This window comes from Callorhinus ursinus, unplaced genomic scaffold (genome assembly GCF_003265705.2).
Source record: "Callorhinus ursinus isolate GAN/ISIS: 27379988/994484 unplaced genomic scaffold, GSC_fseal_2.0 scaffold12, whole genome shotgun sequence".
Classification (NCBI taxonomy): domain Eukaryota; kingdom Metazoa; phylum Chordata; class Mammalia; order Carnivora; family Otariidae; genus Callorhinus; species Callorhinus ursinus.
In genome coordinates, this window is record NW_027397074.1 from 1,853,891 (window position 1) to 2,078,209 (window position 224,319).

General features: G+C 41.7%; 3 protein-coding genes and 1 pseudogene across 8 annotated transcripts in view; 1 reads left to right on the forward strand and 3 right to left on the reverse strand.

Annotated features, from left to right (window-relative positions):
- The window catches only part of HBP1 (HMG-box transcription factor 1), a 30,111-nt gene extending 26,194 nt beyond the window's left edge, over positions 1–3,917 (reverse strand). Inside the window, exon 1 of the mRNA XM_025872684.2 lies at positions 3,723–3,917. Within this exon, the coding sequence (XP_025728469.1) occupies positions 3,723–3,737 (15 nt within the window). The 5' untranslated portion in view covers positions 3,738–3,917. The remainder of the gene's footprint in view (positions 1–3,722) is intronic.
- A 7,717-nt stretch (positions 3,918–11,634) lies between these two features.
- PRKAR2B (protein kinase cAMP-dependent type II regulatory subunit beta) lies at positions 11,635–95,023 on the reverse strand. 2 transcript variants are annotated; one of them, XR_003208517.2, is made up of 12 exons: positions 94,564–95,023; positions 69,911–69,946; positions 43,408–43,460; positions 36,073–36,156; positions 27,424–27,530; positions 24,553–24,706; positions 20,020–20,121; positions 18,198–18,272; positions 15,841–15,906; positions 15,571–15,709; positions 13,018–13,609; positions 11,635–11,955 (listed from the first exon to the last, which is right to left on the reverse strand). XR_003208517.2 is itself a non-coding variant. In XM_025872654.2 (11 exons), the coding sequence occupies exons 1-11, from the start codon at positions 94,862–94,864 to the stop codon at positions 13,476–13,478; spliced, it is 1,251 nt and encodes a 416-aa protein (XP_025728439.1). In that variant the 5' UTR covers positions 94,865–95,023; the 3' UTR covers positions 11,635–13,475. The 2 variants fall into 2 exon arrangements, 1 of the variants encoding a protein (XP_025728439.1); XM_025872654.2 differs by having other exon boundaries at positions 11,635–13,609.
- Positions 95,024–95,286: 263 nt separating this feature from the next.
- Positions 95,287–134,223, forward strand: LOC112824760 (actin, cytoplasmic 2-like; annotated as a pseudogene).
- Positions 134,224–208,727: 74,504 nt separating this feature from the next.
- PIK3CG (phosphatidylinositol-4,5-bisphosphate 3-kinase catalytic subunit gamma) overlaps positions 208,728–224,319 on the reverse strand; it is a 34,630-nt gene continuing 19,038 nt past the window's right edge. For 4 of the 5 annotated variants that reach the window (XM_025872650.2, XM_025872651.1, XM_025872649.2 and 1 more), the window contains one exon: positions 208,728–211,983. In XM_025872650.2, coding sequence (XP_025728435.1) covers positions 211,705–211,983 — 279 coding nt within the window. In that variant the 3' untranslated portion in view covers positions 208,728–211,704. The remainder of the gene's footprint in view (positions 211,984–224,319) is intronic. The other variant, XM_073898662.1, reaches the window with a different exon arrangement.

Consider the following 224,319-nt stretch of genomic DNA (forward strand, 5'->3'; position numbering starts at 1 on the left):
TATCAATGCAGGTTCCTTATTGAGTAATGCCTAAGACATGAGAGGAACTAGTCATTCTGAGTTCTTTGAACGGCGAATATTCCCAGTTTAGATAGCAGGTTTGAAGTCTTCTCACAGAAAATTTTCCAACATTATAAGTGTACCCAACACAAATGAACCTATCTTAGTGACTCAAACTCTTTACAAACATCTGCTGTACTATGCCTCACAAGAGGATGTGATCTGCAAAAGTCAACCCCGGCTGCAATCAATATTAAATGTGACCATTTTCTCATTTTATCTGGAGTATGAAGTTCAGAGGTCACACCATACCTATGTATCTCCTCAGAGCCATCCTTAAGTGTACAAAGCAGAGCTGCTCGGGAATCCAAGGAAGCAGAGCTGCAATTTGTCTTGTCCTCCCCTTCCCTCTGCAGAACTTTTTGGCTTTCTCCTTCCACTAGATCTTCTCCTCCCCCATCAGCGAGTCCTACACTGTCCCCACTTGCCATTTACAGTACACTAACATCTTCTGCAACTTCTATAATTTCTTCAACCCCTTGTGTTCGTGATCTCCCAACATCCCCTCACAGTATTCCTTCTAGGGAGGCTGGGAAAAAAAATTTCAATTTCAAAACAGAGCTACGGCCCTCTAACAAAATACTCACCAAGTAAGTATTTGTTGAACTTGAATTCTATGTGTGTGCACTTCTCACTGCTCAAGGCTATCAAAAGTTTGGTCTTGAGATAATGGAGGCAGTGCTTCTGCGAGCCTACAGCACAGTAAATGGGAGCCTAGACCTAAGTCAAAAGACTGGAGGTTCCCTCTTGTTCGCATGGAATGTGAGGCAGGCCACTTAACCTTGGCCTGATGGCACCTGCATTTATCTCATTGGGCTATTGGGAGAATTAAATAAAATACATGAAAACAAAATTCAAATCCCTATAACAAAGTAAATTTTTTTGTTTAGACTTTTCTCTGTCAAACTATTTAAGGGAAGCAAGACCTCTAATACAGTAAAAGGATACCAAAAGGGTCCACAGTCACAAATTCTCCCCCACATACATTATGCCAATTAGACATTCATTTTGATAAACAGGCTTCTCTTTCAAATATCTCCTGGTAGAGCTAACCCTATTGTTCATTCATACTTTTGCATGCTGCTTTGGAGAATTTGACATAGCTTGCCTTGTACTGGAGTTAACTCTGCAACTACACCAGGGATTCTCAAAAGGGAAGAGTAAAATTCTCCAGCAGCTGTGCTTTGAAATGGCATGTCCAATATTACAAATTTTTATTGGGTGGACATGGGAAGGCTCTATTGCTTTTGTTTGCAACTTTTTGTAAATAATTATCCACCAAATCTTAGAAAGAGGAGAGGTGGAGAGAACCAGAAATAGCTAAATCTCTATGGATGGCCAAGAAGGAAATTAGGTTTTACTAAATGCCTACCTCCTATGTACAGAGCATTTGACATACTTCCTCTAATTTCATAAAAACCTCAAAACAGCTCTGTGAACAAAGTTATTCTTATGGATAAGGAAAACAGCGGTCTGACAACTGAATGTGATCATTTTCTTTTTGAAAAGAGACAAAAGGCATAGACCAACAGAGGTTAGACTCCTACTTTCAAGTGCCTATTCTTCCCTAAATCCTTAGCTTTCCATCCTCAAGGATATCACAGAAAGGATTTCTATGTGTCCTTCCCTAATCCCAAAGGACTTCTTTACAAAGCTCAAATTGTTAGGGGGGAGGGGACGAAGAGAAGGTCATGAGCAATTAATTTAGATCTCTAACATGAGGAATTGAGGTGTTTAAAATGGATTACAGTGGACGCCCCTTATCCGAGATTTCCCTCTCTGTGGTTTCAGTTACCCAAGGTCAACCCAGTCTGGAAACAGTTAATTCTCCTGCTGACCTAAAATCAGAAGGTCAACAGCAGCCAAACTAAGTCACAATGCCTAGGTCATTCACCTCACTTCACCTCACCAAATAAGGCATTTTATCAGCTCACATCATCAAGGGTGAGTACAGGACGATAAGGTATTTTGAGAAAGACCACATTCACACAACTTTTATTACAGCATATTGTTCTATTTTATTAACTATTACTGTTAATATCTAATTTATAAACTTTATCGTAAGAAAAAAAACAGCATATAGAGGGTTCAATACTATCCCCAGTTCCAGGCATCCACAGGTCTGGGAACAGATCCTCCACATGTAAGGAGGGATAAACTACTGTAGCTTAATCTAGGAAACTGAACAGCCGACCCTAACACCCTTGTTAGCAAGCTAAAACAAAAGACAATAGCGGGGGGGGGGGGAAGCAAAGAGCGAAATACTAGGAATACATTACAAATGCACATCATTATCAATAGTTAAACACCAGAAAAGTATTTACAGATGTCAAAAATTATTCTAATTTTTAAAAGGTAACTTTAATTCAAAACCAAGGTTGGGAGTCATGTTACTGCTGGTTGGAGGAAATAAATCTAAAGCACTTCGTCGGGAACTGCTGGTAAGACTCCAACACTTCCTAGCACACACAGCTCCCTAACACCCTCCTCCTGTCTTAGCCTGAGTGGCAGCCTGAGCTAAAGACTGGAGTACAGCCTTGCTGTCAGTGCTCCTTTTAAAAAGCGATTCTTGCTGAAGACTCCTGAAGAACGAACTCTAAGTAGTGGAGAATGCACGGCCGCGAGTGAAATCCCCCAGACGCCGTGCAACGCTTAGGGAAGCTACAAAAACCGGGCCCCCGCTGCCGATTTCTCCTGGATTCTTTTTTGTTTTGTTTGTTTTAATCGGCCTGGGGCAGCAGCATAGGTTGGAAGGCGGAGACTGGAAACGCCTGCCAAGCTTGGGCTCTCGGTCAAAGAGGCTGCGCCTCCCGGTTCAAGCCAAGTCCATCCCCCACCCTCTTTCGCCATTCATCGCCTTCCCCTCCCCTCCCCCCATCATGTGACCGCAGCCTGGACTCCAGGCTTGTTTTTCCCCTCGGCTCAGCAGCACCGCGCAGGCGCCTCGGAGCCCATTCATTCGAAATGCGTAACAATGAGCCCCGGGGCCCAGCGGCTCCGCGAGCTTCCCAGCTCCAGCCGAGCCCCTCTCGGCCCCCAGAGGAGGCGGCGCCTCACTGGGGTCCCCCACCCCCTGCCGGCCGCCCACCCGGGGCCAACCTCCGACCCTCCGCCCACACGCGTGGAGTTGAAGTCAAACTTTCCTGGGCAGCCCCGACGCCGCGTCGGCCCCTTCCCCCCGCCCAGGCCCGCCCCATCTCCGCACCCGGCCCGGCCACCCACCGCGCAACCCGGCCCAGAGGGCCGACCTCGCCGACTCCTCCCAGCCCCAGCCCCCGAGACCCCCCGGGCCCTGCCGCCGTGAAGCCCAGGTGAACTCGCGGAAGGCGCCGGTCCGGTGGGTTCGCCGCGGGCAGTTATCGAACGGTTAACTGCTCCCACTGTGAGAGCAGCCCTTGGCAGAAGAGGAGCGCGGACCCGAGCTCGCCCGGCCGCCCGGTCCCCTCGGGATCCTGCCCCTCCCTTCCCCACCCCCACCCCTTCCCGAACTGAAAGACAACAAACCCGCCGCGGAGTGCGGGCAGCGCCGACGCGGGCCGCCCTAGACGCGACAACACCACCAGCGGCTCGTGTACCCCCTCTCCGACTGACGCCGGTCTCTCCGGCGCGCCTTGCTGCCCCCGCCGCCGCTCTTACTCCTCAACCGAAACTTTCCTACTTACCAAACCCGTCGCCATTACCAAGTCTTTCAAGCTTCGTCTTCCCCCTCCCCTCAACCCCCCCGGGGGGTTGAGCCACCGCCCAGATCTTTCGCCCTCTTATTGGCCGACGGAACTGCCATTCGATCTTTCCCCTTTCCCATTGGGTGATACCGTGGTCCGTCTCGGGAGGCGGGCTTGTATTGACTTTTGTGTTGTGTTCACTGGAGAAGACGGTCTGTCAATCACAAGAGTGAGCGCTTCGGATTGGATTGCTGCCGAGACTCCGGGGACCCAAGCCAAACTTTGCCCCCGAAATGGATTGTGGGTTCGTAGTCTCAGCCTTGCTCTGTTCTGGGAAACTGCAGGCAAGAGGAACCGGTTGGACTACATATCCCGGAGGTACTTGCACAGCGCTGTCTTGATAGTAAACAAGAGTCATAGGGACACGTGTATCAGCTCGTTTGTTTTGGTGTCTGGGACAAAAGGGAGGGGGCGGAGGAAGGGAGTGTTTTAAAGCTTTGGCCTCTTCTCTTCCTCTGGGCCTCTCTTAGCACTCGGAGAGCCCCAGTCTCTTTCAGCACCCATTTCGGACCATAAACAGCCACAGTCGCTCTCTGCTCGAAGTTTGGCAGAAGGCCAAGGTATTGTTTTAGTGCGAGGGGAAGGAGATGACTGCACAAGCGGAAGCAGTGCAGCCTCGCGAGGGACCCAGTCACCCACAAATCACAGCCCCGGGCATTATGGGGATAATAAAGGTGATGTTGGGCTCCAGTGGGAAGAACTTGAATTCCTTTGTCCTCAGCCTTGCCTGGCCACCCCCCGGACAGCAACTTGAGAGAGTTTCTTTGCCAGCTTTGATCTGTTCACCCAAGATGTGTTGAATGCCGGCTACGTGCCAGGCACTGAGAGGCTCGGGGATGAACACTGAAATAAAAGTTCAGGGTCTGGAGAATTTACAAAGCTGTAAGGGGTGGACGATTACTATTGACTTAGAGACTGAGTCAAGTCAATGCGGTATTTTCCATATTGACCAGCTTGCTCGTTAAGGTAAATAGTATAATGTGTGACTTAAACTGAATTAGTGAATCATTATCTAAGTGTCTTTGGTGAGTTTTTGTTAACCAGTGTTCCCCTCCAGACGACTTCCCATTGAGGAAAGAGAGAAGAATGTCTTTCCACTTCGTTGCCACTAGGAGTTCCTCCTTAAGTTGCTAATACTCTGACTCACCGGAGGAGGGTGGCTCCTTTGGCTTTATAGGTACCTTCACTTTGAACATGGCTGTCCATCACAGTCCACCGAGTCTATAATTGATGTTTTTACCATTCACATTACAAAGGCATTATTAAGCTTTTTTTCCTTTGAACCTTTAACGTTTAATCATTTAAGCTATGCTTCAGATTTTATATCTTTAGATCACTATGTGTATGCTTAAAATTAAGGGGAAAACTTACCTTAGTTAGAAATCAATAGTCAAACTACTGAAAAGAGGCTTTGACCATAACTGATTATCCCTTTAACAAGCTCTCCCCTCCCCCCGGGTACATTTCTTGAGTTGTTAAATCTCCGGGAAAGCCATGTAACAAATCAAATCCCAAACAACTCTCATGGGTTAAAACAAGTTTTCCAATTCTTTTAGGGGTTTCCTGTTTGAAGCCTTGAAGTGAAATTATTTTAAAATAGTTCTCCCTACCATAGGATCAAAGATTCACTTCTCATATTCACAAATAGTAACATTGTAATTTTTTCCTAAAAATAATTGAGAGCCAACAAAATGCCTAAATTTTTCACTGATGGAAAAGGACAGGATTTGAATGTATTATCTTTCCGAGATTAGTAGAGGGATCCAAAAAAGAAAGTAGACTGTGACCCTGTTATTTTGTTTCCTTTTTTGTCTTCCTTTTTTCCCCCCTTACAGTGGAGGATTGCTGTGCTGCCTCTCCAGTGTGTCATTTTTTGACAAAAAGAAAAAATTGTGAAATTTACCTAATCATTTACATTTGAAATATTTATGTTTCATGCCCAGCAGGAAACTGAAAAGCTTTCCTTCCCCCCCAAAAATGAGCCCTCAACAGCTTGAGCCACTCCTTTCCCCTATTCATTGCGTAAACCAGGAGACCTGCTTTTAGGGTTAGAACCTTACCTCATTTTATTTATTTATTTGTTTATTTTAAAGTAGGCTCCACACCCACCTCAGGGCTTGAACTCATGACCCTGAGATCATGACCTGAGCTGAGATCAAGAGTCAGAGGCTTAACCAACTGAGCCACCAGACACCCCTGAACCTTACCTTATTTTAAAAGGTTTTGTATTTGAAAGTTCTTACTAAAAGCCTTAGTGGAGATATTCTTTACTGGTCAACACTATGATGGTAAGAATAATTTCAACTTCAGATCAAGATATCGTACATTATTATAAATAATTACCTTTTAATAGCCCTGTAAAGTTTTTCCATTCACTCATTCAAAATATTTAGTTCCCATTATTTGACCACTTTGCTACAAAGATATAAAATCTTTTCACATATTTTAATTTTTGTCTAAGTCATTGGGGAGTAAAATTCTATTTCAGTCACAACTGCTTAAATATCAGTATTGAAATCTATACACCTTTAAAGTGGACAATTAGTCCTGTCTTTTGACTTTCCTGGGAAGCTAAATTACAGTATTAGTACCTCATGTATATTTAACAGGTGTATCATCATCATTAATTCTTGGGTGACTAACAAAACCAGTCAACTCATAACCCAGAGCAAAGATCAAAGTAAAAAACTAGTAAGATCTCCTTGAAAATCTTAATGTATGCAAATTCTACTCTTTCACTAAAGCAGATATAATTAAGAACATGTCAACACATAAACTTCTGTTTTCATAAAGAAACATGAAGTGCTGATTTGTTAAAGGTAGTAAAAAAAAGATAAATCCTATCTGGGGTAAAATTAAACAATATTTCTGCCTCAATTCCGCTACATTTGGCACACCAATGACTCCTTTGCTGGACTAAACAAGATTAAGTTCAAGTACATGGCATTGCTTACATATTGAGAATATCCCTGTTCAAATTGATAAAAAGGAATTCACTCAAACCAAGTACAGATCCTCCTCAACTTACAATGGGGTTATGTCCAATAAACCCATCATAAGTTGAAAATTATCGCAAGTTGAAAATGCACTTAGCACACCTAACCTACAGGGGCGCCTGGGTGGCTCAGTTGGTTAAGTGTCTGCCTTTGGCTCAGGTTGTGATCCGTGGGTCCTGGGATCGAGCCTCTCATCAGGCTCTCTGCTCAGTGGGGAACCTGCTTCTCCCTCTCCCTGCCGCTCTGCCTACTTGTGATCTCTCTGTGTCAAATAAATAAAATCTTTAAAACAACAACACACACCTAACCTACAGAACTTCACAGCTCAGCAGAGCCTACCTTGCTCAGAGCACTTACATTAGCTGACAGTTGGGCAAAATCATCTAACACAAAGGCTATTGTATAGTATAATGAAGTGTAGACCATCTCATGTAATTTACTAAATACTCTCCTGAAAGTGAAAAACAGAATGGCTGTTAAGTGTATGGGTATGGGTTGTTGACCCCCCCTGCTCGTGTGGCTGATGGGGAGCTGGCTGCCCTGCCCAGCATCATGAGAGGATTGTCCTCCTGCATATCGCTAGCCTGGGAAAAGATCAAAATTCAAAGTACAGTTTCTACTGAATGCACATTGCTTTCGCACCATCGTGGAGTCGAAAAATTGTGAGTCAAACCATCCTAAGCTGGGGACCATCTGTACTAAAACTAGGAAATGGAACACACATATGGTTGAAAGTAGTGCCCCAACTTTTCAGATAGTCTCTCTTTTGGTAGATTATTTAAAATCTAGGCGCCCGGCTAGCTCAGTTGGTAGAGCATGAGAAATCTTACAGATATCCTTCCATGTATGTACTATACTTTAAAGTAAGTTAATTTTATAACTAATTCCAAGTACTCAGGTATACTCAAATTGTAAGAGAATGCCTGGGAGCTAATGATGAGTGCCATTTTAGAAATGAGTAATATGTTTGTTGTACTTGTAATTCTTGATTCTACTACGAGTTTAAATTTTACTCAGATGACCATAAAGCAAGGGCTTTCTTCAGTGGTTGGTATGTTGGGTGTCTTAACACAATCACCTTTAGGAGGAAGAACCAAGGGGAAAAGGAAAAGGAATAAAGAAGGGGGGGGGTTGCTGGCTGGCTCTGTCAGTGGAGCATGCGTCTCTTGATCTCAGGGTTGTGGGTTTGAGCTCCACCTTGGGTGCAGAGATTACCTGTGAGTGGCTATTAGTGGTATGTCGAAGCCCTTGCTGAGGTGGGGAATGTTGGAAAGAACAGACTTGAGGACTGGGAGAAGGAAAGGGTGGGTTCAACTTTAGATCATGAGTTTTCTGTGCAAGCAAGAAATTTAGGTACAGAGTTCCTAAAAGCAGCTGAATCTATGTGGCGTTCAGGAGATCCAGGTGGACAAAAATAAACTTGGGTGTCCTCAGGACTCAGAGGGCACTATGCTTTGTGGCCTCAATAGCCCTCAAAACGTTTTTGTTAGTTGCCCAATTTGGTATTCATGAAAATGTGAGCATTTAGAAAAGGCAACAAAAAATATGACTTAATCCTACTTTCTATTTGTAAAATTAAGAAGCAGAAATAGGGTTTTCATCTTTCAAATGACTGTTCTCATGTCTTCCACTGCAAGTTTTCTAGACCATTCCCATTATCTGAACCATTTAACACAAACTCCCACATATTTTATCCTCGTGTCTGTTATTTTAGGCCCTCATCTATGTATTTTCTTTTAGTTGCCAGTCAAAAGTACCTCATTTTAGAGGCGAGTCTGATAAAAAGCAACTAAAACCACAGGAATAATACGTACACAGCTCTTATCACACTGTGACTACACTTAATATTTTGTTTCCATTTGCTGCCCCCCCAACATTTACCAACTTTACCTCCTCCTTCCCCGCCACCGCCTCCTATGCATATTTTTGTCTGAGCACTCAGTCAACAGGTGCCTGCTCAACAAATGAATGAGAAGTTAGGAGGAAATAAGCCGCATGAACTTTCTTAGGAGGATAGCGTGTTATGTGTTATGCTGTATGTCATGTGCTGTTTTGGTCGCAGACTGCTTCCACGGGCTCTCCATGTGTGAACATTCATCACGGCTCTAGGGCATTCTCTTCTTACAAGGTAGGCGCTATTCTCATTCACCTCCCTCACACAAAGGCAAACAAGATTCTTGGGATCCACTTCCAACTCCTTCAAGTTCCACAGCACATCACAATGCACCGTAGTAGTAAACATGTGGAGGCTGTTCAAGTTCAGCTAATTTAAGGAGCAATCACAAAAAATTTGCCAAAGATGTTTTTATAGCATCTCTTCTAAAATAATTTGGCTTTAAAACATGTCATTTGTATACAGTTCAAGAATACAGTCCTTATGGAAAGGAGTGGCCTCAAAGAGGCCGAGTTTTCGGGAGACCGTTTATTCTCTTGTTCCTCAGCAGGATCTAGGTAGGTTTCCAATTAGGACGAAGATGGAAAATCAGCGACCAGAAGCAAATTTATCCAAGATTTTTGACGGGTCATCTTTACTGCTCATTCAAGGGTTCTACTTTGTAAACTTTTTTTTTCCATGTTAATCAGAAAACACTTAGGGTTTTGCTTCTGGGTTGCTGAGGTCGGGAGCCAAGGCTGCTTTTGTCATTTGAGTACATTTGCGGCTTCCACTTAAAACCTTCTCTGGCCCTCTGGAAAAAACCTCATTTTCTTCTTTTTGCAGGGGAGAGTAAAACTTCACTTACTGTAACATCTCAATTATAATCGATACTAACAAAACATTTCATATATATACAATTTGCAGTACACTTTGGGAGGGATTTAGGGAGGGTAGCAAGGCTCAGGCTATGGTTGAATCTGGGGATAACCACCTATCTAGTAAGTGTCATTTCATTTTTATGGTGCCGACAGTTACTTCCACAGCATACTTCATTACATCTCCCAAACGTAAACGTTGCATGCATCTTCAGGATTTCTTAGGCGATTTTAGATTTATAAATTTACAGCATAAAAAGGGACAAAAGACCCAGATCTGTTGGTCAAATAAAGTCTTCCTCTCACGAGTCTCTCTGCACTGTAAACCTGATACAGATTTCTCTATAGGCTCAAATGGGGAAAACATATGAGAGCAAGAACTGCATCTCAGTTGCCTGCGAGCTCTGCCACGGACTCACCACGTAACTGATTTGGGCGGAGTCACCGACTCTCCTCATTTACACACACTGAATTGATCTAAGCTCCCACAGTTATTGTTGGGCACACAAGACCTCTGCCAATACCTGGTAAACTTTACTGTTTCCATAATTCATTATACTTTTAAGGTCTATTTTCTTTAAGTACCTGGTAAGACTAACAACTATATAGTTTCAGTTGCTCAACCAGTTTTGCTGCCTTTAAAAATATCCCGGAGCAGGCAGTGTTGTCTCAACTCCTATTCCAATTTGTTTTGGTCAAAATTCTGATATTCAGCATCAGGCTGCACTTCACACTCTCTTAATTTCAGAAGCCAGCATTCCTTGTTATTCTTTCTCCCTTATGCGTGAATAATTCCATTTCTCCCTTTGGTATTAACATTTTATTCAGATATTAGAATTCCTTGTTTAGTTATTTAACAAAGCCATGGCTTATCCAGATGTATTACTTACCCCTCTGGGCTTACACATGACGTTTTAAGAATGCCATATAGGTCGTGCCATTTGCAACGACATGGATGGAACTGAGGGTATTATGCCAAGCCAAATAAGTCAGAAAAAGACAACTGTCATACGATCTCACTCATAGGTGGAATTAAAGAAACAAAACAGAGGCTCATAGGGGATGAGAGGAAAAAATAAAACAAGATGAAATCGGAGAGCGAGGCAAACCATGAGACTCTTGATCATGGGAAACAAACTGAGGGCTGCTGGAGGGGTGGGGGTGGAGGGACGGGGTAACTGGGTGATGGACATTAAGGAGGGTACGGGATGTAATGAGCACTGGGTGTATAGGAGACTGATAAATCACTGACCTCTACCTCTGAAACCAATGATATGTTAATTGAATTTAAATGATTTTTAAAAAAGAATGCCATGGGTCATTCCTTGTTATAAATAAAACATTGCTTGAGAAAATTAGGAAAACTAGGTCAGTATCTTCAAGATGCTTTAAAAAGGAAAAGGACTTGGCACTTAATGGGACATATTTCAATCAAATCCAGAGTCCCTTACTTCATGTCCCATGCCTCCCTTGCAGCATTTCTACACATTTTAAATGGCCTGGTAGTTTCTAACAGTAAGCCAAGCATGCTCACCCAACTTGTGTCGCAGACACTGTTTGTTACAATATAGGCAGCAAGCCCTAGTTCATAGTGATGTGCAGAACACACACACACACAACACCATATAAAACAAGAAGCACTTGTGTTAATAGAAGGTTCTTCCAGAATAATTTGTAGCTACACGGAGTGTATCCTTGAATGACACTTCAATGGAGAATCTTCCAAGAGTAAAGAATCTTGGTTTGTGATTGAATGATGACATCCGTATCTACAAGTCAAATGTGAGGTGTTTTAATTAGATGCTTCAACATGTAAATTCCCTAGTCACTCACACTCTTTGGTGAACCTACATGGCCAAGTTAGTCTGCAGCATACCGCAATTGTTTAGATCACATATGACTAATAGTTAAAATCTGTAAATCCCTATTGCCATAAAGTACTATACTCTCTTGTTGCATTAGGCCCAGGGGGGAGGGGGGGCGGCAGCTTTCACATGTACCCCCTGTCTGTCCTGCTTCTCACACAGTACAATATGCACCGTCCAAATCCCAAGACAGAAACAAGTGAAACAAAACAAAACCAAAAACAAAAAAAACCCCCAAACTTCATTAAAAACATTTTATTATAAAAGTGTGCTTTATTATAAGGTAAATTTAAATATAACCAACAATACTGAAAATAATGTAACTGGCATTTACAGCCTTGGTCAGAGTTCTTTATTAAACAGGCATTTGTTTGCTACTCCATGAATAGTTAATAATCAGCTTATGCAACAAGGTATCTTGAAAAAGTGGATAAAGAGTACAGAATGATGAGCCAGGAATCTGGGGGTTCTTTGTGGTTTTTTTTCTTTTTTAACAGACCTGGCTTTTAAAATGAAATCTGAAATAGAAAACAAGTCATCTTCATGTCGTAAGCTCTCTTCCTACAAGAAAGTTTGCAAAATTGTTAAACAGTGTTCTAAAATGTGGTTAAGTTATACTTTACATAATTTTTATATGTACATTACTTGATGAACATTTTAACCATATTTTCATTATATATGTAAGACCATAAACATTCTCTAATAACATCACACTATAAGAGCCACAGAATATTTTTACCCAGGTTTGTATTTCTGTAAAACCTGTTTCCCAAAATGCAATGGGCTCATTTAAAAGTGAACAACTGGTTAGAACTAATCTCTCCAGACACTGGGGTCATGTGGGCCTAGAAATCATGTTAAGAATAATACTGCTTTGGTTAAATGTAATTCATCTTATGTGGCAGAATAATAAACATATTATCAATGAAAATCTATTCAGTTAAGTTCATCCTGCACTTTTGAGTCTACATTAACACAAATGGCAAGGCCTAATTGGATGGGGCAGAAATTCCTTTTATCTTTATATATGGTTTTGCTCATAAAAATTTATTTCTACCACCTTAAAGGAAACCCATGGGAGCAGATGTCTGCAAAGGATCATATTATGTACACCTAGTGAAGAACAGAGAAATACCTGTGGGCATGTTGATAAGGACCCCAAAATATTTTTGGTATAGGAGAGGTCTTTTTTTCCTTTTCTTTCTTTTTTTTTTTTGCATATGTAAGATCTCTGACTTCTAGAAGACAAGTTTAAATAGCATTTAAAAAAACTATTTGTGACATTACATGTCGAACTCAAACTTTTAAAGAGTACAGAGAACTACAAAATGGAAAAAGGAAGCAGATATATGCTTTATGAGGAAACTGTGTCAATGATCTCTCATCTAAAAAAGACTCTTCCCTATTATCATAATGACTACATTGCCTGTCCTTAAAACCACTGGAGTACGGAGGTTACTGACATTATGCCAAAGAAGTCAGAATGTACTTTATTGCAAAAATAGAAAAGGTTTGAAAATTGCATATGATGTGTTCTACCATTTTACCGTAGTCCAAGGCCAGCACATAACTTATCAAGCCAGAAAAACTTGAGAAAACAAAAATGGTTAAAACTGTACTTACTATATATAGTGAGTTGTAAAAAGAATGTGATGCAAGGCTGTCCAGCATGAGTCACTGCCAGGGTCCCTTTTCACGGGCACACTCACTAACACAGCAATCCGGGGAAGTCCAAATGAACACGTATCACCCACGGCAGCATCCTTTAATTATCTTCTTACACACAGATACTTTCAGTATATTACAATCATCTGAATAAATCTTTCACTCAAATCATAATTTTGTGGAGTACAAAGTCATCTCATCAGTATGTCAGTATTTTTTTGACCTACTCTTTAGAAAGTGATGGTAAAGCCTATTGAGTATTAAATCACTACTCTGTTTACGGATACATTGTAAATGTAAAAAAGGAAAAAAACCTGAAATCACAGAAAATGCTTGGCATCTACACAAACACATTCTCAGTGGACTAACCACTACTGTGTAATTTTGTCACTATGGGTCTTGTCCATACTTTTGCTTCATGCAGTGGGTTCAACAATATCCATGTTAGTTCCAAACAGAGCAACTAATTGTTCTTCATAGGTGGCAATGTTCCTTTTCATAATTTCCATGCAAGGTCCCAAAAGCCTTTCAAACGCCTGCACATCCATAGCTAAGAAAAGAGGAGAATAAAAGAAAAACAAATTTAACATTCTTTGCAAATCTGAAAAATTCCAAAGTCATTTACGATGCCCATTCTGCAGGTGTCAATAATGCAATGGTATTTTTAGATATTTATCAAATGCAAGAAAAGGGCGTAAGGATAAAAATGATCCATCTCAGAAAGTAAACAGCCAGTGTTCCCTTGATAATCTGATTGCGCAATGCTAGGTCAGGTGGGAGGCTCCTGGTCTATAGTAAGAAAAAAATGAAGGGCTGTTACGGCAAGGCCTTGGAATTTTAAAATAAATTAGTTTTGATGTCACCACTTCAATAATATGAACTCCTTAAAGGTGGCAAGGGATTTTTTCCTCTACTGTTTTCCCTTCTCAGGGTTTAAAATGCTGTGCTGTAAGGACCCAGGGTTACCTTTTGTAATGTTTACTCGTTTATCCTATTGCTAGTCAATTCAACATGGTGGCCAAAATGCTTTTGTCCACTTCTAAATATATGGGGTCTGTCACTTTCTCTGCCTGTCTCCTGCATTTTTAAGAACTCAATTTGTAATATACACGTGGAAAATAACACACTCTCTACCACAGAAATCCAAATTAAAAAAAATGGTTTTTTTGCCTCTCAAATTTGCAAAGGTGCAAAAGACAATGTTCACAAGAATAGAGGCAGTGGACGTTCTCGTATTGCTGGTAGCATGTAAATTAGGACAGACCAAAAGAGCTGGCAGTATACCTCGAACACCATAGAAAGAAAGCGTACTCCTGAGAACACTGCTAAGGAAAAATCCTATATATGGGAAAAGAGTACATGCACACAGACCCAAAAACTCTCCCCCACCCCCAAAATATGGAGCCCCAACCCCCAAAATATTTGCCAGTGGGAAATGACTGAATAACTTATAATGCGTATGTTTACCTCATATGTTACAATTTGATTAAATGATAAATAAAATGAGCAAGTGCCTACAAAGCTACAGTGAATGAAAAAAAAAGCAGTTGACAAAACTTTAAAACAGAAAACCCATGCAAACAGAAAAAGATGAGAAGGAATTAGAACAGGATCACAGGGTAGTGGTGGTGGTGGTATGGGTGACTGAGTTTTTCCTACCCTTTTCTGTATTTCTCAGATTTTGTTTAATGTGAATAAGTTTGTTATAGAAAAAAATTAACGCGGTTTCACTCACTTCACCTTTACTCTTCCTCCTTCCTGTCTGTACTCAGGAAAATTACCTGTCAGTTTCTACCTACCTTCTCTTTCATCCACGTGTAACACTTGATTAATATCATACGTACTGAAAGCCTTTTAAAAAGCGACTTCTCTAAGAAGTGAATTCTGAAGATGCCTGCAGGTCTGAGAACACAGAGTGGCTAATTACTGCGGAATCAATTTTCTTACAGGGTCCTCTACATGGACTCCTCCTGGGTTTCACTTCTCACTATGCAAGCGGGTTCTTTCTCCTAGATCAGGTCTCAGATGCACATAGAGGTGTTCCAGCTGAACGTGGCATTTGTGATGCTGCATCATTAACAGCTAGACAGCAAAGAAAACCGTCCTGCATTGGAGGAACCCGACCCTCCTTTCCGTAGGACTAGGAGGAGGAAGCGTTCACACAGACCTTCAGGCTTTGCCCACAGACCTTGATGAACGCTATAAAAATACCGTTCTGGCTGGCTTTTCTTTGGGGAACACAAACTTTACTTGAGCGATGAGACCTAAAACTCCATACTCCGAATTCTTTACTAAAACAAGATGTACTCTCACGCCCATACGGAAGAACAAAATAGGTATGAGAAAAAACGGGCTCCCACAAACGGATTCTACAATGCCATGAATCTTGACCTTGTTCTCATTTGTGGGGACCATAAAACTTGGGACCCAGTGCAATCATCGGTACAGCCCCACAAACACATGGAATGCAGGCATCCCAACTGCAAGCAGGAGAGGCACTGTGACTCCTACCTAAACATTTGACAGTCCCGATGGCGTGTGCGGAAGCTGCCCGAGGTTTGTTAGTGACCAGAGCCAGCTCTCCAAAGTACTGTCCCCGAGAACACCGAGCGATTTCCACGGCGCCATTCTCTTCCACTTCTGATTTACCCTGACAAGGTAAGGAAGGGTGTGAGCCTTGACTCCCCTCATGAAGACTCCATTAACCTGAGGGTGAGCATCAGAAAGGAAGCCTGTTGCTCTATGGCTAACATGGATTTTTAAGGACTTGCCAACACTCACCTTCCTTTTCATAGTGATTTTCACTTCACCCGATTCTACGATGAAAAAAGAATCCGCCAAATCTCCCTGTAAGAAGGAAACAAAAACAGCGGGGGGCGGGGGGGAATGCAGATTTCATTGACAGCAATCCTTTTTGCCTCTCGTAGCCCTGAGATCAACCCAGCTCCGTTGTACGGATGATCTGCCCGAAAAGCCAGGGCCCAGAGGAACAAACTATCTCACCGTCTACACTGAGAGGCCGTGATCAACAATTCTAGAGTAAGGAGTTCATTTGTAAAATTACCTGAAATAATAAACTCTCTCCCGCGGCACTTCTTGCTAAACTAGCCAAGGAGATACAGCAAATATGGAAGTAAGAATTTGGCCCCAATTCCAGCCTGTATGACAATGTCCACAGTCAGAGATGGCAGGGCTGTGTCCCAGCACCTCCTGCTCCACCAGCCAATCCCGTGCTCCCCGAGAAGCGCTCAGATGCGCACCCTGTCTCATCCTCTGATAAGCATCAGCATGGTGGCCCGAAGAGGAGAAACTTGAGGAGAAAACCACCAGACTTATCAGGAGGCAATTCATGGGGGCCCTGACCGTGACATTTGTACTGATGCTCCACTCCACCTCGGGGCCTCAAAAAGGCTCCTGAAAGTGTTGCCATTTCTAACTACATCCCTGATTTCCCTTCTTTTTGTTTTTGGGTGAACTCTGCCTTGATTTCCAATGACGCCTCCTGAATTAAATAGTGCAGTACGGATGACATCAAATACTGACTTTTCTGAGCCTCTCAAAGTGATTCTAGAGAAACTTGGGAATTTTAAAACTCTTTAGTACATACAATCCAAGAAACACAGTATCAGAATACATCACCAAAATGTGGAGTCTAGATTTATGTAACAAGGATATTTATAAATGCTTAAAAGACAATACCTAAAAATACTTTCAATAAACCCTAAGATTAATACATATAATCTCCTTTCTCTTATTTTGTATCATAAAAGCTTCCTGTTAAATTTTCAAGTGTTTAAAATCGTAATACGTCTGTTGACTGCTGTGTAATTGTCTTTTCAGATTTTATTTTTAAATAATCTCTACGCACACTGTGGGGCTCGAACTCATAACCCCGAGATCAAGAGTCATGTGTTCTACCAACCAAGTGAGCCAGGCGCCTGATAATTTTGTTTTCAAAGCGTGCTCTAAATGCACGTAGAAGTGACAACACCAGGGTCTGTGGGTTGTGCCAGTGTCGGATCGTAGGTGTGATGGTGTGTAGTGCAATGACACCAGGGGTACCGGGAGAAAGTGGGGGAAGGGCATGGGACCTCTGTATGATCACTGCAATTTACCATGCATCTGTAATTATTTCAAAATAAAAGGCTAAAAAGAATCATGTCAAAAGTGCTCTGTGGTTGGTTATTTTTCAACTTCCATAGTAGAACCTCAGCCTTGTTCTCTAATTTGACTCCACTTCCTTCCAACCCCTGACTATAATCTGTGTGTGCACATGTGTGTACAGGAGAGAGAGACTTGTGATTTACTTGTGTGTCTGCCTTCTAACAATTATTCTTGCCTCAGGCTCACAGACCTTACATCTTATTCCACATATATCAAAAGAAAAGACAATACTTTTAGATTAAAATTATAATACAGCATAAATGTTGTGATACAAAAATCAGAGAACCTTAAAATCTGTTTAAATCATTCGCCCAGGGCTTAGAACTGTAACTAAGAAATATGGGCCCTATCATCCATCTGCTTTATCTGTGAACTCCGACTGTCTTCATAAATCCTACTTCTTGGCAGTTCTGTCGTAACGAAGGTGTGTATTCCTACCCGTTCCAACTGGGATCTCAGAGAAGCATCAGGGGTGAAACAGCACATCAGCCCCCATTGCGTGCCTGGAAGCTAATACAGTACACGGTACAGTGTGTTCCGTTCTTGATTAATTTTATCAGGGAGCAGCCCCAGGAAGCTGCCTCCTGAAAGGCAAAACTGCAGAACTCCCGGCGCAACTTCTGGGTCCATGTTATCTCAAGGAATGCACTCACCTGTTTTTTCTGATTGTCAATGACATCTTATTGTAGATACGTTTAAATTTCATGTCATGTACAAGTAGAAAATTATCCAGAAATCCATCTGATGATTTAATACATATTCATCAGGAGTTAATTATATAAATAAAAATATTCAAATAGCTTAATGGCTGTAAATCAAACCACTTTTAAGAGGTCATTTGGCAGAAGTAATATTCATTTAATCCACCACTACATGCTAATTACAGACACAAATGAAAAATTTATCAAGATCGGCCTCATGGAAGAACCTTTTGGAATATAACCCTAAGCTGAATTACCTAAAAAGCACTATACCTGAGCAATGATTTGTTCTCCATCGTTGTATACTTTGGTGCCTATCACATCCACCACTTTCAGGCGTTCAGAAACCTTCAGTGAAAAAAAGATATGATTAAACAGACTAAACTAAACAGACTAAACTTCTGTTTCAGAAGTTAAAAATTGGTAGCCTAGAGGCCAAATAAATAGAGCACATGGTTTTGTGTGTGTGTTGTATTAAGTGCCAGCATTTTAAAATAGATTTCCCTCAGGTGCACCTGAATTCTCAGCTTCTCATGAACAATCAGGAGCCTCAGCAACCCCCAGCCCACACAAATGGCACACAGCAACAACGGGCTGGGGTTCGGCGACCGCTCTGGCGCTGGCGCCGAGTCTAGCTGACACCCCACCCTGGCTTCCTCTGCTCCCTTACGTTACACCTGCCTAACTCTGAAGGCACGTGCATTTCCAGCCCCTGATCTTTCATGTTAAAAGAGATGCCGCGAGACACGATCAGCTGCCTCATACGCGTTCTGTAACGTGGCCAAAACCTCCACCAGGCGTGTACCGACAACCCAACAGAGAGAAATTTCAGGAGATGAATCAGTGCTAATCCTGAGGCTTGTGGCCCAGACACAGGAAGGTGGGGAAGGCAGGGGAGGAGGAGAGCTGGGACGCGCTAGGTTTGAGATGTCGATTAGACCTGTGAGCGCAAATATCAACCATGCAATTGGATAAATGCGTCTGCCATTTGACAGAGGGACCTGGCCTGGTAATGGCCATTTTAGGAGGCATCAATGTATAAGCAGTGTTTAAAGCCAGGGCATTTGACAAGTTCGCCAAGTGAGTAAGCATAGCCTGAAAACAAAAGAGACCCTGGAATGCCAGTCTGAAGAGGAAAGGAGCAGAGGGGTAAACAGCAAGGTTGACTGGGAAGGAAAAGGCATGCCGTGTTTCGACAAGCTCTCCCTGTAAAGGTGTAACTAGTTACTGCCCACATTTCTATCATTACCTCAGTCTGCTTTTACATCTTTTAAGTTTTTACTTAAATCCCAGTCAGTTAACATACAGTATCATATTAGTTTTCAGGCAGACGATATAGGGATCCGTTACCTCCATACAACACCCGGTGCTCATCACACCAAGTCCCCCCGCCCTCCTTACTCCTCATCCCCTATTTCCCCACCCCCCCAACCCCTCCCCGCCCCGTGACGATCAGTGTGTTCTCTAGAGTCTGTTTCTTGTTTCGTCTCTCTTTACTTTCCCTCTGCTCATCTGTTTTGTTTCTTCAATTACGAGTGAAATCATAGGGTATTTGTCTTTCTCTGACTGACTTATTTCTCCCTTAGCATTATACTCTCCAGCTCCGTCTGTCATAAATGGCAAGATTTCATTCTCTCTTATGGTTGAGTAATATTCCATTGTGTGTATATGTGTGTGTATATACATATATATATGTGTATATACACCTCTTCTTCATCCATTCATCAGTTGACGGACATGTGGGCTATTGCCATAATTTGGTTGTGGTAAATAATGCTGCTATAAACATCGGGACATGTGTATCCCTTTGAATTACTATTTTTGTATTCTTTGGGTAAATATCCATGAAGTCTGCTTTTAGATAAAGACCACATATAAATCTGTTCTAGACACTCACAGGAGTCTATTACTTGTAAAACAAAGCAAAACAAAACATCTGCAGCTACAGGTAGTGAAAGAAATACCATGTTATACAAACACCATCATGTAATCTTTTCAAATAAAAATATTCAAAGAAACTTTCCTCCAGAACTAAATGTTCCAAACAGAACAACTTTTAAAGCAAAATAAAACAAAAGCATAAACATATACTTACTTCCAACGATTTAAGGAATGGCAGTGACTCGATAAAGCTTTCATACATTTTTCTCTTTTTGGCATTATTTTTTACAATTATTCTCCTGAAGGTTACCCTGTCCTAAAGGCAGAATAGCAGATACAAAGACAGTTAAGAGGTAGATTTTATTAGGAAAAAAAGTTTGAAGAGATAGTTTCATTTTAGTCCCAATAAGGAACAAACAATAACTGAAGATTTTGAAATAAAAGTTTAATGTTATTATACTTTTTTCAGGTTTTTTTTATTTCTTCAGGCATAAAATATAGACCCACATAAAATATTACTTTCATTTTTTTTTTAAAAAGGAAACTATTTCCTTTTATTCGGAAGAACTGGCCAACATGTAACTGGGATAAACCCACAAGGTGGTGCTATTGCACCATTAAAAAAGCACTAGCCCTGTTTTCCTCCAGCTTTATTAACATTTAACTGATCTATAACATTGTGTAAAAGTTTAAGGTATACAACATTGCTTTGATACACTTACATATTGAGAAATGATTACCACAAAAGGATTAGTTAATACTGGTATCACCTCACATAATTACCCTTTCTTTTTTGTAAGGAGAACATTTGAGACTCCCTTTGCAACTTTCAAGGGTACAATGTTAATGATAATTACCATGCTGTTCATTCAATCCCCAGAACTCATTCACCTTGTAACTGGAAGTTTCCACCCTCTGACCACCATCTCCCCATCTCTCCCACCCTCGGCCCCTGGAAGCCACCACTGCACTCCGTGTCTCTTGAGTTCAAGCTAACACAAGTTCTTTTACTGTGGATAACATCCCCAGGATATCCAAAATCAAGTCAGCGGACCATGACCAGCATTTTTTTAAACTGAGTTATTATGGACCTATAACATTATATTAGTTTCGGGTGTACAAAATTTGGCATTCATATATATTGAGAAATGATCACCACAATAAGTCTGGTTAACACTCATCACCATACATAGTTACAAATTCTTTTTTTCTAGTGGTGAGAACTTTTAAGCTCTACACTCTTAGCAACTTTCAAATATAGCATGAACTACAGTGGCCGTGGTGGACAGGACATCACAGGTCTTATTTATTTTATAACTGGAAGTTGGTACCTTTTGACCCCCTTCACCCATGACCAGCATTTTTGTAAAAAATAAAGAATGGAAAATCTCAGCATGCACACCTTTTAGTAAAGTGTTGTTTAGTTATTTATTTCAGTTATACACAAGGACACATAAATAAACACAGTAATATACTGGTAAATATACTGGTTGTGATCTTTCCAAATGGACATCTAAATGTGGGTTGCAGGAAAAAAATGCATGAAAAACACTTGAATTTTTTAATCATAAAGCAATTATAATGAGCTCTTGAAAAAATTATGTACGCTAGGTTATCACATCCACATTATGTCAGAGTTTTTTTTTTTTAAATGTGCATAGAGGAACTACAACTTTCTTGAATATCAGAGTCAAATGCCAGTGTTTATCATTCTCAGGGTTCTCCAACATTCCTCTGTTTATACTACTTAACCTCAAAGATACAGAACTCAATTAGGAAACTCGGGAAAATTTTAAAGATAACAAACAGCTCAAAAAATTGTTTTCCTACAAACTTTATTTTGAAAAAATCCCGGTAAGGTATTATTTATAATGGTTCTTAGTTAAGAGCCCCCAGAATTACACTGGTTTGTCATATACTGATCAACAATTACACCACTTTAATATCCAATAAAACTGCGATATGTTCATTAATTATTAAATTACTGTCCGACACAGTGAGGCTGAATTTAGCTGAATTGGCGGGATGGAGGAAAATGCCAGCGTGGATGTAAGTCTCTAGGAAAGCAAACATCCTGTTCCCCAATTTAGTTTATTACAATTTGACAAGGGCTGTAATTTGGAGTTGTAATCCTAATAACTTTTTTAAAAGAGAAAAATGCGCAAGATAATTAGTAAAATTATTGAAATAATTTCCAAGCTTGGGTCTGCATCAGAATCAGCTATAGCATTAAAAAAACTGTTCTCAGACCCCATACTTCAATGACTCGAACAATGTCTGCGTGTAGGGCTCACTAACCTATAGGTCATAAAAGCTCCCCAAGTGATTCTGATCTATAATCAGGTTTGGGCACTGGCTGCAACACCATTTTATGGACAGAGTTTATTGCAAAACAGAGACGACGAGAAATAGTTTAGTGATTAAAAATTAACCACAATGAGGTATTTGTCTTGGGAAAAACTGTGTTAGTGGCCCACCTCTTCACACCCACTGTGACATATAATTAAAATCCACAAAGTCCCATTTCAAATGTTTTCATCCTAGTCATTTCAATAATTGCCCTGAATCATCGGCAGGTTCACGCACATCAGTTAACCCTTAAGGCTAACAGTGACCAAGTACTATTTACAAAGTTAGACTAGTCTAACAAAGGACTTTTCTCTTGGGATCTGCTTATCTTTCTACCTGCATTTATATGACAGAGCTCCAATGTGCTGGCCTTAAAAGAAAAACATCTTTTCTACTCGACTTTCCCTGGAAAGGGGACAGTTCAGTAAGTGGCTCTTAAAAAATATATTTGAAGAATTAAGTGATAGGTTAATTCTAATTTTTAAAAAGTTCCTGCACTTAGGCACATACCCCAAGGTGATCATCACAAACTGCCCACCTGAATAACATGCACAGATAAGTAAAAATCTCTGAAAATGCTAAATCCTTCTTGATGGCTTAAGTATCACACACACTGGGAAATGCTGGGCCTTGGTACCCAGTTTAAGGTTTCTGCCAGGGCTGCAAATTATGAGTACTCAGAGGGGCCAGCCTGCTACACGTGTGATCTTGTTCCAAGGATGTGCGGGAGGCAGCTTCCGGACCGCGCACCCCTCTGACCCTGGCTGGCAACCTCATTCGAATGACCGAACTTTCAGCGGATGCCTTCCTTAATGGAACAGGTCACAGAGGACTCTAGAAGGAGCCAACCACTCTGATAACTGGCAAACAGGTCCTATGGACCTAGCCCAGTCTGGTTTGGGGTTTCTACTTTGCTGGCTTTGGGTATTCAAATCTTTAACAGTCCTGAAAACACGCCAGACCACGACGGGTTTCTTCTCGTGTGAAACAATTTCAAATTTTCTTGTACAACTTAAAAGTGACTCATCACATTTTTACCACGGCAACAGTAACTGCCTGATTCTAATAAGAAGAAATGTGCAGTATGTATGGTTTCTCTGAGCAAGAGATTTTTATCAGCTGAACGAACTTCAGAGTTAAATGGCTGAGTCGACAGGGAGTAACGGGTTACTTATGTAAAGCTACATACGGTCCTTGGGAGCCGGATTGCAAACAGACATCCTATTCTCTCAATCTCTTCTCCTTCCACAAAAGGATTTTTGAGAGAACTAATCTAATAAATACATGTCAAAACTAGAGAGTGGGCCGTTTTCAACAATTTAAAAAGAAAATACAAGCACTGCAAACATGTCCTAAAATCAGCATTGCTTAAAGTGTGCTCTGGGCAGAACAGCACTGGGGTCTCCTGGGAGCTTATGAGAAATGCAAAATCATATGCCTCATTCCAGATCCAGTGAATCAGGATCTGCATTTTAACTATATTCCCAGGTAATCCGTAAGCACATCGGAGACCTCCTAGAATCAGCTACTCTGCATCCTGATATCACGTATGAAAAGAATCTCCCTTCCCACCTCACCTCAAACCAACTTTTAAGTCTTACAGAAATATCACCATTAACAAATTTATTTTAAAAGCCCAGGTCCCACCCCGGCAGGGTCTGATTAAATTGGTCTGTGGTGGAGCCTCAGCAAGAGGAATTTTTTTTAACATTTCCACCCCCCTCCCCCACCGTCAAGTAATTCTGATGTGTGTCCAGGTGAGAAACAGAGGCATCAGGTATTTTGATGCTACCCAGCTGCTTTTCGAGGCAAAGCTGTTACCACTTTAAAGCACACCAAGAGAACCTGTTTATGGAGGCTTCTCAAACTCTAGCTAGCATGCATCCGAGTCACGTGGTGGGTTTGCTCAAGCACAGATCACTGTGCCCCATCTCAAGAGCTTCTGATTCGGGGGACCCAAATCAGTAAGGGGGCGGGGCCAGAATTTGCATTTCCAGCAAAGTGCCCAGGTGACATAGGTTCTCCTGGTCCGGGGACCACACCTGGGGAAGCACAGATCATGTCATACCCCAGAAAGCTACCTGAAAAAACAGCGCTGGAGGCCTTGTTCATTTGTCTGGGTGGCTGGTTTTTAACGGTGGGTAAAAGAGGAGCATTTCGGATCTGAGTCTCTTTCCCAGGACCAGTAGGTTAAGCTCCTGACTTCACTGGGAAAGAACATGAAGATTTAACCCAGTGCCCAGAAGTGCAGCACCCAGTGGCTGCTTAATAATCACCCCAGTGACCAAGGAGGATCGCAAAGAAATCCACCTATTAGAACCAAAAGACTCTACCTGCCTGGCTTTCATCATAACAGTTTTCATAAATAACACTCGGGTGAAATAAATCTCTCACTCACCAAACCCCACAGAGCACCAGGAGAGGTAGCAGTGATTGTAGCTGCTCTGGGCGTATTGTACATTAAGGCCAGTTCACCGAAACTCCCGCGGTTATCGTAATTCCCCACACACCTTCCGACACCATCGCATTTCACATAGATATCAAATGTTCCTCTGTTGGACAGATGAAAAAGAAGAGATAAAAGTAACTCAAGTCAAATCTCATGACAATAGAACATCATTTCGGAGAAGAGCCGTGTGCGATGAAATCGCCTTTCCAGCTTCCCGTTCTCTGATGACAAGTAGTAAAAGGACGTTGATATGTGCCAGAGAAAACATCCGTGCCAGACAAGCGGGAAGACACCATCAGCTAGACTGCAGTAGGGACCAGACATGTGCCTGCTGGGGGAAAATGAGACCGAACGATAAAAGTTTCTAATAAAATAAATGATAAAATGAGACTCCAACCGAACAGAATATGCACAGACATCCTTCTGAAGCAGCTGACTGCAATCATCTCTGAGTGTAAGAACAGTGAAGGATGTTTTAGTTTTTGTGTCTAAAGAGAACACGTATTACTCTTGAAATCAGAAGAAGATAACTTTTTTTTAAAAGAACAGAGCTCTAACAATTTGGTCAGCCCTACTATACAGCACTTACAAGGCTCTTGTATCATCTAAGGAAGGGGCCAGCAGAGCAAGGCCCCGGACTGGCTGCCTGCTTTCATGAATAAAGTTTTACCAGAACACAAACACACGGGTTTGCCTGCACCTTCTTGATGGCTCATCTGTATGTACCACAGTAGCAGAGCCAAGCAGCTGAGACCACATGGCCTCAAAGCCTAAAGAGTTTACTGTGGCTCTTTACATCATCTGGGGCTTTACTGCAGACTGACCCCCAAGCTAGAGCAAAATGTAGTAGAAATTCAGACTGAATATCTGATCCTGGTCTTTTTGAAGGTCTTTTTATTTTGTGCTTATCTTTTATTTGGGTTCATGTTCTAGGCAAGCAGCCCTCCGTCTGCCTGGCGCTGTCCTACACATTTCACAGACCCTGTATCTACAGAACTACATTCTTCCTGCAGACGACACTCTTCCCATACACTGTGTTTTATCAGAGAACACGGCTTCAAGTCTTGCTGAAACACCTGGGAGCACAGACAGCAGAAATTCTTTGGCTTTATTCTGTTGGCTAAACCCCTAACAAAGACAAAAAAGGGAGAGCTTTTAAGATTAGGAAAGGATTATGAATGGTAAAGATAAAACAAAAGCAAAAAACAAGATACTACACAAACACTAACAAATAAGAGAATAAATGGCTTGATGTTCATGGATAGAAGGGCTTTTCAAGGATACCTTCTAGAATGGGTTTCATGACTATTTTTCAAGTACAGACTAATTCTTCTATTAACACTATTTACACTTTAGCACCAAAACCATTTTATACATTTTCTACTTTGAACAGAATAAAGTACACAACAAATGTGCTGATGAGAAGTAAAATGAGCCTCCAGTCCAGCTGCCAGCACATGGTCTAAAGCCTGTACCACCTTCTCATACACATTTCTCTCCGATAACGTGAAGCGTGGGGCAGAGTGGAGCCACAGAAAGACCACGAACAGTGGCCAAGAGACCGGATGCCGAGCTGGCTGACCTTCACCGACTCCTGTCACTTCTGTGCGCCTGGGAGTTTTCATCTGTCAAGTGGCTGATTAGGATCTAAGTGAACCAGGAAATGTAATGGGGTTTTTAACCGTATTTCGGTTTGCCATATACCCTACAGTTAAATACAGTGTAACAGCTAAGTGAATTTCTGAGGTGTTTCACTGATGAAAGCTGTTAAGGATACAAAAATCAAGACTTTAATTTATACATGAAATAAATGGGTCTGTTCTAAAATCAGAGAGCTCACCCCACCCCAGCCCTCGACAATGGCTCTACAGGTCACCACGGCATTAAGACAAGGAAATGGAGGAGTCGGTGAGAGCCCTCCACGCAGAGAGCGTGCATGACTGCTGATATAGGAGAGATGCCAACCACAGAGCCAAGTCAAGAAATGAGGCTGTGCAGACAGATGGGGTGTGATTTTCCACAAGGCTATGAGCTGAGCACAACTCTACCCAGAGAAGCAAATGCAACCCAATGAATCCGGCCAGGCTGAGAGATGACCTGTGTGGCCCCCAAAACGGGAGGGGCAGTTCAGCATCACTTTACCAAAGTGAGGAAATATAGCCTCCGTTCAGACTGCTCCCCCAAGTACAGTTAGGGCTCTTACCTAATTACTGCTTAAAGCACGCTCTTCTTTGACAAAGTGAAGATGTTTTCTGAAATTACATTTTCAATATGAATGCCCACCTTCTCATTTAAATAAAATAATCTCTCTACGGTGTTTTAAAATAACATCTCTATGTTTTTAATGCACAAGAATGCAAAAACAATTTCTGGAAAGAACATAAACTACCCTCTCTACCATGTGCATGTTTTACTTTATCGTTAATAAAAAAAGAACAGATTGAGTTATATGATTCAACACCCCAGATGCTGTGCTCTGCCTCCCTCCTAAGTGTAACAGGCATCCTCTCAAGCCAAAGTTAATAAGTGAAGCAGCTCACAGTAAATGACTGAGATTTATAGATTTAACTAACCAAAACCATCCATTCTTCTATAAACTAGGCCTCTTTTCATGATCTAATGTGGTTTCACCACACGTATTCACAGCAGGCTTCCAGGGCATATTATGGAGTAACAAGAACAAAGAGGTAACAGCCACTATCGAATATTAAAGAGGTAACAGCAACTATCAAATATTAATTTGCCAGTTGTTATAAGAACCGCTGAGAATTTATACAGAAGGGTCATTACATTTCAGCAGTGAGGTTATGCAAAACTTACCTATCAATCACGTAGAAGTTGTCACCATCATCACCTTGATCAATTACATGCTCCCCTTCTTTGACCAGTTTTTCAAACATGGCATCTAACACTTGAGACATCTGCTCCTATTTTTTTAAAAAGAAAAGATACAATCCTTATGTTTGTCTACAATATCTTCCTTTAACTAACCGTAATTGGCTTTATATTTCTGTGAACCAGCTCGAAGAAACAGAAATATCATCACTGCCACTAAATCTTGTCAAAAAAAGAAAAAGTACACAGCACAGTTGTTCTCGCCACCTAACAAATGAGATGATTATGTATTTCCTTTCATCTTCAGTACCTGAAAGTAATTATAATTAGCTACTTCAGAATATTTCAGCACAATGATCACCACTGTAATATATTGAAAAACAAACCACCAAACACCATATACCTTACACATGAAATAGAACCTTGGCAACTAAAATGACCAGGTTCGTAAAGAACGACTGCAAATGCCTTTTAAAGACTGTTTTTAAAACTTCCCTGTGTTTAGTCATCACTAGAACTAAATACTTAGTGAATTCAAATTCTGGCTCCAATCTTGTTTGGTTTTAGCACCAAAAACAAAAACACATAACAGAAAAACAACATAGGCAAATCCAAAATTGACTATGGCAAATTTGTTATCACTGTTCTTTACCACTATAGTTCTCTTCAAGAAGCAACCATTTACCTCCGTAGGACAGATTTATTAACACTGAAGCCAGAAACGTCAAACCTGTCCTTCAACTACCTAAACTACATGAAATTTTTATTCTGCTCAAGGGTGGCTGACAAGGCTTAAGGATAAACTTCAGCTAGTGAGAATAAACTAGAAGGTGAAGAAATCTTTCCTCAGAACAACTACAGGAACAATTCAAAGACCCTCAGACAAAAGGGCTGTTTCTCAAACTGGGTTTTGTGGAACCCAGGGACTTTGTGGAAGTGCTTCAGTGATTGATTCTGTAAACCACTGATTTAACTGCCTCCTCAAAGTGTATCTGAGCCATTAAATATTGAAACTAATGGAAACCAAGGTGCTCAGATGAATTATATATAGTTTTTTCGTGAGGTTAAATTTCTCATAAAATTAACTATGGTTAAGTGAACAATTCAGTGGCCAAAAAGTTGTGCAACCACCACTTCTTAGTTTCCAAACATTTGCATCGCCCCAAAAAGAAGCCCTATGCCCACTAAGCAGTCACTTCGCTATTCTCCCCTCACTGGCCCCTGGCAACACCTACCTGTTTTCTATCTCTATGGATTCCCCTAATCTGGATATTTCCTACAATGCAATCATACAATGTGTCCTGTTGCTTCTGCCTTATTTCACTCAGCATAAGGTTTTCGAGGTTCATCCTTGTTCTGGATATATCCTACTTTATTCCTCTTTTACGGATGAATAATATTCCACTGTAAATATACCACATTTTGTTTATCCATTCATCTGTCAATGAACACTTGGATTGTTTTGCTTTTGGCTACTGTGAATAGTGGGGCTACTGAACATTCATATTCAAGTATTTGTTTGAATATTTATGTCAATTCTTCTGGCTTATACCAAGGAGTGGAACTACTAAGTCATATGGTAATTCTAGAACTTTTTGAGCAACTGCCAAGCTGTTTTCCACAGTGCCTAAACCATTTTCTTTCCCACGAGCAAAGTACTAGGGTTTCAATTTCTCCACATCCTCGCCAACACTTGTTATTTTCCCTTCTTAAAAAAAAAAATTATACCCACCCTAGTAGTGCTGGGCTGGTATTTCATTGTGGTTTCGGGATTGGCATCTCCCTAATGACTAGCTATGTTGAGAATATTTGCATGTGTTTATTGGTCATTTGTATATCTTTTTTGGAGAAATGTCTATTCAAGTATTTTGCCTAATTTTAAGTTGGGTTATTTTGTTATTGAGTTATAAGAGTTCTTTATATATTTTTGGATATTTGGCCATTATATATATATGATTTGCAACTATTTTCTCCCATTCGGTAGAATGTCTTTCACTTTTTTCAATAATGTCCTTTGATGCACAAATTTTTTTATTTTTTATGAAGTCCAATTTCTTTCTTTTCATATTCTTGTCTTTGGAGTGCACCTAAGAATCCACTGCTAAATAAATTCAAGGTCATGAAGATTTACCCTTGTGTTTTCTTCTAAGAGTTTTTATAGTTTGGGAGCTTACATTTAGGTCTTGGATCCATTTTCAGTTAATTTTTGTGTACAGTGTAAACCACAAGTTGGTTTCTGTGTGTGTGGGATATCCAGTTGTCCCAGCACCATTTGTTGAAGGGACTATTCTTTCACCATTGAATGGTCTTGGCACGCTCATCAAAAATCAAATGGATATCAAATCAAATGTATAGGTTTGTTTCTAGAGCTCAATTTTATTCCACTATTCTATGTGTCTACCCAGGCCAGTAACACATTGTTTTTATTCCTGGAGCTCTGCAGTATAGGTTTTTTTTTTTTTTTTTTAAGATTTATTTATTTTAGAGAGAAAGGGGGAGAGGGGCAGAGGGAGAGAATCTCAAGCAGACTCCCTGTTGAGCATGGGGCTCGATCTCACAACCCTGAAATCATGACCTGAGCTAAAACCAAGAGTGGTATGCTTAAGTGTCTGAGCCACCCAGGTGCCCCTGTAGCAAAAGTTTTAAAATTGGCAAGTGTGAGTCCTCCAACTTTGCTCTTCTTTTGCAATATTATTTTGATGATGTGGGCCCTCCTTGGTTATGTATACGAATTTAATAAATGATACAACAGCAAAATGTTAATGTGTTTTCCTGGTTTAGCTTTATAATACATAAATATTACCAATTTAAACTTTTATAAAATCAAAAATCATACTGACACAAATAATTTTTGTAAAGCTTTTTTATTTTTTATTTGACAGAGAGAGAGAACACAAGCACAGGGAGTGGCAGGCGGAGGGAGAAGCAGGCTCCCTGCTCAGCAGGGAGCCCGATGTGGGGCTCGATCCCAGGACCCTGGGACCATGACCTGAGCTGAAGGCAGATGCTTAACCAACTGAGCCACCCAGGCACCTCCCAGACACAATTTTTATTTTTTTATTTATTTTTTAAAGATTTTTATTTATTTATTTGACAGAGAGAGATAGAGCAGGAACACAAGCAGGGGGAGTGGGAGAGGGAGAAGCAGGCTCCCCGCTCAGTAGGGAGCCCGATGCGGGGCTCGATCCCAGGACCCTGGGATCATGACCTGAGCTGAAGGCAGGCGCTTAACGACTGAGCCACCCAGGCGCCCACAAATAATTTTTAAAAAGAATACAGAACCTCTACAAATACAGATATATTGCTAAGTAAAAAGAAGAACGGGGCAGGACACCATGGAGAGTTTGCTGCCACTGAAATTTAAAAAAAAACATCATACTGCTCTGTACAAAGCATAACCCTGGAAAAATACCCATGAGAATGCTCAAAACACGTGGCTCCTGAGAAGCTGGGGTGTGAGGGAGATTTTCTCTCCCCGACTACTCTTTAGTTTTTTTTGGATTTTTATAAATTGTGTATGCAAACAGACTTAGAACTTTTAATTAAAAAACCCGAGCTCTCCATTTGAACAGAGAATATACTACTGCATCTTCCCGTGAGCTAAGCAAAGCTTGTGGAGGAACATGGGGGTGGGTCCTGCAGGAAGGGGTTTTCATCCCCTCCCTCAGTCCCTGTGTGAGCTCTGACACCTACTTGTGAAACAGGAGCCCCTGCAAAAGATGAAGCCAGTGTGGCAGTGCTGTCTGGATGTCTGGCTAATTGGCCCCATGGGGACCATTTTATCCAAATGAGTTCATCAACCAGGCAGCATATGGTCACCCATCAAAATTATGAAGTTTGATTAAATGTTTTACTAATATTTTGCTGCACTTACTATTTATATTCCAACTCTTTTAGTCCAGATGGAGAGAGAATATCAGCTTTATTGATTAGCTCTTTCTCTAAATGTCAAATGGAGAAAAAAAAATGAAATACACTGCTCTAGAAAATTTTTTGGTTGTCTTGGTATTTAGCTGCATTTTAAAACATGATAAAGCTTAGGAATTCACACATAATATACAAAAAAAGTATTTCCTGGTAAAATACAGAACAATCATTTCTTCTAGAACTTCTCACTGTGACAGGTGTCTATTCTAATCAATCAAAATGCAATTTCCCCATAATTATGCACAGAGTGAAAAGAACTTAGGAAATATTTAATATGCAGAGGCTTATCCCAGTGACTGACAACTACAGTAGGAAATCTACATCTTATTCTACAGAAAGCAAATTAGAGCTCGATGAAAGGTCTCTAACTTCAAAAATAACAATTTACTCTCCATTAATGAAAGAACCTATCATGGAGCATAGGAAAGTTATTTCAGTTTGCCTCAAATTAGAAATATTTCAGAAGAAAAATGGCCTACTGAGTCGAGCATTAAAATATTCATGAAAAGGATATCTTCAAAGAGATTAATAATTATAAATGCTGTGCTCAAACACAGGAATATACAGCCCTCCCAGGAAAGATTTCGGAGGCCTAGGAGGTGCCAGATTTCCAAGTTTACCAACGACATCAGGGAATTCAGATGGGATAGTACGTAAAAGGCCAGGATCATTCTTCTTCCTAGTTAGTATTTACTGCTTCCTTCCTCCTCCAAATCTTCCCGTTTCAGAAAAAGGTACCAGCTCGTGTTCATTCCAGCGAGACAGTGGGAGTCATCCTAGACCCTTTCCAACAGGTCACAAACCGTTCGGTCCCTAAAAAGTGCCAACTTCTGCTAATCTTGAATAGTTTATGAAACCGTCCCCTTGCCCTCTTCCCTAAGCCCATTTCCCGCCTTTCTACCTTCCGTCCTGCCACTGCAGCGACCTCAGACACATTTGACTGTTCATTTCTCTGCTTAGGATGTTTCGATGGTGACTTCCCCCTGCCTCCAGTACGTGGCCGACACTACAGGGCGCATTCTGGAAGGGCCCCTGATGACACAGCACACCCGTATCTGAGCTCTCGCCACCAGTGTCCGCTGGTGCAGGCTCCTGTGGAACCACTCTCCTTCCTACTCACTCTCTGCAGCTCAGCTCGCGTGGCCTCCCCAGCTCCCTGAATCCCCAGGTGGGGCCGAGGGACCCTCTCCTCAGTGTCCTGACTCCATCACAGCATGGACCATGTTGTACAAAACTGCTTTTGAATCCCTCATCAAATTATAAATTCCAAGAAGACAAGAGCCATGTCTGAGTATTTCTGCGGCGTCCCTAAAAAGGCTTTACATGGACTTCGGAGCACAGTGAGCAGTCTGGGCATCAAAGTGAAAGGAGATGTTGTATAGCAGGTTATTGGAGTTGAATATGTAATTCACTTTAAATGCATCCGGGTATTGTAAAAAAAAAATATGTATCGTGAAACACTAGAAGACTGTTTAAAACATGAGCTTAACCTAAAATCTTCAATCTGCCATGTTTGGGGAGGTTTTTATTTATTCTAGGTAGTAATCTGTTGAGAAAAATAAAGTTTTACTCATCTATATTTTGCATCATTTCCAGAAATGTAGGGAAATAAATCAAGATAGCTTGAGCTCACATTTTTAAAAAAAACATCTTTTGGAAACAACTATGTAAATATATTTGCTTCTTCCCTATAAAATACTCAATAATGACAATTCATGAATTTGCTAACTTCGTGAACTGGCTTCTTCTCCCCCGCCTCCCCAAGAACTGGCTTTTAAAATACATATATTGAAGACCTTCAACACAGCAGCAAAAAAAGGCTAAAAAAATTTACTATTTGGGGTGCCTGGGTGGCTCAGTTGGTTAAGCATCTGCCTTCAGCTCAGATCATGATATCAGGGTCCAGGGACCAAGTCCCGCTTGGGGTTTCTTGCTCAGCGGGGAGCCTGCTTCTTCCTCTGCCGCTCCCCCCGGCTTAGGCTCTTGCTCTCCCTCTGTCTCTGAAATAAATAAATAAAATCTTTAAAAAAATAAATAAGGGGAGCCTGGGTGGCTCAGTCGTTAAGCATCTGCCTTTAAGCGTCTGCCTTCAGCTTGGGTCATGATCCCAGCTTCCTGGGATCAAGCCCCACATCAGGCTCCCTGCTCGGGAAGCCTGCTTCTCCCTCTCCCACTCCCCCTGCTTGTGTTCCCTCTCTCACTCTCTCTCTCTGTCAAATAAATAAATAAAATTTTTAAAAGAAAATTTACTGTTTATAAAAATCACCACTTTAATTAGGTAAAGCTGTTCCTGGCCAGAATATACTAGTGAAAGCTTTTTAAAAATTATTTTAAATGCATCCAAAATTTTCACAGTGCTTTTAAAAGAGTTAAAGGTGAAATGGCAAGAAAGGAGGAGACAGAACAGGCAGCGGCATCTCCGGAAAACACGCCTGGCAGCCATCCGACGCCCGTCTATTTATCACTGGGCACAGGGGCACCGGAGAGCACCACACAGTCACTGCTGGAGCACTGAAATATGGCTTCGATTCAACAGGAAAGTATGCACACAGAGGAACACGCGGTAGTCACCCAAATCCAGAGCTGGAGCACTTCGCGGCCGGCGCTCATCCTCGCTACAGGAAGCGTGGCTGGGGGCCAGGACCCCGGCCTCACCTGAGAGCCGGTGAGAAATGCAGACTCTCAGGCTCCACCACACATCTACTGAACCAGACTCTGCCTTCTGAACAAGATCCTCTGGTGACAGACAGACACAGGAAAGTAAGAGAAGCCCTGCTTCTGGTGAGCTCTGAAACTCTCCCAAGTAAATTTCTAGTTGAAAAATAGAGAAATCTCCTTAGCTGAAGCCTACCCCTAAGGGTAAAACTGAGCATTAATTTTACAGCTGTCCTCTCTGTGTATCTGGAGGAAAGAGTTAAATACTAAATTAGTTTAATTCCAATACCACACACACACAAAGTTGTAGCTTTCCACTAATCATTATTTGGACTCCTATTGGTGGAAGATGATTAGAGATCACATAGTTTTAGTGTCCTTTAATGTCACAGAGTCATTATCATTCTAGATAAATGAGATGAGGGATTATGTGGAAGCCCATCAAAATTTTACAAATTCCTACTTTAGTCACTTATTCTAGCATTTAATACAAGAAAATATTTCCATTCCTAAATTTTCTATCTTAATTCCATTTCTTTTTTTTTTTTTTTTTTGGAGGGATGGGGAGAGAGAGAGAGGGACCGAGAGAGAGAGAATCTTAAGTGGGCTCCATGCCCAGTGTAGATCCCAATGCAGGGCTTGATCTCACAACCCTGAGATCATGACTTGAGCTGGAATCAGGAGTAAGATGCTTAACTGACTGAGCCACCCAGGCACCCCTTAATTTCATTTCTTAATCTTCCATTATTAGAGCAAACAGCCAACAACCCCATTCTTTAGAGCTCAGTTTTACAAACTCAGTAAGAATTCTAGAGGACCTGGGTCAAACTGGACAAAATTATATACGTGTGGTCCTAAAACAACATCTCCAAAGTCACAAAATGTAATCCGTGTTCCCGGAGGACATGACAGAAACATATGCGGTATTAGAAACAAAAGATCTTTAAAAAATGTTTCAGAGTGTCCTATGACCCAGTGTAGAACACTCAATACAATACAGTACCTTCCTCTTTATAAAAATGACTTTAAGAAGACCTCATCTTAAAAAGAGTAGGTCTTAATGTTCTAGGGCATCAATCTGAAAACTAGAAGATGCTGCATTTGACCAAAAAAAAGTTGAGATAAGAGGCGTCTGGGTGGCTCAGTTGTTAAACGTCTGCCTTCAGCTCAGGTCATGGTCCCAAGGGTCCTGGGATAAAGCCCCACATCGAGCTCCTTGCTCAGCGGGAAGCCTGCCTCTCCCTCTGCCCCTCCCCCTGCTCGTGTGCCGCTCTCGCTAATAAATACATTTAAAAAAAAAAAACTCAAAACATTAAAAAAAAAGTTGAGGTAAGCTACAGGAGTTGACTCAGCTTCCACATTTGGGTCATGGCAGCAGGATCATGGCAACCCAAATGATCACATAGCAATAAAGAAGCATAATGTGAGATGAAGGAAGAGAACATTTAGGTCCAAGCACAAGACAAAATGTGAATCACATGCTCACAGGACAGGGGTTTCTAGAAAAAATACAAACCAGAACCAAAGAACAGAGATTTCAAAATCCTTACAAAGAAAAAAATCCCTCTACCTTTAAAACGAAGTAAAATGTTGCTTTTAAAATACATATAATACAAAAGTTAGCCACTAAAATATCATTACTATCACTAGTCGGTGAGAGAGGCAATCCACCGTGGGCCCCGCGCCGCCCTGCATGCTCCTGCTGGGTGTACAAAGAATGCAAGGTCCAACCCTCTCTTCATCTGGGCCGTTTCTCAGGGCTACACTTGTAAAGTAACCTGGAGGGATGAGATAATGTCTTCCGCGGACAAGGGGCAGGCAGGCCTGTGCGCTCATGGCTTCAAGGACACTGCACCTCCCAAGCTTAGTGTTGCTCTCCTGGAACACAAACTACCATGTAGGCAGGCATCTCGGGGGCGGGGGGGGGGGGGGCTTTACATCATCCCGGGGGACGTTAACTTGTTGGGAGGGTAAAATCCAAGACCCTGCAACCGTTCTTTACTCTGAAGCTGAAAAAAAAAAACCATTTCTGGTCACTGAGATGTAGCTTACCGGATCCAGGTTCTTAAACAGCAGGATGTCTTTGCAAGCCTCTTGCAATCGATTTCTTTGATCATCAGTTTTGGGATGTATAATCTAAAAGGACACCATATTAACAAACAAATTAGTCTACTCATCTTATGATAAGGGATAAAACTTCCCAGCAGGACGTCAGAGGGGAGAACTATCAGTGCTGAGGTTCACTTTAGGGGACCAGACACAAGCTATCAGCCCCCTAAGTAAGGGCAAGTAGTGCAGCCTTGTCTCGAGACGTGGTGCACACTCATCAACAGAGCGCTTGAATGTTTTTCAAACAGGTGTTTCCCCCCAGGTTAGCAAGTTCATTTTGTAAAGGTCTGTGATTTGCTATTCACTAAAGACCCCAAAGCTCCCAGCCAGTGGGAACATACAGAAGGACAACAGGCCACAATGGCTATGCTGAAGGTCTGGAGACTGCCTTCATTCTGTTTAATACTCTCTCGATATTCTCTAATACTGTTTCATACTCTACCACTGAGTGCGATAGTCTTTTAGGATGTAGACCTTTCCTTTGAAATGGGACAGTCTCTCGAAATCAATAAATTCTTACACGTATATTGCATTAGATGTTAAATATATTTTTACACACTATGTATGTAACTATCCCCACAGAGAGTGGTTTTCCAAAGGGAGCACGTAAACATGGGGTGACGTACCTAGAGTGTGGATTTGAGGAAAGGTGAATCCAATGGTCCTGGTGTGCTCAATTTAGAATGAGCTCAAAGAGAACCAGTGTAGTCTATTCTTCCTAAAGCGTCATCCCAGGAGGGCGAAGACCAACAGAATGCCCTCTGTAAGTGTGGCGTTTCAACTCTCCAGAGCCTCTTTTGATGAGTGGAAGGCTCAACCCACTTGAACCAAAAGGCCCATTCTTTTGTGAACATTGGTAGTTTGTAACTATAAAATGAGTCAAGAGGAAGAGACAGTCCTAAAAGCAGCAAGCATGGAGAGTCACCCTCCTGGACCACCGATGCACTGATGTTCAGAGAGCGGCTGTGGGGGCTGACGAGCAGGTGCCCCAGCTCCTCCGTCACTGGCCCCACCATTGGATCAGCCGGAATCAGGCAGTGGGGAGCTTTGTGCTCATGAATACACCAAGACTCACAATGGGAAATTAGAATCGGCATTTCAAACCCATCTCAGGTGGCTAAATATCAATGAAAACCATAGGCCCAAATAAAGGAAATTTACAGTATTCAGGCATACACCTTGTTTTACTGACTTCACCTTAATGGGCTTCACAGATAAGATGTGATTACAAATTGGAGGTGCATGGCAACGCTGCATTGAGCGCCATTTTTCCAGCAGCATTTGCTCATTTCATCTCTCTGTGTTACATTTTGGTAATCCGTGAAGTATTTCAAACCTTTCCATTATGACTGTATTGGTTATGGTGATCCGTGATCAGTTATTAGGACTTGCTGAAAGCTCAGATGATGGTTAGCATGTTTTAGCTATAAAGTATATTTTTAATTAAGGCATGTACATTGTTTTTTTTAGACATAATGCTAAAACAGAGTATACACATAACTTTTATATGCACAGGGAAAACAAAAAATTCATTTGACTGGCTTTCCTGCAATATTTGCTTTATTTCAGTGGTCTGAAATTGAACTCACAGTGTCTGCAAGGTGTGCATGTATGTGTATTATTTATATACTACACAAAAGAACATCAGCCAGTGGGAGAGGAAGTCACTGCATTTTTTTCCCATATGGGTAAGATATATGCAAACTTTTATTTACTATCTAATCAATATTCACCTCAATCTAGATTTTAAGACGACATATGGACACAGAAAAAGCAGACCCTGGTGCCTACTAACTCAGTGCTTACTATACAAGAAACTTTTTAAATTAGTGCACTGAGAAAATCATGCCAACCAAAATTCGTATCTCCCTACTTCAAATAAGGAAGGTTAACACAATAAAACAAAACAAAAAGTCACTTCTCACTCCAACTAGAACCTCAAATCAAAGCAATCATAAAATGTTTGCCTGCTGAGGGGCACCTGGGTGGCGCAGTCGGTTGAATGGCCAACTCTTGATTTCGGCTCTGGTGGTGATCTGAGGGTCATGGGGTCGAACCCAGAGTCAGGCTCTGTGCTGAGTGCAGAGTCTGCTGGAGACTCCTTCTCTCCCCTGCTCTGCCCCTCCCCCCTTCTCTCTCTCTCTCAAATAAATAAAATCTTTAAAAAAAATGTTTGCCTGCTAAGAAGCTCTGTCCTCAGAGAGAAAACGTTGGGGATGCCATGGCACCCCTACGGAAAAAATGTTCTAGGCCCAAGATGGAGGTGCTCCAGCCCAGGGAGCAACGTCAGCACACCACAATTTAGATAGCCTTTGTGTCCCCGTAAATGCTCCAGAAACGTGGCATATCCACTTAGCCAACCAAGGCCCAAAGCCAAGCCAACTGTGGGTTCTACATTTATTTCTCGTCCCTTATTCCTTATCCCACAAACGCTTCCTGCCTTCTACCCCATATCCCAGTTCTCTGGACTCTTGGGAACCCGCTTCAGGAAGTGGTAGGGTTTGTCTGGATCACCCAGATTATCTTCTTTAATCATTCTTGGCGCCATCTTGCCCCTGCTTTACTCTTGTTATCAATTTAAGTCTTTCTGGGCGCCTGGGTGGCTCAGTCAGTTAAGCGACTGCCTTCGGCTCAGGTCATAATCCTGGAGTCCCGGGATCAAGTCCCACATCGGGCTCCCTGCTCAGCGGGAAGCCTGCTTCTCCCTCTAACCCTCCCCCCTCTCATGTTCTCTCTCTCTCTCTCATTCTCACACTCTCAAAATAAATAAATAAATCTTTAAAAAAAAAAATTTTAAGTCTTTCTCCACGACCGTTCACTCTGTAGGAACCCCTCACACGACAGCTTTTTCCTCTTCTCTCTCTCCTAACTAGTGTTTTAATGCATTAACCCTTTTCAATTCTGGTTCTTAATCCTGCCACCACTGCTGTGGTCTATGGCTCTCCCTGTTTTCCGTTCTCCCTCTGTCCCCTCTCCCCATCCTCACTCCTCAGAGAGTCTTCTATCTTTTACAGACCCCACATTAAAATCCTGTTCTGTGTTCTGGAAAGCTAACAGTCAGAAATCAGGTGACTCCTTGAGGCTTTGGTGCTCCTGCCCTGTAACCAACTGCTCAAAAGATGTTCTCCCACTTCTAAAGACTCATTTTTTTCTGTTTGGGTTGGTGTGATCCTACAGATAAGATCTGCATCTGGATAACTAAGGGTGTAACTAAACCATACACCCAAATGTGATTTTTATTACACTAGAAGTCACTTTTTTTTACTAAATTTTATTTCTGATTTCAGGGTAAAAATCTCGTTTGTTAAACAAATAATTATGTAGCATTTATTATGTGCCAAGCACTGGTTTAAGGGCTTTAAAAATATTAACTCATTTTATCCTAGTAACTGACCCCATGAAGCAGGTGATAATTTATGCTAAGTAAAATAAGTGAGACAGAAAGAAAAATACCACATGATCTCATATATTAAAATGAACTTCCCCATGTCATTTCTTCAGTGTCAGAAAGCTCAGAGCTAGCTGCAGAGCTAGGATTCACCCCAGCAGGGCTGGCTACAGAATTTATGCTCTAAACCAGGGTCAGCAAACTGGGGCCTGCAGGCCCCTAAGCTAAGAACGATTGGGAGAAAAAAAGCAGAAGAATTAATACTTCTTAACATGTGAAAATTCTATAAATTCAAATTCAAGTGTCCATAATAAAGTTTTTTTGTTTTTTGTTTTTTTAAAGTAAGCTCAACACCCAACATGGGGCTAGAACTCACCACCCCGAGATCAAGAGTTGCACATGCCACCGACTGAGCCAGCCAGGCGCCCCCAGAAATAAAGTTGCAATGGAACACAGGCACACTCATCCATTTATGATTTATCCCCGGCTGTTTTCAAGCTACATCTGCAGAGCAAGTAGCTTTGACAGAGACTGTACGCCCCTCAAAGTCTAAATATTTATTACCTGGAAAGAGTAAATTGTTCAGTTAAAAAAAAAAAAAGGTTTACAGACAGCTCTGCTCTAAACACTGGTGTCTTTCATTTCAAAAAATTAGAAAACCAATTAATAAATAAAGGGTATATAGACACTTTCTCTAAAGAAAACACTGCAAATCTATTCTGCTAATAAGCAAGGGCTATCTGTACAACGTAGTTTCCTACTTGTTCAGCCCATTGTCCACACACAGCTGAAGGTAACCTTTAAAAAATTTAAATCAGAACATCTGGATGGACTCTATCACATTTCCCGAGCATGAAGGGCCCGTCCTTCCTTCGGCCCCCCTAGCCTGTAGCCACAGATGCCTGCACTCAGAACTGCCAACAGCTCCCAAGCTGGGGCGCTGAGGTCAAGCCAAATGGGCTCCTGGGCTTTGGGGCAAGACTTCCTTTCTCTACCCTCTGGTCCCACTTCTGCAACTACTCCGTTTAATTAGGGACCCTGTCCATGGGGGGTTTGGTTTCCTTTTAGCACTTCATATTTGTAACTGTTCATTAGTTTACTGTCTTGTTGTCTAATTCTGCTATTAGCCTCTAAGCCCCAAGATGGCAGGGACTTACCCACAGTGCTCGCCACTGAACCCATAATTTTGAGGGGTAACACAAGGAAATGACCCATTCTTCAAATTATCAGCTCTTCTCTAGCAGAAGAGCTACACGTTAGGTGTACATATAACTCTTACATTTTCACTAGCTTTTTTAAGATTTTTTAAAAAATAATTTCTACAGCCAACACGAGGCTTGAACTCACAACCCCGAGAAGGAGAGTTGCATGCTCCACCATCTGACACAGCCAGGCGCCCCTACAGCTTCATTTATTAAAGGTAAAATCTAATTTGTGATTTTTCCAAAATCCGTCTTAAGTATTTAAATTTTCTTCAAATTTATATCAGAGAATATTTATACTAACCCGAGACTTAAGGATTTGATACATCACCTGTGAAATACAAAATGTTCAAATGAAATGGTACTTTATCAAAATATATGTTTTCCTTACAGACGTTTTCCCGTATCTGCTTAGAGCCAATTAATTCTGAAATCTGTAGTAATCATTTCCAAGGGCTATGGTGCAATTTGCCTTGTAGTATCTACGACCAAAAAAACACTGCAGTTTTTAGTAACATGTTTAGAGAATAGTCAAACTAATGGAGAACCTGAAGCACTTTATAATTATAATAAATTAATTACAAAAAAACTATTAAAAGTAACATGGAGGGTGTTACAGGGGACAACTCTTAGCAGTGAATGCCCGACTCACAAAGATTCTTCCTTCTCTAGGAACGGCCTTCATTTAAAAGTGATGTCGTCTGGTAGCCAAAGGCTGCACTCCTTGTCCCTGGCCCCCTACCCAAAGCTGGGTCCATGAGAAACTCTCCCAGAGAAACCAGGACTTTAAGCTGAGAGTCACGGCAATAAGGGCAACCGGCAGCCACGTCTCCTCCTAACACAATTCTCTAAGTCCTGCACCGCTGCTATGGAAGGACCCCAGATGTGGCCTGGCTCCTGCCCGCCAGCTACGGCTTGGGTTGATTTTGGGGTTTGGTTTTTTTTTTTTTTCCAATTCGTTCTGGAATTCTGTAAGATTTCCAAGCATACATCCGATACTTTTCTTTTTTTTATTTTTATCTCAATGTGATTGGGTTCTATGACACAGCCAAATGAACCTTAACTGGTACCGCCTCCCATACAAGACTGTTAGGGATTAACTGGAGTGACCAGCCAATCACTTTACCTATCCCACGGATCAAATGGTGGCTAACAGTCTGAGTCTATGAGATACTGTGTATTGTTTTTAAACTGTCCTTTTGAAATATCCTTCAGTTTAGATTCTTTTTTTTTTTTCAGCATCTTATTATTTATTTATTTATTTATTTATTCATGAGAGAGAGAGAGAGAGAGAGAGAGAGAGAGAGAGAGGCAGAGGGAGAAGCAGGCTCCCAAGGAGTAGGGAGCCTGATGCGGGACTAGATCCCAGGATCCTGGGATCATGACCTGAGCCGAAGGCAGACGCCCAACCATCTGAGCCACCCAGGCGCCCCTTCAGTTTAGATTCTTACTAAATCAAACCATTTCATCAAACATCTCAATTACTAAGTTTTATCGTGTATACCTTTATACTCAAAATAAAGAGTGTGTGTACTCTTCAAACTCACCCATTACTGTTTCTGCTAGATACATAAATCAAGGACACGAGGGGGAAGGCCTAGTTTTTACGACTACATGAAGTACTAACAGCATGTTATACATTAGTAACAGTATCTTAATCCTGAGGAAACATAATTTCAGGCCAGAATTTATAGACTTTATCAAGTTAATTTATGTTCTGGTAGCAAACAGTGAGCTCCCCCCATACGGCTGCTGGGAACCCCCATGGGTATGGGAATGAAACGGGATTTCCTTCAAGACCTTCAAGATAAGACTCCTGATCTTTCTCCCACTGGATTCTACATATATTTCAGGGAGCTTAATGATGCAATGACTTAGGAACATAGTATTTGCTTTTCCATATTAAAACTCAATCTTATTTAAGTATCTGTCAGAGCTACAGAAATAAATTTTTGTTTATCTTTTGAGGCCAAACAGAAAAGAGGAGCTTTGGCCAAGTAAGTACTCAAAAAAAAAAAAAAAAAGGTAAATTATTACTTTCCATTTCCAGGCACAGTAATCTCTTATTTAGTTTACTTTTTACTAAATAAATAGTAGGTGAACGGAGGACATAGCTTAAAAACTGCTTCAAACAAAACTGGACAAATTCTTACAAAAACATTACGACCTTCAAGAAGTCAGTTTCTGAACAAACTATTCATAGATATTAAAAAGTAAGAACTTTTATACTGGCACTTTAGATGTAATTCTACTGTGATTTGTTTTTGTTTCCAAATAAGGTTCTGTTGTTATAAATTGGTAGGAACAGAAAGAAGGCTTTCCCTAGTATTTTCTTTTACTAGAAACACTGTCAGAAAAATAGCATTAATTCTATGAGCAAGAGAGCTAAAAACACTTTCCCTCACCAGGCTGTATTTTTGCAAAAGAAATAAAATCACAACTGCAGTGAATTTTTATGTTCATCTTTCCTTTTATCCAAAGAATAAGATGCTTTCTCTTTGGAGAAAAGTAATTCTGTAGAACTTGAAGTCGAAGTAAGCTATCAGAGAGACTAGGAAAAGAAACAGTCAAAATAATTCCATTATGCTTCCTGTCAATCTATATGCCTGTTAACCTCTTTCTGTTATTATATTCCTGATCCAATACTGGAGTATAATTTAGAATTAATTTATTAAGTAAATTACATACCCTGGACTCTGCATCATCTTCTTCTTCATCGGGATTATAGGCTTCTGCACATACTATAAAAATAAAAATGGACATTTGAAAGATTATTCCATCAAGAAATATACTATAATAAATATACCTTAAAAATTAATAAAAAGAGAACCATGGTATAAAACAACATTAATTCATTTCATCCAGGGCAAGCAGTCTACACTGAAAAGACGATTCCCTATTGAAATCTATAACGAATTTATTAAAATATAAAGCTGCACTTTAAGACAATGACAATTGTTTTCTGCTTTCTGTTATTCAGAGAAACAGTTTCACCTCTTCCACCTTCGTTTCTAAGCTACAGAAATGCATAAGATCTAAAAATTACTTAAAGAACAGACCCCCCAAAAAGCCTAAGTCTGCTATGAAATGATCAATTTAATCATAGTTATAAGTACTTTTCATAAATTATCCACAACCCAATCTTCCAAGAGCAAATACGATTAACACGTTCATATTCCTTTCTAGTTTTTAAGCTGAGTGTATTTCATACTGCATATGCAATGTTAAAACTTGCTTTTTTCATTTAACACTGTAAGAATTTCACATGCCATTAGAAACATTTTGCAAAAATCATTTTAAGGACTGCTGATTGTTTACCATAAGCTAGAATTAACCACTCCTTTAATACTAGACACTTAGCTGGCTTCTATTAAAATAAGCTTGCAATAAACATCTTCATGCATAAATATTTGTCTATATTTCAGATTATGCTGTAGGAATTATTCCCAAATGTTATTTTTGGGGGGCTAACAGTTATGACAATTTTTAAGGCATACTTATTACCAAGCTTCCTTCTAGAGGGACTATACCAATCCACTGTCCTAACAAAGAATGTGTAAGAAGATTCCTTTAAACTATAAAACAGAAATGGATGTTACTGCTTAAATCTTGGCAAATTAGATGAAAAATTATTGAAATTTTAAAAAATTATTTTGAATTTTAACTATGTTCAAATGTTTATAAAGCTGACTATATTTCTGCCTTTGCCTTTATGAGGAACCTCAGTATGCATTTGATTTTCTTTTTGGTTTACACCAGTTTCTTAACACCACTTTGTTATATTTCTCATAATCTTTTTATCCAGTTTGCTTTTTCACTATAATTACAAAGTTGTCACAGGTTATGCATGTTTATTTTTAATGCAATGAGATCAAGGATGAAAATTCCCCAATATGATTTAAACTCAACAATAAACATCAGAAAAACACCACTGGTTTTGAGCTAGGAAACTCCTTCTTTGCAAATGTAAAGATTACTTCTCTTCCGGTTTTTTAAAAGATTTTTTTTTTTTTTTTACATTTACCCTTTAATTCATAAGGACTTTACTCTGCCAGAGATATAGAAATTTAAAGAACAGAGGATCAGCGACAAGCTGACAAATGTCTTCGCAGAGGCCCGGACGGCATGAAGAGTACCATCATCATTAGCCTTACTACTGCCATTATTACTATAAATCCTGACGTTAGCGTTCTTTCCTCCAGGCATTGCTCTAGATACACACTGGCCAGTGAGTGAGGGATTCTTAACCAGGGCCAGTTTTGGCCGCCAGAGGACAACTGGCAATGTCTGGGGACATTTTCATTGTCACAACCGTGGGGACTGTCGGGGAAGCCACTCGTTACTGAGGGAGGCCAAGGATGCTGATAAACATCCTACAATTGCCCAGGACAGGATCCCCTTCCCCCGCAACCCCCAACCACCTGGCTCAAAATATCACCAGTGCTGAGGGTGAGAACCCCTGACCTCGTGTATGTTTTTTCATTCAGTCTCACAACAACCCTAAGGCAGACGGGTTTCCTATCACCCCCTGACAGATGAGAGACTAGGGCAGAGAGAGGTTATGTATCTTGGCCCAGATCACACATTCTAGGACGACACGACCCATAGCTGATCCCAGCAGTGTCTGGCTGACCCCAGAGCCCTTGCTCTTAACTATTGTTCTGCATTTGACTCTGGGGAAGTCACCAGCATCAAGGCTGGACTTGAGCCTTCTGTCTCAGAAACCGAACAGAAGGGGACCTGTCTCTCAGGGGCAGGCTCTCATTAAAGAACCTCACTGATGAGTATCACCAGAATGCCAATTTAGTAACTCCCTGAATCAAGTATGGAGTCAGCATGACCAGCTCTCTCTCCCACACAGGAAGACCGTGGAAGAAGGCAAATCACAATTAAAGGGTTGCTTGCTGAGAATGAGCTAGGAGGAAGTGAATGTTAGGTGGCATCAGTCTGGGACAGCTTGAGCCTTCCACACACACCATACAGATGGTCCTGCTCATGGTGCCCACTTTAATCCTGCTGGCTCCAACTTTCCAGAAAGCATGAGGACATCTACTTCTTTAAAGCTTGGCTCTGTGACTTTGTTTCCATAGATGACCAATCTCACAGGCGGGACTGCTACCTAATTAGCAGGGCTCAGTGCAAAATGAAAACAGCGCCATTTTCAAAAACTCAGAATCTCAAGAGGGCACCAAGAGAACATTAGACCAAACTCGGAGCCCTCGTGAATAGGGGGCCCAGGCCGTCAGCCCAGCTAAGGGGATCAATATATTCAATGAGGTAGTAGAGTAGATAAGACACTAGTGTTGATCTTAAATTTTATTTCACAGAAGGAAACCTTCATGCTCTGATTTTTAAGTTCCGAGCTCCTATACTCTGACTAAAAATCATGAGGAGTAAGATTCTATTGTTCTTCTAAGTAACTTATCAATTGTCCCAGTATTATTTGTTACTTGACAGTCTTCTGATTTGTGGTGTCTACTTTATCACTTACTTGTTTCTCGGTTGCCCATCTCATTGAACTATTTCCCGTGCCAATATTACCAGGATTTAGTTCCTGACATGTCGGTGCAATGTTTCACTACCTTCCAGTCCATCTACCATCACCTCTGAAAGCCAGAGTAAAATACCGCACCTGCGGGCTTGGACATTGCCATCTTCACTTACGCAGTTTCCTCGGGTTGGAACCCTGACACATCCTCCTTTCCAAGCCATCCCTTCTCTCCAGCCCCAACTAAAAAATCAAGACAAGAGCCTCACCTCCTCAGAACTAAGTTAGGAAAACCCACTTTCTGTGCTCCCCTTGCTTCTGTGTTCCCAATACCGGGGGCAGAGAGAGCTCACTCTTGTCTCTTACTACACTGTACTCTACCAGAGTGGTTACTCTGTGTTCACCCTCCAGGCTGAGACTTACAGCCCTTCCGGAACTAACTGTGCGCTCCTGGAACTCTATTTCCCTAGCACTGACCTGGCTCAACACACACTTTTTGAATGAACGACTGATTAATGAACAAAGAGGCCTGCAAGGTCCTTGAGGACAGAGATAATATCTTGTTTAAATATCTCCTGATATTCTACCTGCATGACAGACTCTCAAACGCAAGTTGAATGAATTAATAAAAAGTTGTCCTTTGCTAAAATGTCTAACACCATTTGTCCAAGAAACAGAAACAGAGTGAAATGAGAACCTTTTGTTTTGTTCACTAAGGAGCCTGGCACAGACCCTGGAAGCTCAGTAACTCTCTGTACAAGGAACGAATGGATGAGAGGTTCTATGCCCAGAAGGACCCTCAAACCAAAGCCTCTAGAGAATATGAGCTGCTTTGTATTCTTTCTAAAATGTATTTACCCTATCCCTCCTGGGCAATGTGAAATTGAGCCTGAAACTATATACTCCCTTCTTGGTTTGGCGATTACACAGTAGTGAAGGATAGAGCCCTATTCTTTGAGTGAACCCTATATTGAGGTTTCCCTGTTATGTTTCCATATATCTATTTGTCAATACATCAGTCATCTAGAATGGGCCAAGATTTCCACACTGTACTGTGATATGCATGCACTGTGTGGCCAGACACCTGTCACAGTCAGCAAGACAGAACAGGGAAGTGAGAACCATATTGACTCTGCATCTTCTGGGGCTTGGCCCTTGAACTTTTCATGTAATATGTGCACGCACGTGCACGTACACACACACACAGCTGTGCACAATTGACCTCTCTACCCTTGTACAATGTAGGAGTCAGGGGTGCCAACCCTCTATGCAGTTGAAAATCCACATATAGCTTCTGACCCTCTGAAAACGTAACCACAAAGAGCCTACTGTTGATTGGAAGTCTTACTGATAACATAAACAGTTGATTAACACATATTTTGTATGTTATGTGTGTTATATATTGTATTTTTTTTTTTAAGATTTTATTCATTCATTTGACAGAGAGAGACACAGTGAGAGAGGGAACACAAGCAGGGGGAGTGGGAGAGGGAGAAGCAGGCTTCCCGCAGAGCTGGGAGCCCGATGCGGGGCTCCATCCCAGGACCCTGGGATCATGACCTGAGCCGAAGGCAGACGCTTAACGACTGAGCCACCCAGGCGCCCCTGATATATTGTATTCTTGTAACAAAGAAGGCTTGAGAAAAAAATGTTATTGAGAAAATCTTAAGGAAGAGAAAATGCTATACTGTGCCTACTGAAAAAAAAATCCACGTATAAGTGGACCTGTGTAGTTCAAATCGTGTTGCTCAAGGGTCAACTGCAGTGACAGACAAGAGGTAAGGGATTTTTTTCCCATCATTATACCAAATACGTGTTGTTTTTTTCCAACAGCGCTCCTCCCTCTCTCTGACACCAAATGGGCTGTCTCACAATTCAGTGTAATTGACACTATCTACCTAAAGTTAGTGTCAGGTCCCACAAGTCAAAGGGCTCAGTCTTGCAAGACTGCCTCCACTTGAGATGCTAATCTCGATTCCCAGGCCACCCACACATCTGAACAACCAGCTAAAAATTGAGGGTTCTCATGGCCCCTTCCCTGGTTCCATAATTCACTAGAATAACTCACAGAACTCAGGAAAGTACCTTCCTTACTCTTACAGGTTTACTATAAAGGAAGTAACTCAAGAAGAGCCAATGGAAGAGATACCTAGGGTGAGGCATGGGGGAGGGGCTCAGAGCCTCCAAGTCCTTTCTGGGTATGCCACCCTCCCAGCACCCCAATGTGATCACCAATCTGGAAGCTCTCTTAACCCTGTCATCTAGGGTTTCATTACAGAGGCACAACTGATTAAATCACTGGCCAATGGTGATTAACCCAATCTCCAGCCTCCCTCCCCTTCCTGGGTTGGAAGAGGGGAAAAGGGTGGAAAAGTTCCGAGCTTCTAATCAAAGTTTGGTCTTTCCGGCAACCAGCCCCTATTCTGAGGCTATCTAGAAGCCCCTCAGCCAAGAGTCACTGGGCACCAAAGAAATTCTCACCACTCAGGACAAAGACCAAGTACCCTTGTTATTATACCACACAGGGGTTACAGCAACTCCCAGGGGCACTGTACTTTGTTGGTAATGTATAAAAATTAGTACAAACAGCTCTGCACTGGACCAGTTGACATAACCCGTGCTACCTCTCTGCCTAACTAAAGCATAAAGGAACCAGCCTGAACTCCATGAGCCACTCCACTGGGCCTCAGCACCTGGCACAGAGCCTTGTGCACAGTACGCCCTCAATAAATATTTGTTGAAGGAGTAAAAAGCAAATGTGGCCTGTACAGAAAAATTGCGTGGTTTATAGGCTTTTAACCTAGAAAAAAAAAAAACTGACTTCTGGAAAACTTATGTAAAATTTACTTTTCCAATGTTCTCAATACACTAAGATTTTAGCATACTTATTTAAATGATAATCAGCTTAAAAGAAAGCTATGCTAAAAGCACAGGTGTATTAGACAACAGAGTTCTGCTTCAATATGGTTAAACTTAGCTTATTGAAGTGGAAATGCCCTCCTACAAAGGGGAAAAAAATTTACCTTTACAAATACTAGTTTAAGGCATGCATTCTCAAGCAAGATTAGTTGGGGGAGGAGGCAAAAAAAAACCTAAGCCTTTTTTTTTTATATATAAAGCACATACATACACACAGTACAGAAACTGCTACACAGTGTGTCTGTGGCATTAAAATCTCATTGTGGGGGTGAGAGGGATGAGGGGAAAGCGCCTAAAAAAAAGACTTTGGGGGAGAGCCAATAACAAAAATAAGACCCAGAAGCACGGGGATAAGATACAGTAGTTCCGGTGAAGTAAAGGGAAGAGACGACACAGCGGCAGTCCAGAGTCTGTCCCCTCCCCCGCCTCATCCACACGTCTGTTCAGGAAGTGCGCCATACATCTGCTCTGACACACTGGTGACAATCCTAACTTCAAATCCACAGAGCAAAAGCGTCTGGACATGACCACAGTAGAGAAGCTCCCATTTTGATCCCAAAGCACAGTCAAGAGAAAGGACCCATGGGAATTTTTATTTACCATTAAAAAAAAAAAAGGTTTGTGGAATTTGGGCGATGATGCAGAGTGAAAGAATGCTGGAGAAGCACAGAGAGGAGAAAGCAGTGAGCAGCTGCTCAGAGAACAGAGAAGGCTCCACAGAGAGAAGCCCCCAGGCGGCGAAGGAGCGGTGGGAACAAGTCTGAGAAGAGAGGCGCCGGTTTTGTCTGGGGCTGTATTTCTAGCACTTAGAACTGTGACTGGCACACAGTAAATGATTAACAAAAATGGTTAGGAAAAGGAATAGTCATGGTAGTGCTGAGGAAAGTAGGATTTCCTTTTGATCTTAGACCTAGGGAAATTGCCTCTGTCAAGGTGGCTGGCTAATACTACAGTAACAAGGCTCCCCAAATCCGAGGGACTTCAAACAGAAGTGTACTTCTTGCTCACAGGGTAGGTCCATCTCAGGACCGTGGGTACTTTGCTTCAAGTCGTCTTTGTGAAGGCTGAGGGCTGAAAGAGCCACCACCATCTGGAATGTCACCAGTCCCCAAGGCAGCGGCAAACTGCTCATGGCCCGACGGGTTTAAGATACAGCACCCCAAAACATGGCACCTCATGTTAACCATCAACAAAACAGCAGAAGGAAGGTCACTCTGACCTCCCGCACCCCGCCCTCTGCCCCAGCAATCTCCCATGTGAAAGGTACCGTCCCTGTACCAGAAGGAAGGGGGACATCCTTATCACCAGAGACAAAGAAGTTAGGGCCGAGAAGGCTGCATAAACAACCCTTACCCATTTACTGCCAGGAGCCCAAACCCCTTGGTCTTGTAATCCTTCACAGATTTATTATTGCCCAGAAAATACAAAAGCTTCCTGCTCTAGTCACTTGTTTGGGTCTTCATTTTCTTGGGAAGGACCCCATAAACATGTAAAAATTCAATAAAATGTGTGTAAGACCTTTTGTTATTCTTATGTCAGTTTCTTAGGCCCAGCCAGAGACCCAAAGAGGGTGCAGAATTTTTCCTTCCCTGCACCCCTAAAGCCTCTGCCTGCAAGTGATATGTGTCCCCTCTGTCAAGAAGGAATATATAATCACAGCTCACAGGACAAGTGACGTGGCCATTCCTAACTTCAAGGACACAGGGACGTGTATCTCTGCAGGTGCTCAGAGGAGAGAAAACCAGAACATTGTGAAGAGTCCTAATGACCAACACAACCCCCTGATGGCCCTAAGCTCAAGGATTCCTCTCTTGTCCTCTCTACCAGGGGCTTAGAAGGGGAATGGAGAGTATTGAAATCAACCATATGGTTTACTTAAAAATAGGGGAAAATGTTCTTAGCTTAAAAATCTACAGACTAAGTCTCATAAACTCTGAACAGAATCATGACAATTTCCTTAAAACTGCCTTCCAAATATTCATTGACTATTTAGTCATTGAACATTTCACTTAATATTTTACTATTTCCTGCATTGAAACATTAAAAGTTATTATAATCTACCATTACTGCCTACATTTCAGCTACAAAAAGAGCAATATAAACCTTCGTTCAGGGAGGTTCTTGAATCATCCCCAACATATAACTACCAATCCTAAAAAATGGCTATAAATTTTTTCCTGTTATTTCCACTATAAAACAGCCTACTGTCACAAAAACTTTTTAGCTATACCACACATTTTACTCAACTACCCTGAATCATTACAAACCCATTGTTTTTGTTGCCCTTTAACAAGAGAGATATTTAGGGGTGCCTCGGTGGCTCAGTTGGTTAAGTGTCACACTCTTGATTTCAGCTCAGGTCATGATCTCAGGGTTGTGAGATCGAGCCCAACATTGGGCTCCACACTCAGCGGGGAGTCTGCTTAAGATTCTCTCTCCCTCTCCCTCTACCCCCTCTCCCCAGTGCCTGTGCTCTCTCTCTCAAATAAAAAATAAATAAATCTTAAGAAAAGAAAAGAGAGATATTTAGAGTAAGACTTCATAACTTACCAATTCATTTCTATGTTTTTTTTCTAAAAACAATTTTCCCCCATCTGTATACCAGTCCTCTTTAAGTGACTGTAAATCAAGAACAATTCACACCTCACAAATAAACCACCATGCACAGGACACCAGAGGAGCTGTGTCGTTGAGATCATAACTGAGCACAATAGAGAGCTTCAAATAAATGAGAATCTGTCCATCATTTGCTATTTCCCTATTATTAAAGATAATGGAAACCAAAACATTCTTTAATTTGTTCCAAAAAATGTATGAATTTTTCTTCAAAAATGTCTCCAAAGGCAAAACAAAGTCCCAACTATCTCAGAACCCATATACATATGGCAGGTGAATTTTTATTCTAGACTTAGATTCCAAAGTATTTTAAAACTTTAAAGTGTGTGGAATCAATCATTGGAATCCATCCCCAATCCTGTCTTTCCACTACATGCTCTATACATATGTATTCAGTCCCTGAAACCATCAGCTCTTTTATTATAAAATCAACTCATTTATAACTATGGCAAAATTAAGAGGACAAAGCATTCAACAGGTTTATAAAAAGAATCATGTCAACATGGTACGTTTCTGAATATTCTACATAATACCGTCCATACCCTATGCGTAGCCTGTGGGACTCAGAGAATGGAGGAGCACCACATGAGCCCCACTCCCTCTCACGTGGAACAGTGGTCTCCCTGTAGCTACTAATGCTCCTTTCATTAGTTAAGGAAATTTAACAATGTGCAAGATCCAGGAAATGGTGAGTGCATGTAATCTAAGGACCCAACATATGGGTATTTTCCAAATAATATATTCCAAGTGAATTTTCTTTTTTTTTTTTTAAAGATTTTATTTATTTATTTGAGAGAGAGAGAATGAGAGATACAGAGCATGAGAGGGAAGAGGTCAGAGGGAGAAGCAGACTCCCCGCTGAGCAGGGAGCCCGATGTGGGACTCGATCCCGGGACTCCAGGATCATGACCTGAGCCGAAGGCAGTCGCTTAACCAACTGAGCCACCCAGGCGCCCCCCAAGTGAATTTTCTTTAAGCAAAAGAATAAAAACTTACAAATGACCAAGAGTAAGATAGAGAGATACCATAAAAAGGTCCTGGAGAATAATTCTGAGGAGAATATATTCTGATAACCATTAATATTTTAAAGCCCATTTATGTGTTTACTATTAATCACTATAATTCCTCAATGATATTCTCCAGAACTGTTGAGTAGCCGACGGTAAGTAGATCCATCTGTTTTAGAGGACAGCACTATCATAGAAATTACATTTGTGTTTTGCTGAAATAGTCTAATGAGGATTTCTGAGCATTATATTTGATGACTGTTATGAATTTTCAGAAATTAATAGCCAAGGAGATATCAAAAAAGAATTCTCATGCTTTGATTAAAAGTCAACAAACAGCTTCCCAAGAGTCTGCCCAAATGCCCAACTCTTGCATTTTATTTTGGTCTGAGACCTTGGATCACATTAAAGTAATATGAATATAAATACTAGTTGATTGTGAATGATATGCCCACATATATCAAAACACAATTTTGCCTTTCAGATGCAAAGGAGCTGGGGCTACTTAAAGCTTCTGAATAATTTTATCTGTTTACTGTTTTTGAGACTAATGCTTGCCTAACATGTACCTATGAAAAAATCATAGGAATAGAAACACTAAAGGATTTTTCTCATTATTAATAAATTTTCAGAACAAGTACCATCTGACCAGATCATTCTAGGATGTGAAGTTGGGGCTAAATATAGCCAGAACTATGGAAAAAGAGTTTGGTCAATTCCCAGCTTCCAGGTTTAGTAATAAAACTACCAAATGTGAGCATTAGGCGAACATCTTTCAATCAAGCCTCTCCATATCATTATCAGAAGTCTAATAAGAATTCCAATGCTATTTTAGAAAAATATGACCAAATTGTAACAAAACAATATATATCAATACCCAATATTAATACACAACTTAAAATATGTGGTATATATTTACAAGTAAATGTAACTGAATCTAGCTTATGCATTATTTAAAGTCAAAAATAAACCCTTATAAAAGCCTAATAGGACTTGCCTCTTGAAGAAAAGAAAAATTCCGTTTCTATTTTTTTAAGGGAAACTGGAAAAACAATGTCAAGATTTGTGAGGTGATAAATGACAATGAATTTAAATGAATTTTTTATTAAAAACAATATAAAGGCAGTAAGATAGGAAATATACAAATAAGGTAAAATAGCGATTAAACATTTAAAATCTAAGTTAGCAAAATTACTCATTTTTTAAATAAAATCCAGTTTTAGAGAGGGTGCCTATTTTAGAATGAGCTCTGTCATACACTGCTGATGAAATTCTAAACTGGGGAAACTGTAAAGATGGAAGAGTCATTTTGAAACTGTTAAAAGTCTTGAAAATGCTCATGCCCAACATAGGGGAGGCAAGGAAAAATAAAATAAGATAAAAACAGAGAGGGCGGCAAACCATAAGAGACTCTTAACTCTAGGAAACAAAGTGAGGGTTGCTGGAGTGGAGGTGGGGGGGGGATGGGGTAACTGGGTGATGGGCATTAAGGAGGGCATGTGATGTGATGAGCATTCAGTGTTAAATAAGACTGATGAATCACTGAACTCTACCCCTGTGACTAATAATACACTATATGTTAACTAAAATAAATAAATTTCAAAACCATATTTTTTTAAATTTTTTATTGTTATGTTAATCACCATACATTACATCATTAGTTCTTGATGTAGTGTTTCATGACTCATTGTTTGTGCGTAACACCCAGTGCTCCACGCAGAATGTGCCCTCTTTAATACCCATCACCAGGCTAACCCATCCCCCCACCCTCCTCCCCTATAGAACCCTCAGTTTGTTTTTCAGAGTCCATCGTCTCTCATGGTTCGTCTCCCCCTCCGACTTACTCCCCTTCATTCTTCCCCTCCTGCTATCTTCTTCTTTCTCTTTTTTCTTAACATATGTTGCATTATTTGTTTCAGAAGTACAGATCTGTGATTCAACAGTCTTGCACAATTCACAGCACTCACCATAGCACATACCCTCCCCAATGTCTATCACCCAGCCACCCCATCCCTCCCACCCCCCACCACTCCAGCAACCCTCAGTTTGTTTCCTGAGATTAAGAATTCCTCATATCAGTGAGGTCATATGATACATGTCTTTCTCTGATTGACTTATTTCACTCAGCATAACACCCTCCAGTTCCATCCACGTCATTGCAAATGGCAAGATCTCATTCCTTTTGATGGCTGCATAATATTCCATTGTGTATATATACCACATCTTCTTTATCCATTCATCTGTCGATGGACATCTTGGCTCTTTCCACAGTTTGGCTATTGTGGACATTGCTGCTATAAACATTGGGGTGCACGTACCCCTTCGGATCCCTACATCTTTGGGGTAAATACCCAGTAGTGCAATTGCTGGATCATACGGTAGCTCTATTTTCAACTTTTTGAGGAACCTCCATACTGTTTTCCAGAGTGGTTGCACCAGCTTGCATTCCCACCAACAGTGTAGGAGGGTTCCCCTTTCTCCACATCCCCGCCAACATCTGTCGTTTCCTGACTTGTTAATTTTAGCCATTCTGACTGGTGTGAGGTGGTATCTCAGTGAGGTCAAACTCAAGAAATTCTAACAACAAAAGTAGGTGACACCTAAGTCAGGGCCCATGTGTGGCTCTGACAAGAGTATCCATCCCTGCTCATCTGGGATATTAACCAGAGATTACAAATGATAAAGGTATTCTGCAAAACTGAAATTATTCTCTTCCACCAAATGTTGCTGCCATAGCAAAGCAAAGCTGGCCTTGGGTCTTCAACTTCGTTTTATGCTCCATGCATTTCAGAACCACTGGTTGGTATTTTTTTTTTTTAACTGTTTCAGCGTTTTTATGAAAATGATGATGCACCCTGCAAACAACTCATTTCTTAACTACTAAACTTTTGTTTTATCACATATAAAATGCCTCTAGCTTTAGCAAAACTAACACACAGAAAATCACTCTTATTTATTGACTCCTCATTTGTAAAGCTGTGCCTGGTATTTATGATGATGGAAGCGCTAAATAGGGTCCCTGCCCTCTACCAGCTGGTTATGGAGAGTAATTCATCTGTTAAGGCAGGAATATAAATTACTATCTGTGATTAGATGGAAGTACTGAATTATAGTGTGGAGAAAGAACACATGATTCAGACAGACCAAAGCACATCCCAGCTCTGCTGTTTTTCCCTGCCATTTATTAACTGCGTGACCCTTGTACATTACTAAGCATTATTAAATGCAACTTTTCTCATCTTTAGAATGTGGCGATTAAGACCTACCTCATAGAATTGCTGTGATTAAATAAATAAATGCCACCTGTATAGGAATTCCATGAGAAGTAAGCCTTGAAAAACAGATTGATATATTTGGTTCTAAGCTATCAAAAAGCATCAGGATGAAGTAGAATAAACATTCAAACTGCCCTATGAAGGAGAATAAGCTCCAGGCCTCTGCACACAAATCCCCACCAAAAGCTCCCCTTCCAAGACCCCCACGCTGTTCTTCCTCAGTCTGTAACCCCTTCCTCTACTAGCCCTCTCACAAACCTTCCCAGCCAACCAAGCTGTGGCTGCCTACAGTGTTCTTAACATTCTCTGACTTGAAATATGTCATGTAATCCTCCCATCAACTGTTTGTGTAAGGCACCGTTATTGTCCCCATTTTACAGACAAGGAAACTGAGGCCCAGAGAAGTTAAATAATTGCTCCAAAGTCCCTCAGCCCATCTGGAGGGCAAAGTTTGATCCCAGCAAGTTTCCCTCTGACTGTGCACTTCTCAGAACATATTCTTTCAGGGGCTAATGCTCCACTAGTGGGGTATCAACCTGACAGGGAATCTAGCAGGTGACTTGGTTCTTCCATGAGTAGACATATAACGCCTGGTTACAGGGGGGAGAATGCCTCTCCCGGGAGGTGACATGTCAGCCAAGACCTGGAAAGCACATCCAAACCATGATAAATGCCTCTTGTTGGGATCCGCGGTGCTTCAACCAACAGTTCCTAAATAGATCACTCCTAGCTCTGATCCCTAATTATTCACCTAAATCAGGAAAGCACATCCAACAATGTTCTCTGAAATATACCTCAAATTCACAGCTTGATTCTGTGTTACAAAACATGTTTTGATTTGTACTAAAATAATAGTTGGTATGTGTTAATGACATTTCAAGAACAAGATTAATCATTAATGTTATGACCAAGCAGAGTTCATCCTAGGAATGTAAGAATAGTTCAATATTAGAAAATTAACACAATACCGTATCATTATGTTAAAAGACAAAAACCAAACGATCATGTGAACACCATGAAGGCATTTGACAAATACCACTCTTAATTTTTAAAAGATCTCAGTAGTATTAGTAATGCTGCTAGCAAACATATATTCTTACTGTACTTTAGGAAATGTGTTAGGCATTTTACACCAATTAGCTCCTTAATCACTTAACAATACCCAATGAGTTAAGTACACTTACCACCAATTTTACAGATAATGTTCAAAGAGACAAAATAACCATCTCAAGGTTAAACAACTAGTGAGTAGCAAAGACCAAATCTGAACAAAAAGCCATCTGACCTCCGAGTTCAAACACTTACCAAATCAGTAAGGGTAAAAAAAACTGAACAGGCACTTCACTAACAAAAACAAATACAAATGGTCAACAGTAATGAAAAAATGCTAAGCCTCACTCATAAATTTTTTTAAATGCCAACTAAAACATAAAGGACTTATTCAATTGATAAACATTTAAAAATCCTGTAATACTGAGTGTTTCACACTATGTTAAACACAAGATGAGAGTATAAATTAGTATGCAGTTGTAGGAAGCAATCTGACAATACCTGTACAACTTCCACACACTCATACCATTGACTAAGCAATCCCACTTATAGATTTACTGTCATGATTATGCAAAAGTACACAGTATACCTGAAATTTAAACACCTTTGTTACATAAATCTTAATACATCCATATAATGGAATACCATTCAGGCATTACAATAAGAATGAGGCACCTCTAGATGTAAGGACATGAAAAGTAATCCAAGATATACTGTCAGGTGAAAAAGACAACGTGGAAAGTTGGATATCATTTATTTTATTTTTTATTTTTTTATTTTTAAAGATTTTATTTATTTACTTGACAGAGAGATAGAGAGAGAGCACAAGTAGGCAGAGTGGCAGGCACAGGGAGAGGGAGAAGCAGGCTTTCTGCTGAGCAGGGAGCCAGACATGGGGCTTGATCCCAGGACCCTGGGATCATGACCTGAGCCGAAGGCAGCCGCTTAACCAACTGAGCCACCCAGGTGCCCCGAGTTGGATATCATTTAAATTCCAACTACCTATGCGCGTGCCTAAAAATGTCCAGAAAAGTACTCAAGAAGCTGTTAGCTGTGGTGATCTCCAGGGCTGGAAGTGGGAACAGCAGGAGAAACAAGCACCTTTAGTTTTCATTTTATAGCTTTTTGTACTATTTGACTTTTACCACGAACATGTAGCCATTTTATCATAAAAAAAGAAATCTTTTTTTTTTTTTAAGATTTTATTTACTTATTTATTTGTCAGAGAGAGAGAGAAAGAGCACAAGCAGGGGGAGTGGCAGGCAGAGGGAGAGGGAGAAGCAGGCTCCCCGCCGAGCAAGGCGCCCAAGGGAGGACTCAATCCAGGACCCCGGGAGCATGACCTGAGCCGAAGGGAGACATTTAACTGACTGAGCCACCCAGATGCCCCTAAAAAAGTCTTTAAATGAGGGGTTATGTGAGTGGCTCAGTCAGTTGAGCATCCAACTCTTGATTTCGGCCTGTGCAAAATGTATAATAAGCAGTTTCTAGTGTGACTTGTGCTCTGCCCCTGCCCCTCAATGTCCCGATTCAGATTAATTTTTATCTAAATTTACCTATTATCCCCTTCTCTTTTCAAGACAATAAGAAAACGTCCCTTCAAAGATGGTGGTAGTGATTCTCATAGATTATCCCAGGGAAAGCAAAGTTGAGCAACAGGGCCCAGCACACAGTTGACCCTGTGCACTTTTTAACACCACCATCATCATCTACTTTCACAAATGAGACTACTAAGGTTCATAACCAAAGTAACTGATCATTATTCACATTTTGAGCTACCTCTCTTGTTAGAGAAATTTATTCTTTCACTCAAGTGAGGGGAAAAAAGCTCTGGGGATTACAACTTCATGAAAAACATTTGGGATTATGAAAAACAAGACAAAAGGCCCAAAATGGAGTCACTTATGCTAAGCCCCATGTCACCGAACCGAGACCCGATGACAGTTCCAGCTGTCCCAGAGATAGACTCTTACGCCAGTCAATCAGGAATCACTTAGTCAGCACCAGTGAGGCAAACCCCTGCCATCCTCTAAAAGAAAATGACCTCACAGTAACCAACCCATTTTTGTGCCACACATAACTTCCTTGTTTCTGCTCCCTTCTGCCTACAAGTCTTTATTTTTTGTACAGCTCCTCGGAGCTCCTTGCTATCTGCTAGACTGGATGCTGCCCAATTTGAATAGATTTTTGCTCAAATAAACTCTTCAAATTTTTAATATGCCTCAGTTAACTTTTAACAGGACTCACAGGCTGCCTTGAAAACATATAATGACCTCTGCCTCAGAATTTCCATCCGGGGGGGGGGGGTCACACAGTGTGACTCTCCCACAGCTACAACCATCCAAGAGACTTCCATCCCACCAACTACATAGTTTAACATCAAGAATCCCTTCTAAAAAGACCATTTTACTAAAGTAAAATTTTACTTTCGTTCAACTCCAAGCTTTATTGTCTATGTGATACAATGTAAATGTTTATTTTTTAATACATAAAAATATAATTCTGGATTATAAGCATTCTCATTATTCTAATTCCAAGAACAGCTCTCAATCTAAGAAATATTTAAACTGTCCCTTTCATGTAAACTCACTGAAGAAAGAAAAGCAACACTCTAACAGGACCAAAAGATCTGAAGGAAGTGAAAAGACCAAATAAAAAGGTAACTTGTAAACAGCAGTTTATTTTTAATTTTCTTTAAGTTTATTTTCTTAGTAATCTCCACACCCAATGTGAGGCTCAAACTCACAACCCTGAGAGCAACCGTCGCATGCTCCTCCAAGTGAGACAGCTAGGAGCCCCAAAAGTAGTTTGTTTTTAGAAAGCCATCAGCGTACCTACTGTAAGTTTAAGTTTTCCGTTTCTACTGCAAATACCACCTAGCCACCTGTGGAAATTCAGTTCTGAAAATGACCTCACAGCAGAAAGCCACGTACCTTTTCTGGAATACCTTGTGTCTGGTACCCTGTTACTTCATGTTATGCAATGAGCATATTAAACTATCTATGTCTGTTTTTAAATGGGAGCTACAACTTGGAATTATTTTAAAATACCTAAGGAGAGGAGGACCAGCTCTACCTTTTCTGATGGAGGTCAATAAAGATAACATTCGTAATTACTTGGAACAGGTCTAACAGCACAATTACTTAAGCTATTTGGTCTTTCAAATGAAAGGTTCCTTTTTTCTATGTTGTCTGAAAACAACATACAATTAATCTGTATTTTAATTTTTTAGCAGTTTAACTATATTGCCTTAGTAAAACAACAACTACAAAATCAACGTTCTCCAGTTTTAGTAACTGAAGGCTGAAGACGGTAAAAGAAAGAGAAGATCCAGATTCACTTTTTGGTTTTCAGTTGTGTCATTAATTTTTTAAATATCAGAAAACATGACCAAATGATTAGCTAGTATAAAATACACTGCTGGCTCTCAGAGACTCAGAACCCAGTGACAGTAACACTTCTAGCAATCAGCTCCTGGAAGCAGCTGGTCCAATCTGATGCGGGGAGGGGGGAGGAGGGCTCCATATACACACACCTGATTAAAATTAAAGGTTAAATTTTAAAAGGCAGATCAATCTATTTTCAAAATACAGTCTAAGAATACAGTTTACAATCTAGGAGAAACTAAAGTTGTTTTTCTGATTTTATCTAAAGAGCTAAAGGATGTTACATCTGAGAGAAATCTTTCCCATCTCCCACAAATGCTGATACAATGTTATGTCAATCCAAGTTTGGGGTAGGAGAATTAGCTGTAGGAGACACACAGAATTATGTACTCTGGACAATTAAAATTAAGCGGGGGTACATCATAGGAGAAAATAGCAGAGATACTAATATTATGGTATTTTTGCTAGAGTAAAATTCAACAAATTGAGCCTATGGATATATGAAAGTTTATTGACACTCACTCTGTGCTAGGCATTGCGCTTAAAAAAAAATAGCAGCTTTGCCTGCATTCACTTCATGCATTACAACAACCCTACCAAAGACAGTTTAAGTACGGTGCCCAAGGTCAGGTCACATAGCTCATAAGTGGTGCAGCCAAGACCCTAAATAATGTCGGTTGGCCTCAGGCACTGCTCTGTGCCAAACCCATCATAGGCCCTCGTTGAGTATTTGATCAAGAAATGACAGAATGACCTCAGATCCATGCTCTTCACTTCTATACCATACTGTCCATTGTGCTTATAGTAAACATCAGACAGTTAAAGTGCTCTCATTGGAAACCTGATAGAATTAGCTTTAAAGAAAGTTTAAACGAGCATCCACAGTGAATACATTATAACCTGAAGACCCTTGATCCAACCGTGCCCGCTTTGCTCTGTCACCTTGGTCATCCACCAGATGCAAGACTCCAGACGACCACACTCTCCGCAGGTTCATGTCACACCCCTTCATGCTTCCCCCACTGGACTGCAACATCTCAAGGTCAGGGAGGATCTGCTGCTGTCATTCCCTGTGCAGTGGTACCTGCACAGTACCTGGCAACAGTAACTGCTCCATAAATATCTGCTGATTGAACTTCTGACCTGCCAGTTCCTCCCACCCCTTCCTACCTTCCTTCCCAACACCTTCCCCACACCCTCAAGTGCTTTTACAAAGCACTCCCAACATATCCCCACCTTATCTGAAACCTGGTTCTCCTCGGGGAACACCACCTTACTTAGAAGGCACTGCTCCCTGCACACAGTGGGACCCAAAAGACAGTGAGGGGCTCTCCTGGCTCCGCACACAGGCATCCACACCACTACCTGCCCCCCCCCCACCCCGTGCCCATGCGGGGCTGTCTCTGGGATTCACGGGTTCAGGTGCCCCTCCTCACAGGTATCCAGCTCTATGCTCTTCATGTTCCAGTTCTGCCATCATCACAGCCGACTTTGGTGTCCAAGCCCATCCTCACGTCTTCTTGGCCTCAGCCTCACCCGTAACCACACACCTGCTCAGGAATCTTAAACCTCACTGTGCACATCTGGCCAAATCTCCCCATTCTGCTAGGACTCCCACTTCCTTATTTTGCGTCCTCCTTTTTCTTTTCCCTCAATTCATTAATTACAATGCTCACAGTTTAGGAGAGAGAACGAGATGTGTCAACAGCCAGCCACGGTATTAAAAGATGTGTAAACAGTAACAGCAACCTGAGTACCTGCTCTACAGACGGGTGGCATCCAGAGAGAAAGAAAGATGCTGAGGGGGTAAGGGGGGACGAGCTGCAGGAAGGCCAGAGAAGTGAAGCCTCTGGAGTGCTCCAAATGTGAACAGGCAGGTGTCGGGCAGAGGAAGCAACATGTGTCCCCGCAGGCCGGGCCACCAGCCACCCTTCTCCCTCTCCAGGGGGCACCGTTCACACCACCGTCTGTTCTCACAAAACGCCAAAGTAGTAAAATAAGGGTTTGGGTTTTGGTTTAATAATCAGTTATTTGGGGATGAATGTGTAATTTTCCATGATGAGAACATTCCGATCTCCTACAGAGCACACCCAAGTCACGGCCCCTAACGCACAGCAGTCCACAGTGAGAGAAGCAGAGAGTGGGAGCGCTTCGGGGCCATCTGCAGCAAGCTGACACTGCAGCAGCAATCTTGCCCTATTTTATAAAAGCCCTGGTCGGCAGTGGATTTGGGGGCAGGGAGGCTGATCCTTCACACAGAGAGTCTGTGCAACAGTGACCGGAACTCTGATCATAATCAGAGAATGGCCGTGCCTTCTATCTACTCACGTCTGCGCTACAGGGCAGAGTCCAGTAACCAGGACACACGAGGGCCCCAGTGGGCTACAAGGGCTTCCCAAGCCATCTGCCAAGCCCCTCCACCACCGCAGGCAGGACGAGTCTGAGGCCACCTCCCTGGGAGCAGGAGGAGACAGCCAGCCCTGCGCCCCACCCTGCCCTGAACTGATCAGGTTTTTACTACCGCCTTCCTCTCTCCCTTCCCCCGAGGGCTCAAAGAGAACTCTGAAGAAAATGCAATTACGTTCAAGAGATAATTGAATTTCTCACTGGCCCTGAGAGAGGCCTATCAGCATTCCTGGGCCTAACAAGAAAGAACCAGAGACAACACTGCCCACGGACTGCACTGGATTCTCTTTCCCACAGCATGCTAAGGCGTGCAAGAACATGCCACGTTTAGGAGGGCCAGGAAGTCAGGACTGCCAGAGGATGGAGGGGAGGGAAAAGGAGGGGAGCAGCACTCCCTCTGCTCACTTGGTTTTATTTGTAGAGAACCACAGGGGAGAATTAGTCTGGGCACAGAGAGGCAACAGGTACACAGAGCAGCCTGGAACCACTTCCAGCCCACCGGAGGGAGAAGCCTGGGGGCTGTACTCTGGCATCTCAGAGAAGCTCTCCAGGTCCACCCTCCACCCTCTCTTCTCGCTCCCCTTGCCCAGTGCCGGCCCCTGCGGGTTCAATCCTGCTGCCTCAGTTGAACTGTCTGCCTCTTGATTTCGGCCTCACCCTGGGTATCACCTTTCTAACGAATTCTCCATGGCAGGCTTTGCAGCTACTTCGAACCCACTTCTCCGTCCAGTCCAGGCTCCTGGCAGCCCTGCCTATGCGGGAGACACAACTGGAGAACAGGCTCACACCGAGAAACCAAACTGGAGAGAATACTGTGTTGTGTTTTTCATGGATTATCTGCTGTCTAATCACTATGACAATCTTGTGAGACATGTATTATCCCCATTTTATACTTGGAGAAACTGAGCCTTAGCAAGGTGACCAAGCCCCCCGGCCCCTCCCACAGCAGTCCATAGTGAGAGAAGCGAAGAGTGGATATGTAAGTAGTGGAACTAGTATTCCAACCTAGGTCTCTCTGAATCCAAAGCCTATTCTGCCTCCTCTGATAAGAGGGACACTTAGGTTTTGAAGAAATGGTAAGTTAATGGCAGAAATAAATCCTGGCTTTAAGCCCCTGCCGTCCATGGTCGTGGGCATCTCCACGCCACAGGTACTCGATGCTGAGGCAAGGTGCAGGGCAGCATCCCGGGAGAAAGGACTTCATAATAAAAAGAGCTTGCGGGGCGCCTGGGTGGCTCAGTCTTTAAGCGTCTGCCTTCGGCTCAGGTCGTGATCCCGGGGTCCTGGGATCGAGCCCCGCATCGGGCTCCCTGCTCCGCGGGAAGCCTGCTTCTCCCTCTCCCACGCTCCCTGCTTGTGTTCCTGCTCTCGCTATCTCTTTCTCTGTCAAATAAATAAAATCTTTAAAAAAAAATAAAAATAGCTTGCTATCTGTGATAAGGCACAAATACTCGCCTTGTTTTCCTGCTGAAACCCACATTATAAGCCCTAATGACCAGCACCCTTTCTGTGAACCATGCCCCGCAAGAACTGTATGTTTTCTCCTTTTCCCTTTGTGGATATTATGGTGCTCACCACACCGAGCCCATCAGAGCCAGCTTCCCTGCTAGACTGTGACCTTCCTAAAGGCCGTACCTTACTCTTCTTGCATGCTTCCCACTGTATCTGGCACACAGTAGGGGTGCAGTAAATGTCTGCAGAATGAATTAGGAAATTAATTAAAGGAATATGCTCCCGGTGTGCATTATCTAGTGTTGGTAATTACCAAGCTTGAAACGAGCTTTCAAAATGAAGCTCATTTCAAAAATAAAATATAAATGTAAATATATTCACTCCAGCAAATTAGTCTGACAACATGAGAATGACCTCTTGAAAAAAAAATAGGAGGGTTAAAAAGCAACTTTAGAGAAGAAAACAAAGAACACCAAGGCTACAAAATATTTCCACGACAAAACAAAAGGAAACATATGTTCCCTAAATCAAGGAAGCATATATTCCCTGAATTGGAGTCAATAAAAGATGTGAACTTCTGTTATTTCACTACTATCTTGGGGACTAATCATTTTCTGTTTTTGGTGATTTTATGGAGTTTTTAATATACCATTTTACGCAGTGGGTGTGTGAAGTTTAAAGACTTAATTTCACCTCTGAATTACTCCAAATGCTAGTGCAGGGAAAAATTATAAAATTTTAGCTCTGTTAAAAATATACTATAAAATTCAATGCTCACGTTATGGCTAAAAATTGAAGTGCGGCTAATTATCTACATGAGAAAAGAAAATTACCGAATTCATAATTTGGAGTTCCATTTTCACTTCTATTATAAGAAATAATTATGCATTAGAGCAAGTAATGCTCAACAGCAATCTGGGAAAGCAGTACTAAATAAAGCAATGCTCAAAGCAAGGCTTCACCAACACCAATGGGGCACTGTGACCAAACAGTGGATGCACTCATGCAAGCTAAGAATTCGTACCTGGTGATACAGGGAACTGTTTCACTGGGAGGGCTAGAACCTTCAGAACTTCAAGAAAAGCAGACTTCAAAAATGTTAGGGAGTCCGTTTATGAAAGATCAGAAAAACGGAGCCATGAAAATTCAATGCAATACAAAATCCTTGAATCAGCTTAAACAGAACAGAGGCTTACACCAAGACAACGAAGGACACTGGACTCTGTAGATAACAGCGCTGTATCAAGGTTAAATTCCTTGAGTGTAATATTATGCAGAAGAATGACCTTGTTCTTAGGAGATATACATGAAGTATTCAGAATTCCTAAAAGATCCAGTGAAAAAAACAAAGTGTGGATATGAGCGTGTGTATGGAAGGAAGGAGAAGGGCCTACAAATGCGGGAAAATATGAACTGGGAAATCCAGAGAAAAGTGATCATTGAACAATTCGTCAAACTTTTCTATAAGCTGGACTTTTTTCAAAATAAAATCCTGGGGTTAAAACAAAATCAGAGAGCGGTCTGACTTCATACTGCAAGGAGCTATCTCAAGAGTAACGAGAAATTTCTTTTTCTTTTTTTTCTTTTTCTTTCCAATTCAGAGGAAAACCATTATAATCTTTCTAAAAACCGTGACGTGCAAACAGTAAAAGGAGATGCCCCATATTAAAGGATGATATCAAAGAGTGTTATGACTCTCTAAGGCTTATTTATGACAGGTTAAGACACAGCACTGAGGGTTTTATTGTTTTGTTTTGTTTTAAACAATGTTCAGAAGATGGTTGAGCACCAATATTTCTGAGAGCCTAGCCTCTGCTTTATAAAAACCATCTAGCTTAACCATTATAACAAGGGTGATTATAGCTCTTATGATCCCAAACTGAAAGAAAGTGGAAATAAGAAAGTAAGACTCAATGCGGTAAATAGCTTACATGCAAATTCACACAGTAAACGGGTGGCCTGAACTCAAGTCTGTGAAACCCCACACTCTAGAGTGTTTCCCATATAATATACTAGATGAACAAAGAAACAACAGGACTGTTGTCTGTGTAACGTTTTACACTCAAAGATGTATCGAACGACTATGTCTACCACTACCATTAGTTTTTAATAATAATTATAAGAATAAATGGTATATTTCCATTATTCCACCAAGAAGAATAATCTTCCAAAATACTCCAAACTATCAATGTTAATTCTAATTCCATCAAAATTCTAAGAGATTATGTGTATTTTATGTTAATTTTATGTATGCTATTTATAATCACATAGATTATATGTGACTTCTGTGTATTTAAAAAAGACATACTGATAAGAAGTGATTACTAAGAGAAGAAATGGGTTTAAAAAAGAACAAAAGTAATGTTTCTTTTGTTCAAAAAAGAATTATGGGGTACTGTTTAAAAATAAGGCTGTGGGTAATCATATTGTATTATATAAATATATGAAATCAATATACCATACACCCGAAACACACACAATGTGATATGTCAACTATAGCACAATAAAAAGTAATAAAATTAAGGTTATGGGGTGCCGTCAGGGAGATACCAAAGATACATTTCATCTGGATTTCAGAAGAGAAGACACCTGACAGTTTCAATCATGTTTTGTAGAACTTACCCAATCTAACGCCCACCTGTGTTTGTTGCCATTAATAATCCCCTACTGTATGCCTTTCATTCCTGCACCTAGTGGAAAACGAGCTTAGGAAACCCTGAAACCTCTACAGACTCTTAAGATTCTAGGAAGTTGTTTGAAAATGCTAAGTGACACGTCTACTTATAGAAATAAAAACTGACAGGTTTGTGGACAGGCACTGAAAACACATGGAGACAGAGTTTACCAGAAACAGGGTCGTGGAAGGTGTAAAAATGATCCCAAATAATGTATTTGTTAAACACTTTCTTAATGTAAACATCCCTCATCCTCCTGAACTATAATAAAAGAAAAAGGCATAAAAGGGAGAAATGTTTTGTTTCAATTACTCCAGTTGAAATATTTATTTTTGCAAGATGCAGTAGGAATAGCAAAAGCTAAAACCTCAAAGATTTAGAAAACTCAGGCAGAAGCTTAGAAATATAATGTAACATATTCTTTTCCACTTTCATTCCATCAACAGTGACTGAATACCTAGCACTACACATAGTATATTATTGTATATTACACATTCATTGTTGTAATTATTATTAAAAAATTGATGAATAAGAAACAAACTCTCATATCACATAAACCTCTGGCTGATTTTACTTGGCTTGTTTTTTTCCCCTAAATTATAGGTCTTACCTAAGTTTTATAGTTCATTTCTGAAAAGAAAAAAGTATTTCTGAAATAAAACTCCATCAGAAAAAGACATGCTAGAAAATATTGTTAACTATCAAATATGAATTTCTACATTTTAAGTAGACATTTATTATTTTCAGGAAATGATACTTTCAAATAAATTGATATGTATCTCTACTCCTAAATTCATATTAAATTCCTTTTAGCCACTATGTTAACAAAGAGAACTACAGGACTTCCTCCTCAAGATGGCTTAAAACTGTTTCTATATTCTCCCTTGCCAGAAAAGGTTCAGAGAAACTTTTATAAAAAATAAGGAAGTCAAATAAATTATAGACAGGTAAATGATTAATAGGTCCCATTTTCCCATTTCTTTTTTTCCTTCTTTTACCACTGTTCTTTTCATCTAAGGCAATAAATATAATTTTATTTCCCTTGTCCGAAAGACTGAAGATGTACATAAAATAATCAAGGTCCAGATTCATTCTCATAATGAATTCCAGTGTGTTATACTCTTAGGGTAACAATTTTTACTCCTTTTAAGGCTTATTGCTAGATATAACTCAACTCCTGAACTTGATATCACCTTGTTTATTTTTCTTTAAATCAAATTGCTTCCTGTTGTTTTCATTGACATTTCCTATACCTGTCGTTCTAGAAATAAACACAACATCTGACTTTACTGTGGGTTCCTTTGCTGGCATTCCGTCTTCTCTACATTTCTAGCCAAGTCTTACCGAGGTGAACAGGACACAGATTTAGTGGTGGTGGAGATACTAAAATAATGATGCTTCAAAGCTAACCTACACGCTAGAGCCCCTGACACATCGACTGATGATAAATTTATCGTACAACAAACACTAATGCAACTTGCCCAGATATCAATGTCTGATGTCATATAGTTTGAGACAGAAAGGGAGATGATCTATTCTAAGACTCCTAACTATGTGTCTGTGGAAAGAATTTTACACCATGAAGACAAGCTATCACACTACGGATTCTCTCATTGCTCCTCTCTTATTCCCACCACTGCTCGCAAAAGTCTATATCCCTACACTACAAACCCATCACACTCTACGGCTCTACTTTGGAGTATCATTTGATACCCTGCTGACATAACCATGATTCCTCATTCCACAAAACTCACTGCAACCCACTCTCTGTTCGCAACATTTAAAATAAGTATGTCTTCAAAAATAAACAAATAAATAAATAAAATACGTATGTCTTCAGATTACAAAAAGCTCAGAAGGATAAAGTAAACACTATCCCAATAGAGCACATTTTCTAACTCCTGGTCTTTTTCCTCTTAGGCCTGGTCATTATATAATAAGAATAAATTGTACCAGTAACTGATAACAAATTAAAAATAAAACAACCTTAAAACACCCTCAATAATACATCACAGATGGAAATGAGGTAATTTTATTAAATACTTAGTTGTATTATATAAACGTCAGAAATGATCTGCTTGAAATGTTTATCTTGTGTTTTTCAACAACAAAAAATTCTAGTGTATTTAAAAGAGAGTAATTTTCTCACATCAAACATAGTAATGCTTCATTTGTCCTCTATCTTCAGAGAAGAAGGCATTCCACAGAAGTAGATTTTCCAAATAGTTTATCCACTTCATGGCCCGAACTCAATTTACTTAAACCATTTTGGACAGAAATGCTCTCAACTGTTGCCAGTATTCTCCACCAATGCAGGCGGTACACAGTATTCACGACTCTAACTCAGGCACCTGTCAGTGGCTAAGGTCTATCACGGTGAGTGTGCGTTGGATTACCGTGGGGTCTGTAAGACAGCAAGAGCCTCAGGGCCATTAACAAAGGGCCCCATTGAGGACAAGTTCCTGTACCTACAGTTTCAGAGTTTTCCTGTCACTTATCCTTTGTCCCTCAGGCTCATTCCCTGTTCCTTGTCCCTTTTCCTATCGCTCACCCACCGTTTCTAGGATGTCCTTCACCCACCTTCTAACTCACTGCTTCTGAACCGTGGCTGATACCTCCGATAACCATGCAGATGATAACTGATCAAGAGCAGAAATAGACAAATTGGGGTGAGAGGCTCCATTTAAAAAGGTGCATCAGCCTCAGCGCACAGTGTGGGTTTAAATCTAGTCACGCAGAGGTTATTTCCAATACTGTCCTTGTTCTTCATTATATCAGCTGGTTGGTTTTTGGGGAAAACGACCAACAAATCATTACTCCACAGCAATTATTCTCATCACACCTTATCATCCAATACCACTATTACTCAAGAAATGTCACCATTAATAAGCAAAACCCATAACACGGTCTGACTTACCCGAGGCACGCCTTGTGAATCGGTTTATTACAGGAGCTAAAAGAAAAAAAAGCAGAATAATATGATTACACATTATTATACCCATTATATAAGTTAGAGAAAAAATACAAACGAATAAGCAATGCAAGAGGAAATATCACAAATATATGAAGATTAGATGTTTAAATTCACCAGTAGCCAAGAAACAGAAATTAAAATCAGTATTTCACCTGTTAAATTAGTCCCCCACAAAACTTAAATTAAATTAAAAAAATTTTTTTAAAAATCCCACCTTATGTATGGCTACAACTACTTAAGTGGGGACCTATATGTAAATCTATATAGTATCTTTGGAAACCATTTGGCAATCACATCGAGGGCCATAAAAGGTTCTTGGGTCCTCTAATAAAGTAATTCTACTTTTAGAGACTTATCCTACAGAAATACTACTAGAGAAGGAAAAATCAATGTCTTATGAAAGGAGATTTCAAAATGCAGCAAGCAACCCTAGCTAACAAGTCTCTTAAACTGGGATCAGGAGCCCATAAAGGAAGAGGAATTTATTCACATCCTCGTTGGAAAAACCATAAATTAAAAAAAAACAAAAACAAAAAACCTTCAACCAGCTGCAAGCTCTCAGCTGGGACTTAACTTTCCTTCTCATCAAGACACCTGAATGAATCATCCTCACTCTTCACTTCAAAAGAAGCCAAAGCAGTTTAACAAAGCTTCACAGCCCCTCATTTGCATATTAACCCAACCAATCCCAGCTACCTTCTTTTCAATCCCTGTTTTGCACCTAGGACCTGAATGAGAAGGACACCCTCAGCCCCTTGACTCTACAACCCTGCCCTCTCTTTGGCTTCCTCAGATCCAGGAACAAGCTCAGATTCAGGTTTCTACCTGTATCTGTGCCTCCTGAATTGCAATTCTAATTGCCCCCCAAAAAATGCCTGTTTGCTGAAATTTTCAGCGCATTCTTTCTTGGTCAACAGTATACTTCTACTTAGCAGCATCATTTTTAAAATGAAAAAAAACAGGAAACAAAATGAAAAATGCTCATGTATACTGAAATCATCATTAAGTGAGTATATCCTTGCTTTCCTCAGATTTAATAGTTATAGCTTTGATCATTTTTGTGCAACCCAGAGGTCAAGGCCTCCAAATCTGTACGCTGAAGGCTGAAATTTCAAGGTGGTGTGCGGAAGTGCATCATCACTCACCTGGAAAGCCTCCCATGGGCCCACTGCCCAGACTCAACTCAGGTCTGCTGTTTCCTCCTGGTTTTGCTTACAGTTATGTCAAGAAGGGAGGTTTTTAAAAACTTTATTTCTTGAAATAAGCAGATAAATTTAAGGTTCCTATTATACACAGAAAGGACATCATGTCCACAGTATATTTAGTGGCAGAATGTCATTATATACTATAATACTTAATACTTTGATACTTTTAAAACAGTAATTATAAAAATTGTTTACGCTACGGAAATCGGTCAAGTTAAAAAGGAAGACGAAAGGGCACCGGGGTGGCTCAGCTGGTTAAGCGACTGCCTTCGGCTCAGGTCATGATCCTGGAGTCCCTGGACCAAGTCCCGCCTCGGGCTCCCTGCTCGGCAGGGAGTCTGCTTCTCCCTCTGGCCCTCCCCCCTCTCATGTGCTTTCTCTCTCATTCTCTCCCAAATAAATAAATAAAATCTTAAAAAAAAAAAGACGAAGATTTTATCTGCACTGTGGTTGTACTACATGAAAAAAATGGATGCATAGGAACTAGTATTAGAAGAAAACTGTGTCAAATATTTTACATTAATCCTTGCAACCACTGTATTAAATATTGGCATCTCTGTATTACCGATGAGGACATTTTTACGGTAAAGCTCAGAGATCCTGATTTGCTCTAGATCACAAAGCCACTTTGTGGCAGAGCTGGAGAATTTGAACCTAGACACATCTAACACCAAAATGCTACCTCACAGAGAACAGAAAGCAAAAATATTGATTCCCACTGTTATCAAGGATTAATTTGGTGAAGTGAGTCACAAGCCCAATTATTAAAATGCTATCACTTATAGAAAATTATATCTTTCAAATTGCCCAAGAGAGAGAAAATTATTATTTATATACCAGAATAATTTAGCCATATATTTGCAAAGTGATAAATTATATAAAACCTTGAATCGGGTAAGCTGTATGTCATGTATATTCACCACATAAAAGGAAAAAAAAAACATCAGTTTTCTTGAACACTTTCAAACCCCTTTTTCACAACTCCTTCAGAACCTAGTCTGAAGACAGCCTCCCAGCAAGCTCCAAGGACAGGGAATGGAGAGGGTCCAAAACACTTCACCACAAGAATGCAGAGGAGGTAGTGCAGGCTGACAAAGGCAGAGGAAGACAAAAAACCTGTCAGCCTTGGAGAAAAATTAGAGCAGACATTCTCCTCTTGCCCTCTCCAGCCTCTCGAGACAATGAAATCACAGCATGAGGAGCTTCTGATCTGAAATGTTCAGAAGTCTTTGTTCTCTTGGGATCCCTTAGGTTTCCAAGTCTTTCTGACGTGTATAAGACAGAGATTTTCAACACAAGTGCCATCACCATCTCGAAGGTGTATTCTGATTTTGTGGGGGGCAATCTTTTCAATTGTCACAGTAATTCAGAGGACGTCGCTGGCATCTGGGACGTCCTGAATCCCACTACTGTATCCTGCACTGCTTTCAAATATCCCACTGGACATCTGGACATTCGAGGTGGCAAAAAAGTCAGTTTATAACCATCAGATCCTAGATCCCAACAGTGTTTACATATAAACACAGTTATTTTACACAGTTTTACATTAGATTTTCCACAGCACAGCTACAATATAAATCCAAGGAATTTTAGAGGGGGTTTCTGTATTTTGTTTTGTTTGGAATTTTACTAATAGATATTCATCATTTCAAAAAATCAGGTCATTGCTGCAAAGCCACTTAAGGTGTCTGAATCACCAGTACAGTACACTTGTTTGGATGGCATTTGCAGCTTTTATATTCTTAGTGACTCTACATGGAAGTGGGACAATCGTAACTACATTATGTCTTCCATGAACATAATGAAGTACACACCTGCTGATGTACTGATCTAAAGCAAATCAGGATCTCTGAACTTTACTGTAAAAACGTCCTCACTTTACTGACTATAAATTACTTTCCTTTATGCCTCCTTTATATTTTTGCTAGAACTTGTCTCAATTTTTAAACCGTGGGTAGACGAGTTATATGACCATCATTTCCATCTCCCCGTAGTGAATGGGGTGTGGAGTCGGGCAGTTAGGGAGAGGGGCGCACCAGGCAAGTAGTGCAGTAGTCAAGGTAAACACTGGGTTTTGTTTTTGTTTTTTTTTTTTAAAGATGTTATTATTATTTGACAGAGAGACAGAACACAAGCAGGGGGAGCGGCAGGCAGAGGGAGAAGCAGGCTTCCCGCTGAGGAGGGAGCCTGATGTGGGACTCGATTCCAGGACCCTGGGATCATGACCTGAGCCGAAGGCAGACGCTTAACCAACTGAGCCACCCAGGCGCCCCGGTTAACACTGGGTTTTGACAACAATTACCAAGAACTCCATCCCTTATACCCACATCCCTCCATGCCCACTTGCAGGGATGGAGCACAAGTGTTCCCTGCACAAACTTTTGGCAAGCTAACTGTAACCTCCACAATTTCTCTAGCTTATTTCAGTCTAGCTACCGAAACGGGGAAGAAGGTTGCGATTCAGGGTGGAAACCTCCTGCAAAGAAAGCCATGGACATCTGGCTCCAGCGTGCGTGCCACTCTGTCTCTCAGGAACTAGGTGCAGAGAACGGGATCAGGACGAAGGCGAGAAAGGACACTGCTGACATTCTGAGCCCGACAGTGAGGGCTGCCACACCGCAGGGCCACCAACTGGAGTCGGGGGCCCGGGAATGGATGGTGTCACACTGACTTAAATTCTCATTTAAAATATGAAAAGAGGACCTGCCTACCTCCTTTAGGAAAGAATTTTAAAAGACCTTCAGAAAAGAACTTAAAAAACCCCACAAAAACCAAAAAGACTGAAGAACTTAAAAAAAGAAAAAAAATCTTTGAAAGTGCCTGTAAGCTACAAATTCCTATTCAAATGTGGGAGACTGAGGTTTATTTATTGTGAGCTAATATAATCAATTTTAATATTACCACTTTCAAAATATACTATGTAAAAAGCAGTATAAACTCACAAAAACAAAAAGGTTAACAGATGATGTTTTCAAATGTGACAAGCCAAATTTAGTTTTCCCAGACTCTCCACCTTCAGATTTTCCACCTTCAGATTTTCCTATCCTGTGGGTATTCTGTGTGTATTTACTTACGCGCAGGAGCGCGCGTGCGCACTCTCTCTCTCTCCTGGAGACTAGGAGAATACAGAATGATAAAAATAGGAAATGTATTATCTGCGTGAAAAAACAAGCAAATATGATTTAAGAATATACTAAACCCCTAACATTTTTGGAGATCTTAGTGAATCCTCAAGGAAAAATACAGAAATATTTATACAGGTTTGACTTTCTCCCAAATGCCATCCCAGGGGAATACTGAGAGTCCTGTGTTTCTCTGAGTATCTACATGCTTGTCTAACCAGCGATCCCCTCCATTCCCAAACTATATCCCACCAGATTAGTCTTAACTCCTCTGCTCCCAGGAGACCCAGAAGTATAACTGATTCAAGTCTTCTTCCATCTCAGAGCGTCCTTACAAGAAAAATGCTCCATGATATGACGTAACCTGAATGAGCCTCTCTATTCCTGGCAGTGAAAAGAGCTTCCCACACCTGTGATTCAAACCCCCACTGGTACCAGCAGGACCTACTTATGTTCTCACCTCTTTATGCCTGGCAGACAAGCAACACTAAGTGAACACCTCAGCATGAATCAGCACAGCAAGTCTCCTGTCCCAGTCATTTTACTTGCTCTACTGAGTGTGGATGCGGGGCCCTGAACAGGTGAAAGTCCTTGTCCCCGAAGAGTTTGACCAAGTCCCATCATATTTCCAAATACAATGACTGAGGGCTTACACCACACCAAAAAGCTACCTCACCAAAAAATTCAGGTAAATCAGAAATTCCATAGAAGACTAAAACAACTTAAATTCTATAAAAATAAAAGCAGGGTCCCCTCCCTCGTTAGCAGCTTTGTTTTGTTTTGTTTATAAAGATTCTATCTGAGGGAGAGGGACAGCGAGAAAGAGTACAAGCTGGGAGGAGAGGGAGAAACGGGCTCCCCGCTGAGTAGGGAACCCCATGTGGGGCTCCGCCAATCCCAGGACTCCAGGATCATGACCTGAGCCAAAGGCAGCTGCTTAACTGACTGAGCCACCCAGGTGCCCCTCTTCGAGCTTTGTACTATCACTCAATAAACTCTGCTTTGCTGCCCACCAAACAAACTAAAAAACAAACAAACAAACAAAAACAAAAGCAGTCAATTGAAAGCGTGATCCAACAAGTTTGGTCTTCAAAAAAGCAATCCAGGAAAATTAATAAGTCAGGAAACGACAGACACTGGTGGGGATGCAGAGAAAGGGGAACCCTCCTACACTGTTGGTGGGAATGCAAGCTGGTGCAGCCACTCTGGAGAACAGTATGGAGGTTCCTCAAAAAGTTGAAAATAGAGCTACCATACGACCCAGCAATTGCACTACTGGGTATTTACCCCAAAGATACAAATGTAGGGATCCGAAGAGGCATATGCACCCCAATGTTTATAGCAGCAACGTTCACAGTAGCCAAACTATGGAAAGAGCCTACATGGCCATCAACAGATGAATGGATAAAAAAGATGTGAGATACACACACACACACACACACACACACACACACACAATGGGATATTATGCAGCCATCAAAAAATGAAATCTTGCCATTTGCAATGACATGATGGAACTAGAGGGTATGCTAAGCAAAATAAGTCAAACAGAGAAAGACAATTATCATATGATCTCACTGATATGTGGAATTTAATAAACAAAACAGAGGATCACAGGGGAAGGGAGGGAAATGGGTGATGGACATTGGGGAGGGTATGTACTATGGTGAGTACTGTGTATTGTGTAAGACTGATGAATCACAGACCTGTACCCCTGAAACAAATAATACGTTATATGCTAATAAAAAATAAAAAAATTAAGTTTAAAAAAATAATAAAGCTACTTCCGGTTTCCTTCCAAAAAAAAAAAAAAGGCAAGCCAGGTTGATAGCAGTGCATATAGTTTGCATCTCTGAGCATAATACTGGGAAAGAAGCTCCAAGTTAAAGAAATAAGAGCACTAAGTTGTGTCTTTGGTCACTAAACACACAGACACACACACACAATCATCCTGTCTATACTGGAGCCACATCAGTGAAATGGACCTTTTGCAGAAGTGTTCCTATACCCTGAAGGGAGATGTACACAATAATCTTGGAGTCGATCAAATAATTAGCTATTTTCCTATTAGTTGCCTTTTCTAGCAGTAAACACTTTCTGAATCTGTTAACTGTCTAAATAAAAGATTCTAGAAATTATATAAATTGAGACCATGTTAGCTAATTATTTTTGACACAGTAAACACTTAGCTCAGAATGAATTAAATTCTTTTATGCTTGTGTTTTGAAAATTAGAAGTGAAGTAAGCTTCACCCTTGAACAAAGGAAGAATTAACTTTTTAAAAAGACGGACAGCAGGAAAAGCAAATAAACAACAAAACCTGAAATATTTTGCGCACTAACCTAACAAGCACCTTGTCAAACTTTCTTATACATATTTAATTCCTGACACTGAAAAGGACCATTTATTTTCTATATGTTTTTGTTAAAGGATGAGGAGCTTTGACCATCTTTGTAAGTAATCAGAGATACTCCAGTTGTGCTGTTTGTGAGCCTCTGAGTTTGTTTCCAGATGGAAGCATGGTGCCCAAGAATCCACTGGGATTCGGCCCCCAGAGGGGCTGCTGGGGACTAGAACAGAACTACAGTTGGAGGGTACTCTCCAGGGCTTCCCAGTCTTGGTCCCGAGGAGACACAGATTATAAGCCGTGTACCCTCAAAGTACTTGTGATCAAACATAATGGGAACTGTGGGAGAGGCAGGCGTTTGGGGAACCAATTTTCTTCTTCCTTTCTGATTATACAGCATGAGGTCAGGTGTCCAACTCACCTAGACATGGGGAACATGGCTGGAGGCTGACATAGTCGGATAAAATACAGACACTCAAGCTTTTAGAAAGTACCAGAGCTTGCAGGACCGCGAAAAAGATACGCATTTTCATTCTTTCTAGTCATAAACCAAACTCCTCAAAATATAACTGATATTTCAAAATACCAACAAAATAGGGCGCCCGGGTGGCTCAGATGGTTAAGCGTCTGCCTTCGGCTCAGGTCATGATCCCAGACTCCTGGGATCGAGTCCCGCATTGGGCTCCCTGCTCCTTGGGAGCCTGCTTCTCCCTCTGCCTTTCTCTCTCTCTCATGAATAAATAAAACCTAAAAAAAAAACCCAATAAAATATATTACACTAGGAAAAAAAAACACACCTACTTGCTTTTGCTTGTGAATGAACTTGATTCTCAACTTTTTAATTCATGAGAACTTTACTCAAAATGCCCTCTAAGGAACGGAAAAAAGTCTCAGCTAGGAGAGTCCTAAGGTTGCTAAACCTACAGAACGACACAGAGAGTGGATGTAGTAACAACGCTGAGAGAAAGAATCCCAAATACTTTCAGGATTCTAAAATGTGGGCTCAGGAGAGAAGTGAGATATAAGAAGGGCCACTGTCAAAACTACATAAATTCAATCTCTGTTTCTGTGCATATTGAAATGGTCTCTTCTTACAGTTTTGTTTTGTTTTTTTTTTTTGAGCAAGAGTGCACATGTGCAAGAGGGAGGCGGGGAGGGGGGTGGGGGAGGAGAGAGAGGAGGATACAATCCCTAGCAGGCTCTATACACAGCCGGAACCCTTGCACAGGGCTCGATCCCACCACCCTGAGATCATGACCTGAGCTGAAATCAAGAGTGCGATGCTTAGCCAACTGAGCCACCCAGGTGCCCCTGAAATGGTCTCTTCTAAACATACATGGTCAAATATGTACAAAGGGCATATTTTTGGAGACAGAATAGTCTGTTGGTAAGAGTGAACAATCCAGACTGGACTATCAAGAAAGCCCAAAGTTACAAGAGTTCTAAGTGTCACACATTCATAAAGTCACAACAAAACAGACTCAGAAAAAGGTAATTAAGAAAAATATAAGGGCTTTGAAATGGAGACCAACCGCGAAAACAATTTGGGGATATGATTAAGGTTGGTCTAATCATAAAGGTACAGTTATAGAAAATACCTACATTCAAACCCTCTCCATCACTTCACAGGATGAAGATGTTCCTGCTATCCTAGTCTCAGCTCAGATGCCCCCTTGGAAGCCTCTCTGTGAACACCCAGTTGAGAGTAGCTCCCTCCAGTTCCCCTCAAGAGCTCCTCCTAGGGGCACTTGGGTGGCTCAAATCGGTTAAGCATCTGCCTTTGGCTCAAGTCATGATCTCAGGGTCTTGGGATGGAGCCCCAGAAGGAATCGGGCTCTCTGCTCAGTGGGGAGTCTGCTTCTCCCTCTCCCCTTCCTCACCCCCAACTTGTGCTCCCTTTCTCTCTCAAATAAAATCTTAAACAAACAAACAAAAAAGAACTCCTCCCAGAGCTATAAGTGCTATCTCAAGGGATTTAGGGTATTATGTTTATTGTCAGCTTCCCCGCCCCCATCTGTAAGCTCTGTGAGGGCGGGGTCCTTCCTTGTCTGTCTGCTTCACTACTGTATCCCCAGTGTCTAGAACACTGCTTGAAATATATTAGGTTCAACAAATACTGAACGAATAGTGCCAATGGAAATTAATACAATAGGGGTGCTCCCTGACAGCGATTATATGGACAAATGTAAGTGATATTCATACAAGTTAAATTTGTGAAACCTGTAAATTAAAATACAGTATTGGCTGAAAATATAAAATAGACTTAAAAACAGTAGAGCTTAACTAACCTTTGGCTTTTTGTACAAGTAGCAAAAAGCAATTTCATTTATGCCTCATAATTATGAAAATGTAACCCAGATGTTAGTGTCCAAGAGAAATAATGAAAAATTTCACAAGATAATTAGTGTAGAAAACAATGGTAATTTTTACTTAAAATATGGAAAAGAGGACTTCAAGAGATCCATGTTTCCATTTTTTTAAAAAATCAAGGTGAATGCGACATACAATGAAATGCACAATATGAAGGATTTTGACAAATGTACACATCTATGCAACCAACACTCCAGTCAAGACATGAACATTTTGCCTGGCTGGCTCAGTCAGTAGAATGTGCAACTCTTAATCTCGGGGTTGTAAATTCAAGCCCCACATTGGGTGTACAGATTTAAAAATAAAATCTTAAAAAAAAGATATAAACATTTACAGCATCCTGAGAAGGTGCCACGAGCCTCCTTACACAGTCAATCCCCACTACCCCATAGGAAGCTACTATGAGGATCTCTATCACCATATTTAGCTTTGCCTTTCTTTGAATTTCATATAAACGTCAGATTCATTCTAGCTGTTGAGAGGATCAATAGTTTGTTCTTTTTTATTGTTGAGGGTATTTCATTGCATAAATATATCGCAATTTGTTTACCCATTCTCTTGTTGATGGGCATTTGAGTTGTTTCCAGTTTGGGTTATTTTGAATAAAGTGTCTATAAATATTTATATACAAGACTTTTTGTGAACATATGTGTTTATTTCTCGAGTAAATGCCTAGAATGGGATTGCTGGGTCATAGGTGGGAAATGTTTAACTTCATAAAAACCTACAGTTTTCCTAAGCGTTTGTACCATTTTACGCTCTCACAGCAATATAGGAGAGTTCTAGTTACTCCATATCTTTGACAACATAGGGAATGTCTTCTTATTTTAGCCATTCTTGTGTGTGTTGAATGGTGTCTCCTTGTGGTTTTCACTTTCATATCCTTGATAACTAAAAATACTGAGCACCATCCTATGTGCTTACTGGCCATTCTGATGTCTTTTTCATTGAACTAGTCAAGTCTTTTACTCAGTTTGATTGGAATTTCATTATTGAGTTTCAGAAGTTCCTTTTATATATTATCAGCAATGGCATAATAGAATACGTAACAGAAAAAAATCCTAGTTGTAAAAACAAAAATGGTAAGTTACTTAGAAATAAAACCATGAAAAGATAGGAAAAACCTTTATGGAGAAAATTAAAGGAAGACTGAGTAAATGCAGATATATCATGTTCATGGATAACTTAAGACTCAATATCATTAAAATGTCTTTTCTCTCCAAATTTGCTTATAAATCTAGTATAATTCCAATAAAACTGCCAATAAAGTTTTCACAAAATTAAAAAAAGCTTATCCTGAAAGATCTATGGAATAATAAAAACCTATGAATAAGCAATTCTGAAAAAAAATAAGGTGAGAGTTACCCTCCTTACCATATACCAAGACCATATAAAGTCATATTAATCTTAATTAGGTAAAGAGGTATTGATGAAGGATAGAAAAAAAAAAAAACAACAGAAGGGTGCCTGGGGGGCTCAGACGGTTAGGCGTCTGCCTTCGGCTCAGGTCATGATCTCCAGGTCCTGGGATCGAGCCCCATATCAGGCTCCCAGCTCAGCGGGGAGCCTGCTTCTCCCTCTCCCTCTGCTGCTCCCCCTGCTTGTGCTCTCTCTCTCTCTCTCTCTCTCTCTCAAATGAAAAAATAAAATCTTTAAAAAAAAAAAAACACAACAGAACAGACTAGAGATGTTAAGTACATTCACAAAGTAAATATGGAAATCTGATATTTAAAAATCAGTGGGGAAAAAAGTCAATAAATGATGCATATTTTAAAAAAATAAAATGAAATTCCCCTTTCAAACCATACACAGAAATATATTATCAATGGATTAAAATCTTAAGTATGAAACTCAACTTAAAATTTAGAAATTAAGAAACTTAAAATTACAAAATTCTGTTCAGCCAAAATTACCATAAACAAAATGAAAAGACAACCCAAGACTGGAAGAAGATTTTTCCAATGCATGTTACCAACAAAGGATTAATAACCAGAATATTAATAAGAAGAAAGAAAAAGAAAGGAGGGAAGGAAAGAAACCCTCCTACAAATCAGTAAGAAAAACACCAACAGATGGATAAGAAAAATGGCAAAGAACAAAAAAATTTTCCACAGAAGACAAACTACAATTATGGTCAATGAACATAAAAAGATGCTCAGTGTTACTAGTAATCAGGAACTAGCAAATTCAATTCACAGTGAGATTCTATCTAACATGCATCCTATTGGCAAAGTTTGTTAAAATTTGACAATAGCAAATGTTAGCGTGGAGAACCAGGAACTCTTACACTCTGCTGAGAATGTGAAGTAGTTTAATAACTTAACGGAGCAAAATGGCAGTATGAGGCGTATGTTACAGCCATGCACCCCCTACAACCAGCCTTTCCACGCTTAGGTGTATATCCTAGAGTAGCAGTTCTCAAATTTTCTGGTCTCAAAACCTCTGTCCACTCTTAAAAATTATTTGCTTTTATGGGTCATATCCATGGCTATTTGTTGTATTAGAAATTAAAATTGGTAAATTTAAACAATATTTCATTTAAAACTACCAACAACAAAACAATACCTGGTATGATAAATAACATATTTTTAGGGAAAATCACTATATTTTCCAAAACAAGCAATATTAGTAAAAAGAATGACTTTGTTTTACATTTTTGCAAATCCAATATAATGGAAGAAAATTGGGTTCTCGTATCTGCTTCTACTTTCAGATGTTACAGTATCATATATCATGTACCCTCTGAAAAACTCTACTATACACACTTATGACAGAATGAGAAGGGGGAAAAGGCAAAGACCATTGTTGTTGTTGTTATACTTTTCACCCTACAGACTCCCTGAAAAAGTCTAGGATTGGGAGGGAATGATCCTTCAAGGGGTCACCAGACCACACTTTGAAAACCACCTTTAAAATTCTAGTACATGTGCATAACACACACACACACAATATTCGCTACAGACTGTAATTTGTTTCCAACAAATTGGAAATATCCAAAGTATTTATCAAAGAGTAGATAAAGCTTCTATTTATACAAAGGTATACTACACAGCAGTCTAAAATAAATGAACTAAAGCTACATGAATCAATGGAACATCATCTCAAAAACTATTCTCAAAAATAAAGTGGAAAATTGTAACTTACATAAATGAAACTTTTATGACACAATTCATACAAACTTTGAAAATATGCAAAATAGGGGCACCTGGGTGGCTCAGTCAGTTAAGCGTCTGACTCTTGATTTTGGCTCGGGTCATGATCTCAGGGTCTTGAGATCAAGCCCCACGATGGGCTCCATGCTGGATGTGGAGCCTACTTGGGATTCTCTTCCTCTCCCTCTGCCCCTCCCCAACCCTTGTGTGCACGCTCTCGCTCTCTCTCTCTAACAGACTAAAATAAAACATTAAAAAAATGTTAAAATTTGTAAAAGCTAGGAGATGACTTATGTGAGTGTTCCTTACTTCGTCTCTGTTCCTTTCTGTATAGTGGAAATATCTCACAATAAACAAAAGGAAAAAATGTTCTGCTCTACTTAGTGTTGGCAGAAAAAAATCTCTCAAATATGCTCTGACACTATCAGATTAATTCACATTGTATTTTTTTAATTTTATGATCTTTGACATATAAAAACTGTAAATATTTAAGATGTACAACTTGATGTTTTGATACATATGTTTTGAAAAGATCACCCCAGTCAAACTAAATAACTTCTCCATCACCACTACGTAGTTACCTTTGTGTATGTGTGTATGTGTGAAGATTTAATTTAACCCCTGTCCTCTGAGCCAATTTCAAGTATATGACACAGTATCAGTAGCTATCATGAGGATGCTATACAGAAGATCTCCAGAACTCTTTCATCTTGCGTTAACAGAAACTTTGTACCCTTTTGATGCTAAACGTACTCTTAAAATATTTTCCACAGAACACTCTTTTTACAAATGAGTTTTGATTAGAATTCAAACCCTGAAATACCTTTTGGATTCTTTTTAAGGGATTACAAAGAAATCATTTTAAGACTTACTATGAATCAAAAACCATAGTATTGCCTTGTTGATAATTTGTCGTTAGTGATAGTCAAATAAGAAATCAAAGACCTGTGAACAACTCCATTGAGAAACAAAGGTATCCAAAAGGACAGTCTTTTTTCCTTCTAAAAATATATAGAGATAGCAATATGTAGTGGAGTAAGTAGAGAATTCTGGGTTTTCAGCATAAAACCGCATTGTAATGTAAAACTTCGGGAGGTAGAAATCTGTCCCACCATGAGCTTAGTGTTCATAAATATTATGACACGAGGAAATGGAAACAAGCTGTCAATTTAATACAACTATTTTTTTCCAAATAATTTATATTTCAGGCACATATTCATATTTTTACTATAAGCATCTGCCTCATTTAAAAAAGTGACTATTTTCAAGACTCCTACCTACATTTTCCTAAGATGTTTTAAAATGACTTGTGAAAACTTAAATGAAACAATAAACATGGGAGCTACTGCACACACGTATTTATTTATTCTGTCAGTTAAATGGGGATTCCCAAGGGAGGGGATGGTGTGAAAACAGAGCAAAGCTTTATGCCATTGTTTTTAAAACTTTTTTTTAAGTTGGACTATTTACCTTGCATTTCAAATGGAATTCAAGAAGGACTTGAGATTTAAAGGAGCCTGGGTTTGTTAAAGTCTGAAACACTTAGCTAAAAGACTTTACTTTTATACTTGTCAATAACTTTTTTTAAAAAGTACCGTCACTAAACTGCCTTGAGAGCGATCTCTAGATTCTTACACTTCCAATCAAACTTCATTTTTAAAAAGTGTCATGTTCTCACTGACTTTTAGAGCTCGTCTACTGTCTCTTTCGCTTTCCCTCCCTCTCTTTAACAAACCTATATATAATGCTTAGTATATGCCATACACTGCTACCCCATTTAATTCTTACAACAACCCTCTCTGGTAGGTACTATCGTTATTCCCATTTCATGGAGGAGGAAACTGAGACAGAGGTGGCAAAGTAACTCGCTCAAGGTGCCGAAAGTTATCAATGGCAGAGCCAGGATTCAGATCCAGAATCCATGCCAAAGTCAGTCCTATTTTTTTTTTTTTAAGTTTCCATTGTTTCTGATTTTTCATGTCACTACTTTAAATTTTCAGCAACTAAACGCAATCTATCTGTTTTCCATAAACTACTGAGTTTAACAAATGTGAGGCAGAGCACAAGGGGCTCTACTGACCATATTTCTCACATTAGTGGAGGGGGAAAAAAAAGAGCATGACATGGTAGTACAGGGAGGGACTGAGGCAGAAGATCACATTTTCAGTTTAGGACAAAATTATCTGGAGCATGTAAGTGGAGATGGCTAGTAAGCAGGCAGACATGTCAGTCTGAATCTCAACGACAGGGGAGATCTGTGCTGGTGCTGGTGCCAAAGGGCAAGCATGCCTTGGGGGGTGGGCAGGATTCATGCAATAAAGGAGGTAGGAATGATGACGAAAGGCCAAGAGATTAGATTTTTTTTTTAAAGATTTTATTTATTTATTTGAGAGAGAGAGAATGAGAGATAGAGAGCATGAGAGGGAAGAGGGTCAGAGGGAGAAGCAGACTCCCTGCTGAGCAGGGAGCCTGATGCGGGACTCGATCCTGGGACTCCAGCATCATGACCTGAGCTGAAGGCAGTCGCTTAACCAACTGAGCCACCCAGGTGCCCGAAAGGCCAAGAGATTAAAAAAAAAAGGACAAAGCAGGTTCAGGGCCACAGACAAGATTCAGATTTAGCATGGGACTCATATAAAGCAGAAGCAGTGACATGGAAGTTTGGGTGGGTCAGAATGTGTCCTCGATAAGAAACATTCTATTAGAGGGGTGCCTGGATGGCTCAGTCGGTTAAGTGGCCACCTCTTGATTTCAGCTCAGGTCAGGATCTCAGGGTCTTGAGATGGAGCCTCGTAACAGGTTCCCCGCTTAGCCGGGAGTCTGCTTGAGATTCTTTCCCTCTGCTCCTCCCCCCGCCCCCCGCTCTCTCTCCTTCTCTCTCTAAAACAAAATAAATCTTTAAAAAGCAAAAAACGTTCTATTAGAAATCCTTACCCACTAGACAAACCTCTGTGCCTGTGTTCTTTTGCATTTTGCAGAATGACCAAATATCAGGCCAATATATGATAAAGCCTCATTTTTTAATATAATGAAGTGTAATTCTCTGAAACTGAAGATAGGCAACGGCATTTCCCTTTCACGAAAACATTTTAAAATGCATTAATGTAATGGATTATTAGGAGACTATTTTCAATGTTTACATGCCTTCAGAAGGTTTCAATCACTTTAGAAATATACATTTATGGACATTTACGATTATTACACATTTAGTATTCAACTAAGGTTAATTTAAGATACACTGGAGCACCTCCTGTGGGCAGGAGAGCTTTAGAGGAAGAGAGCATGTGCCTACATATTCCCGCCCGCCTGTGGTGAGGACACCTCACGTCCACAAAGCTTATGCTGATGTATGGCATATTCGTCCTGCCATCCTTATAGTATTAATGCCAAACAGAGAATCCTGTGAGGATCACTGGTAGGGTGAAATATAAGTTAACCTCTGGAAAAGGAGCGGGATTTGGCAGAACGTTAAGGACAGAGGACTGGGCACTAAGAACCAAGAAAATAACTCACACAAGAGTATTTGTGAAGAATACATCCACTGAGCGCCTTATTGTGTGCCTCTAAAGGTTGTCCTTTATTTACTACTTAATGGATATCTACAAAAGACTTGCCTTTCATGTCTTTTTACAGTTAAAATTTATTTAATAGGTAATACAAGTATATCATATAAACATTTTTTCAAAAGTTACCAAAAAGGAGATCTTGAAAAGTCTCCCTCCTGACCAACTATTATCTCCAGAGTTGTCCCTCCTGAGATACTCTATGGAACTGCATTTCTTTAAACTGTTTAAACTTTGATTTCTTCTAATTCTGATTGGCATGTGCATGATTTAGTGATTCTTAACTAAACACCTATAATATGAGATGATTCTCTTTGTCACATCCCCAAAATTTGCACCAAGGGCACAAGTACTCTACAATCTAGGTTGGACTTCGAGATGCAGACAGGAATACAGGTTTAAAAGAAAAAGCCTGGATCTTACCTTATTTCCTTTTTATAAGATATGATTTTCCTCTTTATTCTGCCAAACTTCTGTTGAATCAAACAATTAACTTATCTAATGAATGTCTATTCACACACGCACACACACACACACACACACACACACACACACACACACAAGCACGTGACCCTATCTACCTGTAGGTCCTTTATAATCTAGCAGCTTAAATCAGGAAAGCAAAGTTGATCACAGCCACCTTACATACCAACAGACTATCAAGTTAAGTTGTGGTCTCCAAAATGGTTCATGCACCCCAAGGCAGAGCATAAGGCAATCTTTGGCATGCATTTTACTTCTTACTTTTTACTTCTTCCTTTCAAAGTTCATATTGTGCGATGCTTTATCATATACAAAATAAGCTAATAAAATGGTACATGTATAACATTTATAAAGACATATATTGAGAGTGCATACTCAAATACCTTCTGCTAGTGAGGTAGCAAAAAAGTTCTGAGAAGTAAACAGCTCAGAATATCTGGTGTTCATTTCTAAAAATGAATACTTTATCAAGTTTCTAAAGTATATGAAGTGCTAATTTGAGTGAAACAGAGAAAACAAATTGTAAAAGGTACAGATCAGTACTTGGCTAGACTGTAAATTTTTAGAGGTAAAAGTAGAGAGCTTATTTTTTGATATGTGGTTCTTTTCAACCATGGTCCTGCTATAGGAGTTACTGAAAATGAAGGAGATGGGCTCTGAACTCAAGGTCAGGTTCAAATCCTGACTCCATCACTTAACTTGGGGAGGGCTAAATGGCGCATGTATAAATGGCCTTGCCCAGTGTCTGGCACTTAAGCCGCCAAAAATGTTAACAATTATTATTAAATAAAAGGAGCACCATTTAACAAACATTAGCTTTCTACAGTAACTGAAATGAAACAACTGAGTCATGTTTTAATTCAGCTTCACCTTTTGGAAAGATGCTTTTTGGGTCCAACTGAAATGAATTTAAGCACATGGAAGCTTTTTGCCTTCCTTTTTATATTAAAAAAAAAATCCCTCAGTAACACTCCCATGAACTATTTTGTCTTGGAACAGCTAATGTAAATTAAACAATGTCAGGCCCTAGCCAAACGGATACGGGAATAACTGTATACAGTGTATCTTCTTGGCTTCACTTTTATGTGGAACATGTGTTTATATTTTGACCTTTTGTCTTTTTTTTTAAATGCAGAAACATGTTTAAACAGCAGCAACTGGAATGATTTTTTTTTTTAAGTTTCCAAACATATTAAGTTACACACGGCAGTGCCTATTGCTGAAACATTTATAAATGTTACACCAACTGTGTTTATAGTTCTGATTTTTTTTAGATTGTTTTGTTTTCATATAAGCCATGACCTAAAAAAATTTATCTCAAATTCTTTCCACAAAATAATTACATAATGGAACAGTCTGAGTCATTTTCAATTTCTGAAACACAAAATTCGCTCCCATAAAATAAAGATAATGATTAGCATCATAGTGAGGTTTTTATACGGGTTTTTTCGACTATTTCAACCGTACCTAAATGGTACGGATGAAACCGAAAGGACTATAAGAGGACCACGAACACAGTGATGATTCATCCTATAAGAAGAGGACCACGAACACAGTGATGATTCATCCTATAAGAAGAGGACCATGAACACAGTGATGATAATTCATCCAACTCAGAAAAATCACTGCACTCTGTTTTCTTTCAACTGATGTTCACAATGGAATTTCTGTCCTTAAGCAATTGACATAAAAATAAAGTTTGTATTAGATTTCACTGCAATGAAAAATAAAATCAAAGAACAAAAAAAAATGGTAATTCTGAAGGGTAAGAGTACAAAAGTACTTCTCGTTAGCTTTGGCTTTTAAACCTTAACTACCACCTTGATGGAAGACAGAATTTATATGTAAGTTAATATAAATAATGTAAGGGTTAGTTCTATGAACAAAGAAGACCAAAATCAACTAAATTGGGGCAAGGAACTTCTCTGGCTCTTAGCTGCCCCATCTGTTAAATGAAATAGATTACATATACTATCTAGAAGACAGTATCTGACAAAAGGATTGTTTCTTAAGTCCAGAGATGATAAACTTAAGAGAATAATCATTTCTTTTTTCTTTAAAAAAAAGGAAGGAATTGGCACTCAGTATTTCTGCAGTGAGTAAACGAGTGAGTGAACGAGCACAGCATTCTATCTTCAACTTTCATACATTCCTTCTGCTAACAGGCCACCTGAGGTCCCAGCCCCTTGCTGGTATCAACTGAGTGTCGACACTACTCAGGTAGACCCTGCGGTCAAACTCCTTCCCTGAATCCCAAGCTCCACCACAGGCTTTTCTCTAATTGCTACTACTCTCATTAAATGACTTCCTTAATGAGTCACAGATAAGCTTCTTATTGAGGAATTCAAAGGTCTCTTGTTGGTATTTACACAGTTGAATAAGAAACACATTTGCTTTTCTTGAGGCAGCTAGGAACAAAATCTTGACAGCTGGAAATTTACTGGAACCCATGGAATGGGATTTGCAACAATAACCATTAAATATTTATTCCATCCCACCCAGACACAGCATGTCACTGTACGTGCAACCTCAATTGGAAAGCTTATAACTGTCTTACATTAAATAATGGTTGAACAGTTTGATTTTTAAGACCGGTAGACAAATTAAAGTATCCTTTACTTTTTGTTCATATGTTTTCATTTTATGCTCTCTTCAAGGTATAAATTAGTCGAAGAACCTTCCACAAGACCCAACTCATGTTACTCCTCTCTTTCTCCCTTCCTCCCTCTTCTCCAGGTCTAAAGTTAACAGATGGGTAAGAGTTTGAGACAGGACACTATTTCAAGTCATTTGATTTCCCTAAAGTATTCCCTTCATACTACTATTAAAATGGATAATGTTCTTCACTGTTCTACTTTGAAAATCACAATTACCATCTAAACTCAAAATCTCTTTAAAATCTTCTCTATCATTGTTTTATGCTCATAATTAAAATAATGGCTTCAATATTTTAGCCATTGTCATGAATGATGTGATTCCCATTTTAGAAGGATTCAAAACTACCATATAAATTTAAAACTTACCATGTAAATTTCTAATAGCCAAAGACCATAAAGTCTCATTAATTATAAAATTCTGCAGCTCTTAGCTACAAATTATGAGCTGAAAGGATGTGGGTTTTATTACTGTGCAACATAACTTCACATTAAATCCTAAGTGGGAAATGCCACGTAAGCTCATTTCCTACTTCATTTCTCTAAAAAGTGCAAACACTAGATTCATTTCCCCAAAATAACAATGAAATTGCTATTCTGCAAGAAGTTTACACTTCTGAAAGATTTCATGCTAATGAGATCATTTGTCTTACACGGAAACAATGCTGGCTATGTGCACTGGTCCCGAGGCCCTTATAAATATCAATCCATTTATCCTCTAACAACCTTATGAGGTAAGGACGATTATATGATTAGTATGATAATATGTCAATATGCCTAGCACAGCGCTTCATACGTGAAGGAAACTGAATGTCGTCTGACTTTCATGAACATTTTCAGAAGAGTGAAATGAACTGAAGAGGTGGATGAAGAGCTAACAATTGGCTGCTTTGTCTCATAATCACCTCTAGTAGCCACCGAGAGAGCAGGTTCTTAGGTAAGAACACAGACATAAAAGAGAGCCTAATAAATCAGCCAAAGGAGCAATTCATTACAGCTATGATGATTCTCTCCAAGTTCCTGCTCTCAGTGAAACCAAGAAGTCAATCAAAGTGTTCTGTACTTCCAGTTTGAGCAGAAGAACATTCTCACAGCAGATTCTTAGGGAGCTAATATACCTACTGCCCTGATCCATTTTGCCAACTCATTTCAGGAAGACCACATAAGCCACTTTAGACAGCTGAACTTCTGAGCCCTATTCTTCAAGTTACAATGAAGCTTAGTTCTTCTGATTCTGAGGCAGACATACAGAGATAAAGAATATTTGCTCATAATCCTCTAAGAAAACTTTTTCGACACGTGACTGTTCTTCCAACCGCTCCTTAAGCAACCATTTCTCTCATGAAATAAATTTGTTCTCTGAATCTCCCCCTGCCACCATCATGAGCTCCAACTTTCCAATATTTTGTGTGATTTGAAGGACCTCTTATAAATTCCCCACATTCCCTTTAAATTGTAAAAAACATCATAGGTAGATATGATTCTCCAACAAAGGTTTGACATAGGTCAGAGTTAAGAGGATTAAATCATAAGTTTGTACATGGTGAATTTCTATTGATATATCTTGACATGCTTGCTTTATAAGATATTCTAAATTTTTGACGTACTTACTTTGAACTCTAGATTTTTCTTCCACAATATGGAAAATTAGTTCTTCTGTATTTTATATATAGTAGTTCCTTTTCTTCTAGTTTGATTGCTTTTCGTGTACCCACATGTAATTTAATTTTTTTCTGACCACTTATCAATTTACAGGGGTAATTTGGATTTTTATTTACTTCATTTTCTAATTTCAGCAATTTCACTGAAGAAATTATTGAGCAACACAAGATCTCACAATGATGCCTGCACAAAATCATGAATTACCATAGATTCCACTCCAAATTAGTACTGATCCAACTCTTTGGCCCGCTGTTAACCCTTCAAATACAGTCTAAGCCTGGGGACACTACCCTTTCAGAAGCAACATGTCATACTTTATTTGCTTTCCCTTGGATGGGGAAGAGGTAGGCAGTCTCCATTATAGCTTCTTTCAGAATTTCAAGAGTTCCCAGGAAGGGTTATTACCATATGCTGTTATCATTCTAAAACCTAAAGGCTGCCCTTTTAACCAGAATTGATAGCAAACTGAAAGGAACAGAGGTAATAAAATTAGAAAACAGGAAAGAAATGGGACAGCTACCAGAGAAAGGGTTTCTTTGCAAAGGCAGGAAGGAAGTAGACCACCTTCACCCATCTGACCATTTGGCCCAGTGCTATCAATGGTCATGCTACCAGACCCTAGCTCACTTACTTGATCCCACCACCACACTGAGGTCAAGGTCATATGCTTGATCCCTACTTGAGTCAAATGGGCAGCAGTCTCATGGTCAAAAATTTGCCCAACCTCTCATAAATACCATCACTTGTCTTAAAGGGATTCATGAGAGTGGGTACTAACCAATCCATGCAAATTCATCACCATTACTGGAAAAATACCCAGGAAAACCTGACCTGTGAGTCAGTCCACTGGACAAGTTTCATTTAGGATGAACTCTCTGATGGTCTTGGGTCAGACAACTGTGAGTAAGAAACCAGGCTCTGCTACTTACTAGTCCTGTGTGTAACCCTGGACAAGTTCACTTTTCAGAGCCTTATAGATAAAACATATCAAAGGTCTCAGAGTTTGACACAAAAGGAATGCCCAAGTGATGCTGGCCCCAGGCCCTTCCAGGGATAAAACCTGGGAGTTAAGAGCCAGAGGGATGGAGCCAGGCCCACCTGTGTTCAAATCCCGGGTTTGTAGTACACTAGCTATGAAACACTGGACAAGTGATGGCCAGGATAATGAATCAGAGCATTCAGATAATGCCTAGCACACGGTCAAGGTCAATAAAAGGTGGCCACTTTTTTAAATGCTGATAAGACAAAGACATTATGATCACTCTCTGTTGGTCAGTGTTTCTCACAGCGTGGTCAGGGAACAATGAATATCAGAATGACCTGGGATGTCTGTAAAAAAAAAAAAAAAAAAAAAAAAAGGACCCCATGTCCCACCTCCCCAACCTATTCAAAACTGCTCTCCAAGAGCAGATAATATTCATTTCTAAATCAAACTTCCTTGAGATGCATACAGAATTAAGAAATTAGTGACCCAGTTGGTTTTGTGCTGGGTCACAGTAAATTAAGACTTGCCTTCTAGTACTTACTCTTTACTATGTTATGCTAGGAGAATTACCTGGTATCTGACGTTTTTATATTTTGGCAATTTTTGCATCTAAACATTAAATTGATAGGCTCACTTGTGTTTCTGTTTGTTTGTTTTCCAACAGCACTATTTGGACTTTTTTCCCCCCTCCAGCCAGGGGCCAGCAAACTATGGCCTTGGTCTGTGGCTAATTTTGTACAACCCCAACTTCCAGAGAAAATATGTATTTAAAATTAAAAAAAAAAAAAGAATATTCAAAAGAATATTCAATGAAGACCATATGTTGCTCACGGAACCTAAAATATTTCCTGTCTAGCCCTTTACAAAAACGTTTGTCAACTCCCGGTAGCCTATAATTTTTTCTAAACTGCAGGTTTCAACACAATTTACGTACTTAAAAATAGTAATAATAAGAGAGATTTGTTAAAATAGGAGATACTCTAGTCGATATTTTCTAATGCACCTAATAGAGGGAAGTACCATTGCCAAAGTTTCTGTTACATACGCATATATGTGTATCGGATAATGATCAAATTGTATTTGGTTGTAGTCACAAAGTTTTAAAGCCCTTGTGGGTGGGGGTGGAAATAAATGGTGCAACTGGTTAATGAGTATTCATTAAAACTCACACAGAGTAATTTTTACAATAAAGGTGCCTTGGAGAACATAAAGCCATATAAAACGATTCCTGCTATTTAGAAGTTAATGGCTTATTCATTACAAAATGGAAATAAAATCTGTTTTGTGTACAATCTGCATTGTTGTAAGGAGAAAACAGAATCATCAATGCAAAGTACTTCAAAACTCCTGTAGTACAAAGAAAATACTTTAGTTATACTATTAATAAATCATACCAAACATATATAGGTTTTTTTCCCACCTCCCTTGTTCCGAGTTTCCTCCAACCTGGAAAATGAGTCCTCTTTTCTTCCTTTGTGTGTGCAAGTGCATGTATGTGTGTGTGTACGTACATGTATGTGTGTGTGCAAGTGATGTGTGTGTGCATGTGCCAGGAGCATAAAAGAAGTATTAGATGTTTCTGCCCTTTCCGTGTCACCCATTATTGGCTTCTCCTGCCCCTCTATTTAAAATATGCCTCCTTTGACCTTTTCCTTAGTTCTAGCAAGGAAAGCATTTGATTAAATTCTTGTGCAAAAAGAACAATTAAGACTATGATCATCTTATCCCTGTAAACACTAAAGAGTCAAAAATTAACATTTTAAAGTAACAATTTCCCTTTTTTGTCTTCATAGAACACTAATGTCCAGGGTTTTTGTGATCGTTTCAGACAAGCTAAAAATACATTAATTCTAAAACACATTTCAACAAATTTACAAAGAAAACACCTTCCTAGGAACACTCAAGGAAATGACACTTTAAAACGTTTTCATTATATGGAATACACTGCAGACACACAAACCACAAGCAGTGTAAATAAATACAGACTGGTGCAATGCTGAAATGCTTGTCTTCCACCACAAAGAGAAAACACTTGCACACCGTGGTATTTTCGCTTGGGATGTCATAAAGATGGGATTTAGGCATGTGGTGTAAATACAGGAGGCTGTAACTGTGCGTGTCTGTGTGTGTGAGGGAAAAAGGGTTGTAAGCAGAAGGGGTGGGACTTGCCAGGAGCAGCTATTTGAGAAAATTCCTTTTTCTTTCCCATTCATTCTTTCTAGCTTGTGTCTGGCACAGTCCTTACAATTACTCACTGACTTTTCATTCTAAAGACAACCAACAAGCTTTCAGAACTTCCTACAGCGTTTTTCACATACTTTTTTTTTAAAGGCATCAAATCATTGAATATTTGTTTTAAATAAAAAGCAAACCATTAGTCCGTTTCCTCATTCCAAAGAACCCATGAGTTGCAGGCTAAAGAGGATCCTTTGTTGTGTGTCCAAAAATAACACAACGCGGTATTGGTAAATTGGAAAATAATAGATTACTCTGTTTCCAAGAATGTCAAAGTTATTACCATAAATTTTGTTCTGCCCCAGTGCATACAATTTCATGCTCCTTTTAGTGACTATGCAATCTTAACGACAGCAAAGCCAATCCAATTGAATACCCTTCGCCTTTTCTGTTTGGACACTCCATTAATAAATACAAGGGCTGCAAGAGGATGCCAAGTGGGCCAGTTTCCTTTACGCACAATGGTATCCGTCCAGCGAAATCTCTCCAACCACAGTGGAAGTTGTCTTTCAGATGCCCACCCCACACCCGCGGTCCTCCGCCGGCAAGCCCAGGACGAGAGCAGGCACCTGGACAGAGAACCTTTCAGCGCCCCACCACCTCCAAAGGAGGGGAGGAGGGGGAGGACACGACTCGAAAGCCGAGTAGGAAGGTGGGCGACTGGGAGAGACAGAAATGGATGCTGAGGGGGTGGGCGAGATGGGAAGGTAGGGAAGGCGGCGAACGCAGGGAGAGGCGGGTGAGCAAAGCTGCGGGATTCTAGAGCAAAGGGGGAACGGCGCGGGCGAGCGGGGGCGCGCAGGGGGTCGGGTCCTCACCGTTGAACGCCCCGGCGTCCGCGGCCTCCTCCTCCTCCCCATTCTCGGAGTCGGTGTGCATGGGCTCCTCGGCGAAGTTGACCCCCTTACTGGGGGTGCCGCCCCCGGCGGCGGCGCCCGCGTCCCCCCAGGTCCTGCCCTCATGGCCGAAGCGCGCGGCGCCTTTGCGCTCGTTCTCCTGCTGCAGGCGCGTGAAGTGCTGCAGCGCGAACTCCAGCAGGTCCGTGGGCTGGTGCCTCAGCACCTCCACCGTGAAGCCCTGCAGCAGTTCCGTCAGTCCCGCGGGGATCTCGATGCTCATCCTGCCTGCTGGGCGGCGGGCGCTTGGGCGCCGCCTTCGCCGCCTCCCCGGACCGGCCTGCGGCCCCGCGGCCGCCGAGCGAGCGCGGACGGCGCTGGAGGCGCTACCCGCTGCGAGCGCGGCGCTCTGGGCCCCGGCGGCCCGGCTGGCCCGGCCCGCGGCTCCCGGCGCGCGGCTGCTCCGTGCGGCGGCGGCGGCTGAGCGAGCGCGGCCCGGGGAGGGCTGGCAGCATCTCCGGCTCCTCCCGCTCCCGCCGCGGCCGCTCCTCTCCACCTCCCCCCGCCCCCCGCCCGGGCCGCCCCGCCCCCGCCCCGCAGCGCCGAGCCGCGCCGCGCGGGAGGGGGCGTCGGAGCGCGCCCACGTGACCCCCGGAAACCATGGCAACCTCCGCCGGCTGGCGCCGCGCACCGCCGCTGGGAAGGTTGCGGTGTTGAAGACGCTGGAGGGCGGCGGCGGCGGCGGCGGGCTGGAGGGGGTCGGCGCTCCGCGTGCGCCGGGCACGGGCCTCGCTCGGCACTGCCCCAGGTGGCCCCCAGGCGCGCCTCGCCGTCCACCTGTCCGCGCCCTGCAGCGGGCGGGCCGCTTGGCCGAATTCCACAAGTCGTTCACCACCGCGAACCGCGCAGAGCTGCCGCCCTGTGATCTGCCCCGAAACTTCAGCCTCCACCTCGGTAGCGGCATTTTCTTTTCCTCTGGGAATCGAGTTGCGTTGATAAGTGTTGGCAGTGTCTTTTGTTTAAAGTCATCTGTGCTACTGGTTCTGTTTTGGACAAAGAAATAATCCCATCCTTGTGACACCTTTCTTTCTCTTTCGCTGCTTATCCAGCCTTTCTCCATACATCCTGTTATGTTTTGCTTTACTGGTACTAATGCATTGTCCACTCGATGCACTTACTACTATTTATTAAGACAAAGGCACCATTTATTATGAGGCCCTTCAAACAGGATAGTGCAGCAATTTGAATGAAATGTCAGAGTCAAGACATATAGTCCTAAAGCAAAAAATGCTTTGCCTGATGAGGCTCTTATGATTTATTTTAAAACTTTCCCTTACACTTGGAGTGATTTGAATTATATCTCCAAAATAGGTTACTTAATATAAAGAGAAATAGAACAAAAACGTGTACTTTTAAAGTTGAAGTCTTTGACTTTAAAAAATGAGGCTTATTCTGCAAATATTTACAATTTTGAATTAGAAAATTGCTTTTTACCAATTAAATGGTTTTTTAAAACACGTACTTTATTTTCTACAATGACCATTATATAGTAAATAAAATATTTAAAGAGCAAACTCAGTTATTCTGATTTATCATTCCACTCACAAAAAAGAGTACATACATGACTCAGGAAATTCAAAGCCTAGAAATCGAGATATAACATTTATAAAAATTCATATTAATCCTTTGTTTATAATCCAGCCTGTAATTGCTCCATGAGTGAATGTATTTCTCGATTTCTGTTTCTTATCAACCTCATAATAGTATGTTGTTTTTAAATATAGTAAAGTACTTCTAATTGTGCCGGGCATTCTAAGCAGTAAGATTTTATAAAATACCATGATCCTCATAGAGGACAATATTAGTCCAACTCTTAATCATGTAAGTATTATATAAACCATATAAGCATTATCTTTATAGATCAGTAATTAAGATGAATTTTCATCATCTGCCTTCATTTATGATGTTTTTATTAAGATTAGCATTGCTCACGTGTGGCAGAAAATGCAAAATACAGTAGCTTAAGCAAGATAGAAGCTTATTTCTCTGTAACATAAAGGTAAGCAGTTCAGGGCTAGTATATGGTGGTTCCATGACCTTTGGGTACCCAGGCTCCTTCCAGCTCGTTGCTCTGTAATCCTCAGTTTGTGGTCCAAAATTGCTGCCCTACTAGTCATCTCATTCATATTTAAGCCAAGAGAAAAGTGGGAAAGAAAAGGGATTCTACCCCCCCACCCCACTTCCCCACATCTCCCATCCAAATACACACACACACACACACACACACACACACACACTTCTCAGAACCCTTCCAGGAAGTTAAATACACCAATTCCTCTAATACCCTCTTGGCCAGAACTTGGTCAAGATGGCCACATCCATGATGTGGTGGATTGCATTTTCCAAAGGTGACTCCAACAATATTTCCTGCTCCTGTGTTCTTCTACAGTGTGGCCTTGCCACCCCCCCATCAAAAGTTGAAATCTTAGGGGCACCTGGGTGGCTCAGTCGTTGGGCGTCTGCCTTCAGCTCAGGTCATGATCCCAGGTCAGGCTCCCTGCTACATGGGGAGCCTGTTTCTCCCTCTCCCACTCCCCCTGCATGTGTTCCCTCTCTCACTGTCTCTCTCGCTGTCAAATAAAGTCTTAAAAAAAAAAAGAGTTGAAATCTTAATTCCCCTCCTTTTGAATCTGGATGGGTTTGTGACTGCTTTGAAAGAAATCATGCCAGGATGACAGAAGTAGCCAGCTCTGAGATGCCCTGCCCAAAATCCTGACCCACAGAATGGGGGGAGCATAATAAAAATGTTGTTTTAAGTCTCAAAGTTTTGAGATAATTTGTAACACAGCAATAGGATTGAAACACATAGTCATAAGGAAAGCTTGGGAATGTATGCTTTATTTAAAACAGTCATGTGCCAAGCAAACATTTGGAAATTGAGAACCAGTTTTGGGGACGATAACCAGTGTCCGCCAAATGGTTAACACTCTTTCCCCCAGGAATGACAGGAAAAAAGGGGCTGCTTTTCCAAACATTTACAAGAACCATATTTCAAAGTAGCATATTTTGTGTTTCAAAGTAGTTTGTTGTTGTTTTGTTTTTGTAGATTTTCTATGTGAGGTGTGGTGCATGGCTCTGTCATCAATGGCAATGCCCAGGTCATGTGGCTGTCATTTCTTTAGGGGTATAGAAGTGAGTCAGGCATGAAATGCATAATTGGATTAGATGACCTATATGGTCTCTCCCATCCTGGGATATTCTACAACAGTTTAATATTAAAAGAAGACATGTGAGATTTAAAACATCTCTGCAAGCAGCTCTCTGATAACAATTTTTATTTGCATCAATTCTTAAATCAGTAACCATGACCTGAAAAATTACAGCTTGATCCTGGTAGTCCTATTATGTTAATATTGTTCTCAGAACCAACTTTCACTTCTAAACTCCTATTCTGGCCTTTATTCCCTACCCCATAACTATTTGGGTAATATGTTGTGATTTCCTTTGCTTTCATTTTCCGGAATATTTCCTTCCAAACTTTGGAGTGCAGTGACAGTGGCCTATGGGGACTACTTATCTTTGGATTCTGTAAAAGAACATCACTGAAATTGATTCTTTGTTTGTTGATTTACAAAGCAATTTTCACTAGTTTCTCAGAGAAGCAGAAGCAATTGCAAAAGAACTCCAAGAGTTCAGCATTGGAATGAAATAAGAATGCTACCCAATTTGTGTTCACACATGAAAAATTAAATAGATATCGGACAGAGACATCGGTTGGTTTTATATGCAGCTGCCAACACAGGATGATAGCATGGACAAGCCATAGTTTAGGCAAGCTTTATGATGGGTAGTCATAACTGTGACCCATCAATCAGACGGTGTTTCTTGCCAATAGTTAATTTGTATTCTGATCACGTCTCTTTGGTTAAAGAAATATATACCCACTCGAGACCAAAAGACAAATGGAAAGGACACGGGGGGGTTGTGCTTAGACAGAGCCCACTGTGGCCCTCTCTCTCCATTTTATCTACCTTTAGCAGTTCAGCACCAACTATGGTTTTGGTGTCTCTAGTTCATATCCTGAAGAAAGGAAATCCAGTTAGTTTGGTCTTGACCATCCAGTGGATGGGCTGGCCTTGTGTGAGAGGTTCTCTCCTGATCCAGTCAGTGTGGCCAGTGGCATGCAGAGTAAAGGGTTGGGTAGCATAAATAAATACATATTTATTAGTGCAAGACCTACCTCTTCAGCAAACAGGAAAGTCCCAAACATGGGCACTGTCGGGGGTATAGGCACCTTCATGACTTATGAAGGATGGCTACCTCTTGGCCAGAAATCTTGGAAATGTTTGGACTAAGACTAAATGAAATGATTCCTGTCTAGATACAGCTTTGTACCCCCAGCTTTTCAGATGCAGTAGGTCAGAAGTGGGGCCTGGGAATTTGCATTTCTGTCGGACTCCCAGGTGATGCTTCTGCGGGTCTGGGGACCACATATGGGGATCCACTTCACTCAACTCCCCAGAGGGGAGCTTATACTGAGAAGACAACTGCTTGAAGTAACTTTTCTGCTTATCATAAAAGTATAAGTTTTTCTCTGGCTAAATGAAGACTAAACGCAACTTCATAATTCTGTTCTCCTTTAAGGAGTCTTGTACACTAAAGAGGTTCTCAAAAGCAACAGAGAATATATCCTTAAATGCTACATTTCATAAATAGAATATGGGTTTCCTCTTAAGGTGGATGTCGGGCTCACAAGTTTATCTCTGCTTCCTGAAGTTCCACTGAAACCATGGCTAAAGGCATGGGGAAGATAAAACAAAATTATAAACTCATAAGGACAAAAGAACAAGAGACTTATAATAAAAATTAAAAATGATAATAAGAAATTTTAAATTATTTAGCCTTAAAAAAGAAGGGAATTCTGACATATACTACAACATGGATGAACCTTGAGGACATGATGCTAAGTGAAATAAGCCAGTCAAAAAAGACAAACTGTATGAATCCACTTAAATGAGGCACTTAGAGCAGAGTCATAGAAACAGAAAGTAGAACGGTGGCTTTCGGGAGCTGAGGGGGGAGGAAATGGGGAGTTGTTTAATGGGTGAAGAGTTTCAGTTTTGCAAGATGAGAAACTTCTGAGGTTGGTTGGGCAAGAATGTGAGTATACTTAACATGACTGAACTACAGACTAAAAAATGGTTAAGATGGTAAATTTTGTTATATGTAATTTATGACAATTAAAAATTTTTTTAATTGTTTAATTTTTAGAAAAGGAACAGGAAGGGGGCACCTGGTTGGCTCAGTTAGTTAAGCATCTGCCTTCGGCTCAGGTCATGATCTCGGGGTCCTGGGATGGAGCCCCGTGTCGGGCTCCCTGCTGAGCGGGGAGTCTGCTTCTCCCTCTCCCTCTGCCCCGCCCCCTGCTCGTGTTCACTCGCTCTCTCAAATAAATAAATAAAACTTAAAAAAAGAAAAGGGAACAGGAAAAGACACAAAAGCAGATGAGAGTTGTCTACTAAAATTTTGGAACTAAGCAAACTGGAGAATACTGGAACCTAAGCTTGGGTGAGGGCTCAGTGAGAGGAAGCCTGTGAGAAGCGAGACCACATTTGTACCACAGAGTGCAAAAGCACAGAATCTGGACACGCCAGGTGCCTCTGAAAAGCAATAAGGAACAAGGACTAAGGAAATGTTTGTAGAAGGAGCTGGTAACACGGCCACCCCCTGGCCCTCCCCTGCCCTACATAGGCAAGCAACTGTGCCCCTTCATTCCCAGCAGGAGGTGGAGGGGCTGACTTGAGACTTGCACAGCCGATCGTGGGGATAAGATGTGGCAGTGAGGAGAAGGGGATTGATTTTAATTTAGTGAGCTACTGTTCAGTGACCTCTTTTCCCCACCAGACTCCCCAAATTCTGAGAACCAAATGTACACCCTTCCAGGCAGGAAATCAAGGATTCCTCTTGAGGGAGCTGACCAGCTCAGGAGTCAAGACTTACAGATGCTGACATTTGAGGGCCCAGCTCTCTTTCTTTTCACCCCATTTTGAAGTTCACCAGTCAATACCCACCACCACGACCACACACCTCATAAACATGAATTCAGGTAGGAATCATCAGATTTTTAGTATGAGAGCCTGGGACCAAAATAAATGAACTAAAAAAATAAACTCAGATAAGTAAGGACTGCAGTGAGCAGAAGAAAAATTCTGAAAGCACTTTAATATCCTCAGATATATAATAATAACACAATAGTAATTGTTAACATTTATTTATCAGCTACTATTCTAAGCACTTCATATCTATTAACTCACTGAATGTTCACAAGAACCCTATGAGATGTGTATATTACTACATTGCACATGAATAAATGGAGACACAGAGAGATGAAGTAATTTGTCCAAGATCACACAGCTTGCAAATGGTATTGGGATGGGACCCCAGGCAGTCTGGCTCTATATCCAATATCCTATAACTGAAAGGAGGAAGAACTCCTAGAAATTAAAATTATGATAGTAAAAATGTAATACATAAAATGGGTCAAGTTAAAGGTGAGGAAACTTAGAAAATAGAACAAAAGAGAAAAATCTAGAAAATGAAAGAGAAAAATAAGAAAATTAGAGAACTGACTCAGAAAGCTCAATATCCAATAATAGGAGTTCAAGAAAGAAAATAAGGATACCTGGAGAAAATTGTCAAAGAAATCATACAGGAATTTTCCCCAGAATTGAAGGATAGGAATCTCTAGACAGGAGTGGCCCATGGACAGCCCCACAGAACAATAAATAAAAACACCCTCTCCAGGCTAATGATACTGAAATTTCAGTATTTCAGAACAGTTATAGATAAATGGAAGAGTGTAAAAGCTCAGACAATCATCGGACTCCTTAGTAGCAGCACTGGAAGCTAGAAGACAATGGAACAATATCTTGAAAATGCTGAGGGAAAGTTATTTCCAACCCAGAATTCTGTATCCAGCAAATTAAAGGTAGAATAAGGATATTTTCAGACATGTCAGATTTTAGAGAATACAGACTCCTGTTACCCTTTCTCAAGAATTGGAATAAGTTTCGAAATCACCTGAGGAATAGAATATGGAGGATCCAGCAAGGGATGGAAACTAACATCAGCACCGCCCCCTCCCCCCACCACATCAACCAGCCTACTTCCTCCTGGACTCACATACTCTACCTTCTGCCTGATAACTTAGATGGCTATGCTCTGTCTACCTGTGCTCCATCCTGTTCCCTCTGACCGATGCAAGGAAATAAGCTTTTGCAATGGCCACCTCTCTTCTGAGCCATCAATATTTCCCTTTCCACTGAAACTCTCAGTGGCAAACAGACTCTAGGTGACCCCTGACTCTTGCCCCCTGTCATTCAAGCCCTGTAGAATCCTCTTCCCTGAGTGTGAGTTGCCCAAGTTGCTTCCTTCTAGCCGATAACATCTGGCAAGAGTGAGGGGATTTTGCTGATGATTTAAGGTCCCAAAACAGTTGATTTTGAGTCAATCAAGAAGTTTGTCCAAGGCTTCATGTAATCAGCTGAAGCTCCCATAAAGAGGGACTGGGGCTTCCCTGATGGGCAGGGAGTTTCCGTGCTGGCTTGAGGAAGTAAGCAGCCATGTGAAATGCTTTCTTCACTTCACCACTTTTTCTTGGTTCTCCTACCTCCCTGAAACACATCTCATTCTTTTTTACTGGATATGCTTTGTCCTCCCTTCTGCCTCTAAATGTTGACGTATCCCAGATACCTCCTTTCTTCACGTTCACTCCCTGGGTGACCTCATCAAGTCCACTGGCTTTAAATACCATTTATATGTGCATGATTCTCAAATGTATGCTTCCAGCCCTAACCATTCTCTGAACTCCATAATTCTATGTACAACTGCGTTGAATTGTTTAAAAGGTAACTCCGGCTCAGCATGTCTAACGCTGACATCTTTATTACTAGTTCTGCTCTATCCACAGCACCGAGAACAATGCCTGGAACATAGTGGGCACTCAATATTTATTGAGTAAAAAGAAGGAGGGGAAAAATAAAGAAAGAAGTTGTGCGGGAGGGCAATGCATGCAGAAAAAAGACTAAGGGGATTCTTAGGATCGACGTGAACAAGAACCTGGGGTAGCAGCCGTTAACAGGTCTGGAGATGATCCAGGTCCAAATGAAGCAGGAAAGCAAAGACATGCAGAGGGAAATCGCCAAGGCAAAAGAAAGGCACTGGTCAATTATCTGATGTGTTTGATTATATTGAGAAAAACAACACCTCTGGCAAAGAGTTTGGGAAATGAATAAATAGTAGTTTCAGAGAAAACCAGACAGTTAAAGAAAACTAAGCAGCTAACACCACTCCAGGGAAAACAGAAGATTGAGTAGGCAAGGAAATAAAATCAAAGAGACTAGGAGGTTCAGCCATGAGCAGGATTTATGGAGTCATAACAATGAAAACAATGAGAACTGATACAACCATAAAGTGTGGTCTGACCAAATTGGGCAGAAAAAGAGAAAGAGAACAGTGTGTGTCTGTGTGTCTCTGTTGTGGGAGCATAGAATAAGAGCACTAAATCCTGACATTCCGTAACAGGAAGTCAACAGAAATGTCTAAATTGGAGAGTCCAGAAATAGTAACATATATGTACAATTTAGAAATATGTCACTAAATAGCAAAAGAAACAGCTTAAATAATTGAAAGTCATTGCTTGTGGGAAATAGGAATGATATACACATGTTTGTTAAAGACTATGATTTTCTATAGCAGGTATTAAGTTAAAGGAATCCCTATGTTTCATGCAACTCTTTATTTCTGGGTTCGGGAGACCATGTGGCTAAGATTTTCTAGTCCCTATTTAGTGGCCTGTGTAGTGGGAAATCCCAAGCCTGCATCTTCAAGTTCTATGAATTTTAGAAATTGGTTGTGCTTAAGACAGGTGACCACTTTTTACAAGAAGGACCCTAGTGGTATTTATTCGCTAAATATCCTATTTATTATCCCACTTAGTTCAATATTTGTGAAACTTTCTTTTGTTTTTCTAATAATCTTGTTCTACTTTAGTTATTTTCTTTTTTTGTTCCTTATTGTCTCTCTCCAAGTTAGTTACTCCATTGTCACTTGTGAAGTTCAAGAACCAAGATTCCCAGGTGTAGAATTCTCTTGCTAATCAGCATCCCTATGGGATAGAATGTTTCATTTTTGCTTTCAGTCCTCTTAGAGCTAGTGTGTACTTTATTTGAAGAACAGTTGACCCTTTACCCCGCTTCAGGGTCATAGTATCTTGTTTGTTGAACTGCATGGCCTTGTAAATTCTGTTTGGTCTTCTTGCCAACAGAAACAAATTACACACGTATCAAAGCAGAAGGGGATACTTCGGGTGTTTACACTACATTTTATTTACCATTTCAAAGGTAGATCTTCTACATTCCCAACTCTCTTTTACAGCACAAGTTCTAGAATTTGTAAAAATCACATGTAAGCCAGGCCTAGGCAGCAGACATAGAGAGAGGTATCATTCTTGGTAGACTCGGGATCATGTAGATCCTTTTGTGCATGAATGTTTTTATTCACTCACGACCAATCCTTGGTGGTATCCTTCTACAGATGACTCCAAAATGAATTATATTTTTAGCTCAGTCATTTTTCTTAACCACCTCCAATTTAATCACCAAACTTACCAGAAACAAAAATTAAGCTCTTCTCCCTCAGAATTGTTCTTCCCCCTCTGTTCTCTGACTCTGCAAATGGCATCATAACACCTTCTAGTCACTGACTTAGACCCAGAGCCACTGTTGACCTTTGCCTCTGTGGGTTCGTTGTCAAATCCTGTTGATTCTATTTCCATGGTGACTTGCTGACATTTGTCCTCTCCCTGCAATTCCTAATGTCACTGTCTGTCTTAGTCTACTGAGGCCACCATAACAAACTACCATGGACTGGGTGACTTGAACAATAGCAGTTTGTTTTCTCACAGTTCTGAAGGCTGGAAGACAGATCAGGATGGTCAGGTTCTGGTGAGGACTCTCTTCCTGATTTCTAGACAGCCCCCTTCTCACTGAGTCTCACATAGCCTTCCCTTAGTCCGTGCACGTGGAAAGAGTGATTGCTCTCCTTTTTCTTATAAAACCACCAATCCGATGGGATTAGGACCCCACCCTTATGACCTCATTTAACCTTAGTAACCTCCTGAAAACCCTATCTCCAGATGCTGTCACAATGGGGGTTAGGGCTTCAACATACAAATTTTAGGGTGAGACATTTCTGTCCCTAGCACTGTACCAGGCTTCATCACTTCTTACTGGACTGTTGTCTTCCAATTCACCTTCTTGTCTCCAGTCTTTCCCACTTGTAGTTACACCTTATTCTGAGAAATCTTTTCTAGCTACATTTCTATTTATGTTACTTTCTGCCAAAAACAAAAACAAAAAAGAAAAAAAACCCACCTCCAATGACTTATGTTTCCTAGAGAATAAAGGCAAACCTCATTACCTTGAAATTCAGGGACTCTGATAATCTGACTCCAACCTGATTTCCAGTCCTAACTCAGAGTCCCCATCGTACCATTAATACCACAACCAAACAAAACACTGCCTTTCTCTTAACATGTCTTTCAATTTCCTGCCTCCAAACCTTCGCTTATTATGTTTGCCCCACTTGGAAACACTCATCTTCCCCAGGTCAAAATCCTACCTCTGGGTCAAAGGCTGCTACCTTCTCATGAACACTTCTTTGATTCCCCTGGCCAGAAGTAATCACTCCCTGTTTTGTGTATCATTTTGTACTTATATTAACTTTTAATTTTATTTGTGGGATTTTGTGGTCTGACTCTGGAAAGTCATCTGTTGGCAAAAATGGGTAATGGCCTGGCTTGCAGAGTACAGCACAGTTCTTGAACCTGACACCTATAGACATTCACTGACTACTACTTGTTGATATGAACCACGAACCTATTAATGGGAATTATTATATTTCATAGTCAAATTGACATAAGATAGGATTTAGATTAGTGATTTTCAAGCTATGTTAACTGGAGCCATATTCTATTCCATACCTCAGGCTTTGACAAAATATTTTATTTGAAGAAAGGGTGTTGTTGCCAAATACTTTAAACCATTGATTTTATTCAACTCCTTCCTTCTGTAAATGAGAAAAACGAGGCCAGATGGAGATAAAAAATGACATTCCCAAGGTTTCCCAACTATTTAGTAGCAGAAACAGAATCAGCAAGATATATATAAACTGTATCAATCGGAAAGACATATTTGTAGAGCCGAGCGACCTCATCCTTTAAGACATTACCCTGCTGATGGGAAAATTAAGATAACATCTGAAATGAATCATAGTAACTCACTGAGGGCACCTAAGGTTAAATCTTGTTAAATCATTTCTTCCAGGCACTGTTTGGTACTTCAAGACTATGAAAGATTTTATTTTCTCAGGAAATGCGTTGTTCACCGTGGATCTAATAGAATAAGCTCGTTGTCTGAAAAGGTTGGACACAAGCTACAAATCATATAAGCTCCACAAAATGTAAGTATTGAACAAAGATTTGAGCATATAGTATTCCCCATGATATCTCAGAGACTAGATCGAAGTAGATCACGCAGTCCTTAGAATACCAAATGCATTTGCTGCTCGTGTATGCTGGCATGTCTGATGTTAATGTTATAATGTCATTTCTAGCATTGCTTAGTACCTGATTTTTTTTTTCATTGAAATTTCTTTTAAACCAGGCCCTTCAATCCACAAGGTTTCTGGAAAATGAGAAAGGATTAAAGGAACATGGAAAGCTACCAAAAGTATTGTTTCTACTGCAATATGACTTTACAGTAGTAGTTCATTCTTTAAGAGCAGCTCAGCCTGACAAGCCTTATCTATGTATTTAAATAGAAGCTGCCACTTAAAGAACTAAGAGCTCTGTGAAGCATGCCTTTTTTGGCGTGCAATAATCCAGGGAGGATGGGAAGATATTGGCAAGAGACTTCATCATCAATAAGAATAATAATATGTTCAGGATGCTGCTTCCTGAGCCAATTTATGTGTTTAGATTTGATTTCCTATTTTTGGAGCACATCCCAATGAATCAAAAATATTAGTGCTGAGAGTCACACTAAGCAAAATGAATAAGAAGTAGCCTTGAAAGATATTTGAAATGCAACCATTTTCCAGGATTGAAAAATATGGAAAGTTACCTGCGTGATGTAGATTAAGGAACGTTTCCTTTAGTCACTGGGGGTGGCTCTCTGAGAGGGAATTCATCCACGAAGTCCACATTATTTGTAGCACTTCTGTGCTACAGACACCGGGCGAGGAGTTACAGTTACATAAAGGGACAATTAGGATGCAAGTAAACCATTCCTGTCTTTATATTCCGGTTTGGGGGGGTGGGGCGGGGGAGAGACTGACAAGCAAATAGATAGAAAACAAGATTGCACAATTATGCAGAAATATAGGAGGGTCTGAGAGAGTATAGACAAGGAGACCTAGTTAATTTGGAGGTGAGCCTCCTCTGCTGACTGCTGGGTATGTACCTTGGGTATAGACACGCCATCTTTTGCTACTGAACAGAGCCAGAAAATGTTAGCCGCTGGGCTGCCACGGCAAGAGCAGCTCATAACATGATGCAGATCCCTGGCTCAGAGCCAAAGCCCCAGAGACAGCAGTTGGCAAATGGTAGCCATCTTCCCTAGGACCACCTCCCTGGAAACCCGTCTTCTGGCCGTGAGCAGGGCTCCTGTGCGGTCCTCCTCAGACAGCTCGACTATATAATTGCAGGAGGCTCTGATTCTCCTGGGAAGTGGGACAGGCAGGTTAGCGCTAGTCAGGAAGAAACTACTTGACAATCTATTTTTTTTCTTTTCTTCTTCTTCTTTTTTTTTTTTTTTTTTTTAACTTTTCGGCTGCCAATCCTTTAGTCACAAAGCCTCATAAATATTTTTAATTTAAAACGCTTTTTCTGGCTGATATAAAAAGAGAGGAAACTTGAAACCTGCACAATCGTAATATTTATTGAGAGGCGATCTTTTCTTCTTTCATTATTATTTATATCTTGATGAGTTTCTATTCATTTTTATGGTTCAGATTTATTCATTGTTAATATAACAGAAAACTGAATTTAAATATCCCCAACTTGTCATACATTTTTGTTGTTGTTGTACATTTTTATTTCAACTCATTTAGAGAAGATTTTCTTCCTAAGGCTTGGAGGCACTATTTCATGTCAAATAATTCCTTGAAAATCCAACCTATTTCTGGGTCTTGTGTTCAGTGTCCTCTGTCACACATCTCCTAATTGCTCTACCCTCTCTCTACTTCCTATTTTGTATTTAAGTGATATTTCTGTGAACAGAAGAATCCCATTAACCTTCTGTTTTCCACTTAGGATTTTCAGAACACTTTGCTCTTTGGCTCTTCGTAAAAAATTATTTCTGATTAACCATCTTTCTGCCAACAGAGACCCCAAACACCTAGAATGTCATTGTTTTCATCAGCCAGCAATTTTTTATAGAGTGCTAACCCCATTTTCTCCATTACCTTCCTTGATTCAAGACCAGTCTCACTGGGTTGGTTGGTCTCTCTTACTCATAGATTCTAAATTTGAGTTCATTGACATCCCTCGTGGCCCCAGCCCCCATTCTCTCCATTTCAGTCTGGAAGCAATTTCTCTTTCTTTTAGTTCCTGGTGAGTTATCTAATCCTTTCCAGTTTTGGAAAGTTGAACACATCCCTTTAAAATATGCATTTATCATGTCACGGCCTACCCTAATGAATGTTCCTACTCTTTTTTGGAAGTTGTAAGAGGAAGACTGCAGTCCTCACAGGCAGCATAAACTACTGTCAAAGCAGATAAAAGGAGCCCCAAATGCTGAATTCCTATGTTCGAATCCCAAACTCTAACTAGGTTTGGGTCACTTTGCCTTTTTGGGTCTCAGTTTTTTCTATAAAATGAAGGAATTAATACTAGATAATCTCTAAGGTTCTCTTTAAGTCTAGAGTTCTAGGATTTTATGGATTTCTCAAAAGAAACATTTAACATGCTATACAATGCACATACATGTTAAAATCTTAAACTCTATAGGAAATCAACTCTGTTGAATATTCTTTCTATTTAATATCTCTTCCAAGTATTGTCTTGCACCTTTCACCTTTTAAAGAATCACTCTTAAAATTCTAATGAAGATATTTCTTCTTTTCTCATTCTTTTTATGTTTTCCTCTTCTCTGTCTCAATCACTCTATTGTTGTTTACCCTGAATCTAGACCTACGTATTTATCACCAAAATGAAAACAGAATCCAACTGTTCTTGTCATCCTCACAGTGATATATGGCCTTAAATCTGCATCACAATTTTTAAAAATGATATTTTAAATAGTAAGACATGAGATTATTTGGAAAACAAGAAAGCCTAAAGAAAAAATTAGAATTTCACATATTCCCAATATCCAGAGCCAGCAGCTGGTATTTTTTATTTTTTATTTTTTGGATATTTTCTTTTTTTTTTAAGATTTTTATTTATTGAGAGAGAGAGAGAATGGTAGAGAGAAAGCATGAGTGGGAGGAAGGTCAGAGGGAGAAGCAGACTCCCTGCTGAGCAGGGAGCCCGATGCAGGACTCGATCCAGGGACTCCAGGATCATGACCTGAGCCGAAGGCAGTCGCTTAACCAGCTGAGCCACCCAGGCGCCCTACAGCTGGTATTTTTTAAAAGAAATTTGGGATCATACTTTATATGTTATTTTCTCTTGATCCTTTGATACACAAAACAGATTGCCTCTACCGTTTCTAATTCTGTCCTCTTTATTTATATAGCTTCACTTTTCCCTAAACAGTAGATTTCCATCTCTAATAACCCTCTACTTTCACTGATTATGCACAGAAATTTTTGCTTATTAATGTTTCATTAGCATTTTACCATGCAGTTTATTTTCAGTTTCTATTGTTATGCATATCGCAGAGGGATGCATGAATATTCTTGCCTTATTTCAAGCTTTATCCATAATGTATTGGAATTCTAATCACATTTTCCTAGCATTTTTATATATTTCACACAGTTAGAAGGCAACCCATATGCTGGCTCTATTTTTAAAAGATTTATGCTTCATTGTATTGGCGGCTGTCTCCTGAGACAAAGGCACTATTCAGACCCTTTTTGGTCACTCTGTTATTGATTTGAACATACTGGAAAGTCAAGTCTGTCATCTTTTTGTAGCATAATTTTAGGCTGGAGCTGTTATTCTGGTTGCTTGCTACTACTAGCCTTCGCAATGAGATTATGAAAAAAATTTTAATCTGCATCCAAAAATGTTGAGTACCTCCAATTACTGCTATCCTTTTACTAGCTTCCCTAAATGAGAGAGTCCAAAGCACGGGTGTCATGGATTTTATTATTTCCCTTTTCTCCAGAATCAGACCAAATATATCTGCCAAAGGCTTATTTTAACAGTAGGGGAATTATTTGCAAATGCAGTGGTAGGGCGATCTGTTCCAGGAACTCTCTTTTCCCTCCTGAACTTCATTATGCTTTCCAGCTCTCAGACATTTGCCTGTGCCACTTAAAATCCAGTCTTCCGTTAGGAAAATAAACCGTGCAACCCCAGAGCATTAGAAAGAGTCCTGTTTTGGGATGCCTGGGTGGCTCAGTCGGTTAAGCATCTGCCTTTGGCTCGGGTTATGATCCCGGAGTGCTGGGATCGAGTCCCACATCGGGCTCCTTGCTCAGCAGGGAGCCTGCTTCACCCTCTGCTGCTCTTCCTGCTTGTGCTCTCTCTCGCTATGTCAAATAAATAAATAAAATCTTTAAAAAATAAATAAATAAAATTAAAAAAAAAAAGAAAGAAAGAGTCCTGTTTTGCCCCTGAAGACTTGCGTAATCATGAGAGGTTTTCTTTTCGGAGCTAGACCACGTGGATGGTCATCATCTAGGGGTCTAGCTGTCACTCACAAGGTATTACAGACTTCTCTTTCTCTGGGGAAAACAAACAGCATGCAGTGAACTTTATTACCCTCTTTTCCTCTTTTCTTTTAACTGACACAAATTTATGTGCTTGCTCATTTACTTTCTCACTTAGCTATATAGCTACCTATGTAGCTGTCTATCAAACCTTGGACCATTTTCTCCTTTATCTGACTTACGTAGGTTAGGATGTCTCTCGATGAAACTTGCCGGAGTCAACACCCTCCTTCACCTTTCATAAACTTGCTTGCTCATGTCTTCTTTAATTTCAGTGATTTCTTCTTCTCCTTGATTGATTGCCACTCTGCGGACTGCCTCCTTGGTGTCACACATAGATCCCCTGCCCCAGCCTGCCTGCCGTCTACTTGCCATTCTGTATCATGATCTGATGTCGCTCCCCAATCTCACATATGCCAGCTTTGGCATCTTACTCACCTACTCTTCTGATTCCAGGCATGAAGCACTGCTACTCTCTTACCACACATCCTTGCTTGTTTGGGAGCAAATTATTAGCTTTTCTACAACACCGTTCAAAAAAATTCAACTTCCCTTTGTTTCATTGAAGTATAGCTGACACATATTGCTACATTAGTTACAGGTGTACAACATAGTGATTGGACAACTCAGCGTTGTGCTATGCTCACCATCAAGTGTTTAGCTTTACTTTTTATGATATTCGAACATCTTTATTTTTGCTTTCTTCCTTTAATGTTTGTCCATTGTTGAGTCTGAGAAGATGAAAGCTGAATGGAAAAGGAATCAAGGATTATAAAAGAAATAATCCACATTGAAGTTGAGTGACATCCACCATATATCAGAAGCAGCAATTAGGGGCCTTCCAGCAGGAAGGTTAGAGGACCCTTCATCCTGTATTAGATGTAACATAAAGCCACAGAAAGAGAGGTTCATAGGGAGGCATTTACATGTAGCAAGAGCTTGTGTAGGGGCACCTGGCTGGCTCAGTCAGAAGAGCATGTGACTCTTGATCTCAGGGTCCTGGGTTTGAGCTCCACACTGGGTATAGAGATTACTAAAAAACAAAGATTAAAAAAAAAAGGAGAACTTGTGTCTTTTGGGAAGGCCCAAACCATAGAATTGACAAGATAACTGATCTTCGAGGAGATTAAATCTTCTGTTGAGATGGGTAGTGACTGAAACTTTGGGTATTTTATGGGGCCTTACTAGTCTCCGATAGCCATTCCCTCCTCAAATATTAACACTGAATTAGCAGAGTTTCCTTTAGCCTCTAGGCTTCCAGATCTTCCAGCAAAGATTGTCACAAGAATTTTAGATGGAAGGATCAACTCTCAGAGCTTGGAGGCAGTTTTAGAGGAAAAAAAAAAAAGACGATTAAAAAAATATTGAAAAAAAGGTCTTTCTGTGTACATACATATATTGACATTAGTTGGATACATTATTGTGATTTCAGAGATCAGTGCCATAAAGAGTACTCATATTCTCCCACAACATCTTGTTCCACCATCGTAAATAGAACACTGGGCTTATATAGACTGTGATCTGACCAGAGTGGCACTTTACAAGTTTTTAAATTATGAAACTTTTTTTTTCAATCCATACAGAAACCATGACATTCTATGCTCCAAATATGTTGATTTGGCAACTCCCCAACTCATCAGCCTCTGTGTTTTGTGCTTTATGTAGTTGTTCTCTGAACAATTTTTGGCTGTGTTATGCAAGAATATTTTACAAGCAGCATTTTTTTCTGACTACTCTTTCTCCCTTCTTTCTCTTTTTCTGCCTTCCTTCATCTTCCTTTCTTTATTAGTCAGCTATTGTTGTGTAACAATTTACCTTCAAGCTTAGCAGCTTAAAACCACAAACATTTATTACTTCATAGTTTCTCTAGGTTAGGAATTCAAGAAAAGATTAGAGGGGTGGTTCTGGCTCTGGATTGAAGTCAAGCTGTTTTCTAGGGGCTATAATCATCTGAAGGCTGGACTGGGGCTGGAGATCTGCTTCCAAGATGGAATACTCAAAGGACTATTGACGGTTAGTCTTACTTCCTCTCCATAGGGTTGCTTGAGTTGCCACACAATAGGGCAGTGGCCTTCCCCCAGAGCAAGTGTCCAAGGGAGAGAGCAAGGAGGAAGTCACATTTCCTTTTATGACCTAGTCTTGGAAATGATACACCATCTCTTCCACCATATTCTGTTAGTGAGAAGCAAGTCAGTAAATCCAGTCTACACTCAAGAGGAGAGGAATCTAGCTCCACCTCTTGAACGGAGAATTATCAAAGAAATTGTGGGCATATTTTAAAATCACCTCACCTACCTCCATCTTTCTCTCTTTTTAGAATTCTTGCTTGATAAAAGAGAACTGTAGGACACCCATGTTGCTTTCTTCTTCAAGGAATCAAAATAATATGCCCAGGGGAAATAGAGTAGCAGAGGACTGGGAACCAGAAAGCCAAATTTATTCTCAATTCTGTAGTTAAGGGACTTTGTGATTGTGGGTGAGCCACTGAACCTTACTTGCCTCAGTTTTATGCATTGTCTAGAGACTTGACACTCTTTAAGGTTCTTTTTTAACTCAACATTCTATTTTACTTCATTCATTTATTTTTCAGGAAAGTAATACCTAACATTTGTTCTTTCAGAGCCCCAAAGATTAAATTCCGAGTTATTTGGGTCTCTATCACTATATAATTAGTTGACTACATATTTGTGCTCCAGCCTTTACCTCCCATTGGTAATATATGGGTTTAAAGTCAACACCAACCCATATCAGGGTCCCAACAGGAAAGAGATGGCATGTCCGAAGGAGAAAATTGGGAAAGTTTAATAAAGAGATTGTTACAATGGTGTGGGCGGGATTTAGGGAGACCCCAGTGCCAGGGAACTGTTACCACCCCAAGGCTAAAAGGGGAAAAGGATGAGAGTTATCACCAAAACTCAGAAACAGAGAGGACCCTCGCAACAAAAGTTGTGATCATTGGTCTGGAGAAGTAAACTATTTTCAGTGACCCCATAAGGAGAGAGCTGAGGGATCAAATACCCCTACCTCATTTTCCTCTTTCCCTCTGATCTCTGATGTCCCATTCATTGGCCAAACCCAACCTTAGCTGGCTAGAGAGTAGATCTAATAAATGGAAAACAGGCAGCACAAAGTGAGGTTAAATTACACTTTGAACAAGAAGATAGGAATAATTAAAACATTATTGCTAAAATCAGACCTACACAGAAGGGATCCAACAGATTTTGAGTGCCCAGATGGAATTTGAGTAATCTGTGTATCACCTTAGGAGGGGCAAGATTTGATTGTGATTATATCTAAGAAAGATTACATTTAGTTAATTATATTGTACCATGTCTGGAGAATGAATGTGTACATAAAAGTAGGGGAGCCTATAAAAGGGATATTGAACAAGATAGAGTATGACAGCTCCTCTAGCAGTGGCTGGAGGGATGATGTCCTGACCCACGAACACCAGTATCTTCTGTGAGGCAGATGATGACTTGGAGGTGACACTGGGCATCAAGATCATCCAGCTCACTCCTCCTTTGCTGTGATCCATTCTCTTTGAGTAATCTTGGGCTGGTAATCTGACTCCCACTTTGATCTGTCTATCATGAAAGAATGTGCTCATCAGAGAATACAAATACCCAAATCGTTTGTATTTATTTTTCTTACCCTAAGTCAGTAAATTGGCCTTCTGGTGGTTATGCCTTTGTGAGCTTGGCTAGGGTGTGTCCATCCCCAAGAGATGGATGTCAGCATGGAAGCAGATCACGTTTCTGTACCTACAAAGTCCAAGGGCCAGCCCCTGAATTGAGGAAACACCCTACATGGGAATGAAGGCACCCCGTGAGGGCCTGACCCGTGCATTTACCTATGTTGGCATTGATCACAGTTTATTATAATTTAGAATTGTTTGTTTCATCATTTGTCTCCATTGTTAGGCTCTAGGCAATGTGATTGACAGGTTGATTTATTGCCAGAAAACAAGATTAATAACTACTTGTTGAAATGAATGAATGAATGAATGAATGAACAAATGAATGAATTAACTTGTCAAGAATGAATTTATAGGGGAGCCTGGGTGGCTCAGTTGTTAAGCCTCTGCCTTCGGCTCAGGTCATGATCCCAGGGTCCTGAGATCGAGCCCCGCATCAGGCTCCCTGCTCAGCGGGAAGCCTGCTTCTCCCTCTCCCACTCCCCCTGCTTGTGTTCCTTCTTGCTGTGTCTCTCTGTCAACTAAATAAATAAAATCTTTAAAAAAAAGAATGAATTTATATACATATAGATCTTCCCCAAAGTCACCTAACCTCACTCTGAAAATTTTCTTTAAACTGCAGCACCTTACATCAAGATCCTGCTGGAAAGCTCATCTGGAGCTCTGGCTTTCCCTCCGTGCTTGCTTTCCTCATGGAGCATCCTTCTGTTTTTCACGATTCCTCATTTGGAACAGAATCCTAATCCCTTTCTATCTCTGACGATATTTTTTACTTGTGCATTAACCTTTGTCATTCAGTTTCACTATAACGCTTTCACCCCAACCTGCTTTCAGCATATTTTTTTTCTTTCCTTCCTTTTTTTTTTTTTTTTTGTTAAGTGGGTATTCAGAGTTCCTGGTGTTTATTAGTTTTTCCTTTTTGCTCCCATTTGTCTTTCCATTTCTATTCCTTTCCCCTTGCTATCACCGCAAGCTGTCTTTCCCAGATTCTTGCCCCTTGCTTTGCTCCATTTACTCCTCCAACCATATCAAGTGAGGCACGATTTTCCTCTTTTTGTCAAACAGTCTGTAAGTTCCTGATTATGGCTGTGGCCAAGTGCTCCTTCGCCTAACCGCTCTTTTTTGGTCTGAGAAATTAGGTCTCACATGCCATTTTCCAAAAGCTCTACAGAGATGGGGGGATGGGCAAAATGGGTGAAGGGAGTGGGAGGTATGGGCCTCCAATTACGAAATGAATAAGTCATACGGATGAAAGGTACAGCACAGGGAATGTAGTCAATGATAAGTTAATAGGGTCGTATGGCGACAGAGGGAGCTACGCTGGTGGTGAGCACAGCAGGACAGCATAGCGTAACGTAACACAGAGACTTGTGGAAGCATTCTGTGCTACACCTAAAATTACGTAACCTTGTCTATCAACTATACTCCAGTAAAAAAAGAGAAAAGTTCTATAAGGCAAATTTTCAAAGATAATAAAAGTAGGGAGAATACTGGAAAGAATCCCTGTCACCCAGCTTCAACAATTATTAACATTTGCCAGTTTTGTTTCTAGATGGGACCTTCTAAGATTATATATTACTGAGCTCCATCTCTAGCATGAATGTATAAGACAGATCATATTTGAGTGCCCTCTGGAGCCAGAGAAGGTCTGGTGGAGTTGGCTGCTCACTGCCCTGCTCCCCTCACACACTCTGAGCAAACCTGCGGAGTTCTCAGCGTGCTGTTCTGATACAATTTATATTCTTCTCTCTCTCCTCTTCTAGACTGTGAGCTCTTTAAGGCTGGGAGTTGTAACCTCTCCCTTACCTCCCTGGTACACATGGTGCCCAACACTTAATGGCTCTTAACAAAAGTTCTGGAATGCATGCATGAAAAAATATATTGCAATGACTTAATCTATTTCAAGTGAAAAAATCAGGTATCCTGGTTAGTTCTTTGCAGTGGTCTGCTCTCCCTTCTAAGTCCAGCTTTTTTCCTCTGAGGCAATGTAATTTTTCACTCAGTTGATTTAGGCTACATGTTTTAATATCACCATTTATACAATATCTGCATTGTATCTATCAGCCATTTTGTTTCTAAATCATGTGAACACCAACATTTATGTACACGTATGTGCTGGTCACTGTACAAAGTTCTTGGCAAATGTTATCTCTGTTAATCCTAAATTACAAAAGCCCGTGAGCTAGAAACTATTATCATCCTTATTTTCCAGTTGAAGAAACCTTGGTCCAGAGAGAATACGTAATGTGTCAAGGTCATACCACCCTTGAGGGGAGGAGTCTATATTTAAATCTAGATCTATTTGATTCCAGAACTCAAGCATCTAAAAGCTGGGCCACGCTACCACGGATGTGTCTTTATCTTTGGTTGGCTTGGTGCTATTTGTGTCCAGTCAACACTCTAAATCTTTCTCTCTAGATACTGTGTCCAAAATAAATAAGAAATCGCTCGACTCCTGAGGCTTAAGTCTTGCTCTTTTCCACCCTCTCATCCTTGGCAACAGAATCACTGCAAAAATGTCTTTTGAAGTCTTCCCCAGTGACTTTATAATCTGAGTTCCCACACAACCTCCTCATGCAGACACTTGTTGACCACTTTTCATCTTATCCTGATGGCAAATAGTCCTCTGGATGGCTTCACAAGCGACTTGCCTTTCCTTCAGGCACCAAAGACGTCTTTCTTCCCCTGTGGAAACGCAGGTCCACACTAACAGGACACTTCTCTCGCCTTTTCTCCGAATTCTACTTCTACCTTTTTCTTGTATCAATACTTCAGTCAACCTGGTCTTCAGATCTCCCCATCTTGGGCTTACTTGCTATTGTGATCATGTCTCTGATCACTGGAGGAGGCATATGTTTTCCTCTGCTCAGTAGCACTTTGGAGCATCACCCTTCACTCCCATCCCTCTTGATCCATGGGTGCTGGTGGCACTGGCCTTCCTCCTGGCTCTAGGGGTGGGTGCATGAGCCAGTCCTGGCCAATCATAATTCTGAATTGACTCCACCCAAAGTAATTGCACCAGGATGAACACATGACTGATGGTGTCAAATCCTTCAAGAGGTCTTGTGCTATTAACCAAGAGTCATTCTCTCCCGAGATTGTAGATACTAGGGATGACGGAGGCCCAAAACTGCTGGTGGCCATCTCTGTCTTGAGTAGAAAGAACCGGCTTAAGAATGGCGTCTTCACAGAGAATGTGGTATCAAAAAACAGAGAGACATTCTGGACCCCATAGTTGGAAGCCTGAATCAAACCAGTCCTACAGCCACCCCCACCCCTGAACATGACAACCGTGAGCAAGAACACTCTGCAGAGTAGATCTCTATTCCATTATTAGGATAAAGGGAACAACCAGCCTTCATCAATTCTAAATACTCTGTTTGACTGGGTGTTGAGCAAGGAGACAGATAGAAGAACAGGAAGTTTCAAGCCTTGCCCTGAGCTGGCCTGAGGGCTTCTATAAAAGTTCCTTAGGGGACACCATGGTAACCAGAGAGCAGGCCTAAGAATAGCTCTGTATTTGTTTTCTATACTGGGCTTCAAAATAAGGTTTCTGAAGAAAGGCTCTGTTGCTAACAAAAGCAAAAACAAAAATCCTTTGAAAATTGACGTAATGTTTATGTCAGTTCTCCTAGAAACCCAAGTTCTTCTTTCTACTCTATAGATCCTGCCTTGCACCCTACTTTGCCTGAACCTATACCCCTGTCTACGTAGTCATTGAATTGCATTTCATACTTTTTTCCTCCTCCCTCTCGGGGGATAAATCAGGCATTTACCTCTCCTTTCTCCTGAGTGTCAGCCAATTCAGATGTTCAGCACAGTTCAAACTCAGCAAATATGTATTTGTGCAAGGTAGTGCTATGTGCTTGGTTTTGCATTCATGAATTCTTTCGACTCACTGAGAGATGGGTAGCTATTTACATTTGTGTCTAATGAATGAGGTGAAATGACCATCTCAAAGGTCACAAGGCAAACTGTTGGTAGAGCTAGAAATACTACCGCTACCATAGTCAGGTATAGCAGAAGGAGCATGAAGGTTGGGACCAGGCAGGCTTGGTTTTGAATCCTGGTTTGTTACACACTTATTTTTGGAGCTTGAACAAGTTACTCAACCTCCCTGAGCTCAGTTCTCTACCCATAAAATGTAATATCCTCTACTTTGCAATGATGTATATGGATTATATGAAATAATGTGTTAAACACATTAGCATAAAATTGGCTCAGGAACTGTTAGTTTCCTTCCACTCCATCAGGAAATACCTGTGGTCCTCCATCCAGGATGATTTGCACATAAAAGAGGCCTCTGTTACATAACTCCCATTCAATACCATTTTTCCACTGAGATGCTCATACATGTAGGACATATTGTGCTATAAGTTATAATACTTAGTCATTTCATTATTGATAATACTCCCGTGGGCCAGGAGAGAGCAAAAGCTTATTACTGTGGACTCTCAACACTAAGATTCCTAGTAGAAAGGAATCAACACCAAATGGGAGACTTTCAGCAAGTGGCAACTTCTCACCAGCTGTCAGAGCCCAGCCATCATTTACTGAATCAGCAACCACATATTTAGGCCTCATGGCCAACTAGGCATTGTTTGAGGGGCTGGGGCTACAATGGGAACAGGACAGACTAAGTCTGTGGAAATGCCGAGGTGCATGTGGATGGCTGGATGGACTGTCCGCTCTGCCCTCCTGCCCTTTATGGCCCTTATGTTTGCTGCCATAGCTTAGGGTAGGGACAGCAAATTATGTTTTTGTACCTCTGAGCTAAGAATGAGTTTTACATTTTTAAAGAGATCCCGTATAACCTGCAAAGCCTAAAATATTTACCATCCGGCCCTTTAAAGAAAATATTTGTTGACCCCAGGTTTAGAGTGACCTATAATTCTTTCAAGACCAGAGTAAAAAGTTTCATGGTGTACATATTAGAGTCATTTTTATTAATAATTTGTTATTTATGTAAAGCATTACTATTATTTATTATGATTGTTAAACTGTATTAAATGATGAAAAGTGATGGGTAGTGAGAGGGTAGATTTTTATATCAATTTTGCAAGATAGTAATTCTCTTTTGTTAAGTCACATGACTGTAACTTTGTTTTCCTAGACTATCACTCCTACATAAAATGAGGACCTTCCCTATGTAGCTTTTCTGGGGGTTTTCAATGTTTCTTTTTCCTTGTACCCAAAACAGAGGATTAGAAGATGAGCTGAGGAAGGGTCATCATTCCCCTGTGACAATGGGGATGGCAGGAGAAAAGTTACTCTGTTGTCACTCCAGCCCTGCATTTAACAATTTAACAATTGACAATTTAAAACACCTCTTAGCCTTTCCATCTAAATAAGCTCTGCATTTCTTCTCTGTCACATTTATTTAAAATGAAACCGCCTTCCTTTGACTTGTCTAAATGCTTCTTAGCACTTTCTCTTTCATGCACACATACATTCCCTTTGCTTCCTGCTTGCCCTGGCTTCTCCTACTTGGGCAAAGTAAGGGTCACTCTTAGCCTTTGTCTGTTGACTTTCACCCCTACAGGTAATTCGGAGCCTTGGAGTGGCACCCTCTTCTTCCTCCTATAAACTGCCCCCAGGTAATAAGACTGTTGGTGCCCACCCTAGGCTTGTGATAGGCTCTCCTGGAGTCACCCTAGGACAGGAGAGTCCATGGAAACCAAGCTCACCGTGCACATGATGTGAAGGCTCCCAGCTCGAGCCACAAGGGTCTTGGGTTGGGTGTCCACAGACTCATTCCAGCTCTTCTTCCTCTGATTTGTTGTTGGATCTGGGCCAGCTACTTAGCTTTTGAATGCCTAACTTCTCACATCTGTAACATTAAGATAATGCCGACTTTCATTTCAGCTTCTGGGAATAGAATTAAACTGTATGTGGACATTGATGTTCCCATAGTAACAGTCACGTAAGGGATCTAGCCTGCCACCAGAGGCAATACATTATTTATGATAAGTACTTGTAAAAACTCCTCACTGTCACTGTAATAAAAGATTCTTACAGGAAATCCTGGGGATATACTTTCACATTAATTTGCATTCATTATTTCAGGGAGAGTTCACTCGGCTCCCAACTACCTAATTCTAAATTCGCAGAATAAAATCAATTAGCACATGCTGGAGCTGCTGAATTCAAAAGCAGAACAGAGTGCTCCTGTGGCCCTTGTAAGGGGAAGGAAGGGACTGACTTTCTGGGGCTATTTATTAAAACCAGGGAGGAGTCAGTGGGTGTGGCTTGTCTGGGGAGAGATGGCTCCAGCTTGCCCACTGCATGAAGAAAACAAGAATGTTAGATAGCTCTACAAAAACAAATTTGTTGTCGGATTATTAGTTTTGTTATTATTATTTGGGGGAAATGTTAAATATATAATAAAATACAAAAAATGTAATAATAATCATTCATCATCATTCAGAGATAACCAATATTAACATTTTGGTATGTAGCCTTCCTGTCTCTCTCTTTTTTTAAGATTTATTTATTGGGGCGCCTGGGTGGCTCAGTCAGTTAAGCGTCTGACTTCTGCTGGTGTCATGATCTCGGGGTCCTGGGATCAACCCCTCATCAGGCTCCCTGCTGAGCAGGGAGCCTGCTTCTCCCTCTCCCTCTGCCCCTCCCCCTGCTCATGCTCCCTCTCTTGCTCTCAAATAAACTTATTTATTTATAAACTTATTTACTTGAGAGAGGGAGAGAGAATGGGGGAGGGACAGAGGGAAAGAATCTTCAAGCAGACTCTCTGGGAGCCCCATGTGGGGCTCAATCTCATGACCCAGGAGATCATGACCTGAGCTGAAACCAAGAGTGGGACACTTAACTGACTGAGCTACCTAGGAGTCCCTCTTTTCATACTTATATTTTTCCAAATATTGTTTTGTAACCTGCTCTTTATATTTGTGAACATTTTTCCAAATTATTAAATGTTCTTTTCAGAACATAATGGGCTGAATATGCACCATAAGGATATATCACTCTAACCAATTCACAATTAGTAAACATTTAGGTTGTATCCTGACTTGTCCTTTAATTAAAATCGATTCATGTATCGGGCGCCTGGGTGGCTCAGTTGGTTAAGCAACTGCCTTCGGCTCAGGTCATGATCCTGGAGTCCCGGGATCGAGTCCCGCATCGGGCTCCCTGCTCAGCAGAGAGTCTGCTTCTCCCTCTGACCTTTCCCCCCTCTCATGTGCTCTCTCTCTCACTCTCAGTCTTTCTCTCAAATAAATAAATAAAATCTTTAAAAAAAAAAATCGATTCATGTATCAACCTGAGATCTCATGTTAATTTAGCTGACAGATTTAGACCTATATTTTGATCCATCCATAATACTTCCATTGCTAACAACACTCTCTTCCTTTCCATTTTGCTATTAGCCCATAGTGCATACACACCCAAATTCTCCTTCAAAAACAAATTGCTGTGAAAGTCTCAGGAGGACAGGGCCCTTGTCTGAGTTTTGTTTTCCCATAATCTTTGGTCCTTGCATATGGATCTTTTGCCTAAAGCATTATTTTCTTTCTTAATTTTATTGAAAATATCTTTTTTTTTAATTCTACAACAGTGAACTACAACAGTGATCTTCATTTTAATTTTAAATCCAACCTTATTATTCTCTTTTGATAATATGATTTGACTTGCTTTTTTATTCTTTCACCCAGATCTCAAACTTTTTAGTATCAAGATTCCTTTAAAAATTCATTAAGGACCCCAATGAGTTATATGAGTTATATCTATTGCTTGGTTATGTGAGTTATATCTATTGCTATTTGCCATATTAGAAATTAAAAATGAGAAATTTAAAAAATAGTTAATATTTCTTTTAAAGTAACAATAGAAACCTATAACATATTAACATAAATACATCTTTTATGACAGATAACAGTATTTTGCAAAGCAAAAACATATTCAGCGGGAAGAATGGCATTGTTTTACATTTTGCCAATCTCTTTGATGTCTGGCCTAACAAAAGGCAGTTGGATTCAACAGTCTGCTTCTGCATTGACACCAATTGCCACGTGTTGTTTTTGTTGAAGTACATAGATGAAGAAAACCCTGCCTCACCCAGATTGGTGGTTGGAAAAGGAAGGACCCGACATAACCCTCCGAAAGATCTCTGGGCTCACAGCGATCCTCTGCCTACACTTTAAGAATCACGGACTATAAGTACTGGTCTATCTTTTCATGCTACAGTTTCCTTTTTGTAAACATATGGTGATAATAATAGTATTTCAAAGTATTCTGAAATTATAACATGAAAACTGCTATAGTGGCAGGCAGAAATCTACACCTGTTCATAAAATAGGAAAACGCTTTCTCTGGGGCATTTAGGAGACATGTAACTATCCAAAGTAAGGTGGTTACTAAAGCAATAGATATTTCCAATAGATATGTGGGTTTCACATTTCATCACTGCAACCAAAAACTAGGAGTTTTCTAAAGAAAGTTTTAAAGTTTCTTATGTGGCTTTGGTAAAGAAACATTTTTTTTTTTGTCCAAGGGTAAGATAAGAATTCTGGCTCACTTTTAAAGTGGAGATATATTTCTCTGAAACCCATTGCATAGTTATCTTGGCATTCTTTGATATAAAATGTACTCATGTGTCTCGTTTTAGCTTAGGTCAAGGGTGGAACTAATCCCTATTGGACCTTTTAAAGGCAGAATGTGAGTTTCTCATGACAGACCTCATAATGGGTTCTGTGCACTGCAACCGATCAGATATGAGCTAGAATGCTTGTAATATACATACTCTGCAGTGAGCTTGATTGCATGCACTCTGTGCAGCTTAAACCTGGGGATGACTCACAAGGCCAATTTACAGCAGCACACATTCTGTTTCATCTGAAGCAGCGACTCAGCTTGGGAAGGTGGGAAGGTAGGACCTGGGGGGCAGGATGACACAGAACCCTCTGTCCTTGATCCCCACCCCAGAGGTCAAGGGGATTGTCCACCCCCTGCCCCCCCCCCCCAGGAGAACCACACTCTAGGTCGGTGGTTGCTTTGAGGGCCAGGCATGGGGTGGGGCATAGATGTTTTCCTCCGATCTGCCGCCAATATGGATTGTATCTCAACATAGCATCTCATGGTGATTGAGGAGTGGTTGCAGCCCGGATTTCAGAGAGCATGAGTTGAGTCAGCATTTGGCAAATGGAGATAATGGCTGGGTGAGGACAAAGTGAGAAAGGATAAGAAAGTGTTTTTGAAAACGTGTCAGGTGCAAAAATTGTTATTATTGTTCTTAAGCGAGGAAACCGTAAACCTAGTAAACCCGTAAACCTAGTAAACTGTCCTAGGGTGAGGAACTACGGTGAACAGGGACACACCAGGCCTGAGGGGGTTCTTTGCTTTTCTTCTAGCAGGTCAGGGAAAAGAATGTGCTGGATCCTTCCCAGATCTTCTTGTTATGCTAATCCTCTCCGTGGAGCTCCTGAAGGGACCTGGCTAAAAAGCCACTTGTTGATCCCCTAACCCTCCCTTAAGTCACAGATGAAAGGGACAGTCTGGTGCTGAATACTTTTATTTCCCTAAATAATCTGGTTACTGTTCTGCCAAAACTGATTGTAGCCTTCATTGTCAATGACTTTACTTTTCAACTTCTTTGACATCTGAAAGTAGCTGAAAAAATCATGGAATATACTCATTGTGACAATATTAAATACTTAAGTGTGCACGTCCAGTGTTTAAAAAATCCTCTATTAGTTATTTTTTTCAGTTTTTAAAGTAAGCCGTGGCACTGAAATAATTTTGGAATTTAGCTATTGGTTCTTGAATGAAACCTTAACTTCTTTGTGTTTAATTAGACTTCAATTGCTCCACTTAAAAAAGGTCACCTAAATTTGGAAAAGACAACTGCTTTTAATTGTGACTATCTCACGCTTGCTGAATTTTCTCAGAAAGGTTAAATTACTTTTTTCTATTTACTAAGGAACATTTCTGCCTACTTCCACCACAACGGCACACCCAAAAAAATCTGGGGTTCTAAAGGAATGAGGCAATCATATTTTAATGAATTAGGCTTTGATTCCTTGTGACTGCAGCATTATCAACTTGCCATATGCAACTATTTTAGATTATACACACCAAATTTGCTTTGCTGCAATAATGGAACTGTTTATCGTGAGTGTATTATTGGTGTTGCAGGTTGAATAGGAAAATGTCTACAAAACACTTAGAATTTCTAGAGATAGCCGGGTCATGAACTGAAGTGACTTTATTTCTAGAGAGCTAGGGTAGGATAAACTGAGTGACTGAGGGAGAGGGTTCAATAGGAATCAAGGTGGAGAGAAAAGACAAATACCATATGATTTCACTCATATGTGAAATTTTCTTTTTAAGATTTTATTTGTCAGACAGAGGGACAGCACAAGCAGGGAAAGCATCAGACTCCCCACTATGCAAGAAACCCAATGTGGGACTCAATCCCACGACCCTGGGATCAGGACCTGAGCACAAGGCAGACGCTTAACCAACTAAGCCACCCAAGCGCCCCCAGAGACTCTTAACATCTGAGAACAAACTAAGGGTTGATGGGGGGAGTTGGTTGGGAGATGGGCTAGATGGGGGATGGGTGTACGGGGGGCACTTGTGATGAGCCCTGGGTGTTGTATGTAAGTGACGAATCACTGAATTCCACTCCTGAAACCAATATTGCACTGTATTTTAACTAACTGGAATTTAAATAAAAATTCAAAAAAAAAAAAATAGGAGTCAATGTGAAGGAACTTGAAAGAAGGAGCTCTCAGGAACTGGCCCTGGGGGTACACAGGCTTCTTCAGCTGCCATGTTTCCTGTGTCAATAGAAAGCTACTAAGCTACCTACGAGCTACACAAATGTTTCGTTCCATGGAAAATGGAGGTCTGTTCTAGGCTCATTGCTGAGCCTAGAAGGAAGCTCCAGCTTCCTGTGAACCATGTCAACTTAGCTTATATACAAGTTTTGAGCAAGATAAGAAAAATATTTTAGCCAAAGAACATCTCACATAGACCACTGTCCAAGCATAAACTGGATTATTATTATTATTGTTTGTGCTCCCGACGATATATAAGTAGCCAGGGATTTTTTTCTAGCTTTATTGAGATATAATTGACATATACCGTTATATGTTTAAGGTGTGTGACATGATGATTTGGTATATGTATGAATTGCAAGATGATTACCATAGTAAAGTTGGTTAACATCTCCATCATCTCACATGTTACCTTTATTTCCCTCCAGTTTTATTGAGATATAATTGATGTACAGCACTGTATAAGTTTAAGGCATACAACATAATGACTCAACATACATATGTTGTGAAATGATCACCACAATAAGTTTAGTTAACATTCATGTCTTCATATAGTTACAAAAAAATCGTTTTCCTTGTGATGAGAACTTTTAGGATCTACTCTCTTAGCAACTTCCAAATATAGCAGTGTCAGCTGTAGTCATCCTGTTGAACATTACCTGCTCTGCACGTACTCATCTCACAGCTGGAACTTTGTGCCTGCTGACCGCCTTCATCCGTGCCCCCCACCCAGCTGACCATTTTTGTGTGTGTATGTGTGGTGAGAATGTTTAAGATCTACTCTTCAGCAACTTTCGAGTATACAGTATAGTACATATTATTTTATATGTGATATGTATATGCATATATAGTATATATTGTTAACAGATTTTTTTATTTTTAAGATTTTATTTTTTTGACAGAGAGATAGAGGGAGAGCACAAGTAGACAGAGCGGCAGGCAGAGGGAGAAGCAGGCTCTCCACCGAGCAGGGAACTGGACATGGGGCTCGATCCCAGGACCCCAGGACCCCAGGACCATGACCCGAGCCGAAGGCAGCCGCTTAACCGACTGAGCCACCCAGGCGCCCCAACAGATTTTTTTTTTTTAAAGCAAGTATGTATCACCTTCATTTTTGTGAACTTTCTCACATGTCTGAGTGATAATGTCAAATACTGTGGAATTACTGTAGTGCTTACAACATGGTTTTGCATTATGGCAAAGTAATACCCTGAGCTATCGTGTTCCCGTAGGTGTCTCTGAAAGGAAAGGGGTGACCACATTCAAGTTCAGAATTAGAGAAAGAGGGGAAAGATAGGGAGGGCTATCTGAGTTACCACTGCCATAGCTGCTGCTGCAGTTGCCCTGATAAAGACAGAAGGAAACAAGGCATCCGGAGATCTTGGACCTTGAAGCCCTTGATCTACCAGGAGAGAGGAAAATAGCAGTGCCGAAGAATTTATCAGCGTACAGTTTCTTAAGAACTGTTGAGCAGGGCTATGGAAGATGAATGGCTTCTGTTTTGCAGTGTTTCTAGCAAAAGGGGTTGCACTCCTGTTTTAGATACAATGACCGCACTCAGAATTTAGACTATCTCATAGGGATATCTTTCCAAAGCCTCTAGGATATGAGTCATTATATCAGAATCTTGAGCAAAAGACAACTTGGTTGTGGAGGACTTGCAGAAAATGACATTTCATCTCCAAGTCTAGCTAACACACTAATTCCTTTAAAGGACTGGTTCTAGGATTCTTTACTGTTCCCTTAATGGTGAGGATGTTCCCAGGACGAAGGGACCTAGCATTTCCACCTGGCCCAAGAGAAGCTGGCTAGAGATTTTTCCCTCTTCTGTTTTCTCCTTACCCCCTTCCCAGTAGCCTTATTCTCTATTACACTGCTTTCAAGAAACAATTTGATCAACTCCTTTCTCCAAAGAGTCAGAAAAGAGAAAATAAACCAAGGTTTGATGTGTTTTCTTTCTCAGGAGTATCCTCCTCATTAGGAAACCAAGGGATGAAACTCTGTTCATAGAATTTCAGGCATCAGCTAGCCCAGTGGGAAGGAATTTGGGATGGCAGGAGGAACATCATCTACCCTACCTAGTTGTCTCTCTGCCTTTAGCAAGGCCAGCCCCAATGGGTTCCCACTAACATGGTAGATAGTCCCCTTACAACCCTTCAGAAATCTACTTGTGCTTCTGTGTGTCAGGGAAAATGGCTGAGTGGAGGAGGCATTTCCTCCTGTCCTGCCTGGCACTGCCTCAAGAGTTGGGCCTAATGTGACTTTACAACAGTTATACAAGTTTCCAAGCTGAAGCCCATTTTGGTGAGGGTGGAGATATCATACCCAAAATAGGAGCCAGGCACTGAGAAGGGTCACTGTCTTTTCTCAGGATAATTTTTATAAAGAAAGCAAGGGGAAATTTTTATTACACAGTTGCAATCGATTATGGTAAGAAATACCAAAGCAACATTAGGTATGAAACCGCCCTTCTTCCTTTTATCCAGGAAACACAAATCTCTTAATTAGGAACGTTCCCTCCTTGTATGTCATGGACTTATTGTCTTACTTTGCCTCCTTGTTAAAGCTTGTGAATTAATGTCACAGGGAGCCCTACCCAAACCATGGAGCAGTATGCACAGCTTTTCCTCTGTTTCCCTGAAAAATCTACCCGTCAAGGTCCCCTAATCTTTGTGACGATATCAGCCGCACTCTGTAAAGGACACTTTGGGTACTTCAGGTTGAAAAATTAAAAGTCACATTATTTTTGACGGAATATGGTCTACCACATGCCATTAGAGACATAGCAAAAGAGTGTTGGGAACAGAAAGGAGGAAACAACAAATTCCAACCAGGGAAGGAAATTACATTGACAATAGTAATAATAGTAGCAGCTATGTATTCACCTCTCTGCTTAGGCCCCATATGTACACCAGTGCTTAATCCCAAGACATAAATGTTCTATTTCAAAGGGGGTGAAGTATGGGACATGTTAGTTCTGCTCCAGTGTCACCAATGATTAAATAACAGACCTTCATGAAGGCATTTACTAATCTTACTTGTCTCACCTTCTTCACTACATAATGAGGCTGATGATACTTGCGCATCACAAATTTCATGGGGGAAGCTTCAAATGAGAACAGACGCATGGATGCACCCAGCTATTTCCTGATGAATAGCTGTAAGTAGCAGTAAGAGCTTGCTATGTGCTTCGACATTGACATTATGTCTTGGCATTGATTGCGTGTGTTGAAATACATTTCATAAGCATTTCTGGAGGTGAATTTAGGCTTTCTGAAACACTGGCATATTTTTTAGTAATTTCAAATGGAAAAGGTTCAAATAGGCTTAATTAAGTAGGCTCTGGTATATTCAGCCATGTTCAGAAAACAACTCGGGTTGGGAATGCGAGACTAGAGGGAGGGGTACAAAGATGAAGTTGACCAGATCTCTGCCCCCAAGGCCCTTCCAACCTGGTGGGGAGACAGTTGTTTAACCAACATTCCGGCACCGTGAGAGACTTAAAAATAAAAATATTGGATTGGCAAGGAGGAGGTATAAATTTTAAGTGTACCAATTAAAGAAGGAAATTACAGCCAACAGTCACAACAAGAACAATAATAATAGCTAATAATTGCTAAAGAGCCTTTTACATTCAAGACACACTAAAAAAATGATATCACATTTACTCCCCTCCAAAAAAAATCTATGAAATAATTATTATCCTTGTTTTATAAAAGTAGAAACTGAGGTTTAGGTAAAATGATGTGTGCAAGATGACATGGCTGGAAAGCTAGAACCAAGATTTTGAGGTTAGAATCCATATTCTTTCTGCTCTGCCACCATGCTCCTTGATAACAGTGTCATTCTACAAACATATTACAGTGACGTCCAAATAATTTTGAGTCTTTTTTTAAGGTTTTATTTATTTATTTGAGAGAGAGAGAAAGAGTGAGAAGGAGAGGGAGAGAGAGAGAACACACGTGAGCAGGGGGGAGGAGCAAAGGGAGACGGAGAAGCGGACTCCCCGCTGAGCAGGGAGCCTGACCCAGGGCTCGATCCCAGGACCCCGGGATCATCACCTGAGCTGAAGCAGAGGCTTAACAAACTGAGCCACCCAGGTGCCCCCAATTTTGAGTCTTTTAGAGAGGCAGTTTCCCTGATAGCAGCCATGACTCTGTGATACCTGCATGGCCATTCAAAGACCATGGAGGTGGGAAGATGGGAGCCCTGCCCACCAGCAGGTGTGAAGTCCCTGTAGAGAATTCCTCCCTAGTCTGTGGGGCTTGTGTGGACCTGGTCACCTGACCTAGTAACAACAAACAGCAGGGATTTTTGTCTTTTCTTTTGAAAGGACTCGGGAGTGGGGAATAATCCCATCCAGCCATTGGCAAGGGCAAGCCAGCTAACTAACACTTATACACACACAAATGGCTTGCATTTCATGCTTTCCTCACTGGAACCTGTTCCTTCTAACGTCTCTTAGAAAACTCTTCCCAAAAAATAAAAAGGCACAGGAATCTTTATTCTAAATGACTATATTTTGTAAGATACATATTATAAATGAAGGATCTTTCCTGATTACTGAGTTTATTATTTAAAAATTCTTACAAAGGCATAAAAATTACAGAGGCACCTGGCTGGCTTAGTCGGTAGAGCATATGACTCTTAATCTCGGGATCATGAGTTCAAGTCCCATGTTGAGTGTAGAGTTTACTTTAAAAAAAAATTAAATAGCCATTTAGCTGTTTCCTTTTTAAAGTCAATTGCTTTTATTGAATACAGTAAAAATTACATGACACTGGAAGGGGTTTGGGACTATGCTGCATTTATAGTATACAAAGTGAACAAAATCTGATATGATAATTTCTTTGTTTTTTATTTTTATTTATTTTATTTTTTAAACTCCACTATAATTATTTTTTTATTTTTTTATTTTTTAAAGATTTTATTTATTTATTTGAGAGAGAGAGAATGAGAGACAGAGAGCACGAGAGGGAAGAGGGTCAGAGGGAGAAGCAGACTCCCCGCTGAGCAGCGAGCCCATGCCGGGACTCGATCCCGGGACTCCAGGATCATGACCTGAGCTGAAGGCCGTCGCTTAACCAACTGAGCCACCCAGGCGCCCTGAACTCCACTATAATTAATGTACAGTGTTATGTTAGTTTCCCCAGGTGTACGATATAGTGATTCAACAGTCTATACATTACTCAGTGCTCATCATCATGATAAATGGACTCAATCTCCTTCACCTATTCCACTAACCTCCCACCCACCTCCCCGGTAACCACCAGTTTGTTCTCTAATTTAAAAGTCTGTGTTTTGGGGGCCCCTGGGTGGCTCAGTCAGTTAAGCGTCTGCCTTCAGCTCAGGTAATGATGCTGGGGTCCTGGGATCGAGCCCCACGTCGGGCTCTCTGCTCAGCAGGGAGCCTGCTTCTCCCTCTGCCTGCCACTCCCCCTGCTTGTGCTCTCTTTCTCTCTCTGTCAAATAAATAAATAAAAAATCTTAAAAAAAATAAAAGTCTGTTTTTTGGTTTGTCTCTTTTTTTCTTTGTTTTGTTTCTTAAATTCCACATATGAATGCAATCTTATGGTACGTGACATGATAATTTTCATGCTTTTTTAAAAAAAGATTTTATTTATTTGAGAGAGAGAGCACGAGAAGGAGGAGGGGCAGAGGGAGAGGAGAGGCAGACTCCCCACTGAGCAGAGAGCCTAACGCGGGGCTCAATCCCAGGACCCTGAGATCATGACTTGAGCTGAAGGCAGACGCTTAACCACTCAGCTACCCAGGTGTCCTGATAATTTTCATCCTTATCTGAAAAACCTTAAAGAACAGTATATTCTGATTATATTATTTTAGAATCTGATAACAAGAAAAGCAACTGATCTGTGGAATGACATTTTAGAAACTTTAGCACAAATTAAACAAGAAGTTGTATCTAAGGTATGATTCTGCTGCAATCAGCATGATGCCTACATCTGTGGTGCCTGGATAGCCCAATGTAAGTCTGTTGAAACCCCAAATACAGAAGATGCAGCCTCTGTTTTTCCCAGTGTGTCAGTAGCCTGAGCTCTTATTGAAGGCATGGTCCCCAGGAGTGTTCCAAGATGGCAGCCATAGTTATAAAGAATGATAAATGATCCCACTGTGTTACCAATTTTTAAAGTTCTCTGTAGCCCTTGCAATGGAATTCAAATTGTGCCAGCCATCTTTTATTAGTCAGTCCCATGGGATTCTTATTGTTATTTTGAACAAGATCTATTTTTGTTTAATTCTATGGGAACCACACATAGTTTGTGCTTTTGCCAGAAATTTATTTTCCAATGAGTACTACTCAATTCTAAATAAGTACATTCTGCATTTTTATGCTGGGACATAGTAGGGGTAAGTTCAGTCAGGAATGCCATTAAAAATTGTATAATGCAGCCTGGACTGTTTTTTGTAATTCTAATATTCTGGTAACTACAAGTGAGTTTGGGTTTTGTTTATTGTCTTTCAAAGTAATCCATTTTAAATGAAAACATCTTCTTTTTAAAAAAGTCATTAAGAATTGATTTTACAACAGTGTGCCTTATTTGTTGACTTATATATAGCATTGATTTGTGTAACTGCTCAATGTGTTTATTCATGCACAGAGATAAACATTATATTAACTCTAATAACCAGAAAATCAATATTGTATGTCTTTTCACAACAGAAAAAAAGAAACAATTTTCGATTTTCTTACCTAACTTTCAGTGCATGATATCTATGGAAATCTTGAGCTTGTTTTCAGAAGTGGGAAGACAGTTTTTTTCTAGGGCACTAAATTTCAGAGTATGGATATTAAGACTATATCTCTTTGACCTGAGAATAGAAGAATATTTTCACTTGTAATAAAGCTTAACTCCCAAGACTACAAGAAGCAAAAAAGGCAATCTTATTACAACACAGGAACTTCAAGTGCCTTAGACCCTGAGGGATCTGTAGATGTTATATTCTATTCAATGCAGTAACACAGTCTTTGAGCAAAAGTGTCTAAGTAAAATCTATAGGAAGTGATGCATCCTGCACGAAGGCTTAAAGAAATAACAAAACTACAAAGCTTCTACAAAGACTGCTTTCAGAGCACCAAGGAGAAAACTGAGGGGATTTTTAGTATATGTCATTTATTCTCTTGTCAAAAAAGAGAATAGTGCGGTCTCACTGGCGGCAGCCGGCGAGCGCTCAGCGTTCCACCGCCGCGCGTCCTCCGCATCCACCTCCGTCCACCGCAATGGAAGAGGAGATCACCGCGCTCGTCATGCACCATGGCTCCTGCATGTGCAAGGCAGGCTTACCTGGGGATGATGACCTCCCGTCCATCGTCGGGCGACCCCGACACCAGGGCGTGATGGTGGGTATGGGCCAGAAGGACTCCTATGTGGGCAACAAGGCCCAGAGCAAGCGGGGCATCCTGACCCTCAAGTAGCCCTTCGAGCACGGCATTGTCACCAACTGGGATCACGTGGAGAAGATCTGGCACCACACCTTCTACAGGGTGCTGCACGTGGCCCCCAAGGAGCACCCCGTGCTGCTGACCGAGGCCCCCCAAACCCCAAGGCCAACCGTGAGAAGATGACTCAGATCATGTTCGAGACCTTCAACACCCCAGGCATGTATGTGGCCATCCAGGCTGTGCTGTCCCTGTATGCCCTGGCCGCACCACTGCTATTGTCATGGACTCTGGGGACGGGGTCACCCACGCTCTGCCCATCTACGAGTGGTACGCCCTGCCCCCACGCCATCCTGCATCTGGACCTGGCTGGCCGGGACCTGATGGACTAACTCATGGAGATCCTCACGAAACGTGGCTACAGCTTCCCTGCCACTGCCTAGCGGGAAATCGAGCGTGACATCAAGGGAAAGCTCTGCTCGGTCACCCTGGACTTCGAGCAGGACATCGCCACGGCCACGTCCTCCTCGTTCCTGGAGAAGAGTTACGAGCTGCGCAAGGGGCGGTTCCGCTGCCGGGAGGCGCTCTTCCAGCCTTCCTTCCTGGGTATGGAGCTCTGTTGCATCCGTGAGACCACCTTCAATTCCATCATGAATTGTGATGTCGACATCCGGAAGGACCTCTATGCTCACACGGTGCTGTCTGGGGGGACCACCACGTAAGGCATCAGCGACAGGATGCAGGAGATCACAGCTCTGGCACCCAGCACGATGATGATCAAGATCATCGCTCCTCCTGAACGCAAGCAGTTGGTGTGGATCGGGGGCTCCATCCCGGCCTCGCTGTCCACCTTCCAGCACATGTGGATCAGCAAGCAGGAGTGTGATGAGTCAGGCCCCTCCATTGTCCACGGCAAATGCTTCTACATGGACTGCGAGCAGATGTGTAGCATTTGCTGTATGAGTGAATTCCCGGGTATAAATTTGTCCTGGTAAATGTATATGCCTCATGCTAGCCTCGTGAAACTGGAATAAGTCTTTGAAAAGAAATTTGTCCTTGAAGCTTCTATCAGATATCAGCACTGGATTGTAGAACTTGTTGCTGATCTTGACCTTGTATACATATCTTTGATTTAAACCCTTAGCACCTCGGTGGTGGTGGTGGGGGGGGTGGTCACTTCGTGGCTGAGGTTGAGAACATGTTTCTAGAAGAGAAATCCATTGATTGGAGAATCTGCAAGACCATGAGGTTCTTGATCTGTGCAGGGTATTAATGTGTAAGAGCTACCTATTCCAGGATTTCTCTAGAGGCTGGCAAGAGTCCTGAACCAGTTGTCTTTTCTGTCTTGCAGGTCTAACAGGGCAACAGGGTTGGGAAGGTCAGAGCCTTAGGACCCACTTTGCTTTCTTACCTCATGTTTTCCTGCAGAACACCCTGGGCTGCTAATTGCCTTGAGTTGGAAAACAGTTTGCATTTACAACTGTAAATTTATTCATCCTTTTAATTTATGTAAAGTTTTTGCACACAATTCTCAATTCTTCAAGAGATGACAACAAATTGTGGTTTTCTACTGTCATGTGAGAACATTAGGCCCCAGCAACGCGTTATTGTGTGAGGAAAAGCGCTGCGGTAAAAAAAAAAAAAAAAAAAAAAGAAAGCAAGTTTGTTTGTTTGGTTGATTTGGTTGTGGCTTGGTTTTTTGTAGACACATAAACCATGGAAGACTATATGACTTAAACTAGTCATGAAAGTAATTATTTGCCCAAATATCTAAAGCATGAAATAAAACTTTATATTTTGTTTTGCCTTTCAAATGGATAGAGATTTGTTTTTTTAAGATTATATTTAAAATTTTTATTATGTTGTGTTAAATACCATACATTACATCATTAGTTTTTGATATACTGTTCCATGATTCATTGTTTGCGTATAACACCCAGTGCTCCATTCAATACGTGCCCTCTTTAATACCCATCACCAGGCTAACCCATCCCCCCACCTCCCTCCCCTCTAGAACCCTCAGTTTGTTTCTCAGAGTCCATAGTCTCTCATGCCTCATCTCCCCCTCTGATTCCCCCCCTCCATTTTTCCCATTCCTACTATCTTCTCCTATTTTTAAACATATAATGTATTATTTGTTTCAGAGGCACAGGTCTGTGATTCAACAGTCTTACACAATTCACAGCGCTCACCATAGCACATACCCTCCCCAATGTCTATCACCCAGCCACCCCCTCCCTCCCACCCCCCACCTCCCCAGCAACACTCAGTTTGTTTCCTGATATTAAGAATTCCTCATATCAGTGAGATCATATGATACATGTCTTTCCCTGATTGACTTATTTCGCTCAGCATAATACCCTCCAGTTCCATCCATCTCACTGGAAATGGCAAGCTTTCATTCCTTTTGATGGATGTATAATATTCCATTGTATATATACACCACACCTTCTTTATCCATTCATCTGTTGATGGACATCTTAGGTCTTTCCACAGTTTGGCTATTGTGGACATTGCTGCTATAAACATCGGGGTGCACATACCCCTTTGGATCCCTACATTTGTATCTTTGGGGTAAACACCCAGTAGTGCAATTGCTGGGTTGTATGGTGGCTCTATTTTAAACTTTTTGAGGATCCTCCACACTGTTTTCCAGAGTGGCTGCACCAGCCTGCATTCCCAACAACACTGTAGGAGGGTTCCCCTTTCTCCACATCCCCGCCAACATCTGTCGTTTCCTGACTTGTTACTTTTAGCCATTCTGACTGGTGTGAGGTGGTATCTCATTGAGGTTTTGATTTGGATTTCCCTGATGCTGAGCGATGTTGAGCACTTTGTCATGTGTCTGTTGGCCGTTTGGATGTCTTCTTTGGAAAAATGTCTGTTCATATCTTCTGCCCATTTCTTGATTGGATCATTTGTTCTTTGGATGTTGAGTTTGATAATTTCTTTATAGATTTTGGATACTAGCCCTTTATTTGATATGACATTTGCAAATATCTTCTCCCATTCTGTCGGTTGTCTTTTGGTTTTGTGGACTGTTTCTTTTGCTGTGCAAAAGCTTTTTATCTTGATGAAGTCCCAATAGTTCATTTTGCCCTTGCTTCCCTTGCCTTTGGCGATGTTTCTAGGAAGAAGTTGCTGCGTCTGAGGTCGAAGAGGGTGCTGCCTGTGTTCTCCTTTATTAGGATGTTGATGGACTCCTGTCTCACGTTTAGGTCTTTCAACCATTTGGAGTCTATTTTTGTGTGTGGTGTAAGGAAATGGTCCAGTTTCATTCTTCTGCATGTGGCTGTCCAATTTTCCCAACAACATTTGTTGAAGAGACTGTCTTTTTGCCATTGGACATTCTTTCCTGCTTTGTCAAAGATAGGTTGACCATAGAGTTGAGGGTCCATTTCTGGGCTCTCTATTCTGTTCCATTGATCTATGTGTCTGTTTTTGTGCCAGTACCATCCTGTCTTGATGATGACAGCTTTGTCATAGAGCTGGAAGTCCGGAATTGTGATGCCGCCAGCTTTGCTTTTCTTTTACAACATTCCTCTGGCTATTCAGGGTCTTTTCTGGTTCCATACAAATTTTAGGATTATTTGTTCCATTTCTTTGAAAAAAGTGGATGGTATTTTGATAGGGATTGCATTGAATGTGTAGATTGCTCTAGGTAGTATTGACATCTTCACAATATTTGTTCTTCCAATCCATGAGCATGGAACAATTTTCCATTTCTTTGTGTCTTTCTCAATTTCTTTCATGGGTATTTTATAGTTTTCTGAGTACAGATTCTTTGCCTCTTTGGTTAGATTTATTCCTAGGTATCTTATGGTTTTGGGTGCAATTGTAAATGGGATCAATGTCTTAAATTCTCTTTCTTCTGTCTTGTTGTTGGTGTATAGGAATGCCACTGGTTTCTGTGCATTGATTTTATATCCTGCCACTTTACCGAATTCCTCTATGAGTTCTAGCAGTTTTGGGGTGGAGTCTTTTCGGTTTTCCACATAAAGTATCCTATCATCTGCAAAGAGTGAGAGCTTGACTTCTTCTTTGCCGATTTGGATGCCTTTGATTTCATTTTGTTGTCTGATTGCTGTGACTAGGACTTCTAGTACTATGTTGAATAGCAGTGGTGATAGTGGACATCCCTGCCGCATTCCTGACCTTAGGGGGAAAGCTTTCAGTTTTTCCCCATTGAGAATGATATTCGCTGTGGGTTTTTCATAGATGGCTTTTATGATATTGAGGTATGTACCCTCTATCCCTGTACTCTGAAGAGTTTTGATCAAGAAAGGATGCTGTACTTTGTCAAATGCTTTTTCTGCATCTATTGAGAGGATCATATGGTTCTTGTTCTTTCTTTTGTTAATGTATTGTATCACGTTGATTGATTTGCAGATGTTGAACCAAACTTGCAGCCCAGGGATAAATCCCACTTGGTCATGGTGAATAATCCTTTTAATATACTGTTGGATCCTATTGGCTAGTATGTTGGTGAGAATTTTTGCATCCATGTTCATCAGGGATATTGGTCTGTAATTCTCCTTTTTGCTGGCGTCTTTGTCTGGTTTGGGGATCAAGGTAATGGTGGCCTCATAAAACGAGTTTGGAAGTTTTCCTTCCATTTCTATTTTTTGGAACAGTTTCTGAAGAATAGGTATTAATTCTTTAAATGTTTGGTAGAATTCCCCTGGGAAGCCATCAGGCCCTGGGCTCTTGTTTGTTGGGAGATTTCTGATGACTGCTTCAATTTCCTTAGTGGTTATAGGTCTGTTCAGGTTTTCTATTTCTTCTTGGTTCAGTTTTGGTAGTTTACACATCTCTAGGAATGCATCCATTTCTTCCAGGTTATCTAATTTGCTGGCATAGAGTTGCTCATAATATGTTCTTATAATTGTTTGTATTTTTTTGGTGTTGGTTTTTATCTCTCCTCTTTCATTCCTGATTTTATTTATTTGGGTCCTTTCTTTTTCTTTTTGATAGGTCTGGCCAGGGGTTTATCAATCTCGTTAATTCTTTCAAAGAACCAGCTCCTAGTTTCATTGATCTGTTCTACTGTTCTTTTGGTTTCTATTTCATTGATTTCTGCTCTGATCTTTATTATTTCTCTTCTGCTGGGTTTAGGCTTTATTTGCTGTTCTTTCTTAAATTTTTTTAAAGGTTTTATTTATTTATTTGAGAGAGAGAGAATGACAGACAGAGAGCATGAGAGGGAGGAGAGTCAGAGGAAGAAGCAGACTCCCTGCTGAGCAGGGAGCCCGATGTGGGACTCGATCCCAGGACTCCAGGATCATGACCTGAGCCGAAGGCAGTCGCTTAACCAACTGAGCTACCCAGGCGCCCTATTTGCTGTTCTTTCTCCAGCTCCTTTAGGTGTAGGGTTAGGTTGTGTATTTGATACCTTTCTTGTTTCTTGAGAAAGGCTTGTATTGCTATATACGTTCCTTTTAGGACTGCCTTTGCTGCATCCCAAAGATTTTGAACAGTTCTGTTTTCATTTTCTTTTGTTCCCATGAATTTTTTAAATTCTTCTTTAATTTCCTGGTTGACCCATTCATTCTTTAGTAGGATGCTCTTTAGCCTCCATGTATTTGAGTTCTTTCTGACTTTCCTCTTGTGATTGAGTTCTAGTTTCAAAGCATTGTGGTCTGAAAATATGCAGGGAATGATCCCAGTCTTTTGGTACCAGTTAAGACCTGATTTGTGACCGAGGATGTGATCTATTCTGGAGAATGTTCCATGGGCACTAGAGAAGAATGTGTATTCTGTTGCTTTGGGATGGAATGTTCTGAATATATCTGTGAAGTCCATTTGGTCCACTGTGTCATTTAAAGTCTTTATATCCTTGTTGATCTTTTGCTTAGATGATCTGTCCATTTGAGTGAGGGGTTTGTTAAAGTCCCCCACTATTATTGTATTGTTGTCGATGTGTTTCTTTGCCTTTGCTATTAATTGGCTTATATAATTGGCTGCTCCTATGTTAGGGGCATAGATATTTACAATTGTTAGATCTTCTTGTTGGATAGACCCTTTAAGTAGGATATAGTGTCCTTCCTCCTTTCTTATTATAGTCTTTGGTTTAAAATCTAATTTGTCTGATATAAGGATTGCCACCCCAGCTTTCTTTTGGTGTCCGTTAGCATGGTAAATTGTTTTCCACCCCCTCACTTTCAATCTGGAGGTGTCTTTGGATCTAAAATGAGTCTCTTGCAGACAGCATATCGATGGGTCTTGTTTTTTTATGCAATCTGATAGCCTGTGTCTTTTGTTTGGGGCACTTAGCCCATTTACATTCCGGGTAACTATTGAAAGATATGAATTTAGTGCCATTGTATTGCCTGTAAGGCGACTGTTACTGTACATTGTCTGTGTTCCTTTCTGGTCTATGTTACTTTTAGGGTCTCTCTTTGCTTAGAGGACCGCTTTCAATATTTCTTGTAGGGCTGGTTTCATGTTTGCAAATTCCTTTAGTTTTTGTTTGTCCTGGAAGCTTTTTATCTCTCCTTTTATTTTCAATGACAGCCTAGCTGGATATAGTATTCTTGGCTGCATATTTTTCTCATTTAGTGCTCTGAATATATCATGCCAGTCCTTTCTGGCCTGCCAGGTCTCTGTGAATAGGTCTGTTGCCAATCTAATGTTTCTACCATTGTAGGTTACAGACCTCTTGTCCTGAGCTGCTTTCAGGATTTTCTCTTTGTCTCTGAGACTCTTAAGTTTTACTATTAGATGTTGGGGTGTTGACCTATTTTTATTGATTTTGAGGGGGGTTCTCTGTGCCTCCTGGATTTTGATGCCTGGTTCCTTCCCCAAATTGGGGAAACTCTCTGCTATAATTTGCCCCAATATACCTTCTGCCCCTCTCTCTCTTTCTTCATCTTCTGGGATCCCAATTATTCTAATATTGTTTCGTCTTATGGTATCACTTATCTCTCAAATTCTTCCCTCGTGATCCAGTAGTTGTTTATCTCCTTTTTTCTCAGCTTTATTTTCCATCGTTTGGTCTTCTATATCACTAATTCTCTCTTCTGCCTCATTTATCCTAGCAGTTAGAGCCTCTGTTTTTGATTGTACCTCATAAATAGCCTTTTTGATTTCGACTTGGTTAGATTTTAGTTCTTTTAATTCTCCAGAAAGGGCTTCTCTAATATCTTCCATGCTTTTTTCAAGCCCAGCTAGTATCTTTATAATCATCATTCTGAACTCTAATTCCAACATCTTACTAATGTCCGTATTGATTAGGACCTTTGCAGTTGGTACTGCCTCTTCTTCTTTTTTTTGAGGTGATTTTTTCTGTCTTCTCATTTTGTCCAGAGGAGAATAGATGAATGAGAGAACAAAATGCTAACAGGGTAACAATGACCCCAGAAAAATATACAATAAACAAACCAGAAGAGACCTGAAATCGGGGGAAAAGAAAGGGAAAGAAAGAAAAAAGAGGAAAAAAAAAAAGAAAAAGATTAAAATAAAAAGAAGAAGAATATGATCAAATACGATCAGGCTGGTGAATAGATCAGTGCCACACACTAGGTTTTGGGCGTATTTTGGTCTGTTAGAAGAAACTGCCTCCCAAAATTTTAAAGAAAGAAAAGCTTATATATGTATAAAAATAAGGGTAATTACGATGACAGGATGGAATATGACTGTAAAGATGAAAATTAGAAAAGATTTTATAAAAGGAATTGCTAAGATAAGAAGTTGGTTGAAAAAAGAAAAAGAGAAATTAAAAAAAAAAAGGGAGAGAATGTGATCAGGCAGGAGACTAGAACAAAGCCATACACTAGAGATTTAGGGTATATTTTGGTCTGTTAGAAGAAATTGTATCCCAAAATTTTAAAGAGAGAACAGCTTATATATATACCAAAAATAAGGTTATCTCCTATGAAGGGATAGACTATGACTCTAAAAATGAAAAAAAGGATTTTTAAAAAAGGGACTGATAAGATATTCGTTGAGAAAGGGAAAAAGAAAAATTCAACTAAAAATAGAAAAAGAAAAAAAGAAAGAAAATTTTAAAAATTAACTTTGAAAGACTAAAGAATCAGGGGGGGAAAAAGCCATGAATTCTATGTGCTGTATTCTCCTAGTGATGGAGAGTTCTGCCGTTCTCATTGATCAGTAAACTTGGTCTTGGCTGGCTGTTTTTGCTGATCTTCTGGGGGAGGGGCCTGTTGCTGTGGTTTCCAAATGTCTTTGCCGGAGGCGGAATTGCCCTGCCCTTGCCAGTTCAGGCTAAATAATCTTTTTTTTTTTTAAAAGATTTATTTATTTATTTATTTATTTATTTATTTATTTATTTATTTATATGACAGAGAGAAACACAGCAAGAGAGGGAACACAAGCAGGGGGAGTGGGAGAGGGAGAAGCAGGCTTCCTGCAGAGTGGGGAGCCCCATGCAGGGCTCAATCCCAGGACTCTGGGATCATGACCTGAGCTGAAGGTAGATGTTTAATGACTGAGCCACCCAGGCGCCCCCAGACTAAGTAATCTGCTCGGGTTTGCTCTTGGGAGCTTTTGTTCCCTGCAAGCTTTTGGTATAGCTTTGCAGGATGAGTATGAAAATGGTGGCCTCCCAATCTCCGCCCCGGAGGAGCCAAGAGCTCGGGGCCCTGCTCCTCAGTGCGCCCCCAGAGAGAAGCAGTCAATCACTCCCATCTCCTCGGTCTCCGGCCGCACTCCACGCTCACCCGGCCTGTGACCCAGCGTTTCTATCTCTGGCAACCGACCCCGTGTGGAGTCTCCAAACCCAGCAGATCCCTGCAGTGCGCTCCCGCGCCGCTCCTCCCCGGGGAGGAAGGGGTGTCTCACCGGATCTGCTGCTTGTTGGGTCCCTGCTGGAGGAGCAGTGACTCGACTGTGCCACGGATCATGGTTTATGGCAACCCCAAGCTGAGAAACCGCTCCTCGGCTCTGTCTCTGCAGCAGGATTCCCTGCTCCAATACCTGGGAGCTCTGCCGCACTCAGGCGCCCCCGGTCTTTCTGTGACCCCGAGGGTCCTGAGACCACACTGTCCCAGCGAGGGTTCCACCCCCCGCTTAGCCACTGGAGTGACGTCCCTCAGCAGAGCGACTTCTAAAAGGTCCGATTCTGTGCTCCGCGGCTCTATCATTTGCCAGAAGCGGCCAACGGAGACCCCCTCCCCCGCCATCTATCCTCCCGAATATCGCCTCGGATTCACTTCTCCGCACGTCCTACCTTCCAGTAAGTGGTCGCTTTTCTATTCAGAGACTTGTTGCTATTCTTCTCTTCGATCTCCTGTTGAGTTCGTAGGTGTTCAGAATGGTTTGATCCCTATTCAGCTGAATTCCTGAGACCAGACGAAATTTCGGTCTCCTACTCCTCCACCATCTTGCTCCTCCTCCTGTTCCACAAACTTAATAAGCCCATTTCTCAGCTATTTAGTTGAAGTTGAACAGTTGCTTGCTGGCATTCATACCTTCTAGCTTAGCACAGAGCAGAGGTTCTCAACTTTGGCAGGCCTTTAAAATCACCTGCCAAAGCTGTTAAATGTCTGATGCCCTAGGGTCATCCCAGACCAATTAATCAGAATCTCTGGGGTGGGTTTCCAGGTGATCCCAATCTGCAGCTAAGGCTGAGAATCACTGGCACAAAGATTGTCAACTTCAGTGTGCCTAAATCTTGGCGGGGGGGTGGGGGGGCTCCCCCCTCCCCCAACAAATTTGGCTTAGTAGGTTTGGGATTTTCCCAAGATCTTTATTTCTTACTTGCATTTTAGTTGATGCTAATGCATATGGCTCTGGTTCACACTTTGAAAAATACTACTACAGTGACCGAAATTCCTGATTTTTTTCATCCTAATCACAGATCTCTTCTGCTACTTGATAAATCTGGTCCCCCTGGGCTTTTTTAATAAGGCTCTTTACCCCAAGCTAATAATTTTTCTTGCTTTGCCCTGAGACATATTCAAGATCTTCACATATCACTCTCAATGAGTGGCTCCAAAAATGGCCGCATAGTCCAATGAAGTCCTGACCAAGGTTAAACACCATGATTACATCATGGTTTCTGCATGCCATGCTTTTGTTAATAACTCCTGGAGGTGTGCTTTAAAAAATAACAATACAATGGGGCACTTGAGTGGCTCAGTTGGTTAAGCGTCGGCCTTCGGTTTAGGTCATGATCCCAGGGTCCCGGGATCGAGCCCCACATCGGGCTCCCTGCTCAGCAGGAGTCTGCTTCTCTGTCTCCTGCTCCCCCTGCTTGGGCTTGCTCTCTCTCTCTGTCAGCTAAATAAATAAAATCTTAAAAAAAATAACAATACAATATTCAACACAATCATAAACATCAAATTGTAACAGTAGGGTTGTTCTGCTGGGTCACTATGAGCCTGAGAATACTTTTTAAGTAAGCTTATGCAAAATTGATCCCTCTGAAGGATGCATTTGTACTTTACCTTTTGAAGTGTTATCCTTATTAAATTTTATCATGATTTTTTTAAATTTTAAATTTTTTTTAGAGAGAGTGTGCACGCAGTGCACAGTGAGGAGGGGCAGAAGGAGAGGGAGAGAGAGAATGTTAAGCAGACTCCACACCCAGCTTGGAGCCCAATGTGGGGCTCGATCTCAGGACTCTGAGATCATGACCTGAGCTGAAATCAAGAGTCAGCTGCTTAACTGACTGAGCCACCCAGGCGCCCCACCTTGATTATTTGATTTTTGCTCAACTAATCACCTTAATGTCACTGGCAAATGATGGGCACTTGTCTGTTTTATTATTCACGTTGCTAAGACAAATATGAATTATTCTGATGGCCAGGAGATACCCTGTACATTGGTACTTTCTTTTCTTTTTCTTTTGTTTTTTTAAGATTTTATTTATTTATTTGACAGAGAGAGACACAGTGAGAGAGGGAACACAAGCAGGGGGAGTGGGAGAGGGAGAAGCAGGCTTCCCGCAGAGCAGGGAGCCCAATGCAGGGCTCCATCCCAGGACTCTGGGATCATGACCTGAGCCGAAGGCAGATGCTTAACGACTGAGACACCCAGGCGCCCCTGTACATTGGTACTTTCTGTTTCCCCAGGCTCACCTTGAACTCTATAGGCCTGTTTGAATCATTGTAGCCCAGAATGTAGTCACAGTCAACATTGTGGAGTGGAAAGGGAGTGAATGGACTTTGGGATGAACTAAACCTAGTTCAGACTCCTAGCCCCACTTCTTGCTAGCTGTGTGACCTTTGGCAATACCCTAATTTTATAGAGCTTCATTTTATACCCCCTCTGGAAATGTGCAGCTATAATACTTCCCTCAAAGGGGTATTTTAGCAATGATTAAATGAAACACACCAATGTTTAACACATTGGTTGACACATAGTCAGGTGTTCAAGGTAAAGGTTTTTTCCTTCTTTCATGTAATTTAGATAACATAAATAGCTAAGAGCATAAATATGGATGTTCTAACTTAATCCTCTCAGAAATTATGGGAAAGGAAAAATTATTACATTGTGTTGGACTAACCCTCAGAAGGTGACTGAACCAAGGGTGACTGGGTTAACTTTAGCATTGGGCGAGGGTGGGCAGGGAGTACTCTGGGTGCTGGGTGGGAGACAGGCCAGGAGCCCGAAGGCCACGGCCAAAAATGAGGCATGGGGTGAAACCAAGGAGACAAACCTGAGCCAAGGAGAGGCGAGGACAGTACTCGAAAGCAGCAGGGAGTCAAGGCTGAGCAATAGCGAGCCCTTAGAGAACCTGGAAGAAGCCTTACAGGAGGTAGAGTGTGGGCCTCAAGGAAGAGATCTAGAACCCAAGAATCTATATCAGGAGCCTGGGCAAGATGGGACTCCAGAGCTGCAAGGTGCCAGGCTGGGGTCACCCGGGAAATAGGTTACAGTCTCCCAAGGCACTCTTAACTTTTTATATTAGCCTGGCTAAACTTTTCTGTCCTTGTCAAAGTCCGTCCCTCTGTTAGTCTTTCTTTGATGGGTATAAATGTTTTCTTCTATAATTAGGCACTATACTAAGAAGAGCAGGCTAAATAATGTAGCTCCAAAATCTCAGTGACTTAACACAATAAAAGTTCATTTTAGGCTCCTATCACAGCCCGTGCTAACTCTGTGGGGGTGGGGAGGGAGGGGACATGCTTCATGCAGCTACTCAAGAACCCAGGTTCCTTTGATGTGATGGTGCTGCCATTCCCCAACAGGGATTCTTAACGTTGGTTCGGAAGATCTATTTTACAGTTTTAGCACTAGCTTGTTAAGGAAGTGTGATCTACCTCCTTCTCCCCTACCAGCTGCCTCCTTAAGTCTTTTGATTCTGTCCTTCCCATCAACATGCTCATTAATGAATTCAGAAAATGTGGTTTTGACTAAGTAAATTGATAAACAGGTGCCAAACCTGGGCTGAATAGCAAACAAAACTGGTGATGTTTCCTTAGGTTTGGTTCTGAGCCCAGGCCTCTTATTTCCTTTGGTGGTTTGTGTAATAGAGAAGTAGCTCGTTATATTTCTAAAATAAATTTTCAGCATGAGAAGAGATAGGCCTTTAATTTGGAATGGTTTTGATTTAGTTGGAGAAATTACTAGAGACTGTTCATAGAAATGAGACCCATCCATGAAATGGGAAAGAACCTCTTGGAGTCTCAGTTTCCCTTAGTGAAGGAAGTGGACTAGACAGTCCCCAGGGTTCCTTCTAGTCTTAGTGTTTAGGTCGTAGGAAGATGGAGAAAAACTTTATGAATATGATAGTCAAAGCTGAAAATATCTAGTAGTTGTTAGTGGTTTATATGTGAATATGTTATTAAAGTGAAGCAGTTGTGAAAGAAAAAAAGGTACTAATAAAAATGTATGGGCGCCTGGGTGGCTCAGGTGGTTGAGCATCTGCCTTTGGCTCAGGTCATGATCTGGGGTCCTGGGATGGAGCCAGGCATCAGGCTCCCTGCTCACTGGGGAGCCTGCTTGTCCCTCTGCCCCTCTCCCTGCTTGTGCTCTCTCTCTCTCTCTCTCTCTCTCTCTCTCTCCTCCATCATAAATAAAAAAATCTTTAAAAAAATGTAGTGGGTATGTAGGTTAGCATTCTTAGTTGCAAGCAAGAGAAATTCTGACTGATTTAAGCAAAAAGGCAATTTATTGAAAGGGTCTTGGGGTAAGTCACAGAATCTCCAGGAAGGCCAAGCTCAAAACCCAGGTGAGAATCGGAGCCCAAATCATGCCAGAAACACATGATTGGGACATGTCTGCTGTTCGAACTAAATGCTGAAGGTATCGTGGGCCCCCTAGGGCACAGATGAATTCTCGACCATTCCAGCTTCTTTGCTCCACTCATTCCAGATTTAAAGTCTCAGGCAGGAGCACCTGACTGGCCATGATTCATTTACATATCTGAGCCCAAACTTCCAGTGACGGTGAAATCAAAAATCAGAATGGTCCACTCAGACCTATGTAATGGGGAAATTCCCCCAAACATAGGCCAAGTCTCCTTCAAATTCCGTACAAATTTTCACTTCATCTAGCATACTGAGGATCATCTCTATCAGTCCAGAGGCAGGAAGAGAAAAGTCCTTTTTTCTAGGATTTGTGTTCTTCTACAAGTGATGAGGTAGATCCCTCTCTTTAGAGTTTTGCCTCCTAAAAAGTACAGAACTGAAAACCACAAGCTTCTTAATGCTTTCAAAATTAACAGTCCAATAGGGAGGCTAGATTAAGTTCCTCCATGAAAGGTATCATGCATGTTTCCATTAGTTTTGGCAGCCTAGCTTCTGAACCTCCTTCCTATGGTTGGGGAATTCTTCATTTTGTGCTTTACAGTCATGGACAGACTGTTAGCACCTGACAAGTTGAAAATTCGAGATGCTTCCCATTTCACTTTCCCTGGTGGCCAAGTCTTGGGCATGTGGTGCAGGGCAGCACCAGCAGATGTGCCTGCCCCAGACCTGGAACTGGGAATGGGAGACACAGAGGAGGGGATGGTGAGGAAGGCTCTCTGGCAGGGGGAGGGGGAGCAGTAGAGGCAGTGACGCTGGCAACACTGTAGGTGCTGAGCCAGTGGTGTTAGCCCTACAGGTGTCCAGTGTTTGGCGTTGGTCAGGAGGCAACCTCTTCAGACCCGTTCTGCAGTGTGATTCAGGATGGTTGTCCTGGCTGCATAACCACGATCCTGGTTGTCCAGTCATCTTGGTGACTTTGTGATCCTCAGTTTTCTTTGTTAGTCTTTTCCACTGAAATGAACTAGTGTAGGATTCTTTTGCTGACAACTAAGGACTCTGACACATATTGGACCTTAGTATCCTCTCCCAGTGTCCAGCCCAGTGCCTGGTATACAGTGGAAGCACTGTAAGTGTTACAGGTTGGCAAGAAGGAGGAAAGGAGGGAGAGAGGAGAGGATGGAAGGAGGGAGGAAAGGAAAGGAAGGGAAGAGAAAGGAAGGAGGGAGGGGAAAAGGAATAGAGTATGTAATTTGGAAACTAATCCTTTTATCATAATTTGTAACTTTGAGAGGTCTGGGGGTCACCCAAAATGAAGAATAGAGGGTATCTGGAGAAAGTTTACAGGAAGGTCACAAGGACAGGGGAAAATAGAGATTTATTTCAAGAGGGTCAAAAGAATGAGTGTGATGATTTGGCCTTAAGAAAAGATTCAGGGACCGAGAACAAGTATATTTATTGTTACATAGGTTCTGCTGCATTTATCAGAGACTCAAACTAACTGTGACTTAAGGTAGAAGTGTGTTTCTCTCTCATGTTACAGTCAGGAAGTAGATGGTCCTGGGGCATCTGGGTGGCTCCATCGGTTAGGCATCTGCCTTCAGCTCCGGTCATGATCTGAGGTTCCTGGGATTGAACCCCACCTTGGGCTCCACACTCAGCATGGAGTCTGCTTGAGATTCTCTCTCTCCCTCTCCCTCTGCCCCTCCTGCTCCTACTGTATAAATAAATAAAATCTTAAAAAAAAAAAAGAAGTAGATGGTCCCAGGAATGGTATGGAGGTTTTGCTCCATGAAGTCATTCAGGGATCCAAGTTTCTTCCATCTTATTGTTCTGTGATACTTAGGATATTGCCCTTGCCCACATGGTGACTATGGTGCACCATCACATGACATCCACAGTGCAGGCAGCAGGAGGAGGAATGATGGACATGCACCTTCCATTAAGACGCTTCCCAGCACTGACCATCCCAGTGCTTTCCCATCGTATGCAGTTGGTTACCTCTTAGTAACACGGCCATACTGAACAATGCAGGCTTTCTATTCAAAGTCCATGTGAATGTCTGCCAGTCAAGGGTTCTGTCATTATAGAGGAAGAGGAGAAAAGATATTGGAGAAAAACCAATATTGAAGCAATCTCTGCTTCAACAAATAGCAGGTTAAAACTTCAGCATATGGGATCAGATAAGAATCACCGTAGAATTTTCAAGGGTCGCTGAACACAGTTACTTTCGAATGTGAGAAATGCCTCCAGATGTCTTAAAATGGGACAGTTGTCATTTGTAATGAAATAGGTTGAGAAAAGGGACAGCTCATGCTCAGCCCCAGTCCAATGTCTATAGTCAGAAATGACAAAGGGTACAAAACAGCACTGAATGAAAGTTTAAAGGTCTTTCTCAGGGCAGGTTGCTACAGCTAGAGTTGTATGCTTGCACCGTGCTGTCCAAACGCTCCTCTGGGTCATTGTAGAAAATGCAATGGCCCCTAAGGAGGTCAGAGAGACCTTGGGCCTAGAGGAGACCCAAAAAATACCAAGGGAAATTTACAGATGACAAATAGAAGGGCAAATTGGGTGCAAGTTCAAAGCTGTGGAAATATTGTGGGGAGACAGAGGGCACTTGTACGTCTGAGTTATCTTGCAACACACTACTCGGGGCAAAGAGTAACGGGGCTCTAAGGCACTGGTGGCAAGGGCGGAGGCCAGCGTCCTGAGAATGACAGCTGGCTCCCAACACCCCGGGGCCCCTGCTGCCCAGCTGGCGGGCTCCCACTGACTGTTCTGAAGCACATTTTCTGCAACAGTCTGCAAGCAACTGCTTTTCTAGGAGAGCAGGAACGCTTGGCCCGTCTCCACTACTGTAAATGCCTCAAAAGCTTTTTATAGGCATTCTCTTTGAAAAGCTTTGAAAAGCTCAATGAAAGCTTTGAGATGCAGGCAGCCATCTTTCCTGTCCACACAGAGGAGGCCCACCTGAGCTGGGAGGCGATGTGGCCAACCCACAGAAGAAAGAAGAAGCGACAGATACAGAGCTGGGGAGGAGAAACAGAGACAAAGGCCTGGGAACAGGGAACCTTGAGGGCTGGTAAGCCCTGAGCTTCCCAGTTACGGAAGCCAAAAGACCCTCTGTGATTGCTTAGGGTGGTTTGAACTGAGTTATCCTTGTTGCTAAAAGACTCATGGCTAAGATGCCCTTTATAGTGCATTTGTCCTTCCATTCCTTCCCTGCCTTTGACCCCTTTCTTTCTAGACCCCTGAGTGAATCCGCACAGCCAGACTCCTAAGCTGTGGGACCTACCTCTCTCTTCCTGGTTTAGGAGTTTTCCACCTCTGGCTAATTTTCCTAGTTTCCTTTCCCAGGTTCACCAACTGTGACCTAAAATTCTTATTTCTTCATTTCTTCCTGAGTCTCTCCTCACGGCTATTCCCCCACTTTTTTTTTTTTTCAATCACCTCAGGTGACTTCTCTGTTTTCTTTTGAGCAGATGTATCAAGCTCAGTTTTTTTCTCTTTTGCTTTTGTTCTGTGACTTTGAAGCTGGTACCTTATGTCTTCCTTCTCTTTCTGGTCTTAATCTTGGGACATTTGTATACGTGTGTTCCTTTTTGACACAGAGATCACATACTGACCATCCCACACCCTGCCAGCCTGTTTATGTTTTGTTACCATATTAGACACTCCTCTGTTATGTTTCATACCCCAAACACTTCCAGACTACGCATTTCACTCTGATGGTTGATTGATGCCTCATCTCTGGCTGCCCCCCATATCAAGCAAAAGTATTAGTCCTAAATGAAAACCACTGGCAAATATTTCATTCTTCTCATACCAGCGGGCCAGCAGTTCTGTTTCTCACTTTATTATTATTTTTTTTTTTTTAGATTTCGTTTACTTATTTATTTGGGGGGGAGAGAGAGAAAGAGAGAGAGAGAGGGAGACAAGCAGACTCCACACTGAGTGTGGAGCCAGACAGGAGACTTGATCTCATGACCTTGAGATCATGACCCGAGCCTGAATCAAGAGCCAGATGCTTAACTAACTGTGGCACCCAGATGCCCCTCTCACTTATTCCTTTAATTCAAGCCTGAGACCAGCCCCTTTCTTCAGGGCTGTTAAAACTTTATAGTTATTTAAAGGCAAGTCATACAGTGCTTGCTTAGATTACCAGTCCAGCTGATAAATGTGGAAGGAATGAAGAACGTGACAAACACCACAGTAATAAGTGTGGCAGGTAAGAACCATTGATGGAGGGGCGCCTTGGTGGCTTAGTTGGTTAAGTGTCTGCCTTCAGCTCAGGTCATGATCCCAGAGTCCCAGGATCAAGCCCCATATTGGGCTCCCTGCTCAGTGGAAAGTCTGCTTTCCCTCTCCCTCTATTTCTTCCTCTCCCTCTGCTCCTCCCCCAACTCGTGTTCTCTCTCTCTCTCAAATAAATAAATAAAATCTTAAAAAAAAAAGAACCATTGATGGATGCTGAAAATTGTGGGCAAAATATAAGGAGAACAGGATATTTGCATAGTTTCAAAGAATCTCCCCGCAAGAAATATATTGATTACAAGGGGAAAAATTATAAATTTACACTAGAGAAAACTAGAAGACATTGCCTTCACCAAGTGATCAAGGTTAGCATCACCACCAATAAGACACAGCAACATCATATAACCATGGTGTGATGCATGAGATTCTTACAATATTCTTTCTAAGACATTCTTGGCAAAAATGTATAATCTCAGTGTAATCATGAGATCTCAGAAAAACCCAAATCGAGAAACATTCCATAGAATAGCTAATTAATATTTCCAGAATCACATTCCCAAATAAATGATTTACTTACAAGTTCCAAGTGTCAAGGTCATGATAAGGAAAGACTGAGGAAATGTTACAGATTAGAGGAGACTAAGGACAGTGGACAACTGAGTGCACTTGACCCTGACTTGCATCCTGGACAAGAAAAGGACAGTAGAGGGCAACTGGTGAAATTTGAGTAATATCTGCAGATTAAATAATGTTATTGTTGATGTTAGTTTTCTTTTTCCTAACTGTGGTTTTTTAAAAAAATTGAGATATAATTGACATATAACATTATATTAGTTTCAGGTGTATAACATAATGATTTGATAACTGTATATGTCACAAAATGATCACCACAATAAATCTAGTTAACATCCATCACTGCACATACTTACAAATTTTTTTCCTTGTGATGAGAACTTTTAAGATCTCTCTCAGCAACTTTCAAATATGCAATACAGTATTGTTAAGTATAGTCACTATGTTAATTTTCTAATTTAGATAATTACTGATTTACCATCTGGATTGTAGCCTAGGCATCAGGGTTTTATTTTATTTATTGTATTTTTTATTTTTTAAAGATTTTCATTTATTTATTTCAGAGAGAGGGAGAGAGAGAGCACAATCTAGAGAGACAGGCAGAGGCAGAGGGAGAAGCCGACTCCCCACCGAGCAGGGAGCCCGACGCAGGACTCGATCCCAGGACCCTGAGATCACGACTGAGCCAAAGGCAGATGCTTAACTGACTGAGCCACCCAGGCGCCCCAGGATCAGGGTTTTAAAGAGTTGCTCAGGGGGCGCCTGGGTGGCTCAGTCGGTTAAGCATCTGCCACTCTTGGCTCAGGTCATGATCTCAGGGTCCTGGGATCGAGCCCCAAGTTGGGCTTCCTGCTCTGTAGGGAGTTTGCTTCTCCCTCTCCCTCTACTCTCCCAGCCCGAATTGTGCTTTCTCTCTCTTGTTCCCTCTCTCTCAAATAAACAAAAATCTTTAAAAAAAAAAATCAAAAGTTGCTCGAATGTTTCTAATGTGTAAAATTTGAGAACCACTGATCTAACTATATCATAAGAAGGGAAGTCTTAAATATTAGTAGTGGCTTGGGGACCAGCGGCAGCTTATCCCACTAGCCCTTGTGTATTAAGCCTTTGCAAAGATTGCAGCCAGCTATGACCTTGACTGGGATTCCATGAAGGATTGGACTTCCGACAAGTGGGACACCTGCAGATCAGAGAGGATCCAGGTGTGGGCTGTGGCCCACATCCCCATCTCCTGGCCCCACCTCCTACTCCAGCCATTGCTGCATTGACCAGTTTCCTGTGGGCTTTGATGGGCCTTGTGCAGATGCACTTGAGCCTGGGCAGTGAACCTCTCACTTTTGGCCTGGGGTTTTGCTGATGCTGAGGTAAGGCACACCTACCTGTAGGCAGCCACCCTAGGCTTATTCATGCACAGCCCAGAAGAGTAGGTAAGTTAATAACAGTTCCCCACGTTATCCCCTCAGTAGACAGTTTGGAGGTGCCTTTCATTAGCTCTTCGGGAGGTCCTGGCAGGATGAAGCACCAGCTGCCCTTAGCAATGACTGGCTCAGTTTCATGTATATTGTTTTTCCCACCTTCCCTGTTCCCTTTACCTGTCTTGCCCTATTGTTCCAGGAATCACATTAAAAAATAAACGACTTACAAATTCCAAAAGGTCTATTTTGCAGAGAACCGAGGCTAAGATAATCTCGATGAAAACAATAAAATGACTCAAAATTGAGAATGTCATGGAAAATCCAGGATGTCTGATCTGGGGATGAGATTCTCTTCTGTTCTTTTTGCTCTCTGACCCTCTCCTCCTCTTCTTTTTTATGGAAGGCAAAATAGCTAGTCCCACACCAGCTTGCTTTCTTTTTTGACCCATCTGTCCTAGCTCTGCAACTTTCTTCTGCTACCTCTGTCCTCATGTTTCCACTTGAGGCTCATAGCTCACCCTCACAAGCCCCTAGGCTGACGCCAGGGGAAACTGGGCTGCTTATAGCATTTTCCTGCTCCGCTTAAACAAATTCGCCGCTTGTCAGGCTGCTACCGCTGTTGCCCTTGCAACCAACTCTCCTTTCCTCCTTCACAGTTAGCCCAGGCTCTGCCTCACCTTCCGGCCAGTCCACCTGCCACGTGAGCGCCCCATCCACACGGCCGCACCGCATGCCTTTTCTCACGCGCATCATCACTGATGAAGTCATCAGCACCTTTCACAACGGCTGCTCAGGAATCATTACTTGGGCAGCAATACAGTGAGGCAAATAGGGAAAGAATCAATGAAGAAGTAGTCCCTAAGGATTGTTTGACTTCTTCAAGACTATAATCATTTATTTATTCGTTTGGTAGATATTTATGGAGTGCCTACTATGTGCTCCACGTCGTTCTAGGTGTTGGGTATAGATGGCCGTGAGTAAGACTTGCCTACATACAGCTTAGCTTCCAGTGAATGGCAAATTAGCGCTAGAACTGTGACGTAACTACTACATCCCTCTCGTCTTCTGAAGTAGTTCTTTTGTCACTGTATTCTTCTTTTCCCTCTACCTGTTTCCTGAATGGCGGGCATATCACTCATTCTTACACATTTCAAGGCTCCACTTTCTTATGAGTCTCTGGCTTCAGATTAAAGTTGATCTTTGACCCGTGACTCTCCCCAACTGGCTGGGGTTCCTCTCCTTCTCTGTTGAGGAAATGCTTGGCCACCTGAGTGGTCGTCAGTTGTAAACCACTCTGGGACGTTGGATCTAGCTTCCCCTGTCTTAGCTGGGATCACACCACCTGGAGATCAGGAAATGGCACTCAAAGCAGGCTCTCCACTGGATTTTCACTCTGAGCTACAGCTCTCGTCCATTGATCATTCTCTTCATGCTTTTGCAAACACTGCCACATTCTTAGATCTGTAACTTAATATTTATTACAACAACAACAACAGCAACAACAACTCTTCCTTGTGTAACAGCCCATGATTGGTGTTTTTTTTTTAAGATTTTATTTATTTATTTGACAGAGAGAGACAGCAAGAGAGGGAACACAAGCTGGGGAGTGGGAGAGGGAGAGGCAGGCTTCCCGCGGAGCAGGGAGCATGATGCGGGACTTGATCCTAGGACCCTGGGGTCATGACCTGAGCCGAAGGCAGGCGCTTAACGACGGAACCCCCCAGGCCCCCTAGCCCATGATTGTTAGTTGAGGTACAATTAGTGAACAAGACCACTGATCTCTGTGGTGTGTGTGCAGGAGCGTTCAGCTTTTATAGATGAGCAAGTGGATTCATAGAGAGGTCAAGAGATGTACAGATTTTCTGATTTCCCCTCATCCCACCAGCAAAGGTCATGGAAACTGACTGCCTTTTCAGGTAGGGGTGCACTCTCCTTCAAAATTTGCCATTGTTGTTTTTGAAGATAAAGGAATTTGTACTGTTGTTGCGAATACACCATGAAGGTACGCACATGAGTTGTGTGTTTCCATAATGTTGGTTTCGTTCAATCCTAAAGCAAGATTAACATAATTATAAAGCAGGGTCGGGATTCCAAACTCAATGACATTTCACTAAGCATTTAACTTGGCCCCATACACGTCACACAAAGCAAAGCACAATACAAAGTCACAACACAAACAAGATACAATAAAGAGTAAGAAGTTAAGGGACCAAACATGAGGTCAGTCCGTGAGGGCACGGTTGAGATGAAGCCACAGTCTGGTCTGGGTCAGCTCTCAGCATGTGCTGCTTGTTATGGGGACTGTCTGTTGTGTTCAGAGATCTATCTGGCAGAGCCTTTGGTGGTAGTTGCCTTTTCGATGTGGTGAGACATGAAAGGGTCAGCCTCCTGAGAGTCTGACAGTTTGCTGCAAAAACCTCCCTTTTTAAAGAAGTTTAATCACTCTCGGCTCTTTGCAGACCTCATCTGGTTCTGCTGGGAATCAGTTCTGGGTATCATCAGCCTGTACTGGTTTTGGCAAAATCTGGTCTTAGCTGCAATGTCCCTGGCTGTTTATGTCACTGCTTGACATGAGTCTCTGCTTGACATGAGTGATCCAGCTTGCTCTCTACAACCATAAGCTCCAGGTAAAAAGCTATCCAACTTTTTTGTTTTCAAGTATAAGTTTGGGAAAAGGCATCTCCATTTTTTTTCCTTAAGATTTTATTTATTTATTTGAGAGAGAGAGAGAGAGAGAATGAGCAGGGGAGGGGCAGAGGGAGAAAGACAAGCAAACTCCCTGCTGAGCTATGAACCAGACGTGGGGTTCCATTCCGGGACCCTGAGATCAGGACCTGAGCTACAGCCAGACACTTAACCGACTGAGCCACCAGGCATCTTCATTTCTTGATGGAGAACTGTTTACTCACCAGCTGACCTGTCTTCACAAGATCTCCCTACGAGTTTCTCCTTCCCTCTCTCCATGGCTCACATTTCTGACTACCCACGATGATTAGAGGGGTATAAGATCACCTCCATTTGGGAGATTTATTCCTTGAAAATTTACCTTTAGGGATCAATTATTTTGGAGTGTTACCTTTTTTTTAACATCTACAATGTAAATGATTTCTGGAAAGGGGCATAGGGGAAGAAAAATAATTTTCCTCCACCTTTCTAGGTTTTTGGGTGAAAAACAAATTTAATTATGTATGTATGTGATGGGAGCCACACAGATATGAGACTCAAGGAAGTAACCAAAGCAGGAAGCTTGTATGCCTTTTAGACAAACAATAAATTTGTGAAGAATTGATAAAGAGGTTTGGACTAGGGCTGGTAAAATGGCGAAGAAGTAACAAGGTTTGTTTATACAGCATTCTTGGCCGTAAATTCCCTATCTCTGGCGATAAGGTTAACTTTTACCCCCCTGGTATAGGGAGGGTATTTTCATGTGGGAGACTTGTTTCCTGCTTTCAGGGGCACAGAGAGGGTCAGAGTGTCCTTGTACCAGCTGTTTCTCAAGTCCTTTAAGTCAAAATGATCAATAGGCCAGAGTGGCATATTTTGGGGGAACATATTCTGAACCCTTACAGAGGTAACACATTACTTTTTTTACACAGTAGGGAGTTTATCGCATCAATCTCCTCTACTTGAAAGAACTGGGCAGAATGAGCTCTGAAGATTTATCTTTTGGAGAGGGAGGCAGAGAGCCTTGGGAGATATGCAGGATAGGCATTGCAAGGGGATATGAGAGTCCCCCAAACCAATAAAGGGCTGGGTGGCCCCATGTGATTACCAGGATGTCATTAAGGGTGAGGCTGGGAGAGAGGGAGAGGCCCCTGAGGGTTCTTTTCTGTCCTAAAGACTCTGATGACTGTACTTCCTCTGTGGACTTCTGGTAATAGTGCTGCTTCTGGAAGTGAGCCCCCGTGGACCTACTGCCCAGGGTAAGCCGTGGCTCTCAGCCTTTCCCCCCACCCTGGGTTGGGTCAGACCACAGAAGCTCATCTGGGTTTGTAGATAGGCAATAATGACAATTTGGTGTAGGCATGACTGATTTTCCTTTGGTTTGCTTCAAAAGCAATGAAAAAGAGCACCAGAAGGTCTATAAACAAGGTTAAGTTTGGGGGAGCATCGAACAGCTCCCTTTTGTCTCCCTTGGTCTTCTAGAGACCTTTCTAGAGTTTGGTGATCTGGCCGGCCTGCAAAGATGCTTTTTATGCTCCAAATCAGAAAAGATTTACACTCGCACACGAGGCAATGATTTACTGCACAGGAAGCTCCATCTCTCAGACCTCCTGTCTGAGTTCACAGCCTTGAAAGTCTTGTTGCATCAGCCCTGGGACAAATCTCCCCTTATCTGTGCTTATTATTCTGGGCTGAGTTTTCCATTTATGTCTACTAGGGATGATGGTGACCACACGTGCTTGATCTTTCAGGGCTGGGACACACTTCTGTGACCAGTGGGAACTTGGCTGGCCAGAGAAGAGAAGAGTAGCTATTGGCTTTTCTCCCACGAGAGAGGGCTCCAGGCAGCGTTTCCTTTAAAATATACAATTGCAGTGTTCATGGGAAATGACAAACAAATTTATGACATAGATTGCTTTATGAAGCTTAAACTCTTTTCCTAGTTGTTATGATGCGTACTGAAAGTGGTAGTAAGGATGTCTGTAGTCTCTTTAATTTCATTGTATCCTGATTTCAAATGCTTGAATTTGCAATGCTTAAGGAATATAGACTGCTTTTAAAATTGTGGTTTTTGCAGCTGTTTTGTTTTCCTTGTTGATAAACCTTAAAAAAACTTTTAGCAATCTAAGAAATTACCTTCTGTGCTTGGAGGGTAAGGATGTGTTAATAGTTCGTCTTCTTTATAACTCCTCCTATCTTTTTGGAACAGGTTGTGATTGTGGGAGGATTATTCTGATACTATTGCTTTGGTTGCATGCAGTATTTTGCAACTTAAAAGCAAAAGTTTTCTCTGTTATTATTGAGCATGTGTCCTTGCTAAGCATACAATTGTAGTTCTGTAGATTTAAATGAGTTCTTTAAAATCTGTTATTTCAGTTCAGTGGCTCTCAAATTTTAGCATGTATTAACATCACCTGGGAAGATTTCTAAAATACACATATTTAGGTGTTACCCACAGAGCTTATAATTGAATTGTCTGGGTTAGGGTCCAGGGTTCTGCATTTTCTTTTTCTTTCTATTGGTTCACATCTGTTTTTAAAAATTTTTAATTCCAGCATAATTAACAGACAGTGTTATATTGGTTTCAGGTGCACAATAGAGTGATTTAAAAATTCTCTATGTTACTCAGTGCTCACCATAAATATACTCTTTAATCCCATCACGTATTTCACCCATCCCCACCCGTTTGTTCTCTATATTTAAGAGTCTGTCTTTCAGTTTGTCTCTTTTTTCTTTGTTCTTCTGTTTTGTTTCTTAAATTCCACATATGAGTGAAATCATATGGTATTTGTCTTTCTCTGACTGACTTATTTCACTTAGCATAATACCCTCTAGATCCATCCATGTTGTTGCAAATGTCAAGATTTCACTCATTCTCATGGCCGAGTAATATCCCATTGTATATATATACCTCTTCTTTACCCATTCATCTATCGATGGACACTTGGGCTGCTTCCATATCTTGGCTATTGTAAATAATGCTGCTATAAACATAGGGATGCATATATCCCTTTGAATTAGTGTTTTCAATATTCTTCTCATATTCCCAGCAGTGGAATTACCGAATCATATGTTAATTCTGTTTTTAACTTTTTGAGGACCCTTAATACTGTTTTCCACAGTGGCTGCAACAGTTTACATTCCCACCACGAGTGCACGAGGGTTCCTTTTTCTCCACATCCTCACCAATACTTGTTGTTTCTTGTGTTTTTGACTTTAGCCAATCTGACAGGTATGAGGTGATATCTCATTGTGGTTTGGATTTGCATTTTCCTGGTGATGAGTGATGATGAACATCTTTTCATGTGTCTGTTGGCCATCTGGACATTTTCTTTAGAGAGATGTCTGTTTATGTCTTCTGCGCATTTTTAAAATTGGATTATTTGGTTTTTGGTGTTGAGTTGTATAAGATCTTTATATATGTTGGATACTAACCCTTTATTGGATATGTCATTTGTAAATATCTCCTCCCGTTCAGTAGGTCATCTTTTAGTTTTGTTGATTGTTTCTTTTGCTGTGCAGAAGCTTTTTATTCTGATGTAGTCCCAATAGTTTATTTTTGCTTTTGTTTCCCTTGCCTCAGGGAACATATCTAGAGAGATGTTGTTACAGCCAATGTCAGAGAAATTACTGCCTGTGATCTCTCTTGTAGGATTTTTATGGTTTCAGGTCTCATATTTAGGTTCTTAATCCATTTTGAGTTTATTTTTGTGTATGGTGTAAGAAAGTGGTCCACTTTCATTCTTTTGCATATTCCTGTCCAGTTTTCCCAACACCATTTGTTGAAGAGACTGTCATTTTCCCATTGTGTATTTTTGCCTCCTTTGTCAAAGATTAATTAACCAAATAATTGTGGGTTAATTTCTGGGATCTCTATTCCATTCTCTTGATCTATGTATCTATTTTTGTGCCAGTACCATACTGTTTTGATTACCATAGCTTTGCAGTATAGCTTGAAATCTGGGATTGTGATACCTCCAGCATAGTTCTTTTTCAAGACTATTTTGGCTGTTTGGGGTCTTTTTTGGTTTCATACAATTTTTAGGGTTGTTTATTCTGGTTCTGTTAAAAAAATGCTATTGGTATTTTGGTAGGGATTACATTGAATCTATAGATTCCTTTGGGTAGTATGGGCATTTTAACAATATTTGTACTTCCAATCCATGAGCATGGAATATCTTTGCATTTGTTTGTATCATCTTCAATTTCTTTCATCAGTGTTTTATAGTTTTCAGAACATAGGTCTTTCCCCTCAAGGATCTGCATTTTAAGCTGTGGACTGAGAACCACATTCTGAGGGTAACTCATTGCCTTAGAACAGGTTTCTCAGCCTCAGCCCTTTTGCTATTTTGGCTGGATGAGTATTTGCTGTGGGGCTATTCTCTGTATTGTAGGATGTTTAGCAGTATCTCTGGCCTCCTCCCATGAGATGACAGTAACATTCCCACTCTTCTCTGGGTTATGACAACCAAAAATGTCTCCGGACATTGCCAAGTGTCCCCCGGAGTGGTGAATTTGTGAGCCACTACCTTAGAAATTTCGTTCTTCCCAATTCAGACATCTTAGCCACTCATTCTTGTGAATGATGGATTTATTTGTGGTACTCTAGCTTTCTTAGGACTCTATGATAAAAGAAGTCTTTTGTCATGTAGGACTCAAACTAAGGGCCCATGACCATTTAGGCAATTTTCATTTGACCAGAAAAGATTTTTTTTAATTATTAAAATTAGTTGCTTACACATGCAATTTGGGATATACTCATTTCTGACTGTGCTTGACAGTTCAGAAGATTTGACCCCATTAAGCCATATTCCTGTGAGGTAAGAACCAGCTAGATTAGGGGACCAGCTGCAGCAGACATCTGGATGTGCTCCCCAGCTGCTCGAGGCCACAGCTGGCAGATCTCACTTATCCACAGTCCTTATCTGGCTCCTAGAGGCACTGGATTTGCAATTCTTGGTTTAATGCTCCACAACCGCTAGATGAAAGTGGTGTATTCCATATGAAATAATTCTGCTAGTGTTGGCAACTTTGATGCCAACTCTTAAATATATTCAAAGATTAAGGAGATTGTAAGGCAATGGACCAAATGTTTTAATCTCCTGTGATTAATATGTCTTCTCACTTTGTAATATATTTATGTGGAGCTTTAGGTATTTGCCCTTTCTAAAGGAGAAAATTTCTACAATGTGGATCCTAGGCACTCAGACCCTTCACCAGGTTATCACATTCCACAAATATTTGTTGTTGTTGACCAATGCAGCTCTGCATTGTCTGTTAAGAATTCTCTGTTTCTCAAGTGCTGGTTCTTGTTGGGCAAATGAAACATTTCCAGGAAACAGAAAAACAAAAGAGAAATGAGTGTGCAATGAACTCCTATCCAAATTACCCTCACCCCATCTGAACCTATATCATTATGGGAATAACAGTTTCATATGGGGTGACTAGAAACTGGGCCTATGACTGATCTCAGAAGAAAGGTAGAGGAAGATGTCATGGGGTGGGGCTGGATTCATGAGCATATGACTGTACAGTCACCCAAGGTCCTGTGTGTAGAAGGGCCCTGCCCTTCTACTGTTGCCATCTTGAAATTCTTCTTCCTCCTCTTTTTTTTTTTTTAATTCATTGTAACTCTATGGTAGTAATAAAAGACTGGAAACATCAGCAGGAACTGGTTGAATAAGCCACACAATGGAGCATACTGAGGCTGCAAAAGGAAAAAGAATATCTCAACATATTACTGGGGCGAGATCACCAGTGTGGGTTGTTCTGTGAATAACGCAAGGTGGGTGTCTAAAATGGGTAAATGTTTACCAGTTTATTATAAGAGTTTAACTCTTATTTATAAGAGTTAACTCTTTATTATAAGAGATGCACAGGGCAAGGTATGTGGGAAGGAGCAGAGTTTAGAACTGCCATGCTCCCTGAGTTCGCCACTCTCCCTGAACCTCCATGTGTTCACCAACCTGGAAGCTCTTGAAATTCTTAATAACTTTTGACCAAGAGGCCCTGCAATTTCATTTTGCACTAAGCTCCACATATTATGTAGATAAAACTGTCTGGAGGAGCTTTTAAGTTTATTTTATTTTATGTTATTTTATTTGATTATCGTGGGAGGTGGGAATGTTCAAGAACATCGAGCTTAGGAATTTCATTATTGTAAAGAGAAACAGTGTCCTTTTCCTTTAATGAGATTAGAATGCATTTATTCAGGAAACTAACACCCTCTCAAAGCCAGCTGTGGGTGGGAAACAGTGAGGAGGCAAAGAAACACAGATGATGAGGAAGGCAGTATTATGGTGATGTGGAGCCGGATGGGAATGAGTTCTAATGAATTTAGACAAACCCTATAATTTCTCCAAACCTTAGTTTCTTTACCTATAAAATGAGGATAATAGTTCTGACCTTGAGAAATTATAAGGATTAAATGAGATCATGTTGTGTCTCTTACCTTGATTGGCACTTAGTAAGCCCTCAATATATGGCAGTTATGTGAATATGGGTCTTTGCTTTCAAGAAGTCTAGATTCTAAAAGGGGAGATAGACATGTATCAAATCACTGCAGTAGAACCTGGTGTACCAGTCACCTTGGGCTGCCATGACAAAATACCACTGACTGGGTGGCTTAAACAACACAATTTGTTTTCTCACAGTTCCAGAGAGTTCTGTAAGTTGAGGTCAGTGTACCGATATGGCCAGGTTCTGGTGAGAGCTGTCTTCCTGACTTTCAGACAGCCACCTTTTAGTTGTGTCCACACATGGTAGAGAGAGCTCTGGTCTGGCTTCCTCTTCTTATAAGGACACTAGCTAGTTCTGTTCGATCAGCACTCTACTGTTAGGACTTCATTTAATCTTAATTACCGCCCTAAAGGTCCTATCTCCAAATACAGTCACATGGATGGTTAGGGCCACCCATGTGCATCTGGGGGACACAATCCAGGCCATAACACCTGGTATAAGTACAACTAGGGCATAAATGAAAGTGTCTGACTCTACTGGTGGGGAGAAGTCAGAGAAGGCTTCATGGAGGAGGTGATTCCCAATGCATCTAAAATATTTAATCAAAAGAGAATGTGCTTGAAATAACAAATCAAAGAGCATAGAGTAGTTTATAGTAAAAAACAGTAGTCTCTCCACCTCTCTCCAGCCTCAGGGGTCAGTGCTATGGAATGAATATTTACGTCCCCCCCCCCAAATCCATATGTTGAAATCCTAATCTCCAATGTGGTGGTGTCAGGAGGTGGGGCCTTTGGGGAGGTAATGAGTTCATAAGGGTGGGCTCTCGTGATGGGATTAGTGCCCTTATAAGATGAAGAGACACAAAAGAACTCTCTCTCTCTTTCCCCCCTTTCCTCCCCTCCTTCCACCCCTTCCTCCCTTGCTCTTCCACCCCCCCCCCACCATGAGGATACAGCAAGAACATTGCCCTCTATAAACCAGGAAGAATACACTCTCTAAATACTGGACCTCCCAGTGCCTTGATCTTGCATCTCTCAGCCTCCAGAACTGTGAGAAATAAATTTCTGTTGTTTAAGCTCCCCAATGTACAAGAAAGTCTGTTATAGTCGCTCAAACTGACTAAGACAGTCAACGTTTGGATGTCTAGCTTGTATTCTTTTTCCATTGGTTTCCTTTGTAACTAAAGGCAATTTACCTGTACCTCTGTTTCTTGTGTCACCAACTATTAGCATTTTTCAATTCTTCCCAGCTTAGTAAAATATATCGGTGCCCCGTTCTTTCCTCTGGCTCTCCCCTCTCCTGCCATGGCCCTCCTTCTGTCAACTATCCTTTTACATTATCACGATTACCAATTTGCATTCTGTTCTGCTACCACAGTCAAGTCTTCTTTGCAAGCCAGAAAAGCAGTTTTTGTGTGAGTCGGCCCGTGCAAATGCTGGCCCAACTTATGTGCCTGAAATATTTTCAGTTCTGTACTGGGCCAAATGACATAAACTCAGGATCAGCAGGAGGATTTCTTTTCCTCAAAGTCAAATGGATTTTCTTTTCTTACAATTTAAAAATTTCTTAAAACCATTATGCATTTGAATTTGCTGTATATTTAGATATCTTTTTCTTGTGGAGTTTTATTTTTAAGTTTCTAAATGCCCTCCCCCCGGCCCCCTTAAAGCACTCACTTTGGCTGATCCTTTCCATTATACCATCTATCCCATCATACCATCTGTCTTGTCAGTCCACGCTGCTGTAACAGTACACCATAGGCAGGACAGCTTAAACAACAGAAACGTATTTCCCACAGTGTTGGAGGCTGGAAGTCCAACATCAGGGTGCCAGTATGGTTGGGTTCTGGTGAGTGAGGACCCTCTCCCGGATTGCAGACTGTACCTTCTTGTTGTGTCCTCACATGGTGGAGAGCAGAGAGAAGGAAGCAAGCTTTCGTGACTCTCATAAGGGCACCAACCCTATTGATGAGGGCTTCACCCTCACAACCTTATCTAATCTTAATTACCTCCCAAAGGCTCCAACTCCTAATACCATCACATTGGGGAATGGGGTTTCAACACATGAATTTTCAGGGGACACAAACATTCAGTCCATCTACCACCTTTTTCATCAAGATCACCTTTTTGACAGAGACCACCCTCCCAAAGACCTCCCTCTGTTCCAGAGGGCTCCATCCTTCTGCTCCTTTAAGAATGGGTTATTTTGGGGGTGCCTGGGTGGTTCAGTCAGTTAAGCATTGACTCTTGGTTTCAACTCAGGTTATGATCTCAGGGTTGTGAGGTTGAGCCCTGCGTTGGGCTCTGCACTCAGTATGGAGTCTGCTTAAGATTCTCTCTCTCCCTCTGCCCCTCCACCCCCGATGCTCACTCTGTCTCTCTCCAATAATAAATAAATAAATCTTAAAAAAAAGGTAAAAAAAAAAAAGGCTTATTTTCTAGGCCTGAATGGCAGCTATGACTCTGGAATACTGGAACTTACATTCACCGTTACTTTCTGTGGCATCTACTACTTCCTGAACACCATATCTTCCTCTTTCTCAATTCCCTCCCAATTTTGCTAAAAGAGATCGAGTAATTTCCTAACAATGGTGTTAAAGTGAGATATGAAGTGTCTCAAAATATCTCAGTTTTGTCAGTGCATTTGATAGTTTGGTTGGGTATAGTATTCAAGTGTAACTGGAATAGGGCAATTTTCAACTGGTTTTGCACAGCCTTGTCTTGATCAGAGGAAAATGCTTTCTATTCGCTTTACCAAAACCCCACAAAATGTCTCAGGTGTACCCCATTAGACAGTGGATAGTCCCCTTGTGCTAATGAGTGTCCCATCCCCAACTGGACACTCAGTGGGTGATGACCAGCCATTAGACGAGAAGGGCGGTAGAGCTCTTCACCAGAGACTGCAACTGGTGTGGACAGCTCAGCACCAAATCAGTTTCCAGGCAACTGATTGATACCTGTGATGAGAGGCTTTCCCCATCCTACCAATTCCCCTCTTAAATTTGGAGTTTTCTTCATTCCTTTGTGAGGTGGTCCCTCTGCCTGAGAGAGGGAAGACTTCTCCAGTTAATATTTTGCCTAGTCTTCGGAGTGGAAAAGCTAGCTCTGCAAGCATGGTGATCTTTCTGTCCCATCCTTTGTCTAAAGGCTTTTTCCTTTTAATTTTATACTCTTTGTTGCTGCTTCCAAAGTGGGTGACTCATGACTCTCTGAGTGGGACTGAGTGGTAGAAAAACAGGCCCTAGGGATTCAAATAAGTAAAGGGGGAAAGAAACACACAGGAAACATACAGATGAATAGTTCAAGGTATCATCTTACCACAATAGGTCAAAAAGTCTTTTCCCTTGACATTTGGAAGCATAAGGCCATTGTTTTCCAGCAGCCACTGTTACTAATGAGAAATCAGATGCTAGTCTGGCTTGTTCTTTTGTGGCTGACTTGGTTTTACTTTCTGGAAGATTGAAGATGTTTGCTTTATGTTTGGTGTAAAGTTCATAGTAATGTGTTTAGGAACAGATATTTTTAAATTCTTGAACTGAGGCTTTAATAGCTCCTTTCAACTTGTGGATTTGTGACCTCTTGGCTTTAAAAGATTTTCATTATTTCTTTGCTAAGTTTTCTTTTCTGCATGATCTCTGTTTTCTCTTGAAATTTGATTTGTGGCATGCTGGGCTTGCTGAATTCGTCTTGTCTCATCTTTTTTTTTTTTTTTTTTAGTTGTGGTAAAATACATGAAACATAAAATTGTCTCTTGAATTTCAGTTTTTCTGTATCTCTGTCTTTTTGTTCTAAGGTCTGAGAGATTTTCTTAACTTTTCCATTCTTCTATTGCATTTTTTTTATATCAGCAACTGATAATTTCTAATGGTTCTTTCTGTTCTCCGTTTTCTCCTTATTTATAGTACCTTAACCTTGCCTTATGAATAGCTAATCGCTCTGAGGATTTTCATTGCTTTGTTTCCTGAATTATTTCTGTTTTTCCAATTATTTATCTTGGTCTCTCTTTTTTATTGCTGGTTTTCTTCCTATGCTTGGCAATCCTAAATTGTCTTTTCATATGTAAGAGGGAAAGACTGAGTAGCTAGTGTAGCTTTCTTCTGCTGTGTTTATATATATATAACTTGGGTAGTTCCAATGGTTCTGCTTAAAAAAGAAATAAAACGCTGGTACATCCACATGATAAAAATTTCCCAGTCTCTGCATTTTACCTTACTTTCTCCTTCACCCCCACATAGAAGTTTAGTAATGGTTCAGAACATACTTATTAATTCAGTTCTTTTTAACATCCATTATAGGAATCCTGAAGCCAATGCAGCATCATTGTGTTTCTAGATGGCAAAGTTTGAGATTCTGGGATCTTTATGTTTTGTGGCCTACAGTTGGTAAATTATCCTTTTGCTTATCTGGGATGCCTCTCCTTAATTCCTAGGCTTTAACTTTGGTAGATTCTGCGGCATATCAAATCTTCTTTTTCTCTGGCTCACCCCGGAGCTGGAGGAGAGGTCCCACCAGCTCTGTAGAGGTCCCTGGGGTCATGTCCTCATTCATCACCCCAGCACAGCTCTCAATACAGAGAATGGATCAGGTTCACCAACCCCAAACCTTTTCAGTAGAATCTTAAGACTCCTTTGTTCTCATTCAGGTTGGATCCCCAATTTTCTGGAGTTGACACCAGCCTGGGCTGGAATTCCTCATGCCTTTAGATTGCCTCAGTGCCCCGCCAATACCCTCCAGAAGAAGCAAGGGCCACTCCAGGGTCTGCTGTCTCTAAGGTGAATCCTGAACACTGTGTTCACACTTTCCATACAGAAACCCTAATGGTGCCCTTGCAGCCAAGACTAGTGGGCTCTGCTCCACAATGTGAGACCCACATGCTTAAGTAAAGGATCAAAAGCCAGGGGGAGGTAGAGCCTGGACCCCTCAGATAGGTTCCCATCTCTTACTGTCTCCACCCCACCTGTCTCTGAAATCTAAGGATTGAACAACCCTGTTTGTCTATCTTTTACATTCCATTTGTTGCCCTGACCTAATCCTTCATTTTTGAGTAGTAGCTTCATTCCAGGCTGATGCTTTCAGAAGAACTTGAGTCCCTAGCTTCATTCCCCCAGTAAGCTAAAAAGAGCAAATGGCCCCTAGGGGTTATATAAAGTGTTTTCCCCCTTTCTTTTTGCTTACTAGAATTTACCTGAACGTGAATAAATTATGTGCAAAATCACTTACATTCATGCAATAGATGTTCAGTCCAACAAACTAAAACAAAAATTAATAGCACAAATTGAATTTAAAAAATTCTTTACTGAGCCTCCCCAGAGGGGCCCCAGGGAACCTATGTCCCCATCTACACTCCCTCTGCTTTATCCTACCCAGCCAGAATGACCCCATCTGACCCCAGCCCTTTCATTTTAAGACACAAGCATTCACCAGGGCGCCTGGGTGGCTCAGTCAGTTAAGCATCTGACTCTTGATTTCGGCTCAGGTCATGATCTCAGGGTCGTAAGACTGAGCCCCCAGTTGGGCTCCACACTGGGCATGGAGCCTGCTTGAGATTCTCCCTCTCTCCCTCTTCTCCCTTGCCCCTCCCCCCACTTGTGTGCCTTCTTAAAAAAAAAAAAAAGACACAAGCATTTGCCAAATGGGTAATTGTGTTGGACAAACAGTGACTGAGGGAGAAGGCAAACCAGTGCAATAAGGAAGGAGCATCTCTAAAGCAACCATCAATGTCCCTACATTGGCATTCAGAGGTGGCTCAGCCCTGCTCACTGTCTGAACCAAATCCATGCTAAGGAAGAGATGGATCATGACTTTATTACCATCTTTTCAAATGCAGCTGGAGCCACTTGCAACTCAGAAGAAATATAATGTTGTACTCAGAAATGTTGCCCACCCATCTGGAGCTCCAGAGAGGTTGCCCTTAAGAAATTGAACTACAGTAGTTGGCACAGAGTTCAACTGTGACATCAACAGAATAGGGTACAGAATACAGAACACTGTGTATACATTTCAAAGCCATTTGAAAGACGATTGCCACCCAACCTGCAAGACAGTAACCCGATGGACATTAATCAGAGCTGAAAAAATAATGTGAATATCAGGAGCTTGAAGTGTAGAAAATTGAGTCACCAGGGCCATTTGGCAGGGTTCTTCCAAGCATTGCCCAGGGGAAAGAGACTAGCCCCTTCTATTGGCTGGGCCGGTCCTATCATGTAGGTGGAAGCATCAGGCTCTCCTAGCCTGATGCCATTAAGCACTGGATTTATCTGAACAACTCTCCTTGTTCTGACTTCTTGCTCTTCAGGCAATTTCTGATTATTATCTGACTTCCTCTATAGTGCTGCCTACGGAAATGGATGTACTACCAGGGCTTCTAGTATTCCATTCCATATAGTGGTTAAAAAAAATTTTTTTTTTCTGATTATAAATGAACAAAATGGCATTCTGACCACTGTTCCTTGGCTTCCCCTGTTGGTTGGCAACTGGGGGAGAAAAGACTGGTTATGTAATATGCGCATTCCTGTTCCTGTGAGGTATTTCTCATTGCCAATGAACAAGCTGGCCTTCAGTTTTGGGGGCTTAGTGGATGTGAGTCTGTCCCTGAGGAGGTTAACACACTCAGGGAGCACTCAGGTTTCTGAGCCTGGAAGGGGGAAGGCCCTCCTGACTCTGGAATGTGGCGAGTTCCCCTTGGTAAAGGACACAACCACTGAGCCTTGTTTCTTATGTGATAAGCACATATACTTCTAGCTACTGTGATTTTACCATTTTTAGACAAAGATAGAACGCTTGATTCATAATGTAAGATACGGTGCTTACTGTGCAGGGCCCAGTCAACACTAACATTTAGGCTCCTCGAACAAAAATGTGGCATTTTTTCCCTCATATGCATCCTTTTATAAGTTCTCCACTCACTACAAAATAAACAATGCCTAAAAATTTCAACCTAATTAAAATCCCAGTGTGGATGCGTTTATTAGGCCCACTAACGAAGAGGGGCAGGGAGGAAGGCAAATGAATGATGGCAGCCCCACATTCAGCCCCTCCTATTCCCTTCCAAGCAAGAGGCAAGATGAGATGGGCGCCAAGAGATGAGAAGAATTTCCATCCTGTTTGGATTACGCAGAGATGCTTTTGGAGGATTCTTACCGAGAAAACAGAGCAGTAGAGAAAGCACAATTGCCTATTTGCTTCTGTTGTGGATACACATTTATAAACCCTCAGAGCCATGTCCCAGGAAGGCAGGATTTCCAGTATGAAGCAAGCAGAGGCAGGGGCTTTTAAAATGGACCGGTGGGGATCCTGTCTAGTGACGAAGGCTGCAGTTTCCATGGCAATCGCAAGCACAACTCAGATTCACCTGCACACCCTGTCTTTCTGCTCCTTTTGTTCAGAGCAAGCTACCATCACGCGGCCAAGGGCACTGTGAGCAAGGCAGAGGTGTTTTGGTGAACTGGATGCCATCAGTCTGGGCTCAGGGTACAGATCTTTTGTTCCGTAATGAATCTGCCACTTCCCAGGCGCCTGGTTGTTAGCATAACAAGGAGGGAGCTTGGAAAAAAATACTGGTCCAAAAATGCTTGGCTCTCACCTGGGCCAGATTTTTCGGAGAAAGAGTCTGAGTGTTGAATTCTCAAATCTAGTGAGTCCCAAACCCTAGTATGCCTTGGACTCCTGAAAATCTGCAAAATGCAAATCCCAGGTCCAGCCCTTGGGGAATCTGGTTTAGTAGGTCTCAGAGTGGGCCCAGGACTCGGGATTTTTAATAGGTACCCTAGCTGATTCAGATACAGATGGTCCCGAGACCACACTGAGAAGTCCTGTTTTGGATATTCGAGGACACTCTCCCCTTCATGGAAGATCAAGATTTTAAAGAGAAGTGTTGACTCTCAGAGGATTTCCTCCAGGAGGAATCTACTTTGGATCTATTCAGGCCATGTGGATTTTGGTCAGGTGGCAGAGTGGTTTTAGAATAGGCCTGGGCTTTAGATGGCTTGCTTTGGGAGCTTGGTTCATTATAATTCCGTTGCAGGGCTCCCTCAGAGTGGCATCCAGCTACTACCTGCTTTGTCATCTAAGGAGAAGACCAGGAACTGCTCTCCTGGAGCACCGGGTGGGGGGCGGGGGGCAGTTTCCGAGAACAAGCCGGGGGAGCGGTTACTTCCAAGTTCAAGGCAAAGAGATGAGGTTGGAATCACTTTCTGCCTTTCTCATAAGGGTCAGTGTGGGCTTCAGCTTCAGAGAGGAAGTAGGTGTCCCTTTGATTTCCCGTTCTTGCCAACGCGAGGCCCCCACACCTTGGAGACGTCTTGTCGCACCCTCTTCCATCAACCAGTTTTTCCAGCCCCTAGGTTTTAGATGTGCTAAGTTCGTCTCTCCCTGCCCCCTTTTTCCTTCCATTTCTGGGTTGCTCTAGATGCTTCTTTTAACCATATTCTGTTTGTTAAATAGATACAGAATCCCCACAAGCACCTGCCTCCAATGGCCTTGGAAAAGAATTTGGCACATCCTAGAAAGCTTCCCGCAGAGCCAGCACTTAGGGTGGACGGGAGTCACACACAGTGGCTCAAGTTGAAATTCAGAACAACCTAAGTAAAACTTTGCAGGAGGCTGCTCCTCCTGCCCCAGCCCCACCGTCCTCTGGTGCAGAAATAACTCCAGTGCGCATGCGCCAAAGCGCCACAGGTGGTGCTTACGCTTTTATTCAAATGCAGTTTCTCTTTGAGGGAGAGCAAAGTAGATCTGAATAAAAGTCCTATTTTTGGAAAGGAGAAGTAAGTGATGTACCGGGAGATGTTCGCAATGTGAAAACCCTTTCCTAAGGCCTCATCCTCGTCGACTTCACTTTCCTTACAGCAGGTGGCTCAGGAGGGGCCCCAACCACACAGAGGAGCTGGTGACCAGAGCTGACACTCTGTGGCTTTTCCCATTTTCACAGAATGGGAAGAAAAGGACATGTTAACAACGGGAGGAAAATTAGAAATAAAGTAACGTATAGGCAATTGACCATAGCTTTTTTCTTTTTTAAGAATCTCTGCTCACTGTTGCAAGCTAGAAGCTCCGTCGCACGGACCTCAGGGCTGGCTTTATAAACGGGTCTGAGCACAGAAATGCTGGAATATTATCCTTGTCAGCTGAACTACAGGGAGTTCTTTTACGAAGAAAGTGACAGGGGAAGGAATCCGGAAAATGCAGTGGTTAAGCCTGTAGGCTTCGGAACCAGGCCGTCTGAGTGCTGATCCACCCTCCCCAAGTACTCCACAGGCTCCTCATCTGTGAAATGGGAACAGTGAGCGCTAGGTCACATGGTTACGGTGAAACGGAGACTGGGAGTGCACGGTGAGCCTTTAGTGGAGGGCTGGCGCTCAGTACAAGTTCGCGATGCTAAACATGGAGAAAACGCTGCCTTTGATATCACTCCATGGACTAGCTTGGATTTATTTGGAAGATCAGGGAAACCATGGGATCACCCTTTGGACTGGAAGAGTTGCTCTCTGGCTGCCATCTTGTGTCCACAGGGTGGATGCTGGTTAGCCACCATGAATCCCTTCATCAAGCAAGTGAGAGACGCCATGCTTGGATTTTGCTCTAGCCATTCCTGTTTCCTGCGGACCAGGACGCCCCCTTTCCTCCACACCAAGGTTCCATTATCAGAACCTCTTCAGCAGATCTTGTACCTGGCCCTCTTAATATCGAGAACTCCTTGATGCCTCCCGTCCCCTCACTTCTTCATCTCGTTCTCCCTTCCTCAGACATCGACTGCGTGCCTGTCATGTGTGCTAAGTGCTAGTGATGTGGTAATGAAGGAGACAGACCTGGTTCCTGTCCTGGTGGAGCTTATATCCTAGAGGGAGAAAGTCCACAACCAGGTAAAGGACAAAACAATAATTTCATGTTACAACAGGTGCTTCGAAGAAAAAAGAAGGGGCTGAAGGAAAACAGTGGAACAGAGTCAGGGTGCTCCTTTACAAGGAGCTACTAGGGTGGTGCATTTAAGCTGAGAAAAGTCGACCTCTTGGTAAGGGGACAGCAGGGGAGGTCATATTCTCAGGTGATGTTCTCAGCAAAGAGCCAGGCGTGGGTTGAGATGAAGAGGTAAAAAAAGACTTTGAAAAACTCTGACATTATGGTCCTGATGCTGAGCTCAGAGCGGGTGTCCCAGGGCACTCAGGGAAGTATGTGTATGTGGTGGGTCCCTGGGTGTCTGGTGGATCAGGGACCTACAGAACCAAAGGCAAATCTATTAATTCTTCTGTCCGTCCGCATGTGTTATGGAGCATTACAACACATCAGGCCCTGATCTGGGCTGTTGGGCTACATTAGCAAACTAAACAAACATATCTACTTGGTGGAGTTTATGTTCTAGGTGGGAGAAATGGAAAATAAATGACGAAAGTCATACCCCAGTAAATGATGTCCAGTGAAGGAATGAGCTGGGAGTGAGGAGTATGAAGACAGAGGCAAGCGTGCCCATGCGTGTGTGTGTATGTGCATGTGTGTGTGCACGTGATTTGAAACAGAGTGGTCAGAATAGGCTTCATTCAGAGGTAAGAGGTAACATTCAAGGAGGTGAGGGGTCTAGCTGTACTGGGGAAGAGGGGCCTGGACAGCCTGAATAGCCAGTATGAAGGCCCAGAAGTGGGAGCATGGCTTCTGGGTAATGAGGGGCTGGGCAGCTGGACCTGTGGAGGGCACTGAGCTTCATAGGCACGTGAGGCCGGATGGTGTCTGAGGGGAGGGTGGGGCTCCGGTTCCCAAGGCACATTGTTCTGGTGTTTGCTGGTAGCTGCCATTCACAGAGGCCTGATCTGGGGCCCGGGGGGGCGTGGGTGGCACATTGTCCCAGGTACCGGGATTACGCAAAGGCCCTGTCCTGACTCTCTCCCCAGGCCTCTAAGTTTCCCTAAGCCCTCCTGGGCAGCACCCCCACCCCCACCGCAGCCTGGATCCCCCAACCACCCATGGGGTGTCTTGAATCCACATTGCCGATATACTCTTCCAGTCTGATTGCGTGCTAAGCCCAGCTCCGACTCCTGAGTGCGGAGGGACCCACGTGAGATGTCAGGAGGGCAGGACCTGGGGGCCTGCACTAACAGGCATTGCTGGTGAATTAAGGGACTGGCTGAACCTGACATTGGATGGAAGAGAACTCCCAGGCTCTTCAGAGCCAGACAGGGTTTTTTTTTTTAATTTTTTATTGTTATGTTAATCACCATATATTACATCATTAGTTTTTGATGTAGTGTTCCATGATTCATTGTTTGTGCATAACACCCAGTGCTCCGTGCAGAATGTGCCCTCTTTAATACCCATCGCCAGGCTAACCCATCCCCCTACCCTCCTCCCCTCTAGAACCCTCAGTTTGTTTTTCAGAGTCCATCGTCTCTCATGGTTCGTCTCCCCCTCCGACTTACTCCCCTTCATTCTTCCCCTCCTGCTATCTTCTTCTTTTTCTTTTTTCTTAACATATGTTGCATTATTTGTTTCGGAAGTACAGATCTGTGATTCAACAGTCTTGCACAATTCACAGCGCTCACCATAGCACATGCCCTCTCCAGTGTCTATCACCCAGCCACCCCGTCCCTCCCACCCCACCCCCACTCCAGCAACACTCAGTTTGTTTCCTGAGATTAAGAATTCCTCATATCAGTGAAGTCATATGATACATGTCTTTCTCTGATTGACTTATTTCACTCAGCATAACACCCTCCAGTTCCATCCACGTCGTTGCAAATGGCAAGATCTCATTCCTTTTGATGGCTGCATAATATTCCATTGTGTATATATACCACATCTTCTTTATCCATTCATCTGTCGATGGACAGCTTGGCTCTTTCCACAGTTTGGCTATTGTGGACATGGCTGCTATAAACATTGGGGTGCACGTACCCCTTCGGATCCCTACATTTGTATCTTTGGGGTAAATACCCAGGAGTGCAATTGCTGGATCGTATGGTAGCTCTATTTTCAACTGTTTGAGGAACCTCCATACTGTTTTCCAGAGTGGCTGCACCAGCTTGCATTCCCACCAACAGTGTAGGAAGGTTCCCCTTTCTCCACATCCCCGCCAACATCTGTCGTTTCCTGACTTGTTAATTTTAGCCATTCTGACTTAGAGCCAGACAGGTTTTGACTTATATTTTGCTTTTGCCCCTCACTTGTTGGACGACCTTGCAAAAGTTATTCTAGGAACTTCAGGGAATCCTGGGAAGTTTCCAGATTTTGAAGACCTTCACGCTTGGATTTTTTTTTTTTTCTTTTTGACATACCATAGAAAGTATACAATTCAGTAGTTTTTAGTATAACCATAACTACTATCTAGTTCCGGAACATTTTTCTCACCCAGAAAGAGACCCTTACCTGTTCACACTTACTCAGCATTCACCCTTGGCCTCAGCCCTAGCAACCAGAAATCTACATTCTGTCTCTGTGGATTTGCTTGTCCCAGACCCTTTGTATAAATGGAATCATACACTGTGTGGTCTTCGCTTAATCTAATGTTTTCAAGGGCCATCCATGTTTTTGCACGGATCAGGACTTCCCGCCCGCCCTTGCATGTGATGAGCACCAGGCATCAGGGGATTTCCGTAGCACCTACTTCTCTGCACACATTTGCCCTGATGAGCAGTCAACATCCCCCAGCCCCCAAGCTTGAGGCCTGCATACAAATGCTTTTGCATTTACTGCCTCCTACGTCCTGAGTATGGGTCCTCCTTGGGCTTCTACTGAGAGGTAAAGCAGGTAAGAATCATCATCTCACAGGTTGTTGTGAAGACTACTGAAACAGCTATAAAAGCATCTACCCTCTCCCTTTGTGTCATTTATGCTGCAATAGAACTCTGCATATTCCTGCATTAAGTACCTTGCCCCCCTCCACGCAGGAAGACATTTGCTAGTCCTTGCTCCTGCTGTGTGGTCTGGGCTTGGGGCTGTCTGGGGTGGTAAGAGTTCCAATTAAGCTGCATCCTAGGTTCTGGGGGTGCTTCTGACTATGGTGCTGGATAAGGGGGCTACTCGCCTTAACCTCAGGGAGGCAGGAAGCAGTGAGGGGGTCTGAGAGAAGCTTGGCTCCGAGAATTTGTTAGATAAATAAATGCCTGAAAGGAAAGCTAATGGCTATAACGGACCCTGAGTGCCTCAGTCTCCAGCTAAAAGCGCTGAGTTGTAGCCGGTGTCCTGGTACAGTCAGTTCCTCATTTCACGGCCTCGGTTCCCTGGCCTGGCCAGCCACCACTTCTTGCCACTCCTCTCCATCAGCGAGGGACCCTTTAGTATAGGAGTGTCTTTAGAGTAGCCTTGGGCAAGCTGCCACTCTGCGGTTCAAATCTGAGCTGAAGACATAGTGGGGGTGGGGAGGGTGTGCTCTTCTTGGGCACTGAGACTCCAGGCAGGGCAGCGGGTTTGTACAAAGTTAAGAGTCTTGACCAACACAGCACTCCTCTCTTATTATATTTAGAGACACCCCAGCAGGACCCAGAAATTCCAAGAACAGGGGAATGGATGGTTTGAGGAGGGTGAAGAAGAGGAGTGATGGGATGCTGGCTCGAATTTGGGGTACCCCCATTCTGTGATGCCCCCTTCTTCTCATCCCAGGTCTGTGTCTCCCTCATTTGAGAATCTTGAACTGCAGTTCTAAGTCATCCCGAGCAGCAGAAGATGTGGGGAAAGGTAAAAAGCCACAGATGCTGAGGCCCCTCAGCCACATCTGATTTAATTGCTGTAGGGGCATTGGGCAATTTCTAATAAGGTCTCCAGGCAGCTCCAATGTGCACAAAGTTGAGTGCTTAGCTGTAGTCACCTCTCACTCACCCAGGGGGAAACTTCCCAGAGGCAAGACACAGTCTTTGGCACATTTGGGGGCCAGCCAACTCTAGGAGTAGAGAGATCCCTGCCCCCACAGGCGTTCACCCTGAGCTTCATTCTCACTCTGAGTGTCCTTCCTACTGCCCACTTGGCTTTGCGGTCACCAGCGGGTAGCCACTCCTGGAGCAAGCTGGGCGTGCATCCCCCCAGCAATTGGCAGGGCTCAAGACCACGGGGGCCCACGGGAGGCTAGGGGCTGGGGAGAACCTTCCCAGGGTAGGGCCAGGCGGCCATGTGGTGGCAGGGGGAGCTGCAAGTAGAGGAGGTGGGGAGGAAATGCCAGCCAGCTGCAGCCTCCTCTGCGACCCTACAGAACACCCCAGCTGCCTCTGTGCCCCTCAGGGAGCTCCGAGAGGGCCCCTGAAAGCTCCCTATGGGCCTGAGGCGCTTCACTAGAGCGTCACAGGACGACCCCCAGTGCTCTCCCTGCCCAGTCCCGTCCTAGGCAAGCACATCCCCACCCCCCCAACTGGCAGGAGACAGGGGCATCGTTCTGTCACACTCAAAGGTAGGGGCGGTGGAGCGCTTCCCCTGCAGCCGGCCCTTTATGGGGAAGCAGGGAGATGAGGGATTTGAGCAGGAGGAAGTAAGTGGGGAGAGCAGGGCTCTGAGACAAGAGAGGAAGGAGAGAAAAGGGCACCCGGGGTGGCGTTCGTGCCACCACCACGGCCACCGCGGAGCCTGGGCCCAAGCTCGCCAGGAAGGAGGCGAGCTCCTGAGAGGGGCAGGGCTGAGGCCCCAGCGGGAGGAGCTCTGACCCAAGCTCCAGTGTGCTTCCGTCGGGGGGGGGGGCGGGGAGGTGGGCTCCGTAGAAATACCTGTACTGAATACAGTTGAGGTGTTATGATTCCTTTCCGTTTAGGAAATATTTTCTCTTAGAACTCTTTTGATTCTCCCGACAACCCCGGAGGGCAAGCTGAGCCAGTTTTATCCACCCGAGGAGGAGACCCGGGTCCCCAGAGGTGAAGTATTGGAGAGTCAGACTTGTGGGCGGTGGGCCTGGGGGAGGAGCTAGTGTGCGCCGACTTTCACTTTCCTATTTGCACACTCCCTGGCCTCCGGCGGGCCCCGGCGCCCTGACCTGTGTCCCTCCTGGCGTCACCTCCGCCAGCAGCCAGTCGGCCTTGTCGCCAGGCCCTCCGTCCCCCTGGGCAGGTGCAGGACGGGAGCGCTGTGGGGTCTTGGCTCCTCCGGTGAGAGACAGTTTTGGCCGCTGTGCGCGAACTTTGCTCTATGCGTAGTGTGCCTTTAATCATGTTTGACAGGATTTACTTTAGCGCAAATTCAGGTCTTTAGCCTTCTTCCTTTCATTGTTGCTTCCACTTTTACTCATGCTCGTTGCAAGCAAACCATAGCCCAGTTTCCCTCCCCTCGCTCCCCCCCCCCGCCCCCCCGCCAGCCGCAGACTATCGCAGCCTCCGAAAAACCTCTCTTCCCCTTGGAACAGACTGTTGCCTGGGGAAGAGAAGCCAGAGTTCTCTTAGCTTTTTGGCTCTTTTTTTCTTCTTTAAGCTGCACATTTGTTTTACTCTTCCTTCCCCTGTCTCAGTTGTTCCAAGTTTCGCTCCTGCACGGACTTGAGACTTGCCCTGCATTCGCTGCCTGACATTTTCTTGCTGCTTCTGAAGGCTTCCCCGTTTAGTTATTCCAAGTGGGAATTATAACAACCTTTTGTTCTGCTTAAGAAGGAAACCTAGGAGCCAATATTCCTACTGTGCGGCTCCCTTCTGGGCAGGGAGGTGGGCGGGGCAGATCCTGGGATCCCTGCGCATCCTGGCACGTCGGGGTTTCCAGAGTGTTCTCGTGTATTTGGTTATCACAGCAATGATGTGAGGCTGGCAGAGCAGGGATGGTCATGCCAATTTTACAGAGGCAAAAACAGAGGATCACAGAAGGTGGTTCATCGAGGGTCACCGGACTTCAAGTTTTGGCCTTAAGCGACCAATTTTGCATAAGAAAACCCTGTGTTTCAGAGTATAGAAAAGTTCAAATATAGAGCCCAAGTTGATATCCGGTGCTGTCTCAGTCGGCTTGGGCTACCATAACAAAATACCACAGATTGGGTGCTTTAAATAAGAGAAATCTATTTCTCACAGTTCTGGAGGCTGGGAAGTCCAAGTTCAAGGTTTGCCAGCTGATCTGCTTCCTGGCAGAAGCTCTCTTCCTGTCTTGCAGACAGCTGCCTTCTCCCTGTGGCCTCTCCCTGTGTCTCACATGAGCGATCTCTCTCCCTTTTCCTCTTCTTATAAGGCCACAGTTCTATCGGATTAGGGCCCTCCATGACCTCATTTAACCTTACTTAGCTCCTAAAGATTCTATTTCCAGGGGCGCCTGGGTGGCTCAGTAGGTTAAGTGTCTTCCTTTGGCTCAGGTCATGATCCCAGGGTCCTGGGATTGAGCCCCACCTCAGTGGAGAGTCTGCTACTCCCTCTCCTTCTGCTCCTTCCCCTGCTTGTTCTCTCTCTCTCTGTCAAATAAATAAATAAATAAAATATTAAAAAAATTTAAAAAAAAGGATCTATTTCCAGATATAGTCAGAAATATATGCTGGGTTTAGAAATTCAACACACGAATTTTGGGGGCTCACAATTCAGCCCATAGCAGACGTGTCTAGGAGAGATCAGCCTGGCTTCTACCATCCGTTACAAATTAGTGAATTCACTTTAGTCCAAGGACCTCGGGTTCTCAGGTTCTCAGGTTCGCAGGTTCTCAGAACTGTGGGCTCGCGAAGCTCGGCCCTGCCTGTGCTCAGACATTGGTTGCTGACATACCCGACCCTAGCTCCAAAGTTACACATTTCTTAAGGTAAACTAATTGCAGCCCTAAGAGGTAGCAACTTTATCACCAATCTCTTCCATTAAGTGTTGGTTTATATTGACTCTCAGAGAGCCAACTTATTTCCGTTTCTTTTTTTTAATTTTTTTATTATTATGTTAATCACCATACATTACATCATTAGCTTTTGATGTAGGGTTCCATGATTCACTGTTTGTTCAAAACACCCAGTGCTCCATGCAGAATGTGCCCTCTTTAATACCCATCGCCAGGCTAACCCATCTCCCCACCCCCCTCCCCTCTAGAACCCTCAGTTTGTTTTTCAAAGTCCATCGTCTCTCATGGTTCGTCTCCCCCTCTGACTTACTCCCCTTCATTCTTCCCCTCCTGCTATCTTCTTCTTTTTTTTTCTTAACATATGTTGCATTATTTGTTTCAGAAGTACAGATCTGTGATTCAACAGTCCTGCACAATTCACAGCACTCACCATAGCACATACCCTCCCCAATGTCTATCACCCAGCCACCCCCTCCCTCCCACCCCCCACCACTCCAGCAACACTCAGTTTGTTTCCTGAGATTAAGAATTCCTCATATCAGTGAGGTCATATGATACATGTCTTTCTCTGATTGACTTATTTCACTCAGCATAACACCCTCCAGTTCCATCCACGTCGTTGCAAATGGCAAGATCTCATTCCTTTTGATGGCTGCATAATATTCCATTGTATATATATACCACCTTCTTTATCCATTCATCTGTCGGTGGACATTTTGACTCTTTCCACAGTTTGGCTATTGTGGACATGGCTGCTATAAACATTGGGGTGCACGTACCCCTTCGGATCCCTACATCTTTGGGGTAAATACGCAGTAGTGCAATTACTGGATCATATGGTAGCTCTATTTTCAACTGTTCGAGGAACCTCCATACTGTTTTCCAGAGTGGTTGCACCAGCTTGCATTCCCACCAAGAGTGTAGGAGGGTTCCCCTTTCTCCACATCCCCTCCAACATCTGTCCTTTCCTGACTTGTTAATTCTAGCCATTCTGACTGGTGTGAGGTGGTATCTCATTGAGGTTTTGATTTGGATTTCCCTGATGCCGAGCGATGTTGAGCACTTTTTCATGTATCTGTTGGCCATTTGGAAGTCTTTGGAAAAATGTCTGTTCATGTCTTCTGCCCATTTCTTGATTGGATTATTTGTTCTTTCGATGTTGAGTTTGATAAGTTCTTTATAGATTTTGGATACTAGCCCTTTTTCTGATATGTCATTTGCAAATATTTTCTCCCATTCTGTCGGTTGTCTTTTGGTTTTGTGGACTGCTTCTTTTGCTGTGCAAAAGCTTTTTATCTTGATGAAATCCCAATAGTTCATTTTTGCCCTTGCTTCCCTTGCCTTTGGCGATGTTTCTAGGGAGAAGTTGCTGCGTCTGAGGTCAAAGAGGTTGCTGCCTGTGTTCTCCTTTAGGATGTTGATGGACCCCTGTCTCACGTTTAGGTCTTTCAACCATTTGGAGTCTATTTTTGTGTGTGGTGTAAGGAAATGGTCCAGTTTCATTCTTCTGAATGTGGCTGTCCAATTTTCCCAACACCATTTGTTGAAGAGACTGTCTTTTTTCCATTGGACATTCTTTCCTGCTTTGTCAAAGATGAGTTGACCATAGAGTTGAGGGTTCATTTCTGGGCTCTCGATTCTGTTCCATTGATCTATGTGTCTGTTTTTGTGCCAGTACCATACTGTCTTGATGATGACAGCTTTGTCATAGAGCTGGAAGTCCAGAATTGTGATGCCACCAGCTTTGCTTTTCTTTTTCAATATTCCTCTGGCTATTCGGGGTCTCTTCTGGTTCCATACAAAGTTTAGGATTATTTGTTCCATTTCTTTGAAAAAAGTGGATGGCATTTTGATGGGGATTGCATTGAATGTGTAGATTGCTCTAGGTAGTATTGACATCTTCACAATATTTGTTCTACCAATCCATGAGCATGGAACGTTTTTCCATTTCTTTGTGTTTTCTTCAATTTCTTTCATGAGTATTTTATAGTTTTCTGAGTATAGATCCTTTGCCTCTTTGGTTAAATTTATTCCTAGGTATCTTATGGTTTTGGGTGCAATTGTAAATGGGATCGACTCCTTGATTTGTCTCTCTTCTGTCTTGTTGTTGGTGTATAGGAATGCCACTGATTTCTGTGCATTGATTTTATATCCTGCTACTTTACTGAATTCCCGTATGAGTTCTAGCAGTTTTGGGGTGGGGTGGAGTCTTTTGGGTTTTCCACATACAGTATCATATCATCTGCAAAGAGTGAGAGTTTGACTTCCTCTTTGCCGATTTGGATGCCTTTGATTTCTTTTTGTTGTCTGATTGCTGTGGCTAGGACTTCTAATACTATGTTGAATAGCAGTGGTGATAGTGGACATCCCTGCCACATTCCTGACCTTAGGGGAAAACCTCTCAGCTTTTCCCCATTGAGAATGATATTCGCTGTAGGTTTTTCATAGATGGCTTTTATGATATTGAGGTATGTACCTTCTATCCCTATACTCTGAAGAGTTTTGATCAAGAAAGGATGCTGTACTTTGTCAAATGCTTTTTCTGCATCTATTGAGAGGATCATATGATTCTTGTTCTTTCTTTTGTTAGTTTATTGTATCACGTTGATTGATTTGCGGCTGTTGAACCAACCTTGCAGCCCAGGGATAAATCCCACTTGGTCGTGGTGAATAATCCTTTTAATGTACTGTTGGATCCTATTGGCTAGTATTTTGGTGAGAATTTTTGCATCCATGTTCATCAGGGATATTGGTCTGTAATTCTCCTTTTTGATGGGGTCTTTGTCTGGTTTTGGGATCAAGGTAATGGTGGCCTCATAAAATGAGTTTGGAAGTTTTCCTTCCATTTCTATTTTTTGGAACAGATTCTTCTTTAAATGTTTGGTAGAATTTCCCTGGGAAGCCATCTGGCCCCGGGCTTTTGTTTCTTGGGAGATTTTTGATGACTGCTTCAATTTCCTTAGTGGTTATAGGTCTGTTCAGGTTTTCTATTTCTTCCTGGTTCAATTTTGATAGCTGATACATTTCTAGGAATGTATTCATTTCTTCCAGGTTATCTAATTTGCTGGCATAGAGTTGCTCATAATATGTTCTTATAATTGTTTGTATTTCTTTGGTGTTGGTTGTGATCTCTCCTCTTTCATTCATAATTTTGTTGATTTGGGTCATTTCTCTTTTCTTTTTGATCAGTCTGGCCAGGGGTTTATCAATCTTGTTAATTCTTTCAAAGAACCAGCTCCTAGTTTCGTTGATCTGTTCTACTGTTCTTTTGGTTTCTAGTTCATTGATTTCTGCTCTGATCTTTATGATTTCTCTTCTCCTGCTGGGTTTAGGCTTTATTTGCTGTTTTTTCTCTAGCCCCTTTAAGTGTAGGGTTAGGTTGTGTATTTGAGACCTTTCTTGTTTCTTGAGAAAGTCTTGTATTGCTATATACTTTCCTCTTAGGACTGCCTTTGCTGTATCCCAAAGATTTTGAACAGTTGTGTTTTCATTTTCATTGGTTTCCATGAATTTTTTAAATTCTTCTTTAATTTCCTGGTTGACCCATTCATTCTTTAGTAGGATGCTCTTTAGCCTCCATGTATTTGAGTTCTTTCCGACTTTCCTCATGTGATTGAGTTCTAGTTTCAAAGCATTGTGGTCTGAACATATGCAGGGAATAATCCCAATCTTTTGGTAATGGTTGAGACCTGATTTGTGACCTAGGATGTGATCAATTCTGGAGAATGTTCCATGGGCACTAGAGAAGAATGTGTATTCCGTTGCTTTGGGATGGAATGTTCTGAATATGTCTGTGAAGTCCATTTGGTCCAGTGTGTCATTTAAAGTCTTTATTTCCTTGTTGATCTTTTGCTTTGATGATCTGTCCATTTCAGTGAGGGGGTGTTAAAGTCCCCCACTATTATTGTATTGTTGTCAATGTGTTTCTTTGCTTTTGTTATTAATTTCCTTATAAAATTGGCTGCTCCCATGTTACGGGCATAGATATATACAATTGTTAGATCTTCTTGTTGGATAGACCCTTTAAGTAGGATATAGTGTCCTTCTTTATCTCTTATTACAGTCTTTGTTTTAAAGTCTAATTTGTCTGATATAAGGATTGCTACCCCAGCTTTCTTTTGGTGTCCATTAGCATGGTAAATGGTTTTCCACCCCCTCACTTTCAATCTGGGGGTGTCTTTGGGTCTAAAAGGAATCTCTTGCAGACAGCATATTGATAGGTCTTGTTTTTTAATCCAATCTGATAGCCTGTGTCTTTTGATTGGGGCATTTAGCCCATTTACATTCAGAGTAACTATTGAAAGATATGAATTTAGTGCCATTGTATTGCCTGTAAGGTGATTGTTACTTATTTGTATATTGTCTGTGTTCCTTTCTGATCCATGCTGCTTTTAGGCTCTCTCTTTGCTTAGAGGACCCCTTTCAATATTTCTTGGAGGGCTGGTTTCGTGTTTGCAAATTCCTTTAGTTTTTGTTTGTCCTGGAAGCTTTTTATCTCTCCTTCTATTTTCAATGACAGCCTAGCTGGATATAGTATTCTTGGCTGCATATTTTTCTCGTTTAGTGCTCTGAAGATATCATGCCAGTCCTTTCTGGCCTGCCAGGTCTCTGTGGATAGGTCTGTTGCCAATCTAATGTTTCCTCCACTGTAGGTTACATATCTCTTCTTCCGAGCTGCTTTCAGGATTTTCTTTGTCTCTGAGACTCATAAGTTTTACTATTAGATGTCAGGGTGTTGACCTATTTTTATTGATTTTGAGAGGGCTTCTCTGTGCCTCCTGGATTTTGATGCCTGTTTCCTTCTCCACATTAGGGAAGTTCTTTGCTATAATTTGCTCCAATATACCTTCTGCCCCTCTCTCTCTTTCTTCTTCTTCTGGGATCCCAATTACTCTAATGTTGTTTCGTCTTATTGTATCGCTTATCTCTCGAATTCTGCCCTCGTGATTCTGTAGTTGTTTCTCTCTCTTTTTCTCAGCCTCTTTATTTTCCATCATTTGGTCTTCTATATCACTGATTCTCTCTTCTGCCTCATTTATCCTGCAGTTAGTGCCCCCATTTGCACCTCATTAATAGCCTTTTTGATTTTGACTTGGTTAGATTTTAGTTCTTTTATTTCTCCAGAAAGGGTTTCTCTAATAACTTCCATGCTTTTTTCAAGCCCAGCTAGTATCTTTAAAGTCATTATTCTGAACTCTAGGTCTGACATCATACTAATGTCCATATTGAGTAGGCCCCTGGCTGACAGTACTACCTCTTGTTCTTTTTGCTGAGGTGATTTTTTTCGTTTTGTCATTTTGTCCAGAGGAGAATAGATGAATGAGAGAACAAAATGCTAACAGGTTAACAACGTCCCAAACAAATATACTCTATAGAAATCAGAAAAGACCTGAAACCAGGGGAAAAGAAAGGGAAAGAAAGAAAAAAGAAAGAGGAAAAAAAAAAAGAAAAAGATAAAAACAAACAAAAACAGAACAAAACAAAATAAAAAACCCAGAATATGATCAAATATGATCAGGCTATTGCATAGATCAGTGCCACACACTCGATTTTGGGTGTATTTTGGTCTCTTAGAAGAATGTGCCTGCTAAAATTTTAAAGGAAGAAAGACTTATATATGTACAAAATAAGGGTTGATACAATGAAGGGATGGAAGATGACTGGAAAGATGAAAATTATAAAAGATTTTATAAAAGGAATAGATAAGATAAGAAGTTGTTTGAAAAAAGAAAGAAGATTTAAAAAAAAAAGGGAGAGAATGTGATCAGGCAGGAGACTAGAACAAAGCCATACACTAGTGATTTAGGGTATATTTTGATTTGTTAGAAGAAACTGTATCTCAAAATTTTAAAGAGAGAACAACTCATATATATATGCCAAAAATAAGGGTAACTACTATGAAGGGATAAAATATGACTCTAAAAAAGAAAAATAAAAAATTTTTTTTAAAAAAGGGATTGATAAGATGTTGGTTGAAAAAGGGAAAAAGAAAAATTAAAAAAAAAGTTAAAAAAATTAACTTTGAAAAACTAATGAATCATGGTAAAAAAAGCCATGAATTCTATGTGCATTATTCCCCTAGCGCTGGAGTTCTCCCATTGTCCTTGATCGGTAAACTTGGTCTTGGCTTGCTGGCTTGTTCCTGCTGATCTTCTGGGGGAGGGGCCTGTTGCCGTGGTTCCCAAATGTCTTTGCCAGAGGCGGAATTGCCCCGCCCTTGTCGGTCCGGGCTAAGCAATCGGCTCGGGTTTGCTCTCGGGAGGTTTTGTTCCCTGCAAGCTCTCAGTACAGCTTTGGAGGACCAGGGTGAAAATGGTGGCCTCCCAATCTCCGCCCGGAGGAGCTGAGAACTCGGGGCCCCGCTCCTCAGTGCGCCCCCAGAGAAAAGCAGTCACTCCCGTCTCCCCGGTCTCCGGCCGCACTCCGTGCTCACCCGGCCTGTGACCGAGCGTTTGTATCTCTGGCACCCGACCCCGAGCGGAGTCTCCAAACCCAGCAGATCCCTGCGGTGCGCTCCCGCGCTGCTCCTCCCTGGGGAGGAAGGGGAGTCTCCCCGGATCTGCCGCTTGTTGGGTCCCTGCTGGAGGAGCAGTGGCCCGACTGGGCCGCGGATCACAGTTTATGGCAACCCCGAGCTGAGAGCCCGCGCCTCGGCTCTGTCTCTGCAGCCGGCTTCCCCGCTCCGATACCTGGGAGCTCTACTGCACTCAGGCACCCCCGGTCTTTCTGTGACCCTGAGGGTCCTGAGACCACACTGTCCCGCGAGGGTTCCACCCCCCGCTTAGCCACTGCAGCGACGTCCCTCAGCGGAGCCGGCTTCTAAAAGTTCCCATTTTGTGCTCCGCGGCTCTATCACTTGCCAGAAGCGGCCGACGGAGGCACCCTCCCCCGCCGTCTATCCTCCCGAATATCGCCTCGGATTCACTTCTCCACACGCCCTACCTTCCAGTAAGTGGTCGCTTCTCTGTTCAGAGAGTTGTTGCTACTCTCTTCTTTGGTCTCCTGTTGAGTTCGTAGGTGTTCAGAATGGTTTGATCCCTATTCAGCTGAATTCCTGAGACCAGACGAAATCCAGGTCTCCTACTCCTGCGCCATCTTGCTCCACCCCCCCCTTATTTCCGTTTCTTATGGGACACCTCACTGTCACTTCCATGCACCAGCTATATGGAACAAGACAGGTCCCTTCACTCTCAGTTAAACTTAATCCCTCTTCTCTGGGCTCCGATTGTTCTATTTTTGTGAATCTCATTGATACCCATGGACCCTTCATTTCTCGAATCAGAGAAGACAGAGGCCATCCCTCTCCTTCTGCACTGTGTGAATGTAGGGTTCTTGCTCATTGTTTCCATTGAAAGTCAGACTCAGCAAGTAATAATATGTTAATCTAATAACACAAAACACTTTTTGGGAGACCTAATCCTGGAGACAGAAGGAGCCTAACAGAGTGGTACTTTTCTTTTCTCAAGGAACATCTCCCCAAATTCTGCCTGCAATTCTCACTTTCCTTCTCTTGCCTATAAATCTGCTGATTTCAGATTCCACTTTGAAAAATGTGAAACTGGGGCGCCTGGGTGGCTCAGTTGGTTAAGCATCTGCCTTCGGCTCACGTCATGATCCTGGCGTCCCCAGATCCAGCCCCGCATCCAGCTCCTGCTGGGGTCGGGGGAGTCTTTTTCTCCCTCTCCCTCCTCCCCTCCCCCTGCTTGTGTTCTCTCACTCACTCGGTCACTTTCTCTCTCTCTCTCTCTCAAATAAATAGATAAAATCTTTTCCAAAAGAAAAAAAAAGGAAAAATGTGAAACTAGTTGGATCAATTAATTTGTTCATTAATTCAGCAAACATTTGTGGAGCACTGTCTATGTGTTGGATACTGGGCTGTGGATGTTTGGGGCATGCTGAGGCAAGGAGAGTCTTTGTCCTCTGAAAATGTAGAAGCCACACAGGTAAACGAGCCACTCCACTGGTGTGTGAAAACCTCTGTGATAAGCATTATACAGAGTAGCAGAGGATCACTTGGGGACATAGGCAGTCATTCTAACCCCATGGTAGTAGCTGCATCTTCCAACAACTACACTTCCAAAGGGTTGGATCCTCTCCCCTGGGCTTCAGCTCTCCCTGGGCTCTGATACCTCTGTTTTCTCCCCTTGTCTTTTCAGCCCCAGTTTGGTAATGGCTTCCCACCATGGCTAGTCTATAGGCGTTCTATCTTCCTTTCTCAATTCATGTGGTAACCCTTCCTATACCTCTGAAAATGGTTCTTTCATTCGAGACTCTTCTTTTGAACCCTCCCAGGTGAGTTCTATTTCTGCCAGGATCATCGTTACTGTAGTGGGCACCAGAATGTGAGCGAGTTTGGTACTTGCAGGGAGTAGGACCCAGGAATCAGGTGTAAGGGGGAAGGAGGGGAGAGGAATGGTCAGGAATGGGGCCAAGAGAAGCCAATTCATGAATACTAAGGATTAAGGGATTTTATTCTGAAAGCTCGGATTAGCCGGTGAAAGATTTTAAGAATGAGGGACTTGATCCGCTTTCTGTTTTAGAAAGAAAGTTTACTGACTGCAGTGTGTCAAGGTGGTGTGGGAGGGGTTACGACAGGGTGGTTAGTCAGGAGGCACATGGAGACACAAGATGATTGGAGCTGCATCAGCTAATGGCACACTTTACGAGGTTTCCTACCTCTGTAAGCCATTGGTTCCTATCCTTCCAAAGTTCTAGTTAGTCGGTCTTCCTTCCATTTTGGGAAGCTACCCAGTATCTTTCTGATATATATACATCCCTCATAACAAATCAGCCAGAGCTAGGTTCCGTTGCTTGCAACTAAAGAACCCTGATGCCAGGGCGCCTGGGTGGCTCGGTTGGTTAAGCGACTGCCTTCGGCTCGGGTCATGATCCTGGAGTCCTGGGATCGAGTCCCACATCAGGCTCCCTGCTCGGCGGGGAGTCTGCTCTTCCCTCTGACCCTCCCCCCTCTCATGCTCTCTCTCTCTCAAATAAATAAATAAAATCTTAAAAAAAAAAAAGTCCTGATGCCAGATTCAAGTAGGAAATTAATAGGGTTCATAGGATACGGAATAGGTGGATTCCCCAGACACTTGGGAATAAGTCATTGATTTGTGATTGAAAGAACACATGAGGCTAAGGAAGAGAGAGAAGTCCAGAATGACTTGAATTTTAGATTTGAGAGACTAGGTACACCATGTACCATTCACTGAGATAGGATCAGTTTTCCCACCCCAACTGTGGGGGAGGGATGATTAGCTCAGCTTCTACAAAGTGAGTTTGCAAATGCTAATGGAAATATTCCGTAGACCTTCAGGTATGTGCCTCCCCCTGAATTTAGGAAAAATATCTGGCTGGAAAGAGATATTTGGGAAGCATCAGCTTGTTAAGTAGCATATAAAACTGTGGGAGTAGGGCGCCTGGGTGGCTCAGATGGTTAAGCGTCTGCCTTCGGCTCAGGTCATGATCCCAGGGTCCTGGGATCGAGTCCCGCATTGGACTCCCTGCTAGGCGGGGAGCCTGCTTCTCCCTCTGCCTCTGCCTCTCTCTCTCTCTCTCTCTGACTCTCATGAATAAATAAAACTTAAAAAAAATGTCAATGTCTGACAATATATTTAAAAAAAACAAAAACTGTGGGAGTAGATGAGGTCACTCAGGAAGAGTAGGTAACCTGAAAATCGAAGAAAGAAGAGCTGGGGGGAGGTAAGTACCCGGCACAGGTGAGGAGTTAGAGATAGTAGAAGTAGGTCAAGGGGTGAGAGAGTGAAGGGACTGAGCATGGAATCGGGGGGGCAGAAAAGAGTGAAGGGAAAACAAAAGGGGTTTGAGAGGATGGAGAGAGTGGGTGGGATTCGGAACCAGAGGTCCCAGTCTGGTTGAGTGTCGGCTTTATTGTGGTGATCTGGAAGAATAGCATGCAGTCAGGGGGTGGGTATTTGAGTCTAAGATTTCAGAGATGGAGCAATTCTAGGGAGCAATTAAACTTCAGGTGTGGTCTTGAAAGGTCAAGGTACTATGAGGCTGAGGTGGTTTATGGATGGCCCTCTGCAGGGAGATGGAAGTCCTCTGGCAGGGAGCCGTGCCACAAGTGCCTGAGTTTGAGGCGAGCGTGTAATGAGGTCAGAGGGGAGGATGACAGGGGCTGAGGGAAGTGTAAATGACCCGGAAGGGCAAAAGGGAGAATTCTGCACAGAGGCAGAGTTTGAAAATACAGAGCAGCTTCTGTTCCAGCTGAGTTCATAAAAGTGGTCGTCTCTGGGAGAGCAGAATTTCCCCCTATGCAAGGAAAGTAGACGATACAGAAGGCAGGGAACCTCTTTGAGTAGGTTCAGAACAATGAAGGTGTGGTTTTGTTCTGGTGAGCAGTAAGTGCTAAGAAGGAGGAGAATGGAGGGAAACTGGATCTGAGGAGCGGAACAGAAAGGGGCTAGATGATCAGAGGGGTCTGCCATGTTGATGATGTCCAGAGAGGTTGGTGCCTTAGGTCCAGTCATCACCACCCCCCCACCCCCACCCCCACCACGGCTTCCCCCACTCTTTGGCCTTCCGTGGGCCAAAGTCACCTGGGATTCGGGAAACCCTGGGACTTGTGTTTCCTCCCAAAGGAGTCATTTCCCACTCTAAGCTAAAGAAGCAACTCTCTCTCTAACAGGAATACCCACGAAGAGGTAGTGTTAATCGGGAATTTTGATACCACGAATATTTTAAACATTAAGCACTTCTCAACTGTTTGCATTTGCCACCCTCTGACTGACGTCACATACAAATGTACTTCTTTTTTTTTTTTTTACAAATGTACTTCTGTGAGGATGGTTTTCTGAAGTTTTTATCAGTTATAATTTTATTTTATTTATTTTAAAGATTTTATTTATATATTTTATTTTAGAGAGAGAAAGTGAAGGCAGGGGGGGAAAGGGGCAGAGGGAGAGAGAATCTCAGGCAGACTCCGTGCTGAGCACAGAGCCTGACATGGGGCTCCATCTCATGACCCTGAGATCATGACCTGAGCCGAAACCAAGAGTCAGAGGCTTAATTGGCTGAGCCACTCAGGTGCCTCTCAATTATAATTTTAAAAAATGTATTAAAACATGTTTTTTTTTTTTTTCTAAGAAGATACATTTAGTGGTCTCATAACAAGGAGTAAGAATTCTGTCAGTGTGAACATAGGGTCTATTTGGTCCAAGTTGGCACATCAGCAAAGAATGTTCTTCGTTGCTAAAGGATTAGCAAAGACTAAAATGGTTACCAAATTGTCAAGTCAGGAACATTTTTGTGCAATATACAAAAGATTCATTAGCCTACCCACAAATGCTTTTGACATGTGTTCTTTCTTTGTCATCTGGACCTACTGCTATGTCACCAGGTGAAGAGAAGTAAAAAATCCTCTGGGAAAACCCCACTTCTCTCACAACAGGTAAGAGTTTACTCTCCGGAGGAACAGAGCTGAGGGTTCTTGAGCTAATAACTAAGCCCTAGGCCACTTCTAGTTTGTGAATTCTGACCCCTGGGGGTTGGTTTCTGCAAATGCACCTGCGCGTTGGGGCAGGACACGCAACTTTGGCTTGCACTGCCTTCAAAAAGCAGTGTCATTGAACTGGACCAAGAATGTGGAGCCATCTATTACTAAACGGAAGAGAAAGAAGGTATTATAAGGCATCTGAATGCAAAGGTGAACTCGTTAAAAAATAAAACAAAGGACTTGGGAACTTACCAGCAATTCTTCTAATTACCCAGAAAAGGATTTAGAAAAATGATTTAACAAATCAGGAAAATGTCACTGTGTGTCAGTTTTCTTCATAGAGACAAAATGACTGGTAAACAGCAGTACTTCATTAAAGATTTATTAAGCATTGAATGTTCAAAAATATTGTCAAATGGCCCATGTAACATGGGGAAGAAGGATGGTGTTTTAGCTCTGGAGAAGATCATACTGGTAATTGTTGGAATTAGTCAATGTCAAAATCTTAACTTCTAATTTTTTTTTAACAAGGCAAGTTAAGTGGGAATGAAAAACAGATTCAGAATATGGGCCTAAGCTTCAAAAAATTCAGTGTTTTTCTCATTTCTTGGAAAACCTGATAATAGAATGTAAGGACTCAGAAGCTACTTCTTTACATTCCATCTTAGCCAAAAAGGATGAGGAACGACAGAAGCTAAATCGTTAGCTCCCTGAAAGAATTGGGGGAGTTGAATTGTAGTAGCAATTTGCCTGTCGCCCAAATACAGTTAAGAGCCTCATTATTTTGAAATTAATGACATTAATTTGAAATCATTTTCAATAATCAGATCGTGTGAAAGAGGGTCTTGGCACAGGAGCATCTTCTCCGACTCTTCAGAGTATTTGCCTGTTATTTTTATATATTCAGCCACTGGTTGATAGAACCATCCCGGCCATAGCATAGAACCCTTCCTAAGCAGTGGCATTTGATGACTAGGGTCTCATTTGTGCAAAGAGAGTAGTGGGAGGGAAACTCTCCAGTATGAATACAACTGTGAGAAGTAGAAGCCTCCTAGTATCGCTACCAGGGAATTTTCTGTTTTCTGGCTTGGCGCCGGTAATTAGTGGACAACCCAGAAGACCGTGATCGAAACAGTGAAGCAGAGTTTATCCGTGGCTCATTCAGCAACAATCTTTAAACTTGTTTTTTCAGTGGGTACCTCATATGTGCAGACAAAGATTTTAGGGATACATGCACACTACTACTTACAGATATGTGCATAACAAAACCAATCTATTATTTATATATGCACAGTATGCCCCATATATTTTAATATATATGTATTTATGTACATATGAATACATAAATGGAGCATATTATTTATATTGATATTAAAACACTAAATGGATTCAGATTAAACATTCTTTTCTCTCATTTTCTTTTTCCACTAAAGATACATCTTGAACATTTTCCATGACATTACATGCAATATACACATTTACCCTTGGTTTTATTAATGGCTGTATTCTAGTGTATAGGATTTATTTAACTAAATGGCATTTAGTTTGTTTCTAGTATTTTGTTGTTATGAACAATATTGCAATAACATCTTCATACATACTCTTGCATTTCTGGCCAAGTATCTAGAAATAGAATTGTTAAGTTAAAAAGGAATGTACATTTTTAATTGAAAATATATTATCAGTTGCCTTTAAAACCACTGCGCCAATCTATGCTCCCACTAGCAGTAAATCAAATTGTTTCTCCCACATCCTCAACAACACCGATTGTTATAAATGAAGTAGCTAATCTGATGGTTGTAAATTGATATTTAATTGTTGTTTAAAAGGTACATTTAGGGGCACCGGGGTGGCTCAGATGGTTAGGCGTCTGCCTTCGGCTCAGGTCATGATCCCAGGGTCCTGGGATCGAGCCCCACATTGGGCTCCTGGCTCAGTGGGGAGCCTGCTTCTCCCTCTCCCTCTGCCTCTCCGCCTGTGCATGCTCTCTCTCTCTCTCTCTGTATCTCTGTGTCTCAAATGAATAAATAAAATCTTTAAAAAAGAAAAAAAAGGTACATTTATTTAATTATAAAGAAATTGAATATTTTTACAATATTTATTAATCATTTGTCTGATTAATAAAATGTTTATTTTTCTTTTGAAAATTTAGCTCTTTTACTGATTTTTAAGAGCTCTTTGTATTTTATGGAAATTAGTCCTTACACTTCCACTTGTTTTGTAGGTATTTCTATCTGCTATTTGTCTTTTGGCTTCATGATTTTGCACCCCCCCAACATCTGCTTTCAACTTTCCCCCTAAACATTTGCTTTTAATTACAGTTAGCAATTTTTAATGCCTTCAGAATCTTTTTTTATCCTAGTAAAACTCCCCTAATATTATAAAAAACACTCACACATATTTTTCTACTGTTTCTTTCATTTTTAAGTTTTAAATCTTTGACCTACCTTGAATTTATTTTGATATAAGAGGTGAGTTAGGGATTTTATTTTTCCAAGTAGCTGCCTTCCTGTGCCAGAAATCCTTAGTAATAATTTAATAACATATATTTTCTTCCCTAATTTGAAATGCCACCTTTATCATATACTAAATTCCCGTATGTATTTGGGTCAATCTCAGGAAGAATTTCTATCTGCTTCTTTCTGCATGACTCCCTTATCATTTTAAAGTGGCTTAATTTTTTATTTTCATATCTGGTAAAGCTAGTCATCCCTCATTACTTTCATTTTTTAGCTTATTACACATATATTATTACATGTGCATTCTCATGGAAGGTTTTTGAATAGAACACAACTACTCAAAATGATGATGATGATGATGGTGATGATGCTTTATGGCATGTTTATTATTATGTCAGATCCTGTTCTAAGTGCTTCAATATTACTGATTAAATTCCGCTATGTTGTAAATGCTTTTATTACCATTCCCATTACGGACACGAGAAACTGAGAGAGTGAGGTGCTTACTCCCTTATCTTCTCAATATTTCTTAGTTTACATTTTCAAGAGGAAGACTCATCAACTTTCTATACCAGGACTCATCATAGGTCACTAACCAAGCTATGGATTGGCTCATATTCAGCTATCGTCCCGTGAGGTCACAGTCCCTTAGAACAAAGCAGAGAGTCCCCTAGGCTGGATGGTGGTGGGACAGGCACCACGGCCGATACATTTGGTACATCCTCCCAATGATACCTGTGTGCGTGCTTTCTCGGTTTCCTCTGATGTTTGCTCCTGCACAAGAAACCCATGTCCACTTTGGGGTTCTGGGTAGGAGCAAACGAACGTCAATAAAACTTCTTGGGGGTAGAATCAACCTGCCATAAGAGACACAGGTGAATTCATATGGGTTCAGGGATTTTTGCCATACCAGTGCAACTAAAAAATATTTAACAGGTTCACTAGATTTGCTTGGCTTACCAGCAAGCTTTATCTGGTTGGCCTATCAAAGACTAAACTTTCAGGTTTCATAGTGGGTATGCTACTAGGGTTAAGTAGTTGACGCATTAGAGGAAGGTGAGAAAATATAATGGATAGGATGTACACTGCAAATAGGTGGCATTCACACCCCGAGGATGAAGAGTTTGTAGAACCATCTTTTCTCCCATCCCCCAATTACCCATCTCCTAAAAGGAGATGTTTTTCTGTAACTCTGCCAGGGAGAAACCTCATTGTTTTAAGAGAACACTCCATTAGTTCTGCGGTGTAGAAAGGGAGTTGGGAGTTTTGCATTTGTCTGTGAATGTCTCAAATATTTATGCATAATACTTGTGAATTTTAAGGTGTTAGTATTACTTGTGTTTTTGTGAGAGCTGTCTGCAGGAACATTCAGCTGTTGAGGGAATCTAAAAACACCTGGATCTTTTAAGATCATAAAGAATTAAGTAGTTTTCCATCAGAGTCTCTCCAGCTTACTTTTGAAAGCTTCCTCTGCTTTTCAGGCTTATCATTGTCCTTTCTTTTCTAGGATGCAATCTCCCACTGAGGAGAAATCTTCATTGGAAGACTTGAGTGTTGTTTTTACCAGGAAATCAAACTGGAGGAAAATGATACATAAACGTGAACAGAAGACCTTGTACTTAAATGATTGTTTATTATTTGCATTTTATTCAAATTCTTAGGAGCTCTTGGAAATAAACACAGGAGGAAAGCTTTGGGAAACCACCATCTAAATACCAATGCTGATGGATGACACTTGTCCTGCTCTGCTTTGTATCCGAGTTATTTGTGCCCTTTTTCAACTCATTAGACTCTAAGATCTTGAGAGTTGTGTCTAAGTTATATTCTGAGCCCCCACGGTGCTTCAGATAGTATTTAGTAATCACTGTACTGAAATGGACCGTCGTTTAAAGACAAAAATTTCCCCTCTTGGAAAAATTAGGATGCTATCAGCAGAGGACTCTGAAAGAAGCACATAGTAAACACAACATAATTGGGGCAAAAGGCTCTTTCAGTGTGACAAGCTCTTATTGCGTTAAGATAATACATATTAAAATAATATAAAATTATTCCATTATTGAACTTTAGAGATGAAGGATAGCTCAGCCAAAACTCTCTAGCGCAGCTTTGGAGACATCTATAGAGAGTATAACCTGAGGGCAGGCTACTGTCTAAATATGTTGGGTAGAAGAGAGAAAAACTGGCAGAACCCCAAATTAAAAGCCTCCTTATTTTTTACCTCCGCCCTTCACTTCCTGCTCTTTGTCTTCTTGGAGAGCTCTTCGTGTTTGTCTTTGTAGCTCTTTTCCGCACACTCTCCAGCCGCTGGTTTCAGATTTTCATAAGGTTGTGGTATATTTAAAAACTGCTGATACTAACGTACTTAAGGCATCATGCAAAGAGAAGGTAAGAACCTTAAGTTAAGGCCCTTAAAAGCAAGCTTGGGAAAAGAAGAAAGGACCCTTTGGTTTAGGGAAAACTGTAAAATAGTAATCAATATCTTACCATTTTTTAAAACGACCTTTTGGTTTAGGAAAACTGTAGCATAGTAACCAATATCTTACCAGTTTTTAAAACGATGCTATTGTTATTGGGTCATACTTTTCCTTTTGTACATAAGCTCAGTTATCACACAGTAGCCCATGAAATTGATGGACTCAGATAACCTCATTTTAGCAATAGGAACAGGGAGACATGAAAGCTGGGAGAAAGTAATGCATTTGTACAGTATCTTTCTTATCCTAAATTACCATGGGAGACTTCCACTCAGTTTTTGCAGTAAGGAATCAAGCCTGAGATGAGACCAGTAGAGCGGAGGCATAATAGATTAATACCAGGGTCTTGTTTCTAGAATAGAAACACCCAGAAAAATAGGAAACACAGTAATTACTATATTAATCTTTTCTCTTCAAGGGAGATTAATCTTAGCCTAAAATCTAACATGCGGTTGGTCTTAGAAAACACTCTTGTTTGTTGATTCCTGGAGTCGTTGTCACAACTGGAATGGTTTATTGAAGTGCCTGATACTTTACTTTAGATATTTAGATGTTTTACTTTATAAAAGCTCCTTTACTTTAGGGCCTAAAGACAACAGATTTTCATCTAGTGTTATTACAGAGGTTGTACCTAAAAGCAAGGAGGATAAGTTGACTTAAGAAATTCTGGTTGGGGCACCTGGGTTGCTTACTTGGTTAAGGGTCTGACTCTTGATTTCAGCTCAGGTCATGAACTCAGGGTCGTGGGATGGGCTCCGTGCTGTGTGGGAAGTCTGCTTGAGATTCTCCCTCTCCTTCTGTCTCTGCCTCTCCCGCTCATGCCCTCTCTCTAAATAAATAAATAAATTAATTAAATAATTAAATAAATAAATAATTAATTCTTGTTGACTCTTCTGATCTTCTGGAACATTGATGTTTCCTGGTATTGTCTCTGGCTTTTTTTTCTTTACTTTTTTTTAATATAAAAGCTTTATTGAGATATAATTCACCCATTTAAAATGTCCCAGTTGTAGTATATTCTCAGAGTTGTGTAACCATTATCACCATCAATTTTAGTACATTTTCATCACCTCAAAAAGAAATGTTTCACCCCCAACCCTTGCTAACCACTAATCTCTGTCTTTATAGGTTTGCCAAATCTGAACATTTAATATAACTGAAATCATACAATATGTGGTCTTTTGTGACTGGCTTCTTTCACATCAACTTAGCGTACTGTTTGCTATGTTCATCCCTAATATAGCATGTATTAATACTTCATCTTTTTTGTTGCCGAATAATATTCCATTGTACATTCAACTGCTGAATCTTGGGTTGTTTCTAATTTTTGCCTGTTATGAATAACCCTGCTATGAACATTTTGTACTAGTTTTTATGTGGATATAGGTTTTCATTTCTCTAATCTAAGAGTTGAATGGCTGGGTCATATGGTAACTCAATGTTCAGTCTTTTGAGGACATGCCAGACTGTTTTCCAAAGCAACTGTGCCATTTTCCATTCCCACCAGCCGTGTGTGAGGGTTCCAATTTCTCTACCTCCTCACCAACCTCATTATTCTCTTTTCGATTATTGCCATCCTAGTGGGTAGGAAGTGGTATTTCACTGTGAGTTTGATTTAGGCTAATGATATTGAGCATCTTTTTGTATGCTTATTGACTACTTAATATTTTCTTTGGAGAAATGTCTATTCAGATCCTTTGTCCATTTTCAGATTGGGTTCTCAGTTCTAGTTCACAGATCAATATGTCTATCCTTCTGCCAGTACCATAGGGTCTTCATTACTGTATATTTGTAGTCAGGTTAGAAATTGGGAAATGTGGGTCCTCCAACCTTGTTCTTCCTTTTTGAAATTGTTTTATTTATTCTGGGTTCCTTGCATGTCCATATTAGGATCAGCTTGTCAATTTTTACAACAAAGCCAACTGGGATTTTGATGAAGACTGTGTTGATTCTGTGATCAATTTGGGGAGTATTGCCTTCCTAACAATATCGTCTTCTGATCCATAAATATGGGTGCGTCTCCGTTTATTTACACCTTCTTTAATTTCTTTCAACAACATTTTGTAGTTTTCAGAGTATAAGTTTTGCATTTCATTATTAAATGTATTCCTAGGTATTTTATTCTTTTATGTGTTATTATAAATGGAAATTTTTTCTTTATTTCATTTTCAGATTGTTCCTTGCAAGGGTATAGAAATACAATTGAATTTTGTACATTTGATTCACTTTTGCTCTAAGGTAACACTTATGCTGGTAACAGAAAACACCTACAAGAAATACGGTTTAGAATAAATTATCCTAATGAAATAACACATTAAGCCAAGCAGGGGTTCTGTTTCATCCTGAGGACTGAAATATCTCATCAAAAAGCAGATGCATAATGCAAAGGCATTTAAATGTATCATATCCATCCCATAGAGGGCTTTTGATACTTAAGTATCTCCTGGAACAGGTAAATAGCATTGTCTATTTCTATTTGTACTTAATTTTCTCCAGCAACAGCTAATAATTAACTAAGTACTGGCACCCTAATTCTCTTCCTTCTAATTTTGACTCAGATGTCAATTCCTCAGAAGCTCTTTCCTGACCCATCTGTGTATGGTTGTCCTCCTGCATTTACTTGGTAACACATCACCAAGTTTATTGCCTTAATCACACCTATTATAATCTGTAATTATCTCATTTGTTTACTGTCTGTCTGTGCTACATAGTGTAAGTCCATGAGAACAGGGATTTCTCGTGTATTTGCTCACTACAGAATTTCTAATGACTAACGCTAATTTTTGGTGCACTAGGGAATAAATGGATTTTCCAACTACAAAAGCATAGCATTGATAACTACCAACCATGCAAAGCAATAAACAAATGGCATTGATATTGCACTTGTGAATGCTTTTATGTACACCCCGAAGAATTGTAGAGATATGAATAAGATGGGTCAGAAAGACTCACTCAGTAGCTAAGTGCCTCAACTCCTCACATGAGACTCAAAGCTTGGGTTCAAAGTCAGCTTCCTACACCAAACGATCAGTTGTACCTACCATGGACTTTTGGAGTTGCCCTTCAATAGTTGAACTCTTGGATGTTAGATTTGCAAGTGTCCATGATATATTTTGTGGCTGTCTGGGGAAAGTCCACAAGAGGATTTTCTTTTAATCGGAGTACATTTAGATTCTAGCAATTCTAGCTGTCACAATATTATTCATTTGATTATTTAGTCTAGTTAGACGTCCTGAAATCTTTCATTCTATTCTGCAGTTTCTATATCCATCCAGATTTGTGTAACTTCAAAATATTCTCAAGCCAATTGACGTGCTTGGTGAAGACAAAATATTACAAGAATTCAAAATATGCCTTTCATATTTCACTAAGATAAATACAACATTTTAAGAGAGTTCCAGGAAATTTGAGGAAAAGGAAGTGCAGTTTTAGTTATCAATCAACAACATATTTCATGTTAATTGCAGAAACAGAGGGCTGAATTTAGAGGGTAGGGCCACTAACAGAATGATGAGCCTTTATTGAGCTTTGCAGGTGGGCTGATGGTAGTTCTTGTTTATACAAATCCATGTTAATTTGGATTTCTGGCTCCATTTTCCTTTTAAGAGGGGCAAGGATAAGAATCATTCATCGGCGATAAACTGCTGTGATAAACATTTAAAGAACTTGAGCTCTTATGTTTTAGAAAATTTAGAAAGCCAGTTGATTCAAGAAAGTTTTTCCTATCTAATATTTTACCCAGATTAATTAGGGAACATGATTTTTCCCTAAACATGAACCAGAAAAAATACAGTTAGGAGACTTAATGACTCTTTCTCTGAAGGAATTGTGTGTTATTAATTCTGAATTGCAAAGATTTCACATGGTATCTGGCATATATATGTTTGATAATCATATTGAAAAAGAAAGGACATTATCTTAAAAGTACATTGGGTACTTTCAGACTTGACCTCATGGGATCTTAAGTGTTGAGGATGACTTCAAGTGGAAATGGGACACGGTTTTGGAGGCCTTGCTTAGTAAAGGAGTCTGGAGTGAGTGCTGTTCTGGCTAACATTTCTTTCTCTTGCCTATACCAGACTAGTCAATATTATAATTGTACTGCCTGTCCTGATCTATTAAAAGGAATCATGCAGGGCGCCTGGGTGGCTCAGTTGGTTAGGCGACTGCCTTCGGCTCAGGTCATGATCCTGTAGTCCTGGGATCGAGTCCTGCATCGGGCTTCCTGCTCAGCGGGGAGTCTGCTTCTCCCTCTGACCCTCTTCCCTCTCGTGCTCTCTATCTCTCATTCTCTCTCTCTCGCAAATAAATAAATAAAATCTTAAAAAAAAAGGAATCATGCAGTCTCTTCTGTATCTTAGAATGATATCCCCTTTCCCGATGTGATTTGCTGGATTTTCATCTCCTCTATTGATGTTGGACATGGGGGAGGATCTTGAAACCAAGATATTGAACTGATGCCTTAAAATGTGAAGAGTTCCCAAGGAAGAAATAAAGTAGACCTCCCAAGTTAAGCGTCTCTAAATTAGAGACAAAAGTCAAAGAGGCAGGCTGATTTCTTTCTGATACCAATCCTGGTTGTTATGGAGATGGGAGGGGGAGGAAACAGGAGGATTGTGAAATGTGCAGTGGAAGAAGGGTATTACTTATATAAGCTGGTGGCTCATAATATATCCCTTTAACCTAGGTAGGACTCATTCTCAACCTGGCTCCCATGGCACTTTGGGAATCAAGGTATCAATAATTTCCGGAAAATTCTGCAAACAAACCTAATAGTGTTTTTTTTGGTAACCTTACCCCAAAACTCTAAAAGACCACAGTTATTGAGAAAGGCCCTGGACGTTGTACTGATCTTCACTGCTCTTCCCCAGGTCATTTTTATTCTAATCTGAACATGACTGCATTGAGAATTCAGATTCAAATCACTTATCATAATTACTGAGCTATTGCCTCTTGTTCCCTGAGAAATCCCCATCACCCACTCTGATAGACACTATGGGACTTCTTCCACTTCCCTTGGATAAGCCAGTACTTGCCAATGCTTTTCAAGATGCCAAAAGCCACCTGAGCTTATTTTTCTCCTAGAACCAGGTAGTAAAGAGAGACTTGATACTAAATAACTCTTAAGTAAAACAAGCTCAACCATTGCTCCTAGAGCTACAACCAGCAGAGCCTTGGCCTTGACCCTTTAAAGAATGGCCCCCAGGCGGGGAAGAATCCTCAGGCAGCAGCACCTGCTTCTGGAGAAGGTGCTTGTGCGAGTTTCTTTAGAAAAAGGTTTCCAGGGAAACCATATAACTTCTATTCTTTTTCTTAAATGTATTAAGCACTAAACGTGCCTGCTAGGGCTTGGAGTTCTCATTTGAAGTCAGGAGCTGCTGAAGAAGAGTGTTTGTGTGAAACACACCTACATAGCCAGAAATGATTTTTATGCTTCCTTCACTAAAATGTCAGCTGCATACTCAGCTGGGGAGAATTAAGTGACCTGGGTTTATCTCTGGGGTGAAAGATAGGGAAGATTAACTCCAGTTGCTTGAATTGCTTTTCTTCCCTGTCAGTATGATGGGTACTAAGAAATGATAGTCATGTTCGGATTGAGCAGCTGTGTCTTACCAGTTAGATCCTCTGTACATTAGACTATGTAGACAATAGAATGTCTTTCTGCATATTGTTTAATATGTAAAGAAATATTTAAGCAAGAAAAAAATCACAGAAAACTTGGCCGAAGTGTTTCCACACCTACATAACCCCTTTCATGGCCGAAGACCTTCAGGAACTTGGTGTACTACCCTGCCCAGGTTTCCAGGGTAGTTGGGGATAGGTCCTGGCAGCCAGGTTTCCAGCACGTGGCCCCGCCTCCCTGATCGTAACTGATTGGCCTAGAGGTGGACAAGCTGAGCCAATCACAACCTTCAGTGTGGTTTAATTGGAACATGAAGATGCTGGAGGTTTAAATTAGGTGTTCCAACCAGAGGACGGCTGAGACGTGGTCATGCTTAGCGACCTGCTCAACCAAGGAGAGGAGAGGGGGTCCGCACACAGAGATACAAGCACACAGAGGAGAAAGGTAAGGCCGAGGTGGGTAGGGAGAGAGATTGGAAAGACTTTTTGATGCTTTTTAGTTCCCATTTCTTTGGGAAGCTTGGATGTACTTCTTGATCTAAGGTTTTATGAGACAGATTTAGATCCTTAAAATAAATCCCACTTTGTTCTTAAGTTAGAGTGGTTTTCTGTTACTTGCAATTAAAAGGCCTCTCGTAAAACACCCAGCTTTGCTAGAATCAGCTTTTACCACATGTCTTTCCCTGGTCTGGGTTTGCGGGTTTTGGGTTTTGTCATTTCTGACTGCCTGGGTGCTCTGGTAGTTGTACTTTTCATGGTATTGCAAGGACACTGGCCTCACTGGCCATTTGAGAGGTGGGTGTGTGGCTTTAGTCACGCTCTTCACACGGGGTGTGGCTGGGTGATCTGCACAGAAATGTTGCTTCACATTCATGTGATGGGTTCTGGTGGAAGTCAATGAGGCTTTTAATAGAACTGACACCCAGCAGGCTGACCAGAAAAGGGCTAGAATTGAGGAGATTCAGAATTGTCCCTGGGAGGGAGACTTCTGGGTTTAGGGGGACTTTTTGGTTCATAAAAACATAGAATAGTAGATGGAGAAGGAACCTTAGGCAGAGTCCAGCTCTACCTCTTCCTTCTCCAGATGGGAATCCTGAACCCCAGAGGGGCTGATTGGTTTGCCGTGGGATGGAACCAGGACTTCCCACCTGCAGCAGCATGTTCTTTCCCCAACCCCATTTCTGCCTCTAGCACTTTTTTCATGAAAAGAATATTTAGATTCCTGTGTAGGGAAGGAAAAAAAAAATCCTCTGCCCTCTGAGTGTCTCCAGCTGGGCCTAGGAATTACAATGGCATAAGACAGATTAACAGGCGAAAAGAATCCAAGTTTTATTAAATTTTTACGTGTACGCGGAGGGCTTCACAAAAGAATGAGGTCCCAAAGAAGTGATCAGAACAGAAAGCTTTGGATCTTTTAGATAAGGAAATGGTACATCTGGGGAGAAATGGCAAGGCAAAGGGGTTTGGGTTAGGGGCAGTAAGTTGTGGGGAGGTTACTAAGATATATATTGGTAAGGGAAGTTAGTGGAAGAGGAGAGTTATTTTAGTGTATTTGTACAGATACATTTCGGTGGTGATTCCAAGTCTCTGGTGATAAGGATGTGCTTTTCTTCCTGAAACAGGGAGGGCGGGCACCTCTCTCATGGAAGCTTTTATAGAAAAGGGGAGCCTGGACCATTCTTGCATCTGCTGTTTCTTAAGCGCTTTCAGTTAAAAATAGTCAATATGCCAAAGCGGCATATTTTGAGGTGGCACGTTCTGAACTCCTTCGCCTGAGATCTTGCCTTCTGCACTGTTTTTTGGAATATATCTAATAACGTACTGATACCACGTATATGGCTAGGGATTTTTATGGTGCTTGTAATGAAATTAGATATTTATTTTAATTTTTAAAGCAAATTGAAGAAAAATATGAGTCCACAGGTAAAGTGAATGAGTAATCTGTTTTTCCAGTAGACTTCTATGCATGGTGTTTGTCTAACTTCAACCTAAGTTATCTTAGCCTGTGTTTGTTCTGACAGCAAATAAGCCATGATAACTGGACCTTATTTCACATGGGTAGAAACATGATAAAAATCTAAGTTTTGTCTGTACCACAGGACCCTTTAAATCACATTGATTATGCACACGATTTCCATATTTACTTCCTGAATGTGTGTCTCGACCCTTCAGTACTGTGTGAGGTTATGAGCCACCGTTTTCTGCCCACTATGCCCGTGTGGTGTGTCCTCATTCACAACATTGTCTTGCCTGGTCTGCTGCAGAGGCTTCCTGGCCTCTGGGGGGGGACCCCTGTATTGCATTTGCTCCAAAAGATGGTCTCTAGAATTCCTCTTTTAGTTTGCAATGGACAGGGTATTGGTTTTGGGTTGTTTTTTTTTTTTTTTTGGTCAGCTTTGCACCCATTTCTCTTTCTTTTGAAAACAGCCCTTGGATGTTCCTTTGAGGACCCAGCCCCGTTCAGTGAGTGGAGTCTGGGTAGGGCCAACCCCCCCCGCCCCAAGACTGACACTGTATTCCCCTGGTCATAGCATTTACATTGGTAATGGGTGATGTTGATTTTGGAGAAAGCTGCAGCTACCAGACCTTTGATGGAACTATTGGGGAAGAAGCATTCTCTTTGCACAGGGAAGCCTAAGCCCCTGGGATGTAAAGCTTAAGCTGTTGATGGCCATCTTTGCTACAGTGTGGAGAGAATCCCCGCGAGAAAGAAGTCAAGAAGGGGAAGGTAGTACTGAGATGGTATCATTTATTCTTTGGCACCAGCTGAGCCCGAAGCCAGATGCACCTCTTTACTTTCCAGTCGAGTGCACCAATACATTCTTTTTTGCTTAAGCCAGTTTGAATTGGGTTTCAGTCACTAGCAACCTAAAGCGTACTGGCTAATGCATGGCCACATCGCTATTGTCCTTAAAAGGTACTCATGCTTTTTTGTTACATGCGGAATAAATCCAGCCTCTTTTTGGCTTCAAGGCTTTTTATGATCTCCCCCATTTTAGTCTTTGCTTCCCACTCTTTTGCCGTACAGCTGACACTCCTGTGGTGGTGTTCTCGTTGGCATTTCCTGATGTACCTCGCATTTTCACAGCTCACTGCCTTTGTGCCACTCCTGCCCTCACCCACGTGGAATACTTTACCCTCATGGCGAGATCCTACGTATCCCTCAAAACCACACTCACATGTTACCTTCACGAGGAAGCCTTTCCTGGGCCCTGAGTCAGAACTAACTTGTGGCCTCTTTGTATTTTCCTGACGCTATTTATACCTCTATTACAACATGTCCCCACCTGTCTTCGCTCTCTAGTTAAGAGGTCAGCTTTACGTCCCCGCCCCTACTCCCAAGCCTGCAACGGAGCAGGCGGAGTACATGAAGACGCTCCACCAGGGGTCTCCCGGACAGTCCAGTGTGAATGTGCCGGTTCCCTCCGCCAGATGGCGCTTCACTTATTTTTGTTTCCCCGGATCACCGAGGAGGGCTGAACGCCCGGCACACAGTGGACACTGAATAAAGGTCTGTTAAATGGTGGACTTGGTCTCCTTTTGAAATGCTCTAACACTTTTCACTGTGATTTTCATAATATAAATTTGGGCTTCCACTTTGGGTGAAGGGCTGTGACGGCTGTTGGAGTGGTGGCTCTGGGCCTGGACGTGGTTCTTAGCGTTTCCGTTTGGCTTGATGATTGCTGCTGAACTTTCCTCTTTGAATCAACTAGAAGGTAGGAGGGAGAGAATGAGAAGAAAAAGTGGGAATGCCACCTGACGAACCATGGTTCAGTGGGCGCTCCCCTTCTCTCCTCCTCCTCTTCTAGAGCGAAATGCTGCTCTAGAAGGTCTCTTTCTAGATCCTCTGATGACTTCAGATGTTCCTGTGCCCCCTTCTCTCCTCTTCCTCCCTGCCGGGGTCCGTGAGCACGGCCCTAAGATCCATGAAACAGCAAGCTTACGTTTAAGAAGTGGGATATCTGCATAAATATGTAGAACACGCGCGGCATGAGTTATGCCTCTGTATTTATAGGGACACGTCCAACTTTTTGGTCTGCAGGTTCCCTGACAAGGCTGAAAGTAGCAGACTTTATACACATGGATTATTCTTAGATTAGTGGCCGCCACTGCTGTTTACAGATCCTGGCGATGTTTAGGACTCTGCTATTTTTAGATTCAACTAACATTGCCAAGGGGACACTCTGTGCCTGGCACTGTGCTAAGTTCTTTCTCTTACATGAATTCCTTTGTGTTTTTTAATCTTTGGAACAATTCTGAAATGTGTTAGTTATCTATTGCCACATGATAAATGACTCAAACTTGGTGGCTTAAAACCATAACATTATTATCTCATGGTGTCCGTGGATCAGGAATCCAGGCACAGTTTAGCTGGGTCCTCTGGCTCTGGGTCTCTCACAGGCTTGACTTGAAAAGACCCCTTGCCCAGCTCATTATGTGGTTGCTGGCAGAATTCACTTCATCTCTCCCTGTGGGCCAGAGGCCTCCCTGGGTTCCTTGCCACACAGACCTCTCTAGAGAGCTTTTCACGACATGGCAGGTGGCTTCATTGAGCTGAACAGGTGGGAAAGAGCAAGCTGGAGAATGCTAGTAAGATGAAGCTTACAGGCTTTTGCAACCTCATCTTGAAAGGGATGTTGCATTATCTTTGCCGTAGTTGCTAGGCCCAGTTCGTACTCAATGGGAGGGAATCACACAAGGGTGTGACACCAGAAGTCAGAGATCACTGGGGACCGTACTGGAGGTCTATCTATGACAGAGATAGTTTAACGCCCATTTTACAGATGAGAAAATTGAGATGCCGCTAGAAAAACAGAGATGATCGATGATGTATGTATATGTATTGATGAAAATTCATGTGTCTGAGCCGTATTTCTCAAGCGTAGGTTGGTACATGTTTTCAGCCTCCTTAGAGATTTGACTTTCCCTAGCAACCCACAGAATCTGCCCCTGTGTCTTCTAGAACATTGCTATGCAAAGTGTGGTTCGGGGACCAGCAGCATTGGTTTTGCCTGGGAGCTTGTTGGAAATGCAGAACCTCAAGCCTTGTCCCAGACCTATGGAATGAGCATCTGCATGCCTGGTGATCTGCGTGCACATTAAAGTCAGAGAAATGCTGCTCCAGAAGGTCGCTTTTCTAGATTGTCTGATGACTGCAGGTGTTCCCACGCTCCTCTGCCGGCACTGCTCGTTGCTTGCCCTTCAGCAGTAGTGAGGAATATGACCATGTATCACTGCACAAATTTGGAAAACCAGAGGAAATGAAGGCTTCTTGTCACCTACTGTCTTGTGTAACCAACAAGGGAAGAGGAATAAGGGGTCTCTCTCCGTAATCTTAGGTAGAACAGGAACCCCTGGCCTGCATTGTCACAGATGGCAGACAAACGTGAAAGTTGGCATTTGGCTCTGGAGTTAACTAGAGCAAATTGGTCCAGCAAGTGAGCCTTCCTAAATTATTTTATTTAGGCAAACTAGATGAATCTGCAAAGCATTATGCTATGTGACAGTAGCCTGGCATGAAAGACCACATATGGCATGGTTCCGTTTCTATGCAGTTCTAGAAAAGCCAAAACTATAATGACCCAAAGCATTTCAGTAGAGACAAGGCAGGAACTTACTACACGGAGGCCTGAGGGAGCTTTCTGGAGATGGGACTGGACTGCATCTTGACTGTGGTGGTAGATGCATGGGTGTGTATACATTTGTTAAACTCATCACAATGTACATTTAAATGGCTGAATTTTATTTTATATAAATTTCCATAAAGTTGGGGGGGAGAAAGGTAAGTAGGAGTTAGTAGTGTTGAGGTTGTGGTCCCAGGGTCCTGGGATCGAGCCCACATTGGCTCTGTATTCCTTGCTGTGCCCCTGTCCCCATTATATCCTCCCAATCAGGTGACCAGTGCATTATGACCCCAGACCCAGAGGCCGGTTCCCAGAAGGAAAAAGTCCTGCTGAAGCAGCAGACAGGGAGATTTGATTTATACTAATAAGCACATGGATAGGAAAAAACTTGACACTCCTGAGAAGTGAAAATGAGGCGGTTTGCACCTCCAAGGGGGATGTCACGTGTGAGCTAGAGAGTTCAGCGTGGGCACGTGGGCTGTGGAAGATTTGTAGAGCTGAGAAGAGCTGGACCTGGCAAGGCATCCCTTGCCGACTAAACGGACAGCATCCCCCAGGCCTCCCTTCTCTAAAACCATTGTCATTTTGGGAGACAGATCAGGCCCGCCTTAGTGTACAAAAGATCACAATCAGGTGGGGTGGGTAAGGCAGGAAACCTTAATGTAGTCGTTTATATGCCAGAAGGTTCTGACAATAGCTCGGATGTCACATGATAATTATTGACTTCACATGATTTTTTTTTTTCCCCTTTGAGAAAATTTTCTGAGCTTTTAGTGAGGTTTGATATAAGCGAAAGGATAGGATTGTCATGCAGATTGCATTGTTTTTTTCAAAATTAAAAGACCATTTTTTCCATTTTTTAAAAAAACTCAAATAATATAAAGTCATATTTCCCAAGGCTCAAGAGAAAAAAAACAAAAACAAAAATGTGAGGTCAAAAAAAATCACGATTGACAGTTTGGTGTGAATATATTCTCCCAGCCTTTTAATGTTGCTACAAACCTACATTTTTACTTGACTAGGACTGTACCGTAATACTGGCCTATAACCACCTTTTTTCACTCCTCAGTAGGTCATAGATCTACATGGATGTCAATACATTTTCATTTTTCTTGTCTTTTCAGGGGCTTCACTGTAGTCCATTGTATGAATGTGACTTAATTAACCAATCCCCTGTTGAGGGACTTTTAGGCTGTTTCCAATTTGCGGTTGCACTACAGAGAACTCTGGTAACTGGTTCTGCCTAGAAGTCTTTGCACACTTGTCCAATAATCTCTACGGGATAAATTCTTGGATGTGGACTTGATGGGTTGGAGAATAGATATCTTCTTAATTTTGATAAAATTTGACAAAATGCCATGCATAAATTTATCAGCTTGTTCTGCTTTCAACAGTGTGACAGAGCGTTCTTTCTCCCAAATTATCACCAACTCTGGGCTTTGCAGATCTTTGCTAATCTGATGGTGAAAAGAAACTTAAGTTATCTTAATTTGCATTTGTTTAATCAGCAGTGATTTTGGGTCCACTGTCAAATGCTTAAGGTATTTATTTTTTACTTATTGAATTATTAGAGCTTTTTATATATTAAGTATACTAGCACTTTGTCACATATTTTGCATGCAATTAAATCTTTCTGGTAACAGCAGAAAATATCCAACAGGTTTACTTACATAAACTCTGTCCCCCCCAAAAAAAGAAACCCCCACAAAACTGATGACTGTTGACACTCTATTAGTTTCCTAGGGATGTCATAACAAAATATCACCAACTGGATGCCTCCAAACAGAAGTTTATTCTCTCGCAGTTCTAGAGGCTAGAAATCTGAAGTCAAGGTGTTGGCAGGGCCATGCTCCCTCAGAAGCTTCTAGGGGGAGGGCCCTTTCTTCCCCTCCTTGCCTCTTCCAGCTGCTGGTAGCCCCACGTGTTCCTGACGTTAGACACTATAATCTCTACCTCTATGACATTCTCTCTCAACTATACCAGTCCTATTGGGTCAGGGCCCACCGTCATGACATCATCTTAACTTTATTACATCCGTAGAACCTATTTCCAAAAAAATTTGCATTCACAGATACCAGGATTAGGACTTCATATCTTTTTGGGGGACACATTTCAACCCATGAGAGACACCCATTATGAAGTGTCTGCTATTGCCAGCAAGCTATAGACTCTGTAAGGACTGAGACTGGGTCAGTTTTGTTCTATATTCTAATCCCGGTCCTCAGTACAGAGTCTAGCAGGTTGTGGGAACTCCATAGGTTTCTTAAAGAATTTGACTTTCAGGATTCTCTGTCCTTTCAGAAATTTAAAAGATGTGTACGGAGAACACAAGACGTCAATTCTTTGAGTTTACATTTAACAATTAAGATGCAAATACAAGTGGGGAGATCTGGACTATCCAGAAGAAGGAATGTCTCAACTTTCTGAATGAGTATGTTTTTTTTGTTTCTTTTTTTTATTATGTTAATCACCATACATTACATCATTAGTTTTTGATGTAGTGTTCCATGATTCATTATTTGCATATAACACCCAGTGCTCCATGCAGAATGTGCCCTCTTTAATACCCATCACCAGACTAACCCATCCCCCCACCCCCCTCCCCTCTAGAACCCTCAGTTTGTTTTTCAGAGTCCATTGTCTCTCATGGTTTGTCTCCCCCTCTGATTTCCCCCCCTTCATTCTTCCCCTCCTGCTATCTTCTTCTTTTTCTTTTCTCTTAACATATGTTGCATTATTTGTTTCAGAAGTACAGATCTATGATTCAACAGTCTTGCACAATTCATAGCTCTCACCATAGCACATACCCTCCCCAATGTCTATCACCCAGCCACCCCATCCCTCCCACCCCCCACCACTCCAGCAACCCTCAGTTTGTTTCCTGAGATTAAGAATTCCTCATATCAGTGAGGTCATATGATACATGTCTTTCCCTGATTGACTTATTTCACTCAGCATAACACCCTCCAGTTCCATCCATGTCGTTGCAAATGGCCAGATCTCATTCCTTTTGATGGCTGCATAATATTCCATTGTGTGTGTGTGTGTGTGTGTGTGTGTGTGTGTGTGTGTGTGTGTGTACCACATCTTTATCCATTCATCTGTCGATGGACATCTTGGCTCTTTTCACAGTTTGGCTATTGTGGACATTGATGCTATAAACATTAGGGTGCATGTGCCCCTTCAAATCACTCTGTTTGTATCCTTTGGATAAATACCTAGTAGTGCAATTGCTGGGTCATAGGATGGCTCTATTTTTTAACTTTTTGAAGAACCTCCATACTGTTTTCCAGAGTGGTTGCACCAGCTTGCATTCCCACCAACAGTGTAAGGGGGGTTCCCCTTTCTCCGCATCCCCGCCAACATCTGTCGTTTCCTGACTTGTTAATTTTAGCCACTGAATGAGTATGTTTTCCAAGGAGTGTGCTTTAGGTTCGCCTAGCACCTGTCTTAAGAATGAGTCTTTGCAAATATGCAGACAAGTACACAGACTAGAACCACATTTATTGACTAGAATTATTAGGTTGGGTTAAACAGAAATAAGACAGCAGAACACTTAAAAATCCCTCCATTTTTTTCTTTGTATCATAAAACACAATTGACAATTTATTTCATAACCATGGCAAATAGAGCCTAGTTTACCAAATGCCAAATTTGCTCCAGAAACTTACTTTCTAAATTATTTTTTGGCTCATTTCCAAAAATAATTTCCATTTACAGAGGACTCGCAGCCTCCAAGTTATCCTGCAGAATTCCTATATCTAATCTTTCTTTAAAAAAAAAATTCATCTCCTATAAAATATATTAACTTAAGTTACTTTCTTAAAAGTTAAACGTTTTTTCTAGGGATTTCTATATTTTATCTATAATGTCTCCACTCCCTCACACTTTCACCAAAGCTAGTCAAAAACAGTCATTTGAGGCTAGGCCTCGAACACGTGCTTTGCTCTACTTTGAGCGGCCATGGTTCCAGTCCAAAAACAATGGGCCAGTGTTTTAAGTCCTAATGTACAGCCACAGAGATGAGGTATTTTAATTAGAACAGAAATAACATTTTGATCTGGGTGCTTTATCTGAACTCATGCATAGTCCAAATGTAAAATTGAGCACTGAAGCCATTATTCAGATACATTCAGTTCCAGCTTCATGGGTTTGTGACCTGTGGAGTCCTGTGCTTGGTTTCATGCTCTGCTGTTGCCATCTTGAGTTTCTTAATTTTTGAATGGCAGGCCCCCACATTTCCATTTTGCATTGGACTCTGCAAATTATGTAGCTGGTACTGGACACACACAAAATCTGCTTTGACCTGAATCATCTGACTTGTAATCTCTGTTTTCATCTGACAGTGAAGACTGAGTTGTGGATAGTTCCCCGAAATCTCCTCCCAGGGTGAGATGACCCTGGTTCTAGAACGTTTTCAAAGATCTAAAAGTTGTGGGTCACGTGATTCCCTGGGAGAAATAAAGGAAGGAAACACACAAAGGTGATTTTTGTAGGCAAATCTGAAGAGTTAATGTTCTACCTTCAGTGAAATATGGGGGAATGAAGCACAATGTGATGTGTACCAGCCTAAGAACCTGTTTGTTTGAAGAGAAAATAGGTATGCCCATGTGCCAATAAGCTAAATATAAATACATTGCTCTGTAATTCTTCTATCAAAGATGATTTCAGCAATTCAAATCTGTGCAAGGCCACGCTCCACTGCTCTTTATAAGAATAATGAATACATCCTCTTCTGAATTAAAAAGCATCATTCTTCCTATTCTTCTTCAAAAGAATGGTGGGGAATAGTTGTTGTAAAAATGCCATAAAATATCTACCTTCCATTAGGACAGAGGATTAAACATTTCAGTACAGGGCATGGTCCTCTCTACAGGGGGACAGAGTGTGATTTTAAAAGGACAAGTTGTCAAGGAAGAGTTCTTTCTAGACCCCTTATGAGCCAGGGGAAAGGCTCAGTGGGCAAGGAAGCAGTGTTATCTATACCATCAAAGGGTTTTTGCATATACAAAATGAAGGGTTTGGGCTACACCGAAATTAAACAGGTATCTATTTAGAAAAATTTTAAGTTAAATATCTATTTATATCTGATTATGTTTAAACGTAGACACTGTTAACAGAGTTATTTCTAGGTAAAGTAGTAACTATACGTAATTTTAAAATACTTTATAAATAATGTAACAATCTTTCTCTACGGTTAAACAATGCTTCCAATAAATAGCAGAATATTTAGGAGATGAAAATAGTTTTTGAAGAAGACATTTCAATTTCTAGGAAATCTGAAGAATATGTCAGAGTTTCAAAGTCCTTTAAAACTGAGAGATGGCTAGGGCACGTAGTGTTCTTCCTAACTTGAAGTACTATTTAGATCTCAAAGACCTTCTTCCATTGAAAAAGAAAGAAAAAACTGCTTAGGCTAAAATTTAAAATTAAGGCATTTGGAAACAAATCCATATTTCCTAGAATGTCCTCTTTAATAATACACTTAAAAAAAAAAAACTCCACCAAACATTTTTACAAATAAGTACCTAAAATTCCAGTAACCCTAGAGGAGAAATTGTTTTTCAACTGCTGTTTGAATTCTAGGGTCGATGTGTTCTTGAGGATTTCACAACTTGGATAAAAAGTTGTGGGAGGGTTAGCCATTAAGGAAGAAGGGGGGAGGCAGGGAGGAAGATAAAAATGTAAAACAAACAAACAAACAAACAAAAAAGTCCCTTTAGTTTCCTCCTGTTTCCATAGTAGCGAAGGCTGGGGTAACTGTACTTGACATTTACTCTTGGGCAGAGTTGAGACGAATGGTTTCATCTCTGCTATTCCTCTTTGTAACCCTGCAGCCAGACCAGCAGGGAAGGGTCAGGATACAAAGGTTCGGGTTTTCCAGTGTGTTTGTGCATCTCAGTTGTATACTGTAAAAGACCCTAATTACAAAAGACAATGGAAAGGCTAAGTCTCCTTCCTTTTGCGTTTAGCAAATCGCTAACCTCTCCAGACATGGAAGGGGATGTTTGGAAGTGTCCTTTGGGGAATGACAGAAAGGTTATGGTGATGACATCTTTTTCTCTCAAGGGCGTGAGGAACACAAGAATAACCAAAATTGAGAGTAAACCCACATGAAAAGAGATGTCACCAATTACTCTCAAGAAGCACTCAATAATAAGGTAGTCAAATCAGCAGGCACAATGAGGAAGTAATGTGTTTAAACTAAGAATGTTCTCCAACATCACCGAGGCGAATGAGAAAAAAAGAAACCTGCGCGTAAGCCTAAAACCGAACGTGCCTGAGACAATCTGACATGCCAATGTTTTCTTCCTGTGAAGAGTTCAGCCAGGAACAGGGCTGTCTTTCTCAGGTGCCAGCCTTCATGATGTCCTGTTACATTTTAGATCCGAGTCCGATGACGGACATGCTGACTTAAAGCTTTAGGACACGAACGGGTTTTGCATTCTAGCCCGGAGAATTAGGCTGAATGTTTCTCTCCTTGTTTGATGCCCAGAACAAGGTGCAGGAACCAGTTAAACTGCACCGTCCATCCTTTGTCCCTGCAAACTTCAATCTGATCAAGGAAATACTTCTTAGCTTCCTCCTCATTCTTCCCCACTGTTAGGGCATCCCGAATATATTCGATATCTTCTTTGCTTGTTAACTGGGGCATTCCCGTCATCAGCATCATGGAGAACAGGATGATCAGCAGGTTTGTGTGGTGACGAAGGGCTAGGTAAGCCTTGACGCAGACGTCCTGCATAAAGGAAAACAAAGCGCTGTTACCGTTGTTGCATTAACTAAGTGGGCTGAAGACCATGGGGCTGTCCTGAAATTTACATGGCATTATCCTTTCCTCATGGGTGGAAGCCGTCCCAAAGAGGGCAGGTCCCCGGCCTCGGATGGAAGCCTTGATAAGAATGTAAGACTGTTTATACTTCTCTGAAGCACATTACTGTCCTCGCCTGTGTGCAGGCTGTGCTCAAGGGAAACTAATTGATACTCTATGTTTCATCTTTTTTCTTACTCTACCTTTTACATCCATTTCTTTCCTAGGACATTGAGGGTGGAAATTTCTGTAGTCTCTGAAAAGGGATGAGTCAGTTTTTTGAACACCATACTGGAAGCAATAAACTTTATGTAAGCGTAAATGTTTGCCAAGGGCTAATGGAATCCAGAGAAACGATGGAAATGTGGTGTTGGAGAATTTGTTTTCATCTTTATTTTACAATTTGTCCTATTCTAAGAAAACAGATGTATTAGCGTTTCGCTGACATGCAAAACTGTTGAATAAACTTGGGAATTTTAATACAAATTCTGAATACTGAGCGAGAAAGAGCGCTTTAAGCAAATGCTTTCGCTGGTGGCTTTTCCAAAAGCCTTTGAGCAGATGATACAAGTGAGTAAGTCCACTTAGGAAGCAAGGCATGCTTATGCCAATTAAATGGTCCCAAATTATAGAAGAAATTGCAAGGTTCTCAGTTTTACAGCATGAGAACAACCCAACCCTAATATCGTAACTTGGCAAAGATTACGTGTTAAAGAAAACTGAAGTTAATGATTACAGATATAGGGGCGCCTGGGAGGCTCAGATGGTTAAGGGTCTGCCTTCGGCTCAGGTCATGATCCCAGGGTCCTGGGATCGAGCCCCGCATCGGGCTCCCTGCTCGGCGGGAGTCTGCTTCTCCCTCTCCTTCTACTGCTCCCCCTGCTTATGCTCCCTTTCTCTCTCTGTCAAATAAATAAATAAAATCTTTAAAAAAAAAACCAAACGATTACAGGGCGCCTGGGTGGCTCAGTTGGTTGAGCGACTGCCTTCGGCTCAGGTCATGATCCTGGAGTCCCGGGATCAAGTCCCACATCGGGCTCCCTGCTCAGCAGGGAGTCTGCTTCTCCCTCTGACCCTCTTCCCTCTCGTGCTCTCTATCTCTCATTCTCGCTCTCTCAAATAAAAAAAAAAAATTTTAAAAAAAAAACGATTACAGATATAAATATTTCAAATAAAATACGGAGTAAAATGCTAAGAGAATAATACACTATCACCAAAGACAGTTTATTCCAAAATTGCAAGGATAGCTCATCATAAGGTACTGTATTAAAACTCACTTCTGATTTTTTTTTTAAGATTTTATTTTTAAGTAACCTTTATACCCAGCATGGGGCTTGAACTCACAACCCTAAGATCAAGAATTGCATGCTCTACCGACTTGAGCCAGCCAGGTGCCTCCGCTTCTGATTCCTTAAAATTAACATGTTAATATGTAACTAAAATGTAATGTAAAAGGTAAAATTGTTAGTATTTATTTATTTTAAAGATTTTATTTATTTATTTGACGGGGGGGGGGGCGGAGCGGAGAGCACAAGTAGGCAAAGCAGCAAGCAGAAGGTGAGGGAGAAGCAGGCTCCCTGCTGAGCAGGGAGCCCCATGTGGGACTTGATCCCAGGAAGCTGGGATCATGACCTGAGCCGAAGGCAGACACTTAACCAACTGAGCCACCCAGGTGCCCAAATTGTTAGTATTTACAAATAACCTCACTGTCTCCTGGGAACACTGAGGGGAAAAAACAAAAATACGATAGTAACTAGTTTTCATTAAACTAGCTTTTTATAAAATTAATACATAGGATGCTATAAATCAGAGCCACAAGTTAGAAAGTATAGTGAAAAGACAGATGCTGTGAATAATGGCAACAAAACCCCCCATGATTCCTGGGATAAATACATACACAAACCCTGCAGAGCCCGTTTTTTAAACATGTAAAATTTTACTGAGAAATGTAAGTGAAAACTTGAACATGTGGAGTGATGTAGCATGATCCTTGGAGAGAAGACTGCTTATTATAAAGATGCAAGTTCTTCTCAAGTTCATCTATGATGAAATTTCAACAAAAATTCCTATTGGATATTTAAACCCAGATATGGTTTTAAGTTTGGAATCATGAGAGCCCGAGAGAACATTTTGAACAAGGACAGTAATGAGAAACAGTGCTTGGCATGTGAGATACTAAAACATATTATAAAACTACAGTATTTGAAACTGTGGGAAACAGCACCTACTCTTCCCCCCCCCAAAAAAAGATAACACATTTTGTAGCTGAGAATGGAAAGTTCACACGGATCTGAGTACATGCCACATATAATGTATACCAACAGTGACTTCTCCAATTAGGAGAAGATCTATTATTGGATAAATGGGGTTGGTACAATCGGCTCATCGTTTGGGGGAGAAATAAAGCTTACGCTGTGTAATATGTGAAAATAAATTCCTGATGCTTTAAAGATTAAATATGCTACCTTTCATCTTTTTTCTTACTCTACTGTTACGTCAATTTCTTTCCTAGGAAATTGGCAAACATTTAAATAATCATAGAGTGGGAAAGGCCTTTATGAAGATCACTTTCCAATTTATAAGGCAAAGGTGGAGAGATTATGGAAACATTACTGAGGGGAAAAAATAGCTATAAACAACAATAGACGGGATAAACAGCAAGAGAAAACATTTGCAACACGACAAATCACTTCTTCCATTACTGGCCCCCAATAGCTCTTACAAATCAGTAAGAAAGAGTGGATAAATAGTTGGCTAGACATATAAGCCAAGGATATAAACGTGAATTCACACTATAAGACATAAAAATAGAGAATAAACATGAAAAAATACATTACCTCATTAGTAAACAAATAAATGTAACGAAACGAGATGGAAACATTCACCTACCAAATTGGAAAATCTTAATTTTTTTTTAAAAAGAATAATATCCAATGCTCACTTTTCATGGGCTGACAGAAGGTGGGAATAGGTATAATTTTACTAGCGGACAATTTGATAACATGCATCAAAAGCTTTAAGTTACTAATAAGTGTTCTAGAACTTCATGGTGGTGGTGGTTACGTGACCGATGCCATTCACCAAAATTCAAGGAAGGGTACACGCAAAAAGGCCCAGTTCTGCTGTAGGTGAATTATGCCTCAATAAACTGGATTTTAAAAATGTCTATATCCTTTTACCCGGCAATTTCCATGCTAGAAATTTACCTTTAAAAAAAATTGGATCATTTTTGCAGTACTCGGTCTACAAGAATATTCAGCAGAATGCTGTTTAAAAATGCGGGGCCTTGAAGGTAACCTCGATATCCTACAAGTCGGGGTTGATAAAAAGGATTGATGAGGGGCGCCTGGGTGGCTCAGTTGGTTAAGCGACTGCCTTCGGCTCAGGTCATGATCCTGGAGGCCCGGGATCGAGTCCCAAATCGAGTCCCACATCGGGCTCCCTGCTCAGCAGGGAGTCTGCTTCTCCCTCTGACCCTCTTCCCTCTCGTGCTCTCTCTCTTTCTCTCTCTCTCAAATAAATAAATAAAATCTTAAAAAAAAAAAAAGGATTGATGAGAGTCCCTCCAGCCACGTGCTTTCTAACTGCTGGAGTGAGATTGGACAGAAATATGGAATGACAGTGTAATAGTGTCTGAGTTAAAAAGTGGGCATGAAACAACACATGTAGCGTAAGCCCATGTTGGTAAACGAACACAAAGTATTTATAGAGAAAAAAGACTATAAGGTTAACAGGCCAAATGTTGAGGTAGTGAGTTTCCTTTTTGCTTTTGGATGATCTTGTCTGTGTCACTTGCACGTGGCCGGCTGAGAGCCGCAGTAATGGTGGTCATGCCTGTGTCATTCCGTACGGCAAGGCTGGACCATGGACGCATCACCCTGTCCAAGTAGAAAAGCCCATGGACTATTCTGACATTAAGCAAGACAATATATATAAAATGCCTGGGCCTGGGGCTGGCACATGGTGAGCGTTCAATAAGAAAGAGATCGTCATCTCCTTTCCCTGCCTGGAGGGGAGATCGCTCTGTATCTCCTCTCTGCCTACTTGTCCTGGAGCTGGAGACTTCCAGACCCAAAAGCCTGGGCTGTTCCTGCCGTGGCCCCAGTGCATTCAGGCTCTTACATCCTTAATGACTCCACTTATGGCCAGAAATCACTAGCTTTTGCTCATCCAGAGGACCCACCGAAGTCGCTCTCATTTCTTGGTAATTACACAAGGGCAGACCTCACCCTGGGGCAACTGGCTCATTAATTGGTCAGCTCACACGATTTTCACAAGGGCATAGATGGGAGATGCCTTTTGATTTTGAATTAGAGTACATTCTGATTTCTAATTATTTTCTAGCCTTCTGTGCACTGGGAGCTCCAGGCACACCCCTTGCTGTCTGAGCTCACCGTGTGGTCAAACTCTTTAATAGAAAATTTTTGAGAAGGAAAATGAATCTGGGGCCAATGTATTTTAACACCAATCTGTAGGTGCTCAGTGTATATTTTTAAGTGGCAAACCATGGATTCACTCGTCACTGTAGCACACGGAAATGTATTAAAGGAAAAGAACTGTCTTGTGTCTCTGTCTCTCTCCCTCTCTCAGGGCAGCTCATCTACCTAAGGTTTGAGGTTATTCAGTTCTGATTTTCACTGTGTGTGAAGGGTCATGTCTATGAGGAAAAAATTTCATCCCCAAATTGCACGCCCCATACTGTTCAGGCACAATGTGTAAATTCGGACTGGCAGTGCAGACTTGGAGCCTTCATTAGAGATTTAATTCTCTTTGGCTCAGTGACAGTATGGAGTCGTGTTACAAGTGCAGTCACACTTCGCTGCCTGGATTCAGCTCTTGGCTTTATTATGGACAAGCTGCTTGTCATCAGAGAAATCACTTAACCTCTCTGGAGCTCAGTTTCCTCATCTGTAGAATAAGAAGAATAATAACAAGACCCGTTTCATAGGGTTGTGGTGAAATTTAAGTGCTGTGTGAGTGGTTGGCAATTATTATTAATAGAATGCGAAGTTGCATTATTGAACACACACTTCTTGACGCGGAGGTGGGGAGCAAGTTGGAAGCGGATGGTGGCCTGGCTGCATCTGCAGGTGGTTCTCTGCCCCCTCAAGCCCCAGAAGTTTCATTTCTGCCCTTTGTACTCAGCCACGGGGTGTGTGTGAGAGCGCCCTGGCTATGCTGCCTTGGGCCGGAGGCCTGCGGTTTGAGGGGCTGAGGATGTGGCCTGGGGAGCTCAGGGGGGATCACAGAACACAGAAGTGACTGGCTGGAGCAGCAGAATTTTCCCTTCTGCCAGGATTGCCTGACACTGACCTTAAACATCCTCTCTCCTCCTCAGCTGCCTGGGGAAGGCTGTATGATATGGAGTGGAGAAGAAGGGCTAAAGGAAGAATCTGATTTCAGGAACTCGCTGTAATGTACTTGTTAATGAGCGTGAATGTGGGGAACGCTGAAATATTGTTACTGTTAGCCGGAACACTATCCAGGAGTAGTTAATAAATAGGTTGAGCCTACACAGCACATAAGCTCTTAATTTCATAGTTGATTCAAATGCCTTAATTATAGTATCTAGTACCAAAGGAAAGGCTTGTCTTCACAAAGCTACCACTCCTGTAAGTCTTGGGAACAAAGGAATTCATTACCATTTCAGAGTCAAAACTTGTTATTTCGTTAACTGGGCCCAAAGTAGTTCATTAAACAGAAAGCTTTCTATATACAGTCTACTAATTTCTTTCTTCCTTTTTTTTTTTTTTTTAAAGATTTTATTTGAGAGAGAGGAGAGAGAGCGGGAGTGAGTGCAAGCATGAGCAGGGGGGAAGGGCAGAGGCAGAGGTGAATGGGATTCCATCCCAGGACCCCAAGATCATGACCTGAGCCAAAGGCCTTAACTGACTCAGCCACCCGGGTGCCTCAGTCTACTACTTTCTTAACCACCAATGAGCTCTGGCTACTTCAGACTGTCCAAGGTCATAGGGAACAGGCCTAGTTTTTCTTAAACCAAACTCCTCCATTCTCATCTAGAAACAAGTGGAAGTGAAATATTACCGCACACACATATCGACAAAAATGAGGAAGTAACCCCAGGACTACAAAACAGGAACCCCAGGGCCGAGAGGGAGAAAGAGGAGAAAAACTCCCAAAGATTCATCAATGAAAAGCAGTGTCCGCACCCACTGACTTTTTCTAAATAGTAAGGCTGCCTCTGTCTGCTAGAGGAAGGAGGCAGTAGAGAGAAATAATATTTCTGTCAGAGAGGATTTTATTTTGTTTTGTATTAAAAAAAGATCAATGAATTGGTTTAGGCGATGCCTTTAGAAGTTATTTTGGCAAAACTGAGAGACACCAGTTAGCAGACCTAATAATGCAGGAGGAAGCATTTTCTGGTAAATCTGAAGGAAGAGTGTGTTTGACACTTGGCTGTGCATTTGTTGTGTTTGAATTAGGAATCTTCTAAGGACCTCTTAAAAATGATTCTCAGACCAGCTCTGTCTACCAGGGGAAGGGCTGTATTGCCATGTTCTCAAATACTTAGAAGCTCCTTAGAAACCTACAGGTTACAATTACACTGTCCTTCATTAGTCAGATATTCAAAATGGACTGTCTGTAGGGGTATGTGTGTGTGTTCTAGCCTGTTCCAGAAAGGATTGAAGGTGGATTATCTGGGTACACAGAAGTCAAAATAACATTAATCTGAAGTGGGTAGAAAAAGGAAAGGAAGGACAAAGGAAATGATCACAGTGGGTTTGGGACAAAGACCAGTTCAACGCTTATACGTCACAAACGCTATATACTTGCTATGGGCGATCTTCAAATATATCTGTAGCCAAAGGGAAAATCAAACCCCTTACTTCATCCAATGTTCAGAGGATTTTAAGAAACTATTTGTTTAGGAGAAACACAGACTTTCTAGAGACTATGACCTAATAGCGGTTTTGCAAGAGGATCTCTATAAAGAGTACACTTTTTGTAACATAGGGAATAACACCCTCAATAATACTCTTCGGGTAGACAAAACAATTCTCTACAAGAAACTAAACATTGAGAGAAGGTGCCAGTTGGGAAGTTATTCTTGATGTTTAAAAGTCACGGGGGTCCGCTATCTTGGGCACCGAGTGACCCTGCATGCTGGCGGATTAACACATCAGTCCAATTCAAGGCCATCTTCTGAGGCTGTGTCTGGGGCAGATTCCACACTAGTGGATTCCAGCGCCTACAGATGACAGACGCTGGACCCTTCTCTGAGGCTATCTCCCAGTGGATAGCACAGTCCTGAGCATCTGAAACGGGCCTGGAGAGAGGCAGCTGAGCTTGACCTTGTTAATGGTCCAGGGTGCAGATCCGAAGAGGGAGTCCTTTCTCAACTCAGTGTTTTATGGGCAGTTCGACACATAAACTTGTCATCTCCCTGTTGACCTGTAATAGGCCTCTATTACAGTCATTTGTGCTTCATCAACTGAGCTCCAAATGACTTCTTTGCTTGCTCTCTACCCGCCCCTCCCTCCATCCAGCCCTTGCATTGCCTCAAACTGGATGCAATTTTCCTTCCTTGACCCAAATTTCACCACACATTCCCAGCCATACCTGTGTTCCATCCATAGCGGGCAACTGTACTTTTTGTTCCTAAATACTGATACTAAATACTGACTTCATGCCCCGGCTACTGTTACTCTTTTTGCCTGGATGTTCCTTCCCTCCCTGTATCAGCCTCGCAAAATGGAACTGATCTTATCCATCAATGCAGGATAAGAACCCTTCATTCACAGTCCCTTTCTATCCCTCAAGGCAGTATTATTCATGGCTTGGTCTGCAAACCACTTTTGAAATCCTTGGAACAAAGCTGTGTGTGTGTGTGCGTGTGTGTGTGTGTGTGTGTACGCCCGCATGCGTGCGCTTGCCTCCCGCTGTGTGCTGGGGCTGTGCCTCTCTGCTCCTTGTCACCCGGGCCCAGCACAGAGTCTGGCACATTGTTGCTAGTCTGCAAACCCAGGATGAATCAATGCTGAATGCGCAGCAGGCAATTTTGGCAAGAGTCATTGCTTTAAGAGGAGGGTGGATTAGGGAACAGTCATCCCGGAAGGGGACTCAACCATAAAGGCACCTCGCCTTGCGAGCACGGTCCTGAGCCTTCTGCGGGCCTGGCACGGTGCCTGAGATGTAGCAGATAGTACGTGTGTGTTGAACTAGTGTGCTCTCTTGGATACGGAAAAACAGGGCCTGGTGACTACCAGAGGACAGAGCAGGAGGCTGAGAGAGCGCAGCCTGGCAGGTGGTAAGTACAGCGAGTTCTCAGTGTAGACGCAGGGTTACCAACAAGAGGAAGGGCGGTCAGAGGGCTGGGGTGGGGAATACCGGGGAGGGGCCGCAGTCCTCAGAAGTGTCAGATGCTAGGGTCCCTGTGGCGGGGGGTTAGGGTAGCACTTGAGGTTCCAGCAAGGCAAATGGCAGGAGGAAGCAGGGCCCCGGTCCTAGAGGCAGGTTAACAAGCAGGGCCCTGCTGGAGAAACTGAGGCAGAAATAGTTGAAAGAACCTGGGATCCAAGATGACAGCGGAGACAGTTCTTAACAACCCAAGTCAGGACTCTGCATGGAGACCAGGCGCGGGGCTGAGCCTCCCCAGCGTGGGGCCCGCACTGCCAGTGGTGGACACCAGGCAGGGCCTGATAAAGCTGGCTCCCAAGATTAAAGTAACACAACGAATGGGTTCCAGAACTCTCTCCTATAAAACGCTTCTTAAGAGTGACATCTAGGGGCACCTGGGCGGCTCAGTCCTTAAGCTTCTGCCTTCGGCTCAGGTCATGATCCCAGGGTCCTGGGATCGAGCCCCGCGTCGGGCTCCCTGCTCCGCGGGAAGCCTGCCTCTCCCTCTCCCACTCCCCCTGCTTGTGTTCCCTCTCTCGCTGTGTCTGTCTCTGTCAAATAAATAAATTAAATCTTAAAAAAAAGAGTGACATCTAGGGGCAAATGCCTTTTAAGTGTGCTCATCGAGCCACCTGTTTCACATAGATGTGCCTGGGAAGGTATTATTTGGTTTCCCTGGTTTCTTTAGCTTTGTGTAACATACATTTGCTCAGTGCCTACTGTGTGCCAAGGACAGGCAGGCACTGCCCCTCCACCCTCTCCCCTCTACTCTGCCCTCTCTCCTCCACGACCCACTGAGTGCTCACTATGCCTCAGGCCCCACAGGAGGGATTCAGGTCAGACGTGGCGCAGCTGCCACAGACTCACACAGACAGGGATATGCTGTCCCAGGTGCAGGGAGGGGGCAAAGGATAATGCCAGGGCCCCCACGTAGGAGACTGCTTGGAGGAATGACATGGAAGCGGAGACCTGAAGGGTGTCCCAGGGAGAAGGCCACCGCGACCCCGACCGAGTGAGAGAGTGTGGGGAGAGTGCCATGGGGTCCAGCTGGAGAGGGCAGGGGCTCCCTGAGTGGAGCCTCGTAGGGCAAGCTTAGATACTCAGGTTTGATTCAAAGTGAGGTGAGAAGCCACTGAACAGTTTATAAGGGGTAACACTGTATCTATTGCTTCAATTCCATTTTTAACCAAATCCTGATTAATTTACAACCTTCTCAAAGGCCAAATAATAGAATGAAGGAAAAACACTCAAATGTTGACGGTGTTATTTTTGGAAGGTGGGTTTTTAGTATCTTCCTGATATTTTTAATATTTTACTGACTTAAAACACATTTACTGCTTTTAAAATTAGGAAAAAGCCCCCACGTTCTTAGATCAAAAAAAGGGGGAGCCAAATTTCCTTTGCTAATGATACGTGTTTGTATGTCATAGAGGTTCTAAAACCATTTAGTGAAATTTAAAGCACAGTGGTTCTAAAATCAATTGTCAGTGGGTAAAACATGGTTTTGTCTTTTCACTCTTTTGGTAAGGGAGAGATTTTTCAAAGGAGACTTTATTTATCAAAATCATCATCATTGACATGTTTCTGTTGAGCACCTGGTGTCCAGGATGCTGCTCCGAAGGCTAACGGATGTTCTTGGTTCAAATAGTAAGCATGCCTTCGTTTTGTGCCTTTTTGTCTGATTACAGCTTGCTCCTGAAGCCAACCCTATTCTAGAAATAATTTATTAAGAGGGTCCTGGGCTCAACAAGTATTTTGGAAAAAAGGAAGAGGGGAGATAAAGCAGTGCCTTCCTCTTTCAGTTTCCAGCCTTTGAGCCTTCAACCCAGCCAGGAGCTAGGTATGTTTTCATGTCTTTGTGGAGAAGGCTCACCTCACCCTTAATGAAAAGTGGGTCAGCTTTTCTTCACCCTCCCTAACAGGTTATTCAAATGTGCTGCGTGCATTAATGAACCTTACCATTCCAAATTAGCGGTCTGCTGGAAATGAGGACACCTTTGATTCAAAATGTAAATATATACATTTCCCAGCCTACCTAAAAATGGCAGCTTTATTATACAAGATCCTGCGGCGCTATTTAGAGAGTTTAGAGATGCACTCCCAGAGCTTGAAGGACTTTTCGTCTCAAAAAAAGGAACATAAAACTAAGAAACAGAAAAACTTCCAGAAGTCTTGGTAGTATGTTAAAAAAAAAAATTGTCACAAGGTCTGAGTCAAAAGTTGAAAAACCTGCTACTCATCTTTGTCAGGCTGAAACTTTAGGAAGCCTGTATATGTGTAATTGTATACACTCATGGGTATGTGGTCAGCTTTTTTCCCGTTGTGAGGGAAGAGTGTGGGGATAGTAGTGGGGGGGGCAGACAAGGGGGCAGGGTGGGGGGGGCAAGCCGGCAGAGCTTGGACCCCCTCCCCTTGCTCTTTCACCAGAACAAGTCTCCTTTTTTGTGTTTTGGATATTGCTGCTGTGCTTGAGGTCTCATTTCTGAGAGGGCTTCTCAGCTTAAAAGTTTTCAAAGTTAGAAGACCCATTGCGATATATGTGACACCAGAGGCTGTTGGGTACTGCATTTCGGCCGTGCTCTAGGCACTGGGATGAGCATCCTACCTATTCCATTCAGATAATCCCCCAAAAGGCCACATGAAGTAGGTCTTCCTGTTGCCATTTTTTTTTTTACAGAAGAGGAATCCAAGGTTCTGAACAGATGAGTACTTTGTATCACATGCGGAGATACTGAGTAGCGGGCCAGGATTCAAGCTCATTTGTCTGCTCCAAAGCCCATCCTTCAACCACAGTGCTGTTCTGGATCTGGGCTTAAGGCTCAAAGTCCATATATTCGCAGACACTTAAACTGCAGGCCTGTACTCTAGAACACAGACACGTAAGTACAGTGAAATTTATGAAGGTGTGTTTTAGCGGTGCACACTGCCCAGAGGTCACTTTGGTGAGGGAGGTCGTAGCGGTTTGGGAAAGAAGCCTTGGTCACAAAGGACAGAGCAATGGTCCCAGACGGAGAGAACAGTGCAAAGGCTCCCTGCAGAGGGTTGTTTCTTTGGGTCGAAGCTGCCTGGGACAGGGAGCGACCTTTCCTTGGCCTCCCCTGTCCAAATCTTCATTAAAGAATATTTTGAAGCTTAACAATGAAGAAGAGTAAAGGGGGAAATACTGCTGAGATTTTAGGGGTGGCATGGGCCCTGTGGGGGGTCCGCAGGAACAGGAGAGACGGTCATTCTGGGGGAAAACCACTGACCAAGAGAAAGAGAACACATGCAGAGACGCCAGGAAAGCCTGTCGGTGAGGACGGACTCCTGCATGCCCGACTCGCAGTGGCATGATTGCTGCTCTGCATGAGGCTATGCAGATGAACCCCCTCCTCTGGGAGAGGAGAACTGAGGGTGCCCCTCTTCTTTAAATGGTAAAGTTCTTCAGGTTTTTTTTTTTTTTGAACCATTTTTCTCTTTCAGGAAGTTGTCAAAATATGTTTTTTAACTTTAAAGAAAAACAGGACTGAAATGTGTCAAATCCCTGGAAGTAGTCTGAAATCCAGTTGAGTTTACACAGAAACACACACAGCCCCCCCAAAATCCTAAGATCATCTGGCCCCAGAGATCTCAGTTTCTCTGATAACACTCCCGGAACTGTGGGAGGATTAAGTCGTGTAATCAAATCGAAATCAGCCAGGAGAACGAACAAGCACAGACAGCTTTCAAAACAATACACATCTCCCAGTTCCTGTTGCACCGAATTGCAGGGCCTGGGCCACCTCCCAAGGATCATGGGCCACTCAAGAAGAGACTCCGGAAAAAAGATTTGTTCCTGAAATGCTAATTGCAAACCAAACTGTGTTGAAGAGGCCCTAAGCCTGGGGGACGGGGCTGGGGGGGGTCTTTAATGGGGACCCAAGGCAC

What these genes read in the sequence shown, in the direction of transcription:
- PRKAR2B (XM_025872654.2), bottom strand. Translation starts at nt 94,864, where the DNA reads ATGAGCATCGAGATCCCCGCGGGACTGACGGAACTGCTGCAGGGCTTC. An exon ending in TGTTTAAGAACCTGGATCCG is followed by an intron (nt 27,531 to 36,072) that starts GTAAGCTACATC and finishes TTAAAAAAATAG; the next exon opens with GAGCAGATGTCTCAAGTGTT. An exon ending in CATTCCTTAAATCGTTGGAA is followed by an intron (nt 18,273 to 20,019) that starts GTAAGTATATGT and finishes TTTTCACTGAAG; the next exon opens with GTTTCTGAACGCCTGAAAGT.